Source organism: Cervus canadensis, chromosome 9 (genome assembly GCF_019320065.1).
Source record: "Cervus canadensis isolate Bull #8, Minnesota chromosome 9, ASM1932006v1, whole genome shotgun sequence".
NCBI lineage: Eukaryota > Metazoa > Chordata > Mammalia > Artiodactyla > Cervidae > Cervus > Cervus canadensis.
In genome coordinates this window covers 56,476,592-56,764,949 of record NC_057394.1, presented here as the reverse complement: position 1 = coordinate 56,764,949, position 288,358 = coordinate 56,476,592, and the positions used below count along the sequence as shown (strand labels likewise).

The following is a 288,358-nucleotide window of genomic DNA, read 5'->3' as shown; positions in this document are numbered from 1 at the left end:
ATCAAGCCCTTTTCTATCTTTACATCTTTTGCTCTTAATGCATTTTCTTCTTTGATCATTTCTCAGCAGCTTATATCTGCATCCTAATTAATATTCTTCAGTTTTGTTGTTGTTTTAGTCACTAAATCACGTCTGACTCTTTTGCAACCCTGTGAACTATAGCCCTCCAGGCTCCTCTGAACGTGGGGTTTCCCAGGTGAAGATACTGGGGTGGATTGCCATTTCCTCCTCCGGGGGATCTTTCTGACCAAGAGATCGAACCCTCGTCTCTTGCATTGAAAGGCAGATTCTTTACCACTGAGCCACCAGGGAAGCTCATTCTTCAGTTAAGAGTAAAATTAGAACACAAAAAGTGCTGTTAAGGCTCCTTTTACTTTTATTTTTTGAGGGATTTTGTTTGTTTATTGCTTTACTCTTTGTTTTCTAAAGGGGTAGTTGAGATAACCCATTTCTTAAGAAATGCTGTTTATTGCACAAAAAAGCTTTGATACTTGTCGCTGTTCAAGTCAAGTTTAGTTCTGGCTTGGCATTCTCCGTCTCTTTCTTAGATCTCTTTTCCATGGTTTCTTGTAATGTTTTGTTTTGGTTCTGAACACTTAGCCTCAATCTAGTTTTTCACCCTTCCAAAAATTCTGAGCCAGCCAATATTCTTTTTTTTTTTTTCTCTAAAAATCAGCTTCTGTTACTTTACAATGAAGAATCCTGATAGAATACTCTGTCTAACCTGCATAGCTAACATAGGTCTGTCTCCCCCAGTACACTCTATTCTAATACACAATGTATTTCTTTGAAAGCAAATATCACATTTCTTTAACTGTTAACTGAATATAAGTTTCAGATTATAAACTCAGCTGTTCCTGAATGGTAATTTAGTCTGATGATTACTACTTGATTTCTATCACACGCTTAACTGTGCTAAGGAGAGATAATTTCAGTACAATGAAGGGGAAACCAAGTCATTTGAATTCTTTATTACTCAGTATGCATATTTCCCACCCTCTTTCTTCCCATTGTTGATTTAAATTCCAGTAGATTGGTGGAGAGGAGAAATGCATAGCATAGTTCTCTGGTGGCTTGGTGAGTCAAGAATCCCCCTGCAGTTCAGGAGATGCAGCTTCGATCCCTGGATCAGGAAGATCCCCTGGAGGAGGCATGCAATCAACTGTAGTATTCTTGCCTGGAGAATCCCATGGACAGAGGAGCCTGTCGGGCTACAGTCATAGGGTTGCAGAGTGGGACAGGACTGAAGTGACTGAGCACACATATGCATGGAGGCAGAGGCAGAGCCTTGGAAGGTAATGCACATGGTCCTTTATTGTTCTTCTATTCTAGTCTGGATCCTAGAGACAGGGTCTTGTCTCCCTAACTCCCTCAACTTGTCTTAACACCTACATTTTTCTGGGCTTCTTCTTCATCCTCCCAATTTAATTAATTTTATTTTACTTATAACAGAGAATCTGATATCCATTGTCTCATAGTTTTCCCCCTTTTAAAGTTTGTCTTATCCAACCCCCCTCCCCTCTTTTAAAGTTTGTTAGAACCTGGGACCTTCAGAATTGGACTTCAAAAAGCATAGCCTTTGCAAATGCAAAATAGAAGCATTTTACCTCTGTCACAAGTTTTGAAATATTCCTTTTGAAATTGATAATAAGAATTGACTCTGGATTTCCCCTTAATATTTCTTCTGATGCTTTCCTTCCCTGAGATTCTAAGAGGTGTGTGCATAGTAACCTGGGATAGAAGAGTCATGTTGGTAATGGTGTGGGAGGGACATGTAGGCTAATTATTTACAATGCAATCTACTCAAAATTATCTTGTTACTTATTTTGTGTATTTCACTCCACTCCATTGTAAACAAGAAGTAGTCCCTTGATTTATTCATTAAACTACCTCCATTATATCACCTGTCATTTACTCTTAGTCCAAATTTCATAGGGAAAAAAAAAGTTTCTATAGTTAAATTATTTGTTTCTAAGTAGATCAGTTTAATTTTGTCTATATCTAATTCTAGAAAATAGCTTGGGAAAAGTACCAAATCCATTAGAATCTGATTCATTGCAAGCTAATAATTACTTATTAACTTAATTCAAACTATCAGCTTTAGTGCACAATAGTTTGACAGAATTAGATGATGATCATATTGAGAGAAAGCCTCCATGCTCCACTCAAGTGAGTTTTTCTGGATCTGATGTTTTCGATTTTGGAAATTTATTAATTATCAATTCAACCTATTTAATAAATATAGACCTATTCATATGTTCCATTTCTTCTTGTATATATTTTGATAGTGTGCCTTTCAAGGAACTGCTTTATTTCATTTAGGTTATCAAATTTGTGGACATAGAATTGCTCATAATATTCCACTGAATATAATTTTAATTTCCATGAATTTGATAGTAATGCTCCCTCTTTCATTTCTGAAAATAGTAATTGATGTCCTCTCTCTGTTTTTCTCAGCTGGCCTGGCTAAATGGTTATCTATTTTATTGACCTTTTCAAGAACTAGATTTTGGTTTTGTTGACTTTCTCTATTGATTTCATATTTTAAATTTCATTGATATCTGCTCTCTCCTTCAACTTACTTAGATTTAGTTTGCTCTTCTTTTTCTAGTTAAGTATGGTAGAAGTTTAGATTATTAAATTTTAGATCTTTCTTCTAATATATACATTCAAAAATATAGTTTTCAAAAAGCACTGTTTTTACTGTATCCCATGAGTTTTAGTAAGTCATGCTTTCATTTTTATTGTCAAATATTTTTTTAAAATTCTTTTGAAATTTCTTCTTGAATCATATATTATTTAAAAGTGTGTTGTTTAATCAAGTACTTTGGTATTTTCCAACTATCTTCCTATTATTGGTTAGTAGTTCAATTCCATTGTGATCTGAGAACAGATATTATAATGTTTCTATCCAGTTAATTCATTAAGATATAATTTATGGCCCAAAATTGGTCTATCTTGATGAATATCCTTTTATGAGCTTGAGAAGAATATACATTCTCCTCTATGGGTAAAGTGCTTCTTTATCTGGCCTTTATCAGATTTTTTAATTTGATTTTCTATAGTTTGATTATGATATGCCCAGAGGTAGTTTTATTTTATTTTATTTTTACATTTATTCTGCTTTGTGTTTTCTGATCTATAGTTTATTGTCTGATATTATTTGGGAACATTCTCAGTGCCATTATATCAAATATTTCTTTTGTTCCTTCTTGCTTTAATTTCTTTCCAACATTCCCATTCGGTGTATGTTATTTCTTTAGTAGTTTTCTCACAGTCCTTAGATATTTTGTTTTCTCTTCTCAATCCTTTTTCTCTTTGACTTTCAGTTTTGACAGTTCCTATTGAGATATCTTCAGGCTCAGAGATTCTTTCCTCAGCTGTGTTCAGTTTAGTAAGCCCACTATTAATATTAATTATTAATAGCTATTAAGAAAATTTCAGTTATAGTGGTTTTTTATAGCTAACATTCCATTTTGGCCCTTTCTTAGAATTCTTATCTGTCTTGTTACTTGCCCATCTGTTCTTGTATGCTGTCTACTTTTGCACAAGAGCATTAGCATATGAATCATGGTTGTTTTATATTTCCAGTTTGATAATTCCAGCTCCCTTGGCATATCTAACTACATATGATGCTTGCTTTGTCTCTTCAAACTATTTTTTGATCTTTAGTTCGCCTTATACTTTTTCTTCATAATCAGACAGATAAACTGGGTAGAAGAACTGTTCTAATTATGACTTAAGTAATGTGATAGCAATGGGTCAGAGTCTTTTACTGAGTATGTGTTTCTGGAGTGTTAATTTCAGAAGTGTTTCTCTGTACCCCCTCCCTCTTATCTGGGACAGGATGGCTAGAGTGGACTGGAATGGACATTTTCTTTCTTCCATGTAGAGGGCTATAGGGAGCTGGAATTGGGTATATCCCTTGCTCTGCATGGAATACCATCATCAACTAAATTGTGTGTTTACTTTCCCTTATGCCAAAGCCTTTGACTCTATGGATCACAACAAACTGTAGAAAATTCTTAACGAGATGAGGATAACCAGACCACCTGATCTGCCTCTTGAGAAATATGTATTCAGGTCAAGAAGCAACAGTCAGAACTGGACATGGAACAACAGACTGGTTCCAAATCAAGAAAGGAGTATGTCAAGACTGTATATTGTCACCCTGCTTATTTAACTTATATGTAGAGTACATCATGAGAAATGCTGGAATGAATGAAGCACAACCTGGGGAGTCAAGATTGCCAGGAGAAATATCAATAACCTCAGATATGCAGATGACACCACCCTTATGGCAGAAAGTGAAGAAGAACTAAAGAGCCTCTTAATGAAAGTGAAAGAGGAGAGTGAAAAAGTTGACTTAAAACCCAACATTCAGAAAACCAAGATCATGGCATCTGGTCCCATTACTTCATGACAAATAGATGGGGAAACAATGGGAACAGTGACAGACTTTTTTGGGGGGGCTCCAAAATCACTGCAAATGGTGACTGCAGCCATGAAATTAAAAGACACTTGCTCCTTGGAAGAGAAATTATGACCAACCTAGGCAGCATATTAAGAAGCAGAGACTTTATTGTGCTGACAAAGGTCTGTCTAGTCCAAGCTATAGTTTTTCCAGTAGTCATGTACAGTGTGAGAATTGGACTATAAAGAAATCTGAGCACCGAAGAACTGATGCTTTTGAACTGTGGTGTTGAGAATACTCTTGAGAGTCCCTTGGACTGCAAGGAGATATATCCAGTTCATCCCTAATGAAATCAATCCTGGATATTCACTGGAAGGACTGATGGCAGAAGCTGAAACACCAGTATTTTGGCCACCTGATGCGAAGAACTTACTTGAAAAGACCCTGATGCTGGGAACGATTGTAGGCGGGATGGGAAGGGGACAACAGAGGATGAAATGGTTGGATGGCGTCACCAACTCAATGGACATGAGTTTGAGTAAACTCCGGGAGTTTGTGATGGACAGGGAGGCCTGGCATGCTGCAGTCCATGGGGTCACATAGAGTCGGACACGACTGAACAACTGAACTGAGCTGCAGTTAGACTCTGAGAAAATCCTGCAGATTTGACTCTATTTAAATAGTTTCACCTGAGGACAGATTTAAGGAGCACAGGATGCCTTGGTATATTTCAAGATGTCTCCCATCCCTCACCCCTGCAGGAAACATGAGAGGATTTTTATCTGACATTTATTCTGAGAAGCTGGTAGCACTCTGGAGACGAAACTTACAAACTCATGTGGGCTCCAGCAACCGTGACTGGGTCCCTGTGGAATTGCTAATCTCTCAGAATCGTCTGTCCTGAACCTCCAGTAATGCCTCAATCTGCATTTCAGATTTTCCTACCCTCGTACTGGCTCCAGAAGAGTCCTCTGCCCCAGTAGTTTGTGATTCTCTGTGTTTGCCTGTCTGGCCCTCCAGTTTGGGAGGTAATGATGTGCCTTATGGTTTCACTTCCCCTTCTTGATCTCTCAGGTAAATTTTACAGTTTGCTTAGATTTTTCATTATTGCTAAGATGCATTGGCAACTTCTATGTGCTGAAATCAGAAATCAAAAGTTGCTGAGGGGGATTTTTTATCTTTTTTGCTTCAGTAAAATTTTTGTCATCTATTTTTAATACCTTTTTTCATTTAGTGTTTTATTTGATCTGACTAGTATATGACCATAAATTCTTAAATTTGCTATAGAGAAGTCTATCAAATTTTTATATCTGTGTACTATTTACAGACTCTCTAACTCTAAGACATGAAGATATTGCTCTATGTCACCTTCTATGATTTTTTCTGCTTTTAATAACATGATCTACAATTCAACTTGAATCTATTTTTAAGGATGGAGTGGGACTCAAGGTTGGATAATATAGTAAATATATTATTTATAGATGTCAGTTAAATTATCACCATTAAATAAAAAATGATTCATTTGTCACTTGTTCTATCATACTATAATTAAATATAAATATATATGAGGATATATTGGTGGATTTTTTTTTGTTTGATTTAATTGTTCATTAACATTGAGCCAATATCAAACTGTCTCAATTGCTGTATCTTTATATTTTGAGATGCTATAGGGTATACTCTTCCTCTTCAAGGTGTTTGTCTACTCTAGTCCTTTTGTGTTTTCATATAAATGTTACAATCAACTTGATAAACAGTTTTCTTGAGAGATTACAAGATCTTCATAAATAAATGTGACAAAAATTCATTTTTATAGTGTTTTCACTAAGGAATATGTGATACCTTCCATTCATTTAGTCTTTGAATTATCTTAATAGTGTTTTAGAACGTCTGAAGTAGTGGTATTACTGGAACAAGACTATAGTTTTAATCCCTTGTCATTTCCTTCTGTTTTACTAGCAAAGCTGTACTGGCTTGCTTAAGTTAAAGTATATTCTTTTTTATTATTCTCTGCCAGTTAATCTTTAACTTATGTAACTTTTCCTAGAATATTTGGTAAGATTCAAAGGAAAAAACATCTGGGCATGGAGTTAAATTTTAGGGAGGAGTTTAATATAAATTCAATTTTATTTAGTTGTTCTTTTAAATATTCATACTTTCTATTTATTCTTGTGAGTTTCAATTGTTATGGATTAACTTTTTTTCATTTCTTTTAAATTTTCAAGCTTATGGGAAGAATGCCAATAGCTTTTTTGAAATTTCTAGTGTACGTAGTAATGCTCTCATTCTCATATTAATATTATTTACTTGTGCTTTTGTTATTGATCTTTCTTCAAGAGACTATGAAGCGATCATCTCAGAAGTAAATTTTTGTTATGATCACATTATTTTTTCTTTTTAACTAATTTATGCACTAATTTATTATTTTTTCTACTTTTATTCAATTTAATAGTCTTTTATCCTTGAGATGGGATAGATATTTAATTAATTTATATTGTAGAACCTTCCTGTATGCATGCATTTAAATGAAATTTAATTTAATGGAAATTTTATTTATTGCAATTTAATAATTTCATTGTCTCTCTTGCATATCTGTTTCAATTTATGCTCATTTTTCTTATTTTCAAATCACACCTTTGCCTTCATGGGTACATACATATACACATATATGGTTGGGCTTCTCTTGTGGCTCAGCTGGTAAAGAATCCACCTGCAATGTGGCGACCTGGGTTTGATCCATGGCTTGGAAAGATCCCCTGAGAAGGGATAAGCCACCCACTCCATTATTCTGGTCTGGAGAATTCCAAGGACTGTATAGTCCATGGGGTCGCAAAGAGTCAGACCTGACTGAGCGACTTTCACTCATATATGGTTATATCTTAGCACTGTGCATAATTTTTGACTGCCATACATTTTATTTTAATGATTGCATCAGTATTTGCAATCTATGCTTTGCTTCTTGCAGATATTGAACTAGAGATGCTAATATTATTTAATTCACTCAGAAATTTAATACAATAATAATACAAAGCTAGACTTTAGTCCCTATGAATATTTAATTCTTTTATTTTTTCCTTTTCTTTACCTTACCCTCACAGTGTGTTGCTATGGAAACCGAATTTAAATCATGGGATCTGATATCAGGTTTTTATTTTAGGATTATGATTCTTCCAATATTTTCTAAATAGACATTCTACAGTTCTTGCTACTTTATTCAGAATTGTCAGATATTGCTAATGCACACCCTAATATTGGTCTGACTTCCTTAGGTTTTATTCTTCTCACAGCCCCATAAACCCTTATATTTTTGCTGTTGGCTCACTGAAATTTATAGGACAATATTTCTATTTTTATAAAGCTTTCTACTCATTCTCAGTAGAAGAGTCTGGACCAACAAATTCACCATTATCAAGTATATTTTTCATCATGTTCAGTTTCTCTTTATTTCTCTATTTACATATGCCATTATTCCCATAAATGGGACACTGCCTTTATTATTATTATTATTATCCAGGCCTACATTTGACAAATTATATCAGTTATGTTTTATTCAGAAAATTTATTTGTATTATCTTTGATACTAAAGAATATTTTGTTGTGTATTGAATGATAAGTTTCCAGTTATTTTCTTTAAAACTTGCCTTTGAGTTCAATAATTATTACTGAGATGATGACTATCTAATCATTGCTTTCTTCTTGAAACTATCTCATCAGTTTTAGAATAGTCTGGATATAGCTTCTTCCACTTTCTCTCCTCTCCTCTTGGAGCTTGAATTGCATGTATTTCATGCCTTCTTTTTGTTTCTTTAAACTTTTTATATTATACTTTTATATGTTTTCTTCATATTTTGCTCTGTGATTGATCTTGATCTTTCACTGTAACCTATCTCCCGCTATTTGTTGTTCAGTCACTAAGTTGTATCTGACTCTTTGTGATCCCATGAACTGCTGTACATCGGGCTTCCCTGTCCTTCACTACCTCCTGGAGTTTGCTCAAAATCATCTCCATTGAGTTGATGATGTCATCCAATCATCTCTTCCTCTGTCGCACCTTTCTCCTGCTGCATCGGGGGTCCTGCATCTTTCCCAGCATCAAGGTCATTTTCAATCAGTTGGCTCTTCACATCAGGTAGTCAAAGTGTTGGAGCTTCAGTTTCAGCATCAGTCCTTCCAATGAATATTCAGGGGTGATTTCCTTTAAGATGGACTGGTTGGATCTCCTTGCTGCCCAAGGGACTCTCAAGAGTCTTCTCCAACTCCACAGTTCAAAAGCATCAATTCTTCCGAGGTCAGCCTTCTATATGATTCAACTCTCACATTCATACATGACTACTGGAAAAATCATAGCTTTGACTATATGAATCTTTGTTGGCAAAGTGATGTCTCTGTTTTTAATATGCTCTCTAGTTTACCTCCCACTATTAATTCTGTTTACAACTCAAACATGTAATTAGAAGCACTTATTGATTTCTTATTTTGAGTTATACATAATTTCTTTCACGATTACCCTATTTTTATAGATTTTAGTCTGAGTTTATTATTTTACCATTTTTAATATTTTTTCTAAAACAACTTTTGTTTTAAATTGGAAAACCTCCAGATGATAGTAATAGTTATAAATGTCAGATTTATTAATGTCAACCTCTGTTCCTCTGTTGTCTTGGCTTGGTAATCTTTAGTAGAAGGATGATTAAATTTATATATAACTGTTTGTCAATGTCCAAAATGAAATTCTTCTTTAATTGATTTTAATGCAAAATTTTATTTATTTAATCTCAACCATTTGATAATTTCTTTATTAATCCCAAAACACTTTTCACCTTTTTTTTTTTTTTATGTAGTATAGGAGCAGATGTTAGAAATTCAGAAATAGAATTCATGGTATCTTTTCTCAACACTTTTAAAGTTAATTGTCATAGAGAAAATTATACAATATGCTACCATACATTTTGATAAGTGCTATGCAAATAAAGACACTAAGGACTAAGAAAGAATTACAAAAGTATTCTAAGTCAGCCAGCAGCTGCTAGGGAATGCTCTCCTAAGGAGTTAATTAGAATTGATAGTTGAATAACTAGGAGCTAGCCATGTAAGGAAAAGTGAGTGACAATGCATGTATGGTAGTTCATCAGAAAGAGGAAAGGGTTAGATACCAAGTTAAAACAAATGACAACTTTTTTGTGAGATGGACTGAAGAAGCAGGTGACACAAGTCAAGGGAACATTATGACATATGAAGTGATTTAGGTATTTATCATTAATACAATATAGAATCATCAAGAATTTTTGAGAGAGAAATGTCAAAGTCTCACCTTGATTTTAAAGTATAAACTTCAAAAGACCAATTGGTATGTATAAAATTATTAGATTAGTGGCAGTACCTCAGATTATATCCATTGACACTGCTTAATATTTAGGAGATTAATTACAGACTAATTTGTGTCCGGTTTGACAAAAAAAAGATAGAAAAGATATTCAGAACAATTTCTTAAGGGGTGAATGAAATACTGTGTGCCTCAAAGAAATGGGAGAGTTGGTGAAAGAAATAGATTTGGAAGGCATGGGAAAGAAATTAACTTGAATTTTATTTCAGATGAGTTATTGAGTTCAGTCAGCCTACAACATATGAATGAGTTCTGTTCTGAGAGTGTATTTGTAAGTCCAACTCACTAATAATTCCAACAAAGTTAGCTTAGGTACCCAACTAAGACAATTACCTATGTATTAATAATACCGTATTGTAATAGGTTTAGAAGATTTTAGAAGAATATTTCTATTTATTTAGAATTAAATATTAGTATTTCTATTTATAATATTTCTATTTATTATATTTAGAAGAATATTTCTCACACAAATATTACAGAAAAACAAAAAATTGAAGATTTTTAATAATATGGTACACTTAGCATAGTGTTCTAAAGGTCCATTCATGTTTTTGCAAGCATCAGGATTTTTTTCTTTTTATGACTGAATATTATTAAACATGTGTGTGTATGTGTGTGTGTGTGTGTGTATATATACACATATATATATAATATTGCTATACATATGTGTCCTTAATGGATCATAGTCTTGTTCTGACAAAGGGGCTTTCATAACTCAATGAAGTTATGAGTCATGTTGTGCAGGGCCACTCAAGAAAGATGGGTCATAGTGAAGAGTTCTGACAAAATATGATCCACTGGAGAAGGAAATGGCAATCCACTCCAGAGTCCTTGCCTGGAGAAGCCCATGGACAGTAGGGAAAGGCAAAAAGATAGAAAGATGAGTCTAAACAAGAGCTCCCCCCCCCCCCTCCGCCAAGGTTGGAAGGTGTCCAGCATGTTACTGGGGAAGAGCAGAGGACAATTACTGATAGCTCCAACAAGAAAGAAGTGGCTAGGCCAAAGCAAGAATGGCTTTCAGTTATGGATGTGTCTACTGTAGAAAGTAAAGTGTGATGCTGTAAAGAGCAATATTGCATAGGAACCTGAAATGTTAGGTACATGAATCAAGGTAATTTCAACATGATCTAGGAGGAGATGGCAAGAGTAAACATCAACATCTTGGGAACTAAAATGGATGAGAATGGGAAAATGTAATTCATATGATCATTTTATCTTTTATGTATTATTTATTGTGGGCAAGAATCCCTTAGAATAAACGGAGGAGCCCTCATTGTCAACAAAAGAGTCCAAAATGCAGTCCTTGGGTGCAGTCTCAAAAAAGAAAGAATAATTTTAGCTCGTTTCCAAGGCAAATTTCAACATCACAGTAATTCAAGTCTATGTCCCAACCACCGATGCAGAAGAAGGTGAAGTTGACCAGCTCTATAAAGACCTATAAAACTTTCTAGAACTAATACCAAAAAAAACAAACAAACAAACAAAAATGCCCTTTACGTCATAGGGGATTGGAATGGAAAAGAAGAAAGTCAAGACATACCCAGAAAAACAGACAAGTTCAGCCTTGGAGTACAAAATAAATGAGGGCAAAGGCTAACAGTTTATTAAGAGAACATGCTGGACATAGCGAGTGCTCTTTTCCAATAGCTGAAGACATGGACATCTACACACAGACATCACCAGATGGTCAACACTGAAATCAGATTGGTTATGTTCTTTGCAGCCAAATGTGAAGAAGCACTATACAGTCAGTAAAACAAGACCTAGAACTGACTGTGGCTCAATTATGAGCTCCTTACTGCAAAATTCAAACTTAAGTTGAAGAAGTAAGGGAAACCACTAGGCCCTTCAGGTATGACCTAAATCAAATTCCTTATGATTATACAGTAGAGATTCAAGGGATTAGATATGGTAGACAGAATGCCTGAAGAACTATGGAGAGAGATTCATAACATTGTATAGGAGGGAGTGATCAAAACTATCCCCCCAAAAAAGAAATGTAAGACAAAATGTTTATCTAAGGAGGGTTTACAAATAGCTGAGGAAAGAAGAGAATTGAAAAGCAAGGGAAAAGAGGAAAAATATTTCCTACTGAAGGCAGAATTCCAGAAAATAAGAAGAAAAGATAAAAAAGCATTCTTAAATGAGCACTGCAAAGTAAGAGAGGAAGACAATAGAATAGGAAAGACTGGAGATCTCTTCAAGAAAATTGGAGAGATCAAGGGGACATTTCACTTAAGGATGAGCACAATAATGGACAGAAATGGTAAGGAGCTAACAGAAGCAGAAGAGACTAAGAATATACAGAAAACTATACAAGAAAGGTCTTATTGATCTGGATAACCCCAGTGGGGTGGCCACTCACATAGACCAAAGCATTCTGGAATGTGAAGTCTTTTGGGCCTTAGGAAACATTACTATGAACAAAGTTAGTGAAGGTGACAGAATTACAACTGACTATTTAAAATCCTAAAAGATGATGCTATTAAAGTGCTGAACTCTGTATAATGGGCTCCAGTTTCATCCATCTCATTAGAACTGATTCAAATGAATTCTTTTTAATGGCTGAGTAATATTCCATGGTGAAGTAAGCCAGAAAGATAAAGACCAATACAGTATACTAACACATATATATGGAATTTAGAAAGATGGTAATGATAACCCTATATGCAAAACAGAAAAAGAGACACAGGTGTACAGAACAGACTTTTGGACTCTGTGGGAGAAGGCGAGGGTGGGATGTTTCGAGAGAACAGCATCGAAACATGTATATTATCTAGGATGAAACAGATCATCAGCCCAGATTGAATGCATGAGACAAGTGCTCGGGCCTGGTGCACTGGGAAGACCCAGAGGGATTGGGTAGAGAGGGAGGTGGGAGGGGGGATCAGGATGGGGAACACATGTAAATCTATGGCTGATTCATGTCAATGTATGACAAAATCCACTACAATGTTGTAAAGTAATTAGCCTCCAACTAATAAAGATAAATAGAAAAAAAAAAAAAAGTGCTGAACTCAATATGTCAACTAATTTTGAAAACTAAGTAGTGGCCAGAAGACTGGGTAAGGTCAGTTTTCATTCCAATCTTAGATAAGGGTGATACCAAAGAATGTTTAAACTACCACACAATTGCATTCATTTCACTTGCTAGCAAGATTATGCTCAAAATCCTTCAAGCTAGGCTTCAGCAGTATGTGAACTTCCAGGTGTACAAGCTGGGTTTATAAAAGGCAGAGGAACCAGAGACCAAAGTGCCAAAATTAATTGGATCATTGAGAAAACAAGGGAGTTCAAGAAGAAGAAAAAAAAAAAATATATATATATATATATATATATATATATATATATATATACTTCTGCTTCATTGACTATGCTAAAGCCTTTAACTATTTGGATCACCACAAATGATGGAAAATTCTTAAAAGTGATGGGAGTGTCAGACCACCTTACTTGCCTTCTGAGAAGCCTGTATGCAGGTCAAGAAGCAACAATTAGAACCAGACATGGGGAAAAAAAAAAGATTGGTTCAAAAGTGAGAAGGGAGTATGACCAGGCTGTGTACTGTCACCCTGCTTATTTAGCTTAAATGAAGAGTACCCCATGCAAAATGCCAGGCTGAATGAATCACAAGCTAGAATCCAGGTTTCTGGGAGAAATATAGGCAATCTCAGATATGCAGATGACAGCACTCTAATGGGAGAAAGTGCAGAGAAAATAAAGAGCCTATGGAAGGTGAAAGAGGTGAGTGAAAAAGCTGACTTGAAACTCAATATAAAAAAAGAAAAAATCTAGGATCATGGCATCTGGTCCCATCACTTCATGGCAAATAGAAGGTGGTAAACTGGAAGCAGTGGCAGCTTTTATTTTCTTGGGCTCCAAAATCATTAGTGATGCTGACTGCAGCCATGAAACTAAAAGACACTTACTACTTGAAAGGAAATCTATGACAAACCTAGACAGCATATTAAAAAGCAGAGACTGACTTCATTGTAAAAGACCTTGATGCTGGGAAAGACTGAGGGCAGAAGGAGAAGGGGGTGACAGACAATGAGATGATTGCATGGCATCACTGATTCAATGGGCATGAATTTGAACAAACTCCAAGAGATAGTGGAAGGCAGAGGAGCCTGGCATACTTCAAACCATGGCATCACAAGGAGTTGAACATGACTCAGCAACTGAACAAAAACAGGACTTTGAAAAGTCCAGTAGTACAGTTCAGCAGCTGACATTCAAGAGCTGGCAAGAACAGTTACTGACCGGAGGAGATGCAGGAAGTAGAAAATGGAAGAGCTGAAGGATCGTCAGCAATTAGAGATGGAGTGCAAGCTGCCGTTTCACTCATGCCTGATGCTAATGACACAGGTTTTGGTTCCTTCCTAGATTCAATTCTATCTACCGCCTTGGAAAAATTATCCAGTGATGTCTAAGTAGTAGCTCTTTTTATCATAAGTGGCACGTTAACACTGGATTGAGTTCTGACCCACTGCTGCAACCTTCATATAGCAGTCTATGTTAGGGTCCTGGGCCTCAAAAACTAACAGTGCTTCCTCAAATAAAATCTCCTTGCCATCTCCTGCATCATGAGTCTCTTTGGTTCTTCATTTATTTCTTCTTCCCTTCGTCTCTTCATTCTTTCTCTGGGCTTCCAATTCCATCAGGTCTTCATTGTTCAATGAAGTTGTCCTCTTGCAGATCTATCTCCAGCTTGTACACAAAAGCACAACCACTTGTAAAGAAACTTTGCCTGTGACAATGTATGCCAGAAATATGAATTAACCTATGTGATTGGACATATGAACTCACATTCGCATCTTCAAAAGTTCACAGCTTGAAGTTTGCTATGTAGGTAACGTACTATATATGTTAAATGGGAGATCAGAATATTCTTGTTTCAAATCATCTGGCTTAGTAGTTTAAAGAGGAAGCGTAATTGGTTTCAAATGAATAATAATACAAAATTACAAGAAACTCTCATAATATAGAAAGAAAAATAATTAGCCTAATTCTAGAGCAGCCTAGCTTATGTTTGTCACTTAGATATACAAATAAATGTCTGTGTAGATAGACATCAGGCTTTCTTTTTCTTTGCTTTTTTTCCTTTATTCATTATTTCAACACTCTCTTTTTCTATTTTCTGTGTGTAATCAGAATTCAGGGAGCAAAAGATAAAATATGTCATGGAATCCTTATTACGCTAACTGACCCTCAAGAGCAATAGAGACATAAGGATTGAGGGAGCTTCATGGAAAATTCTATATTGCCAAACCAAATGATTGCCCTGAGTGTGTCTTTTGTTTTGGAAGTCTTTTGTTGCTTAAACTGTTGCATTTACTCAGATATAACATACATACTAAAGTGTAATGGTGGAGATCTTGCAATTTTGATTTTATATTACATATTTCCTACATTCTCCATATTATTTTTTAATTCTACATGTAGTATTCCATTATTGCCGTGAGCTCAAATGGTACCTTGAGAGATAATGGTATCTTGTGATTGCCATTCAGAGGGAAAATTTTATTTTATATTCTCAAGTCCATTTTATAAAGAGCTTAATATTTTGATGATATTGCTCCTCTTATCAATGATGATGCCTTATCTATCTTTTAAATAATAAGTGAGGAATGAATGCTGAACTAAAAACACTAATATGAGCATGACTGTTGAGACAAAAAGAAAATAAGAGTGGTGACAAATATAAAAGTGGGGGTTCAAAACTTCTGTGAAACAAATAATGCTCAATTTATATCAGTTGTTGAGAAAAAAAAATCACTTACCAGTAACCTGTCATTAACCATGATACTACACATCATAGGAATATAAATAGTCAATCACTAAATCTGATAAATGCATTTTAATTCCTGAAAGCATTTTTTCTCTGTATTTTTATTTCAAATCTTTATGGTTATCTGAAGGGCTTTTTGTAGATAATGCCAATAAATCCCCTTGAGGACCTGTGGAGAAATTTGAATGTGTTGTTATGATGTTTTTATTATTCTAGTATTCCAGTGTGTATATGTTTCATGTTTTGTAGATCACACATTTCTAAAAAAATAAAAACTGGATTGATCCATGTGCTAAGTTGCTTCAGTCATATCCGACTCTTGTGATGCTATGGACTTCTCTATCTATGGGATTCTCCTGCCAGGCTCCTCTATCTATGAGATTCTCTAGGCAAGAAATACTGGAGGGGGTTGCCATGCCCTCCTCCAGGGGATCTTCCCAACTCAGGGGTCAAACCTTTATCTCTTGTGTCTCCTGTATTGGTAGTTGGGCTCTTTACCACTAGTGCCGCCTGAGAAACCCTGAAATGGTCCACAGCCTGGGTTAATGCTTATGGCTATTATATCATCTATCTAATATTGACCTACTGGCCAGAATCTGTCTGTATGCATGCTGGTATGATTTTGATCATTATAACTTGTAAGGAATATCTAAAAATTAGAATTGCAGTAAGAATTTTTGTGAAGAGGGGATTTTAAGATCATATTGAATGCTGAGGATAAAAAGCATGTCAACACTATTCTTTTGCTGAATCAATTTATCACAACATGGTAATTTCAATTACAGAAGGTGTAATGGAGATCATGATATTACAGGAGCTCAAAGCATGGGATATGACATGGCTTAGGATGTCAGCAAAGGTGGGCATAAAAAACTGACTTGAGAACTGCTGTGTAGAATGAACCACTTATTTCAAGAGGGAGAATAAAAAGTATTAGAACAATTAATAAATGTAAAAAAAGACCCTCAGATTTTATTTATTGTGCACAGCATGAGTTCACCAAAACTAAAACTATCTTAGTTTATACCAGACCATAATGTTGTTAAACATAATGAAGATAATAATTTCATGCTTTTGTACAATGGTCCTTTCTTTTGGAATTTTATGATCAGCCCTTGGGAATTAATATTTATTGGCAAATAACAGGAAATATACAATTACTAAAAGTTCTTGAAAATATGTCATATGAGAAATTAAGAAACACACTGTGTTGAAGTGATAAAATGGAAGATCTTGAGACTATATAATGCACATTTTAAATATTATAATAGTTACTTTATTGACATAGGAAAAAACAGTTTTTAATAACTTATCCAGGGCTGACTGGTCACTATTGTTACAAAAATACTGCTTTTGGCTCAGTGACAATTTTTCAGTACAATCTACATAGTGTGAAATACACACATCTTAAGTGTATGATTTGAGTTTTACACTCATGTACCAAACCCATTTATCAAGATAGAGACCATTTTCTTTTTGCCAGAATATTACATCATGACCAATGTTAAACCGCTGTTCTAATTAGATGAGATGGTATTATTTTTTAACTTACATTTTATATTGAGCCATACAGCATGTATTATTTTGTATTAAGAACTTTTTGCACACAAGTGTATTCATTTTTGCTTCTGTGTAGAGTGACTTTACAAGAATCTATAATTTTTGTTTATCATTTTGTTCTGGTTACCTATTTCTGTGACTTTCACAAAACTATAAATACTATTTCTAACAGTGCTGAGGACTGACTGTGTTTGGGCAGTGATCACTCAGGGTTTCTCCTGCAATCACAGGTTGAAGCTGGGGCTGGATTCCCCAGATGGCTCAGCCCCTTGATTGGCAGTTGATGCTGGACATTGGCTGGATTATTAGCTGGGAGAGTCAACCAGTGTCAACAGATGGTTTTTCCATGTAGTTAGCAGGCTTCTTATATCACCATGACTGGGTTCTATAAGACTGTGTATCAAAAGAGAATGTTCCAAAAATGCTGAAGAATAAGCTGCAAGTCTTATGAACCAGTGTCAGAAATCACAAAGTTTCACCACTGATGTATTCCAACAGTCAGTGAGAAATTACAAGAGAAACACAAATTCAAGAGAGGGGACCAATAGGAAGTGGCCAACAGGAGGTATGATTAGTTGGGCAGTTCTCTTTGGGGAAAAACTACCACATCACTCCACTACTCATGAAAATGTGGGTTATTTTCACTCCTTGCCTATTATTACTAAAGCTTCTAGGAAGATTATTATGCAAGTCTTCTGAGGAACATATATATTATTTCTCTCAAATACATCCCTAGAAGTGGATGACATAGAGTTGACATAGTTATACTTACAAGAAAGGTCAAGCCAGCTTGATGAACAAAGAGGTGGGCAAGAGGGCAAAACAAGGAGGTTGAGAGGAGGAAACCCAAGAATGCAGTTCAGTGTGGTTGTGACATTGAGGGACTGAGGATGTGCCAAGAGAAAATTCTGGAAAGAAGCTGTTTATCATATTAAGATTTTTAAATCTCATAAAGACAATGAAGGACATTGAAAGGTTTTAAGCAGAGAATTGACAAAGTTTTAAATTTTTGAAAAATCGAATCTGGTCAAATTGTGGAAAGTGGTACAAACTTATAAATAAAAGAAGATATTTTAGATCCTTGCAGCAAAGTGGTGGTGTCCATGGAGATAGAATGATGTGAATGATTTGAGATATGTTTTGGAAACCATATTGATAGGACTTATTTTTAGATTGGAAGCAATGAGAGAGCCAAAGTCATCTGTGACTAAGTCAATGGGAGATTATGTGTCTCTCTGAGATGGGAACACCAAAGAGAATCTAGCATGGAAGTAAGTAAATCAATTTCATATTCAGACTGCTGCAGTTCAGTTAGTGGTGTGAGTAGACACTTCTTGCAGGGAGTTAGATCCATGGATTTTGAGCTCAAGTGAAAAATGTGAGTTGGAAAATACATTTGGGAATTAGCAGCCTCAGACTATGTTCAGATGGAGCTTGTGGTATGAGAAACTTGTAGTACTTAATAATTTATCCTTAGAATTATGTTTCCTGGAATTGAAACCTGGAGCACTTCATTCTAGATGAATGTTCTAGGGCAAGTAATGTAACATTGTTTTGTCTCACTCATATGTAAATGGTAGATAATTTCTATCTTTTACAGTTATGGTAGATAGTTACACATAAAGGGCATTGAAAAATTTTCAAGTTCAAAGCAAGTGTTCTGTGAACATTGGTTCTTACTAGTTTATTAGCAGTACTGCTACAGATAAAATTTCAAAAGGAAAATAGTTGGTTATATAATGTCATCTATAGAAAAAGGAAAACACCCAAAGGAGACTGAGTAAAAGAAAGAAAGGAATCCAGGGATCAGAAAGAAAGAAGAAAAGCAATCATAAAGATGTATTATGTAGGAAAGAAAATAGAAAGGGTTATTTAAGACTGAGAAAATCACATGAGAAAAAACTGTAGTCATAAATGAGCTTATAAAATGAAAGTATTTATACCTTATATACATCACTAGAGGGATGAATATCTTTCTTAACATTTGGGAATTTTTAAAAAAAGAAAAAAAATATGTACATAGGTTAATGTCAAGAGAATATAACATTTCTCTATGTTGCATGTTTTTTTATAAGCAAATTTAAAATTGTCTTTAGTGACTGGATTAAACCTACACAAGGCAGAGCATTTTACAATAGCTGGTAGTGGAGATGATTTCTTCCAAATGAGGAACTTCTATGTTTCATCTTTAAATCAGTCCATCACCTTATGAATGGGAATCAAATCCACTTAAATGTATCAGCATGAACATATGCTTCCTATTTTAGGTGTATAAAGAGACTATTGTTATTCTTTTGAGGAAAATCCTGCTGTGAAGTTTTCTGTATATGTTTTAGAAGCATACAGGGCATGCTGCCAGCACTGCTGTATTTCAAAGCCTGATTCCCCTTGTAAATGCTGTAACTGGCCATATTAATGGGTTTGGGGTGGATGCGGATGTTGAGGGTGTTGCACAGATAATAACGGGGCTCTGATGAATTAAGTCTATGTGTTCCTGTGGGGTGATGGAAATAGAATAGAATCATAATGAAATTTCAAACCTGCAGCTGTATTTCACCTAAAACATTCTGCTCATAGAATTCTTCTCTTCCTCAGGCTTCTAACTAGCAAAGAGGAATATAGAAGATAAGCTTCTCTGAGACAGAAAATCTAATTTTCACTGAATAAAGTTATCTGTATGTACAGCTATATACAAAAAATAAACACTTTGCTTTTTAAAATAGTTAAGCATATTACTTAGCAAAATTTTTTTCTAACAGGATGCTACACATATTTTAGCATGTGTAATGATCCTTTTAATATGGAGAGAATTATGTGGAGTAGTATCTGACTTGTTTTCCAGGCAAAATACCAAAATGTTCTTGGCTAATTCTTTTTTTTTTTTTTAGTTTTTATTTATTTTTATTTATTTATTTATTTTTAAATGTTCTTGGCTAATTCTTATGTGCTCTTTCATAATAAAAACTGTTATACAGTTCTTTCATTTCCTGATAATTAAATATTTATGATACAATATATGAGAACTTGGTGAGGGATTTAGCTTAGAGGGATCTACCCAAAGAATAAAATGCCATGGATTAAAATATTTAAAATAATTATTGATCACTGCCTAAATAGAAATTCCATTTTGAAATGTGAAAACCACCTCCCACCATAGGAACACACTCTCAGATACACTGGCTGGTTCTATGATTGCTCCAAGTCCTTTAGTCTCTTTGCTGGAGGGATTTGTCCCTTCTCATTTATTGAAAATTCCCACATGACCCAGACTCCTTACCCTATTGTCAAGTTTTTCCATATGACATTCCCTAGCCAAAAAACAGGAGAGGAAGTAATTTATTTCAGTTCCCTGGGTTGGGAAGATCCCCTGGAGAAGGGAAAGGCTACCCACTCTGGTATTCTGGCCTGGAGAATTCAATGGACTCTGTAGTCTATGGGGTCACAAAATGTCGGACACGACTGATTGACTTTCACTTTCATTTTCCGAGAAGAATCTGAATGTTTCTCCCAATTCTCTTCAGTGTTCTCTCTACCCCATGAACCTCATGACCAAGTGGCTACTCCTTCTTCACTCTGGCACCTCCTGGATCCAGACATGAAAGCATCACAATAGCAAGAGCTGAGCCCAGCTGGAACACAAGCAAGGAACAGAATTTTACTGTCATAAGGCACTGAGACTTCTCTCTACTGCAGAGATGACTGATACAGTAAGACTTGGTCAAGATGCTCTTGTATATTCTGAAAGTCAATCAATAAGGAATTTAAGGTAAGTAGCAATTATTTCACCATAAGCTTCTCTAGGGTAGTGACTGAATTTAATTTATATTGAATTCTCAAGGTCTAATATGAAGCATACCACATATTCAGCAATCAATAATTATCCACTGACTGATGGATTGATGAATGAATGAGTGAATGATTATTGAATAAATGACACATCCAGAAATAGGTACATTATGTTAGGTACTGGAGATTCAATAAAAAATGAATATCCCCAATGGATTATATGAGGCTCAAGGAAAATTTTGTGAGACTATATACTGGAAAAAAATACAAGAATGAAATTAAGAGATCATGAATCTAACTCATGGGTATAATGAGAGACTATTAGAAAGGATAGAAAAAAGAATTTCCAAACCAAGCACCTTCTTGCAATTTCCCTCTGCTACAGGAATGGTATAGCCCTCATGGGGCTGCTTCAGGTTTTCTTAAACAATTAGGCCTTTGAATTTGAAATTGTACAACACCCAATTAAACTTGAAAGCTTTAAAATACCTGTTTCTTAGCATCAGAAGAACACCATCCTGATTTCCTTTTTTCATTTCCCTAAATTGTCTGTTATTATTTGTGAACTATAATGGTAAAAATAATAGGCATGAAAATAGCCCATAAATTACATATAATAAATGAACAGTGTTTTCTGATTGCTGCATTAAAAATATATGTTGATTTCTTGTATACATTGTAACTTTAGTATAAATAATATAATCTTAACAAAATCCTATATTTACATCAGGATATTTTCACTTTTTTTTTTTTTACCTCAATCAAATGTGTAGAAAACCATATCATTACCCATGTTTTCTGCATTAAATGAATATGGGAATGTTCACTCAGCTGAATGGCTAGAGCTATGCAAAACATTGTCTTGCATCCCAGGAAAATGTCTCTGCATTTTTGTGCTACATTATCTGCTTCAGTAAATGCTGACATTCTGCTTGGTTTTTCACTCCAAGTTGTCAGCTGCAGGGAAACCCAGATTAAACTATCCAAACTACAAAGCAGGGAAAATAATTAAAGCTGTCTGACACTAGACTTACCATGTAGTCTTTAATTTGTGAAATGGTAAATATTAGCCTCTTCCTTGATCTCTACCATCTAGAATTCCCAGTGGAGAAAGCAATTGGCTTCATTCGTAAAGCTTCTCTGAAGACAGGCAAGCTGTAAAAATACACTACTTCATCAGAATTCTTTAGAGATTTTCATGTGTACACACTTCATTGATTATCAGTTTTTTGATGAGGCTTGCTGGAGTTTAGAAGGCTCCCTAGAAAAAAGATTCTTGTTCTTTGGGAAATGAAATCATGGTCTGTTAGCTTGGAAACAACAAAACAGTGAAGAAGTAAAGAGAGTAATAGATTTTGCATGTGGCATTTAGCAACCAGCTTTAGCATCAGCTAATGGACTGGTAAGGGTTTCCTGATAAATAATTCAGCCATAAATTTCAGTGTTAAAATGTTCATTATGTGTTTTTCACCTGTATTTATATTATATGTAAGAGAAATGAATTTCATTTATATTCACAAAATCATCAATATTAATAACTATAATATTTTTGTCATTTGCAAATAAAAATATGTAACTGTGAATACAGGGTCACTGTAAATTGTTGATAACTATAGGACACAGTAGCCAAACACTCAGATATAAAAGCAAGGTCCAATAGAAATCACATATTCTGTAGGTAAGGAAAAAAAAAAAGATCAGTCTTATAGTAGTTTCTGGAGTAGGGCATAACCAACTCTCTATAAATCACAGCATAACTTTAATGTACCTTCACTGAGACATAGATACTTGCATCTCCTCAGTGTGATTATTGTGCACAGAATATGCAGTAGTAAAGTTAAAGTAATATGAAATGCATATTCTTTTCTTCTAAGCTTATCCACTCTAACTCTGCTACCAAACAAATGCTTTATGCTTCTCTCCTTTTTTCCTTTAAAGGTGTAATCTATTGCATTATAATGCTATGATTAATATAAAATCTCTCATTGCAAAAAAAAAAAATACTGTGATTATTTTGTAAAATCTAGCAAAATTGAATTATATAGATATATAAATGTTGCTATTTATAAAAATTGATTACATCTATCTCTTATCCTGAACCATTAGTGAGATGATATAAATTGAGTCTCTTGATAACATAAATTATTTCTATAGAGCATATACAATAAAGAACAAAAGTGTAATTCTTGGAAATTTGAGATGAAAACATACTCATAAGATGATTAGTTTAAAGAAGCTATAAAATAAAGTACATATCTACAATATTTTTCATTATATCTTAAAATAGGAATGACAAGTCTTAGTTTTAAAATAGTAGTAATGACAAGAAAAATTTGAACATGGTAACATGGTTTTATCTTAAAGAATAGAAACAAGTTACTTAAAGCTGTCTCTTTTTTATTTTTGATTCTATATATAGCTTGGTTAATTTTTCAATTACAACATTATGGACTCATTTCATTTGTTACACCACTTAGCCAGCATCTTTTAGAATATGCTCAAGGAAATATGCCTTTATTTCCTCTTTATGTAAATATATTTCAAATTTGCTACTGCAGGTTAATTAATCTACATTGAAAATATATTTGTGTTCTAATGTTTCTGTTGTGACATTGAAATATATATGAAGAGCCAGATTTATATCTTTATTACATGTGTGTGCCACACATGAAGTAGTAATCAGTAAAGAAAATTTAAATGTAAACAAAGGTAATGCATATCTTGACTTAGAAGTGCTTTTGTTATAATAAATTATTTTCTGTATTATTGCATTTATCACATACATTTCTACTTACTCAAGGTTTTGATCTTTTGAACATTTTCTTTGTTTTAGCTCTTAATATGAAGTTATATACACACTACAAATGTGTAACAACAAAATATTAACGGCTCTCACTATGTGAATATTTTGATGGACCAGAGACCATTTGATGTCCACAAGACCATTGATCTCTGAATTCACCTCACCCTCCTCTCCCCGATCCTGTGTCCACAAGACCATTCTCCAGATCTGAGTCTCTATTCCTGCCCTGCAAATAGGTTCATCAGTACCATTTTTCTAGGTTACATATATATGCATAGATAGTGTGATATTTGTTGCTATCTTTCTGACTTACTTCACTCTGTGTGACAGACTCTAGGTCCTTCCATATCACTAAAAATGACCCAACCTCTTTCCTTTTTGTGGTTGAGTAATATTTCATTGTATGTATGTACCACTTCTTCATCCTTTCATCTGTTGATGGACATCTGGGTTGTTGCCATGCCCTGGATATTGTAAATAATGCTTCAGTGAACATTGGGGTACATGTGTCTTTTTTTTTTTTTACATGTGTCTTTTTGAATTATGATTTTCTCAAGGTATATGCCCAGTAGTGGCATTGCTGGATCATATAGTCATTCTGTTTTGTTTTTAAAGAACCTCCATACTGTTCTTTAAAATTTGTGTTAATTTACATTTCCACCAACAGTACAAGAGAGTTCCCTTTTCTCTACACCCTCTTCAGCATTTATTATCTGTAGACCTAGTGGTGATGGTCATTCTGACAGGTATTAGGTGTTACCTCATTGCAGTTTTGATCTGCATTTTCCTAATAATTAGCCATGTTTAGAATTTTCAGTTCAGTTCAGTCCAGTCACTCAGTTGTGTCCAGCTCTTTGTGACCCCATGGACTGCAGCATGCCAGGCTTCCTCATCCATCGCCAGCTCCCAGAGCTTACTTAGCATCTTTTCATGTGTCTATTTTTTGCTGTTGTTGTTCAAGTCATGAAATCATGTCCCACTCTTTGCAACTCCATGAAAAGAAGCATGCCAGGCTTCCCTGTCCATCACCAACTTCTGGAACTTGCTCAAACTCATGTCCATTGAATTGGTGATGGCATCCAACCATCTCATCCTCTGTCATCCCCCTCTCCTCCTGCCTTCACTTTTTCTCATCTTCAGGGTCTTTTCAAATGAGTCAGCTGTTCACATCAGGTGGCCAAAGTATTGGAGCTTCAGCTTCTGCATCAATCCTTCCAGTGAATATCCAGGACTGATTTCCTTTAGGATTGACAGGTTGGATCTCCTTGCAGTCCAAGGGACTCTCAAGAGTCTTCTCCAACACCACAATTCAAAAGCATCAATTCTTCGGTTCTCAGCCATCTTTTTGATCCAATTCTCACATCTATACATGACTACTGCAAAAATCATGGCTTTGACTATATGGACCTTTGTTGTCAAAGGGATGTCTCTGCTTTTTAAAACAGTGTCTAGCTTTGATATAGTTATTTTTCTAAGGAGAAAGCATCTTTTAATTTTGTGACTGCATTCACCCATTCACATTGATTTTGGAGCCCAAGAAAATAAAATCTGACATTGTTTCCACGTTTTCCCCATCTATTTGCCATTGAGTGATGGGACCGGATGCCATGATCGTAGTTTTTTGAATGCTGAGTTTTAAACTAGCTTTTTCACTTTCCTCTTTCACCTTCATTGAGGGGCCCTTTAATTCCTCTCCACTTTCTGCCATTAAAGTGGTATCATCTGCATATCTGAAGTTGTTGATATTTCTCCCAGCAGTGTTATTCCAGCTTGCAATTCATCTAGCCTAGCATTTCACATGATGCACTCTGCATATAACTTAAATAAGCAGGGTGACAATATACAGCCTTGAGGTACTCCTTTCCCAGTTTTCATCCAGTTCACTGTTCCATGTCTGGTTGTGTCTACTAGCTCTCCATATATCTTCTTTGGTGAAATATCTAATTAGACCTTCTGCCCCTTTTTTGATTGGTTGTTGTTGTTGTTGTTTGTTTGTTTTTAATATTCAGCTGTCTGAGCAGTCAACATCATTTATAACCACTGTTGTCTTATTTATTTTTCATCTGGAGGATCTGTCCATTAATGTATGTGAGATGTTAAAATCCCTTACTATTATTATACTGTTGTCAATTTCTCTCTTTATGTCTGTTAATATCTGCTTTGTTTATTTAAGTGTTCCTGTATTGGGTGTATATGCATTAATGAGTATAATGCCCACTGCTTGTACTGATCACTTTATCATTATATAATAACTTTCTTTGTCTTTTGCTATAAACTTTCTTTTAAAGTCTATTTTGTCTGATATGAATATTGCTACCCAGACTTTCTGGTTGTTTCTTTTTACATAAAGTAGTTTCCACCTCCTCATTTTCAGTCTGTGTGTGTCTTTAGTTCTGAAGTGAGTCTCTTGTCAGCAATATATCTATATACATGTGTATATTTTCTTTACATGCATAATTTATATTATACTCTTTACTGTCTGAGCCACTGGGGAAACAGTGTGTGTGTGTGTGTGTGTGTGTGTGTGTGTGTGTACATGGGACTTCCCCAGTGACTAAGCGGAAAAGAATCCACCTGCAATGCAGGAGATGTAGGAGATGTGATTCCATCCCTCAGTCAAGAAGAGCCCCTGGAGAAGGAAATGGCGTCCCACTCCAGTATTCTTGCCTGGAAAATTCCATGGGCAGAGGAGCCTGGCAGCCTGCAGTCCATAGGGTCGCAAAGAGTCAGACACGACGGAATCAACTGAGTTTCTGTGTTTCTTGTTTGGAGAATTTAGTATATTGACATTTAAAGTAATTATTGTTAGGCATATAAAAATGAGAAGACAGAAGGATTTGCCTCTTTAAGTTTTAATTGAGATGTATCTTTAGTGTGAAGCTGTTTTGGTTCATGTTGTTTAGGATGATCTTTGTTTCCTGTACCTAAATAACTATTTCCTTCTTACAGTTTAGGAATTTTTTAGTCATAATTGTGTTAAGTACATTTTTGACACCTTTTCTCTTTTATCTCCTCTGGGACCTTTAATTATAGGGGTCATGGTACACAATGGTGTTATCGCAGACATTCCTCAAACTATTCTCACTTTTTAAATTTGTTTTTATTTTTGCTATTCTGATTGAATGATTGGCATCATTTCATCTTTCAGATCACTTATGCATTTTTCTGTATCATCTGTTCTGCTGTTTATTCCTTCCAATGTGTTTCTCATTTCAGTTATAAGATTCCGCAGTTATGACTGATACTTCTTTATATATGTTTAGTTACTTCTTAAAATTCTCATTGTATTTATCTATCTTCATTAAGTCAGTTAACATTCTTACTACTAAGTCTTTCAACTCTTTATCTGACAAATTGCTTATTTCTGTTTTATATTTTACCATTTTTTTTCATGCTCTTTCAATTGATACAAAATGTCTCTGTCTTCTCGTTTTAACTTATTTCTCTGTCTCTACAGTGGCTGACTTTATTTTTTTGGGCTCCAAAATCACTGCAGATGGTGACTGCAGTCATAAAATTAAAAGACATTTACTCCTTGGAAGGAAAGTTATGACCAACCTGGACAGCATATTAAAAAGCAGAGACATTACTTTGCCAATAGAGGTCTGTCTAGTCAAGGTTATGGTTTTTCCAGTAGTCACATATGGATGTGAGAGTTGGACTATAAAGAAAGCTGAGCATGGAGAATTGATGCTTTTGAACTGTGCTGTTGGAGAAGACTCTTGAGAGTCCCTTGGACTGCAAGGAGATCCAACCAGTCCATCCTAAAGGAGATCAGTCCTGGGTGTTCATTGGAAGGACTGATGGTAAAGCTGAAACTCCAATACTTTGGCCACCTGATGAGATGAACTGACTCATTGGAAAAGACCCTGATGCTGGAAAAGATTGAAGGCAGGAGGAGAAGGGGACAGCAGAGGATGAGATGGTTGGATGTCATCACCAACTCAATGGACATGAGTTTGAGTAAACTCCACGAGTTGGTGATGGACAGGGAGGCCTGGCGTGCTGCAGTCCATGGGGTCACAGAGTCGGACATGACTGAGCAACTGAACTGAGCTGAACTAAACAAAATGAAGTGAAACAGTTGCCTATTGCAGTCTTGAATGGGTGTCCTTGCCTGGGAGCACCCCTGTGCAGTTTATACATGATTTAACATGAGTGCATGCCACATCTTTCATCAGGCTGTGCTATTACCTCCTTGGGAAGAGGTGGGGTTGGAAATGGAGGGCTTAGGGTCGGAGTCACGTGTGAGGTGGAGCTTCTCCTCTGCTCAGTGGCTATGAGTCAGGTGATGACCTATCGAGGGTAGTGTCAGTTCCCAAGTTGCTGGAGCAGAAACTCTGAGGTTGAGGGTGAACTGGTTCAGTTTTGTTTGAGTGTAAGCACTCCCTTCCTTTGCAGCATCAACTCCTTTGCCCCAGAACGGAGCAGTGCTGGACCAAGAGGGCCTGATGCGGGCACTGGGCAAGGGCCAGGATCTGAATTTTGCCCATTTAACCACTGACAGACATCTGGACTTTTTGTGAACCACCGGCCATGTAAGCACCAGCAATGTCTGCCCCATCCTCGGTCAGGCTTTCACTTTGAGTCACCTCATCATCTCAAGGCTGAGATCTGTCCTCAGCTGTGGCAGCCCTCACTCCAGTGTAAAGCTGTGATGTGAGGCAAGCAGGACTGGAGCCTTCCCTCACAGGCGGGGGCATGCACTTCAGCAAAGAGCCCTTAGTCAAGGCTTCCCATAAACCTTCCTGTTAGACCCACCAGCCCACCAGTCGGACAGGGGACTTATCTTCCCTGTACCCCTCTCAAGGACTGGGGAGACCAATAGGTAGCTTGAACAACTCATTCTGCAAGGAGAGTCTCCATCCCAACTTTGTTATCTCCTTTCTCCTCAGCATGCTTCTTGGGGACATAAGTTCCAGCTGAATTGCTTTTCCTTCCTTTCTACTTCCATTCTACTAACTTCCAGATATTTTTGCCAGCATGTTTGAACAAGAGTCTTTATGCCAGTCTCCAGTTAGTTTTGGGGAGAATTGCTCCACAAATGGAGATTTTTTTTTTTTTTTGGATGTTTTGTCTAGGGGAGGTGAGCCCCGTCTTCTACTCATCAACCTTGATCCAAGTTCCATAACGCTTATTTAGAATTATTTAGCTTCTTTATTAAAAGGACAATTTCCTAAAAAATTTTTTTCTCATATTGCACTCCATTTTCAATGCCTCGCTCCCCTCAACATTTTAAATACATTTTTGCATTCCTCTTAGACATTTTCTTATTCAATCTCACATTATACATATTTATACATCAATATTTCACTTCTCATTAACTTGCAACTTTTTAAGGATGGTGTAAATTTGGAACTAAATGATTGTACTGATATGAAGATGGTGAGCATTATGAAGATTTGAGACATAAAATAACTTGGATCATTTCATGTACACTCTCATTTTTTTGCTTTACATTTTCAACTATACAAAAAATAATTTGTGTTGATGTTCAAAAAGTCAAGTATGACAATGGCGTAGGGAGTAGTAGCAATGAAAGACATAAACTACTATGATTCATAAAATTGTTCTGCTTGTGATTTTCAAAATTTATCATTTCATTGGCACTAAAAAGCTACAACTATTGAGTTAAGACAATTGAAAATTTTCTGCATGTATATAATAGAGAAGAAGAAGAGGTTGGAATTGATGCATAATATAAAGAAGTACAATCCATATTAAAAATGTTTCCCAAGAAGTGCTGTCTTTATATATTTTATCTTAAAATTAGTAGAGATAAGGTGTATTATAAAAGTCTTCTTAATTTTATTATTCTATTTATTGCATTTTAATAAAATTATTATTAAAGATATTTTAGTATATACATATACATTTATTAAAATATATGAATTTTAAACTTAAACATAAATATCTATTATTTTGAAGTAAATGTTTTCATTTGTATTTCTTATGTAACAAATATTAAATATTAGGAAATTAACATATTAATTTGAAACACTATATTGCACCCACATATAGATTTTAACATTTTCATAGGCATTGTCCCACAATTTTTTGAGTGGTAATGACATATTCAAATGCATACAAAACACTTTATATGTGTAAGATTTTTTTTATTCTCACAACGGCATTAATTTCATTTTTCAGATTAAGCAACATAGAATAAGAGGATTTCCAATATGTTTCTTTATTGAGCCACCTAATAAATGCCAAATTTTTTGGATACAAATTGAGATGTTTATTGTCCAAAATTATGAAAGATGTAGGCTTCCCAAGTATACCTAGTGGTAAAGAATCTGCCTGCCAATGCAGGAGACACAAAAGACCCATGTTCAATCCCTGCATCTGGAAGATGGAGTAGAAAATGGCAACTCACTCCAGCATTCTTGCCTGGAAAACATCATGGACAGAGAAGCCCAGCAGGCTATGGTGCAAAGGACCACAGAGAGTCTGACATGACTTAGCAGCTAAGCACATGCAGACAGACAGACAGACAGACACACACAGGTGACTCAATGTGAGGATGATTACCATCATGGATTTCTGACTCTCTGCTGTGCCCACTCGGATCATAAATATTTATGTGCCTATATCATGTGGGATTCTGTGTATTTATATATACAGGATATATATAGAGAGACAATAGAAAGAAAATATCTTTTCATTTCTATGTTTAAAATAAATTTACATGAAATATGGATTGCTATAGAATTATTGATATACTCATGGTATTTAAGTGGCAAAAATATGTCAATATTACATAATTACTTGTGGTTTTGAGTTTCCCATTTGAGAGAATATATAACGCATGTTCAAAAAAATCAATTGGATGGCCTATTCTTTCCATTTGTGTATATATGTCAGGTGTCTGATACATAATAATGAATAAAAAAACACAGATATTGAGTAAGAAGCTATAGTAAGACTTTAAGTCTTGATCTTAAAATAAAAATGAAATCTCAATGTTTGCTTGAAAGAAACAAATTCTAATAAAATAAACTAACTATGTAAGAAAGTTATGGTTTATTATACCCTATCTTCATAACAACACAATTTAATTATAAATTGTAATCTTTACTGCTGAATTAGTACTAGTAATACACATTAAATTTATAAAATATTATATATTATTACTTATGGGTATGAATTAAAGCATATACATAGTATTTGTATTCTTGTAAAATAGAAAGTGTAATAATATGTCAAAAAAGCTGCTAAAGAATCTTGCATTCATCTAGTTAATTGACTGTTATTTTTGGGGGGAAAGCAGCAAATTTTATTATGCATGCAGTTTTGATGCTACTTGGAAATGAATAAAGTAGTAGAAACGTGATTTGTTTCTATAGTTTTAAATTTTAAAGCATTATTTACATGCTAGGTGGCTTTGACTGAAAATAATTTTAGATAATTGTACAATAAATAAATATAAAACTATAATTTCATGGATGCTATTTCAAACACAATTAACATAAAACAATTATGAATATCTTTACAAAATTAACACAGCAAGTCAGGCATAGTTATCTGCAAATGCCACACTGTTATTTTCTTATTTTGTTAATGAAAATCAATTTAAATTATGCTATACAAAAAAATGCATGGGCATTTGAAAATTTCTACTACCTGAAGAATGTTTATAAACATTTACTTAATTTGAAAGTCTTTTATTTTTACTTAGAAATGTCATCAGTTTGTTGAAAAAAGTTAAAACAGATATTTAAACAAGTATTTTCATTTTTTTATCCTTACTTTTTATACCTTCCCTCACAAATTTACCTTAGGGATTGCAAATTCGACAGTCATTTCAGGAAGCTGAAGCAAATGCTGGCATAGTTATTCCTTGCTTAAGATTTGTTACAAGTGATTTTTTTTTCTGTTTTTAAAAACAATACAATATATTCTTATGAATATGTGTTTTATAAAATATCTTATAAATTAAAAAAAAAATTACAAGGTTGAACACTCCAGTACACTCTAGTTATGTGTTTTCTTTCTTTCTTTTTTTTTTCATTTATTTTTATTAGTTGGAGGCTAATTACTTCACAACATTGCAGTGGGTTTTGTCATACATTGACACGAATCAGCCATGGAGTTACATGTATTCCCCATCCTGATCCCCCCTCCCACCTCCCTCTCCACCCGATTCCTCTGGGTCTTCCCAGTGCAGCAGGCCGGAGCACTTGTCTCATGCATCCCACCTGGGCTGGTGATCTGTTTCACCATAGATAGTATACATGCTGTTCTCTCGAAACATCCCACCCTCACCTTCTCCCACAGAGTTCAAAAGTCTGTTCTGTACATCTGTGTCTCTTTTTCTGTTTTGCATATAGGGTTATCATTACCATCTTTCTAAATTCCTTGTATATGTGTTAGTATGCTGTAATGTTCTTTCTCTTTCTGGCTTACTTCACTCTGTATAATGGGCTCCAGTTTCATCCATCTCATTAGAACTGATTCAAATGAATTCTTTTTAATGGCTGAGTAACATTCCATGGTGTATATGTACCACAGCTTCCTTATCCATGTGTTTTCTTCCCTTTATTTGTACATGGCTGTGTGATTTTGTAGAATTAGAACAGAGCATGAGACACTTTTACACTGCCCCATACATATTATTACCTCTGTATATATGTATACCTGACACATACTATTAATAGAATCTTTGTAGGTAAGTGGGAGTGTAATTAATCATCATGCTGTGCATTTTGTAAACATTATAGGCGTTATGAAAGAAGTGGAGATCATTCAATCTGGTATAATCAAATCAAACTTCATGAAATAACTGAAACAAAGACAACTTTGGAAAACAGTTGAAGTATGAGTAAATAAAGAAAAAAATATGTGAAATGAATGAACATATAGCAGAAGAAAGAAACTGTAACAAGAATATCTCTTCCATAATGTTTGGAGAATGGAATTCTTTCTAAAGAAGGCACTTTGTACAGAAAACCTGGGTAAATATTAATAAAATTGTAAATATCTGACAATGGAAGGCCTCCAAAGCAAAGCAAAATAGTTTAATCATTTTCTGGTAGGTGATCAAATTCACTAAAGAAACTATTCAATCCTAAGTGTCAAATTCTAAAAGCAGTGGCTCCAGAAAATTATCTAAGACAGCTAAAAGTAATTTAAGTCAGATCTATCTGAGTGAGTTTGATTGTTTAAACTTGAAATGGGGAGAATCTCCATTAGGAGAACAGTAATGGACCTGAACATCAAACTGGATGATGTGGAGGACAATTGGAAAACATATCTCAAAACCCCAAATTAAGTAATTCATGGCAGTTTGAATTGGGAAATGAGAGAAAGAAATAAATCAAATTGAAGTCTATAAAGAAGCTCACTGTGGAAACGGTGGTGATAGTGGGCCAAAAAACAATAGATGTTAATATTCAAATACATCAAATTATTTTTTTAACTTTTAATTGAACCACCAGGAGTGTTCCTCATCATTACTCACAGTGAACTTACTGTGTGTGGAAAAATTCTGGGGTACTAAGCCTTGTGACAAGGACTTTAGGAATCTTTGTCTCTTTTGAGCCTCTTCATGGTGCAGTGAGGTCAATGCCATTAAGACCCGTTTAGTAGAGAGGGAAATGGCAACCTACTCCAGTGTTCTTTCCTGGAGAATCCATGGACAGAGGAGCCTGGCAGGCTACAGTCCATGGGGGTCACAAGAGTTGGTTGCTGCTTAGCGACTAAACCACCACCACCACCACATGGACATATAGAGAAGTGCACAAATCATAAGTATACAATTTAATGAGCAAGCACATTTGTTTACCACCTTGCTCAAGTAACATTGCCAAACTACCCAGGCTTCTGGCCACACCAATTAATAATACCTTCTTTCTCCCTGAAAGTAACGGCTGTCCTGACTTCAATACTACAGCCTGATTTGCCTGTTACTGAACATTATATAAATGAATGAATATATTATTTGTGTTTGGCTTATTTCAATCAATATTATGTTATTAAGATTCAGCCATATTGTTACAGGTAACTATAGTTATTTATTTTTTATTAATATGTAGTATCCCCCAGTATATAGATACTGCAAGATATTTTCTCAATTTACTATTGATCCATATTATCAGTCTGCTGGTTTTATACAATATTTTTCTATGAATATTTTTATCCAAATTTGTTGGTGCTCTTATGTATCCTTTTAAAAAATTGCTGAGTCATTTGGGAGCATGCATGTTTCAATTTTATTATGTCAAATAGCATTCCAAAGTCCTTGTAGCAATTTGCACGTCATATCTATACTGTATAAAAATTCCACTTTCCTTTTGAAATGCATTTATTTTACTAAATATTTCTTTCTGAAACAGTTATAGGTATTTTCGAGTCTTACAGGATCTATTTTATTCTAGGTGCCAAGAATATAACTAGTCTATGGTTATCAGTACCTAGTGAGTTTCATCTACTTCTGTAATAAGATTGAACAATATGTAAAAGAAAAAATATATATATATATAAGTACCTGACATATTTTTTAAATGTAAGACTTTACAGTTGAATGACACCCTAATACTTGGTGAAAACTTTCTTTCTACCACTGAGCTTTGCAAAGCATTAAAAAGGCAGTTTCCCAGAAGTTCACAGGATTGAAGAAAGTTGTAAAGAGCTTTGGATCACCGCTGCAGCCATTCATTCATGAAATCTGAGAAGGCTTCTGTGGACTGGATGTAACAGGGAATTAATTTGGGGAAATTCCAAAGGTTAAGACCAGATGAGCTGTTCGACTTCCTCTGGACTCACTGACTGTTGATGAATGGTTGAGAAGTTTTTGTTTATTGGCTTTGTAAGAAACTTTCATAAAAGTCCTATTTTTCTAAGAAAAAAATTTTTCTAAGAAAAATCTTCTAGTGTTTCTCTAAGAAAAATACTAAAAAAAATTGCACAATATGAATTCAATTTCACACCACAAATAGCTTCCTTATCATTTAGTAATGTGGATTCTTCTAAATGATAGTTTCTTTAGATAAAATGAGAGTTTTAGCTCAGAGAATCAGGAATTGGTTATCACAGAACTCTAATGTGACTGAAGGGGGGTAAATAAATAGTATACAGCATATCATCATGTTCTCTACTACTTAATCTAAAAACTATAAATATATAGTAAGACTCATGACTTTAATATAAAGTCAATGGTTATATATATATATAAATATATACACACATATAAACATATATAAAATATTAAATATTTTATATTTAATATAAAAGTCAATGGTTATTGTTACTTAGGGCAGAAAAGTCACTGGTTTCAAAATGCCAGCAATTAGACATCTGCACTGGTGAGATACTAAGGAAAATATTGCTAAATTCTGTAGAAGACAACACTTAGAAAAATATAATTAGTAAATCTCTATATATGTGCAGTAAAATTACCATAATATTAATCTTAAATAGATGATTATGATAACCTGTGATCTTGCCATAATAATTTTATGAGAAATATACTGCAAGTTCTAGTGTCATATATTTTAAGAAATTTGTTTAGAAACTGCAATTAAATAATCCAGAAATAATTAATTCAGTAGACAACCCATTAAATTATAACCCTCCCCACTGGTTAACTTAGTGCCAAATGTATTGTTTAATTTATCATTCTTAGTATTTTTAGACGGCCTGAAGGCAGAGAATGAAGTAGTAATAAATAGGGAATAGTGGATAATTAGAGAAGGAAATGTGGAACAAAATTACTAAGGGCTTTAGGTGAAGTTCATTATTACTATTTAATAGTGCCCAAGAGCATTCGATCAAATTATGGATCAAGTCTAAAAGTGAGCTGAATGAAATCCTCATGGAGGAGAGTTTCTAGCTTTTTTTTTCTTTAGGATTCAACTTAGTGTTGTAAAATATATTCAAAATCTCTCTCACAAATCATGTTTTGACCAAGCCTTACAGAGAACCACTTTGGGGGAATTGTGTTTTATACTGGGGTCAAGTCACACATATTATTAATAGGATAAGAGAGAGTATTTTAAAAAACGGAAACAATGAGAGAGAGAAAAATAATCTAAGCACCTAAGTTTAGTTGGCAGTGGGCTGTCTGCCACACAAGCTGCGACTATTAGGTGATTAAGCAGTAAGATACTTCAGGGGTGACTGGTTAAGTGACATATTTTAAGTACAGCCCTCAGGCCATTTAACGTGTGAGGAAATCTTGTCTTTCTAACTGTACAGATTCCTCTTTTCTTTTGGCTCACCCTAGAGCATCATATTATCATTATTAAACTTTTAACAGGTACAAATGCATAATTTATTTGTTTTTCTTATTTTGCTTTATTTCATTACCATAGTCATGATTGTACAACCTATGAATGCTAACCAGTCCATGTGTTATAGAGGTATTCCTCCCAGATTCTTAAGTAAAGCCAGTTAGTTTATTTAGGTAATGAGTTGGAGATGTGCAGTTTCTCTATACGCTACACAGAACTAGGGAATGGAAATTTGTAGCCTGTTTCAGCTATATGCTGCAGACTAAGTAACACAATGGGACATTCTACTGGGACTAATAATAACAATATTAATATTAACAATAGCATGTGCTTATTTCTTGAATTCTAAGAAATCTATGCCTTATTCATGCACAACTTGACTTCATATCTATCATGGTGCTAAGTAACAGAGACTAAGACCAAATTTTGACATATTTTGCCTATGCAGGAAATAAATAGCACTATTTCAAGTTTCTACTATATTAATGGTAGCCATGCTATTGAATACGTTAAAAAAATCTGTGAAAATGATTTCATAGTTGTTGTCTAACCTGTGCCAAAAAATACATTTTGGTTGCTTATTTTATAAGAGTAGCATTTTGGGGCACAGAGAAAAAGAGAAAAGAGTTGATAATGACATTTAATGAGTAGAAAAATCTCACTGCTAAATTACTCAACTTTATACATCACTTATTAGTTAATAACTAGTACTATCTCCATATGATTCAATCACTATTTCTAAACTATTCAGCTTGGACTAGGCAATGTGTGCTAAGATCTGAGGATATGGTTAATAAGTCAAACTCTGTGGGTCTAAAACAACTAGAAAAGGTAGATACATACGCATCTATTTATAAATTACATGTGCTTCAAAAGATATCCACAAAGAGATCATGAAAGACCAAAGGAAATGATACTAGCTATTGCAGCGCCAGCAATATAACAGTATCCTTCATTTGAGTAAATGTTTTATTACCCTGAAGGAAGGAAAATGTATTTCTCAGTCTTCCTTTGCTACTGATTCTTAGTTCTCTTGACGTGCCTTGCCTTTCTAGCACAATCAGTCTAAAATCAGTGGGGACACACTTGTAGTTCCACAAAGTCACACTCATGGACCTATTTCAGTGAAAACGACTATACACCGGGGGAACCGTGGGATGTTTCCACAAAGGAAGGAAGAAAATTATAGAATTTGGGACAAGTGGCAAGTAGGTGAAATCTAACTGAAGCTGGGCTCGATAACCTGAAAACAGAAATGGACTTTGTGTAACAGGGTCAACGTGATATCTAGATTGGAAAGTGGATGCAAGATCTTGTTTTCATGGAAACAACAAAATTGTCCAGAATACTATTATCTGCATCTCAGGACCTAGATTGAAAACTGAGGCTGGACTCTGTACTAAATGATGTAGACACCCAGGCAGGAGTGGCATGTTTCACCTTTATATGCTTTCAAACTGCAGTGTTTTTCTGACGGCATGATTTCCAGGGAACAGCATTTCTCAATAATTAAGAAATCAGTAGTCACTAAAGAAGGTAGTTGTTATGACATTTTACAGCTGCAGCTATCCTCGGAGACATACTGTTTCATGTTAACTTTGAGCTGGCCTTGTCTGTTATCCTAGCCTGATGAGTGAGAGAGCCAATTATAACTTTATCAGTATGTGCTAATTTTAATTTTCTTGTTACTGATTTGTTACATATCAAGATCTCTTTATTTGCCATTTTTCTCAGTCTCGAATGGTCTTGGCTCACATCCTCACATGTGTCATCCCCCTTTACTTGTGTCAAATTTCATTGCCAGTGCTGTCTTTTCATCCTGTCTAAAATTTCAGCGTTTCCCCTGGAAACTTATTATCTCCTTCTCTGCATTACTTTTCTTCTTAGTCCTCATCACTATTCATTTACCTACTACATAAAGTAGCTTTTAAAGTGGCCCCCAAAGATGCCCAGCATCCTGGTATTCTTTACGTGGTATAATCTCTCCTTTCCATGTGGGCAGGATTTAATGACTCATTCTTAACAAAGAAAATATCAGAACCAGTGGAATGTAGCTTTGGACATTGCTTCCCCCCAAATGGTAGCTTCTACCTCTTCCTTTTAGGGGAAAGCAAGCTGCTACTTTGTGAATCACCCAGTGGTCAAGTTTATATGGCAAGGAAATGTGCCTCCAACCAACAGCCAATAGTCCTGTGAGGGAGCTTGGTAGTGAATTTTCTGATTATGGCTGGGAATGAGAAGTTGTTACCAGCCTTATGAAAGACTTCGAGTCAGAAGCATCCTGAGTAGCTGCAACTGAATTTGTGACCCACAGATACTGTGCAATAGTAAATGATTTAAGTAATTTTCTTTTGGCATAATTAATCCTACGAATAACTGTTGACACTTAACTTGATTATCACTTCACCAACTAGAATGCATCCTCACTCAAGGAGGCAGTGATTTTGATTTTTCCTTGTTGCTTAAAACTAGGAATGGCACTATCATTGCATATTAATGTCTACTCATAAGGTGTCCCAAATTTGGTATCCTGATAAGGAAGTAGACTATGAGGTCTTAACGTACCAAGCTTAATAATTTATACAAGGGTCACTTTCCTTTATTTTCCAAAGAAAATCTGATTGGCAATAGATACAGGTCAAAGAATGGCCTGGAATTGAGCATGTCCTTTTGAAACACTGAGCCACATTAAATATGGTGGATAATATTTTGCATCTTGTCTATATGAAGATGTGTACAACACAAGAGTTCATCAGCTCTACCTCAATCTTTTCTTCAATTCTCTGAGGTTACTTAAAAGAAGAAAACTGAAACAAATTTTGTACTATCAGCTTGTGGACTGTTGTTTCTGTTCAGTCATTCAGTCGTGCCCAACTCTTTGCAACCCCATGGGTTGCCGCACACCAGGCTTCTCTGTTCTTCACCAACTCCCGGAGTTTGCCTAGACTTATGTCCATTGAGTCTATGATGCCATCCAACCATCTCATCCTCTGTCATCCCCTTCTCCTCTCGCCCTCAATATTTCCCAGCATCAGGGAAGAACTGACTCTTCGCATCAGGTGGCCAAAGTATTGGAGCTTCAGCTTCAACATCAGTCTTTCCAGTGAATATTCAGGACTGATTTCCTTAAGGATTGACAGGTTTGATCTCCTTGCAGTCCAAGGGACTCTCAAGAGCCTTCTCTAACACCACAGTTCAAAAGCATCAATTCTTCAATGCTCAGCTTTCTTAATGGTCCAGCTCTCACATCTATACATGACTACTGGAAAAACCTTAACTTTAACTATACAGACCTTTGCTGGCAAAGTGATGTCTCTGCTTTTTCATACGCAGTCTAGATTTGTTACAGTTTTTCTTGCAAGGAGCAAGAATCTTTTAATTTCATGACTGCAGTCACTGTCCACAGTGATTGATACATATAGCAATTTAATACGTATACAATCCTGAGGAACCAAAGCGTGTATTGGCTGTGAATTCTATATTGGCTACTGAATTCTGGCTCTATATGCCAAGACTAAAAAAAGTGGTTTCATAAATTGATATATACTATTAAAGTAGCATGTATTTTTGAAATTATAATAATTTTCCCTATTCTAGTTCTGGTCACTCCAGTTTTCTTATGAATCAAGTTTCTGTATGTGTGGGGGATAGTTTCTAGGACCTTCTCTCTATAGAATTATTTAATTTTGCTATCTCTGTCCAAATACATATGCTATCTTGAAAACTCTACCTTCATTTAAAAATCTTAATAATTTACACATTCTTGGGTGTAAATTCACTGGAAAAGGTTTGTTGATCATGAATTTCATTGACATGAATTTAGAGATAAATTGAAAAGAAAAAAAATCTTTAAAATGTTGAGTCCATACTTATGTAAATTTCTTGCACATATTTATTTAGACACTGCATTTTTGTTATTATTGGTGTCACTTTTAAAAATATGTATTCTTTATTCTTGATTAGTAGTGAATAAATTTGAAAATGACAATAATGTCCTTTATAAAAAGAAATCTTTAATTTTGATGTAACTAAATTTATTGTTTTGCCTTGTCATTTGTTCTGTAAAAGGTTTATGTAAGAAGTTTCTTTTCTGCCTCTAGGACACTAACTTTTTTTTTTAATTTTATTTATTAACTTGGTGGCTTAGCCTTCAAAATTAAATATTCAGTCAATTGAGGTTCCATTCTTGTGTGACACATTTGATTAAGTTTCTTTTTCTCTATGTAAAGAGCTAGGTTTCCTGATGCAATCCACTGAAATTCTCTATCTTTCTTAAATGATTTATGGCAACACTTTAATGTATACGTGAAGACTATAAATTGTCTGTTTTCAGCTTTCTATTATTTCAATTGGTTTATCAGTGTGTTGTCATACATGCTAAATTTTAAAACATATGACGTGCTATAGTATACTATAGCATGTCTTACATTTTCATATTTTAAAAATATTAAAAAAAAACAAAAAAACAAAAAATATCTACTGGGCTCTTTGTGTATTCTTATACTTGTCTATATATTTCTGAATAATTTTCAAGTTTCTCAAAAAGAAAAATTATTTAAATTAGAACTCCATAAAATTTGCATAAATTTAAAACATAGACAACAAAATTGAACAGAATTGAATATGTCTAACAGAAAAAAAATATTACTTAGAATATACAAAAAAAACTTCTTCAAATTAACAGCAAAGGCACCAAAACTATAGTAGAAAATGAATAAGCAGTGTATATAAGCCCTTTACAGAATAAGAAACCAAGAGTCACTAAGCATATGTAAAAGTGCTCAAAATCATTGGCATTTAAAAATAGTGATTAAAGCAAACCTGGGATATCATTTTATACCTCAATTACTGTCGAATTAGAATACTTTATAATTCCGAGTGTTAATAGGATTGTGTGAATTGTAAAATCCCCTTGATCACGGGAAGATCTTTGAAACTCTCCCAGAAATCCAAATGCACTAGTTTGTGCTCAGCACGGAGAGTGCTCAGCTGTGGTTCCGTTGGTAAGTCGTCTCTGACTCTTTTTCTTTTTTTTTTTTCTTTTCCATTTATTTTTATATTGGGTCTCTGACTCTTTGAAACCCATAGATTACATGGGGCTTCTCTGTCCTCCACTCTCTCCCCGAGTTTGCTCAAATTCATGTCCATTGAGTCTGTGATGTTAACTATGCCTTCCTCTGCCGTCCCCTATTGTGTCTACTAAGTGCCTTAGATAGTCAAGCTCATGAAAAAGCACATTGTTAAGAGAATGAGTCAACTTGAACAATAACACAACTATTAGATTACCTTGCTCAATAAAGGTAATAAGGCAAGCAAATATCTTAGATTTCCTAAAATCATATTAGGATAAATTATTGATGCATACCTTACACAGATATAAGGATATGTGCATACATTAACTTTTTATAGACATAAACAATTTGAAGCATGTGCACAATGAATAAATAGTACATGTGAGATCTACTGGGATGGTTTTTGTAACCACTGAAGGAAACCAACAACAAGAAAAACACAGATTTAAATCTCTTAACTATGGTACCTTTTTTTCTTGTCTCTGACTTTTCCTTTCACTAATTTTTAACTTTACACAATTCAATATCACTTAAAATTTCTATTTAACCAAAACTAATTTTACACTCCATGATATATTATTTTTACATGTCCATCAGCAAAACTCTAAATTCACTTATTCTAAAGTATCCAAAAAATATCTTCTTTCTTCAATATGATAGACATGCATGTCATTATATAGTGTCCAAGAGGCAGCAAGGACATGAATATGAAATCAAAGTACAGATCAGAGTGATCCCGACTCCAGAGGAAAAAATGGACATGCCAAGAGGACAATGACTAACAGAGTTGAAAGGAACTATGCAAAAATCAAAGCAGTAATAAATTTTGCTGGGTACAACCAGCCCTTGTTATCAGTAGATGAATTGAAATCTCTGTTTTTCTTTAGGGATAAGACTAGAAAATGAAAATGACAAGAGGCAAATGAAGGTAGTATAGGAAAAAAGAGCTACTCCACAGTTTCTTATAATGAATTCCATTTTATTTCAGTGAATTTGTTCATGGGTTTTCAGTAAATTGTTTCATTTCAAAAAAATTTTATACAATTACTGTGCTACCCAACTCCACAAGTAATATTTATAATGATTTCCCCTAGTGTACAGAATCATTTCAAAGATTTTTTTTTAGTTATTTCTTAAGCTAACAGAAGTAGATAGGCCAAGCACATGCTATTATCAGAAAAATCTACAATGCACTTGAAAAGTTAAATTAGAAAGATCTAAATAAAGAACAAAAAGTGTGAACAAAAACCCAGTTCTTATTTTAAATGCTGCTTTGCTGCCATAACTGCATTCTGACATGACAATATCAGAGTAGTAGTCTAGGTAATTGAGCAGATGCAAAATAAGCCATATTTGAATTTGCATGTTTAGTAAAAGAACAGTTTGTCACACTAAATCTGTCATCTTCTGACAGTGTTGGTGATATGCTATGAAGCAGTTCAAAAGAAAAGATGACTCTGTGTTTTTAATAAACATATATCTGGCCTTAGAACAGTTCTAGAATTGTATCATTATTTGTAAGACAAATACAAATTAAACTATGGTATAACATATCTGGGCTTGCCTGTTAGCTCGGTTGATAAAGAATCTTCCTGTAATGCAGAAGACCCCAGTTCGATTTCTGGGTCAAGAAGATACACTGGAGAAGGGATTAGGCTACACACTCCAGCATTCATGGACTTCCCTAGTGGCTCAGATGGTAAAAAAAAAAAAAAAAAAAAAATCCGCCTGCAATGCAGGAGATGTGGGTTTAATCCCTGGATTGGGAAGATCTTCTGAAGAAGGGAAAGGCTACCCACTCTAGTATTCTGGCCTGGAGAATTCCATGGACTGTATAGACCAGGGGGTCGCAAAGAGTTGGACATGACTGAGCAACTTTCACTTTCATAACTTGTCAAACATCACTTCTGTAAATACAGAATTAAAAGATTTTGGTTCTTTAGCAAAAGAAGATTGAAATTGGGGAGGAGTCAGTTCTAGCAAAAAGGCAAGAGATTCAGAAATAAATTTTGAATGTACCAGCATATAAAACTGCAAGACAATTTCTCTATAAATAAGAAATGCATTCTTAGGAATAACCCCTTGAGATTAAAAAAGAAAAAAAGTCCTGCCATGACTTTCATTACAGATGATTTATTTATTTTTCAATGTAATCCACATATTAATCTATTATACTTGCTCAACTTTAAAACAAGAAAAAAATCAAATAATAATATATTATATTCTTGTCCTAATTATTTTTTTATTTTATCTTACAAAGGTAAACAGAATGGGGAACAATGATGCGATATAATGAAATCTCTACAAATTGACTGTATTTTTTGTAAGCTTATTTTGCATATATATGTACTTAGCTATTTTTAACAATTTTACATACACACACACATATATATATATATATACTTAGCTATCTTAACAAAATTTAATGAATTTTGTGGTACAAATTGCATTCATTACATCATGCAACAATCACCACTATCTATTCCTAAAATTTTTCATTGCTTTAACAAAAACTCTGGAGTGAATAAACAATAAAAAGTAGAGACTGTGTCCCAAATTACATGTTATTCTAGCACGGGTACCATGCTAAGCTTCTTTACATCATTACAGTTTTTGTGTATATGCTGCTGAAGCAAACACTGGCATGTTGTTTTTTGTTTTTTGTTTTTTTTCCTCAAAATAATTCCCATTTAGAGCTTCAGGGAATCCACCAAATGAAATGATGGCATTCTGTGGAGTTAATGCTGGGAACAATTTGGATTTTGTATTTAAGCCCTGCTTCTTGTCTCTTTGATGGTCACCTTTGGAATAGAGCTGTTTCCGCAAAAATCCTGTACCACAAAATGGTTTCTATGCACATCAGACAGCCCAAGTCGTTGCTCTGTAACAACGATGACAAATTTAATGAATAATAATTAATATGCATTAGTTGGGTGCATTTTGTTATTTGAACCACAGAAAAAGAAAATCTTCAACATTGGACTATGAAAATACTTTTTTTTTAAAATTTCATGGCATTTTTTCCTACGCAAATTATTCTGTTGTCCTCCATTCTGTTTCATTACATTGGAAAATCATAATTGTAATATATACATATATTTCATGTGCACACGCATGTGTGTGTGTGTGTAAGTTAGTCACTCATCATGTCCAACCCTTTACAACCGCGTGAACTATAGCCCACTAGGCTCCTCTATCTATGGGATTTTCCAGGCAAGAATACTGGAGTGGGATGCCATTTTGTTCTCCAAGAGGTACTATTATAAATATATAAAACTTATTTATATCTATATATAGTAGTTTTTTCTGTTCCCAGATAATGCATCTTTTTAACATTTCTTTATGTCTCATTTTGCATTTTCTCACTCAAGATTAGTTTCTTAAAGTTGATGTATGATGATATATGTTTGTGGAATGTATGGATATGAGACATAATTTATCCACTAGTCAAGTGATGGGTATCTAAGCGGTTTTAGTGTTGAAAAATTTGTATACACAGTAATGTATGTAAAAAAGTATGAAAAAATACTGAAATATGCACATATATATATACCTATAATAAATATCTATCTATATATATTAAAATATATAGTCAAAAATAAAAAAGCTAAAATTATATTTGAGGAAATTTGTTTCAAAGCTAAACAGAAAGATAAATATGGAAAATGTAAGTAATGTGATTCATAGATTTGAAACCTATTAAGAGGCTCTAGAAGACTGAATGGGAAATATTGGGAGGAAAAATGATTAAAGAAATAATAGAAAAAATGCTTAGATATGAAAACCACATATTTGTTTCTAAAGGTTATACTCAATAATCAAAATGAAAAGCAAACTATCTAGAAAGCTCTCATTAAGTTTTAAACATCAACAATAAAGGGATCTTAAAAACTCATTGAATGGTATAAAACAAAGTCATTTATAAAAGAAAAGTGAATTTAAGTCAGACTTTCTGTTGGGAATGGCAGTTTCCTTGTTCATGTACCTTGTTCATGTTTTGGCACCCAGTGGGCCAGTTAGTACTGGGCCTTGGGCTTGCAACACTTTCTTTTCAAGAGCTAAAAAAAACCCATGTAGCCTGTTCTGAGATTATCACTTTAGGAGGGAATATCTTAGCCTGTTTCAGGCTGAAAGGATGCTCTTTTGTCTTTGCTTGAAGTATGCACTACATATAACCCCTGACCAACAGTTCCATCTGCCTTTAATAAGGAGGGCTCATATAGCCTTGTTTTGTTCTCCAAGAGACATATGCTAGCCTTGAGGCTCCTATGTACACTCCTGAAGCTGATCGTACTCTGTCTCTTCTCTGTATCAATAAGCATCGTTCCATCCACTGTTTGACTGTGTTGAGTTCTTCTTAATGAATCTCATACCAAGGTGCAGTGGGCAAAAGTGTTTAGAGTCCTCTTCTGGGACCAGTGATCTGTGCACAGTAATCTCAACACTTCCCAGGTGCAAAATTGGGTGGTGGTAGAAAATGGGACAGTAATATCAAAGTTCCTACATTTATTTTATTATGGTTTTAGGAAAAATGTATATATTAGTGAACTAAAAATTATAAGTATAACACTTAGGGAAATTTTAATAGTAGAGAAGAAAATATAAGAAAAATACAGGATGGCATATATTTATCTTAAAATGTGGAGAGTTATGAGATATGTTAAATGCTTATTGCTTAAAAATGTGTGTTTAAGTATAATATTCAATAAAACTACACTATAATTCATCAGAAATACAACTAAAAGAACTAATAATTCATTTACCAGGTCAAGGGAACAGTGTGAATCATTTAACACCTCATTGACTAAAGTCACTAAGATTGTGCACCTAATTTGACTCACTCCATTATATGTGGGGAGGGGGTTTCTCCACATCACCCAGGAACTCTTGGTCACCAGTTGAGAGTCCAACAATCGAACCTAGTTTTGACACTATCTACCTGAAGATAGCATCAGATCCATCAGTTAAGGGCTCAGTCCTACAAGTCTGACCTTTACCTCCAATTTGGATGTCAATTGCAAGTCCAGGTTGCTACCTGTGCTTCTGTACCACCTGGCTATGGATTGGAGGTTACAATGACCTCCTCTTTGGGTTCCATCAATTTGTTTGCAGAACTCAGAGAAATATTTTACTCAATTCAGAAACAACCATTTAGAAGGTCACTTAGGGCAAAGTGTGGGGAAAAGGCAAGGAGATTCCATAGCTTTCCTGAATGCCCCACTCTTTCTGAGTGTCCTTGGGTTCATCAACCTGGAAGCTCTCCAAATCCCATCCTTTTTAGCTTTTATGGAAACTCGATTACATAGTTATGATTGATTAAATCAATGGTTATTGAGGATTAATCCAATTCCCAGCCCCTCTCCCCTCCCAGAAGATCATGGGGTGCAAATGAAAGTGCCAATCCATTGTCATGACTGGATCCCTGGGCGGCTGGCACCCATCCTTAAGTGTGGCCCAAAGCTCACTTCATAACAAAGGACAATATTATAGCTTTCATCACTTAGGAAATCCCAAGGGCTTTCGTCTCTCTGTGCCAGAAACAGATGAAAACCCCATATCTATTATTATTATTTTTTTTTATGAATCAAAATAATGCAGTTGTTAAATCAAGAGTTAGGTACAAATATTTTACAGAACACAGTTGTTAATAGGTATAACTATTTTACAGAGTTATTGAGATAAGTACGAGAAAATAAGTGAAAAGAGTTAAAAGAGGTAGATTATGATGAATCATACTGTGTTTGGGAACCAAAAAAAACCTGATATTGACTTTTCATTATAATTCTTTTTGTCATTTTTGTGTCACACCATAAGCATATTGTACTTGGAGAAACATGTAATTAACATAAAACTAATGGAGGAAAAATGTATACCTTATTGACCTGAAATCCAGGCAAATTATGTGAAGCTTCTATGGACAGAGGAGCCTGGAGGGCTACAGTTCTTGGGGGTTGCAGAGTCGGACATGACTAAATGACTAACACTCTCTCAACTCAAAGGAAAAGTATTAGGTCTATCAATTTAACAGCAGTTAAGAATACTACCAAATCACCATGAACCTCACTATTTAAATTCCATCATTTTTAACTTCTCAACAATTATGTTTTTAAATTTTGTTCATTCAAGTGCTATAACAACTTATACTGGGGTCAAACTTAAACAAAGTAAAACTACTTGAATTATATGGAAATTATTTTATACAAGAGCCCACTCTTTACATATCTTTCTTTAGCTTATAAAACACTTAAAATGTTTTTGTTTTTGTTTTTGTTTTTTTTCATAAATTTCTGAAGTGTACTGCCTATGTTTTCCTCTGAGAATATTATAGTCTCCAGTCTTATTTTGAGGTTTTTCATTAATTTTGAGCTTATTTTTGTGTATGGTGTTAGAAAGTGTTCTAATTTCATTCTTTTGAACATAGTTGACCAGTTTTCCCAGTGTCATTTGTTGAAGAGACTGTCTTTTCTCCATTGTATATTTTTGCCTCCTTTGTCAAAGACAAGGTGCCTATAAGTGCGTACATTTTTCTCTGGTCTTTTTATCTTGTTCCATTTGTCTATATTTCTGTTTTTGTGCCAGTACCATACTGTCTTGATGACAATAGCTTTGCAGTTAAAAAAAAAAAGTGTTTATATGGTGATAAGCTCAAAGATTACTAAAATGAGTTTTTCTTTTGAAAAAGCGTAGTATGTTTTTCATACTAACACTTTCTTAATATTCAATATCCATTTAAGCTGCTGCTGCTGCTAAGTCACTTCAGTAGTGTCCAACTCTGTGTGACCCCATAGACATCAGCCCACCAGGCTCCCCCGTCTCTGGGGTTCTCCAGGCAAGAACACTGGAGTGGGTTGCCATTTCCTTCTCCACCGTTTAAGCTAACTGCTTTAAAATAATACACTTAGTAAAAAATTTAAAACCATTCTTCATATGTCTATTTAATCATGTATTATTTCATATCATGAAAGTTTGTTGATTTTCATATGGTAGACAATATATCTTCTGAATGAGGTTTATGTCTAGAAGTGGAAGATATATAGTATAATAATGAAACATGTAATATTCAGTATCTTCTTTGGTAAACATGACCCAAACATTAAATCTTGAATTGCAACATTCTAAAATGCTTCCTATTTATTTACTACTTTACTATCATTTTGTTATGATTTCTTTATAATTTTCCTTAAGGTTGACTCTTCTCAAATTCCTACATCTACCCTCACCTTAGCATTATGTGAATGTATTAATTAATTAATTAATTTTTTTTTTAACCAGGTCCTTGCTTTTCAGTCTCCTCCTCTGCCTATACTCATCCCCCAGAAAACCACTTTTCCTTAAAATCAGTCATAGGTATCAAGTTATTTTCAAGTGATGAGCTGTAACACCTCTCAACCCCAAATTTGCAGACTTTCTTACATAACTCAGATTCACCCTCAACAACATTAAGCTCCTCTCCACTCCATCTTAGCAATACAGTTGCCAAGACACTTGCAAAGACCTTAACCTGCTCCATCTGTGAAATTTGAATTGTGGATTTGTACTTTCTGACTATTCATCACTTCAGGGGCATCACTCTACTTCATAATATACTGGAAATTGAATGGGTTTTGAAGTTTAAATATGAGTTTTACACTTACTATGTGAGTTTATGAATAAAACATAAACTCTTAAGCCTCATGTTCCTCTTATTTGAAATTAAAAAATAAATGCTATTTATCCCACAAAAGTTTTTTTTCAGGTATATGTTTAAATATATCTTGGACTATACTATGTTCATTTTCATTATTGTAGAAAGCAGTTGATTAGATGTTTCTGTACTTTGAGAAAAGAACAGCCAAAAAGATGGAAATATTACTTTTGACTCTACACACCAGATATATCTATATATTACATCATATTTATGCCCTTCATTACTATTCCAGAGAAAGAGTATTCTTCCATTTCATGACTATCTCGTTTGTTTTTTTTTTCTTTTTGCTCATAAGTGACTAGTATCAAGACAAACAACTCTTTCAATTGCGTTATTATTCCCTCACCAGTTTGTGATATAAGAATAGAGTTAACAACCAACTAAAATCAAGGAGGGCATGAAAGGAAGATGTCCAATCCTTATGACATAGATAATTATTGACATCTGTGACCCTACGGAGATAATCATGCTTTGATATTTTATTACATCTGCTTTTTTTAAAAAAGTAGATGTTATCAATACAAAAGATAGCCAATAGTTATTTCTGGGGCTAATTTTATAATTATTAAATTTTTTTGTTTGAAGAAAGTAGCTAATAAATCATACATATAACAATTGAAGAATTTGTCACCAAAATGACTGTAACTTATTGTGTCATTTTGTCATGGTTGTCAGAAGAGAACAGGAACACAGAAAATAAATTAGTAGCTTTATATTTTGGAAGGAAGTCAAGCAACTTCATTACAAGATACTCATAAGAAATTTTACATGATTAACATGAAAAATTAAATGGGAAACTTGGTAACAAATTTTCATTGCATCAAGTTATTTGTTAGTTTTTAATCGAAGGAAAATTGAGAACTGGACATGGAAAAACTGACTGGTATAAAACTGGGAAAGGAGTACCTCAAGGCTGTATATTGTCACCCTGCTAATTTAACTTGTATGCAGAGTACATCATGTGAAATGCTGGGCTGGATGAAGCTCGAACTGTAATCAAGATTGCCAGGAGAAATATTAATAACCTCAGATATGCCGATGACACCACCTTAAAGGCAGAAAGTGAAGAAGAACTAAAGATCCTTTTAATGAAGTTGGAAGAGGAGAGCGGAAAAGCTGCCTTAAAACTCAGCAGCTCAACAACTCAAAAAATGAAGATCATGGCATCCAGTCCCATCACTTCATGGCAAATAGTTGGGGAAACAATGGAAACAGTGACAGATTTTATTTTCCTGGGCTCCAGAATTCCTGAGGACAATGACTGCAGCCAAGAAATTAATAAATGCTGGCTCCTTGGAAGAAAGGCTGTGACAAACTTAGGTTGTGTATAAAAAAGCAGAGACATTACTTTGCCAACAAAGGTCTGTACAGTCAAAAGTATGGTTTTTCCAGTAGTCATGTAAGGATGTGAGAGCTGGACCATAAAGAAGGCTGAGCACTGAAGAACTGATGCCTTTGAACGGTGGTGTTGGAGAAGACTCTTGAGAGTCCCTTGGACAGCAAGGAGATCAATCCTGCCAATCCTAAAGGAAATCAGCTCTCAATATTCATTGAAAGGACAAATGCTGAGGCTCCAATAATTTGTGCACCTGAAGTGAACTGCCAACTCATTGGAAAAACCCTTAATGCTGGGCAAGATGAAGGCAGGAAGAGAAGGAAGACAGAGGCTGAGATGGTTGTATGGGATTATCAACTCAATGGAGATGAATTTGAGCAAACTCTAGGAGATAGTGAAGGATAGGGAAGCCTGGTATAGTACAGTCTATGGGGTTGCAAAGAGTTGGATATGACTGAGTTACTGAACAACAATTGCTTTACAATATTGTGTTCATTTCTTCCATATATCAACATGAATCAGCCATGTATTGAATGTATTAGTCGCTCAGTCGTGTCCGACTCTTTGCGATATCATGGACTGTAGCCCGCCAGGCTCCTCTGTCCATGAGATTCTCCAGGCAAGAATACTAGAGTGGAAAAAAAAAAAAAAAAAGAATACTAGAGTGGGTTTCCATTTCCTTCTCAGGGGATCTTCCTGACCCAGGGATCAAACCCAGGTCTCCGGCATTGCAGGCAGGAATCAACCATAGGTATACATATATCCCCTCTCTCTTGACCTAACTCCCACCTCCCATCCCATCTTATCCCTCTAAATTGTCACAGAGACCCTGTTTGAGTTCCCTTAGTGATACAGCAAATTCCTACTGGCTATCTTGTTTACACATGGTAGTATATATGTTTCCACGCTGCTCCCTCCATTTGTTCCGCCCTCTCCTCCCCTCTTGTTCTGTGTCCACAAGTCTGTTCTCTGTATCTGTATCCCTACTGCTTCCCTGCAAATGGGTCCATCAGTACCTTCTTTCTGTATTCCATATGTATGCACTTATTTGTGATACTTGCTTTTCTCTTTCTGACTTACTTCACTCTGTATAATAACTTCTAAGTTCATCCACCTCATTAGAACTGACTCGAAAGCATTCCTTTTAATGTCTGAGCATTATCCCATTCTATGTATATGTACCATGACTTCTGTATCCATTCATCTGTCGATGGACATCTAGGTTGCTTCCATATCTTAGCTATTTTACATTTTTAAATAGTGCTGCAATGGACATTGTGCTACTTTTTTTTTTTTTTTCCATGATTTCTTCAGTGCATCTGCCCAGTGGTGGGATTGTTGGATCATATGGTAGTTTTATTCCTAATTGTTTTTTAATAAATCTCCCTACCGTCTTCCATGGTGGCTGTATCAGTTTACATCCCACCAACAGTGCAAGGGTGTTCCCTTTTCTTCATACTCGTTCCAGCATTTATTGATTGTAGATTTTTTATGATGGTCATTCTGATTGGTGTGAGGTGGTATCTCTTTGTAGCTTTGATTTGTCCTTCTCTAATAAGAGATGTTGAGCATTTCTTCATGTGTGTATTAGCCATCTGTATATCTTTGGAGAAATGTCTGTTTAGGTCTTCTGCCAAGTTTCTGATTGGGTTGCTTGTTTTTCTGGTATTGAGTTATATGACCCACTTGCATATTTTAATAATGTAATTAATGCCAACCTCAATCCATAGACTAATCTAAAATACTTTTTTTTTGCTAAATTTTAGCAATTATTTTTACTCCATATAAAATATGAGCTCATCCTCAAGGATGTTGGTTGGACTTTGCAATATAGCTTTAAACAAAGAAACACATGATTCTTGGTGCTTTAGCTGGAAATTTGTCTCTAAATGCGTCTTCCACTTCTACAACACACAATTTTCCAATATGTTCTTCAGCTACTAAAGCTGAATATAGAAAGACAACAGATTTTCATTTCATATTGTCACATTTGATTTAAGTCTTAACTGAAACTCTGACATACACATCAATAATTATTTGTTCCTATTTAAAAGTAAGCAGACTTCAAAAGACTTTTTTCTTCTTTCTTTTTTTTTTTTTTGATTAAAAGGTTTCAGTGTTTTCTCATGCAATTTTAGTGTGCCACCAACGTAGCACTTTGCTTTTTTTTTTTTTTTGGCAAGAAATAGGTAATACTACTTGGGATAGGTAAAGCAAGAGATTGGTGAAAGGACCTAATTAAAAAAAAAAAATAACAAATATTTGCATAGACGTCCAAAATAATTTATAATCCTTGCCTTGCATTAATAGTTTAGACAAACCAAACTGAAATCAGGAAAATATAAAAAGATTGGGGAAACACAGGGATGGTTGCTACAATCCCAAGTGTGTGAAAAATACACATATTTTGGATGTTGTAAGCCTTTATAAATCTTAATTGCTTTTTAATATTTACTTATGATTATCCTGTTTCATACAATTTAAAATTGTTGAAAATTTATCATATGAGGCTTTTTATAATTATTTTAATTTATTTGAAATTATGTATGATTGCTATAGTAACATATATGTATTTGATTAGCAACTGGGTAATGATTAAGTTACATCACTAGATTAAGATTTATTTTACTGCAATTTTGAGGAAAATAAGTAAAGGTCAATTATCATTGATAGGGTACTTCCCTGGTGGCTCAGACGGTAAAAGCGTCTCCCTACAATGCGGGAGACCAGGGTTTGATCCCTGAATCGGGAAGATCCCTGGAGAAGGAAATGGCAACCCACTCCAGTACTCTTGCCTGGAAAATCCCATGGACGGAGGAGCCTAATAGGCAACAGTCCATGGAGTCGCAAAGAGTCAGACATGATAGCGACTTCACTTTCTTTACTTAGTCATCATTGATGAAGTAAACTTTATGTCACATAAATCTCAGCCTACCTGCAACTCTTCAGAATGAATGAATAGGTTGATGGCTGAGTGAAACATTAAGCAAGGCAGATTCACATTAGTAAAGATGCCCTTCTTCTCAGAACACAAGAATCTTAACCTGTTGAAGTGAAAGTTGCTCAGTCATGTCCGACTCTTGGCAACCCCATGGACTATACAGTCCATGGAATTCTCCAGGTCAGAATACTGGAGTTGGTAGCCTTTCCCTTCTCCAGGGGATCTTCCCGACCCAGGGATGGAACCCAGGTCTCCTGCATTGCAGGCAGATTCTTTACCAACTGAGCCACAAGCGAAGCCCAAGGACCCTCACAAAAATCCACATTGGAAAGCAATATTTCCACTGAAATAAAATAAAGAAAAAAATAATCTTCTTAATGTAGCACTTTTATACAATTTAACTGGTTCATTAAATATTTCACTTTAGGCCAACATTTTATTCTTTTATTTATTTATTTTTTAAAATAGATATACAGTCAGAAAATGTTGTTTCTAGAGATGCTTGTTATATTACCTCTTAGTTTTACTGTCAGTGGCGCTAATGGTAAAGAACCTACCTGCCAATACAAGAGACACCAGTTGGGTTCCTGATTCAGGAAGATCTCCTGGAGTAGGAAATCACCAGTATTCCTTCCTAGGAAATTCTGTGGACAGAGGAGCCTGGTGGGCTACAGTCCATGGCATCACAAAGAGTCAGATAGGACAGAGTGATGGACACACACACACACTCAAGCCAATGGACCAGTTTTATTCTAGATTAATAAATATGCCATATTTCATTATATCAAATTCATTATCATATGTTTGTGCTAGTATAAACATTAAAATGATTCATCTATAGTTATAAGGATTGGAGAAAGCAGTGGTCTTTTCTGCTTTAAAAAAAAATCTTGATGCTCTAATAATCATTTTTCAATATGTTTCTGTAGAGGAAATTTGATAAGTTAGTTCTTTGTGTAATATACGCAATGCTTGCTTAATTTGTAGTCACTTCATTTTAATAGAGACTGTCTAGGATCCCATTCCTCAGTCAATGTTAGGCTATGAAACCCTTACTGTTAGCTTGGCTCAGTGTCCATGGAAACAAATCCCAGATTCCACAATAGCAACAGGATTTAAATGGTACTTTTCCTACAGTCTGTCACTTTGGACTAAGTAATATTCTGTAACATAAGAGGGAAAAAAAAATGAAGTACAGACCACTCAAATCCATGTTTAAAAGGACAGAATTCAATTTATGCTGAAAATATAACAGTAACTCATTTCCAAATGACATAGAGAAAGCAGCAGGCATCAGATAAGTTTATTGCTATTTGTGTGAACTGTCAGGAAAAAAGAGAATTATCCAGTTGAGCATACTGAGAGACTTATTATCACATACAAATCACAAAATTCAATACAGAAAAGCAGTCAGGATCATATACCCTCCAAAAAACAGCTGAAGGGAAGGGAAATGTTTGCCTTCTATCCAGACTAGTTGAATTTTAAGGGACTTGTATCAAATGCTCTTCATCATTACATTCATACGAATGTATTCACATATACAGAGAATCAATTGCCAACCATGTAAGGTTAAATATGTTAAATTATGGTAGATTAAAACTGTCATATTTTAATTTCTCTGATCACAATCTTTAAGGATTTCCTTTACTTGTTAGGTTAAAACCAAACCAAAAAACAAACAAAAGTATGTCATTAGATGACTTCAAGGTTCAGACTCAACTTTTTTTTTTTTCTAATCTTTCAAAATTAATGATCACTCAATGTGTATGGATCAGTTATTTTCTTTTTTTAGCCACACCACACACTACATGGGGTTTTAACTCCTGACTAAGGATGAATTTCAGACCTCTTGCATTGGGAGGCAGAGTGTTAACCACTGAACCACTCAGGAAGTACCTGAATTAATAACTTTCATGAAAATCTATGTAAAGACAACTTTAGAATTCAAATACAGTTAACAATAGTTGAGGGCCAACCATGTCCTAGAGTAGGCATTATAAACATCACTGTTCTCATAACAAGTCTACAAAATCAGAATGTTTCAACCACTGAAATCCCAGAAGAAAGGAAAGGAAACTAGTCCTTGCATCTCCTAAGCTATTTTTTCTTTGCCTTAAGTTCTTTTGCTGTTTGTTTTCAACCACAATTAATTTTCAGATTATTACATTATTCACAAGAAATCTAACAGGGCTTCCCAGGTGGCGCTAATGTTAAAGAACCCATAGGGCAATGGAGGAGATATAAGAGACACAGGTTTAATCCCTGGGTCAGGAAGGTCCCCTGGAAAAGGGCATGAAAACACATTCCAGTATTCTTGCCTGGAGAATCCCATGGACAGACGAGCTTTTCAGGCTACAGTCCACGCGGTCACAAAGAGTCAGACACGACTAAAGAGACTTAGCACAAACACAAGAAATCTAATAAAATCTATTCTTATAAAAAAACTAGAAGAAAATAGCATTAACTAGGACAGAGTTCTACTCTTTGACATCTACTTCTCCTTCATTGACTATGCTAGAACTTTGACTGTGTGAATCACAAAGAGCTGTGGAAAATTCTTAAAGAGTTGGGAATACCAGACCACCTTATCTGCCTCTTGAGAAATCTGCATGCAGGTCAAGAAGCAACAGTTAGAACCAGATATGGAACAATGGACTGGTTCCAAATTGGGAAAGGAGTGTGTCAAGGCTGTCAACCTCTTAATTTAACTTATATGCAGAGTATATCATGTGAAATGTCAGGTTGGATGAAGCACAAGCTGGAATTAAGATTGAAGGGAGAAAAGTCAATAACCTCAGACATGCAGATAACACTACCCTCATGACAGAAAGTGAAGAAGAACTGAGGAGCCCCGTGATGAAAGTCAAAGAGGAGACTGAAAAAGCTGGCTTAAAACTCAATGTTCAAAAAACTAAGATCATGGCATCTAGTCCCATCACTTCATGACAAGCAGATTGAGAAACAATGGAAAAAGTGAGAGACTTTATTTTCTTGGGATCCAAAATCACTGCAGATGGTGATTGCAACCATGAAATTAAAAGATGCTTGCTCCTTGGAAGTAAAGCTATAACAAACCTTGACACCATATTAAAAAGCAGAGACATTACTTTGTCAACAAATGTCCATCTACTCAAAGCTATGATTTTTCCAGTAGTCGTGTATGGATATGAGAGTTGGACTATAAAGAAAGCTGAGCACAAAAGAATTGAAGCTTTTGAACTGTGGTGTTGGAGAAGACTCTTGAGAGTCCCTTGGACTGCAAGGAGATCCAACCAGTCCATTCTAAAGGAAATCAGTCCTGAATATTCGTTGGAAGGACTGATGATGAAGCTGAAACTCCAATATTTTGGCCTCCTGAGGCAAAATTGACTCATTAGAGAAGACCCTGATGCTGGGAAAGATTGAAGGCAGGAGGAGAAGGGGATGACAGAAGATGAGATGGTTGGATGGCATCACGGACTCGATGGGCATGAGTTTGAGCAAACTCCAGGTGTCTGGGAAGACAACGAAGCCTGTCGTGCTGCAGTCCATGGGGTTGCAAAGAGTAGGACGTAACTGAGAGACTCAACTGAACTACTCTTTAAAGGCAAACACTTTATGTAAAATAGTTTCAATTTTATAGAAACTGAGAGTACTATAGTATATTCGCTATTTTGTGATTGATGGACCTGTGGATTGCTTCATATTTTTTATAAACTACTTGACTCAGTGTTACCACTTTATGCAATTAGTAGAAAAATGTGTCATCTGTATCTAAAGCAAAATTCATTTGTGTTTTTTTTTTTCCATTTTCTCAGGTAAAATAAAATTTCAGCCTTAATGAGTAACTATATGAAATACTAATTTATGTATAAATATAAGCATTCTAATAACAATCTGAAGCACCTACTTAAAGAATATCAGATAATATGCTGTTTTTGTTCAGTTGTCCAGTCATGTCCAACTCTTTGTGACCCCATGAACTGCAGCACACCCGGCCTCCCTGTCCCTCACCATCTCATGAAGTTTGCCCAAGCGCATGTCCATTGCATTGGTGATGCCATCCAGCCATCTCATCCTCTGATGCCCTCTTCTGCCCTCAATGTTTCCCAGAATCAGGGACTTTTCCAATGAATCAGCTCTTTGTATCAGATGAACAAAATACTATAGTTTCAGCCTCAGCATCAGTCCTTCCAACAAGCATTCAGAATTGATTTCCCTTCAGATTGACTGGTTTGATCTCCTTGCTGTCCAAGGGACTCTCAGGAGTCTTCTCCAGGCCCACAGTTCAAAGGCATCAGTTCTTCAGTGCTCTTTCTTGTTTACGGTCCAGCTCTCACAACATTATGTGACAACTGGGAAGACCATAGCCTTGACAATAAGGGCTATGAGAAAATATAGAGCTGGCAAATATGATCATGAAAAGATCCTCCACATACATCATTAAGGAAAGGAAAATTAAAACAATAATAAGATCCCATGACACAACTATCAGAATAGACAAAATCCCAACCACAGGAAACACCAAATGCTCAGGAGAATGTGGAGCAGCTGGAACTCTCATTGTCTACTGATAGGGATACAAAATGGTACAGCCACTTTGGAAAACAGCTTTTTTTTTATTATTATTATTAAACAAATCCAACAGTTTTATTCCTTGGTATTTAACCAAATATATATGTATATATATATATATATATAAATATATATATATAATATATATATATAACCAAATATATATATATAATCAAATATATATATATAACCAAATATATATATATGTGTGTGTGTATATATATATATATATCTCCATGAAAAATCTGCCCATGGATATTACTATTCATGACTTCCAAAACTTGAAAGAATTCAAGATGTCCTCCAGTAATGGATAAGTAAACTGGTACATCCAGATAATGGAATATTATTCAGCACTCAAAAGATATGAGCTACGAAGCCATGAAAAGACAGAAAATTATGTGATTCTTACTAAGTGAAAGAGGTGAATCTGAGAAGGTTCAATATTTTATGATTCCAACTACCTGACATTCTGGAAAAAACATAACTCTAGAGACTTAAAAAAAATTGAGTGGCTGTAGGGGATGGGGGAGACCTAAATAGGCAGAGTACAGGGGATGTTTTAGTATAGTGAAAATATTTTGCATGATATTTAATAATGTTTTGTCCTAACCTATAGAATGTACATTCCTTCATAGATTGAATTACCATACTGTTAGGTCCATTTCACATGCTAACAAGGTTATGCTTATCATTCTTCAGGCTAGGTTTCAGCAACAGGTGAATTGTGAACTACCAAATGTACAAGCTGGGTTTAGAAAAGACAGAGGATTCAGAGATCAAATATTCAACATTCATTGGATTATGGAGTAATCAAGGGAGTTCCAGAAAAACATCTACTTCTGCTTCATTGACAACACTAAAGCCTTTGACTGTGTGGATCACAACAAACCATGGGAAATTCTTAAAGACAGAAGTACAAGGTTACTTTATTTGTCCCCTGAGAAAAACTGTATGCATGTCAAGAAGCAACAGTTAGAACTGGACATGGAACAACTGACTGGTTGCAGTTGGGAAATGGTGTATATTGTCACCCTGCTTACGTAACTTCTATGCAGATTACATCATGTGAAATGCTGGCAGAGATGAATCACAAGCTGGAATCAAGATTGCCAAGAGAAATATCAACATTGGATATGCAACTGATACCACTCTAATGGCAGAAAGTGAAGAGGAACCAAATAGCCTCTTGGTGAGTATGAAAGACAAGAGTGAAAAAGCTGGCTTGAAACTCAACATTAAAACATTGAGATCATGGCTTTTGGCCCCATCGCTTCATGGAAAATAGAAGGTAGAAAAATGGAACCAGTGACAGATTTTATTTCCTTTGGCTCCAAATTGACTTCAGACACTAACTACAGCCATGAAATTAAAAGACTTACTCCTTGGAAGAAAAGCTTTGACAAATCTAGACAGTGTATTAAAAAGCAGAGACGTCACTTTGTTGACAAACACCCATATAATCAAAGCTATGCTTTTTTTGCAGTAGTCATGTAAGAATTTGAGACTTCATCCATAAATAAGGCTGACTTCCCAAGAATCGGTGCTTTCAAATTGTGGTGCTGGAGATTTGAAATCCCCTTGGACTGCAAGGAGATCCAACCTGTCAATCCTAAAGGAAATCAACCCTTAATATTCACTGAAGGACTGATGCTGAAGCTGAAGCTCCAACCCTTTGGCCACCTGATGCGAAGAACTGACTCATTAGAAAAGACCGTGATGCTGGGAAAAATTGAAGGCAGGAGGAGAAAGCGATGACAGAGGATGTGATGGTTGGATGGCATCACCAACTCAATGGGCATGAGTTTGAGCAAGCTTCCAGAGTTTGGTGTTAGACCCGGAAGCCTGGAGTGCTGTAGTCCATGGGGTCACAAAGAGTCAGATATGAATGAGTGACTGAACTGAACTGAACTGATGCAGGTATGGAGGTAGTGGGTGTGTGGGAAGTATCTTATCTTCATCTCAGTTTTATTATAAATCTAAAACTGTTCTATAAAATAGTCTTTAAATTTAAAAACATATTTTTATACTTCAATAAAAGAAAAATTTCTTCCTGACTTTACCAGCTAACTAAATTAATAGCACTCACCTTCTCTGGAAGATCCAACACCTGTGAATTTACTGTGGGAAGAAGAATATTGAGGATAGAATTATGGTTCACCTTATTTAGGATGTGTTCTGAACTGAATCTACTAGAGCCCAAAAAGCTCTGAGAAAAAGTAAATAAGACTAAAAAAAAAGATGGCAGTGACTTTGTGTATTTTCATGAATTTTTTCCCTCTGATGAGTCATATTTAATTTGTCAGATACTCCTCACTTAGTAGTTGAACAGACATATAATAGAAAATAGCAAAGTTTCTGAAGGATGGAAAAGCAAAAGAAATTTTATTTTTCAAAATTAGGAATGAGACATAGCTTTGAATTTATTAAATATTCATGTCCTTTCTTAGAAACATAAATAGAAAGCTATTCTCCAATATTCAACATACTCACACACTTTATCATAATTTATAATAAAAACACATACTTAAATTACATAGAATTTTAAAATGACTTTTAAATAAAAAATGCATATTTTGCCTGTTATTACTTTCTGAACTCTCACTGGAATTCCCTTAAATATCCTTCCACTAATTTAAAATATGTCCAAATCTGACATTTGTCATCCTTTTATATTTTTTCCCAATCCCAATCCCTGAGACAATACCTGACATTTGGTGTTTGTGGTTTTAGATAATCTATTGTATAATTTATAGTATCCAGATTTTGTTTAATAAATATTTAAAATCTAAGCTATTATTAAAATGTGGGACACTTTGATTGACATTGCCTATTCATTTAAAATATGATGACATCTTCTTCGAAAGACTATATTCCTTTTAGAATCAGCTCATTTTCCAGGTAACATTTTCTTGCGTGTTATCACTTATGGGCTTCTTTGATTATAACAGTAATCTAGCATAATTAATAGTACAGCTGATTACTACTTGCTATACCATCTTTGACTTGGCTATCCCCAGGTACTTTTCAAATTTTGCATTACCTATACAGTCCTAGTGTTGTATGGAAAATGCCACACCTGCAGACTGTTACCTTAAGGAGTTTTCAAATCTGTTCTCTACAAATTGTTAGCTGAAGTCAATTGACAGAGATCTCTCATTTCTTTGGGTTTGAAATGTGTCATTGCAAGCAATTGTTCTATTTGCTGTTAAGTACTTTCTTTGTGGAACTCAGCACTGCTTATTGACATCCTTTCCTTGGGTAAATTCTGCACTTCAAGCAGCTCTCTTGTCAGTGAGTGGGTTCATGATTTAGCTTCATTGCACAATTTTTTTTTTTTAAGTATGTGAAGCATTTTAAAAGTTAATGCTCAAGGTTAATACAAATGTTTAGGTCATTTAAGATATAAAGCTAATATAAAGCTGAGAAAGATCTCAACATAATAACTGTGGGAAATAATGAATCTGGTATTCAAACTTCAGGCAGTATTTCATTGTGAATCTAAATCATAGCAACATTTGACCCAAAATAATCAGTTCAGTTCAGTTCAGTCACTCAGTCGTGTCTGACTCTTTGTGACCCCATGAACTGCAGCACACCAGGCCTCCCTGTCCATCACCAGCTCTCAGAGTCTACTCAAACTCATGTCCATCGAGTCGGTGATGCCATCCAGCCATCTCATCTTCTGTCGTCCCCTTCTCCTCCTGCCCCCAATCCCTCCCAGCATCAGGGTCTTTTCCAATGAGTCAACTCTTCACATCAGGTGGGCAAAGTACTGGAGTTTTACCTTCAGCATCAATCCTTCCAGTGAACACCCAGGACTGATCTCCTTTAAGATGGACTGGTTGGATTTCCTTGCAGTCCAAGGGACTCTCAAGAGTCTTCTCCAACACCACAGTTCAAAAGCATCAATTCTTCAGCTTTCTTTATAGTCCAACACTCACGTCCATCCATGACCACTGGAAAAACCATAGCCTTGACTAGATGGACCTTTGTTGGCAAAGTAATGTCTCTGCTTTTTAATATACTGTCTAGGTTGGTCATAACTTTCCTTCCAAGGAGTAAGCATCTTTTAATTTCATGGCTGCACTCACAATCTGCAGTGATTTTGGAGCCCAAAAAAATAAAGTCTGACACTGTTTCCACTGTCTCCCCATTTATTTCCCATGAGGTGATGGGACCCAAAATAATAAGCAAATATAAATTTCAGCCTTAAAAGCTAAATAAATGAAATATCAGACTGTATTTTTATATGCATGTATAACTAGGAGATCTCAACAATGTAGAGGTGAATAACCCATCGTGTAGATGTTATCAGCCTCTCTTGTTAATTTCTACATAGTTCACTAAGAAGAGAAAAGGGCCTGCGGTCAGTAAGAGGCAACCTTACCATAGTCACAGACCTTAAGTGTGGCATCTGAGCTTGTTTTGGTGTGCATGCTTGGGCTTCCAGGTGGTGCTAATGGGAAAGAACACAGCTGCCATTGCAGGAGACATAGAGACATGGGTTCAATACCTGGGTCAGGAAGATCCGCTGAAGGGTATGGCAACCCGCTCTAGGCAAGTATTCTTGCCTAGAGAATCCTATGGACAGAGAGTCTGTTGGGCTATGGTCCATAGGGTCACAAAGAGTTGGACACAACTGAAGCAGCTTCATGCAGGCAGGAGCTTGAAGCAATTAAAATAAATATCAAAAAATGAATAAATATTTTAAAAAATTGTACTAAACACCTGCAGTTTGTAATGCTACTGTGTTACATTTATATGAATAACTATTATTTTGTTGGACAGAGGAATAAAATTTCAGTAAAGACTGCAGGAATATATGTTTAGCCTCATATGGTTGGAGTATGCAGAGAAAAAGTAAACTCATCAGCTCTGGTTTCATTATATTAAGCTGGGTTTCCAATTCAACACTAAATAGAATATTGTATCTGGGAGTACAAGATTAGGGATTAAGAAACAGTGAAAAAAAAACCATTTAAATGGAAGAAGAGGTCTGTATTATAAGAAATGGAAAGTCATGCATGAGTTTTATTTATTAAAGATATAATAAAAATTTTGCTTCACTAATTTCACTGAAAAGCTCAAATTAAAGTAAATATATGTACAATTACATAGTAATGTCTAAAATTTCTAATAAAAATAACACTTTTAAAAAGTTTCTATAATATAAATGTTGCTCTTTTCCCCTGGGAAGGAAAATTCATGCTGCATTAATATTTACTCTGAAAACAAGATTTTATTATTAGTGATATGCTATTCCTGCATTTAAAAATATTAAAGGAAAGATTTGGATAAAGAGATGACAGAAAGAAAAGAAATCTTTACTATTAATTTTTTGGTGTGTAGGCCACCAGAAAAACAAAAAACAAACAAAAAAAATTTATACAACCATGCTTTTATTTCTTAAGTTGAATTTATGAATTAGTTTTTTAAGATCTCAGATTTTGACAGCTTATACTTCATTATGATTCTAGTAAAATTTGAAAAGATGTTATTTATATTGTGAAATAGGTGATACTGTGATTCTTATTTTTTATTTAGTGTGAGATTGATCAATAAAACTATGTATAAATCATTTCAATTAATTTGAGAAATGGTCAATGTATGATAAAAACCACTACAATATTGTAAAGTAATTAGCCTCCAACTAATAAAAATAAATGGAAAAAAAAAGAGATTTCAGAAGCAAAAAAAATAAATAAATAAAAATAAAACATATCTTCACGTTTGAGATGTAGAGAGGACGGTTTAAGGTAATCTCATACCAAGCAAGTTGATTATAGGAGAGGAATCAGGCCTATGATTTTCAGAAAGCAAGAATACCAGATACATCCTGTTGATTATTTGAAAGGAAGGTTTGAGTTTTAGCCATAAACATTTTTTAATTATGTGACAATATAGATCCTCTTAATTTTTCTTGGTATCAATGTATATTTATATAATAAATAAACTGATTATGAAGAAGGTAAATCATTAATTAAATATCAAATATATCTATAATCACCTCACCTATAGATATGTTGTCATCAGTACCATAATCACCTTTCCTTCATCATCTTTCCTCAGAGATATTTCTCTCTGGTGTATGTGTGCATTTGTGTATATTGGGTGTCTATGTGTCAAAAGAGGAAAACATTATTTACATATGTAAATAGGCATCTAAATGTGTATATCATATAATGAGTGTAAATATTGAATTGCATGTTATATATGTCAATGTGGCATATATGTGTGTGAGTAAATATATATGCATATATGTATTGTGTATCTATGTTTATTTATATAATTAAGAATGCAGCACACAGATTTATCATATTCCACAAATGACAGATATGTAGAAAATATATGATATACTGAAAGCCTAAAAAAGGGATTATCTGTAGAATATAAAGTTCATATAAATCATTTAGAGGAAAATTGAAATCAGTGTGTGAAAAGATGTTCCCAACTGCTAAAATCAACACATATTCAATCCTCAATAAAAGAGGACTTTATTACTCATTACTTCTCATATTTAAACATTTGTCCACAAAGAGTAAGAATTGATGTGTACATAGAACATTCAAAACTTTTATATGCTGCTGGTTGATACAACTAAAACGTTTATACTTTCTATATCTGCTTTAAGACAAAGCTAGAAATACTTAGTAAAGTGAAGAGGTTCACATCCTTTGACACAGTAATTTGGCTCTTATTGATATATTTAAGAAGTACTTATGTATATGAGCAAGCAACACATACAAAAATAATATTTGCTCTCACAAATGCTGGAAAAAAACCCAATATTTACCATCTGGATAATGAATTTATAAATATCTACATATTTGAATAAAATAATCAGTACAGAAATGAAAATTAATAGAAACTATATATACTTGGATAAGTGTTACAAAGATAATGATTCAAAAATGATGCATTGTGATACCATGGAGATGACATTTAAAACTTTTGCAATTAATAAAATGTATAATATAATATAAACATACATAATAAACTATGGGTATTATGAGCTCTTATTTCAAGATGGTGCTTTCTTCTGAGTGAGAGAGAAGAAAAGAATTTGAATATGGAATGATACAGAAGAAAAAAAATCATATATCACCTCACTCTAGAGAGTTTTGGTTACAAAAACATTCATCATATTATTTCTGTTGTATTTTGGCATATCAAAATTGTGTCTTTTAATAGAAAGAAGAGAGAGGGGGAATCTTCCCCGTAAAAAGCCATTTTGACAATGAATAAAACATAAAAATATTGTGTAGAACAAATTTGACAGGTTTCACAATACATTTGTTACAGTAAAAAGTGAGAAAAATAGAAAATGTGAAAGAAATAAAAAGAAAAAATGAGAATAAAAATAAAGAATATATATATAGTATATAATAAATATATTGGTATGAATTAATTTAAACAAAAATATTATTTAAAAGCTATAGAAAGAGTATAGAAACTAAAATGTATATAACGGCATCAATGATATCAGTTAATTTTTTAGTTGTGTGGTTTTTGGCCTAAATTTTACATTTCCAAGTTCAACTTCTGTACAAACAATACAAAGTCATTTTGAGATTCCAAAATTTAGGAAATATGAAGAATATCCTTTCTTGCATTACTATATAGAAAAAAGATTAATTGAGTAAGCATACACACATACAAGTGCACACCTGATAATCAGAAAATTATTGCATAACCTCTTTTAGACATTTTAGTATTTCACATGGCTTGATTGGTAATTTTTTAAGAGTTTTGTGAATTATATACAAAATTGGAAAGTGCATTCAGAGCTAGAATGTTAAGGCGTGGGAAGATAAACTGAATGGAAATCCAAGGTGAATTGGATTTGAAGAAAAGGTGGGGAAGTAGCTTAAAAGGACTTCATGAGGGATCGTGTGTTCTAGGCTAAGATTTGGACTCTATGGCAATAAGAGCTAAAAGCTGCCCATGAGTGGTTCTGGAAGAGACACATACACTTTGGGGCATACCATATTTTCATGAAGTTATCTCACCTAGTTTTTGCCTCAGTGGGTAAGTGAGATATATGTGTAAATATTGAGGCAATGAAAAGAAAACTGTGGAAAATATGACAGAAATTTGTTTAAAAATGAGTCATCCCTGATGAAACATATACTTGACATCACATCTAATCAAAGGTGAATCAAGAGACTTCCCAGGTGGCATTTCTTGCAGAGAATCCACTACAAAAGCAGCAGCCACAACAGACATGCATTTGACCCCTGGGTTGGGAAAATTCCGTGGAGGAGGAAAGAGCAACCCATTCCAGTATTTTTGCTGGGAAAATCCTTTGGCCAGAGAAGCCTGGCAGGTCGCTTCTCCAACCCATGTAGTCACAAACAGTCAGACATGACTGAGCATCTGAGCATACCCACACACACACAAGAGAGGAAGCATCACAAGGAGTCAGAGCATGAGGCCTTTGCAGCATCTAGGTTAGGGGAGAGGCCAGAGGAAGGATGGGTCAAAGGGACCTCTGGGTGTGATGACATAGGATATTTGGTATCCTTATCCGTAAGTTCTTAGTCTCTTAGTCACATCCAACTCTTTGCAACCCGGTGGATTGTATCCTCCAGGCTCCTCTGTCCATGGAATTTTCCAGGCAAGAATACCGGAGTGGGTTACCACTTCCTACTCCAGGGTATCTTCCAGAACCAGGGATTGAACCTGGGTCTTTTGCATTGCACATAGAATCTTTACCACTGGAGCCACCTGGGAAACCATTTTATAATTAAGGTAGAAGTAAAAGTTCTGTTTATTATAACCTATTGATTGACCAAGCTCTGTGTTGGAATTACAAGGGAAGTTTTGGGCTTTCACTAAAACTTTGATTCATTTCTTTACAATTATGCTTTATACAAAAGAACCACTTAAACTGAGCAACAAAACTCACAGTAAAGGAAAATAGTAAAGGATGTTACAACATTTTGAGATATGGGCATGTAGCTAATTCTCAAATTAAAAGATTATAAAGAGGTTGCATTTCTAACATTTTGGAAAAGAAATATTATTCAAGAAATATATTTCTGTAACAGCTTACATCTTAATAATAGACAAAAATAGTACTTTCTATTTCTGGCAGCAAATTAAGTGGATACTTAATTCATTTAATCAAAATTTTCATCTGCAAACATGATTTTATGGTAGGGAATATGGCTTCTTAAAGATCCTTGCAATATTTCTTTGAACATTCCTGTTTAATACAAATATCTGCAAAGGAAGTATGTTAATGAGTTTTCATAAGTTTCTATAAATACATAAATCAAAGAGGTTTATTCAACTGTTGTACTTACTTTATGAAGAAATATTTTAGAGTTAAAGCCAATTAAATTTTCAGTAGCTTATCACAGAAATTATTTGAGGCAGAAGGCCAGTCTGTAATGAATTTGCTAAGGGAGTGCTTAGAATATTTCCAACAGAGTTCTATTACCTGGATTACTATCATTGTGTTAAACCATGGATCAGAGTAATACATTTTTTTTTAATTTGAGTACTTTAATTGTTCCTTAGCTCAATTATATTAATATTTTAACTTTCATTCTACTCAGTTACTACATACTAATTTCAAGAATGTCTTTTGTTCAGAAAATGCTCAGTGCTACATCAGGGTTACTTAATTTCTCCTTAATAAAAGCAAAAAGAGATTGAGAATCAGCCTTTTCTAAACAGATGCTGCTTTCTCCAATATATTTCTCAGTCACAGTTATGTTTACTGTTAACAATCAAGTTATCACAAAAAAAGGTTATCACTTTTATTTATTCATAGCTATAGTTAGTATAAGATAAAACCCTATATTTAATTTTTTCATAAATCAAACTGTTAGGAAACAAGTGTGCCCCATGTAATCATTTGCCAAGCTGATGTAGAACATCATCTATTGGGTATGCTGGGATATGATGTAGTTTGGGTGATAGTTATTTCTCAAAGTCTTTGTTGTGAACTTCAGCATATAGAAAAGAGTGATGAGCAAACATGGAAATATTCTAGAAAAGTGTGACATTCATGTATCTAGACCATTATTCCATGAGCTTGACTATTTTAGATATCTCATATAAGTGGAATCACACAATATTTTCTTCTGTGACTGACATTTCACTTAATATACATTCTCTAAGTTCATCCATGTTGCTGCATTTGGCAAGATTTTCTTTTTCTTAAAACTGAATAATATTTCATTGCATGTCTATACCACATTTTCACTATCCATTTATCTGAGAATAGACATTAGGTTGTTTCCGTTGTTTTTACTGTGGCCTACAGGTATATGAAAAAGTGCTCAAAATCTGTTATCAGGGAAATGCAAATCAAAATCACAATCAGAGATCCACTCATACTTGCTGGTGTAGCTATCATCAAAAAACAAACAGTAAATATTGGCAAGGATGTGGAGAAATTGGAAGATTTGCACACTGTTGGTGGTGCCAACTCAAAATTGGCACTTGCCATCTGCCTCTGCAGTGATTACATCACATGCCGCTGCAGTCCCTGACCTTCAACACCCCTGAATGTGTTAAGGGTGGAAAGCAGGAACGAAGCACCCTATGCTCTGGGAAAACCTGACAAACAGACTTTCAGATACTTAGATATTTTCAGGAGAATATTCTGAACCCAATTCTTGCATCTCTTCATATCTAGAGAGACACTAAAAGTGTTGCTGGAGACATCTGCTCCTTGTGACTAGCAGTAACCCTCAGGAAACTAGCAGCCACCTCATGCCAATCTGTGTGCTTGATTGCATGTACCCCTGCCTTCATCAAAATCATATGCACACTGACTTTCCCTCCTACCTCTAAGGATCTGCTTCTCAGAGCTATCTGAAATGCTGTCTCCTGAGTTATAATCCTCATGTTGCCCTCCAAAATCTTAATTCACAACTCTTATGTTGTGCTTTCTTAAAAAAGTCAACAGTAGGGATGTAAAATGGTGTAGCCAGTATGGAAAACAGTATAAAAGGATCACAAACAATTAAAGAGGCTTCCCCAGTGGCTCAGTGGTAAAGAATCTGCCTGCCAATGCAGGAGACACTGGCTTGATCCTTAATCAGTGAAGATCCCACATACCATAGAGCAACTAAGCCCGCTAACCACAACTACTGAAGCCTGTGTGTGCTGGAGCCTGTGCGCTGCAATAAGGAAAGCCACTGCAATGAGAAGCCGGGCACCTCAACAAAGAGTAGCCCTGTTCCCCGCAAATCCAGCAAAGGCCACACAGCAACAAAGACCCAGCACAGCCACAAATAAATAAATACAATGATTGAAAAAGAACATAGAACTGCTTTATGATTCTGCAATATCACTTCTGGATCTATATCCAAAACAATTCAAACCAGTATCCCAAAGAGATATCTGCACCCTTATGTTTATGACAGAGCTCATACTTTTTAAAGAAATAATTAAGATATTACCATTAAGATGGTACATGTTCGTGATTAGATTTATTCAACTTCATATTTATTTGCTTATAATTTAATGATGAAGTCTTAAACTGACTGATTCTAGGGCAGAATGGGTCATAGTTGCCTAAATTGCCTTCCTTTGTTCCTATAGTTTTGGAGGTGTTGTGGGGGAGTGAGGGGTTATTATACTAATAAGTTTAAAGCATCAGGGATTTGCCTTAGGCCTTAATGGGTATACTGAATTTAAAGACATTGAACATGAAAGTGAAATTGTTAGTCGCTCTGTCGCGTCTGATTCCTTGTGACCTCATGGACTGTAGTCCACCAGGCTCTCTGTCCATGGAATTCTCCAGACAAGAATAGAGTGGGTAGCCATTGCCTTCTCCAGAGGATCTTCCCAACCCAGGGAATGAAGCTGAGTTTCCTGCATTGCAGGCAAGTTCTTTACCATCTGAGCCACCTAGGAAGCCCATAAATTTATATATATATATATATATATACACACACATATAATTACAATATATATTTCGGGGAAGGCAATGGTACCCCACTCCAGTACTCTTGCTTGGAAAATCCCATGGATGGAGGAGCCTGGTAGGCTGCAGTCCATGGGGTCGCTACGAGTCAGACACGACTGAGCAACTTCACTTTCCCTTTTCACTTTCATGCACTGGAGAAGGAAATGGCAACCCACTCCAGTGTTCTTGCCTGGAGAATCCCAGGGACGGGGGAGCCTGGTGGGCTGCCAATCTCTGGGGTCACACGACTGAAGCGACTTAGCAGCAGCATAGTATATATTTACCTATGGAGAAATTTTATGATATAAATTATATAAAATTTTGTATATATAAATGTACCATAAAATATGTTTGTATTTATGAAATTTTAATGAAATTTGATTACATATATCATAAACTGTCTACATAAAAATGTAAATGTAATCCATCTGTTAAGCAAACATACTGAATCAAATAATACATTACTATTTTGTGCACTATAGAATAACTTACCTAAGGCTTGCTAGAGGGAATTTATATATTTCTGAGAGTATGAACTTTGGCCAGGAATAGAAGATCCTAACTTGGAATAGTAAAAAATGCATATCATTTCAGGCTATAAATTCCTTTCTTGTATATCAGAATGTTTATAAGTTTTCTTCCTTTGCAGGGAAACTAAAGACTTGCAAATTAAATACCATCAGGTACATTAATAAGGGCTTCCCTGGTGGTTCAGATGGTAAGGAATCTGCCTGCAATGCAAGAGACTCAGGTTCCTTGCCTGGGTCAGGAAGATCCCCTGAAAAAGGAAATGGTAACCTACTCGAACATCTTCCCCTAGGAAACTCCAGGGATGGAAAAGCCTGGTAGGCTACAGTTCATGTGGTTGCTAAAGAGTCAGGCATAACTTAGTGACTAAACAACAAACAACATTAATAATTATGGATATGCTTCTTACAGATTTACTTATTGAGTAGATATTTTCCAAACTCTTATATGTATTTTTATTTGTTGAGTAAATACACAAAACTTACATTACTTAGGAAAAAAATAGGCCTAAGCATTCCTAATGCTGTCACAAAGGTCGAAGGAGGTTCCTTTCTCTGTTGTACTGGTATTTATACTCCTGTGTGGATGTTATGCCCAGGGAGCAAAGATAAACAGTTTTCAGAAGAAAATGTCAATGCAATCCCTAGTCTATATTGATTGTAAGAGACTGTGACAGTATCAAGATTTTATTTCTCTTAGAAGTATAAGAAAAAAAAAATAAAAAGAATATAGCATCATCTGTTGAAAGAAAGCCAACATCAGAGATAAGAGACAAAAATCTGCTATGAATTTCCTCCAGAAGTTGAAGTGTTATTGAATTCCTATGACTTAACAGAATATATGTAAAATAAGTGACAGACACAGATGTTCCCCACTTCTCTTAAACTTTAAAATCCATATCATTTTTGAGGGAAAGGCAACCCAATATCTTTCTATCCCATGCCCAAATTGCAATGAATCCACAAAGAACTTAGCCACCTCTGACTTTACTATAGTCATTAATTTGTCACACAGTCTCATTCATAAACAGGACTAAGAACTGATATTTTTTCCTGTGTTCTCAGTACTTTTTAAGTAATTGTGATGATAAATGTGTCATTGTCAGTAATATCTATGAGGTGCTCTCTTATAAGAGCATCAGTTCAGTTCAGTTGCTCAGTCGTGTCTGACTCTTTGTGATCCCAAGGACTGCAGCACACGAGGCCTCTCTGTCCAATACCAATTCCTGGAGCTTGCTCAAACTCATGTCCATTGAATCAGTGATGCCATCCAACAATCTCATCCTCTGTCATCCCCTTCTCCTCCTGCCTTCAATCTTTCCCTGCATCATAGTGTTTTCAAATGAATCAATTCTTCGCATCAGGTGGCCAGACTATTGGAGTTTCAGCTTCAACATCAGTCCTTCCAATGAATATTCAGGACCGATTTCCTTTAGGATGGACTAATTGGATCTCCTTGCAGTCCAAGGGACTCTCAAGAGTCTTCTCCAACACCACAGTTCAAAAGCATCAATTCTTCAGCGCTCAGCTTTTTTTACAGTCCAACTCTCACATCCACACATGAGTACGGGAAAAACCGTAGCTTTGACTAGACAGACCTTTGTTGGCAAAATAATGTCTCTGCTTTTTAGTATGCTGTCTAGGTTGGTCATAGCTTTTCTTCCAAGGAACAAATGTCTTTTAATTTCATGACTATAGTCATCATCTGCAGTGATTTTGGAGCCCCCAAAAATAAAGTCTTTCACTGTTTCCACTGTTTCTCCACCTATTTGCCATGAATGATGAGACCAGAGGCCATGATCTTAGTTTTCTGAATGTTGAGTGTTAAGTCAACTTGTTCACTCTCCTCTTTCACTTTCATCAAGAAGCTCTTTAGTTCTGCACTTTCGGCCATAAGGGTGGTGTCACCCTCATATCTGAGGTTATTGATATTTCTCCCAGCAATCTTGATTCCAGCTTGTGCTTCATCCAGCTATTTCTCATGATGACTCTGCATATAAGTTAAGTAAACAGGGTGACAATATACGGCCTTAACATATTCCTTTCTCTATTTGGAAGAGCATAAGGATGCATATACCATATGTCTGAATATTGAAAGAAAACACTCACCAATGTACTTTGATTGTGACAAGGCTAAGCTACGAGGTCCATGCTCTTGAAAGAGAGCAAAGGTTCATAAATTTCCCCACCTTCTCATGTTCTGAGAAAAGTTTTAATTCAAAGAATTGTGTTCCCTAGGATTAGAGAAATTCATGTTTACCTAAGATAAGGCAAGACATAGACCACCCAAATTGTTTGTAGATTAGGTGATTAGTTGAATTGTTTTTACTCACCAACCTCCACAAAATACCTGCAAATTTAGCTTGATAAAAGTTTGGTTAAACCTGTTTTCTTCCCTTCAGGCTCCTCAACAGTTGACTAATCTCAGTCTGAGTCGGTAGTGGAATATGGAGAAACTCCTCCTTAAGGGCACTCTTGAAAATAGACTGACCTCAGGGAAAGCATTTTCCTACTCAACTGTCAGGCCATGCCCCCACCCCCTCCCCTTAACTCCCCAGTGCCTGGTTCTTTTTAGCTTCATTTATAACTCACTAAGGGCTTCCCTGTTGGCTCAGACAGTAAAGAATCCAGCAATGTGGGAGGCTCCGGCTTGATCCTTGAGTCAGGAAGATCCTCTAGAGAAGGGAATTGCTACCCACCCCTGGAGAAAGGAATAGCTATCCACTCCAATATTCTTGCCTGGAAAATTCCATGGAGAGTGGAGTCTGGTGGGTGACAAGTCTGTGGGGTCCCAAAGACTTGGACATGACTAAGCAAGTAATACTTTCACTTTTCTCTTTCATAACTCCCTATAAAAGAACATTCCTTTCTGCCTGACTCCTGAGAATCTTGCAGATCTTATCATCAGAGCACTCTCCCTATTACATGCCCGCCCCCCCCATTACTGTGACAATATTTTAAATAAAGTCTCACTTCACCTAACTCTAGATTTGGAACATTTGACACTCTCTTTCTCACAGAATATTTTTTTGGTGATTATTTTGAATCGGGACCTGCACTTATTTTCAAGATGATATTTGGAGACTCACATTAAGTTTGAAATCTAGTTTCATATCAACATTAAACCAACCAATTCTTTTGATATCTTTATTTAAAGATATCAAGTTACTCAGATATTGGTGGTTATGGAGTAAATTTGATATTTGTGAGACATAAAAAAGGGAAATTTTTATTTGATAAATGTGTAAGGGCTCTTGACTTATCTGGTCAGAACAACTACTATGTAATTCTACACAAATGGGAACATTTCTTACTTAAATGAAAGACTGAGTCAAATAAAGAAAAAATAAATAATGAATTTGTATTTATGATCTCCCCTGATACAGATGGATAGATAATATATATGTATACCTAGTATGTAAATGTAAACCTCAATATAATTTTATTTTGAGATAGGGACCTTAAAGAGGTAATTAAGGGTAATTGAGATCATATGAGTAGGCTCTAATCCAGTCTGACTAATGTCCTTGTAAAAAGGGGAAAAGACACCAGATATGAGTCTACAGGCAAAAGGTCACAAAAGCACATGGTCAGAAGGCAGTCATCTGCAAGCCAAGAAGACAGGCTTCAAGAGGAATCAGAAGTGCCAACACTTTGATATTGGACTTCCAAGTTCCAGAGTGTAAACAATAAATTTCTGTCATTTACACCACCCAGTGTGTACGATTTTGTTGTGTAGTGATACAGTGCCTCCCTTGACTCAAACTTGAGGTAAACTGTTATTCAGCACCATTTGTGAAATAAGTCTGTATTTTTTTTAACAGAAACTCTATCCAAGCTTAATCAGAACTTTTGTTCTGACAGGGATGGGAGAAGCGACATCATCTGATACTATGGTCTTACTCAGCAGCAATTGGGCTGTGCTGCACTAAGCCGCATCAGTCATGTCCAACTCTTTGCAACCCTGTGGACTGTATCCCGCCAGGCTCCTCTGCCCATAGGATTCTCCAGGCAAGAATCTTGGAGTGGGTTTCCATGCCCTCTTCCAGGGGATCTTCCCGACCCGGGGATGGAACCCGCATCTCTTGCCTCTCCTGCATCGGCAGGCAGGTTCTTTACCACTAGTGCCACCTGGGAAGCCCCCACAGCACATTGCCAACATTCAAATACTGGTGTTACCATTGTTTGCTGGATGACGTGCAATAAATCAATCTCACTCTGCCTCAGTCCAACATATGTAAAATGGTTTTAATAATAGTACCTAATCCATAAGGTTATTATAAACATTTAGAAGATGATACCTCTTAAGAGCTTAGAGCACGCTATTCCTGGCATTCAAAGTTTCCTCTCTTAATTTTAATTCTTCCTCCCTTCTTTCTCCCTCTCCTTTTTTTTTTGTTTGTTTCTGTTTCCTTTTCCCGTATCCCTTCCAAGGATTTTTCATCATTACAGTCTCAGGTTAAGTAGATGGTCATTATGCTTTGAAAGTTAAAGTAAGTGCTCTTTATTTTTAACATAAATTTCCAGTAAGTTGGCATCATAGAAATAAAATCAGATAGGAAATGTTCCCCTTAACATTGTATGCCTTAAACCTACACAGTACTGTATGTCAATGATGTATCAATAAAGTGGGGGAAAAAAAAACTTAAAAAAATATTCCAGTCAACTATGAATCATAAAAAGCATATCAGTTTGGTAAGGATTGAAAAATTAGTAATAAAAATACCTTCCCAAACTCACTGGTAACTCATTAGAAAAGGAATAAATTTTCCTATATTTTTTTTTCTTATGATGTAGCATAAAAGGAGAATAATCAAATATGCAGTATTGGCATTTGGTGCATTTTTATCTCCAGCAAATACTGCCTCCTCAACAGCTTCAATGTAAGATGTTAGCACAGTCTTTATAAAAATTACTAACGGCTACAGACTTTTTCACCAGAATCACATCCAGAGAGCTACATCTAACATCATGAGTCATATTTTTGCAGTCAGCCTGGTGCTATGGACTAATAGACAGCCCAAAGAAGACAAAGGTCATGCACTAAATTGCACCAGATGAAAACTACATGCACTCAGAAATCTTCCTTGGCAACACCTATCTGAAGGTTGTCACTGAATTTTGCTACTCAGCAGGAAGCTGTCACAGAATTTATTAATAGACAAGAATCAGAGAAGTAGATCAAAAATCTCAGCATGTCCTTTGGAAGGCCAACATCCTGACATCCGTGTTATATTAAACTCCAGACGAAGCTAAAGGTTTACAGGATGGTGCCACATGCTCCTACATGCAAGAAACTGAGATTTGCCATCACAGCCCTATCCTCTAGGAATTTTCTCAGAGAGCTATAGATAATATTAAGTGGTAAGGCAGATTAGATGTGGAGACATCATGAATTAGAGTTCAACATTAATGTTTCTAAGTTTGCTGAGCTGGAAAAGATAAAAAAGAAATTTGATGAAAAGATACAAACGGTGGTAAACTCTGAGAGGCAAAACAGAAGAGGTGTGTGTACAGCAGACAAGGGAAGTAATATACGTTTGTTGTTGACAGAAAGTTTGGACAGAAGCTGCTATTGTGGAGTATGTGGAAATGGGGTGGTTTCCTTTCAGTAAAGAAATATACACAAAAATATAAACCAAACCTTCAAAACTAAACAGCTGTTGCTGCTAAGTCACTTCATTCGTGTCTGACTCTGTGCGACCCCACAGACGGCAGCCCACCAGGCTCCCCCGTCCCTGGGTTTCTCCAGGCAAGAACACTGGAGTGGGTTTCCATTTCCTTCTCCAGTGCATGAAAGTGAAAAGGGACAGTGAAGTCATTCAGTCATGTCCGACTCTTAGCAACCTCATGGACTGCAGCCTACCAGGCTCCTCCATCCATAGGATTTTCCAGGCAAGAGTACTGGAGTGGGGTGCCATTGCCTTCTCCATCAAAACTAAACTGAACATATTTATACCCTTAGCTACAAGCCAAAATGCAATCAGTGAATAATACTGTTGTTAAACAGAGTATAGCTTTCAATCATACATAAGATAGCTTCAGTTCAATTAGATTCAGACAAAAATTACACTGGTAGAAATAGCATATTTCAATACTAATATAAAATTAGATACAAGCACATACAAGTATAATTAAATTATTTAAAGTTTTTTTGTTTTGTTTTGCTTTTAATTATTACCAACTAGGCAATATTTTGATTATTACCAAGTAGGCAACGGACAGTATGAAAAGGTAAAAAGATATAACACTGAAAGATGAACACCCCAAGTCAGTAGGAGCCCAATATGCTCCTGAAGAAGAGTGGAAAAATAGCTCCAGAAAGAATGAACAGGCTGAGCCAAAGCAAAAACAACATCCAGTTGTGGAGGTGACTGGTGATGGGAGAAAAGTCCAATGCTAAAAGAACAATATTGCACAGGAATCTGGAATGTTAGGTCCATGAATCAAGGAAAATTGGAAATGGTCAAACAAGAGATGGAAAGAGTGGACATTGAATTTTAAGAAAAACAGTGAACTAAAATGGACTGGATTGGGTGAAATTAATTCAGATGACCATTTTATCTACTACCATGGGTGAGACTCCCTTAGAAGAAATGGAGTAGTCATCATAGTCAACAAAAGAGTCCAAAATGCAGTACTTGGATGCAATCTCATAAACAACATAATGATCTCTGTTCTTTTCCAAGGCAAACCGATCAACATCATAGTAATCCAAGTCTGTGCCCCAACCACTAAGGCTGAAAAGCTGAAGGTGAAAGGTTCTGTGTAGACCTACAAGACCTTCTAGAACTAACACTCAAAAAAGATGTACTTTTCATCACAGGGGACTGGAATGCAAAAGTAGGAAGTCAAGAGATACCTGGAGTAACAGGCAAGTTTAACCTTGGAGTACAAAATTAAACAGGTCAAAATCTAACAGAGTTTTGCCAAGAGAACACACCAGTCATAGCAAACACCCTCTTCCAACAACCCAAGAGACCACTCTACACATGGACATCATCAGACGGTCAATAGCAAAATCAGATTGATTATATTCTTTGCAGTCAAAGATGGAGAAGTTCTATACAGTCAGCAAAAACAAGACTGGGAGCTGACTGTGGCTCAGATCATGAACCCCTGATCGCTAAATTCAGACTTAAAGTGAATAAAGTAGGAAAACCACTGGACCATTCAAGTGTGACCTAAATTAAATCCCTTACTACTATACAATGGAAGTGACAAGGAGATTCAAGAGGTTAGATCTGATAGAGAGAGTGCCTGCAGACATCTGGACAGAGGTTCATAATATTGTACAGGAAGTGGTGATCAAAACCATCCCCATGAAGAAGAAATGCAAAAAGGCAAAGTGGTGGTCTGAGAAGGCCTTACAAATAGCTGAGAAAAGAAGGGAAGCAAAAGGCAAAGAAGAAAAGGAAAGAAATACCCATCTGAATGCAGAGTTCCAAAGAACAGCAAGGAGAGATAAGAAAGCCTTCCTCAGTGATCAGTGCAAAGAAATAGAGGAAAAAATAGAATAGAAAAATCTAGAGATTGCTTCAAGAAAATTAGAGATGACAAGGGAATATTTCATGCAAAGATGGATACAATAAAGGACAGAAACATTATGGACCTAAAAGAAATAAAAGATATTAAGAAGAGATGGCAAGAATACATGAAAGAACTATACAAAAAGATCTTAATGACCAAAATAACCATGATGGTGTGATCACTCATCCTGGACTATGAAGTCAAGTGGGATTTAGAAAGCATCACTATGAACAAAGCTAGTGGAGGAGATGGAATTCCAGTTGAGCTATTTCAAATCCTAAAAGATGATGTTATGAAAGTGCTATACTTAATATGCCAGCAAATTTGGAAAACTCAGCAGTGGCCACAGGACTAAAAAGGCCAGCTTTTATTCCAATCCCAAAGAAAGGCAATGCCAAAGAATGTTCAAACTTCCACACAATTTCACTCATTTCACACACTAGCAAAGTAATGCTCAAAATTCCCCAAGCTAGACTTCAACAGTACATGAACCCAGAAGTTCCAAATATTTAAGTTGGATTTAGAAAAGGCAGAGGAACCAGAGATCAAATTGCCAACATCCGCTGGAACATAGAAAAAGGAAGAGAATCCAGAAAAAAACATCTACTGCTTTATTGACTGTGCTAAAGCCTTTGACTCTGTGGATCACAACAAACTGGAAAATTCTTATAGAGATGGGAATACCAGACCACCTTCCCTACTTCCCGAGAAATCTATGTGCAGGTCAAGAAGCAACAATCAGAACCAGACATGGAACAATGGACTGGTTTCATATTGGGAAAGGAGTATGTCAAGGCTATATATTGTCACGCTGCTTATTTAACTTATATGCAGAGTACATCATGAGAAATGCTGGTCTGGATGAAGCACAAGCTGGAATCAAGATTTCCAGGAGAAATATTAATAACTTCAGATATGCATATGACACCACCCTTATGGCAGAAAGTGACGAAAAACTAAAGAGCCTCTTGATGAAAGTGAAAGAGTAGTGTGAAAAAGCTGGCTTAAAACTCAGCACACACACACAAAAGATCATGACAACCAGTCCTATCATTTAATGGCAAATAGATGGGGAAACAGTGGGGGACTATTTTTTTGAGCTCCAAAGTCACTGCTGATTTTGACTGCAGCCATGAAATCAAAAGACACTTGCCCCTTGGAAGAAAAGCTATGAGAAAGTCAGGAAGCATATTAAAAAGCTAAGACATTATTTTGCTGACAAAGTTCGCCAGTCAAATCTATGGTTTCTCCAGTCCTCATGTATTGTTGTGTGAGCTGTACGATAAAGCTGAGTGTAGAAGAATTCATTCTTTTGAACTGTGGTGTTGTATAAGACTCTTGAGAGTCCCTTGGACTGCAAGATCAAACCAGTTCATCCTAAAGGAAATCAACCCGAATACTCACCGGAAGCACTGATGCTCATGTTGAAGCTCTAGCACTTTGGCCACCTGATGTGAAGAACTGACTCATTTGAAAAGACCCTGATGCTGGGAAAGGTCGAAGGCAGGAGGAGAAGGGGATGACAGAAGATAAGATGTTTGGATGGCATCACTGACACAATGGACATGAGTTTGAGCTAGCGCTGGGAGTTGGTGATGAACAGGAAGTCTGAGGTGCTGCAGTCAATGAGTTCACAAAGAGTTGGACATGACTGAGTGTCTGAACTGAACTGAACTGTGGCAACTTGGTCCAAACTTCCCTAGTGACTCTGATAAAGAAACCACCTGTGATTCAGGAGACCTGGGTTTGATCCCTGGTTTGGGAAAATACCCTGGAGAAGAGAATGGCTAACCTTTCCAGTATTCTTGGCTGGGAAACCCCATGGACAGGAGTCTAGAGGGCTACAGTCCATTGGGTCGCAGAGACAGACACGACTGAGTGACTAACACACACACACACACACACACACACACACAGAGCCAACATCGGTAAGTAGTTTTTTTATATATGGCAGTTAAAACTAGTATCAGTCCTGACATTAAGCATGTGCTCTGTGCTCCTCTGTGTCATGCTCTCTGTGACCCCATGGACTGTACCCTGCTAGACTGTGCTGCCTACGGAATTTTCCAGGCAAGAATACTGGAGTGGGCTGCCATTTCCTTCTCCAGGAGATCTTCCCGACCCAGGGATTGAACCCGGGTCTCCCGCATTGTAGGCAGATGCTTTACCATCTGAGCCACCAAGGAAGTACACATTCAAATATTTTGAAGAAATTTGAAGGGTCCATTTTGTGAGTGACTTATTATCCAAACTTGAAAGTGGTATTCTGTGTGTGTGTGTGTGTTTTGCTTTGATATTTTCAGTAATGTAAAGATTTTGAAGAAAATGAAAAGATTGAAAACTTATCAGTTTATAAGATAATGTTAATGAAATAATAAATAAAACTACAACATACTTAAAAGGCCTTTACCCTGTTCTCAATCAGAAATATAGGGAAGGTGTTGAGCCTCTCATTTATTTTATAATTTTAGACTTTCCATTTATAATCTGATTCTATCATACATTCATATTAAGATGTCCAAATTTGTATAAGTACACTTTCTAAATGATCAATATGGTGGTTTAACATCACAGAATTTTAAATTATAAAATACCTTCATTGCCACCTACTTTTTTCTCTTTATTAGCTGCACTCTAGGCAAAAAAAAAAAAAAAAATCTTCTCTGGATTTCTGTACTTCTAATTTACAGTTCCTATATTCCTAAGAAAGCATGTAGCAAAACGGATGTATGGAGTTGTTGTATAAAATAAAAAGCCAGCACAAACATGGTGTTCAATAGATGTAAATTTTCTTCTTCTTATCCTATTTCTTGATTTTTTAAATTACTTTTTTTAACAGGAATACAAAATCTAAAGAGATAAACTTTCTACAATTCGATTTGATAGCCAGTGTTAACTTTTCATTTATATTTAGTTTTTTACATATTTGCAGTGATAAAGATAACATTTTATATTTCATATCTTAACTTAGCATTTTAGAATGCGTAATTCTTTATTTGGGGATGGTCCATTAGGAAGAAAACAAAACCTTAAGTTTTGCTTCTTAAGAAGCATGGTGAGTATAATTTCAAATCTTACCCTATGCACATACAGTAAGCTTGTTCTGTGGTTGTTGCTACATTGTTGTTCTTTTATAGCTTAAAAAGAAAAACAAAAGTCCACTCTGTATACCTTTCTATGTAATCAACATTTACTGTTGGATTTAATCACTGGTCATGTGTCACATCTTTAGGTATATAAATTATTTTCCCCAGTTATACTCCCACTATTAATAATATTAATTATTAACAACTAGAAATAATGAGCCAAAACACTTTTCCTTTGACTTGTGATTTTCTGGATTCTTTGACCACTGTCTGGCTGCCTTTTTGGAGGCAGATTTTATATTCTATGATTTGTGAATCTAAGACCTTGATTTTCAGATTTTATCATTACTTATACATTGTAATTTTGTTGTAAACTGTTACTATTGCAACTTTGAGGTCTATCCACAGTCATTTTTGCCTGCACACACACACATACATCATTCCAATTCCTTGAAAAAAAAATTTAATAACTAATTTTAGTATGAACAAAGACAAATATGTGTACTTGTTAAAACACTAGTGCAGTGATTTATTAAAGACTTCACCACAGTTATATGGATTGTTTTCTTTGGTGGTATATTTTATAACAAAAAGATAATCAATGAATAATTAAAATACTATTTTAGATATCTGTCAGCTACAGAACAAAGTAGATACAGGGAAGTACAATTAATTTATAGCCTCCAGGCTCTTTTGTGCTTTATCAGTATTTCTTATTTGATATGACAAAAAACTTAGAACTGTTTTGAATTCAAATAAAGAAAACCAACTTTAGCCTAAGGAAAAGGGGATAATTTATTATGAGAATATCGAGAAATCTCATAAAAACAGGAAGAACAAAAATTGACCTCAGCAAGAATTACAATGAGATAATCAGATTCGCTTCAGCCCTTCCCTTTGCCTCTCTAGTCTTACGTTTTGCATTGTTTGGGTAATGTCTTTGTTTAGTGAATTTATCTTTCTTCAGATCAATAGGAAGTAAACAATGATGCCAATAACCCTTAATGTATTACTTTTGTAGTCACCAGACTCTGGGCTCTGATTAACCAAGTTCATAGAGAATGATCTGTGAATAGCTAGCTAATATCAGGCATATTCATATGGTTTATACTACAAATCTAGTTATAGAAGCTTTTTAAAAGTTAGGTCATTGTAAAGTTTATAGAAGCTGAGTCCAGAAATGTAAAACTAGAACTTAAATCTTACAGATGTCCAGCACAGTAATAGTGGAAAAAAGCTTGATTGATTTGAATATGTTACATTGTCATTTTCTTTGCAGGTATCCAAACTGGTAATTTTAACCTAATTTTGTAATTATAACACACCATTATTTTATTGCCAAACCAGATTCACCTAAACTACTGACAATATAAGTAACAGGATGTCAAAAAGGATCAAATATTGACAACTTCATGTGATGTAACTAACATATTGGCTAATATTACAATGTATACATTATCAGATATTACATAAAAAATCATTAAAATGGCTAATATTACCAGGAATTAATATATAATCTACTCATTCAATATCAATTATATGTATACATACTATAGACAAGGTACTAATCTAAGAACTGTGAATGCAGCATTGAACAGAATAGATAAAACTAATAATATTGCAGCAAAGTTTTAATATTTATTAATTTTATTTTGATCTAAACATTATTACACCTATTCTTACAAAAAATGGAATTGTATTTTCACTTATTGATGTGCCTGAGCTCCTTTCTTAACCATTAAATATATTGTTCTGGTGCCACAAAAGCATTCAAATTCTTAGAAATACATATACATATACATACATATATATGTATGTATATAAATATAATACAAATGAAAATGAGAATCAGCAGTCTTGAGAGTTGATAGTGTAGATTTTTTCATGAGACAGAAGATAAAATATTAAGAGCCATGGACTTTCACATCAAAACTGTTATTGAGTTACACTAAAATGTTTTAAAAGTTATGTATCATATAAGTATGAGCTCTTGAACATTCATCTTGAATTGTCAATCCTGTTTAGAGCTTGTACTTTCAAAGAAGCATATTTCTATTGATAACCACTGAGGCTCTGCTTTGGGAAAAGATAAACATGATGAGCTTCATCAAAGGAACAAAAGGGCAAAGGAAGAGGGACTTTGCTCTTTGCTTCAGACAGGACATGCATTTCCTTCTGTCCTTGGACATTGTTGCTCCTAGTTTATCGGACCTTGGGCTTCCCTGGTAGCTCAGTTGGTAAAGAATCCGCCTGCAATGTAGGAGACCCCGGTTGGATTCTTGGGCTGGGAAGATCCGCTGGAGCAGGGATAGGCTACACACTCCAGAATTCTTGGGCTCCCCTGTGGCTCAGCTGGTGAACAATCTGCCTTCAATGCGGGAGACCTGGGTTCGATCCCTGGGTTGGGAAGATCCCCTGGAGAAGGGAAAGGCTACCCACTCCAGTACTCTGGCCTGGAGAATACTATGGACTGTATAATCCATGGGGTTGCAGAGTCCGACACCACTGAGCGACTTTCACTTTCACATCAGACCTTAGTACATGAACTGGGACCATGTCTTCCCTTTCCTCTACTCAGGCTTCCATGGTCTTGGCCTTAAACCATTGGCCTTCCCATTTCCCCAGCTTGCTGCTGATGGACTGACTGCAGAAACTCTTCAATTACTTGAGCCAATTCCCATAATAAATCTTTTCATATGTATATATGAAAATGTGTATATATTTCTTTGGAGAACTCTGACTAACATAAAGCTGTTTCATTCAACTATATTATCATGGTTTTCTGCTTGCTGGATCCATCATATAACTGTTAGATGTGTGTTAAAATATCCAACTCTAATGGTAGATTTACATTATTTCCTACAGTTCGGTCAGTTCTTACTTGATGTATTTTAGTATCTTAAGAATTGTTATGTCTTCTTGAAGACTGACTCTTCTTCATCAATATGTAACACCCTTATTTAAAGCTGAAAATTTTTCCATGCTCTGAAGTCAGATTTGTAATAAATATTGTACTCAGTTTTTTTTTTTAATTTGTGTTAATATGTATTACTCTACCCTTTTACTTTTAATCCACTTTTGTCTTTATACCTAAGGTGGACTTCATTTAGAAAACATAGTGAGTTGTTTGTTTGTCTTACCTATTCTCTCAGTTTCTACTTTTAACAGGTAAATTCAGAGCATTCACGTTGAAAGTGATTCATTGATATAGTTAGATTTATAAGTCTATAGACTTACAGACCTTTTTCTGTAACTGCTTTCTAGTCACTAAACTTTTTCATTTATCTTCCTCTCTTTTTTTTTTTTTTTTAACCTTCTCTGGTTTGAACTGAGCACTTTATAGGATCGAATTTTCTCTCCTCTTTTATCATATTAATTTTACTTTAGTGTTTGTCCTAGATTCTAGATTTCAGAGTACAGATACACAGCTCATCCATGTCCACTTTTCAGTAACACTGTACTTCTTTATAGTATGTCAGTGTATTCTCAACTCCACTCCCCAATTCCTTATAATTGTCACTGATTTGTAAGTTCTAATTACTCAGTACATTATTACTGGTCAAGTGCAAAATTATCCATTAGATCACTTAGAGAAAAATAAACATTTTTATGTTCATATATTCCTTCCCTTAAAAAATTCTAAAATTATAAATTAGAATTCCCCATTGTGATTATTTCAAAATTTTGTTAGCTTTTTCTTCAGTAAAAATAAACATAAGCTGAAAAAAATTATCTTAACCTCATTAACTAGATAATATTTTTGTTGTCAAGCATTTTTCCCTCAATCTACCAGTGGTAGGTTTGGTTTTCTTAAGCTTTCAACGTTACAGCAAGAGAAGGGATAGAGGGTATTTGAGGTTATAGAATTTTAGCAGAATTTATTGAATTCTTTGGTGTTAAGAAGACTACTACTTAATGATAACAGGTAGAATTGCATTTTGAATACAGTTTGAAAGAATTTTTTTTAATAAAAATTGATTTTTAAAAATCATATTAAAAAAGAGCATCTCTTCAGCCTTATAATGGAATAGCACTTCCCCGGTAGCTCAGTGGTAGAGAATCAGCCTGCAAATGCAGAAGATGCAGGTTTGATCCCTGGGTCAGGAAGATCCCCTGGAGGAGGAAAAGGCAACACACTCCAGTATTCTTGCCTGGAAAACCACATGAACAGAGAAGCCTGATGGGCTACAGTCCACGAGGTCACAAAAAGTCGAGCACGACTTTGCAACTAAACAACAACACAGCTGGTAAACATCAGAATAGTGATTTAAGCCAGTACTTATTCAAAGCCTTTAATTCCATATTCTTTCCTCTTAGACTGTGCAGAAAGTGAAAGCTCAGACTTTCGTTTTTGTGGGATAGGGAAGGGCTTCCCAGGTGCAAAAGTGGTAAGAATCTGCCTGTCAATACGGAAGACATAGGTTTGATCCCTGGGTCAGGAAGATTCCCTGGAGTAGGAAATGCCAACCCACTCCAGTGTTCTTGCTTGGAAAACGCCATGGACAGAGGAGTTTGGTGGGTTACAGTCCATGGGGTCGTTTGCAGCTGAGTACAACAACAGCAAATATTAGAATAGACAGATATCAATTACATTGTTCTTATAATTAGCAAGCAAAGGGTAAGGATAAAATTGTAAGTCAAAAGCTAATTTGTTACAAATACATATAAAGGTGTTTATATAGCCAACTCGTAAAAAAGACTCTAGAAGTGGAACCACAGGCAATTCTACTTCAAGTAAAATTAGTCACCTGTATTTAAGTTTCCAACTACACTGGATCTCTGTGATAAAAATAAGTAATAATCATCAAGAACTTATGCAAAAGAAGCATGCTTTATACTCTCTCTTTTTTTTTTTATACTCTTAGGGAAATAAAATAAAGTTGTAAATATAATTTGTAAAGATTTGTTGTATTTTTTGATAGACAATGGCTTTGAATTCTTAGTATTTTGCTGTCTCTACTTTAAACTATGGTAGTGCTAATATTTGTTTTTGTCCAATGTAAAAATATTTATCTTCATTAGAATACTTACTCCATTTAGATGTTTTGTGCATGTTTGCATGCTAAGTCACTTCGGTCAAGTCTGACTCTTTGTGACCCCATGGACAGTATAGCCCACCAGGCCCCTCTGTTTATGGGGTTCTGTAGGCAAAAATACTGGGCTGTGTTGCCATGCTCTCCTCCGGGCAACTTCCCAACCCAGGGATCAAATCCACATCTCTTATGTCTCCTACTTTGGCAGCTTAACTCTAAAAATCTTTTAAAACATTTTAAATTTGAAAATCTATAACATTTGAAATTCATCCCCATTAAATACTACTATGGTCATGTATTTTAGATCTACTTTACTTTGCAAATTCATGCTTTTAAAAAAATAAAACTATTAGATTTAGATAATTAATTTCTTATGGTCTTCTAATCACCCAACTTCAGTTTGGCATCATTTTCTGCACTTCTTATATAGCATTTTTAAATTCCATTAGTAAAAGTTTGTTGAGGGTTAACTCTGCTTTGATTTTGAGCTACGTTATGATCACACTTGATCCTTAAATGATATGATTAGGTATAACATTCTAGACCAACTGCACACTTTCACTTTCTTATAAGGTGATTAAATTATGTCATTGGCTTCCAATATTACTCCTAAAATTGCATATCAAATATTATCTTTGCACATTTCAAGTTAATATGCCATTGATTTCTGCTGTTTTTGAGACTATCTATTTGTCTTTAGTGATTTGAATCATTCCCTCGGTATGTGTTAGTCTAGATTTCTTTTTATTAATATGATTTGGGTTCACTGGGAGCTGTGTTATACATTTTTCTATTTCATCAATTCTGGAAAATTCTTGGCTTGTGTATCTTCCAGTAATATGTGCAACTTAATAACTTTTTATGCTTTTCCACAACTCTTGTTTCTCATGTTATTTTCTTGGCCTCTGAAGACTCTGCATTTTTCATTTTAGTCTCTCTGATGCACTCTGGATCATTTGGATAAATTAATCCTTTGGCTCACTAGTGTCTTAAAATGTCAGTTAGTGGTTAAACTCATACACTGGATTTGAGTTTTCAGTTATTTTATTTTATTTATGAAACTTAATTTTGGTTCATCTAAAAAATGGCCTATATATGTTCAAGCTCCTATTAATTCTGAACTGTTTAATTATGTGTTAACAATTACTTGTCTGAAGTCTTTTTCAGGTCTTATTCTACTGTGGGTGTTTTTGGTTTGTTTGTTTGTGGTTGTTTACATGTATTTTGCAATTTGAGCATGTGTTTGTGTGTGTGAAAGAAGGAGAAAGAGGTATTAATTTCCCCTAGTATGTTAACTATAGAGAATTTATGAGACCTAAAATTCATGAGATTCTGTCCTGATAAAATATATATTTGATTCTCTCAGGTTTATCAAGAAACTAAAGTTCTGGGACCATTTTTTACAAAATTATCAGTTCATTGTTTCTTGGAGCACATTATGTGGTATTTATTTATAGTTCCTACCACACTGATGATATTTCCATCTGAAGAAACCTGCCTAATATAGTGTTCTCATATTATGTTAAATTACTTTGGTAGGTTTTGAACCCTGTGAGATCATAAAAATCAGTTTACCATTCACCTGACCTGGAAAACACCTTCAAGGCAAAAGCAGACTTATAAATGAGTAAAGTGAGACTCTTAGAGTTAAGAGCATCTAGAGTTTGAACAAAATGAGTTGTGTGTTCTTTGATTGGAAAGCCAAACAATAAAGTAGATAAATTGCTGAAACTAGCACTGTAAAAGCTTTGCAATTTATGTTTGTAAAGGGTATGCCATTGTCTTCGTGTTTATAGTAAAAATTGTTATTTTCTCAGTGTGTATTCAACATGCAAATTATTTTTATGACAAGTGGAGAATAATAAAGCAAAACTTCCATAGGCCAAACATAAAGTCACTAGACCTGAGCATAAAATGTTTATATAGCTAGGAATCAGGAAACAATGGCATCTATTTCTATGAAGAAAAAGGGAAATAATCTCTTTGGAGTAATGGATTAGCAGAAGCCATTTACTGATTATAGTAAAGAAATACTCAACACTTGATAGGGTGTTGTACTGTCATTGTTAAAATAAATTGTATTGTAGAAACTGAATATTTAAAATGAATGTTAATACATGAAAATCAGAAGACATTTCCAAATGAGTCATAAGTAATGTGAAAAACCTAAAAGAGCATCATTATCAGGACCTGTGAAGCACCTGGAAAAGTTCAAGGCTGGGGGAATCAGGAATAGTTTGATCTTGGAGCCACATTTAACTAAAGGTTTTACAAAGCCCTTTGTAGGAAAGAATAAAAAACTAATAATACTTTTGTATTTAATTCATCTATACTTTAAAGGATATCAAGATTATTTTCAATGTTGTTGATTCAAAAATCTTAGGATGTTGGCTTTATAAAAATTTAGAGCTAAAGATACTTCTGTTTTATTGATACTTAAATATGAGGTAGTGATTAACATATTTCACTTGTGTTGTTGAAAGAGGGTGTTTGCTATTACCCGTGCGTTCTCTTGGCAAAACTCAGTTAACCTTTGACAACCAGATGGTCAATACCAAAATCAGATTGATTATATTCTTTGCAGCCAAAAATGGATATGCTCTATACAGCCAGGAAAAAAAAAAAAAAAAAATAGGAGCTGACTGTGGCTCAGATCTTGAACTATCTATTGCCAAATTCAGACTTAAATTGAAAGAGGTAGGGAAAACCACAAGACCATTCAGATATGACATAAAATCCCTCATGCTTATACACTGGAAGTGACAAATAGATTCAAGGGATTAAACCTGATAGATAGAGTGCCTGAAGAACTATGGACAGAGGTTCATGACGTTGTACAGAAGGCAGTGATCAAGAAAATCCCCAAGAAAAATAAATGCAAAAAAGGCATAATGATTGTCCAAGGAGGCCTTACAAATAGCTGAGAAAAGAAAAGACAGGAAAGGCAAAGGGAAAAATGGAAAGATATACCCATTTGAATTCAGAGTTCCAAAGAATAGTGAGGAGAAATAAGAAAACCTTCCTCAGTGATCAATGCAAAGAAGTAGAGGAAACAATAGAATGGGAAAGCCCAGAGAGCTCTTCAAGAAAATTAGAGATACCAAGGGAGTATTTCATGCAAAGATGGGCTCAATAACAGACAGAAATGGCATGGACCTAACAGAAGCAGAAGATATTAAGAAGATACGGCAAGAATACATAGAACAACTATGCAAAAAAGATGATAATGACCCAGGTAACCACGATGGTGTGATCACTCAATTATAGCCAGATATCCTGGAATGTGAAATCAAGTGGGCCTTAGGAAGTATCACTATGAACAAAGCTAGTGGAGGTGATGCAATTCCAGTTGAGCTATTTCAAACCCTCAAAGATGATGCTGTGAAAGTGCTGCACTCAATATGCCAGGAAATTTGGAAAACTCAGCAGTGGCCACAGGACTGGAAAAGGTCAGTTTTAATTCCAATCCCAAAGAAAGGCAATGCCAAAAAATGTGCAAACTACCGCACAATTGCACTCGTCTTACACACTAGTAAAGCAATGGTTAAAATTCTCCAAGCCAGGCTTCAACAGTATGTGAACCATGAACTTCTAGATGTTCAAGTTGGATTTAGAAAAGGCAGAGGAACCAGAGATCAAATTGCCAACATTCGTTTGATAATCGAAAAGGCAAAAGAGTTCCAGAAAAATATCTACTTCTACTTTACTGACTATGCCAAAGCCTTTAACTATGTGGATCACAAACACTGTAAAATTCTTCAAGAGATGGGAAAACCAAACCACTTGACCTGCCTCATGAGAAACCTGTATGCAGGTCAAGAAGAAACAGAACTGGACTTGAAACAATAGATTGGTTTCAAAGTGGGAAAGGAGTATGTCAAGGCTGTATAGTGTCACCCTGCCTATTTATCTTAAATGCAGAGTACATCATGCAAATTCTGGGCTAGATAAAGCACAAGCTGGAATCAAGATTGATGGGAGAAATATCAATAACCTCAGATACGCATATGACACCACCTTTATGACAGAAAGTGAAGAAGAACTAAAGAGCTTCTTGATGAAAGTGAAAGAGGAGAGTGAAAAAGTTGGCTTAAAACTCTACATTCAGAAAACTAAGATCATGGCATCTGGTCCCATCACCTCATGGGAAATAGATGAGGAAACAATGGAAGCAGTGACAGACCTTACTTTCTTGGGCTCCAAAATCACTGCAGATTGTGCCTGCAGCCATGAAATTAAAAGACACTTGCTCTTTGAAAGAAATGTTATGACCAACCTTGTCAGTATACTAAAAAGCAGAGTCATTACTTTTCCAACAAAGATCTGTCTAGTCAAAGCTGTGTTTTTTCTAGTGGTCATGTATGGATGTGAGAGTTGGACTATAAAGAAAGCTGAATGCTGAAGAATTGATGCTTTTGAACTGTGGTGTTGGAGAAGACTCTTGAGAGTCCCTTGGAATTCAAGGAGATCCAACCATTCCATCCTAGAGGAAATGAGTCCTGAATAGTCAGTTGAAGGACTAATCCTTAAACTCCAATACTGTGGCCACCTGATGCAAAGAACTGACTCATTTAAAAAGACCCTGATGCTCAGAAAGATTGAAAGTGGGAGTAGAAGAGGATGACAGAGGATGAGATGGCTAGATGGCATCACCAACTCTATGGACTGGAGTTTGAGTAAGTTCCAGGTGTCGGTGATGGACAGGGAAGCCTGGTTTGCTGCAGTCCATGGGGTCGCATGAGTCGGACATGCCTGAGAGACTGAACAGATTTGATAATCTATAAAAATGTATATGTTCTAGGGCATTCCCTTGTCCAATAGCTAAGAGTCTGCACTCTCAGTGCAGGGTGCCTGGGTTTAATCTTTATCCAGATTGCAAGATTACACATGCTACAATCAAGAGTTTGCATACATTAACTATAAGATCCCATGAGCTGTAACTGAAACCAAGTGTAGCCAAACAAATAATGTTTTTAAGAAAAGATGGTGAAGGAGTCAGTGGGGAGGTCATCTTACTCCCCACAAATACATCAAGAATATATCCGTTGGTGGAACAATGCCTAAAGAACACCTTCTGTATACTAGAAGAATACCCCAGACTTTCAAAAAAGAAAGCTAATCTCCCTAGAATGAGTGCCTTTGGGGTTCTTGTCTGTTGAGCGTTATTTTTATCATTTATTTTTTTCATTTGTATGTTTTCTTGTTTCTATATTTTCTTTCTTTTCCCTTTTGCTTTTCTTTTTTGTCCCCCTTCTTTTCTCTCTCTCTCTCTTTTTTTTTGTGTTTTTTTTTTTGTTTGTTTGTTTGTTTTCCTCTGTCTCTTTCTACTTCTTTCTTTTCTGTTTTGTGGCTTGTGGAGATCTAGTGCTACAGTAAGAGTTTGAGCCTGAACCTCTGAGGTCAGACACCTGAGTCCTGGGTGTTGGACCTCCAGAGAACTCAAAATCTCATGGGCCATTAATTAGAAAGACCTCTCCCAAAAGCCTTCAGCTCAACACTAAGACCATGCCCCAACCAAAGGCCAGCAAACTCTAATATTGAAGCCTCATGACAAATTATCAACAAAACAGGAACACAACACTGCCCATTACCAGACAGTACCCTTCAGAGAGACAAGATCCAGCTCCACCTACCAGAACACAGACACTGGCTCCCTCAACCAGGAAACCTTCATGAGGCACTGGTCCAACCCACCAACTGGGCAAAGACTCTACAAATATCAAGAACTACAACCTTGTAGGCTGCAGAAAGGAGACCCCAAGCACAGTAAATTAAATGAAACTAAAATATAGAAACATGCAGTAGATGAAGGAACATGGTAAAAAATCCAGAAGACGAAATAAATGAAGAGGATACAGGTAGTCTACCAGAAAAAGGATTCAGAGTAGTGGTAACAAAGATAATCCAAAATCTTGGAAATAAAATGGAGGCACAGAAATATAATGGAGACACATATTAAGAAGATACAGGAGGCTTACAACCAGAGTCTATAAGAAATAAAGAATAAATAATTAGCAATGAACAGTGCAATAGCTGAGGTTAAAAATACACTAGAAGGAAACAATAGCAGAATAACAGGCAGAAAAATGAATGCCTGAATTGAAAGACAGAGTAATAACAGAAATAACTGAAGCAGAGAGGAGTAAAATGAATGAAAAGTAATTAGGACAGCCTAAAAGACATCTTAGACAATGTTAAGCACATCAACATCTGAATTATATGGGTCCCAGAAGAAGAGGAAAAGAAATGGTATGAGAAAATATTTGAGAAGACTATAGACAAAAACTGCCCTTAACATGGGAAAGGAAACAGCACCCACGTCCAGGAAGCCCAGAGAGTCCCACACAGGATAAACTCAAAGAGATACATGCCAAGACATATGTTAGTTAAACTAATGAAAATTAAACACAAAGAAAAATATTAAAAACAGGAAGAGAAAAGCAACAAATAATATATAAGGGGGTCACCATAAAGCTAACAACTGATTTTGCAACAGAAACTCTGCAAGTTAGAAGGAAGTGGCAGGATATACTTAAAGTGATGAAAAAAAAAAAAAAACTGAAATCAAGATTAATCAGCAAGGATATCATTCAGATTTGATGGAGAAATCAAAAGCTTTACAAATAAGCAAAATGAAAGAGAATTCACCACCGCCAAACCAGCTTTACAACAAACACTAAAGCAACTTCTTTAGACAAGAAATACAAGAAGAAAGACAGAACCCCCCCCATACACACGCAAAATAAAGTGAATAGTAATAGGTTCATACATGTCGATAGTTACATTATATGTAAACGGATTAGATACTCCAGCCAAAAGACACAGACCAGCTGAATTATTTCTGTATCCAACAGAAATAATACCCCTATATACACTGTTTACAAGACACTCACTTCAGCCCCAGGGACACTTCATCCCTGAAAGTCAGGGGCTGGAAAAAGACATTCCGAGCAAATGGAAATCAAAAAAAGTGGGAATGGCAATACATATATCAGATAAGATAGATTTCAAGTTAAAGACTATTACACAAGACAAGGAAGAACACAACATCATGGTCAAGAGATCAAGCCAAAAGAAGATATATTAATTATAAGACAGTAAAGAATCCATATGCAACGAGGGAGACCTAAGTTCAATCCCTCATTTGGGAAGATCCCTTGGAGGAGGGCATTCAGTATTCTTCCCTGGAGAATCCCCATGGACAGAGGAGCCTGGTGGGCTACAGTCTATGAGGTAGCAAAGAGTCAGACATGACTTAACAATTAAGCACATCACTAATGAACACAGATGCAAAAATTCTGAGCAAAATTCTAGCAAACAGAATCCAACAACACATTAAAAGGATCATCACAATGATCAAGTGGAGTTTACCCCAGGGATGCAAGGATTCTTCAATAAATGCAAATCAATAAATATGATACACCATATTACCAAATTAAAAGATAAAAAGCATACTGTCATCTCAATAGACACAGAGAAAGTTTTCAACAAAATTCAACAGCCATTTATGATAAAAACTCCTCAGAGAGTAGGCATAGAAGGACCATATATTAACATAGTAAATGCCATATATGACAAACCCACAGCAAACATTATTATCAACACTGAAAAACTGAAGGTATTTCATCTAAGACCATGAACAAGACAAGAGTGTCCACTATTATTCAATATAGGTTCTTACTCACTATAGTTTTGGAAGTCCTACTTTTGGCAATCAGAGAGGAAAAACAACTATATAAAAGGACTCCAGATTGGATAACATTATACTATACAAAGAAAATCCCAAAAATGCCGCCAGAAAATTATTCTTATTAGAGATAATGAATTAAATAGCATAGTTTTAGAATATAAAATTAATACTCAAAATCCACTGCATCCTATAGATTAACAATGGAAAATCAGAAAGAGAAATTAAAGAAACAGTCCCATCCATCACTGCAACAAAAAGAATAAAATACTTAGGCGTAAACCTACATAAAGAGGCAAAGGACCTGTATGCAGAAACTGTACAACACTGATGAAAGGAATCAAAGAAGACTCAATGTTCTTGGATTGGAAGAACCAACATGATGAAAATAACAATACTACCCAAAACAATATGCAGACTCAATGCAATCCCTATCAAACTACCAGAGGTATTTTTTACTAGAACTAGAACAAAGAAAAAAAAAAATCACAATTTGTATGGAAACACAAAAGACCCCAAATAGCCAAAGCAATCTTGAGAAAGAAAAACAGAACTGCAGAAGAACTCTTCCTGATTTCAGAATATACTACAAAGCTATAGACATCAAGACAGTGTGGTACTGGCACAAAAACAGAAATATACACAAATGAAACAAGATAGAAATTCCAGATATAAACTCACACACTTGTGGACATTTTATCTGTAACAAAGGAGTCAAAAAATATAATGGAGAAAAGACAGCCTCTTCAATAAGTGGTGTTGGGAAAACTAAACAGCTATATGTAAAAGAATGAAGCCAGAACACTTCCTAACACTAAAAATAATAAAAAAAAAAATACTAAAAATAAAAAAAATAAACTAAAAATGTATTAAAGACACAAATATAAGGCAAGAAACTATAAAACACTTAGAGGAAATAATAGGCAGTACACTTTTTGACATAAATCACAGGAAGATCTTCTTTGATCCACTTCCTATAGTAGTGGAAATAAAAAGAAAACAAAAACTAAATTAGATCTAATTAAACTTCAAAGTTTTGCACAGTAAAGGCAACAAAAATCAAGATTAAAAGACAACCCTCAGAATAAAAGAAAGTAGCTGACAAAGTATCAATCTCCAAAACATATAAGCAGCTCACGCAACTCAATATCAGAAAAAAGGAATGGCCCAATCAAAAAATGAGCAAAAGACCTAAACTTTTTCTCCAAAGAAGACAGACAGATGGCCAATAAACACATTAGTAGATGCTCAATGTCTCTTATCATTAGAGAAATGCAAGTCAAAACTACAGTTAAGTGTTACTTTATACCAGTGAGAATGGCCATCATCAAAAAACTATGAATAAAAATTACTGGAGAGTATATGGAGAAAGGAAATTCTATTGCACTGTTGGTGGGAATGTAAACTGATACAGCCAATGTGTAGAACTATATGGAGATTCCTTAACAAATGAGGAAAGAAACTCCCATAGGACCCAGCAATCCTACTACTGGTCATATGTACTGAGAAAACCACAATTTGAAAGGACACAGACACCCTAATGTTTATTGCAGCACTATTTACCATCAGTTCAGTTCAGTCGCTTAGCTGTGTCCAACTTTTTGTGACCCCATGGACTGCAGCATGCCAGGCCTCCCTGTCTGTCACCAACTCCTGGAATTTACTCAAACTCATGTCCCTTGAGCCAGTGATACCACCCAACCATCTCATCCTCTGTCATCCCCTTCTCCTCCCACCTTCAATCTTTCCTAGCATCAGGGTCTTTTCAAATGAGTCAGCTCTTTGTATCAGGGGGCCAAAGTGTTGGAATTTCAGTTTAGCATCAGTCCTTCCAATGAATATTAAGGACTGATTTCCTTTAGGATGGACTGGTTGGATCCCCTTGCAGTCCAAGGGACTCTCAAGAGTCTTCTCCAACACCATAGTTTAAAAGCATCAATTCTTTGGTGCTCAGCTTTCTTTATAGTCCAACTCTCACATCCATACATGACTCCTGGAAAAACCATAATCTTGACTAGATGGACCTTGTTGGCAAAGTAACATCTCTATTTTTTAATATGCTGTCTATGTTGGTCATAACTATTTACCATAGTCAAGACATTAAAGAAATGAAGATGTCTATCAACAGATGAATGAATTTAGAAACTGTGGTGTGTGTATGCTGTGTGTGTTCTCAGGCTCTTAGTCATGTTCTACTCTTTGCAACCCCATGGACTGTAGCCCGCCAGGCTCCCCTGTCCATGGAATTTTCCTGACAAGAATACCAGAATGGATTGCCATTTCCTACTATAGAGAATCTTCTCGACCCAGGGATCAAACTCATGTCTCCTGCATTGGCAGGAGTATTCTTTACCACCTGTGCCACCTGGGAAGCCCCATGGTACATATATACATTTAAATATTACTCAGTCATAAAAAGGAGCTAATTTGAGACAATTGTAGTGAGGTGGATGAACCTAGAGCCTGTTATACACACTGAAGTAAGTCAGGCAGAGAATAATGCATATATATGGAATCCAGAAAAATAATCCTGATGACCCAATGTACAGAGAAGGAATAGAGATTATAGACAAAGTAAATGGTCTGGTGGACACAGCAGGGAAAGTTGAGGGTAGGACAAATTGAGAAAGTAGCATTGACATATACATACTATCATGGGCTTCCCTGGTGGCTCAGAAGGTCTGTCTGCAATGCTGGAGACCCGGGTTCCATCCCTGGGTTGGGAAGATCTTCCGGAGAAGGAAATGGCAACCCACTCCAGTACTCTTGCCTGGAAAATCCCGTGGACAGAGGAGCCTGGTAGGCTACAGTCAGGGGGTCGCAAAGAGTCAGACATGACTGAGTGACTTTACTTACTTATACACACTATCATGTGTTAAATAGATAACTAACAGGAAGCTTTTGTATAACACAGGGAACTCAACCTATTGTTCTGTGAAGACTTAGAGGGGTGGGATGGAGGGGGTGGTAGGCTCAAGAGGGATGGGATATGTATATATGCACATATATATAATTATGACTGATTCGCATTGATGTACAGAAGAGACCACCACAACATTGTAAAGCCACAATCCCTCAATCAAAAATTAATAAATAAAACAGACAAATGAAGAATTATGTAAATTCATAAGTGTACTGCTTTGAATGTTTGTCATTGATTACAATAAATAATGCTTACAATAAAAAAAAAGATAATGCACATAAAGCATATATGTTCTTTCAACTGAATGCATCTGTTAGGTAGCTGGTCAGACATAAGCAGATCCCACCTCATTCTGGCAGGGATCATCTTGCCCTCTCTCTCCTGGATACTGGCAATCAGAGCACACCCAGAGTGCCTCATTCTTCTAGCCAAGGACCATGGCTAAGTTTCCAATCTTATCAGGACCAAACAAGATAAAACCACCAAAACAAGCTGTCACAAGTTCACCAAGATTACAAGTGACTCAAAGTAACTTGGGGCCCATTTTGCCATATTTATAATAATTTAGCACTGTGGCCTAACCTACCCGGTCTGGGTTATGCTTGGGTGCTTGTAGGTAAGCACCTGCACACTAAGAGAAAAGTTGTATAGCCCGAAACTGTCAAATCAACTTGTCATTCAAATGATGTAGGACAGGGGAAGGGGCTGCCGCACTCTAAAATACCAAACCCAACCTCATTGCAGGGTTGCTTTTGATTTCTAGATAGCCCATTATCATCTTTTCTCAAGAGTGTACCCTTGCTTTGCTTGATAAAACTCATGTTGTTTGAAACTGTTCGATGTTTCTTGTCTAATTTTTTCCCTTGAGAATACAAGAACCGAGGAAATCATTGTCCTACCAGTAACACATGTATGTGTGCATGTATAGTTATATATACTAATTTAAGAATTTCCAAGCTGTGTATTCAGGCAAGATGACTTCCACCTGACACAGTAGTCAAAGCAGTAAAAGAAGTATCACCTCACCCTCATAGTATGTGGTCTCAGTGAGGATGATTTTCATCTGGCTGTCATATCTGTTATACATTATCCAGTTTAGAAATGAGAGCACTTCCATTATGATACATGCACCATGTTGTCTGGTCCAGTACTTATACTATATCACAATGTTTTCTAAGATTTAAAGATTTGGTTGGAAAGCAACACAAGGACACTCAGAAAGCTAAAAGATAAAGAGTTTTTTTGTTGTTGTTGTTACTTATAGTTCCAAAACAGATAAGACTGCCAGACAAGGTCACATAGTGGATCGAACCAGAGGACAGGATAATAGCAAGCTGGAGTTGTAGGGAGAAGCTTACATTACACAAACAGGGTATAAGTTTACTAGTTTGAATAATTTCCTGGGATTTAGAACATAGGAGATATATCCTAAGCAGCCAATACCTGGGCCTGGTGCTAATACTGGCCCTGGAGTGTGAGAGGCTGATCAGAAAAGAGGAAGAGGTGTGAACTTAATTTGCTCCTCAAGAAAAGGAAATGTCAGGCTACTAGCTGGGGTTCCAAAACAGTCAAGACAGTATTTCTAAAAACTCTATAACACACAATGCATGGTTTTTACACTTTAATATATAAGGATTTCTAATTTACTCTATTCCCTTTTATTAATCAAAAGACAAATTAATATTTTAGCTTGCATATTGTTCTTTATATCTCTAACTGAAAATTTTTTTTCTCGCACTATCAAATTCTTGGAATAGATCTTACAGCTTACATACGGTGAATACCACCTAAGACACTTGTGAAAAAGTTTTTTAATTTTCATGGAACACCCTGAAGCTACCTAAGTGACCTTGACTTCTTGACAGACATGGAGGATTATGAGTGACATGGCATGTGCTTTTTTCACTGTTTAAGTAAGGAATACTGTCACATACTTCAAAGTCTGTGGTAAAAATGCAAGTCAGTATTGTTGTTTGGTAGCTCAGTCGTGTCCAACTCTTTATGACCCCATGGACTGCAGAACACCAGACTTCCCTGTCCTTCACCATCTACCAGAGTTTGCTCAAACTCACGTCCATTGACATCCAACCGTCTCATCCTCTGTTGTCCCCTTTAACAGAGGGTAATGTTCTTCTGCCTTCAATCTTTCCCAGCATCAGGTCTTTTCCAATGAGTTGGTTCTTTGCATAAGGTGGCCAAAGTATTAGAGCTTCAGCTTCAGCATCAGTCCTTCCAATGAATATTGATTGTTGATGTACTTTAGGTTTGATTGGTTTAATCTCCTTGCTGTCCAAGGACTCTCAGGAGTCTTCTCCAGCACCACATTTCGAAGGCATCAGTTCTTCCGTACTCAGCCTTTTTTATTGTCCAGCTCTCACAGCTGTACATGACTACTGGAGAAACCATAGCTTTGACCTTTGATGGCAAAGGAATGTCTCTGCTTTTCAATATGCTGTCTAGGTTTGTCATAGCTTTTCTTCCAAGGAGAAAGCGTCTTTTAATTTCATGGCTATAGTCACCATCTGCAGTGATTTTGGAGCCCAAAAAAATAAAGTCTGTCACTGTTTCCATTGGTTCCCCATCTATTTGCCATGAAGTGATGGGATCGGATGTCAAGATTTTCATTTTTTTGAATGCTGAGTTTTAAACCAGTTTTTTCACTATTAAAAGGTGCTCAAATATCATTCTGATCCATGTTGAGCTTTGTACTGCATGTGAATAGAAGTAACTAGAACTTGCTGTTTGTCTCCTCCTTTAGTTTCCTATTTACATAGCACATAGACCCATCCCATAAGAGAAACTAACTCAAATTGGGAATTGGATAACACACATTTCACTTTTTACAGATTTAGATATTTCTGCAATTCTAAACTAAATTCTAGAATAAAAATATAAATATAGTCTACATTTGTTCTAAGAAGAGTAATGGATGACAGAAACAATAGAAAACAAGCAAACAAACAAAAAAAAACTCTCCTTTTTTCAAAAGGTATCACATTTTTATACTGTGATAAGATAACAGTTCTAAGATAAAATCGTTATGAAAAGTCTGCACAATGGGTTTTAGGTCAATTTAAGAGTTGACAAGCGTCTATACCATTCATACAAAAACAAAATCATCTCTAGATGTTATATGAAGTTATCGTACTTTCACAGTAGCGAATCCAGCTCAAACATTGTGACTATTCAGCAGGTCTCTTGAATGACCTCTCAGATGTTGAAAAATGCCTAAGAAAATTTTCTTCCATTTATATTCACTGGGAGAAGTTAATGAAAGTACCCTATCTCTTTCCAAATGTTATTATTCCTATGAAAATTGCACATTATAGAGAATGTGTGTATGTGCGTCCGCAGTCGCTTCAGTCATGTCCGACTCTTTGGCACCCTTTGGACCATAGCTTGCCAGGCTTCTCTGTCCATGGGATTCTCCAGGTAAAAATACCGTAGTGGGTTTCCATGCCCTCCTCCAGGAGGTCTTCCAAACCCAGCGATCGAACCCATGTCTTTTATGTCTCCTGTGTCCGGCAGGCAGCATCTTTTCACTAGTGCCACTTGGGAAGGCCCAAATCTTCAGTCTCTTTGCTTGAAAATTAAAGGATTTGAACTCAATCATCATAACAGTTTCCAACCTACCATAAAAGTCTGTGAGGTTGTGTATATATGGTTTCTTCATTGATATCAGATGAATTTCTTAAGACTTATCACCAGCTTATATTCAGTAGCTAAAACCTTCCTTCAAAGAGCTTTCCTAAAGCATTTTCCAGTTCCATTTAAGAAACCAGGGGAACAGATACTTCAATCATCATTGTGAAACATGTTCTTATTCATTTCTGAAACTGCACACAAATTGATTTTCTTTGTCCTCAATTATGTGTTAAAAAGACACTTGGACATTTGTGTGTGTGTGTGTGTGTGTGTGTGTGTGTGTGGTGATTCACAGGAAATTTACCCTTTTTGGGGCTTCCTGATGGCTCAAACAGTAATGAATCAGCCTGTAATGCAGGAGACCTGCAGGAGACCCAGGTTCGATCCTTGGGTCAGGAAGATCCTCTGGATAAGGGCATGGCAACACACTTCAGTATTCTTGCCTGGAGAATCCCATGGATAGAGGAGCCTTGTGGGCTACAGTTCAAGGGGTCACAAAGAATCAGACACAATTGAGTGGCAAACACTTTCACTATTGTCATTATTCATTATACTTGACTGAATACACTTCATTTTTTGCTATAACTTGCTTCATCTGTGTAGCCCTCTGAGTTTGAAACCCATTTATTTGAAATAAATAAAAATTGAGAGAAAAATTTCTTTCCATGAGAAATCACCAGATCTGATCAGTGGACATAATTGTAGTGAGGGATGGTAATGTTCTACATTATGATTAACATTCACAATCCTCTTTCCAAGTGTAAGATCCAAATTAAATATACAAATATTTTCTGTCCAAACCAGATCTACAATTCAGCAGTGTCTCTAGTCATTGTGTGACTATTAAATATTTGGGTAACTTACTAGTTCAGATGAAAGTTAATCATACAATTGGTCTTAAATAATTCAAAATTTGTCTAGAAAATAATGAGAAACTTCTGATCCATTCTCTACAGAGAAGTTGTATAATATTTTTGCAACATAAAACTGGTCTTATTTCTTCTCTCAGGTACACATTCTAGTGCTTTTTTATTTAACACATAATAAAATCACAGCACTTCACCATATCACAATAGGCCCTTTGCTTCTGATCACTAGCACTATTTTTGGTGGATCACTGCTTATCACTGTGGATGGCCTTGTTCTTCAAATATAGATGTTCCCACCTCAGTCCTTATCTGTTTGCTATCTACTTACTGTTTTAAGAAATGATTCTTTCAGTATGTGGGGCAGGTGGGCACCAGAACTGGAGTCCATATTTTATATCCTTCTCACTAAGATCATTTCCAGAAAGTGGATGGTGTTGAGTAAGTAGTGATGGGACTTGAGGAAGTATCTGCTTACCAAAAATGCTAAGGAAATATTTCAATATTTTATCAACTGGCCTACTGCTGCATTTTAGTATACATGTAGCCACTTGACTACAAGAGTCTCAGTAACTAGAATATATGATTTTTGAAAGGATGAACTGAATTCCACCGCTTGCTTTAATACTCTGTACTCTTTATACTTTATACTCTGTAGCCAATATAATGTTTACCATTTATGGAATGCAAAATAAGCATGCACATATTTAATGTTCCAAATTATTCTTGCTTATTACCTCATGAACAAAGTAAGAATGATCCTTCATCAAACATTGTTACCGTCTAATGCTCCAGATGAAATACAGAGAACTACAAAAGATCATGATTCACTCAATTAGTTGTTCTATTCTTTTCTGTTATCAACTTCCATTACTGTCAATCAATATAGCTTAATAGAGTGAGACAAAAGTAAAACAACAGTAAACCCTTAATAGTATTTACATTCATGTCTGTATCTAAATGGTGCCAGTTGCCCTTAAGTTAATTTTTAAGTGAGGAGATGCAGCTTTAGAAAGTCGGTACATAATATACACATATAATTGTATTTATTCAGTTATCTTTTACTTCACTTTATATCTCTTTTTTCAAACATCTGTATTCAAATACATATTCATTTTCTGCATTCTATTTTTAGTAGCTCCAAGTAAGCCTGGTAGCATCTTCTAAAAGAGAAAAACAACTGTATCATAGTACACCATATATAATGAAAGTCCACAATGGAACATTGTGTGTTTTATTTCCTAATTAAGAAATTTGAATCAATTAAATGAAAATTAGAAATCATAAAAATTAAGAGATGACAGCATACTAAGTGATCTGTAGACACTGTCTTCTCTCTGATTAATAATTTTTACTTTTAACAGTTCTTTGCCTATCGCCCAGGGGTTTTCTTTTCTGTATTAGCCAGTGTGATAGCTTGTAGATTCTATAACTTGGTCTTGAGTATGTTCAATGTGCTCAGTTGCTCAGTCTTGCCTGGTTCTCTGCGGTCCCATGGACTGTGGCCTGCAGACTCCTCTGTCCATGAGATTTCCCAGACGAGAATACTGGAGTGGGTTGTCATACTGTCCTTCAGGGAATGTTCTCAAACCAGGGATCGAGCCTGTGTCTCTTGTGTCTCCTGCATTGGCATGCAGATTCTTTTCCACTAGTGCCACCTATGTAGATGCTACTGAAACTCAGATCCAACTGCAGCTTGGCACTCAAAAATCAATATTGGAGAGGCGAGATTGGTGGTAAGAAAAATTTACTTTATTCCAGAGGTGGGCAACTGGGGGAGAAGGCAGATTCATGCCTTATTGTCTACTCCCCACTGACAACCAGGGGACACAAGCTTTTAAAGGGAATTTCTAAAGGGAATTTCAAGGGTGTATAAGTGGAGAGAGGGGGCTACATGTAGAAACAGCACAGTCAGGTCTGACAGTCATCTTGAAATTGGTCAGTGGTGGCCTGATCAGCATCCTCCTGATTGTGTTGAGTACAATTAATCTTCAGTTTCAGAGTTGATGTGTTCCCTTTTCTTTGAGGCCAGTTCTTAGAATTGTGGGTTTCCCTGATGGCTCAGTTGGTAAAGAATCTGTCTGCAATGCATGAGACATGGGCTTGATCCCTGGGTTGAGAAGATCCCCTGGAGAAGGGAAAGGCTACCCACTCCAGTATTCCAACCTGGAGAAGTTCACAGACTGCATAGTCCATGAGGTCTCAAAGAGTTGGAAGAGACTGGGCAACTTTCACTTTTTTTTTTCTCTTAGAATTGTGTCAGCTTAAGGCTGTGGTTTTTCCAGTGGTCATGTATGGATGTGAGAGTTGGACTGTGAAGAAGGCTGAGAGCCGAAAAATTGATGCTTTTGAACTATGGTGTGGGAGAAGACTTTTGAGAGTCCCTTGGACTGCAAGGAGATCCAACCAGTCCATCCTAAAGGAGATCAGTCCTGGGTGTTCATTGGAAGGACTGATGCTGAAGCTCAGACTCCAGTACTTTGGCCACATGTGAAGAGTTGACTCATTGGAAAAGACCCTGATGCTGGGAGGGATTGGGGGCAGGAGGAGAAGTGGACGACAGAGGATGAGATGACTGGATGGCATCACTGACTTGATGGACATGAGTTTGAGTAATCTCTGTGAGCTGGTGATGGGCAGGGAGGCCTGGCGTGCTGCGATTGATGGGCTCACAAAGAGTCAGACACGACTGAGCGACTGAACTGAGCTGAACTGAACTGATGTCATAGCTACAATCTGCTCATTGTGTAATTAAGTTCTTCCACCTGGTGGGGGTTTCAATATCTACAAAACAGGTCAAAGTATATGGCTAAGAATATTATCTATAGCCTTTAGAGAAGGAAGTAAAGGTCCTTGACTTTATTTAATGGCTATTGCCATTTAGACTTGCTTGACTGTTTTCCCTTCCTTTTTGCATTTTCACACTTCTCTGATTAAATTTATTCTTTGACTAAAGTTTTTCTACAGATAAAAGGCAAACAGAAAATATGGGGGTTGGGGTTCTGTCCTGGGAATGCCCCATAGGGTCTTGATCCGTATCATAGTTAAACATCTACAAAGATTCCTTTTTTCATACTCTAATATGTAGGGGTAATGGTATATACTAAATCAGTAAAACAATTTATGAATAATATGTTGATATGATGTTACATTGAATTTAAAATAACATTTCTATTTGGGAATGTTTAGAGAATGGAAATTATTTTTGTGTCATATTTTTTTGCCAATTAAAAAACATATTGAAATCATTAATAGTAAACTAAAATTTTTATTGGAAGCTAGAAAAATTATAATTTTTGACTCATAATGAGTTTACAGATAAAATCTTTAAATACTTGGAAACTGCTAGTTTAAAGGTAAAAATGAGAAATATGTTCTGATAAATTCATGAATCAAAGTGTGTGACTCAACTCTAAGCAAAATTTCAGAGAAATCCCTTGAATACAGTGGTGGTAACATTTCATGGGAATTTTTTTTTTTTAATCTTAAAGAACATTTTACCTTAGTAGTATCATTTTGTACTTATAATTTTAGCATATTTAACTTTAGAAGATGTGAAAAAGTATTTAAATCTATTACTTGTTAGCTATATTAACTTGGGAATTTTGATTTGTATTAAATTGAATCATTTTCATCACAGGCATTTGCAATGAAAATCAATGTATAACAGTAGAAAATTGTTTATTTTAAAATTAATCATTGTATATCTTTAAAAAATAAATTTAAAAAATGAAGTACCTCATTAATTTGAATAAAACCTGACATATTTATTATCACTTTCCTTTAGATAAGTCTTATATAGATTAAAAGATAGTAAGAGTTACTTAGATTTGGATGAGTATGAAAAATTCTATCATCTACCTACCTTCCTGTTTCCATAATACCATCTAACCATAATATGCAGCTACCATGAGTTTAAATCATCTATTTACCACAGACAATAAAGTCCTATTCAGAAATAAAAGACTCAAAGTTAAACTTTCAAAATGCATCATTAGTGGCTACATTTCATGAAAAGTGACTTACAATTTCTACCCTGGAAAATATGTACCTCATTTGTCTTCACTTAGTTCTCTTGTATCTAAGGGCCATGTTTTGTAGATTAAATTTTATGTAAAATAGAAATATGACCCTGAACATTCAACAGTATATAGCCATAACACTTAAAATGCTAAGTGCCTGTTTTGTCTCACGTAATGATTTTTTTTTTTTTGTAAAGTCCAAATGAAAAGAAAGAAACAGGAAACAACAGGGAAAAATACCTTTAAAGACAAGTAGGAAAACAGCCTTAATCAACTATTAAAACATTGTCATCATTTTGCACAAAGACAGTTATTCCAAGGTTAAAGAATATTTACGGGAGATGAGAAATTATTAGGCATTTCTCCTGCATATTCATGCAGATGATTTTTCAGTATTCTCCCAACAAAAGAAAATAAAATGTCCTTGCCAGGTCAACATTTTAATATAACAAATATGATCTTTTAAATCATAGATTTGGTACATATTACTTTCAATAATTTAACTGCCCCAATATTGGTCAATGAAAATCAGATGTTGTTTTATTTTTTGTCTCCTTTAGGTCATGTAAGCACTGGTTCTAGGATTCTCAGAAGTTAAGACGTGAGGTTCAGATAGATCATCTTGCCAAAAGATGATGATAGTGAATTCTGAGATGCATGCTGAATTCATAAATAGAGGTGACTTTACCCACCAATTTTCAGATTAGCTTCCAGCAGTATGAATGTATTCAGTAAAACATTTATACTCACAAGTTTATTTGGCAGAATGCAATATTATAATTGATTATATATACAAAAAGAATACAAGGACTGGTAATTGGAAAAAACTGAATAAGTAAACACTATCACTATCATTTTTTCATAAACACTGTTTCTCACAATAGCTCATGTCACTAAAGACTAAAGAACATTAATTTGTCATTAGAGTTATAATTTATCAGATTTAAATAAGGATGATCAATCAATATTAGCACACACCTTTTCTTTTTTCACCCTAAGAATGACCTTGAAGTATTCACCAGCTAGGGGTATTTCACCTACATTGAATCACCAAAGAAACCAAGGTCAAAAGAAAGTCAGTGAAAGTCTCACACCCTAGCATGCCACTCTTTGCAATTGATGAATAGCTTCAATTTTCTTAGTTCCATGGCAAAGGGAACTGGAGCAGTTCTATGGAGATCCATAAGAAGCTGGCTGAAGTCAGATGAAAAATGACATTTCTTGTACTGTTATTGGCAAGGTTAAAGCTTTTCACAAATAAAAAGCTTAAGGTTTTCTCAGAATTCAGTTTAGTTTCTGAGTCATATTGTCTTGGTGAATTGGACATTTGGGGAAACTTTATGAAGTGTTAACTACATTTGGAGATAACTGAAAATAAATCTTAAATTTCTTTAGGGTGACAAATATACTGTACTGCACCTTTCTGAGGTTTAGTATCTGTGTTGACTTAGTAGAGATACAAAATCACAATTTTTTCTCGTGTAACAGATTGTTGTGAAGATCATACTAGATGCAGAGGTATGTATGAAAATATTTAAACGGCAATGAAATTGATATAAATGCAAAATGATCTAACTAAAAAAATAAAGAATTTGAATCTCAGTCTTGAAAATGAATAACAACTCATTTTACTTAAGCAACTCATTTATTAGAGCCTAAGTTCCTGCTCTACAAAGTTACAGATTTTGAATAATTTTTTGCAATGTTCTTTCCAGAACATTTCTCTAAAATGTGTTTGAAGGAAAAAAAAAAAAATCTTACTGTGAGGGTTTCAGGATGTTGCCATAAGGACGGTGGTTTTCCCCTCCAACTTATGTGGTACTTAGCTCATGAAAGTTTGAGGACTTCAAGTCACAGAAACTGGTCAAAGTATGTCATATTCTGCACATGTTTCTCTATCTAGTTCAATAGTCAATTCTTACCCACTTCTCTACTGATGAGGTGAATTTCCATTCAAAGGTATGAATACCTCTGAAACTTCACTTTCTTGACACTAGCCAAGGTCTATAGTTCAAAGTGGGCTTCCCTGGTTGCTCAGACTATAAAGAAACTGCCTGCAAAGTGGGAGACCTGGGTTCAGTCCCTGGGTTGAGAAGATCCCCTGGAGAAGGGAAAGGCTACCCACTCCATTATTCTTGCCTGGAGAATTCCATGGACAGAGGAGCCTGGTGGGCTACAGTCTATCAGGTAACTAAAGAGTCTGACATGACTGAGCGACCAAGCACAGTACAGCATAGTTCAAAGGATGATGCATTCTGTCTTTTTTGCACTGTACTCAAGAGTGGAACTGGATTTATATCCATTTGCAACTTCCTTAACTTAGTAGCCATTGATGATAACCAATTTCATTCTGCAATGAAAGAAGAAAGCATAAAGAAGTATGATTCCTGAACTGAAAGAATTTCCATGGAAAGGTTACATGTATCATGGATATTTGGAGACATGTTATAGTATATTTTAGAATTTTTTAAAAAGTCACAATTATTATTTTATTCAGATAAAAAAGGAACACTCATACTGGTAGTATTGAAAATGGCTCTGAATATGGGAAAGATTCTTAAAATACTCCAGCAGAGTGAGTAAAAAAATAAATAATTTATTTGTGTTTATGTATTTTTATAAAATTATTGCAATTTTGGAGCACAGTTAATTTTTATTTTTTTTGTTTCCATTTCTATCATATATTTTACTTCATAAACCATAATTTTAACTACTTTTAAAGCTTTAAAATAAGATGTGGTGCTTTAGACTTATTTAAGCCATTTCATACTAAGAAAGTAAACGTAGGTTTGAGTTATTATTTAATATTCATAACAAATTCAGGTTTTGAAGTTAATTTGCTTCTTTTTTATACCTCTATGTTTAATATATAATTTTAGATTTAGAAGATTTTATTGGCTACCTAGTATTAGCAATAAGTTTCTTTCTATTTTTTAATCATCAATCATAGCTGTCATAGACTAACAGTATTTTTTTTTAATGTTTGAAGGACTAGTAATTAAGTTTAAGAAGTTTCATTAAGTGTATACAGACTGGTTTTCAAAATTAGGTGACCTTTGATATCATTCCCTATAAATAATATTTCAGATCAAATAGACATTCCAATAACATAATGCTTATAAATCATGCACTCTGAATTAGGACTGGAGCTTGAGGCTTTCACATGCTAATTAGTATTCAGAGAGGTGAACCTGCAGATTCATGCCTTTGCCATGCTGACTCTGATTAGGGCCACAGTCTTTAATTAGGAGCATGGTATCACACTAACAAGTTGCTCCCTATCACAGAAACTGCAAGGGAAACCTGGAGATTGGAGTCAGAGATTATTTCTTAATATTAGATATTGAACAATTGAATAGAGGACCAGATACAGGAGATTGAAGTCAGTGATTACTTCTTAATATTAGGTACTGAACAACTGATGAAACTACCAGACCCAGGAAAATGGAAAATTTCAATGAAGTGGAAATTAATTGTACTATATTTGATTATTAATCTGATAAAATGCTAATTATTTATTTATATCCAGCATAGTTTAAAAGTTGCATTTTTATTTACTCTTATAATGATGTTGAGAGTAGTTTATAGACTGCAGTTTTCATACCTCTGTTCCCCCAAAATATATCTGCACCAAAATGTTATTTATTACTTAAGACCATCAATTGCCTAAATATTAAAAATAAAATTATTTATTTATATTTATAAATATATTATTTATTTATAAGCATTTTTGTTTGAATTTTAACTTAAAATTCTCAAGTTGTAATTTATAATCCTATGTGTCTCCTATAAATTAAAAAAATAAAACTATAAGGAAAAAATGAATTTTAAGATAAATTTTTCTTTACTGGTTTTCTTTAATGCCCTTATGGTATCAAGTTTTCACATCATATTTTAGAGAATATCAAACAAATACTTTTGTTCTTATTAGCGGTTTCATTTTCCTGTTTTAATTAGACTGTAATTCATGCATACACACAATATGCTCTTACCAGATCCTTCTCCAGTAACTAGGAAAAATACTGACCAGCTATTTACTATTCAGAAAGAATAGAGATTGAGTGTTTTGTGGAGGAACAAAACTAGAATCTTTCTTGTGTTTTTCATTCATCTTTTTCTTTGTTTGCTTTTTCTGATGGATATTTAAATCTGGTACTGATTACTTTCACCACTAAAGCCTTTTCCTAAATTGTTTCTACAAAAACAGAAATTCACTGTTTTTATATATTTTTTAGATGAAAGACAAAGTTACTTTTTAAAATGTTCAATCAATGTATTAATTCTTTCTCTAACTATGAAACACTAAGAGGAAGATTTTTCTTCAACATGATTTCCCTGTGGGAGGACCACAAAGCATTTTTAAAAATTACATTAACAGCTAATATTTCAAATTTGTCTCCCGTTTGACAACAAAATTGGTATATCCAGAATGGGATGCTAAACATGAAATTCAAATTAAAACTCTGTTAGCAAGTCACCATGGTTCTGATAATCTTACCACCAGGAGGCCAGTTATTATCAAGTGGGTTTACTTAAAGTTTCAATTAACTAAAGAGGGTCAGGGGTTATGGACACAAAAGGAACTAATCAAATCCTCAGATTCATCTATCTTGCGGTAGCAACTGTACCACTGAACAACGCTTTGTACTAATCATTCCATACCTACTGCTGCCCACAGGGCTTTTATAAACCACGCTATTGACCTAGTTCACTGAAAGACAGCCAGACCTGGTCTTCAAAGCTGTCTTGTGGGCAGATAAATGGAACTGTTAATCTCACTTCAATATCTCTCATCATTTCCACAAACATCAGGGTCACCAGAAACTTCTCATCTGTTTACTTGGTACACCTTTCTCTTTTTGTTTTTATGTGTGTTGGGATGGGGTCTTCCCCGGTGGCTTAACAGTGAAGAATCTGCCTGCAATGCGGGAGATGCAGGAGACATGGGTTTGATCCTCACGTCAGGAAGATCCCCTGGAGGAGGGCATGGCAACCCACTCCAGTATTCTTGCCTGGAGAATCCCATGGACAGAGGAGCCAGGCAGGCTGTAGTCCATAGTGTGGCAAAGAGTCAGACACATCCAAAGCGACTTGCCCGGACACATCCAGAGCAAACTTGCATGCATGTTGGAATGGAAGGTGAGAATGGGAGTGGCTTATTCCTGAGTTAAAATTACTACGTGTTGCAACCATAGCATCTTTTCCATAAGTACATGTGCTCAAGAAACCTCTTTCTTGTATAATCGGTATTAAACTGAACCAGGAAACTCCTTTAGACCCCATTCCACATTCAATGAAGTTAAAATATGCCTTCCCTTTTTCCCAGATGCTAAGGTCTTTTTTGACAGTAACTGTGCATAAGGACATTTGCCATTCCTAGAAAGAGGACCACTGTGAGTGACATATACTAATGTGCTTGGGAGAGGAGGTCCCATAAAACGACAACTGTCTCTCCATATGCAGCACACCTGGCATCTTTTCCAAAAAGGGAAAATTGCAGAGATGTAATATAATTTTGCCATGAAAGAAATCCAAAGCTATTAAACCAGAGGTCTGTGTCCAAATCATCTAGACAATGAAAACTTCTCTTCTGTTTGTAGAATATCACATTTCAATCATCTTACTACTAGAATTTTCTATGTTTATTTCCAAGTAAATTGCTTAGTATATAATCTAATTGGAAGCACAACACATTCAGATTATAGAATCTTGTTTTCAGGATGATTCCTTGGCTACATTCTGATGTTTTGAGATAAATTAGTATTTTCACTTCTTGTAGTCTTGAAAATTACAGAATAGAGTGAAGAAAATAATGGAATCATTTTCAGATCTATAACTCTATGAAGATAAAAATGTATGAACTGAAAACTGTTTTGCTGTGTAAAATAAATAATGTGTGCATGAAATTCATTAATTTTAACTTAAATATTTAATTAAAATATAGAGATTATTGTATCATCAAATATCTAAAATGAAGGTAGATTCAAGTACAAGATCATGCTAGATGAAGCAAGAAAAGGCACAGAGTAATGTTGAAGTAACTTCATAGTACTTAAGTCCCAAATTTTCATTTTAGAATTATTGATACTAGAGAACAAAAAGGTTAAATAACTTGTCTTATTAACAAAGCTGATCATCTGAACCACCAAAACTAGAACTGGTATTCTGATATATTTTCAACATCATGTTTAATCAAAAGTATACTATGTACGCTAAACCACACGAGAAGAAAAAAAAAAAAAAATTGTAGAATCGTATCTAAAAATAACAGTTTAGTAAAACCTTTATAACTGATTTGTGGTCCAGACGTATTTCTGCATTTTAAAAATTTCTTTAGAGTTTCCAGACAGCATTCAACATCAGAAAGTGACTCAGAAGAGAGCAAAGGCTACTCAACAGACTCTCTGTATCTTACAAGCACATTATTGCTGAGGTAGTTAATTCATAAAGCAGATCCAGGTGTCCAATCTCCCCATTTTTATTACAATCTTATACCACACTAACTCACTTGTTACACTTTTTTTTTTTTTCTTTTGGTAAATACTTATATGAAAGATACTTCATAATACATAGTAGTAGAAAGGAAAACCTCTGTTACCAAAAGGTGATTCAGCAAAGATTGAATATAGCAAAATCCATTCCAAATTAGCCAATGGTGAGTATGAAATGGCTCTGAAGAGAAACACACCAAAAAGCTAGGATCAGAAGAAGCAGAAGCAATCAGAATACGTATCTTTGCTTCACTGATAAATCCCCCCCTTTTGTCTATGTGTTTCTTCACAGTATCAAAATACAACTGTTGGCTGTGAACACTAAACCTCCTTTACCCTCCTCAGCATAACAAAGCTGATCACCTGGGCCACCTGGTCTGCTTAATCTCCTGGTCTGTGTGCTACCAAAGGAAGATTTACAAGGTAAAAAAGAAGAAGAAAGTAAAACTTCTGCTGTTTCTCCTCATCTTTGACCTTTAGCTTTAGCTGTCTTCACACCCTAGATGCCAATAAACTGAACCAAAGCATAAGAAAAAGGGAAGGAGCAAAGTACCATCTGTGGGGATTTACAAGGAAAGTAAGAGAGGAACTACCAGGACAATTTGTATTTCTCTAACCCACTCTGAACACAACGCAGACTTAAAATGTGACCAATTCTAGTCACTGGTCTCAGGTTTCATGATGCTCATATGTCTTATCTGGTTTTTTTTTTTTTTGTTTTGTTTTGTTTTCTTTTTTTTTAATAAAATAAGCTGTGGAGAAAAACATAGTATTAAAACTCAGCTGTACTAATGGGAACTGATCGGTGGGTGATAACCCCTAGTGGGGTAGTGGACGTCCAGAGCTAACTGAAAAGATGACCGGCATCAACTGCTTTTTCTTGTTTCAGGAGCTCTGAGGGCAGGCATGGCAAGAGGAACAGTCAGTTCTAATTACAGCTTCCTGTTTTGGACTGGTCTCCTGAAAAATTTGTGAAGTGAGACAATATTTTTTTAAGAAGGGGTTCTGCTGTAGCTGTAAATTGATACCAAGAATATATCATAATCTATTTATTCATTCTGAGTTGAATGAATTTTACATTATTTTTTTACATTATTTCTATTTTTTGGTAAGTGCTTTGGATATGCTAAATTTGAGTTGTAGGTTATCTAGATAAAAATGTCAATTGGATAGTTGGTTTGAACTCTGTAAGTCGGTACTGAAGTCTGTTCTAGTAATTTCTTTCTCCAAATACATGATCATGTATGATTAATAAAACTATTCCAAATATTTAAACATTATTTCAAGTGCTGGTAAATATATTTCAGACAAATGCTTAGCAATAGCAAATAAAAATGTATAATATACTTCAAAGTGTTCTGGCAATATTATTAACATGAGCACGTGCGTGCTAAGTCGCTTCAGTTGTGTCCGACTCTGAGACCCCATTGACTGTAACCCTCCAGGCCTCTCTGTCCTTGGGATTCTCCAGGCAAGAATACTGGAGTGGGTTGCCATGCCCTCTTCCAGGGGATCTTCCCAACCCAGGGACTGAATTCGCATCTCTAATGTCTCCTGCATTGGCAGGTGTGTTTTTTTACCACTAGCAGCACCTGGGAAGCCTGTTATTAATATGAATGCCATGTAAATTAAATAGACCACATTTTAAAGGCTCTGTGTGGTATATTCCTGTATATTTCACAGGTACACAATTCCATAAATCCTGAATAAAGGCAAAATCCAGCAAAATGGCCCTTGATATGTTCATAAGCGTTAGGGACTTCCCTGATGGTCCAGTGACTATAACTCTGCACTCCCAGTTCAAGGGCCTGAGTTTGATCCCTGGTCAGAAAACTATATCCCACATGCTGCAACTAAGAGTCTGCATGCTACAGCTAAAATCCTGCCCCAGTGAAGACCTAAGACCCACCTGCTGCAACCAACACCTAACAAAATCAAAAGAAGGATGGGAGTGACGGAGGGAGGAAGGAAGAAATGAAGATACAAAATATTAAAAAAGCACGTCTTTAAATCAATAATAGTTATAAAAATAGAAAAAAAACTTTAAAACTGACTAGAAACTGACATGTAGGAAGTGACGTTTCAGATTGGCTTCATCTAATCTACTAATTAAATAATTAGTTAGGCCCCCTGAAAATAATTAGAATCACATAGCTAGTTCATCTGCCTTCTGAAATACACGAAGTGTCAAGAAATTGTCTTCTGCATCATTAATTGTGCAAATAACAACCCTGCCTAGATTATAGCAACCACTGATGTGCAAGAGATCAGGGGCTAAAATAACTCCAGTAAATCAGCAGTAGCAAGGTAAGAAAAAAGACAGATAACACACTATCGCAAAGAGTTTGATGTGACACCACCTTTTATAATCAGCTTTAGATGGCATTCTTCATTAGATGACAGCAAGTTATCACTGCCTATACAGGAGTTTAAAAGTAAATATAATAACTTTGAAATATTCACCTACAAAAACTGTTAAACAAATGACGAAAGTAAATGAAATGAAAATCCTTCTTTTATCTATGTCAGACTTATTCTTTTCATCAATAATGTTCATTTATTCTTTAGCTCAAAAATCTCTTTCTCAGAGCTTCCCGGACACCCTAAGCTAAAATAAGTCCTAGTCATAACTATTTTAACCAGGATATTTCTTACACAATGTAAAAATAATTTTATTCATTTAATACATCAACAGAAATGAATGAATGTGCAAAGGGGAACACTATACCAAAAGAGCATAGAGTTATTTAGTTAATATTTAGTTTTCATTTTTTTCCAAATAAAATAATTTTTACCAAAATGATAATGTGAGGATAAATGACAGAATAAAGAGTGATAACTTTTGATTTTTACTTTTAAAATATAATAAAATGTGAAAGTGTGAAAATGTTAGTTACTCAGTCGTGTCTGGCTCTGTGATTCCATGGACTGTGGCCCACCAGTCTCCTCTGTCCATGGAATTCTCTGGCAAGAAGACTGGAGTAGGTAACCATTCCCTTTAAAGGGAATCTTCCCTACCCAGAAATCAAATCTGGGCTTCCTGAATTACAAGCAAATTCTTTACCATCTGAGCCATGAGAGACATCCAATATAATAAAATATTACACATAAAATACTTACAAGAGTATAATAATTTCATACTTGAATAATTTATACCTGAGTACTGAAAATCCCAGGGCAGTGATATTTTTCCTCTCATGTTAACAGAAGGCCTTGATATACGTTGACCTACATTTCCAAGCAGTTATTATATTAGCTAATGCTTATTGAACACTTGCTACTTGGCAGATGCAATCTTTAGTGCTATATATGAATTATTTCATTTAAGCCTCAACAAACTTATGCAGTAAAGACAACATTAACCCCATTTTGAAGATAAAAAGATTGAGAAAGAGTAGAGTTACTTGTCCGAAGTCATTTTTGAATAAAATGAACTGCAATTCTATTTCTCTTAGTTAAGCAATATTGTTTCCTATTAATGTTTGAGTCATGTTTATTTTTATATTTTTTATTATTTCATGAGGCTATTACCAAGATACGTAACACTAAACTATTGTTTGTGCTTAGTTGCTCAGCCATGTGCTACTCTTTGTGACCCCACGGACCGTATCCTGTCAACCTTATCTCTTCATGGAATTTTCCAGGCAAGAATACTGCAGTGGGTTGTCATTTCCCACTCCAGGGGATCTTCCCTACGCTGGGATAGAACCTATATTTCCTGCATTGGCAAGAAGATTCTTCACTACTGCACCACCTTGAAAGTTTATCAAACTATTATGCTCTATTAAACTTCATTTAAATAATTATTTTTATGGTTTTTAATTGGGTTAGTTTTCTATCTCTGCATGGAAAATGACCACTAATTTAGCAGCTTAGACCAGTATCCATTTATTAACTCACAGTTTTATAGGTCAGGGATCTGGACATATTCAACTGAGTTGTATGTTGAGATTTTCACAAGGCAAATCCAAGTGTTTGTCAGGCTGGGATCCTATCTGTGGTATCATGGATGAGTCTACCTACAAGATCATTCTGGTTGTTTCAGAGAATTCACTAAGCCAACAAATTAGTTCAATTAATTGGACATCTTCTATTTGTGTTTGCTAAATCTAGCAACCCTAAATATTGTGATCTGAAGGGCTGATAGCATTTGGTTGCATATTGGCAACCCGCTCACAACTCACATTCGTTATTCTGGCTTGTGCTAAGTTAAGGTGTTCTGGGAAGAGCCTGTTCAAAGGCACTGCCCTCTGACCTCTCAGCTTGTTGCTGCTTTTGAAACACAGAAATTGTCAACTAGATCCACTTTGATTCACACACACTTTTTTAAATAATAAAATACATAAACATTTTCTGAGTTTTGAACATCATTCTTGCCTACACTGAAATTATCAGTCTTCATTTTGCAAACCACTGGTAATTTCAACACCAGTCAGATGGGTAATTAGGGAAAAATTAGTTTCAGACCCTTTCAATACCATTTTACAAATATATCTTTAAAGTTCCTCAGACTTCATCACTAATTCACCCTGACAACTTGCTACCTCCTCAGACCAGTAAACAGATTGATTAATGTTTCCAAGTGATTCCAAGTGCGATATAATATTGAATGTATAAAAATAGCGTGTCAATGAATTTCCTCTAAAATACGTTATATCTGGGTATATTACATATTTCATCATGTACTGGGAATTCAGTAGAAAAGCACAGAGGGCACATTGAAAATATATTTTCCCCATAGCAGAAGTGCCCATTCCAGAAATATACAGATGAGAGAAAGTCTAAAACAGGGAGTATCAAGTAGAGCACACTTACTTTCTGCGGGCATTCACAGTGAAGAGGCAAGAGCAATTTACAAGCAGAAGCATCAAAGAAATAAGGCCGAGTTAAGGAATGAAATCAGGGAGCCTTTCCCCATGAAACTGGGGGCAAAAAGCTAGGCTTTGCTTGGCGTGGCTGTTTAACTTCTATATATATCTACTCATTTGCTTTACACATTCTGTGTGCAGATGCCAGAAGTTTGCTCACTTAAGTGCGAGGTGGGACTTGATTATCTCAGGTTGCTGCCACTTCCAAATGTCTCCCATGGGGAATCGGTTATGCCAGTTTTGACCCAGAATTAGTTAAAAATGCACTAAAATGGAAAATAAAAACTCACAACACTAGTTTAAAAAAAAAAAAAACAAAACTTTGTTTATGTCATTCATGATGTATTAGAAACTAAGGAAATACGACATTATTTACAAAACTTGGATCTCTTGACTTGTTACTCAGGCCTCCTGTTTGGAAATGGCTGGAATCTTCTTGGACTATTTCTAATCTTAAAATGTTCAGTTCAGTTTAGTTGCTCAATCACGTCCAACTCTTTGCAACCCCATGGACTGCAGCACACCAGGCTTCCCAGTCCCCCACCAACTCCTGGAGCTTGCTCAAACTCATGTCCATTGAGTCAGTGATGCCATCCAACCATCTCATCCTCTGCCATCCCCTTCTCCTCCCACCTTCAATCTTTCCCAGCATCAGGGTCTTTTCCAATGAGTCAGTTCTTCACATCAGGTGGCCACAGTATTGGAGTTTCAGCTTCAGCATCAGTCCTTCCAATGAATATTCAGGATTGATTTCCTTTCTGATTGACTGGTTGGATCTCCTTGCAGTCCAAGGGACTCTCAAGAATCTTCTCCAACACCACAGCTCAAAAGCATCAATTCTTCAGCGCTCAGCTTTCTTTATAATTTAAAGAAACTCCATACATGACTCACATCCATACATGACTACTGGAAAAACCATAGCTTTGACTAGACAGAACTTTGTTGGCAAAGTAATGTCTCTGCTTTTTAAAATGCTATCTAGGTTGCTCATAGCTTTTCTTCCAAGGAGCAAGTTCTTGATTTCATGGCTGCAGTTGCCATCTGCAGTGATTTTGAAGCTCAAGAAAATAGTCTCTCACTGTTTCCACTGTTTCCCCATCTATTTGCCATGAAGTGATGGGACCAGATGCCATGATCTTAGTTTTTTGAATGTTGAGTTTTAAGCCAGCCTTTTCACTTCCCTCTTTCACTTTCATCAGGAGGCTCTTTAGTTCTTTTTTGCTTTCTGTCATAAGGGTGATTGTCATCTGTATGTCTGAGGTTATTGTTATTTCTCCTGGCAATCTTGATTCCAGCTTGTTTTTCATCCAGTCCAGCATTTCACATAATGTACTCTGCATAGAAGTTAAATGAGCGGGGTGACAATATACAGCCTTGATGTACTCCTTTCCCAATTTTGAACCAGTCTGTTAATTCTATGTCCAGTTTTAAATGTTGCTTCTTGACCTGCATACAGATTTCTCAGGAAGCAGATAAGGTGGTCTGGTATTCCCATCTCTTGAAGAATTTTCCACAGTTTCTTGTGATCCACACAGTCAAAGGCTTTGGCATAGTCAATAAAGCAAAAGTAGATGCTTTTCTGGAACTCTTGCCTATTTGATGATCCAGGTGATGTTGGCATTTTGAAATCTGGTTCCTCTTAAAGTGTACTTACTTTATACTCTTGGGATTTCTTTTATAGCCCTTGGAAGCCATGTTTATATATTCTCTAATATTTTCTTTTGTTATAGGAATTTAAAATCTTTGGGTCTTTAAAAGAATAATTTACATTTCCTATTTATTTGTCATATGATTAAAGACAGGATCTTTTCATGTTACACAGAACTATAGTTAAAAATTTGTCTTCACCTCTCCAATGCAGTGTCATCACACACACACACACACACACACACACACACACACACACACACACACACCCCATTCACTCACATTCAAAAGCACTCCCTAACCTCTTGTTACTTAACTGAAAAACTAAGACTACATAGTGTATTAATTGCCTCCATCTGTAAGTTTTACAAATACATACACTGGAGTGTGTAACACATTTTTATATCTTCCTTTTTAAGTTTTACAGCCTCTCTTTTACTTCCATCCTGCCTTTTTCCTGTCTGTTAACATCCGTAGATTTACCAAGTACAATTATTCCTAATCTGAATTGATATCCCTAGGCCTTAAAAATAATGAAAAGACATATTTTCCCACCCATTTATATTGACTCTATAAGAGAGTATTTAACATAGTGTTTTAAAGTTGTTTTTTTTAAACTATTTATTTCTTGAAATATTTTGCTTTGATTTCCTTATTAGATTCCAATCAGTAAAAAAGAACCCGTTTCACACAAGTCAACTATGTATGCAATTTCAAAACTCTCTAAAACTGTTTTTATCTGAACAAGAAAGGAAAGAACACATTTTGAGACATAGTACACACACTATGTTAAAGATGAAACTATTTTCCAAGTTAAATTATACTCTTTTATATAAATATAATCAATTTTCTCAACACATTTATTTGCTAAATATTTGGAAAATAAAATTTCACTTCAAGCCCTTTCCCAGGGAGTTTGATCAATGCCTCCTTAAGTAGCACTCTGCTTTTATTTTTCTGCTTTGCATTAATACATTAATAATAAATTTTATCTGAGTATCTTATCTGAACCAGACCCTCTGCTAAGCACTGAGGATGCAATGAAGGCAAAGACATACAAGAACCTTCCTTAGAAAATCACATCATACTAGACATAATAGAAGAGTAAACTAGAAATTAAAGTAGGAAAAAGTATAATATAAGAGGTATGTTATACCACACGGTTATCTTTTGCATGTGTTCATTTAATATTCATTGTGTGGGACACACAGAGTCTGTGAACAGAGAAGAGAGGAAAGAGGACATTACAATTTAGAATTGGAGCTAAATAACTGTGATCAGTATGAAGAATCAAAAATTTCCCAGATTAAAGGTGAATATCCTTTCCTTGTGTTATAAAATTAGCAGTAGACAAACGGCAGGCAACAAAAACAGCTGTTCAAGTATACATGACATTGGTTTATTGATTCTCTAAATAAATTAAGACTATAGTGCATGATTCAGAACACTTTTCATGTTTTAACAATTCAAGTTATTCCATGCCTCCATAGTTAGCAAGTAAGAAAATAGCCTTCAGAAACAGTGGATCGTGATCAACAATGCTTTCCCCAGATGGCCAGAATTAATTTAATAATGAAAATGAAAGAATTCTATATTTTCATAATTCTTGAATAATTTTTAGAAGAAAGTACTGCATACATAAGATTTTAAACAATCAACTTTAATGAAAAACTATGATTTGAACTGATTTAGAAAAGAAATCTGCTATATTCCATTTCTGGTTTAATTATAAATAATTAATGTTAATGATTTCATGCAAAATTTAATATTCTGAGTAAACTTTGAAATCATACACTTTTAGATTTCTTATCTTTATTGAATAAGGATCACACAAATTTGTATAAATATGGAATCATTTTAAAGTTTTAAACAGTGAAAATTCTTACCATTCAAAAATATTAACACATATTAATATATATTATAATAGATTAATAAACATTAATAAGCATTAACATCACAATTTACAATAAAAGATTAAGTAAACTGCAGAAATCCATTAGTACTATTTTTGGTTAAGTGTTGGAAGAGTTTATATAATAGACAAAAAAAGTAATATAAGGAAATGATTATTTGTTACTAGTCAATAAAGTTATTATTAATGTTCAAATTTAACATCTAAAATGTTTACATATTTATCTGTGCATTGATACCATTTTGAAACAAGAAACATTCCAAATACTTTTTTCTGCAGATATGATAAAACTGGATTTTACAAAAAACATGGGAAAGTATAAGATGTCACATAACATGTTTACAGATAACTTTAGAAACTTTCTTTACAAAAAAATTAGGAAAATTGCAATTGTTTAAAATCAGCATTTACAGTTTTTTTTTCATTCAAAAAGCCTTCCCTATCCATTGTCCTGAAATATTATATTTTTTTCAATTTTTTTTTCTTTTTTTATTTTATTGAAGGAAAATTGCTTTACAGAATTTTGCTGTTTTCTGTCAAACTTCAACATGAATCAACTATAGCTATACATATATCCCTTCCCTTTTGACTCTCCCTCCCATCTCCCACCACATCCCAACCCTCTAGATTGATGCAGAACTCCTGTTTGAGTTTCCTGAGCCATATAGCAAATTCCCATTGGCTATCATTTTGCATATGGTAGTATAAGCTTCTATGTTACTCTTCCCATACATATCACCCTCTCCTACTGTCTCCCAGTGTCAGTGAGTCTATTTTCTATGTCTGCTTCTTCATTGCTGCCCTGTAAATAAATTTTTCAATATTCTTTTTCTAAATTGCATATACATGTGTTGGAATGTGATATTCATCTTTCTCTTTCTGACTCACTTCACTCTGTATAGTAGGTTTTAGGTTCATCCAGCACATCAGAACTGACTCAAAACATGTTACTTTTTATGGCTGAGTAATATTCTGTTGTATATATGTATAACAGCTTCTTTATGCATTCATCATCGATGGACCTCTAGGTTGCTTCCATGGTCTAGCTATTGTAAATAGTGCTGCAGTGAACAATGGGATACATGTTTCTTTTTCAACTCTGGTTTCCTCAGGGTATAGGCCTAGAAGTGGGATTGCTGGATCATATGGTGGTTTTATTCCTAGCTTTATATGGAATCTCCATACCATCTTCCATAGTAGCTGTATCAATTTACATTCCCACCAACAGTGCAAGAGCATTCCCTTTTATCCACACCCTCTCCAGCATTTATTACTTGTAGACTTTTTGAGGATGGCCATTCTGACTGGCGTGAGGTGATATATTATTATAATTTTTTTATTTGCATTTCTCTATAAATGAGTCATGTTGAGCATCCTTTCATATGTTTGTTAGCCACCTGTAAGTCCTCTTTGGAAAAAATGTCTGTTTAAGTCATTTCCCCACTTTTTGATTAGGTCGTCTGTTTTTCTGGCATTGAGTTGTATGAGCTGCTTGTATATTTTGGAAAATAATCCTTTGTTAGTTGTTTCAATTGCTATTATTTTCTCCCATTCCGAGGGTTGTCTTTTCACCTTGCTTATAAGTTCCTTTGCTGTGCAAAAGCTTTTAAGTTTAATCGGGTCCCACTTGTTTACTTTTGCTTTTATTACTCTTACTCTAGGAGGTGGGTCATAGAGGATCTTGTTTTGATTTATGTCATCCAGTGTTCTATGTTTTCCTCTAAGACTTTTTTTTACTTTCTGGTCTTACATTTAGGGCTTTAATCCGTTTTGAGTTTATCTTTGTGTATAGTGTTAGTAAGTGTTCTAATTTCATTCTTTTGCATGTGGCTGTTCAATTTTTCCAGCACCATTTGTTGAACAGCTTCTCTTTGTCCCATTGTATAATTTTGATTCCTTTGTCAAAAATAAGGTACTCATAGGTGCATGGGTTTATTTCTGGACTTTCTATCTTGTTCCATTGGTCTATATTTCTGGTTTTATTCCAGTACCATACTGTCTTGATGACTGTAGCTTTGTAGTATAATCTGAAGTCAGGAAGGTTAATTCCTCCAGCTACATTCTTCCTTCTCAAGACTGCTTTGGATATTAGCAGTCATTTGTGTTTCCATATGAATTGTGAATTTTTTTGTTCTAGTTCTGTGAAAAGTGCCATTGGTAATTTGATAGGGATCACATTGAATCTGTAGATTGTGTTTGGTAGTATAGTCATTTTCACAATATTGATTCTTCATACCCAAGAACGTGAAATCTCTCTCCATCTGTTTATGTCGTCTTTGATTTCTTTCATCAGTGTCTTAATAATTTTCTGTGTACAGTTCTTTTGTCTCCTTAGGTAAGTTTGTTCCTAGATATTTAATTATTTTTGTTGCAATGGTAAATGGGATTGATTCCTTAATTTCTTTTTTTGTTTTTCATTGTTAGTATATAGAGATGCAAGTGATTTCTGTGTATTGATTTTGTATCCTGAAACTTTGCTAAATTCACTTATTAGCTCTAGTAATTTTCTGACCCTATCTTTAGGGTTTTCTATATACAGTATCATATCATCTGCAAACAGTGAGAACTTCTTTTCTGATCTGGATTTTTTTTTTTCTCTTCTTCTTTTTCTTCCCTAATTGTTGTAGCTAGGACTTCCAGAACTATGTTGAATAATAGTGGTAAAAGTGGACACCCTTGTCTTGTTCCTTATCTTAGGGGGAATGCTTTCAGTTTTCCACCATTGAGAATAATGTTTGCTATAGGCTTATCACATATGGTCTTTACTATGTTGAGATGGGGCTTCCCTGGTGGCTCAGAGGGTAAAGCATCTGCTTGCAATGCGGGAGACCTGGGTTCGATCCCTGGGTCAGGAAGATCCCCTGGAGAAGGAAATGGCAACCCACTCCAGTACTCTTGCCTGGAAAAATCCCATGGATGGAGCAGCCTGGTAGGCTACAGCCCATGGGGTCGCAAAGAGTTGGACACGACTGAGCTACTTTACTTACTTACTTACTTATGTTGAGGTAGGTTCCTTCTATGCCCATTTTTTGAAGATTTTTATTCATAAATGGGTGCTGAATTTTGTCAAAGGCTTTTTCTACATATATTGAGATTATCAAATGGTTTCTATCTTTCAATTTGTTGATATGGTTAATTACGTTGATTGACTTGTATATATTGGAAAATTCTTGAATCCCTGAAATAAACCCAACTTGATCATGGTGTATGAGCTTTTTGATGTGTTACTGAATTCTGTATGCTAAAATTTTTGTTGAGGATTTTTGCATCTATGGTCATCAGTGATATTGGCCTGTAATTTTCTCTTTTTGTGTTGTCTTTGCATGGTTTTGGTATCAGGGTGGCCTCGTAGAATGAGTTTGGAACTGTTCCTTCCTCTGAAGTTTTTTGAAAAAGTTTTAGAAACATAGGCATTCGCTTTTCTCTAAATGTTTGATAGAATTCTCCTGTGAAGGCATCTGCCTGGGCTTTTGTATTTTGGGAGATTTTTGATCACAGCTTCAATTTTAGTGCTTGTATTTGGGTTGTTCATAATTTCTATTTCTTCCTGTTTCAGTATTGGAAGATTGAACTTTTCTAAGAATCTGTCTATTTCTTCCAGGTTATATATTTTATTGCCATATAGTTGTTCATAATAGTCTCTTATAATCATTTTTATTTCTGCATTGTCTGTTGCAACCTCTCCTTTTTCATTTTTAATTTTGTTGATTTGATTCTTCTCTCTTTTTTCCTTATTGAGTCAGGCTAAAGGTTTATAAATTTTGTTTATCTTTTCAAAAAATCAGCTTTAAGTTTTATTAATCTTTACTGTTGGTTCTTTCATTTCTTTTTCATTTATCTCTGAATGGATCTTTTTTATTTCTTTCATTCTACTAATTTTGGGGGGTTTTGTTCTTCTTTTTCCAGTTGTTTTAGGTGTAAAGTTAGGTTGTCTATTCAACATTTTTCTTGTTTCTTGAGGTAGGATTGTATTTCTATAAACTTACCACTTAGAACTACTTTTGCTGCATCCCACAGGTTTTGATTTGTCATGTTTTCATTGTCATTTGTTTTTAGAAAGTTTTTATTTCCCATTTGATATTTTTCAGTGACCTGTTAGCTATTTAGAAACATGTTGTTTAATCTCCATGTGTTTGTGTTTCTTACAGTTGTGTTTTTTTTTTTTTTCCTTGTCATTGATATCTAGTCTCATAGCATTGTAGTCAGAGAGGATGCTTGATATGATTTCAATTTTCATTGAAATTCATTAAATTTCATTAAGTTCATTGAGGTTTGATTTGTGATTCAAGATGTGGTCTATCCTGGAGAATGTTCCATGTGCATTTGAGGAAAAAGTTTATTCTTCTGTGTTTGAATGGAATGTCCAAAGATATCAATGAGATCCATCTCATCTAATGTATCATTTAAGGATTGTGTTTCATTTCAGCAGATGAATGGATAAGGAAGCAGTGGTACATATGCACCATGGAATATTACTCAGCCGTCATTAATCATTTTCTGTTTTGACGATCTGTCCTTTGGTGTGAGTGTAGTGTTAAACTCTCCTACTATTTTTGTGTTACCATCAATTTCTTCTTCTATGTCTGTTAGTGTTTGTCTTAGATATTAAGGTGCTCCTATTTGGGTGCATAGATATTTACAATTGTTATGTCTTCCTCTTGGATTGATCCTTTGATCATTATGTAGTGTCCTTCCTTATCTCTTGTAATCTTCTTTATTTTAAGGTCTATTTTGTCTGATATGAGGATTGCTACTCCAGCTTTCTTTTCCTTCAGATTTGCATAGAATATATTTTTCCATCCTCTCACTTTCAGTCTATACGTGTTTTTGGGTCTAAGTTGGGTTTCTTGCAGACTATATATATATATATATATATATATATATATATATATATACAGTCTTTTTTTGTATCCATTCAGTCAGTCTTTGTCTTTTGATTGGAGCATTTAATTCATTTACATTTAAAGTAATTATTGATATATATTTTCCTGTTGTCATTTTCTTAATTGGGGTTGATTTTGTAGATCTTTTTTTTTCTTCACTTGTATTTCTTCACTAGATAATTACCTTTAACATTTGTTGTAAAACTGGTTTGGTGGTATTGAATTCTCTTAACTTTTGCTTGTCTGAAAAGCTTTCTCTTTCTCCATAAGTTTTGAATGAGATTTCTTCTGGTACTGCAATCCTGGTTGTAGATTTTTCCCTTTCAGTACTTTAAATATATCCTGCCATTCCCTTGTGGCCTGCAGAGTTTCTGCTAAAAGATCAGCTGTTAAGTGTATTTGGTTTCCCTTGTGTGTTACTTGTTGCTTCTCTCTTGCTGCTTTTATTTTCTTTCTTTGTGTTTAGTTTTTGTTAGTTTGATTAGTATGTGTCCTGGCATGTTTCTCCTTGGATTTATCCTGTATGGGACTCTTTGGACCTCTTGGATTTGATTGACCATTTCTTTTTCCTTGTTGGGGAAATTTTCAACTATAATCTCTTCAAAAATTTTCTCATACCCTTTAATTTTCTCTTCTTCTTCTAGGACCCCTAAACCTTGAATTTGACATTGTCACAGAAGTCTCTGAGACTATTCTCAGTTCTGTTCCTTCTTTTTACATTATTCTGCTCTTCAGAAGTTATTTCCACCATTTTATCTTCCAGCTCACTGGTTCATTCTTCTGCTTCAGATATTCTGCTATTGATTCCTTCTAGAGTATTTTCAATTTCAGTAATTATATTATTTGTCTATGCTTATTCTTTATTTATTCTATGTCTTTGTTAATTGATTCTTTCATTTTCTCCATTTTGTTTTCAAGGTTTTTGATCATCTTTACTATCATTTTTATGAATAATTTTTCAGGTAGTTTGCTTGTTTACTCTTCGTTTATTCAGACTTTTGTTTTTATAGTTTGTTACTTCATTTGTGTAGTATTTCTCTGCCTTTTTTTTTCTTTTGACCAATTGTTTTTGAGTTCTCCTTTTCCAAGGCTTCAAGTTTGAATTTTTTCTTACTTTGGTTTCTGCTCTCCTAAGGGTTGGTCCAGTTATTTGTGTAAGCTTCATATAGGGTGAGATTTGTGCTGAGTTTTTGATTGTTTGCTTGTTTTTCCTCTGATGGGCAAGGCTGAGTGAGTTGGTAATCCTGTCTCCTGATGATTGGGTTTGTATTTTTGTTTTGTTTGTTGTTTAGATATTATTTCTAATGACTAGCTCAAAATAAAAGTATGTTTCATCTCCTAAATGTGACATTTATCTTGAAACAAGTTTAGGGTACATTAAATCTTGATTATCTTAGCACAAATTGCTGGATTATTTGTAGAACAAAACCTTCATGTCTGTTTTCCCTTTAATGTGTATCATTTGCCCTATTTTAAACCCACATTTTATGTAATTGCTCCTGAGTACTTTTGAATTTTTAGAAACACAGAATCTGATATAGCATATAATCCAAAGAAGAAAAAAAGAAAGAAAACCATGATAGCTTCTTATTAACAGAACTTTGAAATTTTCTAATCCAGATAAGGACCAAGTTTAAACATCAGTAATATTAGCAAAAAGAGCCCTGAGATTAAAATAATTGAATTTGATCCTAAAAATACTAATTCTGTAACTAAAAGGAAGACTGAAAGTGTTATTTGCAAAATAGAGATTAAAATCTACTCATTGAATTTTTTGAAAGATCAATTAAGATTATATATGTGAGAGTAATTTATCAAATGTGATAAATTGTACAATTGGTCATTGTGACTATAAAGGCAGTTAGAGAATAGAAGTGGCCTCTGCTAATTGGATTATTTCATATACACTCTTTTCCTTGTTGTCCCTTTAAAGTCTGAATTTTATGTCTTTCATGATTTGCTACATTACATTCTGTTTCTAAAAATACATATGTTCCTATTTTATAATAATTACAACTTTTAAATAAAGATGTAAAAGAAGCATTTGCAAAAATTGAAAGTGTGGAGAAGGGGCTTCCATAACTCAGTGAACTATGAGCCATACCATGTCATGCATGGCCACTCAAGATGGATGGGTCATAGTGAAAAGTTCTGAGAAAACGTGGTCCACTGCAGGAAGGAAAGACAAAACACTCCAGTTTTATTGCTGTGAGAACCCCATGAACAATATGAAAAGGCCAAAAGATACAACACTGGAAATGAGCTCCCCAGGTCTGATGGTGTCTGATATGCTACCAGGGCAATTATTATTAGCCCCAGAAAGAATGAAGTGGCTGGGCCAAAGCGGAAATGATACTCAGTTGTGGATGTGTCTGGTGGTGAAAGTAAAGCCCAACGCTGTAAAGAACAATATTGCATGAGAACCTAAAATGTGAGGTCCATGAACTAAGGTAAACTGGACATGGTCAAGCAGAAGATGGCAAGAGTGAACATTGACATCTTAGGAATCAGTGAGCTAAAATGGACAGGAATGGGTGAATTTAATTCACATGACCACTATATCTACTACTGTGGGCAAGAATCCATTAGAAGACATGGAGTAGCCTTCATAGTCAACAGAACAGTCTGAAGTGCAGTATTTGAATGCAATCTCAAAAATGGCAGAATGATCTCTGTGGTTCATTTCCAAAGTAAACCATTCAATATCATAGCAATACAAGCCTATGCCAAATCACTAAGTTTGGAGAAGCTGAAGTTGAACAGTTTTATGTAGACTTACACAAACCCTTCTAGAACTAACACTTAAAAAAAAAAGTCATTTTCATCATAGGGAGTTGGGATGCAAAAGCGGGCAGTCAAGAGATACTTGGAATAACAGGCAAGTTTGACCTTGGAGCACAAAATGAAGTAAGGCAAATGCTAACAGAGTTTTCTCAAGAGAACATTCTTGTCATAGCAAACGCCTTCTTCCAACAGCATAAGAGACAACTCTAAACATGGATATCATCAGATGGTTAATATTGAATTGATTATTTTCTTTGTAGCTGAAAATGGAGAAGCTCTATACAGTTAGTAAAAACAAGACCTAGAACTGACTGGATCAGATCATGAGCTCCTTATTTCAAAATTGAGGCTTGAATTGAATAAACTAGGGAAAATCACTATGTTATTCAGATATGAGTTAAATTAAAGACTTATGATTATACAGTAAAGGTGGATGAATAGATTTAAGGGATTAGATATGGTAGACAGAGTGGCTTAAGAACTGTAAACAGAGATTCATAAATCTGTACAGGAGGCAGTGACCAAAACCATCTCAAAGAAAAATAAATGCAAGAAGGCAAAGTGGCTACCTGAGGAGGCTTTACAAATATCTGAGGGAAGGAGAGAAGAGAAAAGCAAGGGAGAAGAGGGAAGATATACACAACTGAATGCTGAGATCCAGAGAACAGCAAAGAGAGGTAAGAAAGTGAAACTGAAAGTCGCTCAGTCGTGTCTGACTCTTTGCGACCCCATGGCCTACTCAGTGCATGGAATTCTCCAGGCTAGAATACTGGAGTGGGTAGCCTTTCCCTTCTCCAGGGGATCTTCACAACCCAGGGATCGAACTGGGGTCTCTTGCATTGCAGGCGATTCTTTACCAGCTGAGCTATGAACGTTCTTAAGTGAAGACATGAAGGAAAATAATAGAATTACAAAGACTAGAACTCTCCTCAAGAAAACTGGAGAAATCAAAAGAACATTTCATGCAAGGATTGGCATTATAAAGAAAGAAACAGTAAGGACCTAAGAAAAGCAGAGATTAAGAAGAGGTGGCAAGAATACACAGAAGAACTATACAAAAAAGCCTCAATGACTAGGATAACCATATTGGTGTGGTCAATCACCTAGAGCCAAACATCCTAGATTGTGAAGTCAAATGGGCCTTAGGAAGTATTATTGCAAACAAAGTTAGTGATGGAATTCCATGAGAGATATTTAAACTCATAAAATATGATGCTGTTAAAGTGTTACACTCAATATGTAAGCAAATTTGAAAAACTCAACAGTGACCACAGGACTGGAAAATTCAGTTTTCACTCCAATCTCAAAGAAGGGCAGTGCCAAAGAATGTTCATCTATCAAAAAACTGTACTCGTTTTGCTTTCTAATAAGGTTATGCTCAAAATCCTTCAAGCTAGTTTTAGCACTATGTGAATTGAGAACTTAGAGATGTACAAGTTGGGTTTAGAAAAGGCAGAGGAATCAGGGATCAAATTGCCAATATCTATTGGGCCAGAGAGAAAGCAGATGAATCCCACCCCACCCCACCGCCCCCCCCAAAAAAAAATCAACTCTGCTTCATTGACTATGCTACTGTGTGGATCACAAGAAGCTGTGGGAAATTTATAGAGATGTGAATATCAGACCACTGTACCTGTCTCCTGAGAAAACAGCATGGGGTAAGGAGAAACAGTTAGAACCTTACATGGAACAACTGACTGGTTCTAAATTGGGAAAGCAGTACAACAAGGCTGTATATTTTGACCCTGTTTGTTTAACTTATATGCAGAGTACATTATGAGACATGCTGGCCTGAATGAATCACAAGCTGGAATCAAGACTGCTGGGAGAAATATCAACAACCTCAGATATGCAGCTGATACTCTAAAAATGGGAGAAAGTGAAGTGTAACTAAAGAATCTCGATGAGGGTGAAGGGGGGAGTGAAAAAGCTGACTTTTAACTCAATTAAAAAAAAAAGCAACACTAAGATCACAGCATCCAGTCTGATCACTTCATGACAAGTAGAAGGGGAAAAAGTGGAACTAGATTTTATTTTCTTGAGCTCCGAGATCACTGTGGGCATTGGCTACAGCCATGAAATAAAACACACTTGCTCCTTGGAAGAAAAGCTGTGACAAATCTAGGTAGTGTTAAAAAAAAAAAAAAAAAAAAAAGACATCACTTTGCCGACAAATGTCAATATAGTCAAAATAATGGTTTTTCCAGTAGTCATGTACAAATGCAAGAGTTGGACCATAAAGTAGGTTGAGAGCTGAAGAACTGGTGCTTTTTGAATTATGGTATTGGAGAAGACTCTTGAGAGTTCCTTGGATTGAAAGATCAAACCAGTCAGTCCTAAAGGAAATCAACCCTGAATAGTCATTTGAATATAGATAGATAGATATATATCTTCACAACCATTGACAAGAAATGATTTCCAGAAAAAAACAATTTTATGCTGTTCGGTATATCCTTGCTTAGCAGCTTTAATTTAATTGAATAAATGAAAATGATGAGACAAAATATTATGTATCTGCCATTATTTTTGGTAAAACAATTCAAATCTCTGCCGACCCCTTATCCTTTTGCCTTCAATCTTTTCCAGCATTAGAACCTTTTCCAATGAGTCAGCTCTTTGCATCAAGTGACAAAAAGGCTGTCACTTCAGCTTCAGCATTGGTCCTTGAAATATTTCCAGGGGTCAAACCCACATCTCTTATGACTCCTGTATTTGCAGTCAGGTTCTTTACCACTAGATAAACCTGGGAAGCCCGATATCTCCCTAGATCAGGAAGATCCCCTTGAGGAGAGCATGGCAACCCACTCCAGTATTCTTGCCTGGGGAATGCCATGGACAGAGGAGCCTGGTGTGCTACAGTCCATAGGGTTGCAAAGAGTCTGACATGACTGAAGTGACTTAACATGCATGCACACACACACACACACACACACACACACATACACACACACACACATACACACACACACACACACACACACACACTTATATCTTCTATGTTTGACCTCAGGTGTTCTCTAAAGTCTATAAATTTTCCAAATTAAGTCAAGATATATGGCAATTTTACATATGCACTGGGTCTGTCGACTTGAAATATTTCTCAATATAAAGCCCCCTCATGCAGGTATTACTCTTTTTCTCTACTCCTCTTAATTAAAAAAAAAAAAAAAAGAAAAAGAAAGAAAGAAAGAAAGAAGCACTGAACTATTTATCAGTATTTTCTATCTCGAATTTTTTCTTCCTTTTTTTTTTTGCTATTGATTCTATTCTTAACAGGATTTCAAATCCACGTGTGCACTAAAATAACACAAATCTTTTTATCATGTCCAGTGATTAATTTTTAGTCCTCCTCTTATCTAAACCATAAGGAGTATTTTTTCACTCTGTGGATGTTGTGGAATCAGCACCTAAGAGAAATCTACACTGGGGATAAAAATGTACAAACATTCATTTTTCACTTAGTGATTTAAGGCATGACCCAGGAAGAGATTACCAAGCCAACCATGATGAAGAAAAGAGATCTTTGAGTACTGCGGCCTGGATAATCTCAAATTTAAAGGCTTCAGGCTATACATCTGTGTCTCTTTTTCTGTTTTGCATATAGGGTTATCCTAACCATCTTTCTAAATTCCATATATATGTGTTAGTATACTGTATTGGTCTTTATCTTTCTGGCTTACTTCACTCTGTATAATGGGCTCCAGTTTCATCCATCTTGTTATGTCAATGTTTGACAAAAACCACTACAATATTGTAAAGTAATTAGCCTCCAACTAATAAAAATAAATGGGGGGGGGGAGAAAAAAAATAAAGGCCTCAGGCTATAAGAATTGATGAAAAAATACAATAAACAAAGCAGCCTGAAATCTAGGAGGAAGACCAAAGAACATCTCTGAGAAAGAATAATGTTGCTAATAGTTCAGTAAGGAGAGAACTGACATTTGACTATTGGGTTTAGTATTGTGAAGACCATTGCAAAAGGTCAAAATAGGATGAGAAGAAAAATTGAAACAAGTGAGTTAAAAAAAAATACTTCTGGGGATTATTGTGATTGTAAATAGGGAAACGGGGAAGTTGAAGAGGATAGAGATGTCAGGAGAAGTCTTGCCTTTGCTGCTGTCTCCTGGCTCTTTAAATATTGTAAACATAGCAGTGGGTTTTCATGCTCTTGGATGCAATAAGTAAAATCAATAGTGAAACAGAGAGATTAAAAAATTGTTAATGTGATGTCTTGATATCCTTGGATAAGGAATAAGAAATGGAATCTAGCAACATGTGGAAAACTCATCTGGACTTACCTTGTAGCACAGAGGGATTGTGAGTAATTGAAATGAAGGAAAAGTGCATAAGAACTGATGCTATGGTGAGTAAAAATAGACATGTTATTTGATTCAAGTTTAATAATTAAAAAAAAAAAAAAGCTAAGTCAAAGTACAATATGACCCCAAACTGAATTAGAGATTGGGCTAAAATATAAAATACTATAGGAAGATGATTCATGGTTGCAGAAATAAATGTGAGCATGTATGCACATGTGTGTGTGGAGATTTTGTTTAGCTTTGCCACTCTCCTGACCCCAAACTTTCTCCCAATATTGATAATATTAATAGTATTTTTGGTTACATTCCTAAAATATCAACAATAGGCACATATGTTCCCATAGGACTAATTCTAGCAAGGCATTCTATGACACAAATCTCTTCCCCAGGAATTTGGTATTGCCAGCAGAGGAGAATATCAATAAATTTCATTTATTTTTAAATAAATAAATTTTTATGCATTTTTAATAAATAAAATTTTACTTTTAATAAAATATATTGCTTAGGGTTTTAGGGTTTTTAAAAGGAAAAGTCATGCAAAATAAGAAATTACAGGTAGTTTTTAATTTATTTAGTGATAAGATAAAAATACACTGATGACTTCATTAGGAGGTATTATTAGTATAGTATTAGAGAAAGAAGAAGGAATAGTACTTTTATGTTGAACAATAGCCTTCATTTACCTGAAACCTAGTGTATGATTGTTATCAATGACACATGGGATTTAAAATGTGGAATATTATGGTTTTCCGGTGAGTTGTTTAGTCAGCATGAGGCTGCAGTAATCATCACATGCTTCAAAGAAGAGACTGTTTTTTGCATATCAGAAGCACAACCTCCTTTCTCTAAGGTTAAAAAATACCCAGTCCTAATGTGTTGGGATTCTCAGAATGTTATGAGATGTGTATTATAAATTTTCATCCTTTCTAAGGATCATCTCAGAATAATTCACCTTCCCTCCTGCATGATAATACCAAAGATAGCTAAGTATCACAATCATGTTCCCTTCGAATGAGAGAATGAGTAGTAATTGGGATCTCAGACAATGAGCAGAATCTGTCTTGATTTTGATTTGTAGATGATGAAATGAATAAAGAAAAAGTGACAGTCTACATTTTAAATAAAAGCTTATTCAGAAAGATTTACAATGTCAACCCTCATGCATTTCTAGTAGAATGGGGAGCTTAATAATACAAATATTTTACCTACCTACCTCATTTTAAATATAGTACTTTTTTGAGATAAAGTAAAATACTTCAGGTTTGAGTTACCTGTTTGAGGGAAAAAGATAAAAGTCTGTGGTTTACAAGAAATTTCAGAGTTAATTTTGAAAAGCAGATCTGTGTGTTTATAATTTTTCTTGATGTTCACATTCTGGCCACAGTTACTGGTAATCAAGTCATCGCTTTAAAGGTGAACCTCTTTCTTATAGTCTGTCTTCCTGGTCTATGGTGTGACCTGGATGTCTCATGTCATTCACCTGTTAGTGGATTTTGAGATAATTTAGCCCCCTTAATTGTGCCTGTCTTTCTTACTACTGTTCCTCTTTCAAGCATTTTGCAAATGTCCATTTTACTTATTGACTCAATATTTGTTCAAGCCTTGGAGTCTTTCCAAAAGATTGACAGAGTTGAGAGCACTATCACCCTCTGTAATCCCTTCCTGTTTGAAGTCTCACACCCAGAACTTAGCTGTGATATATTTCACATCCACACATTTCATGCAGGACTTTGCTAAGCTATACAAACTTCAGTTTGAAGCTCATATCCAGAAATTGTGATAAAGCTTTGCACATTGCCTACTTAAATAAGACCCACAGTGTGTTAGACACTCAGTTGTGTCCAACTCTTTGTGACCCGAAGGACTGTATCCCACCAGGCTCTTCTGTCCATGGAATTCTCCAGGTAAGAGTATTGCAGTGGGTTGCCTTTCCCTTCTCCAGAAACAAGTAATAGTAAGACATAAAACCTCCAGACTACACTGAACTTGCCCACTTCCCCAACTGTGTCACTGAATTCACTATCTTTTGACCTTCTAATTCAACTGTGTCATTTTTTTCATCCTTGACTTTGCATCTGTTCTTCCTTCTGGAAAGTAGTTCAACTTCTTCTTAAATTATGGTAAAAAATTACTTTTCAAGATGGAATGTACATAATATTTACAGGTTTAGCAAGCTCTGACTTTTCTGGCAGCTTTACTTTATCGCCTCTCTGTGTTCAGCTGTACTCTTTTAAAGTGGTGACCCCTGCTACATGGCACTTGCTCTATTTGCTCTTCTGCCTCCCCCACTAGACAGTAAATATCTGGATGAGAGACACTGACTTACTCATCTTTGCATCCATTGTGCCCTGTGATTAGCTCATAGGAAGTGCTCAGTAAGAGAATGAATGAATGAATGAAAGGATGAATGCACACATGAATGAATGTGCTTATCCACCTCCTCTCCTCTCATAGCTAATAGATAATGAAAACAAAAGATTTGGAGGTAAGTAAAAAAGACATTGAATCAGTGCTCTAATTGGCATAAACCTAGGCTTATTGATTGCTATTTGAGTGATCATTTATTCATACTCTTCTATTAAAAATACCATTAAATTTTCATCAAGCATTGTGCTGGTTTTCTATTTATCTTATGAAATATATTTTACTTAACATTCATTTATGGTGAACAAGATAGTAATATCCCATTTATCAGATGAAGACTCTGAGGCTGGAAGAGGTAACTTACATGAATTTGTTTCCTAATTAGTAGAAAGCCTCTGACTTCAAACATAGGCTTTCTGATTCCAAATCTGCCTCTTCGTCACTGTTTTATATTGCCTCTCCAAAAGTCAGTCTTTTATGTTATTGTGTATAAGAAAACTTGTCAGATTTTCTGTTTCTCCTGGACTCACAAATAACAACACTGATTTATGTATTTATTTAAATAGTGTTTATTTTATCAATCACATGATATGCATTATTTGTACCACCAAGGTGTATCATGATTTTCATACGCTACACTTGCTGAAAATGGAAATGTACCTTTCTTTCTTTATAATAACCTGTCAACTATGAAAATCAGTTTTGCATCAATTTTATGGCAAGGCCACACAAGCGAGAAAGCTTCATGCTCAGGCATTTCAGTACATAAGTTACTATGTGTGCTGTCATTTTCAATAATATCAATAATTCTTATTGCTAGTGAAGTAGCACATAAGTTGTTTTTAGATAATGATAGTATTTTCAGGCAATATTCCAATTTTTGTGCTTTGAAAGTGAGCATCGCTGGTTCACTGTAACACATCCCAGTGCCCTCACCGCGTCGGTTATGTGAACAGGCGTGCCTGCATCTTCACTTATTCACCCCTACCTTGCTGGTTCACTGTTAACACATCCCAGCGCCCTCACTGCTGCTCTTGCTCATAAGAAACCATTTCCAAGTCAGTTGCTTTTCTATCTAATAGCATCTTTGTTGTGGATTATAGTAAATGATTTAGCTCGCTGACTGTATGCTTGGTGGAACATCCTTAGGCTTATTTTGAGCTAAGCAAGATTTTACTAGATGGTCTTTGAATTCAAAGGCTGCTTTTGGCAACTCCAGGAAGAGTAGTGCTGATGATTTAGAAAACTGTAGCTTTATAAATGACCGCTCTCCAGTGGCAGGAAATTAATGGCAGATGAGTGGTAAATAGGTCCATTTCATTTTATTCCCAACCTACATGTATTCTAAGGAAATGGTTATAGCCTGGGAGAAGAGAGCAAGGGAAAGTTTGTAAGATGATGGAAACTTTATTGCTACATTGAAAAAAAAAAAAAAAAAAAACCTCATGTACCACTGGTTAAAATTATCAATATTATAAGTAATCTAATTTTATTGTTTTCTTAGAAAAGCAAAATTAGGGGATAAAATCCTAGGCGAGCCTGTTGGGCAGGTAGCAAAAGCAAGAAATATACCTGTGCTGATTTAAACCAGTGGTGTTTGGCGTGTATTACTTTAGAAGGTTTAAGGAAGTTATTTGACCTTGGTATTAGTACTAGCAAAGGAAATTGGACTTTCTTTTTCCAACAATATTCCTATTGCTGAACATCGGGGCAACTCCAAACATTGTTACTCTATATGACTGAGATGAAATCAGAATGAGGTAACATTTGAAACAAGTCATATTTTGTTGTTGTGTTTTGTCTTATCTAAATGGCCTGTTTAACAGTTTTATACCATTTCTAAGCTTACCTGTAAGCAGTTTTATACCATTGCTTAACAGTTTTATATCATTTCTAAGCTTACTTGTAAACATAGCTGGGGTTGTCATATATAATCAATATACAGATATTCCAAATAAAAGTAGACTAAAATCTGTACTTTTTTGATCTGGAATATGGACTGTCAAAACTTAAAGAGTCAAATGTCGCTAGATGTCTGTGATATTGATTTGATTAAGAATTTATGCTATTATAGGAGCCTCAAAGAAATATGTAGAACCACACTGGTCTAACTTTATAGCTTTAAATTACTGGCCAGCATGAAAACACTGTTCATTGTGTTCAGTTGAATAAATATTTATTATAAAAGTTGAGTGGTGTATTGTAATGAATTGGCGCAAGGCAATTAGTTATAAGGTCTGGAAAAGTTATTACCTTAAGCCTTTGGGGTCTGAATCCATAGTCCTTTGCTCAGTCATAACTGAAGTCAGGATGGGGGACACATGTACACCCATGGCTGATTCATGTCAATATGTGGAAAAACCACTACAATATTGTAAAGTAATTAGTCTCCAATTAAAATTAAACAAACAAAGAAACAAACTGAAGTCAATGAAATGAAAGGCTACAGAACTGAGTGTGAGATGTTAACATAGGGACCGTTTTAGCTGCTAACTAACAAGGTAATGCTTTAGAAAGAGGATGATTTATCACAGCTACATGAAGAATTCCTGAATCAGTTATGTGACATTATACGGTCTCTATTCCCTAGCTGATGCATTGATTAAGTATGATAACAAAGCTGTGGGTTGTCCTGTTGGTGGTATAGTCCAACATTATCTTAATTATCCTTCATTATGAATGCTGCCAGGCTAAGGCTAGAACGTGGTTGAGTTGTAAGAATGGTGTTAAATAGTCCATCACCATTATAATCAGGCAAAGGATAAGTTTCAACAGAGTAGATAAGACAAGAGCTTTCTTTGATTTTTCATTGAATGAAAACAAAATTCTTTCCGAGTTTATATGAATGTATATAGTAATATACATGAAGAGTCATTTTATTCATTCATTTTTAAGTCTGAATTTAGTTTTCTTAGTATTATCATGCAGATACATAGCTTTTTCTCATGTATTTTTATTGCAAAATAACTAAATTTACTTAAAGATTATGAAATTCTCTGTTGTTTAATTAAATTGAATACTGACTCCATATAATTCACTGGTGTCTTCAGTTTTACTAGAGATATATGTCCTGCAAAATTCATTTGTTATAGAATCAGTTTCATTTAATTAAATAAATTTATTAATTTAAATATTAAAAATTATTTAATTTTTCAATGAATGGCCATTCAGACATGAAAGATAATGGATTAACAAATGAAATATCTCTCTCCCCTCCAAATGTATTATTTACAATGTACACTGCTTTTGTTTCAATCTTAAAACTAATGTGTATACAATTAATCATTTTTCTCTTTTGAAGAACTGGAACTAAAAATATTTTTCTTAAACTGCTTTTTCTAGATATCAAGGTGCTGTACACACTTTCTATTTTTTAAGTCTTTCTTTACAAAAATAAACACATTAGATCAGATGTTATATCACTATATATTTTTTTGAGCTGTGAGCCATTGCCAGAAAATTTTACAGAACTTTCTAAAATGGCCTGCTTTTAATCATGAAATGATTTCCCCCCTATTATGTTTGTAGATTCTAAAATATTTAACATATTTAAAATTATTTCAATGTTTATTTTCCTATTGCCTCTAGGTATATTTTGCTTCCTCACATTGAATAAAAGCTATCAGGTATTAAATCTTTCCATCTCTTCCTCTGAGGAGGGAGGGGAAAAGAAAAAAAAAAAAAAAATATATATATATATATATATATATATATATATATATATATATATATATATTTAGGACCAGTATGGATTTCCTAATTTTCAGGTATGTTTTCCTCAGTTCTCATAAGTAAGGACATCAGCAACTCCCTACTCTTAGTCATCTTCCTTCAAAAAAAAAAATCTCTCTCCTTTGGCTCCTGTGGGTTCGTTTTATACTTTGATTTTATACTCTAAAATCAGTATTATGGCTTTAAAGTTGTTTATTTTCCTCCCATTGTTGTGGCCTTATTGAGCATTTTAATTTATTTAACCAACATGGATTTATTGAATAGCTATCAAATACATGGGTCAGCAGGTAAAGGATTCACCTGCCAATGCAAGAGTCGCAAGAGATGCAAGTTTGATCCCTGAGTAGGGAAGATGCCCTGGAGTGGAAACGGCAACCCCCTCCAGTACTCTTGCCTGGAGAATTCCGTGGACAGAGGACCCTGGCGGGCTGTAGTCCATAGAGTCACACAGAGTCAGACACGAGAGGGCGACTGAGTGCGTGAAGAAGAGTCCACAAATAGGTGGAAATGGCATGAGTAACTCTGAGTGTGTCGGATGCGTTTTCTGTGTTCAGAGACGATCATGTGCTTTTCCTGTACGTTGCTGATATGATAGTTCGCACTGGCTGTTTTCTTGTTTAGTTGATTTCATTGGAGTATGGTTGCTTTCCTCTGCTCTGTGTTGGCTTCCACTGCACTGCATAGTGAACCAGCCTTGTGAATACATCCACCTCCTCCTTTTTGGGCTCCCCCCATTCAGCTCAGCACAGTGCCTTAGGTACAGTTCCCCGTGGTATACACTATGTTCATGTTCGTTATCTGGGTACATAGTACCAAGAGAGCATATGCGTCCATCTCAGTCTCCTTGGATGATTGAACAAGTTTGAAATTCTGGAATAAACCCTACTTGTCATGATGTAGTTTCTTTTCTGTATGTTACTAAATATACTTGGCTAATGATTGGTGAATAATTTTGCATTCATACTTATGAGGGTTATTGATCTGTACTTTACGTTTCTTGTAATATCTTTGCTCATTTGGTTATTCAGATAATAATGGATGCACAATGAGTTGGGCAGTGTACCCTCCTCTTCTTTTTCAGGAAGAGATGGTGTTCCTTTGGTATTTTTTTTTTTTTTTTTTATGTTTGATAGAATTTACCCAGGAAACATCTTATAGCTGATGTTTTATTTATTGAAAGATATAATTGCAAATTCATTTTCTTTAATAAGATTACCTTTCTTTTCCCCAGTTTTATTGTGGTATAGGCAAAAATTGAATACACTTAAGGTATACAATGTGATGTTTTTACATACATATACATTGTAAATGTTTACAACATTCAAGCTACTTAAAATATCCATCAGTTTTCATAATACCTTTTTTTTGTGAGAACAGTTAAGGTCTATTCAGCCAACTTCATGTGTACAATGAAATGCAGTTAATGACAGTCATCATGATGTAGTACATCATATCTTCAGAATTTCCTCCTGTGTATCTAAAACTTTTCTATATGTCACTAAATATATTTTGCTAAAATACATTTATTTTAGATATAAATATCTATTTAGGTTGCATGTCCATTTTTAAATCAGACTGTTTGTTTTCCTGTCTATTGTTGTTGCTTATTTATTTTGGATATGAACTCCTAAAGAGACACTTGGCTTGCCAATATTTTCCTATTACTGACTTTTTTTTTTTGCCCTTTGACCAATATTTTCCCCATTGTCTTCACCCTCTAGACCCTGGTAAGAAACATCCTACTCTCTGCTTCTGAGTCTGACTTTTATATATTCCACATCTAGGTGAAAATAAACAGTATTTGTCTCTCTGTATCTGACTTATTTCACTTGGCATAATGATATCCAGTTTTATCCATTTTGCCATAATATGCAATCGACTACTGTTGAGTCTTAAGAAAGAAAGAAACTTAATTATGTGTATATAAATATGTATATATACATATATGTGCAAATATTTCCCCATCACATAGGTTGTTTCTTTGTTAATTTTTTTTCATTTTTTTTGCTATACAGAAATTTTGTTGTTGTTGTTAAGTTGCTAAGCTGTGTCTGATTCTTTGGGACCCCAGGGACACCAGTTTCCTCTGTCCTCTACTATCTCTCAGAGTTCACTCAATTTCATATCCATTGAGTAATGTTAACTAACCATCTCATCTTCTGCCACCTCCTTCTTTTGCCTTCAATCTTTCCCAGCCTCAGGGTTGTTTTCCAATGAGTCAGCTCGTCGCATCAGGTAGACAAAGTATTGGACCTTCAGCTTCAGCAATAGTCCTTCCAATGAATATTCAGGGTTGATTTCCTTTAGGATTGACTGGTTTGGTCTCCTTGCTATTCAAGGGATTCTCAAGAGTCACCACAATTGGAAAGCATCAATTTTTGGTGTTTGACCTTCTTTTTGAACCAACTGTTACATCCATACATGACTATGGGAGAAACCATAGCTTTGACTATATGGACCTTTATTAGCAAAGTGATGTCTCTGCTTTTTAATATGCTATATAGGTTGGTCATAGCTTTTCTTCCAAGGAGCGTGTCTTTTAATTTCATGGCTGCAGTGATTTTGGAGCCCAAGAAAACACAATCTGTCACTGTTTCCACTTTTAAAACCCTTCTATCAATATTCACCATGAAGTAATGGGACTGGATGTCATGATATTAGTTTTTGAATGTTGAGTTTCAGGCTATCTTTTTCACTTTCCTCTTTCACCCTCAGTAAGAGACCTTTGCTTTTCACTTTCTGCCAGGATAGTGGTAAATACAGGTATCTTAGGAGACTGGTAAGGTGATCTGGTACTCCCATCTCTTTAAGAATTTCCCATGGTTTGTTGTGATCCACACAGTTAAAGCTTTAGTGTAGTCAGTGAAATAGAAGTATATGTTTTTCTGGAATCCCTTTGCTTTCTCCATTATCCAATGAATGTTGGCACTTTGACCTCTGGTCCCTCTGCCTCTTTGAAGCCAAGTTATACATACAGAAGTTCTCAGTTAATGTACTGCTAAAGTCTACCTTGAAGGATTTTGAGCATAACCTTGCTAGTATATGAAATGAGTACAATTGTATGGTAATTTGAAGTGTTTGGCATTGCCCTTCTTTGCAATTGGAATGAAAGCTGACTTTTTCCAGTCCTGTGGCCACTGCTGAAAATTTTAGTTCAATGCACTTTGATTTGCCAATGTTAGTTTTCACTGCATATACTTCTGAGATTACATACAAAAGATATGACAAAAGGATTTTTTCTTATAATTTCTTCTAGCAGTTTGCAGCTTCAGCTCTTCTTTAAGTATTTAATATATAGAGAGCTGTATTTTTTTTTGTTGTTGTTGTTCTTAATTTAATGTTAATAAAGTTCCTGTATCATTGTTTTACAGGTGGACAAACAGTTTTTACAATACCATTTATTGAAGAAACTCTTCTTTCCTAATTGTGCATGCTTGGTATAATAGGATTATCTTGATTATATGTTGGTCAGTTCAGTTTAGTTTAGTTGCTCAGTCGTGTCTCTTTGCAACCCCATGGACTGCAACATGCTAGGCTTTCCTGTCCATCACCAACTCCCAGACTTGCTCAAACTCATGTCCATTGAGTCAGTGATGCCATCCAACCATCTCATCATCTGTTGTCCCCTTCTCCTTCTGTTTTCAATCTTTTTCAGCATCAGGGTCTTTTTCAATGAGTCAGTTCATTGCGTCAGGTGGCCAAAGTATTGGAGCTTCATCATCAGTCCTTCCAATGAATATTCAGGACTGACTTACTTCAGGATTGACTGGTTTGATCTCTTTCATGTCCAAGCGATTCTCGAGAGCCCTCTCCAACTCCACAGTTCAGAAGCATCAATTCTTTGGTGCTCAACTTTCTTAATGGTCCAACTCTCACGTCCATACATGACTACTGGAAAAACCACAGCTTTAAATATACAGACATTTTTTGGTAAAGTAAATGTCTCTGCTTTTTAATAGGCTGTCTAGGTTGGTCATAGCATTTCATCCAAGGAGCAAGAGTCTTTTAATTTCATGTCTGGAGTCACCATCTACAGTGATTTTGGGCCCAAGAAAATAAATTCTATCACCGTTTCCATTGTTTCCCCATTTATTTGCCAGGAAGTGATGGGACCAGATGCCATGATCTTAACTTTTTGAATGTTGAGTTTTAAGTCAGCTTTTATCAACTCCTCTTTCACTTTCATCAGGAGGCCCTTCAGTTCCTCTTTGCTTTCTGCCATAAGGGTGGTGTCATCTGTGTATCTGAGGTTATTGTTATTTCTCCTGGCAGTTGAGATTACAGCTTGTGCTTCATCCAGCCCTGCAGTCCGCATGATGTACTCTGCATATAAGTTAAATAACCAAGGTGACAAAATGCAGCATATCTGAGGTTACTGATATTTCTCCTGGCAATCTATTGGTCCATGTCAGTTCTAACTGTTGCTTCTTGACCTGCACACAGATTTTTCAGGAGACAGTCATGGTGGTCTGTTATTCCCATCTCCTTAAGAATTTTTCATAGTTTGCTGTGATCCACACAGTCAAAGGATTTAGCATAGTCAATGAAGCAGAAGTATATTCTTTTTTTTTCTGGAATTCTCTTGCTTTTTCCATGATCCATTGGATGTTGGCAATTTGATCTCTGGTTCCTCTAAGTTTTCTAAATCTAGTTTGAACATCTGGGAGTTCTTTTACTTACAAATGTAAAGGCTTTGATCCACATTGAGTTGCTTTTTATTTGTTGTGAAATATAAGCGTAACTTCTTTCCTTTATATATGGATATACAGTTGGTGTAGCACTATTTGTTGAAAAAACTATTCTTTCCCCATTGAATTGTCTCAGCAATGTTATTGAAAATCAGCTAACTATAGATGTATGAGTTTATTTCTGGACTTTCAGTTCTATTCCATAGACTGATATGTCTATTTTTTTTTTTTTTTAATGCCAGTAAAACACTATCTTTATTATTGTACCTTTTGCAGAGGTTTTGAAATCAGGGATTTTTAGTTCTCTTAGTTTGTTCTTATTCTTCAAGATGATTTTATTTATTCTGGGAGGTTTTCTTCACCTGTAAATTGTAGGCTTAACATGTGAGTGATAGGGTTAATTTGTCAATTTCTGCAGGAAATACTACTACAGTATTGAGAAGAATGGCACTGAATTTGGGGAGTATTTATTTTATTAATAAGATGCTATACAGTGATTGATACTTATATATTCACTCAACCTTGAGTCTTTCAGATAATCTTATTTGGTCATGATGTATAATCCTTTTTGCTACATTGTGGGATTTGACTTCTTACTATTTTGTTGAGAACTTTGTGTACTTTTACATGAAAAGTTTTGGTCTGTAATTTAAAGATCTTGTGATACCTTTGCCTGATTTGGGTATCAGAGTAATGTGGGCCTCATAGATTGAGTTAAAAATGTTTTCTCCTCTTTCTACAATTATTTTCTTCTTAAGACTTTGAAGGAATTGGCCTTAATTCTTTTTAAATGTTTAATTGGGTATAACTGCTTTAAAATATTGTGTTAGTTTATGCCATACATCAACATGAATCAACCATAAGTACACATATGTCCCCTCCCTCGTGAAAAATATAGAGCACTTAACAAATTGGCATGCCATCCTATTGCAGGGACCATGATAATCTTCTTTGTATTATTCCAATTTTAGTATATGTGCTGCCAAAGACAACTTGATCTTACTTCTTTTTTAAATCCCTGGTAGACTTAAGAGTTGAAGCCATAATCACTATCAGGTCTTAGACTTTTCTTTGCAGAAACTTTAAAAATTGCTAATTCAATCTCTTTGCTCATTACAGTCCTATTCAGATTTTCTATTCCTTGTTGAGTCTGTTTCAGTAGTTTTCTAGGAGTTGGGAGTGTGGCTATCACTTCAAGATAATCACTTTTTTTCACTTGATATAATATGCCCAGAAGGGGGATGACTGGGTCTATGGTTCAGCTCAGTTCAGTTCAGCCACTCAGTTGTGTCTCTTTGTGACCCCATGGACTGCACCATGCCAGACTTCCCAGTCCATCACCAATTCCCGAAGCTTGCTCAAATTCTTGTCCATCAAGTCGGTGATGCTATCCAACCATCTCATCCTCTGTCGTCCCCTTCTCCTCCTGCCTTCAATCTTTCCCAGCATCAGGGTCTTTGCCAATAAGTCAGTTCTTCAGGTCAGGAGACCAAAGTATTGGAGTTTCAGCTTCAGCATCAGTTTTTCCAATAAATATTCAGGACTGATTTCCTTTAGGATTGACTAGTTTGATCTCCTTGCAGTCCAAGGAACTCTCAAGAGTCTTCTCCAACACCACAGTTCAAAAGCATCAATTCTCTGGCATTCAGCTTTCCTTATAGTCCAACTCTCACATCCATACATGACTACTGAAAAAAACATACCTTTGACAAGAAGGATCTTTGTTGGCAAAGCAATGTCTCTGCTTTTTAATTTGCTGTCGAGGTTGGTCAGAGCTTTTCTTCCAAAGAGCAAGCATCTTTTGATTTCATGGCTGCAGTCACCATCTGCAGTGATTTTGGAGCCCAAAAAAAGAAAGTATGTCACTGTTTCCATTGTTTCCCCATCTGCTTGCCAGGAAGTGATGAGACCAGATGCCATGATCCTAGTGTTTTGAATGTTGAGTTTTAAGCCAGTTTTTTCACTCTCCTCTTTCACTGTCATCAAGAGACTCTTTAGTTCCTCTTCACTTTCTGCCATAAGGGTGGTGTCATCTGCGTATCTGAGGTTATTGATATTTCTCCTGGCAATCTTGATTACAGCTGTGCTTCATCCAACCCAGCATTTCTCATGATGTACTCTGCATATAGATTAAATAAGCAAGGTGACAATATATAGTGTTGATGTACTCCTTTCCCAATTTGGAAACAGTCTATTCCAAGTCCGGTTCTGACTGTTGCTTCTTGACCTGCATACAGGTTTCTCAAGAGGCAGGTAAAGTAGTCTGGCATTCCCATATCTTGAAGAATTTTCCACAGTTTGTTGTGATCTACATAGTCAAAGGGTTTGGTGTAATCAATAAAGAAAAAGTATATGTTTTTCTGGAATTCTTTTGCTTTTCTATGATTGACTGGATGTTGGCAATTTGGTCTCTGGTTCCTCTGCCTTTTCTAAATCCAGCTTGAATATCTGGAAGTTCTTGGTTCATGTACTGTTGAAGCCTGGCTTGGAGAATTTTGAGCATTATTTTGCTAGTGTGTTAGATGATGAGTGAGATTGTGTGGTAGTTTGAACATTCTTTGGCACTGCCCTTCTTTGGGATTGGAATGAAAACTGATATTTTCCAGGCCTGTGGCCACTGATGAGTTTTCCAAATTTGCTGGCATATTGAGTGCAGCACTTTCGCAGCATCATCTTTAGGATTTAAAACAGTTCAACTGGAAATTCCATCACCTCCACTATCTTTGTTTGTAGTGATGCTTCCTAAGGCCAACTTGACTTCACATTCCAGGATATCTGGCTCTAGATGAGTGATCACACTATCGTAGTTATCTGGGTCATGAAGATCTTTTTTGTATAGTTCTTCTGTGTATTCTTGTATTCATATGGTAGTTCTATTTTTAATTATCTGAGGAAACTCCTTGTTATTTTCTTCAGTGGCTGTCCCAATGTACATCCCCACCAACAGTATACAAGGATACTGATAAGAGTATACAAGGGAAGGGGTATCCTTCCCTTTTCTCTACCTACTTGTCAGAACTTGTTATCTCTTGCTTTCTTGATGATAATTATTCTGACAGGTGTAAGATGATATTTCATAGCATTTTTTTTTTTTGCATTTCCTGATGTTGAATGATGTCAAGCATCTTTTCATGTACCTGTTAGCCATTTGTATATCTTTTTTGTTCACGTTCTCTGCCCAAGTTATAGTTGTATTATTTGTGCAATTTTTTTACACTATTTAGTTGTATACATTTCTTATATATTATGTATACTAACTCTTATTTATAGTTTGAAAATATTTTCTACTATTCTTTAGGTTGCTTTTCACTCTGTTGACTTTCTCTTTTATTTTTTACTGAAGTTTTTAGTTTGGTATAGACCCACTTATTTATCTTCAATTTTGTTTTTAGTGTTTTTGTTGTTACAGCCACATGATATTTGAAGAAGCAGTTACCTCTTTCAGTCTTTACTGACTAAATACAGGGAAGAAATACCTTCTGTCAGTCCTGTTAGAGATTCTCGTGCTTTCTCAGATCTTTTCTAAGATACAATTCTCTGCACTTCTTGTTCCTGCTTATGGGGGTGTCCTTTAGATTTTGTGCCTTCATCTTCCTGCAAAAGCAGATGAAAGGTGACAGCTTTCTCTTGCTTTCCCCAGGGAGGTGAGGGATGCTCAAGTGTATGTGTTTTCCCCCAGTTTCACAGAGTTGGGTCAGCTTTCTGCATGAGCTCAGTAGCTGTCTGCAAAGGCTGGCCCTTGCTGCCACTGGAGACTGCACACAAGAAGCCAGCCATGGAGTTGGGGAAGGCGTGTGAGTTAAAAGGAGCATTGGGGTTACCTATAGGCCTGTTGGTGGGATTCAAGGTGAGGCCTCCCCAGCGGTTCTTGGGCATACTTATTGATGGAGTCTGCAACATGTTTAGTAGGATCTGTGGGATCCAATATTTGTGGTTCTCCCAGACTTTCCAATCCTAGCTGTGCTACACACTTCATATTTTTAATGAGATGAAAAAGTAATGGATCTCTTTGGTAGCATCCTGTGCAACTGGGGAAGCTGGGTTCACCCTCACTCTCACCTGCAGAAGAAATCACAGCCGAGAAGGTCTTGTTTAACACTGAGCTGTGCTGCCTTAGGGGAGGGGAGACTTGGGTAAAGTAAACTGTTTCTCTGACCCTCTAAAATGTATCCAATCTGAGACTTCTTGCTCTACTGGCCTCCTGGAATTCCACCACCACTTCTCCACTGACTTCCTGAATTCTGCAAAGTCTTCTTCCATCCATGGTGATTGTCAAGATTGGTGTTCTTTGGTGGGAAAATGGTAGAAAACTCTTTATTTCACCAGCATGATGAAGTCTTATATGTTTATAAAAAACATCCTTTAAGATTTGCTTATCTGTTATTTGTTTTCATTTAAGCCATTTCACCACTGATAATTAACATTATATAAAGATTATAAGATTACACAACTGTATATCTTGCTTAAAACAATTATTTGTAACCATAGCATGCCTAGTATTGTTTTTAAATTGTATTTTAAAGTTAGTTAAGTCGTTCATTCGTGTCCGACTCTTTGCGACCCCGTGGACTGTAGCCCACCAGGCTCCTCCATCCATGGGAATAAAAGCATACTTTAAATCAAAGTTTAACATCTTTGCTAATTATCAAATCTTTCAAAATTTGTAAGTTCAAAACAAACCTTTCTGATTCTGTCCCTGTTTTACAAAAGTATTTTTAAGTTTTTATATTTAAAAACAATTTTAATATATTTAAATAGCTAACATATTTAATATATATTTCACATTGGAGATATACATAATAAATTCTACATGTTGTATAATTTATTGATTATATATGAGAATATTTTTGGCTTTGTGTATAATGCAATTTTTAACAAATACACATACATACTCACATACAAGTGCACACTTACCCTAAACTTCAAAAGAATAATTTCAGGACTATTATTAGGTAGAAAAATACTATTGCTTGTGAAGAGGCTATAACAAGGACTAATCAGCATGAGGTAAATGCATACTATTTTTATTAATAGCAGAAGTGTTTATGCGCATATATGTTAAAATATGATTATGAGTTAGTGGCTATGCCCCAAAGAAATATTAGTCACTATCACTTACTTGTGCTGACTGAGGAATAGTGAGCAGGCAGGATTACGATGAAAAGCATACATTTTTGTACAATCCTTACTCTCAGTACTTTATTCATTTTTTTCATTGGCAGTCACTGATGCCTTTGATATTTACCCAGTTTTATTAGCTATTCCTACATTGTTGGTGTTTCTATTTTCTTTCTTTTATCCTGTTATTTATACTTAAAGTAATTTAGATATTTTAGTATTATATTTATTTGCAAAATCTTAGCTATTTATACAGATGTTTCATTTTTATTTGAAATTCTTGATTGAAAATTATTGTCAAAGAACAAAAAGCTAAACAATTGAATTCACATGTTGAAAGAGCTCTTATTGTAGACAGTGAATACCTGAAACTAAATTAATGCTGGTGAAAAAAAAAAGGCCAACAGAACTTTGGAAAATTTAATACATTTAAAATGGGCATGGGGGTAGGACAGAAGAAACAATATTTCTTTAGCTTTCATTTATTTTAACAGTCACATTTGTGCTTCACTGTGAAGTTGCTTTTACAAAAGAGATTCACTAGGGAACCAGTTATTTCCAAACAAAATCAGAGTAAAAGTGGAAATCCTTCCAGATCAGGTTTTCCTTCTGAGGAATTTTTTTTTTTTTTTGGTTGGGGGGCGGCAAGAGGGGAATCAACATGTAAAAAAAAAAAAAAGAAACACCCTTCCTCAAATACTTAAGCTGCAGCCTGTAATGGATAATGGGATGACTACAATTTATTTAAAGCACTTTTTTCTCAGGCCAAAGGAAACAGTTAAGCAATGACCTGGGTAATTTTTAAATTGCATTTTAATACTAAGCAACAGTAAACTTACCTACAGATCATTTAAACTAGACAACTAAGCAAACTTTTCTGCACTTAAAATAGTACCTAACACAAGGGAGGTGCTAATAAATGCATCTCAAGTTACTACCTACTCAATGCGTATTTTCCATGTCACAACCTAAGTAGGAGGTTTTGTCATTCATTATTATTGGAGTCATTGCACTGGTATACTGTTTCTGACATGACAATGACTTGAACAGACAAAGCAGTCTGATCTTCTGATTTCAATCAACATCATTGTGGAATCTGTCTGTATCTGGAAGTTACATGGCACCACTTCAAGTAAGAACTTTTTCTTAACCTAATGGGAAATTGTCTAGTTTGGCTGGAAGGGATCTTACATAACAAAATGATTGCTACTACGTTTGCAGGTCTCAGCCAATTCCCCTCTTGCTACCATTAAATAAATAATGATTCACTTTGTCAAAATGTTGCTGTCACATTCTGACTAGGAGGAAAAAAAAAAACCAAAAACACCAAATCTATAAATACTACTATGTCTTCATTTATCTTGTATTTATTTACATATACTATTTTAGGAAAGTTAAAACTTAGGAAAACTTAAAAATAAGAAAGGAAATTCCACAACTTAGAGATACTGTTGATGAGTCACAGATTTTGGTATGCAATCATTTCCTTATCCATGTGTATTTGTGGAATTAACTTGCATAGATCAGAAATGAGACTAAGTGAGGCTGACCTGGGGCAGAGGCAACAGCCTTCCAGGCATGCAGAGCACACTGACTTTCTGTTGCTGACACTTGTCAGAATCCTCTGCTGTTACGTGGAGTTCTGGGCACTGAGGCTGCTGGTAGCACCTAGGAGCACTATTGAGTTTGGGACAGATTTGAGTTCCTGATCTGCCACTAACTACAACTGTGACCTGGGACAAGTCACTTAAATGTCTTAGTTTATTTTCTCAGAGGGCATATTGGCTTAATAAAGACTTAAGATCTATGTAATCATAGATTTGTCATGATTACAATAAACGTTAATATATAGTCTTTAACTATAAGTTACTATTACTGTTATTAGTAGTAATATTGTTTCATGATTTACATTAGACATAGAAGCACCTTGGAGGAAAAACAAATCCAATTTAACATGCAAAACCTGTACAAAGTAATCCTATTCTTGTTCATTTTGATGTACTATATTATTTTCAATTTAATATTTTTCATTTCAACTAAAATTTTCTAGTAATGCTTGATTCACAATATTTATTATACATCTATTAATGTCTCATAACCCAAGATTTGTAAAGTTGTATTCTAGAATAAACTGTACTTTGTACTGGGAGCCAAAATATGAAAACATGTGTCGGAAATAACACATCAAGAAAGAAAAGAGTAGCTAATTTCAAGTATTTAGAAATAAATGGTACCACACTGTTAGTAGAGAGTGTAGTGATAACAAAAAAGTGATTATCTGTGCAAAGATGACAACTTGTTGTCAGAACAAGCATCAACAAAGACAGTGAAAACAGTGAACATGGAGCACTACTATAAAAGCAGTTCTGGTAACAAGTGAGAATCAGAAACTTTCCCTGACTTTTCAGGTCCACTTACGAACTTTAGTGAGAGAGAAGCCTACTGGGAAAATTCTAGACTTTTGTCGCTCATATTGATGGAAGCTTCTGCAATTGAAATTTAACCTTTAAACCTAAATTTTATACAGTACACTATTGTTGCTGTTCAGTCACTCAGTCAGATCCGACTGTTTGTGTCCCCACGGACTATAGCCCTCCAGGATTCCCTGTCCTTCACTATCTCCCAGAATTTGCTCAAACTCACGTCCATTGAGTTAGTGATGCCATCCTACCATTTCTCCTCTGCCACCCCCTTCTCCTCCTGCCTTCAATCTTTCCCAGCATCAGGGTCTTTTCCAATGAGTCAACTCTTCACATCAGGTGGCCAAAGTATTGGAGTTTAAGCTTCAGCATCAGTCCTTCTTAATGAGTATTCAGGGTTGTTATTCTTTAGAAATGACTGGTTTGATCTTGCTGTCCAAAGGACTCTCAAAATTCTTCTCCAATACCACAGTTCAAAAGCATCAATTCTTCTGTGCTCAACCTTCATTATGGTTCAACTTTCACATTGTGATACAGTATACTATATTAAAATTAAATATGTTTAACATATCAGTGAATAAATTCAGCTGAACACACACACATATGTACACTCATGCAAACACAACACACATCTGGACTTATTTTTTCTTTATTTTTAATTTACACCTACCAATAAATGTAAACATTTCTTCCATTAACCATATAATATTCTTTATTTTAGTAACATACACACATAAATTTATCATAATGTATTTACCCAAAACCTATTGTTTCTTATTCACTTTTTTCTAGTTTTTTTTAAATGTTAATACAGTGATATCATGCCTTTCTCTAGGAAAAAGTTTTGTGAAGAATATTTTATTCTAAGGATAATTCCTAAGAATAATTCCAGAGACAATTGAAAATAGAGTTCTGACCATTTTTTTCCCCTAATCTTGGCATTATCCTTAACTGAATATTTTAGTTACTTACTTATATGATTAAGACAAGTTTTAACAGCACTTATAGCAAATTCTACATACATATTGGGCATCACATGTATATATAAGGAAAAAAGAAAGAAGGAAGGAAGGAAAGAAGGGAAGTATGGGAGAAAGAAAGGGAGGGAGAAGGGGAGGCAGGAGGAAAGAAGGGAAAATTCTGATGGTGGATAATTTATAAGCAACATGTAACTGTTGGACTCTAATTGCAATCTCAGCACAAATATTGGTTCGTTGGGTAGGACCATAGATCTGCTTACACGTTGCTATATTAACTGTCAGTTGAGATATATGTTCTTAGAGCATAATGTGATTCTTACTTAAAATGACATTAAAAAATGATAATTTTCAAAGAGGACACAATTTTTTAGTCATTATTGAAATGATTATGAAGAAAAGATATTATTAAGACTATTGATACTATTTTTAATGCTAAAAATAAAACTTATTTTAAAATAAAAATTAAATAGTGAACTTTTCATAAATGGAAAGTAAGGAGTTCTTTAGAGTTTCTCTATTGTGTCTTACCATGGCTCATACCTTGTGATAATGGAGAAAAAAATCAAATAGCCCATAGGAGTAAAGGTAAAATAATGAAAAATCTTGCCTTGATAATTTAAGTTAAATGTATTATGTTGCATAAAGTTAAAACTTTGTAAGAAAGTGCAAGGTGATTTAAAAGGATTATCTGTAGATATTATTTAAAATAACTGCTTACGTTTTAGCAGTGTAATGCTTTATGGAATATTTGAAGCAAATTTCTAACACCATATATTTTACTTTCATGGGCTTTTCAGGTGGAACTGAAGTGATGTGAAAGTCGCTCAGTCGTGTCCAACTCTTTGTGACCCTATAGACTATATAGTCTATGGGTTTCACTAGGCCAGAATACTGGAGTGGGTAGCCTTTCCCTTCTCCAGGGAATCTTCCCAACCCAGGAATGGAACCAGGCTCCCCTGCATTGCAGGTGAATTCTTTACCAAATGAGCTATGGAGCTAGTGGTAAAGAGTTTGCTTGCCAATGCAGGAGACATAAAAGTCTCATGTTTTATCCCTGTGTCAGGAAGATTAATCTGGAGGAGGGCATGGTGACCCACTCCAGTATTTTTGCCAGGAGAATCCCATGGGCAAAGGAGCCTAGCATCTTATGATTCACTGGGTTGTAAAGAGTCAGACTTGACAGAAGCGACTTATGCATTTTACTTTCATTTATTGCTGTGCTATTTTGCTTAGGATTGATTTTATGAAAATTGGTGCTGATTGCTAGCAGTAAGTTTACAATTTGCTTTTTAGTTATATGGGGCTCCAAATGATGATGTGTGTTAATTCAGGTGCAATAATATGATCGTGAAAGGATACAGAATGGAGAAATAAAATATTGGCCTTCAACTCTTTGTGCACATTACTTATAAACATAATTTGAAAGGTTTGATTTTTTTATTGCCCTCTTCAGAAAAACTCTCTATTTAAAAAGAGTTAAGCATCCTAAGGGAAATGTATTTTTATTCTTTACCAAAATCAGATTAGTTTTAAGACAATTATTCACCACAATGTAATCAAATTATTATAAAAATATATAACCATCAGCATATGTGTTGTATTTCTTATATTCTAAAGACCATTTCAGTAGCAAGGAAGGAAAATTGCTTGTTTTGTTTTGATTGCATCAATCAACAAAGTCAAGATTCTGATAGAAATTTACTATTTATTGTATCACAAAAAACGTTGGAAGATTAATACCACTTAATACGCCTCAATAAAGGTAGGCTCCTACATCCATGAAGTTGTGTCAGGCAGTGATAGCTGGAAACCTTTTCCCCAGTGGAACAGATATGGAAAACAGATCCCCACAAAATTAAAACACACACACACACACACACACACCAGTTTCATATCCTGATATCAGTAGATTAATTCCAGATTTGTTTCCAGTTCAAAACAATTTGGGAGTGCTCTGGTATCTTCAATAACATCAGATTATTTATTAAGATGAATCATGGATGCATTGAGATGAATCATGGAGTGAAAGTCTCCTTCCTTCTTTCACAGTTGGTATAAGCTGCTCAATGAAACCAAACAGTAATAAACTATGAATAGCAGAACAAATACAAATGATTTGCACTTGATTAAAACAAACCTGTGGCAACCAGAAACAAAATGCAATACAAAAATATCATACATTTGGATATGTACAGCCATGTCATTGAAAAACTCATGGCTATCCCATAAAAGAAACTTTATATCTGTGGTGTTGAGAAGTCATTTTTTCGTGTATCAGAATATCATACATCTGGGCATAAATGTTACTCTCCTGCATAATCTGTAATTCAAAATTAATGATTTCTGTTCTATGTATATTTTATACTTCTGTGGTGCTGTGGCTTTTTTCTGTGGTAAACAATAAAATAAAATTCATTACAAAGAAACTTCAAATTCTGGGTCTAGTGAATGTTTCATCCAATTATTTTCTCACATTCTATTTTTCTGGTGTGCAGTATGTAGTGCGATACATTTAAAAATGTGACCTGCCTCTTGAGAAACCTGTATACAGGTCAGGAAGCAACAGTTAGAACTGGGCATGGAACAACAGACTGGTTCCAAATAGGAAAAGGAGTACATCAAGGCTGTATATTGTCACCCTGCTTATTTAACTTATATGCAGAGTACATTATGAGAAACACTGGACTGGAGGAAGCACAAGCTGGAATCAAGATTGCCGGGAGAAATATCAATAACCTCAGATATGCAGGTGACACCACCCTTATGGCAGAAAGTGAAGAAGAACTAAAGGGCCTCTTGATGGAAGTGAAAGAGGAGAGTGAAAAAGTTGGCTTAAAGCTCAATATGCAGAAAACTAAGATCATGGCATCCGGTCCCATCACTTCATGGCAAATAGATGGGGAAACATTGGAAACAGTGTCATACTTTATTTTTCTGGGCTCCAAAATCACTGCAGATGGTGATTGTAGCCATGAAATGAAAAGACCCTTACTCCTTGGAAGGAAAGTTATGACCAACCTAGACAGCATATGAAAAAGCAGAGACATTACTTTGCCAACAAAGGTCCGTCTGGTCAAGGCTATGGTTTTTCCAGTGGTCATGTATGGATGTGACAGTTGGACTATAAAGAAAGCTGAGCACCGAAGAATTGATGCTTTTAAACTGTGGTGTTGGAGAAGACTCTTGAGAGTCCCTTGGACTGCAAGGAGATCCAACCAGTTCATCCTAAAGATCAGTCCTGGGTGTTCACTAGAAGGACTGATGTTGAAGCTGAAACTCCGGTAGTTTGGCCACCTGATATGAAGAGCTGACTCATTTGAAAAGACTCTGATGCTGGGAAAGATTGAGGGCAGGAGGAGAAGGGGACAACAGAGGATGAGATGGTTGGATGGAATCACTGACTCGATGGACATGGGTTTGGGTGGACTCCAGGAGTTGGTGATGGAAATGGAGGCCTGGCGTGCTGCGGTTCACGGGTCACAAAGAGTCGGACATGACTAAGAGACTGAACTGAACTGAACATTAAAAAATGTAATAACCATATGAAAGTTATGAAATATAATAAAATGAGCACATATGAACTATCATATTTAAAAATTAGGTATCCCATGACCTTGAAGCTACTTGTGTGTTTCCGTTATCATCCTGTCTCTCTCATAAATTTGGTCTCTAACTTTTCCTTACTTATATTTTGCCCTTTTCAGTTTGATCTAATTTCAGATTTACAGAAAATTTCACAGAGGGTTACAGGGAATTCTTGTGCATTCTTTAACCAATTTTGTATATTGCTTACATGTTCTCCTTTTAGCTTTGCTGGTCTATCCATATATGCTTACATATACATGCATATCATTCTAAATAAACCTTTTGAGAATAAGTTAAAGACATCATGTATGCCATTGATCCTATATGCTCAGTGTGTCTTTCTTAAGAATAAGGACATTCTCTTAAACATCCACTGAGCAATTATCAAAAGCAGAAAAAAATACTGAAACAAAACTATAATTAAATTCAGTCTATGCCCAAATGTAATCAAGCATCTCAACAATGCATTTTATGATAATTTTCTCCTTTTAATTATGAATTGAATCCTGAATCACTTTTTATATTTAGTTGTCTGTTCTGTTTAATTTCCTAACCTTTTTTTTTTTTTTTTTTTAGTATAGGGTAGTTATTTTGTAGAATACCTCTTAACTTGTTTCATCTTGATTAGATTTAATAATGTATATATTTGTTAGAAGTTTTATAAAAGCAGTGTCTTTCTCAGTATCTCATATCAAGGTGCATTAAATAGTATTTTATTTCAGTGGTACTTTTCAATGTTTTAAAGTTTGTACCTACTAGCTTCTAATGTACAATTACCTTTGCCCCTACTTAAGTAATAAATATTTGGGGGGAAGTTACTTTGAGCATCTTTTTTCTCACTTGAATTTTATACCATCTATTGATGTTTTTGTAACTCCTTTAAACTTAACTTCTATGTTTATTATTTACCATTATACTACAAGGGAGAACGTTCTTTCTCCCATTTATTTATTCATTTAATCATGTATACAGTAATCTCATGGGTACTTTCTTTATCCAGGGATAATAAATAAATATCAATGGTCAATGCTCAAGTTCTTCCAGAACTGGAAACTCAGAGCCACTGCAGACTAGCTCCTGTTTTATTGACATGTTACATTATTATTTGAGAACTGTCTTGTTTTCTGAAATAACATGATTTTTCAGGCTCATTTGCTATGTTTTCTGACTCAACGCTGGAATCAGTATTTCCTCTAAGGACTTTTAATTGTTTCAGTGGAGGATGCTGCTTAGAAACTGAATTATGAATCGTGGGTCCTGTCATTGTTACTCTGTCATTTCTTCTAGACAAACTTGCATGCCGCCCCCCTCTCTGTCCCTCACACACACACACAGACTCACTTCTTAATGATACCTCCATTTTCAATCCAAAAGCACACAATGTCTTTTAGACTTTCCCCAGGACATATTTATAACTTCCCTCTCTAAGAGCTAGAAACCAGGAGCCCTTTGCCCTTAATATATTTCTCATGTGTTCAAAGCTAGGGTTCGCAGAGGTACTTTAAAAAATGTCTAATTCATATAACTATGTAAAAAAAGACTATATACTAATATTAAATATTTGTTTACAAATCTTTTTGGATAACTTTAGCACAAACTACAACAAAAAATATTAAGCTCATGATCAATGAGCTTTAATAAAGGCATACATGCCTATAACCCACAATCTTTTTAAGATAACAGTTTGGTCCACACATGTAAGTATGTAAGTGATATAATCATGTTATAGTATGCAAACGTATCAAAGTAACAAGGTGTGTATCTTAAACATATATAATGTTAGATAACTAATCTATTTTTTTAATACAGAGTTTTTACATATGCCCATACCATAAATTTTTCCAGGCTGATTCCACATAAAAGGAGTTACTTTTGTGTTTTTTGTTTTGTTTTAACCAAAGAGATTGCCTTTCACTCTTTCAGATTTTCATATAAATAGAAGCATCCAGAAAGTAATTTTTCATATCTGATTTTTTCTTTTTCTACTATGATATTTACCCAACCTGTTACATGTATCAGTAGTTTAGTGGTTCACTTTATACTGAATATTAATATACTATGATTGCTCTATCAACTTTTCTGTTAATAGCTTTTGAATTGTTTACCCTGTGGGACTCATAAAAACACATTTTCTAGTCTTTGTATGACAACAGTGAATTCCTATGAAGGAAACTCTTGGTCATATGGTAGGTATAAGTTTAATTTTGTAAGAATCTGATAAAATTTTCCAGTTTGCCATATTTCCTTCCTTCAGCAATGCTTGAAACTATTGGTGTTTTATAACCTCAATGTATTTGCTGCAAGCAATCACATTTTAGCCATTCAAGTAGAAAAATGGTACCTCATAGAGATTAACTTGCATTTCCCTAATGATGGTAGCAACATTAAGCACTTTTTAATGTTACTGATTGTGTATATTTTCCATGATGAAGACAATACAAATATTTTGCCCATTTTGTTTTTTTTTTTTTTTGTATTATTGAGTTGTAAAAATCTTAAATATATATCTGGGTATATTTTGCTTTTCGTTTATATTATAATATTTTACTGTTGTTATTATTTAGTCACTAAGTCATATCCAATTCTTTGTTACCCCATGGACTGTAGCCCACCAGGCTCCTCTGTTCATGGGATTTCTCAGGCAAGAATACTGGAGTGGGTTGCTATGTCCTCCTCCCGGGGATCTTTCCAACCCTGGGATTGCACCTGCATCTCCTGTGGCTTCTGCACTGCAGGCAGATTCTTTACTGCTGAGCCACAGGGGAAGTTCATGTATATATATATATATATACATACATATACATACATATACATATACATATATATATATGTCACATATATTTCCATCAAATATTTTACTTCATTTTGTAGATTGCTTGTAATTTTTAGATAGTGTGTTTAGTAAAGAAAGATCGTTTCTTTAAACCTCTAATGAAGAAGGATGGATATATGAAAGCTATAGATATGCAATGTATACAACTTGATGGACATGGAGATAACTAAACACTGTACAGCTATCATCACAATTAATACCTTAAACTCATCCATCACCTCCAAAAGTTTTTTCTTGCCCCCTTTGATTTTGTTTTTTCATATTGATCTATTTGTTTCTTTTTATGGTAAGAGCACTTACCATAGGAAGGACCTATATTCTTAGCAAATTTTTAAGTATACAATACAATATTGTTAATCATATACTTTATGCTGTATAGCAGATCTCTCAGAACTTGTCATGCTCATAAGAGCACGTTCACAGCAAGAAATATTGCAACACCTTGATGGTATTGCTAAAATCACATTTAATACTAGTATATAAATTTTAAGAAAAAATATGTAAAAATAATTGTAATCCCAAAAAACATTTCAATGGAAATGCAGTACAACCAAAGTAAAATCCAAAATCAATTCTATACCATGTGGGGAGGTAAAATAACCTGTAAAATTTCTGTATGCTATTGAAGTTAAATTTTTGCCACTTAAGACATTTTGCTACAACTGCAAAAATAAGTAAATAAATAAATGATATTTATCTTCAGCAGTGAGATTTTATTTTCACATCCTCTCATGTTGTTGTTTAGCATCTTTTCATTTCCACTTGAAGACTCCATTTAGCATGTCTTGTAAGGGGCATCTAATGGTGATAAACTCCCTCAGATTTTGTCTTGAAAGCTTAATCTTAATATATATCTGTATAGACCTCTTTACATACAACCTATTTGGGGGTTTTAGACTTCCTAAATCTGAATATACATTTCATTCCTTACATTTGGAAAGCTTTCAAACATTATAATCTAAAATGTCTAGAGGAGAACAAGATGGCGGAGGAGTAGGTGGACGTGGAGTACATCTCTCTCCACGGGTGCATCAGGAACACACCTTCAGACACAGAAGTGCATGCAGAACACCAGTTGAGAGCAGAGAGGAGTACCTGACCAGTGGGAAGGAGCCACACAAAACTCGGTAGGATAAAGGAAATTGGAGGGGGTGGGGGGCGGGACAGACGTCTTGGTAGGACTGGACCTGCCTTTGATGGTGGAGGAACTGAAGCAGGGGTCCGATCCACACATCAGGGCAATTGTCTGAGTCAGAGAAGAAACCTTTAAGGATGGGAGTGAAACAACTGATCTGTAGCAGCCTAAATGGAGTGAGAATCAGACAGTCCTTGTCGCAGCCATACATGCCCCAGACAGGGACGCAGGTCCCCTAGAAGGCACAGATGATGGGAGCTGGAGTTTAGGGACTGTGGAGCAATCCCAGGGCGAGGGCTGCTGTTAACTGGAGAGAGATGGGCCGAAAAGAAGTGAGGGAGGAGACTGTGGTGGGAAATGCCTGGGGAGGAAAGCCAGGAAACCATGGAAGCAAGGGATACTGCTGAGTCATGCATACGGGGTTGAGCCATCACCATAGCCTCTCTCCCCACACACCAGCATCGGCAGCTGAACAATAGAAAGGCTGGCCCATCAAGTGCCTGAGGCACCAAACTACAGAGTAGGACCTCACCCAGGGTGCCCCTTTAAGTGCTTGATGTGCCAAGCTACAGAGTAGGACCCCAGCCAGCAGGGGCCCCTCTATGTGCCCAAGGCGCTGAACAACAGAGAATGGCCTCCTTAGAAGGGAGCCCTCTAAGTGCCTGAATCAGCAGAGCCAAGGAGAAAGACTAGCCCAGAGAGGCCTTCTGATCACCAGCCACCAGAGGCTCAAAAAAAGAAGACTCTATAAAAGGGCCATGACCCCTGCAGCTGCGACTCTGCACACTTCGTGCCACCAGGGTCCCCATGGGCAAACCGGCTGCACCACCCTCATGCTAACCCTTAATGGGGTAGAGATGCCACAGGCAAAGAAGTCTTGTGTCTATGCACGTGGTATCGCTTTGGTTGTGTCCCACCCTTTGTGACACTTTGGGCAGTGGCCTGCCAGGATTCTCTCTCAGGGGACAGTCTCCAGGCAGGAATACTGGAGTTTATTGGCCAACACTGGTTGCCATACCCTTCTAGAGCACTGTATTTCCTGCTGCCCTAGCTGCCGACTCCCCTGGGTACCTGGTGCTGCCAGAACCCCTGCCACCCAGGCACCTGCACCACCACCGCAGCCTGAGGGCAGCCTCAGGAGCAAGCCCCAGTGGACGGCCGGCATCCGGAAGTGGAAGTAAAGCTACAAATGAAACCCAGGGGCAGTGTGGCTAAGAAGACCCAAAACCTCCCCCCCGGCCTTACAAGGTGATTAAGTCCACATTATCAACTAGGCAGATTCTGTGTCTATGGACTATATAAAAGGACATTGAGAGCTCCCAAAAAAGAAAACACGCTAGTTCTGATAGCTTGGACATTGGAGGCAAGAACACACAGGAGTAGGACCAGATTAGAATCTCAGAAGCCCCCACAGCAGGTCCAGTGTTGGAGGGATCCTAGGGAGGTGAGGTGGACTGTGACTCCCAGTGAGGGAAAGGACTCTGAGAGCAGTGACTCAAGAAAAGCAACTATTCTTATATTTTGATTTGTTACGTAGTTTTTTTCAGATTTTTTTTTTTTTTCTTTTTCTCCTCCCCTCCCCACATTGTAGATGTTGATTTTATTGGCACTATGGAATCTAATTAAGCTTTTTAGGGTTTGTTTGTTTGTTTTTTTGTTTTTAAGCACACTTTGTATTGTTGTTACAAACCTCTACCTCTTGGTTGGCCTTTGGCAGTTCTGAAGAGTTTTCCCTTTCTTTTCTTTCTTTCTTTCTTTTTTTTTTTTTTAATTCTAATTTTGTGAAACAATTACATTTTTTCTACACTTATTCCTTTGTTTGCTTTTCATACTATTCTTTTCTCCTCACAGTTAATCTTTAATGTATATAAATCATTTTTATCTACTTCTATTTAACTTGGCATATCTATTCTTTCTTTTCTTTTCTCTCAACATATTTGTTAATTTTTTTTATTCATTGCTTTATTCCTCACATAGCACCTTGCTTTAGCTTTGTTTCCCAGTTTGTGGTTTAGTTAGTTTTATTCTTAACTGGTAGATATAATTTTTGGTTTCCTTTGTTTGCCAGGTCAATCTATTGTACTTTATTTTTTTAGGACTCTTTTGATTTTGCTGATGGGTATATATTATTTGTGTATATTCCATTATTTTAATTGTCATTTGCCTGATTTTGTAGCTGCCATTTGTCTGATGTTCATCTTTTGTTTCTCATTTTTGGATATTTGTTTTAATCTAATTTAATGCCATAACAAACCACTTGTGGAATCTTCTTTCCTGACCAGAGATCAAGCCCTGAGCCTTTGGAATGGGAGCACTGACTCCAAGACTCTAGACTACCAGAGAAATAACCTAGGGAGTATCAAATAGTGATAACTCCCAGAAAGGAAACCACTTGAGTACAAGACCCAGAATCATCAAACCACCAGTAGCACACTGTGCAGGAAGCCTCATACAAACAATAAACAAAATAAAAATACAAACCTAAACGTCAGTAGACAGAATTACCACCTCACTCAGCTTTGCCTATCAGAGCAAAAGCATCAAACAAAATAAAACAACAAAAAACTCAGCACAAATCTCACCCTATACAAAGTGTACACAAACCACTAAACCAATCTTAGGAGGGCAGAAACAAAAAGGAAAAAAGAAGTCAACCTTCAAGCCTGGGAAAAGGAGACCTCAAACACTATAAACTAAAAAATAATAATAATAAAGCAGAGAAATACTTCACAAATGAACAAACTAGAAACGTAGAAATCCAAATAAATGAAGTGAAAGTCACTCAGTTGTGTCCAACTCTTTGCAACCCCATGGAATATACAGAACATGGAATTCTCCAGGCCAGAATACTGGAGTGGGTAGTGCCGGGGTCCAGCCTCGGCAGGATCCAGGGGATACCCTCAGGATGAACGGCGTCAGTGAGAAAGAGAGAGAAGACATGTGAGACCAGCCTTGATAGGGCCAAATCTGCGAGGGAGAGAGAGAGAGACCAGACGGGGGTGTTTGCAGGGTCTGACAGAGTCTGGCAATGCTTTATTTTTCACCATGGCTTTTATACCCTAAATTAGTACATTTCTAAGGGGAAGATAGTTTAACATTATGTCAGCTTGTCCTTCACGAAACCAGGGTGTTTTCTGCATACTTCTTTGTTTATGAGGGTCTTGTACATTATCTTCTGGCCTTGGGGCCTATTAACATTTTATGCAAGTCAGGTGAATGTAAACCTATTTTCTGTTTCTCTGGTGACCTTAACTGAAAGGTAGCAGTCTCATAGGGCAACAGTACAGAGTAGAAGTATAACCTTGTTAACACAAAAATTAATCCTTCTGCAGAAGTTGTCAGTTGAGTTTATCTAAGAAGTTTACCCCACACTGACTCTGCGACTTTGGTGAGGCAGCTTCTGCCTAGCACTCCTGGCTGACAATTAACAACCATCTCATTGTTACCACACTAGGGCTAAGTTCTTATTTCTCTAGATCTTTAACTATATTAACAATGGTTTCTATAACACAACCTTAGCACATTAAAAGCAAAACCACAGCAAAAAAACACAAGCAAAACACAGCAAGTAAACATCAACCCAATAACCACCATTAGAATAATTTTTCTTATGTTTTCTAATAGGACTCCTCCACCCCTCAAAAAGGCTCTATGTCTATTAGGGCTTTTATATAATCAGGTTCTTTATGCTATTTTATGATTAGGATAATATAAGCAATCATGCATATTAGTACCAAGGGCATAAATGCATTTGGTTAACAAACTACCAGCAAAGGAGTTTAAATTAAAACACTCCTTTCACCCTGGATAATCTCATAAAATACCACCACCTGGGAAACTTATTGATTAAAGTTCTAAATTGATTCTTATTTGGGAAGAGATCAGGGAAGGCCTTCTGCCTGTGTCACAGAAATTAGGAAGTAGTCCATTGAGGCAGGCATCAGAAAGACAGATATCATCTTTAAGGTGAGTGCCGAGGGCAGCTTTTCGGAATCCCTGAAAACCTGATCCGCGTTGCCTGTCAGGTTTTCTTCCTCATGACCTTGTCATGGGTAGCATCCCATGGGCTGGCTCCCGGCAGGGTAGCCTTTCCCTTCTCCAAGAGATCTTTCCAACCCAGGGATCAAACCCAGTTCTCCTGCATGGCAGGTGGATTCTTTACCAGCTGAGACACAAGGGAAGCCCAAAAATAAATGAAGAGGCAATAGGAAAACTACATGAAAAAGAAATCAGAATGCTGATAGTAAAGATGATCAAAAGCTTTGAAGACCGAATGGAGAAAATGCAAAAATCAATTAACAAAGACCTAGAAGAAGCAAATAAACATACAGAGACAAACAACACAATTACTGAAATTAAAAATACTCTGGAAGGAATCAGAAGAATGAATCAGTGAGCTAGAAGATAACATGTTGGAAATAACTTCTAAAGAGCAGAATAAAGTAGAAAGAATTAAAAAAAAAAAAAACAAAAAACTGAAAATAGTGTAAGAGACCTCTGGGACCAAAATTCAAATTATTTGGGTCCCATAAGAAAATGAAAAAAAGAAGAGTATGAGAAAACTTTTGAAGAAATAATAGTCGAAAATTTCCCCAAAATGGAAAAGGAAATAGTCAGTCAGGCCCAAGAGGATAAAAGAGTCTCATACAGGATAAACCCAAGAAGAAACATGCCAAGAAACATACTAATCAGTCTAACAAGGATTAAATGCAAAGAAAGAATATTAAAAGCAGCAAGGGAGAAGCAACACATAATATACAAGGGAAACCCCATATACTTGACAGCTGAACTTTCAGCAGAAACTCTGCAGGCCAAAAGGGAATGACAGAATATACTTAAAGTACTAAAAGGGAAAAATCTACAACCAAAATTATCCTACCCAGCAAGGAAGAAATCAAAAGTTTTTAGACAAGTGAAAGTTAAGTGAATTCAGTACCATCAAACCAGCTTTACACACAATGTTAAATGGACTTATATAGTCAGGAAATACAGGAGAAAAAAAAAAAAAAACAACTACAAAATCAAACCCCAAACAATTAAGAAAATGGCAGTAGGGACATATATATCGATAATTACTTTAAATGTAGATGGATTAAATGTTTCAACCAAAAGACACAGACTGGCTGAAAGGATACAAAAACAAGACCCATATGTGAGTTGTCTACAAGAAACCCACTCTTAAGTGGGTGTCCTAAAGACACATATAAACTGAAAGTGAGAGGATGGAAAAATATTTTCCATGCAAATGGGAAGCAAAAGAAAACTGGAGTAGCAACCCTTATATCAGGAAAAAACAAAAAAAAAACCAAAAAACAAAGAAAACATAGACCTTAAAATAAAGAATACTACAAGAGATAAGGAAGGATAATACATAATGATCAAGGGATAAATCCAAGAGGAAAATAGCAATTGTAACTATGTATGCACCCAACATAGGAACACCTCAATACATAAGACAAACACTAACAGACATAAAAGAAGAAATTGACAATAACACAACAAATAGTAGGAAACTTTAACACCTCATTCACACCAGTGGACAGTTCATCAAAACAGAAAATTGATAAGGAAACACAAGTTTTAAATGATATATTAAAAGAAATGGATCTTATTGATATCTTCAGTACATTCTATACAAATACTGAAAAATATACCTTCTTATCAGGTTCACAGGGAAAATTCCCCAGGATAAACCACATCTTGGGTCACAATCAAACCTCAGTAAATTTAAGAAAATTGAAATCGTATCAAGCATCTTTTCTGACCACAATGCAATGAGGATAGATAGCAATTAAAAGAGAAAAAAAATGTAAGAAAAACAAGCACAAATAAATTAAACAAAACATTTCTAAATAACCAAGAGGTTAATGAGGAAATCAAAAGGGAAATCAAAATTGTTCTAGAAACAAATGACAATGAAAACACAAAACCTCAAAACCTGTGAGATGCGGCAAAAGCAGTTCTAGGACGGAGGTTTATAGAAATATAATCCTACCTCAAGAAACAAGAAAAACATCAAATAGACAACTTAACTTTACACTTAAAACAACTGGGAACCCCGTGGACTGTAACCTACCAGGCTCCTCCCTCCATGGGATTCTCCAGGCAAGAATACTGAAGTGGGTTGCCATTTCCTTCTCCAAATATTTCTTTGAGCCCCTTTGGGGGGGGGGGGGAGGGGCAAGAATACTGGAGTGGGTTGCCATTCCCTTCTCCAGGAGACCTTCCCGACCCAGGGATCGAACCCAGGTCTCCTGTATTGTAGGCAGCCGCTTTACGGTCTGAGCCACCAGGGAAGTCTAATAGGTAACCAGTGGGAATTTGCTCTATGACCCAGGGAGGTCAAAGCTGACGTTCTGTGACAACCTAGAAGGGTGGGGTGGGGAGGGAAGTGGGAGGGAGGTTTAACAGGCAGGGAACACATACATACCCCCGGTTGATTCATGTTGATGTATGGCAGAAACTAACACTATATTGTAAAGGAATTATCTTCCAATTCAAAATAAAAAGAAACAATGAGATTTCCATTACAATGGAAAAAATTAAATATCTGACAATAATCAATGTTGCAAAAAAATGGAACAGCTAGATCTCTCATATTTTTCACGAGAGTGTGTAAACCCCCTTTAAAAATCTACTTTGGCAATTTCTTATATAAAGTTCATTATATATTAATTAATATCTACTCCATAACCAAGTAGATATGGTTGAAACTGAAAGTCATTCAGTAGTGTCTGACTCTTTGCAACCCCATGGACTGTCCACGGAATTCTCCAGGCCAGAATACTGGAGTGGGTAGCCTTTCCCTTCTCCACGGAATCTTCCCAACCCAGCGATTGAAATGGGGTCTCCTGCATTGCAGTCAGATTCTTTACCAACTGAACTATCAGGGAAGCCCTAGATATTGTTAGGGAAATTAAAGTGGAGGAAGTCTTCTTCAGGCTTCAGAAGCAGGACAGCAGGCTTCTGACTTTACTTCTGACCTGCCTGGATACCGCCCAGAATCCATGCCTACCCACAAGAATAGCTAGTCAGGTGGCACTTTAGATGAGAAAGGGAGTGGGAATTCTTGAGCTCCTGGAGGTCTGGCCAACTGCTCGGGATTTAACAAAATCCTATGACTCACAAGATTAACAGGCAGCATAAATAAAAAGGCTAAAGTAAAACCAGAGCTGCATTTTTGTGCACCAGTTGAAACCAGTTTGCAGCCTGGTATTATCAGCAGGAACCCCTGAAACTGAAATTTGAAGTCTCATCTGTGGAGTGGACAACGTGCCCAGGACTTTTTCCCAATGGGGCCTTCAGATAGCTATTAATGAGGAACTCCCAAGCATGCTGTTTAAGCCTGGGTGGTGGCTGGTCCAGTTTGGTGATGTATGTGCTTACTCTTCTCCAGCGTTTCTATTTCTCTTTTCTTGTATTGATTGTATTTGAAACTATGTTAAATAACTCTCTATTCAAAACTAAAATTGCTTATTTGTGTGTAAAGAGCAGTTTCTTTTTTTAACAAATTTTTCCAATCTGACAAAAGTAAAAGTTTTGCAAAACAAATATAAATAATATATAGTTTATGTTTCCATTTATATTATGTTGAAGAAAAGAAAATATTGATCTATGACTTGTATTGGGATAGGGTGGAAATGACTGGAAATGAACATGAAGGATCTTTAAGAAGTGAAAAAAAAAAAAAAAAAAAAAAAAAAAAAACAACTGGGAAAAGAAGAAGAAGAAGAAGAACAACAACAACAACAACAATAAAAAATTAGCAGACATAAAGAAATCATAAAAATCAAAGATGAGATTAATGAAAAAGGAATGAAAGAAACAATAGTAAAGATTAATAAAACTTAAAGCTGGTTCTTTGAAAAAATAAACATAATTGACAAAATGTTAGCCAGACTATTCAAGGAAAAAAAGAGAGAAAAATCAAATCAGCAAATTTAGAAATGAAAAAGAAGAGGTTACAATAGACAATGCAGAAATACAAAGGATTAAAAGAGACTGTTATGAAAAACTATATGGCAATAAAATGGATAGCCTGGAGGAAATGGACAGATTCTTAGAAAAGTTCAATCTTCCAAGACTGAACCAGGAAGAAATAGAAATTATGAACAACCCGATTACAAGCAAAGAAATAGAAGCTGTGATCCTAGTAAACAAAAGCCCAGGACCAGGTGGCTTCACAGGCTAATTCTATCAAACATTTAGAGAAGAGGTAACGCTTATTCTTCTAAAACTCTTTCAAAAAATTACAGAGGAAGAAACACTTCCAAACTCACTGTATGAGGGCAAAGTTATCCTGACACCAAAACCAGACAAAGACAACACAAAAAAAGAAAACCACAGGACAATATCACTGATGAACTTAGATGCAAAAGTCCTCAACAATATTTTAGCAAATGAATTCAATAACACATTAAAAAGCTCATACATCATGATTAAGTTGGGTTTATTCCAGGGATGCAAGGTTTCTTCAGTATATGCAAATCAATTGATGTGGTACAGCATATTAAAAAATTGAAATATAAACTCATCATAATCCCAATAGTTGCAGAAAAAGCCTTTGACAATATTCAGCACCCATTTTTTTTTAAATAAAACTCTTCATAAAATGGGTATAGAAGGAACCTACTTCAACATAGTAAAGGTCATATATGATAAGCCAATAGCAAACATTATTCTCAGTGGTGGAAAACTGAAAGCATTTCACCAAATTCAGGAACAAGTCGAGGGTGTCCACTTTCACCACTACTGTTCAGCATAGTTTTGGAAGTCCTAGATACAGCAACCAGAGAAGAAAAAAGTAATAAAAGAAATACCTATCAAAAAAGAAGTAAAGCTCTCACTGTTTGCAGATGACATGTTACTGTACATAGAAAGCCATGAATATACTATCAGAAAATTACTAGAACTAATCAGTGAATTTAGCATAGTAGCAGCATACAAAATCAATACACATAAATCACTTGCATTTCTATATAATAACAATGAAAAATCGGAAAGAGAAATTAAGATATCAATGTCATTCACCATTGCAACAAAAATAATAAAATATCTAAGAATAAGCTTACCTAAGGAGAAAAAGAACTGTAGACAGAAAATTATAAGACACTGATGAAAGAAATCAAAGATGACATAAACAGATGGAGAGAGATTCCATGTTCCTGAGTAGGAAGAATCAATATTGTGAAAATGGCTCTACTACCAAACATAATCTACAGATTCAATGTAATCCCTATCAAATTACCAAAGGCATTTTTCACAGAAGTAGAACAAAAACTTTCACAATTCATATGGAAACCCAAAAGACTCCAAATATCCAAAGCAGTCTTGAGAAAGAAGAATGGAGCTGGAGGAATCAACCTTCCTGACTTCAGATTATACTACCAAGCTACAGTCATGAAGGCAGTACGGCACTGGCACAAAAGCAAAAATAAACTAATAGGACTTATTTAAACTTAAAAGCTTTTGCACAACAAAGGAAACTATAAGCAAGGTGAAAAGACAGCCTTCAGAATGGGAGAAAATAATAGCAAATGAAGAAACAGACAAAGGATTAATCTCAAAAATATACAAGCAACTCTTGCAGCTCAATTCCAGAAAAATAAATGATGTAATCAAAAAATGGGTCAAAGATCTAAACAGACATTTCTCCAAAGAAGACATACAGATGGCTAACAAACACATGAAAAGATGCTCAACATCACTCATTATCAGAGAAATGCAGATCAAAACCTCAATGAGGTACATTACACGTCAGTCAGAATGGCTGCTATCCAAAAGTCCACAAGCAATAAATGCTGGAGAGGGTGTGGAGAAAAGGGAACCCTCTTACACTGTTGGTGGGAATGCAAACTAGTACAGTCACTATAGAGAACAGTGTGAAAATTCCTTAAAAATCTGGAAATAGAACTGCCATATGACCTAGCAATACTACTCCTGGGCATACACACCAAGGAAACCAGATCTGAAAGAGACATGTGCATCCCAATGTTCATCACAGCACTGTTTATAATAGCCAGGACGTGGAAGCAACCTAGATGCCCATCAACAGATGAATGGATAAGAAAGCTGTGGTACATATACACCATGGAATATTACTCAGCCATTAAAAAGAATTCATTTGAATCAGTTCTAATGAGGTGGATGAAACTGGAGCCCATTATACATAGTGAAGTAAACCAGAAAGAAAAACACCAATATAGTATACTAGCACATATATATAGAATTTAGAAAGATGGTAATGATAACCCTATATGCAAGACAGAAAAAGAGACACAGATGTATAGAACAGACTTTTGGACTCTTTGGGAGAAGGCGAGGGTGGGATGATCTGAGAGAACAGCATCGAAACATGTTTATTATCAAGTGTGAAACAGATCGCCAGTCTAGGTTGGATACATGAGACAAGTGCTCAGGGCTGGTGCACTGGGATGACCCCGAGGGATGGGATGGGGAGGGAGGTGGGAGGGGGTTCAGGATGGGGAACACATGTAAATCCATGGCTGATTCATGTCAATGTATGGCAAAAACCACTACAATATTGTAAAGTAATTAACCTCCAACTAATAAAAATAATGGGGAAAAAATAAAAAATAAAAATTATCTATGAATAAAAAAAAAAAAAAAAACTGAAATATAGACCAATGGAACAAGATAGAAAGCTCAGAAATAAACCCATGAACCTATGTGTACCTTACTTTTGACAAAAGAGGCAGGAATATACAATGGTGTAAAAACAGCCTCTTCAATAAATGGTGCTGGGAAAACTGGACAGCTACATGTGTAAGAATGAAATTAGAACACTTCCTAACACCATACACAAGGATAAATTCAAAATGGATTAAAGACCTAAATGTAAGACCAGAAACTATAAAAGTCTTAAAGGAAAACATGGACAGTACACTCGATGACAAAAATCAAAAGATCTTCTATGACCCATCTCTTAGAGTAATGGAAATAAAAGCAAAAGTAAATTTGTGGGACCTGATTAAACTCAAAAGCTTTTGGACAGGAAAAGGAAACTATAAGCAAGATAAAAAGACAACCCTCAGAATGGGAGAAAATAATAGAAAATGAAACAACTGACAAAGGATTAATTTCCAAAATACACAAGCAGCTCATACAACTCAATGCCAGTGAAACAAACAACCCAATCAGAAAGTAGGGGAAAGACCTAAACAGACACTTCTCCAAAGAAGACATACAGATGGCTAACAAACATAGGGGAAAATGCTCAACATTGCTCATTATTACAGAAATGCAAATTAAAAAAAAAAAAATACAATGAGATGTCACCTCACACCTGTCAGAATGGCCATCCTCCACTAGTCTACAAACAATAAATACTGCAGAGGGTGTGGAGAAAAGGGAATGATCTTGCACTGTTGGTGGGAATGTAAATTGATACAGCCACTATGGAAGACAGTATGGAGGTTGCTTAAAAAACTAGGAATAAAATCTCCACAGGACACAGCAATCCCACTCCTAGGCGTATATCCTGAGGAAACCTAAATTGAAAAAGACGCATGTATTCCGTGTTCACTGCAGCACTATTTACAATAGCTAGAACAGGAAGCAACCTAGATGCTCATCCACAGATGAATGGATAAAGAAGTTGTGGTACATATATACAATGGAATATTACTCAGCCTGAAAAAGGAATGCATTTGAGTCCATTCTAATGAGTAGGTGAACCTAGAACCTATTATATAGAGTGAAGCAAGTCAGAAAGAGAAAGATAAATGTCATATATACTAACACATACATATGGAATCTAGAAAAAATGGTACTGAATTATTCATTTGGAGGGCAGCAATGGAAAGACAGACATAGAGAATAGACTGATGGACATGGGGAGAGGGGAGGAGAGGGTGATATGTGTGGAAAGAGTAACATGGAAACTTACATTAACATATGTAAAGTATATAGCCAACAGGAATTTGCTGTGTCTCAGGAAACTCAAACAGGAGCTCTGTATCAACCTAGAGAGGTAGGATGGGGAAAGAGATGGGAGGGAGATTCAAAAGGGAGGGGATATATGTATACCTATGGCCGATTCATGTTGAGGTTTGACAGAAAACAACAAAATTCTATAAAGCCATTATTCTTCAATTAAAAGACAAATAAATTTAAAATAAGATATCTATACTTTTATCTCTGTCTGCTCCTTTTGGGACTCCAAAATTTATGTTGGTTCACTTGATAGTATCCATAGCATCTATAGGCTTTCATCACTCACTTTTATTCTTTTTGTCTTTTATCCTTAGTTAATTTCAAACGGCCTGTTTTCAATTTCGCTGATTCTTTCTTCTGCTTAATTGAATCTGCTATTAAAAATTATTAAGATTTTCAGTTCAGTCCCTATATTCTTCATCTTCAGGATATACTTTTGGTTCTTTTTTATATGTTTTAAGGTTTCTATTTCTCTTCTGAGCTGTTAGGATGCAGAAGGGCATGGCTAAAGCCATGTGTGCTGGTGAGTGGAACTGAATATAGTTTATTTAGAAGAGCTTTCTCTGCATCTGTGGGAGGGCTGGACTGCCTCTGGGACCACAGTTGGTTACGTGGTTGGTAGTTTTGCCACTGGAAGTCCAGTTCATTGTGACCCTTGATGTGTCTGTTGTAAGACGGGGTTGCTTCCATATCATGTTTGGGTGTGACTGGGTCGGGAAGGTAGATTATGCTTCTGAATTTGCAGTCAAGTTCACTGTTGACAGGCTTGTTATTTGAGGCAAGGCCAGGGATGGTTGTCACTAGATCTCTAGGTGCTTTGACTGCCTCTGAATCCATAGTGAAGTCCCACTTGGTGAATCTGTTACTAGAGGCACTGGTGACTATGGTTCCTGCCCAGCCCTGGAGCTGAAAAGACTGGTAGTGGGCCAGGAGGCAAGTCCACATGGTAATGAGGCTAAGCTGAGGTCTGCAGGCTGGTCTGAGGTTGGCATATCTGCTAACAGGGACAAAAACTTGCCTCCTCAAATCAGCTTTTCTTGGTCTTGGGATCCTCTAAGTTTCACAATGGCTTACCTGGACCCAAAAGCTTCCACAAAGCTTCTACATATTCCATTGGCATGTGTAGATTTTTAAATAAGTGTTTCTGTTGAGGATAAGCACCCAGGACCTCCTATTTCACCATCTTGCTGATGTCACTCTTTGGGGAAGTTTATTTATTTATTTTCTTATTTACATTTCACTCTTTTTTTTTTTCCCCCCAGCAGTAAACAATCCACCTGTAATGCAGGAGATGCAAAACAGTGGATTTAAACTCTTGGTCAAAAAGTTCCCTTAGAGGAGGAAATGGTAACCCATTCCAGTATTCTTGCATAACCAGACTAAATATGATTGTATATCTGGACTTCTATCTAACAAACAAATCATATAGTATCAAAATTTGGTGTTACAAATTTTCCATATATACTGTTCATTTCAAATGTTATTTCACTACTCTGGATTATTTGAGTTTCTTTATTTTAGCATCAGCATGCCAGTTTCGATTATAAAGGCCTTCTGGATTGTGTTTTATAGTTTTTAGTGAAATAGTCTTGACTACTTTTTGTTAAATTCTAATAAAATTAATGTATGTTTCTAAGTGCAATTGCAAATGAATTTTTAAATTTAAAAAATCTAGTTTTTGTGTGTTGTTAGTATATGTTAATACAATAATATATGTATATATACAAACTTTGCATCCTGCTGTTTGCTAAATTCACTTATTTATAGTTAATTTATAGAATTCTAAAAATTTTTATATAGACCATCTCATTCAGTTTCTTCTTTCTTTATGATTTGCTTCCCTTATTTGTTTTATTGCAATGGTTAGGGCCTGTAGTATAATGTTGAAATGATATATTGAAATAATATAACCTTGTATTCTTCTTCATCATAGGAAGAAAGTGTTAAATACTTCACCTTTAACATGATACTAAATGTAGATATTTAGATGGATGAAAGACAGAGGAACCAGAGATCAAATTGTCAACATGCATTGGAACATAGAAAAAGCAAGAGAATTCCAGAAAAAACATCTACTTCTGCTTTATTGACTACGGCGAAAGCCTTTGACTGGGTGGATCACAACAAACTGTGGACAATTCTTCAAGAGATGGGAATACCAGACCACCTTCCCTACCTCCTGAGAAACCTGTATGCAGATCAAGAAGCAACAGTTAGAACCAGACATTGAAAAATGGGCTGATTCAAAATTGGGAAAGTAGTGGGTCACGGCTTATTTAACTTATGTGCAGAGTGCATCAAGAGAAACACAGAGCTGGACGAAGCACAAATTGGAATCAAGATTGCAGGGATAAATATCAATAACCCCAGATATGCAGTTGACACCATCCTAAAGACAGAAAGTGAAGAGGAATTAAGGAGCCACTTGATGGAGGTGAAAGAGAAGAGTGAAAATTCTGGCTTAAAATTCAACTTTCAAAAAAAGAAGATCATGGTATCTGGTCTCATTACTTCACGGCAAATAGATGGGAAAACAATGGAAACAGTGACAGATGTTATTTTCTTGGACTCCAAAATCACTGCAGATGATGACTTCAGCCATGAAATTAAAAGATGCTTGCTCACTGGAAGAAAAGCTATGACAAACATAGACAGTATATTAAAAAAAAAGCAGAGACATCACTTTGTCAATAAAGCTCCATATAGTCAAAATTGTTTTTGTTTTTGTTATTCCCAGTAATCATGTATGGATGGGAAAGCTGGGCCATGAACAAGGCTGAGCACTGAAGAATTGATGCCTTTGAACCGTGTTGTTGAGGGGATTCTTGAGAGTCCCTTGGACTGCAAGGAGTTCAAACCAGTCAGTCCTAAAGGAAATCAACCCTGAATATCATTGGAAGGACTGATGCTAAAGCTGAAGCTCCAATACTTTTGCCACCTGATGTGAAGAACTGACTCATTGGAAAAGACCCTGATACTGGGAAAGATTGAAGGTGAGAGGAGAAGGGCATGACAGAGGATGAGATGGTTGGATGGCATCCCTGATTCAATGGGCATGAGTTTCAGCAGACTCTGGGAAACAGTGAAGAACAGGGAATCCTGGAGTGCTGCAGTCCATGGGTCACAAAGAGTTGGACAAGACTGAGGGACTGAATAACAAGAAGGGGTTTTCAGCTTGAGGAAGTTTTGATATTCTCTAAATTTGCTAAAAACTTATAGTCCATGGGGCCACAAAGAGTTGGACAAGACAGAGTGACTTTCACTTTGTATCTTCAGTGGGTTTTTAATGTTTTCAAATATGGGTAATTTTTCTTTCCATACTCTTCTATGATAAAATCATATGTTTCTTCTCCATGATCCTGTTAATATGGTGAATTTCTTACATTGTTTAAATATATTTATAAGTTTTAGTGATATTATTCTGCAAGTTTATTTTCTTTTAATGTGTTTATATGGTTTGAGGTATCAGAGTCCTTGGATTCCTGTTCCAATATCTTTATTGTCTTGCCATCACTATGTTGAATACTTTGTCTACTGAGTACATGCCTTATTTTTTCTTTCTCTACACATGTCACAATTTTGATTGTATATTGTAAATTTAGAATGATACCTTGTAGAGGATCTGACTTTTGTTCGTTTCCTTTAAAGAATGTTGATTTTTGTTCTAAGAAGACTATCTTGTTTCAAATTCCAAACTCTGTTTACTCTGCAATGGATATCAAATGAAATCTCCAGCATCTGCAGCCTTCCATCTTTTGCTTTCCATCGGACCTGTTGAAGTCTTCTCCGTACAAGTGAAGTTCAAGAGCGAGCCAGGTTTTTGAATGGTTGTTTAGTTGGAGGTTTTGAGGTCTCCCCTTCTCAAAGCTATCTCCTTTTCACAAGACTTTGCCTCAAATTTCCAGCCACTCCAGCAGTCCTAGATTCTGTCCTTCAATTTCTAAAACCTGCTAAATTGGAACTTTCTTGTTGAGCTTCACTAACCTAATATCTTGTGGAATGGAAAGTGACCTTGGGAAAAATAGACCCTCATAACCAAAAAAACAACCACTGCTATTTCTCTGTTTAATAATTTGATTGCCTTCCCATCTCCCTTCATTTTTTTCAATCTTCAGTTGTTTCAAATAATGTAAGAATATTTTCCAGATGTTTATTTTTTACCTGTTGAAAAGTTAGTAATATATACTAAATATCATATACAGAAGTAAATCATCCATCAAGTAGTTTTATTCTTTATTTGTTTTTAAGATTATTTCAAGTCCTCCTTGTAATACTGAAAAAATAAATAAAGAAAAGTGTGTCTGTCTTCTATATACACGTATGTAATACATACACCTATGTAACAAATATATATTGTATATGTTATGTTTACATGCAGTATTTTGTAAATAGAACAGACTGAATAGAATAGTTTATAATTTTAAGTAATATTTTGAGCTATGTATAATTATGATCCTTTATTGACAAATAACAGAATTTATTTTAGAACAGAAAAATTAGTTTCTCAAAATCACTATTAAGTAGCCAAAACAGAATTCCAAATAGATCTAACTGACAAAATCCTCTATCCATCCAAGTCTTAATTGAGATTGTTACACTTCATGCATGAGTGAGTGCTAAGTGACTTTAGTTGTGTCTGACTTTTTGTGACCCTATAGACTGTAGCCTGGAACTAAAAAGCCTCTTGATGAAAGTGAAAGAGGAGAGTGAAAAAGTTGGCTTAAAGCTCAACATTCAGAAAACTAAGATCATGGCATCTGGTCCCATCACTTCATGGGAAATAGATGGGAAAAGAGTGGAAACAGTGTCAGACTTTATTTTGTTGGGCTCCAAAATCACTGCAGGTGGTGACTGCAGCCTTCCTTGGAAGGGAAGTTATGACCAACTTAGATATATCAAAAAGCAGAGACATTACTTTGCCAACAACGGTCTGTCTAATCAAGGCTATGGTTTTTCCAGTGGTCCCGTATGGATGTGAGAGTTGGACTGTGAAGAAAGCTGAGCACCAAAAAATTGATGCTTTTGAACTGTGGTGTTGGAGCAGACTCTTGAGAGTCCCTTGGACTGCAGGGAGATCCAACCAGTCCATCCTAAAGGAGATCAGTCCTGGATGTTCACTGGAAGGACTGATGCTGAAGCTGAAACTCCAATACTTTGGCCACCTCATGAGAAGAGCTGACTCATTGGAAAAGACCCTGTTGCTGGGAGGGATTGGGGACAGGAGGAGACGTGGATGACAGAGGATGAGATGGTTGGATGGCCTCACCGACTCGATGGACATGAGTTTGAGTAAACTCCAGGAGTTGGTGATGGACAGGGAGGCCTGGCGTGCTGCGATTCATGGGGTCGCAAAGAGTTGGACACAACTGAGCGGCGGAAATGAACTGAACTGAACTGATAGACTGTAGCCTACCAGGCTCCTACCAGGCACTGGAGTGTGTTGCCATGCCCTACTACAGGGGATCTTCTAGACTCAGGGATTGAATCCTTGTCTCCTGCATTTGCAGGCAGATTCTTAACCACTTGCATCACCTGGGAAGACCTGTTATACTTCATAGATGTGAAAAAATTAAATACTCTCAAATATATATTTTGTTAATAATTAAACATGTTTGCAGATTGACTTAATGTTTCTTGAATTTCATGAATCATGTTGCAATAATAAGTATGGTTGTAAAATAACTGTCATAACCTGAGAAAAGTTACATTGTATACTGAGAATTTTTAACTGAAAAAAAAAAAATCTTTCTTAAAGTAAGTTTCAATTGCCTATTATGAAGAAAAACCTTATTATCTATTCTAAAATGTGAAACTCAGCCCTGTAGTGGCTTCAGTGATTCACAAGTGTTCTGCAAAGACTTATATCTCTGTCTTGATTAAATAAATGCCCCGCTTCTCTCAGATAAAGTTAGACAAATGAAATACTTGGAGAATATTCTTCTACACAGATTAGAAATTCAAAATCCACACAACATATTCCATACACCAGGGAAAGTGCCTCTGTCTTTCATGTCTGATTCTCTAAGTCTGGCACATTGCCCAGAATTTGTTAGAAATCATGTTGTGTGGATAAAAAATTATTGTTAGTAGCTGAAATGGAAATTAACCCCTTGTCATCACTGTGACATACAATTGATGCTCATTTTTCAACTTTAAGCTATTTATCATATAGATACTAGGAGCTTCTGGGCAACTGAAACAATAGGATTCATGGTCTGGAGGTCATCTAAAAGTTTAGTTTGTTTTAGATGGTTTATACTTTGAATTTCTATATACTCTAAAAACTACAACTTAAATGATGCATACCTTTAAGTCACAAACGATGAAAAGTAGGGAAAGCAGATAATGAAATGCTAAAGGGTCTTCACATAATAGCTGATTCCTGTTATTTCTTTCCTAGTTTTTGCAAAATGCTCATAGCAAATAAATAAAGAATATGGATTAGTACAAAGACTTTAGTAAGAATAGTTAACACTGAGCTTTCTTTTCAACTACTATTTAGATATGGATCATGGAAAGCAAGAGAATTTCAGAAAAAACAAAACAAAACAAAACAAACAAACATCTACTTCTGTTTCATTGACTATGCTAACACCTTTGACTATGTGGATCACAACAAACTGTGGAAAATTCCTCAAGAAATGGGAATACCAGACCACCTTCCCTTTCCCCTGAGAAACCTGTATGCAGATCAAGAAGCAACCATTTGAACCGGACATGGAACAATAGACTGGTTCAAACTCTGAAAGGAGTATGTCAAGACTGTATATTGTCACCCTGCTTATTTAACTTATATGCAGAGTACATCATGCAAAATACCAGGCTTGATGAAGCACAACCAGGAATCAAGATCATGACATCCAGTCCAATCACTTCATGGCAAATAGATGGGGAAACGATGGAAATAGTGACAGACTTTATTTTTTTGGGGCTCCAAAATCACTTCAGATGGTGACTGTAGCCATGAAATTAAAAGACGCTTGCTCCTTGGGAGAAAAGCTATGACAAACCTAAACAACATTTTAAAAAGCAGAGACATTACTTTGCCAACAAAGATCCATCTAGTCAAAGCTATGTTTTATCCAGTAGTCATGTATGGATATGAGAGTTGGACCATAAAGGAAGGTGAGTGCCAAGAATTGATGCTTTTGAACTGTGGTGTTGGAGAAGACACTTGAGAGTCCCTTGGACTGCAAGGAGATCCAACCAATCCATCCTAAAGGAAATCAGTCATGAACATTCATTGGAAGGACTGATGTTGAAGCTGAAACTCCAATACTTTGGCCACCTTATGCGAAGAATTGACTGATTGGAAAAGACCCTCATGCTGGAAAAGATTGAAGGCAGGAGGAGAAGGAGATGACAGAGGATGAGATGGTTTGATGGCATCATCGACTCAATGGACATGAGTTTGAGCATGCTCCAGGAGTTGGTGATGGACAGGGAATCCTGGCGTGCTGCAGTCCATGGGGTTGCAAAGATTCGGACATGACTGAACACTCGTTATACCTTTGAAATGCTGTTACCCTAAGATCCACAAACTTAACTGTCATAAAGGGAAATAGAAAGTGTTGACTCAGTTCAGTTATTTTACTATTTATCAAATGTTCTCATTTGCATTTACACATTTAGTAATGTGATGCTGTGTAAATTAAAAATAATAATAATGGCTAAAAATCAAGTTCACTGCACTGCAGCAAATAGCTATTGACTCAGTAACTACTCATCTCTTTTGTAATCACCTATATCCAATATCAAATTAGAATGAGGATATAATGAGTTACACAAGGAGACAGATCAGTCAGGGAAGGGTTTCAGTTATATTAAGAGTGAAGCTTGAATTGTAAAATCTATCAAACACAGCATGCTTTCTGGAATTTAACAATCAGCTCTGGGCTTTTAGGGACAGAGGCAAAGTGCCCAAAAGAAACTTCAGATCATATACAAAAATGTATATCTCTATTTGTGATATACTTGGAAACATACACAGATAGAAGTGTTTCTTTTAATATTTCTTTTCTCAAATATGAATAAGTCATGTTCCTTTTGAGAAGTAGCTTATTAAGGGGTATATTTTGCTTTTTGAGATATATATTTTTGCTTTTTGAGATGTAGCTGTTTTATGTCTCACCTTGTAGAAATTGGCCAATTGCAACACTTCTCCTTTATTTCCTGCAACAGAAGTATCAAAAACATTTTTTTTTTTTCCAAACACAGGTATTCTGTCTTCTGTGTTTCCTCCATGGATAAACTGTAGAAATGTTATAGAATTTTCAATGGACTGTGATATTAAAAATACTATATTTAAATGAAACTTTAATATCAACATCATTAAAAGTCACTAGTAATTCTGATTGCAAAATATAAACTGAATTAGAGCATGTTGATTTAATTTGCCTCTCTTTCACCTGATATATTTCTAGATCCATCTTCTAATGTGCTATATATTCTATTATCAAAATCACCTCTACATAGTATAAAGAGAGGACATATTCCTTTGGTTGCTTTTAGTTGGTCTTTTAAAAGCTGAAATTCCCTGTAGATGGCATTCGAGTTAAACATGTTTTCTATAAAATGAAACATACATCTGACATGAAAAATCCCATGATTATTTCTATTAGAATATTTACCTTCTTTCATAAACTATACTGATATATATATATATATATATATATATATATATATATATATATTCTCTCTCTCTCTATATATATATACACACTTACATATATTACATTCATGCTTACACACACACACACACACACACACACACTTAGGAGAGATTATAAACTATTTCAAGTGAGTTTAAAAAAATAGCTAATGTTCAAATAACACCTCTACAGTAATATTATCCATTACTATGTTAAAAGATTTCCCTCAAATAAGATTCTATACATTTTTTTATTCACATTATTTATGTAAAATAGAAAACAATTTTAAAATCCTTTTAGATAATAATTTCCTTCTGAACATTTCTTTCATGTCACCCTGAGAAAGTAGATAATTTTATTGCATCACTACTTGTAGAAAGAGAAAGAGGCACTTTAAAAATAAGAAATGAGCACATCCAGTTCTTAATTTCCTTCCTGGAGTCTGTTTAAATAATAGTAAAGAACTTGATAATAAAAATTAACATGTAACTATAAACCCATATAAACAAAGACACAGGAGAAGGAACATGAGCCCAAAGAGAATTCACCAGTTTCCTGAAGGTAGAAAGACTGTGGATGTCTGTTTAATGGATATTTCTTTGGGAGGAAGCATCAGATTATCCAGTTAAAAATGAAAGCTGATCTGACAAGCATAAACCCAGACACCTTCAAACTCGGGGCTGAAAGTTATGAAAAAGGAAAGAGCTCAAAGGCCCAGAAGGACTGATTAATTGCCTGTTCCAGGGACACAAGTGAATTTTTGACTCCCAGTTTGAAAGCAACCAATAGTATCAAAATAACAAAAAAGATAGGAGGGCAGAGATGGCAGGAAATGAGTATTGTAACCAAGATAAATCTGCATTCTTTTGTGCTGGAAAGAAGTGAAACTATTTTAGTGTGGTACACAGAAAAAGAAGAATAAACATACTATTCAGAGAATGGAAAGGGAAGAAATAATAACAGATGATATTAAAAATAGACTTAAAAGTAGTAATTTTTAGAACATGAGAATAGAAACTTGCTTCTCTTTGAGAATCCTCACTTAAGTTGAATGCTACTTTAATGTGTTTCTTTTTAAAACATGAATCCTCCATGTGTACTGTATAAGAAGGAAGTCAAATCTATCCCTCTGCAAAGTCCAGGGAGTATTAAAAATATCATTCCAGATTTCATAAACAAAAATATTTATGATAAGGCTATATTGCTAATATAATACTTTTATATTTTAAAAAATCTTTTTTATACTATTAAAATGTATGCACTTAACGATCAAAAATTTTCATCGATATAGTACAATATTGTTCTGAACTCAGGAATGCCCTATAGGACATTGAAACGAGGAACTTTCCCTGTAGTCTATATAGACAGATAAGGAATAATAAATAATAATTGATAACAGCAGATATTATTTGTTGACTATTTATTAATTGCCAGCAGCTTTAAATGCTTTATGTGACTTGATTTCTTATATCACTTTCAGATGAGGGAAACAGACATAAGAGGTCACATGACTTGTTTAAGATCCCACAAAGCAAGTGGAGGAATTAGAATTGGTTCCAGATAACTTGTATTTAACTAGTGGAGTTATAAGAGTTATGGGAGAATTGGATGATTATGATCACATTTTATGAGAAGCAATTCCCTTGTTTTTTCTTCAAATCTTCCCTAATCTGAATACCATGTTACATACATATCATCACTCTTCCATGTAGCCACTCTTGCCTAAATTGCCTCTTTTATAAGAGAGTGAGGATAACTGTCTCTTAAGATTATTAAAAGTTGTGTGGTCTAATATATATATTATAGTGCTTAAAAGAATGGATGGCATAGAGATATTAGTGGTGTTATTTTTATTACTATTAATATTACCAGCAGCCAGTTCATCTGCTATAACATCTGTTCCAATGCTGGAGGAAGCATCAGTTGTATTTAACTCATTCAGATGCTATATCTAACTCCAATGTTGCTTCTTTAAGCACAACTCTTGCTTCACATGCTATCCTGAGAATCTAACTACCCTGTAAGATGTGAGTTAATTGTTGCTATAATTCCTTATAAATTTTTCTTTTCATTTCCTTGCATCTTTGTGATGTGTGGTATCACGTGCTCAAATACTCAGGTCAAGTATAAGGGAAAAAGCCACTCCCTCCGTGTGTTCTGTCGCTCAGTCATGTCTCTTTGTGACCACAGGGACTACAGCCTGACAGGCTCCTCTGTTCAGGGAATTTTCCAGGCAAGAATACTGGATCAGGTTACTATTTTCTACTCCAGGGATCTTCCCCACCCAGGGATCAGCCCGTATTTCTGGCATTATCTGCATTGGCAGGGAGATTCTTTACCACTGTGTCACCTGGGAAACCCATTAAACTATTATGTTCTATTAAGTTTCACTGAAATAATGATTTTTAATTATGTTAATTTTCTATATCTGCATGGAAAATGACCACAAATTTAACAGCTTAAAACAATATTCATTTATTAACTCACAGTTATAAATTCTCCCTCAGAGAGTTACATAAAACAGTGCAAAACCAGACATAAGTCTTACAATCCAAAGCAAATTCAATAAATTCCACTAAACAAAGGGAAATAGTTAAGATACGAAGCCATATAAAACTAATCGCTGAGAAAGAGTGTTCAAAGCTGATTGGAAGGGTAAACCAGCTTCAATCTATCCTTGAAATTCAGGCAGTGTTGGTGATTTATCTAGTTCCTGCAGTGGATGATGTGGGCACGTCAAAGGAAATGTAGGTAAGGTGGCAGAATGGACCTTTTCAAAATAATAATTTCTTTCATGGAATTGAAGCAATATAAACACCTGTCTCCTCAGCTGTACTATTTCTATTTCAAGGACAAAACGATATTTTAATGACCTTTGTGTGCTTCTACTAAGATAGTATAACACACTTAAACACCAAATTATCTTGAATGAATTAACTAATATACAGTTGGGTGGATAGAGGATGCTGGGTAGATGTCAACTCTGAAGGCACACAATTGCTTTTGGAAAAATAGCAGATATCAAATTATATCATCAAACTATAGATCAACCTAAAAAAAACATTGGGCTGAAAAATTCCTGTGCATATCATATATCTTTTCAAAAAAATTCATTGGTGTTGACTACCACAGATGGAACTTTAATAAATACACTTAGGGGTGTTCTTTAAATCAGTCATGCAGAAAACATGTTTAGAAATGGTTTCATATGTGCTATGGTGAAAAATAATGATAATAATGTTTTTTCTTTAGAATCATTTTGTAGAGATGTAAATCCCTTTCCACCATTTTGTACAAAGGTAATAATTATCTTGTGTCTCCCTATATTAGACAAGGACAAATATAATAATTTTTGAGGATAGTGGTGACAATAACGATAGGTGACAGTGATTATTGACTATGGCCAAGGAAATGATTTGTTTTATTTTTGACTACCAGTGGGGTTGGAGAAGGAAATGGCAACCCACTCCAGTATTCCTGACTGAAAAATCCCATGGACAGAGGAGCCTGGGGGGCTACAGTCCATGGGGTTACAAAGAGTCGTACATAACTTAGTGACAGAGCATCAAATGAGATACACTTATTATTCTTTTTCAATATGCCAAGAGACTAACATTCAGAATTTAGGTAACTTACCCAGTGTCCTAGTGGAATGTACATTATTTGAACACAGATTTCTTTATTAAAAAGTCACTGTTGCAGCATAAGTGCTAGCATAGTGTACGAACATCGCAGAATTACAAGAAAATCGGATTGAATTTTGCCAAATAGTGCTAAAACATGGCACTCTTACTACTGAATAATATTTTATTTTAGTTTTTTTACTTTATTTTTGCTCTTAATTGTTATAATATACTGCTTCTTTTTACCATAAAAGATCATCTTGGCCTGAGCATGGCTATGTGTATGTTTATTAGGAAGTCTATTTAAGAGATTGATATGGCTTTGGCCACCTGATGCGAAGAACAAACTCATTGGAAATGACCTTGATGCTGGGAAAGATTGAAGGTGGGAGGAGAAGGGGACAACAGAGGATGAGATGGTTGGATGACATCACCGACTCAATGGACGTGAGTTTGAGTAAACTCTGGGACTTGGTGATGGACAGGGAGGCCTGGTGTGCTGCAGTCCATGGGGTTGCAAAGAGTCAGACATGACTGAGCGACTGAACTGAACTGAACTGATGGCTTGAAAATCTTTCTCTATATAGAAAAATGAATGTCTCTTTTTGTTTATGCTTTTAATGCTTCTTTCTGTTATCCTGCCACAGAAAACAATCAAGATATCTTTTTAAGCTGATTTCTATACTACTGTCTGCATTTGCTAAGTACAGCAAATGGATTTTCATTTGGAAAATCCATCCAGTTTCCAAAATTAGTTCTCTAAATCTGCAAAACTTAGATGAACTCATATTTGGACTCTTATTTGTTCATTGTTATAAAATGCACATGTATTTTTCAAAGAGAATTAATCCTATAACGTACAGATACTTTTCAAAGAGGGTTAATTCTTTTTGTCAGGGAGTTTCAAAGGCCTTTGTGAGAACATATATAGCTTTAATTCTGATAATGATTTCTTCTGCATAGACCAAGTACAACAGATCTCCCAGTGCACTGCAATCAATTAACCAGCTATTAAAATTATATTATAAAGAAGAGCATGTATAATGTAGGTTGAGGATAATATGTCTAAATTCCTGAATTTAACAAAACACAATACACAAAAGATTTCATCATGTACTTACACATGTGAATGCAACTCCATGACTCCTAATGTAGAGAATTTTCACAACATGTATTTTCCTCTTCTTTTTTTTTTTTTTTAATTTTGGTATTATCCAACTTTGTAAACTAACATTTCTCCCTAGGTTTTTCTTTTCTGGTGCCAAAACAACAAAGCTTCCACTCAAAGTGAAGCATCAAAGCTCCAGGCCTTTCGACGCTGGATCTTAGTTCCACAGGCAGGGAGCAAAATGCACGGTAGGATAAGGTTTTTCACGCGTTATCACTCTATCGGTTTCAGATGCGGTGGCCAGCAGGACTGTGACATTAAAAATGCAAGTTGTATTAATGATGGTCCACAAGGAAAAAGGATGAAAGGTTACTTTGAATTGTCTTTGAAGAATATAGATAGCTGGAATAGCCTTTGATACTAAGAATCAGTACTAGTCTTCTCAAATCAAGGACAACTGTCCTCCAAAACAGAAGGGGACGAAAAAACAGATATTGATGAGTAGCTCCAGCAGGGCAGGAAGAGGAGGAAATGGTTATAGCTCAGGTGTTTAGATAGCTGTGGGAAAGTGTGAATAAAAGTGGGCAGCCCTTCTTTTTGGAGGGAAAAAAAAAAACATGAAACAGTGGATATTCTTTACTTGTCAAATGCAAAAGGATTGACAAAAATCATTAAATGTGCCTTCTGGCTACTTTGCTGGCAACTGCAAGCTGTTCTCCCCAGATATCCACAGTTATGTGTTTCTTTTACTAAACTCGCTAAAGTATTCACCACTGAGCAATTTTCTTATTCAAATTGGCTGGAGGGAGTTTCATTAAAAACACTCAAGTGACATAGAACAAAAAAAAAAAAAATCAAATTAGATAACTTTCATATGTCCTGGCACATATAAGTAAATTAGTTGGGAATGACCAATTTGGTTTCCAAATATTTTCAGGCAAAAATAGAGATTTCCAGTGAAAGGTGAACATTTAATAAAGGACTATATTTTAGATTTCCAAGGAACACACAGTAATAATATCATCTGTAAGCAAATAAAATTTTATATTACAATAATAATAGCTAACAATTACACAATGTACACTATATTCCAGGATCTTTTATACCTCAAAACACATGTAATCTTTACCACTACTCAGTGAGACAAACACTCTCTGATCAACATTTTGTAGATGACTGTTGAAACACAGATTGGTTAGGTAATGTTTTCCCCTATACTCATAAACAGAAGAAAGCTGGGATTTTAAATCAGTATGCCTTGATTAAAAAAAAAAAAAGAAAAAGCTATGCTTTTTCCCAACATGTCATGTGCATTTTCTGTTCAGTGGATTTCTGCAAGCACTTACTGTCTCACAAAGTCTATTCCTTCAAAAGAATCAGAATCTTAGTAATTCTCTTATCTGCTTTAATTTTAATTGCACACCCATGTCCAAACACAGAGGCACTAAAACAGTGTTGCATATTTTTTTTCATATGCATAAAGACCTATTTAAGTGTCTAATTTAAGTCCAAAATCTATAATGTTAATAACTCTTAAATGTGTGTCCTGAATAAATACCAAGTAATAATACTAAATTTAAAAGTACATAAACATATGAGTATATTTTGAATATTATGACACAGTAATTCTCTTCATTGGGAAAAGGCTAACATTGTAGCGTGAAAAAAATTGCTGTAGAATGTATCTTATGGTATATAATTCTAAAATATAATCTTGTGCCACTAGAGTGTGACACATGAACAGTGGTGTCTATAATGCATTAATCATGCATAATATGCATTCAATAAAATATTTCTACACAGGTGGTTCTAGTGGTAAAGAGTAAGCCTGCCAATTCAAGAGACTCAAGAGAAGTAGGTTCAGTCACTGGGTTGGGAAGATGCCCTGGAGTAGGAAATGGCAACCCATTCCAGTATCTTGCCTGGAAAATTTCATGGGCAAAAGAGCCTGGCAGGCTATTGTCCATGAGGCTGCAAAGAGTCAGACACCACTGAGTGATTGAAGACACACACACACACACACACACACACACACACACACACACGTGTTAACTGAAACAAAAAATGAAGCAGCTTTGCAAAACTGGGGTTTGTTATAACAATTAGAGATGCACAGAGATGGTATTTATACATTAATGAGATGAAAGTCTAATTATCTAATAGACTAAGAAGAACATTCTTATGGGAATGGGATACTGCCCAGAATGGAGGTCAAGCTCAAGCAGGGAATGAAGAGTATCTCTGCAGAAAACAGGTGGCAGCAGAGATGGAAGGTTGGTAGATAAAGGGCATTAATCAAATATGTAAATACATTAAATATAATTAAAGTAGGTTTCTTAGGAATAGATAAGGAACTCACAGATACAAAAAGGGAGAAAGCTAGAAGTCATAGAGTTAAATTGCATACATCAGGGTGAAGATTTGCAATGTTCAGTTGGATAGATTAGATAAATAGACGATAGAGACTTACTTGTCTGTGTAAATATCTGTATGTGTTTCTGAGCTGAAGCTTGTACTGCTCTTTGCACAATGCACCAATAAATCAAGAGATGAATCTTTGGAGCAAGGACTAGAGACTTTCTTTAGCCAGCAGACGGAAAAGATGGCAAACTAGTGTTCCAAAGGATCATTTTATCCGAGTTAGAATCCAGTCTCCTTTTATACTGAAAGGGGAGAGTATGCCTGCTTGTTTCATACTTCTTGGCACCGGAATCTTTTCTTTTTGCATCTGCCTGTGCGAGTCTGGTCACAATGTTCCTATAACCTCCAGCAAGACAAATATTATTCTTTGTTCTGCAAATTTTAATTTCTGGATGAATGAAAAGTGTTATAGCTTTAAAGATCAGAACCTAGAGAATGGGCTATCCTGTATATTTCAGATTATAGGCAACATTTTTTTATGAAGGGTGCATAGCTAGCATAACTAAGCCAAGGCCACAGAGCACAATGGTCATATCTAGATCATGGTTTTTGACTTCTAAATGTCATTTTCTTCTAAAAGAAATCAAAGCTTCTAATTGAAGTGACTAATTCTAAGGTTGGTTCATGTAAAGTACAAAATGAATCTAGGACACCTTGTTGTCCTCAAAAATAAAGTGGTCAAAGACATATGGGAGCATTTCAAAAGAACAGCAGAACCAACTTGCAAGAGCTTCTCCCACTGACCTTATCTGAAGGAATTTTGACATCAAAATAAATAACGATAATAATGGATTCTAGTACATGGAGTATAAGAGAAAGCCATGGGTACCATACAGATATCAATAAATGAATAAATGCATTGAAAGTATGATTAGGAATGAAAAATGTTTAAGATATGACTGTAACCTCCCACTGAATTCATATTCATATTGTTCTAACATTAGATATTACTTCCTGCTCATTTTCCTCATACATGAGGAAATTTCCTCTACTTCTCAACCTCTTCATTCTGTTATCTCCCAACTACTATCATTTGTACTTCTATATATTTGTACTCAATAACCTACATTCTTTTTTTTAAACAGGTTGAAATCACCTTTGTTTTGTGTATTATGAAAGCTGGGGAATCAAATGCCTATACAAAGTCAACATATTAAATATAAATGAACCAAGAGAGAAATAAGAAAAATTGGCCACCAGAAATTAAGCTTTTCAATTGATTATTATTTGACATATGTACTATTACATTAAAATATGTTATTTAGTTTATGTTATAAAATAATAAAATTATAATATAATAGTGAATATTGCATTTTGCATTTGATACTAAATCAGACATCTTTGAAACATACTATTTGAACATATACTATTGTTCAAATCTATGTCTCTTTTTATTTAATTCCAGACCCTGGGTTCTCTTTTTATACCAATAAATATATCAAAGTCATTCTTATACTCTGGGTTGTAGTATGCAATAAGTCAGCTTTGAATCATTTGGCATGGAAGAATATTTGATTACATTCAATTTTATAGTAGAATACAGCTGTTCACCATTGTAAGTGCTTCCAAAGATGGATATAATCTTTCACAATAGTTTTTATATTTACAGTAACATGTCCCAAGGTATTTGTAAAGTTTTAATATATGAGCATTATCATATTTAATTTTCAGTGTCAAATTTTATTGTAGTTAAGTAAATTTGACTTGACGTTCTTCATTCATACTATCAATATTCAATGAGAGAGGTGAATTGAACAATGTTAGTTTTTTTTTCATAAAGTAGCAAAGAGAGATTATTTTCTAAAATTTAGTCTTTAATTTCCACAATTTATAAAGATACAAGTCAGGGTAGTACTTTCATTTTTGAAAACTTATATATGCATAGAAAATTGGGTCAGATTAATCTTTAACAGAGGAGATTCCCAAAGAAACTATTTCATTAAGGAAAAAGTGATTTATGTAACTTGTATATATACTTGGTAACAATTGCTTGGAAATATTCAAAATGGATATATAGATTTTATGCAAAAAGCCACAGATCTTAATTTTTAACTCTGCTTTTACAGTAAACTAAAGCATGTGTTTTCGCTATATAACAGAGACCTTCATTTTTCAATGGTTGAAAAAAAAACCCTCAAGCATTATTTGAAACCACCATTATCTTTGTAATAATGAACCATGTTCTAAATATAATATACCTTGTTGTTGTTTAGTCACTAAGTCATGTCTGATTCTTTTTGTGACTGCATGGAAATGTAACCCTCCAGGCTCCTGTGTCCATGGGATTTCCCAGGCAAGAATACTAGAGTGGCTTGCCACTTCCTCCTCCAGGGGAGCTTCCCAACCCAGAGAAACAATGATATTTCTCTGACACTTTAAAGGAATGTAACACTGTTACTTATTATATTCAAGAACTTTTATTCAATTTTAAAGTTTCTAACATGAAATAGTTACTTCTGAATAGCACAAATGTATTTATAACCTGAATTCTTGAAAAATGTTGTCAAATTGTATTTAAATTGCTTAGCTAAAATTACACTGTTTTCCACATCTAGAAGACCATCAAGAGCCTCTATCTGGTAGCATAGACACTAGCCACATATGGCTGTTTTAATTTAAACTAAAGTTAGCTAAATTAACAATCATTTCCTCAGTCACACTAACCACATTTCAAATACTCAGTAGTCACATGTAGTCGGTAGCAAATTTCTTAAGATCACAGATGTAGAACATATCCATTATCTAAAACAGCTGTGTTGCCTAGTGTTGATTCACAATAGGGATTGATAAACATTTTCTGTAAAAGGCCAAATACTAAGTATTTCAGGCTTTGTGTTCTCTGATACAATTAGTCAATTCTGTGATTGTAGCTTCCAGTGGTCATGTATGGATGTGAGAGTTGGACTGTGAATAAAGCTGAGCATCGAAAAATGGATGCTTTCGAACTGTGGTGTTGGACAAGACTCTTGAGAGTCCCTTGGACTGCAAGGAGATCCAGCCAGTCCATCCTAAAGGAGATCAGTCCTGAATATTCGTTGGAAAGACTGATGCTGTAGCTGAAACTCCAATACTTTGGTCACCTGATGTGAAGAGTTGACTCATTGGAAAAGACCCTGATGCTGGGAGGGATTGGGGGCAGGAGGAGAAGGGGACTACAGAGGATGAGATGGCTGGATGGCATCACCGACTCGATGGACATGAGTTTGAGTAAACTCCAGGAGTTGGTGATGGACAGGGAGGCCTGGCATGCTGCCATTCATGGGGTCGCAGAGTCGGACACGACTGAGCGACTGAACTGAACTGAGCAGGAAAACAGCCTGTCTTGCTCACCATAGACAATAGATAAACAAACATGTGTGGCTGTCTTCAAATAAAACTTTATACAGAAAAGCAGGTTAGGCAAGATTTGGCATGTGGGCTATTTTTTGCTTACTCTTGATCTATATTAACATTTATTTTGATTAATCTACAGAAAGATTTTCTGGTATTCTCTTGCTTTTTAGATTATCCGATGGATGTTGGCAATTTGATCTCTGGTTCCTCTGCCTTTTCTATATTCAGTTTGAATATCTGGAAGTTCACTGTTCATGTACTGTTAAAGCTTGACTTGGAGAGTTATGAGCATTACTTTGCTAGTGTGTGAGATGAGAGAAATTGTGAAGTACTGTGAACTATCTTTGGCATTACCTTTATTTGGGTTTGGAATGAAATCTGACCTTTCCCAGTCGTGTGGCCTCAGCTGAGCTTTCCAAATTGTTGGCATATTGAGTACAGCACTTTCACAGCATCATCTTTTAGGATTTTAAAGAAATTGAATTCCATAACCTCCCCCAATTTTGTTCATAGTGATGCTTCCTAAGGCCCACTTGACTTCTCATTCCAGGATGTTTGGCTATAGGTGAGTGATCACACCATCGTAGTTACCTGGATCATTACTTTTTTTTTTTTTTTTGTATAGTTCATCTGTGTATTCTGGCCACTCTTCTTAATATCTTTTGCTTCTGTTTGGTCCATATCATTTCTGTCCTTTATTGTGCCCATCTTTGCATGAAATGTTCCCTTAGTATCTCTAATTTCCTTGAAGAGATCTCTAGTCTTTCCTATTCTATTGTTTTTGTTGATTTCTTTGCATTGATCACTGAGGAAGGCTTTCTTATCTCTCCTTGCTATTCTTTGAAACTCTACATTCAGATGGGTATTTCTTTCCTTTTCTCCTTAGCCTTCAGCTTTCTCTTCTTTTCTTAGCTATATGTAAGGCCTCTCAGAAAATCATTTTGCCTTTTTGCGTTTCTTATTCTTGGGTATGGTCTTGATCCCTGCCTCCTGCACAGTGTCACACACCTCCTTCCATAGTCGTTCAGGTACTCTGTCTATCAGATCTAACCCCTTGAATCTAGATTGGTAATAGTTTTTCTTCCAAGGAGCAAGTGTCTTTTAATTTCAAGGCTATAGTCAGCATCTTCAGTGATTTTCCAGGGCAAGAAAATAGAGTCTGTCACTATTTCCATTGTTTCCACATCTATTTGCTATGAAGTGATGAGACTGGATGCCATGAACTTAGTTTTTTGAATGTTGAGTTTAAAGCCAACTTTTTCACTCTCCTCTTTCACCTTCATCAAGAGGCTCTTTGGTTTCTGCAATAGGGTGTTGTCTCTTCTGCAATAAGGTTTGTCTCTTCCACTGTATAATTGTAACGGATTTGATTGAGGTCATTCCTGAATGGGCTAGTAGTTTCCCCTACTTTCTTCAATTTCAGTCTGAATTTGGCAATGAGAAGTTCATGATCTGAGCCACAGTCAGCTCCTGGTCTTGTTTTTGCTGACTGTATAGAGCTTCTCCATCTTTGGCTGCAAAGAATATAATCAATCTGATTTCGGTGTTGATCATCTGGTGATGTCCATGTGTAGAGTCTTCTCTTGTATTTTTGGAAGAGGGTGTTTGCTATGACCACTGAGTTCTCTTGGCTAAACTCTATTAGCATTTGCTTTGCTTCATTCTGTACTCCAAGCTCAAATTTGCCTGTTACTCCAGGTGTTTCTTAACTTCCTACCTTTGCATTCCAGTCCCCTATAATGAAAAGGGCATCTTTTTTGGGTGTTAGTTCTAGAAGGTCTTGTAGGTATTCACAAAACTATTCAATTTCTTCAGCATTACTGGTTGGAGCATAGACTTTGATTACCATGATATTGAATGGTTTGCCTTGGAAACAAACAGAGATTATTCTGTTGTTTTTGACATTGCATCCAAGTACTGCATTTCAGACTCTTTTGTTGAATATGATGACTCTTCCATTTCTTCTAAGGGATTCTTGCCCACAGTAGCAATATAATGGCCATTTGAGTTAAATTCACCCATTCCAGTCCATTTTAGTTCACTGATTCCTAAAATGTCAATATTTACTCTTGCTCTCTCCTGTTTGACCACTTCCAATTTGCCTTGATTCATGGACTTAACATTCCAGGTTCCTATGCCTCTTAGAATAATGAAAGTAAAAACAAAAATAAGCAAATCAAGCTTAGTGAAAGATTTAGCCTGGCAAAGGAAATCATAAACAAGATGTAAAAACACACAGAATGGGTGAAAATATTTTTAAAATGAAGCAACAGACCGAGGATTAATCTCCAACATATACAGACAACTCAAGAAGCTTAATATCAAAAAATCAAACAATACAATCAAAAAGTGAACAGAAGATGTAAACATTCAGTTCACCAAAGAAGAAACACAGATGGCCAAGGAGTGCCTGAAAAGATGCTCAATATCACTGATTATTGGTGAAACGAAAATCAAAATTATGATGAGAGATTTCCTCACACTGATCAGAATAACCATTATCAAAAAATCTAGAAATAATAAATACTGTAGAGTATGTGGAGAAAAGGAAACCCTCTTGCACTGTTGATGGGAATGTAAATTGTTACATCCACTATGAAGAACAGTATGAAAGTTCCTTAAAAAATGAAACTTGGAACTACCATATGACCCAACAATCTCACTACTGGCACATACCCTGAGAAAACCACAGTATAAAAAGATACATGTACCCCAGTGTTCATTGTGACACTATTTACAATAGTCAGGGCAAGGAGGCAACCTGAATGTCAGTTGACAGGTGAATGGATAAAGATTATGTGGTACATATAAGCAATGGAATATTACTCAGTCATGAAAAGAAACAAAATTGGATATTTACAGTGATGTATATGAACTTAGAGTTTGTCATACAGAGTGAAGAAATTCAGAAAGAGGAAAACAAATACTGTATATTAACACATATATATATATATTACCTAGAAAAATAGCACAAAAGAACTTATTTGCATGGTGAAATAGATACACAAACATATAGAAAGGACTTTTGAACACAGTTAGGGGAGGAGAGGGTGAGTGAACTGAGAGAATAGCACTGACATATATACACTACTGTATATAATATAGACAGCTAGTGAAAAGTTGCTGCATGGCCCAGAGAGTTCAGCTAGGTATTCTGTGATGACCTAGAGGGGTGGGGTTGGAAGGAGACTGAAGAGGGAGGGGGGGGGTATGTGTACATATACCTGATTCAATTCACTATACAGCAGAAACTGATACAGCATTGCAAAGCACTTATACTACATTAAAAGAATAAAATCAGAAATATTCTAACAAGGCCTGTTTATTCAAAATTTTCTGCCTCAACTTCTAATCTATGAGGATAAGAGTTACTTTGCTTCTGATACAAGGAAGACATCTTCCATATGGTATTTTTAATCTCACAAATAAAAGGAGCACGCTTCCATATCTTGCCTATTAAATAGTGCTGGCACGAAGGTAGGGATGTATGTATCTTTTGGAATTAGTGTTTTGGTTTCTTCCAGATATAAACCCAGGATTGGACATGCTGGCCCATATAGTAGTTTTGTTTTAGTTTGTTGTTGTTGTTTTGTTTTGAGAAAGCTCCATACTGTTTTCCATAGTGGTTGCACCAATTTATATTCTCACTAACAATGCACAAAGGTTCCCTTTTCTCCACATATTTGCCAACACTTGCTATTTGTAGAATTTGATGATACCCATCCTGATAGATATGAGGTGTTATCACATTGTTGTTTTGATTTGCATTTCTCTAATAATTAGCAATATTGAGCATCTTTTTATGTGCCTGTTAGCCATCTGTGTATCTTCCTCGGGAAAATATCTGTTCAGGTCTTCTGCTCATTTTTTCGAGTTGATTTTTTTATTTGATTTTGTGTTATACAAGCTGTTTATATATTTTGTATATTAACCTCTTGTCAGTCATATAGCCAAGTGTCCTTCAACAGATGAATGGATCTGGGGTACACACACATACACACATGTGTGTGTGTGTAGGCTTCCCAGGTTCTAGTGGTAAAGAATCTGCCTACCAATGCAGGAGACACAGGAGACATGGGTATGGTCTGTGGGTCTGGAATAGGAAATGCCAACCCAGTTCTTGCCTGGGAAATCCACTGGAACATGGTGGGCTACAGTCCATGAGGTCGCAAAGAGTTGGAAACAACTTAGGAAATGAGTAAACAGCACACATACACACACACACATACACACACACACACACACATAACTCTCAGCCATAAAAAAAAAATGAATATCTGCCATTTGAAGAAACATGGATGGACCTAAAGAATATTATGCTTAACGAAATAAATCAGACTAATACTGTATGTTATCAGAGAAAGACAAATACTGTATAATACCAATTATATGAGGAATTTGAAAGGCAAGGAAAGAAAGGTGCATAGCAAAACAGAAACAAACTCACAGATATAGAAAACAAACTAGTCTTTACAAGGAGAGAGAGGAAAGGGGAAAGGGATGTGTTAGTAGTATAGAATTAAGAAATACAAATTATTGATACTATGTACAAAATAGATAAGCAGCAAGACTACATTGCATACAGGGAATCCTAGCCATGATCCTGGAATAACTTTGAAAGGAGTATAATCTGTAAAAATGCTAAATCACTGTGCTATACATGTGAAATTAACATGATATTGTAAATAAAATGTACTTCAATTAAAAGGGAGGTAGAGTCAGAATCCCTTCTTGTATCTGTTGTTGTTTTTAAAAGTTCCTTTAGCTCAAAATATTTTGTAAGACAAAATGGCATGTTTTGGGTGTTATATTCTGGTTTCCTTCACTGTTGATATCTAGTTTATACTTGAAAGCCAGTTAATGCCAGGTGATTAAGTCATTTTCTCTTGCTGCTTTGAGTTTTGGTTATTACCCCCAGAGCATTCCCAAAGACCTAATCAGATTTCTGAAATTGTTCTTTGTTTTCAAAATCAACATTTATCCAGTCAATCTCACTTTGTTAACCCTATCTTCACTGATTTCTTTCTTTCTTTCTTTTTTTTTTTTAAGTGGGAGACAACTGAAGAAACGCATACATTATACTTCTGTTTTTTGACATTTTTTTAGTTCCTTTGTTTTTCCCCTCTCAAATGAATTTTCTTATTTTACAGAGCATGTCCAAAGTAGCTTGTTAAGAATTCCAGTCAGAGCCTTTAGCACATGGCAAAGCTCACTAGATAAATTATGTCAACCTGCTTTTAATCCCTTTGTAAGAAATCTTTCATTATTGCTTTTGTTACAAAGGTAAGGATATATTCTTTCTGAGTTTGGGAGAACACCATTATCCTTGATTTGTTTTAATTTCAAAGTGATGTGTCTTGAATTTTTTTTTTTTTCCTAACATATGTATTGAGTGAAGCTTTCAATCTGGTTTTGAATTGTTGCTTGCTTTTTGTAAATTATGACTTCTTACCTTGCATATGTCTGCTGTTATGAATCCATCCTCTATGATTTTTTCCTCTCAAATTTTGTCCTATTACATTATTTCCTCACTTTATGATATTTTCCTATATTTTTCTTTCAAACATTCTATTGATTTTTATATTTCCAAAAGCCTGTTGCTATTTTTGTAATTTTTTTTTCAAGTAGCTTTCTATTCTTGTATCATTTATGCAACATTCCATTAAAGTGTTTCTTGCTAATAAGCTCTGCTCTTTATTTGTTTTCTTAGGGGTCATATTTTGTGTTTTTATTTTCCTTTTTGTTTATCTGGCTGTTGTTCTTATTGCTAGACTTATTTAAATATATAAAGAGCATGGCCTGTTTATTTACATTTAGTAAGACAATCATAGAAGGATGATTAAGAGCCTAAATTACGGGACTGAACTTCTCAACTGGGAGACTTCCTTTGCAGTTTAATGTGAAAAAGCAGAGAATCAGCAGTTCAACAGAGGAATGCTAAATGCCCAAAGAGAAGGAACTGTTTCTAAAACACTAGTGAAACCATGTTCCTCAGACTGGGAGTTGAACCCACAGTCTGAAATTCAAGCCTGGAAAAAAAAAAAAAAAAAAATGGAAATTGAATCCATGGATTAACTGAGATCACAGTCCTGGTCTCATGAAGCTCAGGTTCTTGATGTCTCATCACAAAGAATGAGATAGGTAAGTGATAGGTGTCAGGAGGCATTTTACAGGAGGCTTCCTGTGTGCTGTTTTGGATCTGTCAGGAAACCTTTGGCCCTTATTAATTCGTGAATATTCAGGAATTAAGAGGAGAGGCACTCCTTTCCCCAGGGCTGAGGAATCCAGGTATTTCCTTTGTTAGTTTCTCATTATGGTGATAAGTACCCTCATCTCTCTTTAATAGGGATCACCTTGTGTTTTGTAAGTCTGAAATTTTAATCTTTATCTTTGCTGAGAATAACTACCTTGTAAGATAGTATATATGCCCATGCCATGTTGATTAAAACACCTTTGCTCCATCAGACCTTTGGTCCCCATGTCCGTCTGTCTGTCTCTCTCTCTTTCTCTCTCTCTCTCCCTTTCTTTCTCTTCCTTTCTTTCTCTTTATCTATTCCTGGCTGATTCCCTGGAACGCGAAAGCCGGCTGTGTAACCCAGGGAATATTAGCCTCTTTCCTTTCACTTTCTCATCGTTGACTCCAGACCACCAGGTTCTGGTCCATTAAAGACCAACAATAGGTGAGAAATGGATTTATTTAGAGAGAAGCGCACTCCACAGATAGATTGTGGGCCATATTGAAGAAGGAATTCATAGGGCCTGGACTCCATCTCAGGCCTGTCCGTGCTGGTCCTGCAGGGCCACCTCTCCAGTGGACTCTGAACTCTGTGCTTAGCGCCTGTGGGAATGACAATGGAAGGATAAGACACCCTCTGGGCAGGGAAGACACTAATCACCCCTGCCTCCGGACAGTATCTATCAGAATGTAACCACAGGCTTATCGGTTATTATGGGGTTATTGTGATTGTATTTACCCTTCCTTTGTAAGCCTAAAGGGATTTGGGCTGGTGGGTTTGGACACATACACATGGGGTATAAAAGATTTTCACATAATGCTGGTCGGGGCCCTTGGCTAAGAGGAGACTCTGCCTTGGGCCCACCGGCGTAATAAACTGCACTCCACTATCTGCATTGTTCTTCTGAATGAGTTTGTTTCCTGGAAAGCATGGCTATAACAATATCAGAAGATGAGAGTCATCTCAGGGTATGGGGTTGTCAGTTTTTATAGGGTAGCCTATTAAGGCTAATGAGTTGGGGGAATATTCCACCTATTTGGGGAGGGGGTGGAGATTCTCAGGAACAGGGCCACTGTCCACTTGTTGGCTTTTTCTGATTAGTCTTTGAACTGTCACGGCACCCTGGCTCATGTCATTTAGTGTTCTGCTTATGTTACAGTGAGCATATATTGAGGCTCCAGGTCTAGTAGAAGTCTCATTCAACATCTTCGACCTAGATGATTTTAACCAGTTTATGTCTTATCCTCAGGCTATGCCATTCTTGTAAAGGTTGTAGCCTGCCCCTTTCCTTCCTGTTTCACTAAGTGCTCATGTTTTTTCTAACCAATTGTCATTTGTATTTTTTATTTTTTTAGGATTTACCACACACCAACCCATGCTTTTGGAGGTGATAAATTATTGAAGGAAATCTATAAAATGTATCAATGTGCATGTGTATGTTGGGGGGTAGGTGTCAGTGAATCTTCTTTTATTTTCCCCCATATCATACATCTGCTTCTACATGCATAAGTCTTCTAATATCTGGTTCATATGGTATTCTATATGGATGAAAGTGAAAGTGAAGTTCAGTCATGACATGTTCAGTCATGTCTGACTCTTTGCAACTCTATAGACTGTAGCCTACCAGGCTCCTCTGTCCATAGGATTTTCCATGCAAGAGTACTGGAGTGGGTTGCCATTTCTTTCTCCACTTCTATATGGCTAATGTGTTTTTATATCTGTTTCAGTCCCTCTGATCTATAGTTTAAGCTAGATTTTTCTTTTCCTGCTTATTAGTTACTATCCATCAGCAGTTGTTGAAATCTGTTATCTATTAATGCCACTATATAGCAATTCCTTCTGTCCTTGTATTCTTTTATTTATGGATGGTTAAGAGCAGGAGAAAAAACAGAAACTTTTAGTCCTTCAATCTATAGCAGACAACCTCAGTATCTTCTAAGTTTTTCTCTAGATTCAACAGAAAAAATATCAGCAAGAAATCTATATTCTCCAAAAACATAATTGATCATCATCTCACTATTTTATATCTAAAAAACCTTTATCACATGCATTTTACTAGAATATTTTGATTTGTTTGTGTGTGTGCTTAGAGACTCAGTCATGTCCAACTCTTTGTGACCCCAAGGACTGTAGCCCACCAGGCTCCTCTGTCCATGGGGATTGCTGTATCTTGAAAAACTGTATGCAATGCATGAATTCTAAGTTCCAATCTATAATATAAAAGAAAATATTGGGAATCTATTTCTTATTGTGCAAGGTATTAAGGTAATCATGTTTATCTTATTGAAATGTAATAAAAATTAATTAACGCAATGTATACAATAACTTGATGGTTCAATGGTAAAGAATCTGCCTATAATGTAGGTAACAGGAGACACAGATTTGATCCCTGGATCAGGAAGACCCTCTGGAGGAGGAAATGGCTACTCACTCCAATATTCTAACCTGGAAGATTCCATGAGCAGAAAAGCCTGGTAAGCTACAGCACATGGGGTTGAAAAGAGATGGACATAACTGAGCACACATACACACACACAAACACCTATGATAACTTACCTGGTATCAGTTCAGTTCAGTTCAGTTCAGTTGAGTCGCTCAGTCTTGTCCGATTCTTTGCGACCCCATGAATTGCAGCACGCCAGGCCTCCTTTTCCATCACAAACTCCAGGAGTTTACTCAAACTCATGTCCATCGAGTCAGTGATGCCATCCAGCCATCTCATCCTCTGTTGTCCCCTTCTCCTCCTGCCCCCAATCCCTCCCAGCATCAGGGTCTTTTCCAACGAGTCAACACTTCGCAAGAGGTAGCCAAAGTATTGGAGTTTCAGTTTCAGCATCAGTCCTTCCAATGAACACCCAGGACTGATCTCCTTTAGGATGGACTGGTTGGATCCCCTTGCAGTTCAAGGGACTCTCAAGAGTCTTCTCCAACACCATAGTTCAAAAGCATCAATTCTTCGGTACTCAGCCTTCTTCACAGTCCAAATTTCACATCCATACATAGCCACTGGAAAAACCATAGCCTTGACCAGACGGACCTTTGTTGGCAAAGTAATGTCTCTGCTTTTTAATATGCTATCTAGGTTGGTCATAACTTTCCTTCCGAGGAGTAAGCGTCTTCTAATTGCATGGCCACAGTCACTATCTGCAGTGATTTTGGAGCCCCCAAAATAAAGTCTGACATTGTTTCCACTGCTTCCCCGTCTATTTCCCATGAGGTGATGGGACCAGATTCCATAATCTTAGTTTTCTGAATGTTAAACTTGAAGCCAACTTTTTCACTCTACTCTTTCACTTTCATCATGAGGCTTTTTAGTTCCTCTTCACTTTCTGCCATAAGGGTGGTGTCATCTGCATAACTGAGGTTATTGATATTTCTCCTGGCAATCTTAATTCCAGCTTGTGCTTCTTCCAGCCCAGCGTTTCTCATGATGTACTCTGCATATAAGTTAAATAAGCAGGGTGACAATATACAGCCTTGACATACTCCTTTTCCTATTTAGAAACAGTCTGTTGTTCCATGTCCAGTTCTAACTGTTTCTCCTGACCTGCATACAGGTTTCTCAAGAGTCAGGTCAAGTGGTCTGGTATTCCCATCTCTTGAAGAATTTTCCACAGTTTATTGTGAGCCACACAGTCGAAGGCTTTGGCGTAGTCAATAAAGCGAAAATAGATGTTTTTCTGAAACTCTCTTGCTTTTTCAATGATGCATCAGATATTGGCAATTTGATCTCTGGTTCCTGTAACTTTTCTAAAACCAGCTTGAACATCTGGAAGTTCTCGGTTCCCATATTGCTGAAGCCTGACTTGGAGAATTTTGAGCATTACTTTACTAGCGTGTGAGATGAGTGCAATTGTGCCGTCGTTTGAGCATTCTTTGGGAATAACTTTCTTAGGGCTTGGAAAGACAACAGACCTTTCCCAGTCCTGTGGCCACTGCTGAGTTTTCCAAATTTGCTGGCATATTGAGTGCAGGACTTTCACAGCATCATCTTTCAGGATTTGAAATAGCTCAACTGGAATCCCATCACTTCCACTAGCTTTGTTTGTAGTGATGCTTTCTAAGGCCCACTTGACTTTACATTCCAGGATGTCTGGCTCTAGGTGAGTGATCACACCATTGTGGTTATCTGGGCCATGAAAATCTTTTTCGTACAGTTCTTCTGTGTATTCTTGCCACTGCTTCTTAATATCTTCTGCTTCTGTTAGGTCCATATCATTTCTGTCCTTTATTGAGCCCATTTTTGCATGAAATGTTCCCTTGATGTCTCTAATTTTCTTGAAGAGATCGCTAGTCTTTCCCATTCTGTTGTTTTCCTCTATTTCTTTTCATTGATTGCTGAGGAAGGCTTTCTTATCTCTCCTGGCTATTCTTTGGAATTCTGCATTCAAATGGCAATATCTTTCCTTTTCTCCTTTGCTTTTTGCTTCTCTTCTTTTCACAGCTGTTTGTAAGGCCTCTTGAGACAACCATTTTTCCTTTTTGCATTTCTTTTCCATGGGATGGTCTTGATCCCTGTCTCCAGAACAGTGTCACGAACCTCCATCCATAGTTCATCAGGCTCTCTGTCTATCAGATCTAGTCCCTTAAATCTATTTCTCACTTCCACTGTATAGTCATAAGGGATTTGATTTAGGGCATACCTGAATGGTCTAGCGGTTATCCCTACTCTCTTCAGTTTAAGTCTGAATTTGGGAATAAAGAATTCATGATCTGAGCCACAGTCAGCTCCTGGTCTTTTTTTTTTTTTTGCTGACTGTATAGAGCTTCTCTGTCTTTGGCTGCAAAGAATATAATCAGTCTGATTTCGGTGTTGGCCATCTGGTGATATCCACGTGTTGTCTTTTCTTGTGTTGTTGGAAGAGGGTGTTTGCTATGACCAGTGCGTTCTCTTGGCAAAACTCTATTAGCCTTTGCCCTGCTTCATTCCGTACTCCAAGGCCAAATTTGCCTGTTACTCCAGGTATTTCTTGACTTCCTACTTTTGCATTCCAGTCCCCTATAATGAAAAGGACATCTTTTTTGGGTGTTAGTTCTAAAAGGTCTTGTAGGTCTTCATAGAACCGTTCAACTTCAGCTTCTTCAGCATTACTGGTTGGGGCATAGGCTTGGATTACCATGATATTGAATGGTTTGCCTTGGAAATGAACAGAGATCATTCTGTTGTTTCTGAGATTGCATCCAAGAACTGCATTTTGGACTCTTTTGTTGACCAGGATGGCTACTCCATTTCTTCTAAGGGATTCCTGCCCACAGTAGTAGATATAATGGTCATCTGAGTTAAATTCACCCATTCCAGTCCATTTTAGTTTGCCAATTTCTAGAATGTCGACATTCTCTCTTGCCATCTCCTGTTTGACCACTTCCAATTTGCCTTGATTCATGGACCTAACATTCCAGGTTCCTGTGCAATATTGCTCTTTACAGCATCGGACCTTGCTTCTATCACCAGTCCCATCCACAACTTGGTATTGTTTTTGCTTTGGCTCCATCCCTTCATTCTTTCTGGAGTTATTTCTCCACTGATCTCCATTAGCATGCTGAGCACCTACCAACCTGGGGAGTTTCTCTTTCAGTATCCTATCATTTTGCCTTCTCGTACTGTTCATGGGGTTCTCAAGGCAAGCATACTGAAGTAGTTTGACATTCCCTTCTCCAGTGGACCACATTCTGTCAGATCCTTCCACCATGACCCAACCATCTTGGGTAGCCCCACACAGCATGGCTTGGTTTCATTGAGTTAGACAAGACTGTGGTCCTGTGATCAGATTGGCTAGTTTTCTGTGATTATGGCTTTATTGTGTCTGCCCTCTGATGCCCTCTCGCAACACCTACCATCTTACTTGGGTTTCTCTTACCTTGGACGTGGGGTATCTCTTCATGACTGCTCCAGCAAAGTGCAGCTGCTGCTCCTTACCTTGGATGATGGGTATCTTCTCACGGCTGCCCCTCCTGACCTTGAACGTGGAGTAGCTCCTCTCGGCCCTCCTGCGCCCCGCAGCAGCCACTCTGTAGCAAAATGCAAGTTTAAAGAAATTAAAACTACCATTATAGTCTTTCAGTTATAAAATATATCTGCAGATTTTAAGGAAAAATTGAATACTTACTTGCAAGATTCATTCCAGAGATAGATCCTTCACTGCATGTAGATATAAAATACATATCCTAAGATCCTTTCATCTTATGATATTGCCAGTTCTATAGAAACCATTCCATACTATCCCACAATGCAGATCTTCACTGTAACATCTGGCACTGATTGGGAGGATTATTAGAGCAGAGAAAACAAATTATTTTTAGAAAGAGATATAAGATATCTACACTGTAATGACCTTTTGACATGCATCCATATATGTTGAGAAGTAGGAGAAATTTTTCTTGCAAACATCTTAGGAATGCACAAAAATTTGATTTGAATTTACCCAAATAGCTTCTTTATATTAAAGAATTTAGAAAACTTAGAAATATAATCATTTATAGCAACATGGAGATTCAACCAGTCCATCCTAAAGAAAATCAATCCTGAATATTCATTGGAAGGACTGTTGCTGAAGTTGAAACTCCAATACTTTGGCCACCTGATGTGAAGAACTGACTCATTGGAAAAGACCCTGATGCTGGGAAAGATTGAAGGCAGGAAGAGAAGGGGACAGCAGAGGATGAGATGGTTGGATGGCATCACCGACTCAATGGACTTGAGCTTGAGTAAACTCTGGGACTTGGTGATGGACAGGGAGGCCTGGCGTGCTGCAGTCCTTGGGGTCACAAAGAGTTGGACATGACTGAACGACTGAACTGAACTGAATTGATAGCAACATGAATAGACTTTACTTTAACCAGAACATTTGATTAGCTATCTTTTCAGTTTCATTCAACATGCTGGATAATTAAGTTATAGCAGGACTTTGATACAATCAGTATGTGAGACTTTGTCATGGAATATTTACCAAAGTCCTGACTTACCGTTTTTAAATACTTATAACAATTCCACACATCAAGAAATATCAAAGCATAAAAGTACTTGCTTTAATGTGAATATGAAAAAGAAAGAATAAATACATGAAGTGGAATGAAGGACAACATTTATTTCAATATTTTTAACTGCTGAGGAGATGGAAGTTTGAAATTTAATCTTGCAATCACACACTACACCATAAGTCTTTGAATGGCTTACCATGCCTAAGACTTTTCTTCTTGAATGCTTGTGGTGTGGTGAATCTATCTGAGACTTATTCTAGAACATAAAACCTGGATAAACAGGTATACTCTGTAGGGTTAGTAAATATTTCATAAATATAAATTACATAGGCAATGGCTATTAAATGGTTTCTAAATAATTACTATTGTAAGTCTATTATTAAAAGGCATTACTATAAGAAAAATATTTATTATTTGACTTAATGACTAATTAGTGCTCTCTGTCTTATGCCCAGTATAAGTTTAGGTGTCAGAGATTCCACTGTGCATGGGAAAGGCATGGTCAAGCCAAAATGGGGCTGGCATTATATTAACTGCAGGCAGTGAAGCATATCAACTGCAAATTTACAGTTTTTGATGTGCTAGGATGTAAAAACGCTATTGCCTAGAAGGGATATTGGGAAGCCTATTGTGTAATAGGTTTGCCAGAAGAGGATTCTCAACAAGGATATATTTACTCTGGATTTCTGGATGAAGAGTCAGCAACATAGAGAGTAGAGGAAAAAATGTTACAGACATATGGAAAAACAAGTTCAAGTTCACTGAAACTCTCCAGTCCCCCCAATTTTCTCTCTTCTAGGAACTGTCGAGAGTACAATATACCTGAATCACTCACAGTAAAGGAAGAACATAATAATGAATTTGAGTAAGAGTGCACAGACCATATCAAGGAATATCTTACAAATTTTCATAAAGAATTTTTATATTTGTTTCAAATTCAGGGAAATGTTATTTAATTGTGAAGATCACATAACTGATCTCCACATTTATGTTTTAAAATATTGTTTAGCTTCTGAGTCAAGAAAGAATAGGAACAAGGAACAGTGACAGAGTGGTTCAGGATTAAAAGTGGCATAATTTGGCTCAGCAAAATGACAGAAAAGATGGAGAGACATGAACACATTCAAAATACTTTTGGTGTAGAAGAAGTAGCTTAGCATTTAGACTTGTAATCATGTATCACACCATGTGACTCTGATAATGGGTCAGGTAAATCCAAACATACATAAGTAATCACAGAGGACTCCAACAAAAGTTCTGGTTTTTGCCCCTAGGTGAATGGTGATATCATTTACTCTGATGGGAAATGCTAGATGAAGAACAGATTAAAAGAAGGAAATCAAATATTTTAACATAGTTATGTTAATTTGAGGTTCCTAGAAAGCTTCCAAGTACAGTCATCAAATAGGTGGATGGATACATGAGTTTGGAAAATTCAGGAAAGGACTGGGATGGGAATATTGACTTAAAATTATCATCATTTATTCCACTTTTATAAACATAGATATAAATAATGTTACTAAGGAATAAATTATATAGAAAGACATTGTGCTCATAATATAGCCTTAAACCTTGAATTAGAATAGAAAGGTAAGAACTCAGCAAAAGACACTGGAAAGTTAGTCTGTGAGTTAGGAAATTGAATGGGCTAATATATATATATATTTTAAATATATATATATATATATTTAATATTGGAATTAAAAGTTGAATCCATTGAAAGTCTAGGCAAAGATGTTGAGAACATTTTCAAATAAGTGATTATACTAATGAATCTTGAGTTATAAACTAAGCAAAAAAATAAATTACAGTGAACGAAATGTCTTCATGAGGTGAATATTCAAGTCAAGGATATTCAAGGTCACTGAGATGGGAGAATAGGATGTGTACATCAGAGATCAAGATGTTTGGAAATAAAATTCAATAAGGAACGGAAAACAAAGGGAATGTTAGATTCTTCTCAAAGCAAGTATGCTGGATATTGTTTTGAAATATATGTTTTTGAGTCAGTTTTTGTACCGAACTTTCCATTTCTCCTAACCTGCTACCCTGTAGTCCAGTAATTTAAGTAAGAAACCTTTGACATCCAATTGACTGGGTGAAAGGTGTCAGATGGAAAGTAAAACTAGTCTTTAAGGTTTCCTGGCTTTCACTATCAAAAGTTGAAGAGCTAAGATAGAATTTTTTGTTGGGTAGGTAAGAAGGAGAAAGAGCAAGGTTAAATTCTTGAAGGACTAAGTACAAGGCTTTCTTCATTTACAAAAGGAGATTCCCTCAGGCTTGGTGGAAGGGCATAAAATGTGTGGCTCCAGAAGGAAAACAGACCTACTTAAGGAGAAAGATCCAAGGTGATAAGTCAAGGAGTGTCAGAACAGAAGCAAGCACACAGAAGTTTTCTGTGCCTCTAGCACAATGGAAAAAGCACCATGTGGAAAGCAACAAATAAAACCTCAGCAGCATGTATGGACAGGTGTGCACATCCTTCCCAATATTCTTGACAGGAAATGTTTTCCTTGGAGCATGATACAACACTGGAGGGTGGAATTGGAAAAAAAGAAGCCAATAATCTGCATTTGATCAGTTCCACAGAATGGTAATTCAGATGTCAAAGTGGGTTAACACAGAAAAAAAAACTTTTTGTGCATTCTTTATTTTGTGGCTTAATATTCAAAACTTCATGAATATAGCTTCCTTCCCACCCCTTTGGGATGTCCCAGGTGGCACAGTGGTAAAGAATCTGCCTGTCAATGCAGATGAAAGAGACATGGGTTTGATTGCTGGGTCAAGAAGATCCCCTGAAATAGGAAATGACAACCCATGCTAGTATTCTTGCCTGGAAAGTTCTATGGACAGAAGAGCCTGGCAGGCTATAGTCTATGGGGCCGCAAAGAGTGGGACTTGACTGAGCAAGTATGCACCACCAGTTTGAAGCTGGGTAACCTAGATAAGGGTTATTCTTCATTCTCCCTCTTAGAGGTAATTTATTTACAGTTGCAGCAAGGCTGAAATGCATGCCAACTGTATAGAGCAGGTTATGGAAATTGAGAGAAGTCTCAATTCTTTCTTCTGTTTAGAAGGGCATTCATAAAGAATTGTTATTGCACTATTAATGGGAACAAATGTAGCCATTAGGATACACTGAAAAAAACAAATATATATATACACATAAAGTAGTTCTCTAGGGAAAGTGAATCTGCAAGAGATGCTATTTTTGCTCTCTCAAAACTTTGGTGAAAAATATGAAAACAAAATGTCCTCAAAAACCCAAACCAAGAATTATTCAAAAGAAACTTGACTCATCAGAGCACAGCAAGATCATTATATGCTATTGTAGGAGAGAATTCATTCCAGAAGTAGAAGGAAAAACTTAGAAAAGCTCAACAATGGAGTACAAGATTGTGAGGAAGCCTTTAATTTTCAAATGAACTTTTAGTTTTAGCTTAGAGAAAGCTTAAATAGAGCCACTCTATAGGAACCAGTCATTCCTGATAATGTCCTCAACTCTGGATATTTCAATATTCAAGTAGTAGTTAGACCATCATCTGTCTGCAAAGTTGTATTTTCATTTAAACACTGAAAATCTACTAATCATAGATAATGCTCCCAAAATATAATTGTGAAGTGGAAGGCAATCTGCTCAGTGTGGAAGGAAAGAGATACTTCCCTATGTAAACATTTTTTTATCAGCCCGTTGGTCTCTCTTCTTATTAAAACTTTTGAGGTTTAGAATTTTGGCATTTCTAAGTTTGCAAAATAGATGTGGCTATGGAACATCATATATTAAACACTATTTAGTATAGCATGTGCCTGTGAGATATATTATATTAAATAATATTTCTTCCTGACTGAATTTATGTAAAAAAAAAAAAGTGATAAACGGAGTTAGTAAAGATTAAGTGAATGCATATTTTATTTTGTTATATTAATAGGAAATTCTATCTCACCTCCTTTAATCAGGTAGGTGAAAAGTTGCCAATATAGTCTAGATCATATTCTTTTTATCATGTATACACACACAGAGCAAGACTGTCAGAAGGTAGGGGTCATGGAAGTTATCTTAGATACTGCATACCACAAATCTCAGAGTTTAGAAGCTGTCCAAATAAAAAATAATATGGTATACTGAGGCCATGGGATATAAGGCATGATATTAATAGGAATTATTATTACCTTTAATTTCTGCCAGTCACTGGCAGAAATATACTTTCAGATAATATGGTCTAAGAAATAGACTTTAAAATAATGTACTTTAAGTATATTATCTTATTTAATTCTCACAAAAACCTATTAATTCAATGACTTTATTAACATAATCAGGTAGAAAAATACACCAATGTAGTGTTGGAGATTGGATTCTTCTTCCTTTCCCTTGTATCATGAATATATGCCCCCAGGCTTTGACTTGGAACATTTTAATGCCTCCCAATGGAGAGGTGGAGTGTATTTCTACACCCACTGACTTTGAGCTGGGCTATGTGATTCTTTTATCCAGCAGTATGTGGGAAGAAGTGGTAGTGTACCAGTTCTGAGCAGAGGCTTTCAACAACATCACCTATGTTTCCTTGATCCTGTTGAACTCCTGCACTCAGCCTGAGTACCAGAAAGAACCGTGTATAAAGCAGACTTGCACATAATGCAGTTGTTGGCGTCAAGCACGGTTGAACCTAGCTGAGAAGAGCCATAGACACAGCCCAGCTATAGAATCGGGATCTGTGTTTCTGAGCCATTGAGATTTTGAGGTCATTTATTGAAGAAGAAAAGGTTGCTGAATACAGCAGTCAGTAACTCAACCAGTTACAGAACTAGTAAGTAGAAGAACTTGGGTTTGACCTCTGGCTGGCTGACTCCAGAGCCCTGTTGGAAAATACAATGCTCATTTGTGTCTAACTTCAGTAAAAATGTGCTTCCCTGGTGTCTCAGGCAGTAAAGAATCTGCCTGCAATACAGAAGACCCAGTTTCCATCCCTGGGCTGGGAAGATTCCCTAGAGGAATGGCAACCCACTCAAATATTCTTGCCTGGGGATTCCATGGACAGAGGAGCCTGGCTTGCTACAGTAAACATAAAATTTAGAGATTATTTATTTGAACAGGTTTCCATTAATTTGGCCATCATTCAAATGTATATTGAGAACCTAAATGTTGTCCATGCACACAATTCCAAAAAAAGAAAAGGAAAAATCATTTTCCCTGCCTTCAGAAAGTCAAAGAACATGATGTTGAATTACCCCGTTTTCATGTACTAACTCGTAAATCTAGGACTACATTAATAATCTGAAAGTACTATTCAAACTTCCTTGGAGTTAATTCCATGGAGAAAAGTTAAGGTTAATTAGAAACTAGTTTATTGCTTGATATTTTCTTTTAAATAAAAGTTAGCTTTACCTGGAGTTTAGGGTTAGCAGACCAGGTGCTCTAAATAATAGTAAATAGCATTTTGTTTATTGCTTAATGGTATCATGAATGGATTGAGCTTTATAAATGTTATTTAATCTGATGCACTCATTTATTAGGTGAGGAATATGACGTATAACATTGTTATGCAGTATAAACCCAAGTTATTCATTGGTATATCATAAAATATAACATCAATTAATTGAACTTCAAAGACTAGCCATTTCTCTACTCTCTACAATGCTCAAGGAGAAGGAACATATTCTGTACCACATCAAGATGTCCCCAAAGGTCCCAAGGAAATTGGGAAAATCTAGATTGGAAAATCTAGTACTTCTTTATGATTCATCAAACATTATAGTACCTGCCTTTTTCCATAATATAGTTATTATAGTTTTAAAATTGCAACTGAAAATGTTAGTATTCTCTAAGAAACCACAAAACTTGTTCCTGAAATAGAATCAGAGAATATTTTATGCCTTAAAGAAGGTCTATGTAATCTTGAATATTTCATCTTAATATTTTTTTTCTGGTCTAAAATCTATGTCTAATATAATAATTATTTCAACTTCTCAGAGAAAAACATATATAAGTATTACTGTCTGAATCAAGAATGTAAATTAGTGTGGGTCAGGAATTCCCTGGCAGTCCAGGAGATAAGACTCTGCTCTCTCATTGCTGAGGGAGAAGTTTCAATCCCTGGTTGGGGAACTAAGATTGCAACCAGGAATGGTTAATTTTGAATTCACATTGAATCTGCTGTGTGACTTTAACCTTTATCTTGCCCATTTTTGTTATTATAGGCATACATAACGGCCTACTTCAGAGAGATAACCTGACCCTGACCATTGGTGAAGGACTATGTCCTTCTTAAATTCTTTGTGTGGTAAATGGCTCTGAGTCCCTCTTTGGCTGTTTACCAGTGTGGCCCAGAAACACACATTCAGGGAAGCCAGAATCACAGATAGAAGTGGCATCTTTGTTAGTATGACAGGAGATATTCCATTTCACATCACCCAGAAAATGACTATAAGGAAGTGAAACTACACATCACCCTGCCTGAGGCTTGCCATTCTAGGGGACATTTGCAAGGACTGAATAATCTTTTTTTTGTTTCCTTAGCTCTCCCCATATCTGATCCATAAAAGAACCTGGCCACCAGACTTAGGACAAGATGGTTATTTTGAGGTGCTAGCCTGCCATCTTCTCAGTCACTGGCTCCCAAATAAAGTCCCTTCCTTGTCTCAACACCTCGACTTGGGTTTATTGACCTATCTTGCAGGGACAAGAGTGAGCCTGGAATCAGTTACAAGATATATATATATATATATACCTTGTTACTTGTTATATATATATATATATATATTATATATATATATATTATATATGTTATAATATACATATATTATATGTAACTGGAATTAGTTACAAGGTATATATATATATATATATATATATATACACCTTGTTACTTGTTATATATATATATATATTATATATATATTATATATATATATATATGTTTGAAATGTAAAATATTAATACATTTATGAGACAAAATTCAGGAGTCCCATAGGAAATGTTTTAGTATAGAAAATCTAGTATCTCTAGTATCAAATTAGTATAGGAACAATTAACAAGAGAATGTAGTTACCCTGGACTACTCACTGGCTACTCACACAAACGGTTGCATGCTCTTTGATGCTTAGGATGTCATTAGTCAACACAGTGGAGGAATTTGTCTTTTGGTGATCAAGGTTTAAAATGACAAAATAAAATATGTGTTGTTATTGTTTACATCTCTTTTCCTTTCTCTATTTCCTTATGGAAAAAAATGACCCTATAAATATCCCTTATAGATTTTCTAACCTGTTCACAATTGGCTAGGCCCTGATTAGTTAAGTTTTTTTTTTTTTTTTTTTCCATTTTTTTTTTATTAGTTGGAGGCTAATTACTTCACAACATTGCAGTGGGTTTGTCATACATTGACATGAATCAGCCATAGAGTTACACGTATTCCCCATCCCGATCCCCCCTCCACCTCCCTCTCCACCCGATTCCTCTGGGTCTTCCCAGTGCACCAGGCCCAAGCACTTGTCTCATGCATCCCACCTGGGCTGGTGATCTGTTTCACCATAGATAATATACATGCTGTTCTTCGAAACATCCCACCCTCACCTTCTCCCACAGAGTTCAAAAGTCTGTTCTGTACATCTGTGTCTCTTTTTCTGTTTTGCATATAGGGTTATCATTACCATCTTTCTAAGTTCCATATATATGTGTTAGTATGCTGTAATGTTCTTTATCTTTCTGGCTTACTTCACTCTGTATAATGGGCTCCAGTTTCATCCATCTCATTAGAACTGATTCAAATGAATTCTTTTCAATGGCTGAGTAATATTCCATGGTGTATATGTACCACAGCTTCCTTATCCATTCGTCTGCTGATGGGCATCTAGGTTGCTTCCATGTCCTGGCTATTATAAACAGTGCTGCGATGAACATTGGGGTGCACGTGTCTCTTTCAGATCTGGTTTCCTCAGTGTGTATGCCCAGAAGTGGGATTGCTGGGTCATATGGCAGTTCTAACACCTTCATGTCCAGAATATTTGTCAGGTAACAGCTGAAGAAAAACTCTTTTTTTTTTTTTTTGAATGATTTCAAAATCAAGACTTAAAAATATTCTAGACATGAAGGTGTTAGGTAGTTAGAATAGGAAAAAGGAGCCCAGAATGGCAGTGGCTAAAAGACAAGGAGGGAAAAGCCCACAAAAATAGATCAAAGGAAGTTCTGAGGACAGGAGTGAGGACCTCAGGTAGAACAAACAGCACTCCTGGCTAGCCCAATTTACATAGGGCAGGCCCAGGGGGAGGAGAAAAAAAAACATAAAAAGAGGAGCCAAAGGGCTGGGGGTCTCTCTCTCTGCTCTTCGCGTCTTTTGGGTTGGCATCCATCATGCCTTGAGGATGTATTTTCCTTTATTTTATAAATAAAGCAGAGCTGTAACACGGAGCTGTAACACTGATCCATCCGAGAGCTGTAATGCTGGTCCATCGCTTCAAATTTTTGTTGTGATGAGACAGAACCAGGGAAATTACACACTCCCTTGACAAAGGCAAAGTGGTTGTGTGAGGAGGCTTTACAAATAGCTGAAGAAAGAAGAGGAGTGTAAAGCAAGGGAGAAAGAGAAATGTACACCCAACCTAATGCAGAGTTCCAAAGATTAGCAAGGAGAGACAAAAAGGCCTTCTTCAATGAACAATGCCTAGAAATAGAAAAAAACAACAGAAAAGGTAAGACAAGAGATCCCTTCAAGAAAACTGGAAATATCAAAGGAACATTTCATCCAAAGATAGACACAGTAAAGAACAGAAATGGTAAAGATCTACTAGAAGCAAAAGAGATCAAGAAGAGATGGAAAGAATACACAGGCAAACTGTAAAAAAAAAAAAAAAAAAAAAAAAGATCTTAGTGGCCCAGATAATCACAATCGTGTAGTCTCTTACTCAGAGCCAGGCAGAGTGTGAACTCAAGTGTCACTTAGCAAGCACTGCTGTCAGTGAAGCTGGTGGAGGTGATGGAATTCCAACAGAGCTATTTAAAATCCTAAAAGATGATGCTATTAAAGTGTTGCATTCAATATGTCAGCAAATTTGGAAAACTAGGCAGTTGCAACAGGACTGGAAAAGGCCAATCCTGATCCCAATTCCCAAGAAGGGCAGTACTAAAGAATTTTCAAATCACTGGACAATTGCACTCATCTCCCAGGCTAGTTAGGTTATGCTCAAAATCCTCCAAGCTAGGCTTCAGCATTTCACAAACCAAGAAGTTCCAGATGTTCAAATTATGTTTAGAAAAGGCAGAGGAACAAGAGATCAAATTGTCAACATTCACTGAATCATAGAGAAAGCAAGAGAATTCCCAAAAACCATCTACCTCTGTTTCTCTGGCTATGCCAAAGCCTTTGACTGTGTGGACTAGAAGCCTTCATCTTAGTTTTGTTTTATTTTGTTTTTAATGCTGATATTTAAGCCGAATTTTTCACTCTCTTCCTTCATCTTCATAAAGTACAATCCACACAAACTGTGAAAAATTCTTAAAGAGATGGGATCATACCTGTCTCTTGAGAAACCTGTATGTGGGTCAAGAGGCAACAGAACACTGTATGGAACAACTGACTGGTTCAAGATTGAGAAAGGAGTGCGACAAGGCTGTTTATTGTCACCCTGTTTATTTAATTTATACGCTGAGCACATCATACGAAATCCTGGGCTGGATGAGTTACTAGCTGGAATCAAGACTGCTGGGGGAAATAACAATGTATGCAGATGATACCACTCTAAAGGCAGAAAATGAAGAGGGGCTAAAGAGCCTCCTTATGAGGATGAAGGAAGAGAGTGAAAAATCTGGCTTAAAAGGCAGTATTAAAAACAAACAAAAAAACTAAGATCATGGCTTCGAGTCTCATCACATCATGGCAAATAGAAGGGGAAGAGTTGGAAGAAGTGACAGATTTCCTCTTCTCAGGCTCTAAAATCACTGCAGATGGTGACTGCAGTCATGAAATTAGAAGACAGCCGCTTCTTATGTGGAAAGCCCTGACGAAACTTAGTGTGTTAAAAAAGCAAATATGTCATTTTGCTGACAAAGTTCTGTATACTCAAGGGTATGCTCTTTCTGGTAGTCATGTACAGATGTGAGAGCTGGACAATAAAGAAGGCTGAGTGCCAAAGAATTGATGCTTTCAAACTGTGGTCCTGGAGAAGACTCTTGAGAGTCCCTAGTAAAGCAAGGAGACCAAACCAGTCAAGGAGATCAAATCAATCTTAAAGTTAATCAACCCTGAATACTCTGATACTGAAGCTGAAGCTCCAATACTTTGGCTACCTGATGGAAGAGCTGACTCATTGGAAAAGACCCTGATGCTGGGAAAGATCAAAGTCATGAGATGAAGAGGGTGACAGAGGATGAAATGGTTGGATGGCATCAATTCATTGGACATGAACTTCGGCAAATTCCAAGAGATGGTGAGGGTTAGAGAAGCCTGGCATGCTGCAGTTCATGGGATACCAAAGAGTCAGACATGATTTGGCAACTTAACAACAACATGAAAGAGATTCTCTTATAGTCAAAGCAAAATAAAAAATAGGTGAGGCCCACATATCCTTAATCTTTCTTTAAAATCAAGTTTATATATTTTATTAATCTGAATCTAGGGTCTAGTAAAACAATTTCTAAAGTAATTTACTTCTCTTTGAAGGTGTTCATAAACACATGTATATTTCAAATGTGTCTGCTATGTAATGAGTGACATTACAGAGGATTACTTACTATACCCCTGATTGTAACTATTGGAGACAGACAATTTTTTTTTCTTTTATGAAGATGCTGCAATTAATTATCTGAGATAGCTTTGTAAGCTAACTGAATAGCTAGTCACCTTTACATTTATATGGGAAATAAAGATATGAATTCCTTCTCTAATTCAAGTGAAATGTCTTACCCTTCAATGTCTTCCTTCATCTGATTATGTAGTCCCTGTGTCTATTATTCTTTGCCCTTATATTTATCTTTGGTTAATACTTTACTTCAAGCCACCATCTTGACAGGGATTTCTTTCCTTTTTCTCTCTCCCTAATTGTATATAACTGCAATTGTATGTAGTACTAGGGTTTATTTTTCTTAACTTCTTCATTCACTCTTTTGGAATTTATTTATTTTTTTGAGTAAGTTGATAGTGTCTAATCTTTCCTGGATAATTCCTTATTTTTATTTATTCTACATAAGAATATGGACTTCCCTGGTGGCTCAGATAAAGAAACCACCTGCAATGTGGGAGACCCGGCTTCAATTCCTGGGTTGGGAAGATCCCCTGGAGAAGGGAACAGCTATCCACTCCAGTCTTCTAGCCTAGAGAATTCCATGTACAGAGGAGCCTGACAGGATATAGTTCATGGGGTCACAAAGGGTCAGACATGACTGAGTGACTTTCACATCACAGAAGAATATAGAGGAGAATGATGAACTTAAAGATATCTGTTTTTCAGCAGCTTTCATTAGCATCTGTTATGTGCCAGATACTTACCTAAAAAGTGTCAGATGTATGTAAAGTGGTAAATAAAAACAATAAAACTTGCTTTCATGTAGTTCAGTCTGAGTGGGGAAAGCATACTATAAATAAATCCTGAAAGATAACATACTATTTTAAAGATAAATTTCTGGGTATATCTGCATAATAAATTCTTATATTCTGATTATATCTATTTTTATCTCTTTACATGTCAAAAATTTGTAACATCACTTTCTACAGGAAAATACCAAACACAATTCATTCCTTTAATATAATTGTTCAACAGTTCTCAATAATTGACAATTTATAAAGATGTTTTTAGTTTTATAGCTTATAATAGAAGTCAAATAGCTTCTTTGAAGTCTTAGATGACATGAAAAATAATAATACATTAGATATTTGCAAATATTTTTCAGAAAGCAGAAAGCAAATATTTCAGACTTTGTGTTCCATGCGGTCTCTGACACAACTACTAAATTCTGCCCTAGAAGTGCAAACATGGCCATAGACAATACTTAAATTAATGAATGTGGCTGTGTTCCACTAAACTATTATTTATAAAAGCAGGCAAAAGGCCAGATTTTCCCCTAGGGCCATATTTTGTTAACTGCTGATATATATTAATTAGTTCTCTATGGTAATCTATTTTATAAAACATACACATTACTTGCATAGTCAACAAAACCACTAAGCTATTTAACTAGATTAAAAAATAATAATAGTTTTTCTTCTAACCATTCTGCTTAGTTTTCAGGTTGCTTCTGATTCAAGGTGTAGTGGTTTATAAGAAAGACCTGAAATTAACAGTCTGGATTCAAATCCCAACACTAAAACTTTATAAAATATATGACCTCAGGCATGCATGTATTTACTTTAAGCTGTGATTCTCTTTAGTTATCCAGTGATGATAATAAAATATGTACCAATGGTATTTTTTGAGAGATAATTCACATAAATAGTGGAAATTGCTAAATTCAGAGATTGCAAAATAATAAGCACTTTATTAACACAAAGCATTCTTTTTGTAGAGTTATTAACTTTAACCTATTTTAGGAACAATGGTCATAATGTGTTTGCTATTCGTAAGAATGTAGAGAAATTATAGGCTACAAGAAAAATCTTTCTGAAAAAGCACAACTGAATGAAAGCCAATTTTTATTTTTATTTTTTTAAGTTATACCAATGATTGAAAACTGAAAAAGTTTGGGAAGAAAAGTTTTTGAAGATATCAAGTTTCAAACATTTATTTTATATGTTAAAAGATCAAAGTGAAAGTGAAAGTCACACAATTGTGTCTGACTCTGCAACTCCACAGATTATACAGTCCATAGAATTTTCCAGGCCAGAATACTGGAGTGGGTTGCCTATCCCTTCTCCAATAGTTCTTCCCAACCCAGGAATCGAACCAGAGTCTCCTGCATTGCAGGCAGATTCTTTACCAACTGAGCTATCAGGGAAGCCCAAAAGATCAAAATACTATTGCATTTTTTCCTCATAATTTCTGATTATTACAGTTTATTTTCAATCTAATCTTTGTTAAAAAAATATGTTTGCCTAAAAAGAAAACAGCAAAGGTCACATTATTGAAATATCATTTCACAATAACCAGTGATTGCATGGAATTAAAATCACTAGTGAGCAGAAATTACAAATAGAGACTAGGAAATGAATGTGTAATTGAATAATCTCTCAATTTTCTCAGGGAACAGGTTGGATGATTTTATATTCAGGGGGTTCTGAGGAAGATTTAACTTATCTCTAGTTTTTGGAAATTATTTTACTTTACTAACATTCATACCAGTGGAGTAGAAAGCACAGTCATTGAAATATCTTTGACACTTCTGGCATTTGATATACTGTAAAAGAGCTTCTGTCAAAGCAATATGTGTGCAGACTACTGGTGCTTTTTCTTATGACGAATATAACACAAAACCCTGATGATGTGTTCTGTTAGTAAAGTGAAACTGCCAACAGCAGATCAATACCAGGGATGAATATCAGTGCTGAAGTATTCACTAATGGCTGTTCTAGGTCCCAGGGCAGTTGAAGAAGAGCAAATTGTATCTTAATAAGAGTTACAGGTCAGTAATGACATTGAAATACAGAGCATAATGTAGAGAGTTTCAAAGTCATTTTTATCATGAAATTCAATCACTAAAATTTTATGGGATTGATGGATTCTTAGAGTCTAAAGTATCTTGCTTCATGTCCAAAATGTCACCACATAATGAGGTAAAAACTGATTATAAATAATTTAATTGTTTTACAGTTTGATTTGATAGTAGAGTTTCTACAGTGCACAATTCCAAGGAACATCTTCAAATCAGAGTTCATATAAATGCTATCCATTATTAAACTAGGGGTGAACTCTGCATAGACCTCAATATCTTCTATCAGTCCAGTGATGTACTTAGAGGTATGCAAAACAGAAGCCATGTCTGACTGAAAAATTAAGAAAACCTCAGTTAAATATTGCTTACATCTGATATGAATTCAATTTATAAAAAAAACTAAGTATATAGCTACAATGCACTATGATTAATACAATCATCAGAGACAAATGTTTCTTCAGTCTTGTTGCTTTGCCCTCCCTAACACATGGCAGTGATCTTATTGTCCAAGGTATCTGCTTGTTTCAGGTATCTTGAACACGTTGCAGCAAGCAGGAAGAAAAATCTTATGCTTTTCTTTTTTAACAAGATATTTCATACAGCACTCCTATTTAAACCCCACTGGCAAGATGTAGTTATAAGGTCACAATAGAATTTAAAGTTAATTGAGAAATTGTGTCATTATCCTAAGTGACCATTCAGAATGTGCCTATGTATATCAGAGGTTCTAACAATAAAGAATAAAAATAAACATGGAGAAGAAATTAGCACTCTTTTCTACAGTTTCATAACCCACATATTGACATTTAGTGAAAAATAATCAACTAAGTATTATGAAAAACATATATGTTATCATATGTTATGAACTCAGACACTCCCAAAATATCTGATTCAAGGATTAAAATGCTTTAATATAAAAACTTTAAAATATAAAAGTTTAGAAAATAAGTAATCAAAATACATTTTTTCTTTACTTTTATAAATGTTCTTCATAGGTTTAAAAAATATTCCTAAGTATTATTATTAGGTGAATTACAGTAATATTAGATCATGGGTTAATGTGAGAGTGGGGAAATAGAAAGAGCGTGTAAAAGCATAGAAACATTCAGCTATAAGATGAACAAATTCTGAGAGCCTAAATTATAACAGGGAGAAGGCAATGGCAACCCACTCCAGTACTCTTGCCTGGAAAATCCCATGGACGGAGGAGCCTGGTGGGCTGCAGTCCATGGGGTCACTAAGAGTCAGACACGACTGAGCGACTTCACTTTCACTTTTCACTTTCCTGCATTGGAGAAGGAAATGGCAACCCACTCCAGGGTTCTTGCCTGGAGAATCCCAGGGACGGGGGAGCCTGGTGGGCTGCCGTCTATGGGGTCGCACAGGGTCAGACACGACTGAAGCGACTTAGCAGCAACAGCAGCAATGTATAACAAGATGACTATAGTCACCTAGTATTATAATTGATAACACTGTATTATATAATTGAAATTTGCTGTAAGAGTACAATTTAGATAATCTCACCAAAAAAAAAATAATAATAATAAAAAGAAATGAATATGTGTTAATTCAATGAGGAATCTTTTCATAAGGCAAACACATATCCAATCATCATGTTGTACACTTCAAATATACTGGAACTTCAATAAACCTGAAACAAATGATAGTAGGTTATTGAAAATATAATTGACATATGAAGGGAATCCCTGAAGGAGGGCATGGCAATCCACTCCAGTATCCTTGCCTGGAGAATCCCCTGGGCAGAGGACTCTGGGTGACTACGGTCCTTGGGGTCGCAAAGAATCGGACACACACATGAAGGGAATAGAGTAAAAAGTAACAAAAGAAATTGTGTAGATTGATTGTTTTAGGCTTCAAGATGTAGCTCCCAAAATTGGCTGCTTATTGGGATTATCTGAAACTCTTTTAAAAGAGTAGGATTTTTAAAAAGAATAGAATTACACCTGTCCCTTCTGCTACTGTAACCTTAGTAAAAGTTTCATCATATGACTACAACTATCAAAGAATCTTAGAAATGTAACTTAAGCCTTGTGCCCAGGAAGAAAGGAAATAATGAATTTTGTTTGACAGCCAGCAGTCTCTACAGGCTTATTCTTTGAGCAATACCAAATGTACCCATGGCCTGTATGCCTTAGGTTTACATTCTAAAATCAGTCGTGCAATGGAGATGTAATTATTCTTACATAAATTAACCTCTGAAGTCAGTGTAGGCCAGTTCTCACTGAAGCACTCAGGCTGTTTCAGGGAAGGCTGGACTTCTCCAAAGAAATTGGGGAAACATTAGGAGCAAAAAAGGTGTCAGGTAAGAGTGCCCACTTTAACAATAGGAATGGCAGGCAGTAATTATATTGATTATCTGTTCATGCTTAAGAATGCAGATAGTATTTTTATAGTATTCAATACTATAAAAAATAATTACCTTGTCACTTCCTTGAAACAGACAGGACACATGCAATTTTAGTGAACCTCTTAATAATAACAAGAGGAAACTCTTAGCTCTGCTAACCAAAATATTTGTTGAGACTAATGGGTTCCAAAATCTTTTAGAAAATAAACTATATTTTACTTCATTAGTTTATCCTTTTTAAAAGTTTCTATTCTTGTCTCCTCAACTCTACTCATATTTTCTTCTTATTATGCATTTTGATTTTCTTCATAGTAATAATTTCTATCTGAGGTAACCTCAGTTCTTTATTTACTTGTTTATCATCTGTTTCCTTTACCAGAATATTAATCTCATGTGAGTATACTACTGTCTTCATCAGTTGAAATATGATTAAACCATAAGAAATAGTTCTTGAATTAATAAATGAATAGAAAAGTGAATGAATTGTCATAAAAACAGATGGCTGATGTGATTCATGGATGGATAGATAGATACATAGATAGAAAAATATTCAACATTAATTTTATAATGAAGAGCACTTGATAGAAGAACTAAAAGTCTTAATGCTAAAAATGGGTGCAAGTGTAGTGTAATAGTTTTGTTTTTGTTTTTGTTTTTTTTTTAGATTCTTAAGTTAATATATCTGAGGAAATTATATTATAGAAAAAAAGTAGACTCTTACATCAACTGGATTATTTCAGGTTTTAGTAAATTATAAGAAACTGTTATGACTAACAGGATATTGTTTAAAATGAAGTGACAAATAGTTCCGATCAATTGAGGTATAGCAACTTAATCTTAGCTCCCAAAGAAGGGATGCTGTCTTTATTATAAGGCTCAATGAGTAGTATGGGAATAAAAATTGGCAGCAAAGATACTATTTCCACAGTTAATGTTTCCTCCATGCCTGCTTGCATGGAGCTTACTTTCTGATGGCACAGTAAGACAGTTCACTTCTTGGAGGCTTATCCATTCTATAGCAAACCTCTAGGATTCAAATATATTCAAATTCATCTCAGCAGTTCCTCTTAGTCACACTCCAGGGTATTACTTTAACGAATTTAAATCTCCACTCTTTAATGACAGCTCAAGCAATTAACATCTCCTAAAGGGAATCTAAATGCAAACAGCTTATGCAAAGCAATATCCCTGAAGGGGACTTTAAGCACCTAACCCCTAAGGAACAACTTATGCAAACAAGTATCAGTTGAAGTAGTTTACCCTTAATAAATATTTATTCAAACTAATGCCCTCAAGCAAATTCTCAAGTCTAGTTACCACGCTACACACACACACACACACACACGCACACACACACACTATTGCATACATATATATACACACACATAAATGAATATCCTAAATTTTCTTCAGATAGAATAAATAAAACAGAATAAAAAAATAGGTTTAAGCTCAGATATATTTTGTACTGGAGTATTAAACACATGCATAGCAAGAATTCCACTGAATTTATTTTTATATGGTTAAATGCAGATTTTAAAGGGCACATACATACACTCAATCTTTCACATTGGCATATGGTAACAGACACCACTGAAAGCATTTCTTGTCACTCCTTTACAAAGTATATATATATTTGACTTGATCAGTGATTACTCTAGGTTTGCTTCAATTCATTGGAAGTGTAGAACAAAACATGAATTCATCAAAATTATTCTGTAGGATTTAAAATTCAACTTTGGTAATGTGATGCTATTATGCAGGCATTATGCAGGTATTATGATGGTGTTATGCAGGTGGGGGCTTCCCTGGTAAATCAGCTGGTAAAGAATCCACCTTCAATGCAGGAGACCTGGGTTTGATTCCTGGGTCAGGAAGATCCTCTGGAGAAGGGATAGGCTACCCACTCCAGTATTCTGGACTAGAGAATTCTATGGGCTGTATAGTCCACAGGGTCTCAAAGAGTCAGACAAGACTGAGTGAATTTCACTTTCAGTTTCATTATGCAGGTAAAGATAGAAATTGAAATCAGTAGTTGCTATCTATTCTTCAGCTATGTTTTAATGGAAATGGAGGAATATTAAAGATATACATAAGTTCAAAAGCAGGAATTAAGAAGAGATAGCATTGAAAAAAATTTTTTAAAGTGTTTTTAATTTGACATCTGAGTATAAAATTGGAATAAATCTTGAAAGTTCCAACAATTGGTATATATGAAATCATATCATAATAAGCAAAAATTGAACCTTAGGAAAAATATTAACTTGAAACTGTTTATGGAATGGGGGTCCTTTCTATAGCACAACAGTGGGTGCTTGAACTATCTGAGGAGACACTTGTTCTGACAAAGCAAGATAACTTATTGGGAAGAGGCACCCAGGAAGAGGGAGGAGAGCAGGTGGCTAAGGTAACCTGCCAGCACCGCTTGGCCACAAGGCTCACTATCTCGGGTTTTACAATGATGAGATTAGTTCCTGGTGATCTCTGTTCAGTCATTCTGACTCTAGGTCCTTCTTGGTGGCACATGCATTTTTCAGTCAAGATGTATCCAGCAAGAAGGATTCTTGGGGGCTGGTAGGACATATGGACTGGGGTCTCCTTTAGACCTTTCTCAAATTTTCCTGCATGGTGGTGTTTTGTTAATTCTGTGTTTGTTACCAGGACCTCCTGTTGTTAATATAGTTATGTAAGAGGCTACTGTCTTGCTTGGCCAGGGTGGGCAGTTTCAGTCTATATCTCCCCTAACAAATTTGATATTAAAAATGTAAACTATTAAATAACAGCTGTGTTATAACTGAATGTTACAGCTTAATGCCTGTATAAATTAAAATTTTTCACAAAATGATTCATCAATTTGAGGGATAATATTACTAGATTTTTATCTGTTGAATGTCTATGTCATTGAACTCAAGTTCTTGTGCTCAACATACAGTGAAGGCAAAAAATCTAAAACATCAGAGTCTGGAGATTTATTGCAAGGGCAAGACAGAGAAAATGAGGGGCTCATGCTCAAAAGAAAATGGTTTTTCAAGGAAGCATTTTTAAAGACAGAAGCTGGGTGAGGGCTGGAGGGTATGTGACTGTCTTCTGATGGGTTGATGTGTGAAGTTACAGGATCTTAATCATCTGGCTTCTGGTTCCCAATCAGTCTGGGATTCAGTGCTTGTGTTCAGCCTGAAGTTACCATCCTCCACCAGGGCCAGGTCCCAGCTCCTTAAGAACTCAGAGGGCTTCCTTGGTGGCTCAGTGGTAAAGGACCACCTGTAATTGCAGAAGACACAGGTTTGATCCCTGATCTGGGAAGATCCCACATGCTATGGAGTAACTAAGAGCCTGTGTACTACAACTATTGAGTCTGTGCTCTAGGGCCCTTGAGCCACAACTACTGAAGTCTGCATGCTCTAGATCCCATGCTCCACGACAAGAAGCCACCACAATAAGAAGCCTGTGCATGGCAACTGGAGAGTAGCTCCAACTTGCCACAACTAGAGAAAAACTCATGCAGCAACAAAAACCCAGCACAGTCAAAAATAAATAAATTGTGTGTGTGTGTGTGTGTGTGTGTGTGTGTGTGTATTTAAAGAAAGACTCAGAGATATACATAAGATTGTTATGTATATCCCTTGAGGATGAACTCAAATATCACTTTATCACTGCACTATTGTTTCTTGACTGTTTTCTCTTTGCCTCTGCATTCCCTCACTTCCCCAGTTGGTAGCTGAATCTGCCATTTAGAATTCAGAAAAGGTTCTAGGAGGCTGAAATATTTTTCTGCAAACAGGAAACTGGGACTCAGAGGCACTTTGGTAACTGGAGGGACCCCACAGGGCCCTGTCCAGGTTCATACATAAATACATCTTCTAATTATTAAGAATATTTTAGATGCTATAATAATAGAAGTATAGCATATTTATAGCAAAGAATGAACTGATAGAATTCTCTAGGCTTCCTGTCTTGTTTTATTATTATTTTTTAGTTGTTTTAAGAATTGTTTTTGTGTGTGTTTTTCCCCCTAGTTAACATCACCAACTTTGTTTTAATCCATTTGCAGCAATTATTGGGGAGAAAAATTTTCTCTCTATCCTTTTAGCTTCTTGCTGACCTAACAATTAACATGAGATACATTAACAAAAGAAAAATCAAACAAAGTTTAATAACATGTATGCAGGGAAAAGACCCAGAAACACTGATTAACTCCCCAAAATGGTAGAAACCCTCCACTTAAATACTATCTTCAACCAAAGACGAGGATGTTGAAGGTCTGAAACTTCTAGGGGAGAAAAAGGAAATTCACATGAAGACAAAAAAGTAAACATTTGGTTAAGAAATGTTTCCTGGGCCAGGCAGAGACAGTGAGACAGAGGAAGGAATTTTAATAAAAAGACTTTGATAGGTTCTGCCCTGTCAACCACACCTAGTTCTTACTATAACTATCAGTGGTGATTTTTTTTTTTTTTTCCTGTAATAGTTGTTGTTGTTTAGCTATTAAGTCATGGTTGGCTCTTTTGCGACCCAATGGACTATATCCTGCCAGGCTCCTCTCTCCTTGAGATTTTCCACTCAAGAATACTGGAGTGGGTTGCCATTTCCTTCTCCAGGGCATCTTCCCAATCCGAGGACTGAACCTATGTCTCCTACACTGGCAGACAGATTGTTTACCATCATAAAGATGGATTCTTTACCACTCTAGTAGGTCCTCTGTCTACATCATTTAGGCAGCTAAAAGGAAAGGGCAAAGTTTCTTCCTGAATCGTTTGGGCCTTGATTGCTTTCAGCTTGAAATAATCAGTATGCCAAAGAGACATTGCGGGGTGGTAAATTGTGTTTTCCTACACAATCATGTCTTAAGAAAAACATATTAAGATGAATCTATTACAACTTGCACTACTTTGGAGATCTCATGTAGATATTATGGTCAGTACCCTAGGTTACAATTTCCTATCATGCTTATGTTGATATGTGTGAGTAAATTAACAAGATGGGGCCACTCAGGCTCTCTCACCCCATGCTCTCACGTCCTCCCCTCCTCTGTTCTGTAAACAATAACTCCGCATGGTTGTGTAATGGCTGAGATCACTTGTAGCACTGAATGTGCATCTCTTAGTCACAGTGAGACGGGAATCCGAGTTCTTGTCCATGGAAACAAAGAATGGAATACAGGAAAATGAAAGCAAGCGCTCACGGTAGTAAGCGAATCAATTCAGTTCAGTTAATAGTGTCCGACTGACTCTTTGTGACCCCATGGACTACAGTCAGGCTTCCCTGTCAATCGAATAGGATTTATTAAAGTAAAGTAAGTAGTTAAAGTATGGGAATAAGATTTATGAAAGAGGAGGAAAGTACAAAGCCCTCAGCATAGACCCTGAGAAGGAGTAAACAGTCCCCCCAAGATGGAGTTACAGCAGTTTTTATATCCTTCCTTAAATCACATTATTTCTTTTCTTTTTTTTCCATTTATTTTTATTAGCTGGAGGCTAATTACTTTACAACATTGCAGTGGGTTTTGTCATACATTGACATTAATCAGCCATGGATTTACATGTATTCCCCATCCCGATCCCTCCTCCCACCTCCCTCTCTACCTGATTCCTCTGGGTCTTCCCAGTGCACCAGGCCCAAGCACTTGTCTCATGCATCCAACCTGGGCTGGTGATCTGTTTCACCATAGATAATATTCATGTTTCAATGCTGTTCCCTCTAAACATCCCACCCTCGCCTTCTCCCACAGAGTCTAAAAGTCTGTTCTGTACATCTGTGTCTCTTTTTCTGTTTTGCATATAGGGTTATCATTACCAATTTTCTAAATTCCATTTATATGTGTTAGTATACTGTATTGGTCTTTATCTTTCTGGCTTACTTCACTCTGTATAATGGGCTCCAGTTCCATCCACCTCATTAGAACTGATTCAAATGAATTCTTTTTAACGGCTGAGTAATATTCCATGGTGTACATGTACCACAGCTTCCTTATCCATTCATCTGCTGATGGGCATCTAGGTTGCTTCCATGTCCTGGCTATTATAAACAGTGCTGCGATGAACATTGGGGTGCACGTGTCTCTTTCAGATCTGGTTTCCTCAGTGTGTATGCCCAGAAGTGGTTTCTAATCAATCAATTTAAAGGTCAAGATACTTAACATCTTTATGGCTTCTCTTGATCCTTGGATTAAGCCACCCCCCTTTTTCATGCCCTCTGGGCATTTTACCAAGGACCAGATGTATGGGTTTAAGATTAATGATCACCAGTTGATTTTCCCTCAAGTATATGGAACAGAATTTAATTACTGCCCTTCCCTGGACCTGAGTCCTGATAATTTATGAGACTAAAGACATATTCCGGGAACTCAGGACAATGGAGTGGGATGTTTACTGAAAACAAGACCAAGGTCTGAGCTCTACACTGACTGCCTAGTAATTTCTACCTCACTAGGCTATTTTGTAGGGATATGTCTGTATAAGCTTCACCTGGAAAAGCCCTGAAGAATTATATGCAATAATGTTGTGCTATTGATAGCTTAAAGTAAATTCAGATTCATATTCTCTGAAGAAGATTTAGCTTTGGGACTAGGGACCAGGCTTGATCACTCAAGAGCTTTTATATAGTAGAGTTTTATTAAAGTACAAAAAGCACAGAAATAGCTTTGGACATGGATATCTGAAAGGAGATGGAGAGTGCCCTCCCCCCCCACCCTTGTTAGTCTTAGCAAGCAATCTATATACTTTTTCAGTTGTTTATTACAGTAAATCAAAAGAATGTCTCAAGGTTGTAAAGGTCTTACCACACACCCACAATTTACATTTTAAGATAATGGGATTAGAACTGTCACCCTGCTTATTTAACTTATATGCAAGGTACATCATGCTGGGCTGGAAGAAGCACAAGCTGGAATCAAGATTGCTGGGAGAAATATCAATAACCTCAGATATGCAGATGATACCACCCTTATGGTAGAAAGTGAAGAGGAACTAAAAAGCCTCTTGATGAAAGTGAAAGAGGAGAGTGAAAAAGTTGGCTTAAAGCTTAACATTCAGAAAACTAAGATCATGGCATCTGGTCCCATCACTTCATGGGAAATAGATGGGGAGACAATGGAAACAGTGTCAGACTTTATTTTTCTGGGCTCCAAAATCACTGCAGATGGTGACTGCAGCCATGAAATTAAAAGACACTTATTCCTTGGTAGGAAAGTGATGACCAACCTAGATAGCATATTAAAAAGCAGAGACATAACTTTGCCAACAAAGGTCCATCTGGTCAAGGCTATGGTTTTTCCAGTGGTCATATATGGATATAAAAGTTGGGCTGTGAAGAAAGCTGAGCACCGAAAAATTGATGCTTTTGAACTATGGTGTTGGAGAAGACTCTTGAGAGTCCCTTGGACTGCAAGGAGATCCAACCAGTCCATCCTAAAGGAGATAAGTCCTGGGTGTTCATTGGAAGGACTGATGCTGAAGCTGAAACTCCAATACTTTGGCCACCTCATGCGAAGAGTTGACTTATTGGAAAAGACCCTGATGCTGGGAGGGATTGGGGGCAGGAGGAGAAGGGGACGGCAGAGGATGAGATTGCTGGATGGCATCACCGACTCGATGGACATGAGTTTGAGTAAACTCTGGGAGTTGGTGATGGACAGGGAGGCCTGGTGTGCTGCGATTCATGGGGTCGCAAAGAGCCGGACACGACTGAGTGACTGAACTGAACTGAACTGAATCAGACCCACTCCCAAAATATACATTTTAAGATGACAGGGTTAGTCAGAAGGTTCTTCTAAGAAGGAGAAACGTCCTCAAGCAGGGTACATTGTTGTTATATAATCATTGGTACAGAATTTAAGAGGAATTGTTTTGTTGTGTGATCATCAGCTCTGGGCTTAAAGAAAAATGTTTCATGTGACTAAGACCAAGAAATGTATGGGGGAAAAAATGTGTCTTTTTCTCCTCCTGAGAGATCCAAACCCTTTTTTACCTACCCTTCTGCCTCCTCTTCTCCTCCTCCCCCTTCTACACCCCTCTCCCTCCTCCTCCGCCTCCCCCTTCCTCCCCTATGCCCTCCTCAGGGACCTTGGACTTCTTATCAACCTACCTAAGAATTGACTCTCATTATAGAAGATGAGATGGTTGGATGGCATCACTGACTCGATGGACATGAGTCTGAGTGAGCTCCGGCAGTTGGTGATGGACAGGGAGGCCTGGCGTGCTGCAATCCATGGGGTCTGAAAGAGTCAGATACAACTGAGTGACTGAAGTGAACTATGTTACGTCTGTAACTATGAATGCTGGGCCAGCCAGGAGAGAATAAACACGTCTGCATTTCCTATGGCTTCTCACATTTTCTTCCAGCCTCTTAGCTCACTCCTTGCCTACGTGGGGTTCAGCAAACAATGTACACAGTGAGATACAGTGAGACAATTGGTGTCACAAGCAGGATCAGCGATATAATATGTAACTCAAAATTTCCAAGAAATATTTCTGCATTTTTTACAGATTATTAAGTCATATTTTTATATAGTACCCAATTCAATTCATTTATGTTCTTTTTAGATTTCTACCATTTAGTCTAACATTTCTGAATGGGCCTTTGATAAAAGTCTCCTACTAAAGCCAGTTATTAAATAAAAGAAAACTTTGATAAAATATAAAGAAAGAATTGTTTTCTCCTTTCTTGCTCTTCCTCTCCTAAAACATATGGGCTTTTCATCAGAGGAATACATCACTTTTCACTTGGCTGAGACTTTCAACTGTGATTAGTATGATCCTTTCAACAAGTTTCATTATACCTTCAAGAAATTTCACAAAACGTCCAAAAAACTACACATTCTCATCACCATTTCTTATAGAAATTGCATAATGTCTTTGCTAACTATTTTTTTTTAATTCAGGAACTTCCAATTAATTTTTTTTAAAGAACTCTTAAATGGAGAGTGAAATAAAGTATGTGCATTTTTTATCAGTATTTCACATATGTGAAAGATCTATAATTCACAGATGTCACAGTTTTAAGTGAGTTATATGCAGGTGCATTCTATGATTAAAATAATGCAGAAAGCTCTAAGCGTTGTGAAAAGATTTATTTTTGTCCTCTACACTTTAACTCTGTTTCAGTTCATTTTCAACTATTTTTTTTCCTGGAGTTATTTACTTATTGATCAGATAGAGTGTTTTGTTGGAAGGATGAACTGTATGAGAAAGAGATTTCATATACTGTACAAGAATTTGGCACAATCGTTTTCTCTTTTGCACTACTAACAGAATACAGCATTGGATCAAAACTTGATTCCTAGTGGAACTAAAGTAGTAAGACTAGAATTATAGTCATCAAACCAGTGATACAGAACTGTCTCGTTACATTCATTTATTGTTTTCATTGTTTTAAAATAAAAGATTACCACACAACCATTCTTCGATCTTTATTTGGTATTAATTTATGGAGCTTCAATCTTTATTTGGTATTAATAATTTTCAAAAGTATTCAGTTTATACTTTTAATGGTCAACTCATATTCTTTTTAATACCTCATTGATTAGAGCTCTTTATCATCCTTTCATCCTGTTTCATTCTGTTCTCTGAAATTTCTGTTTAAGATCTACGCTTTTAATTTGTTGATTTCAATATTGCACATTGTGCCCTTAAATATACAACTGACAAAGCAGATAGAGGGACATGATATCTAGGCTGACAGATCTATGCAGTAGAATGCTTAGAATGACCAAAAGCAACTAATTAGATCTCCTGGGGGGAATGTAATGCCCTTGAAATACTTTTGTATCCTTGTGGTTTTAAAATCTTTAAAACAGAACTCTGACCCTTGTTAAAGCTAACTTTGAATATGTATTCCCTACTTTTGAGAGTACATTTTACAGAAATGAGAATTGAATAGATAGTTCAGGTTGAGCAGGATTTAATATCACAGTTAAGGGTGAACTTTTAATTTATCTTAGTTTATCCTCAGTTAATCAATTGCATGTCTATTTCACAGCCTAAAACATTAACCTTTTGAAAGCCAAATGCATCATTTTATAAAGCCTGTTAAATCATGTTGATTACTAAGGTCTGCATGATCTTAAAATGTGTTTCAAATTGTAGCCTAAATATTTTTCCATTCTATCGTTATATATAAATTTAAACTTTATCCTCTATATCATTGTGTGGAAATGAAAAGAGAACACAGTGAAGGAGTAGGTGTGGGGCAAAACATGTTCCCTAATGAATCTTTAATTCCAATAGGAAGAAAGCTGGATCTGACCTTATACATCACTGTCTATTCTTCCCTGGTTTACTAGTCAAATAAATTGTTTTGTGATGGAGCAAACTGGGGAAGGAGGTCATGAGTTTTTCTACTATTGAATGTATATGCACATATAAAGACTATCAGGAGTAAAGAATTAATTACTCCCCTACGAAAAAAAAAAAAAAAAAAAAAAAAAGACTTCCAAATTTCTCGTAGGTGATCCAAAGTAGGTACTTGGATAGCCAGATCTGGGTTGAAAAAATAATCTACAAGAATAAATCACAAGTGAAGACAGCTTAGAATGACTCTAAGTTTAGGAAAATGAAAAGTATTATAACCATAGCAAGAACTGTTGAGGCGGTTTTAAATCCAGATTTCTGACTTCCATGTGTGAGTTTGAAGATAATGTTTCCATAGACCATTGCTTCCTCCCACTTCACTAACACTGAGCATTTGTCTTTAGAATTGGACACTATAGAAAAATATAAAAAGTGAATGGTTGTGTTGTGTTAATTAATGTTTAACAATTTAACATATTAAATATTTAATTAATATAATATCACAAATCTAAACTAAATGAGAGATAAACTAAGATGGAGAAAGATTAGCACCAATCTGATCCAGGTAATGAGAATACAGAATTTATTATTCTTCCTGAAAGAGGGGTGATTCATCCTATCTTTTGGGCTTCATTTTTTCATCTAAGTAGCAGTGAAATAAACACTCTCACATGGCTCCTGTAGACTGCTGGATTTCTTAGAAGCATGTATTATTAAAAATAGAATGGGCTGGAACTGAATGGTTCAGTGAGACTGAATGACGAATGAAAAAACTAATATATAAATGTGGTGGTTATATTTTACGGAATGTCCAACTATACACAAATGCATTAATCTTGAGAAAAGTTTAACTATGTTTCCATATACAGGGAAGACTAAAGCTCTAAGAGCTTATTTTTAGGGTGGTAGTAATTATTGCAAGAATATTAATTGATAAAAAGCACTTACCCTGGTATTTGACAGACGCCTCCTCCAGAGACTCCTAGACACTCACAGGCAAGTCTGGGTCAGTCTCTTATGGGGTCACTGCTCCTTTCTCCTGGGTCCTGGTGAGCACAAGTTTCTGTTGTGCCCTCCAAGAGTCTATTTCCCAGTACTGTGTAAATACTGGAAGCTCTAAGGTGGGGTTAATGGTGACCTCCTCCAGGAGGGCTTGTGCCATACCCAAGTCTGCTGCAGTCAGAGCCCCTGCCCCTGCGGCAGCTCACTGCGGACCCCTACATGCACGGGAGATACTCGAACATAGTTCTGTCTCAGTCTCAGGGGTCTCTGGGTCCTGGTGTACATAAGGTTTGTTTCAGCCCCCTGAGCATCTCTGGCGGGTATGGGGTTTGATTCTAAAGGTGACTTCGTCCCTCCTACTGTCTTGCTGGGCTTCTCCTTTGACCTTGGATGTGGGGTATCTCCTCAAAGTTGCTCCAGCATTGCACAGCCACTGTTCCAGTGCCTACTGTCTTGCTGGGGCTTCTCTGCCCTTGGACATAGGGTATCTCCTCAAAGTCGCTCCCTCGACACACAACCCCCACCCCAGCACCGCACAGCCGCCACTCCCACTTCAGTATTCTTGCCTTGACAACCCCATGGAGACTACGAAAAAAGATAGGACACTGAAAGATGAACTCCCCAGGTCGATAGTTGCCCAATATGTTACTGGAGATCAGTGGAGAAATAACAACTCCAGAAAGACTGAAGAGATGGAGCCAAAGCAAAAACAACACCGAGTTGTAGATATAACTGGTGATGGAAGAAAAGTCTGATGCTATAAACAGCAATATTGCATAGGAACCTGGAATGTTAGGTCCATGAACCAAAGCAATTGGAAGAGGTCAAACAGGAGATGGCAAGAGTGAACATCGACATTTTAGGAATCAGTGAACTAAAATGGACTGGAATGGGTGAATTTAGCTCAGATGACCATTATATTTATTATTGTGGGCAAGAATCCCTTAGAAGAAATAGAGTAGCCATCATAGTCAACAAAACAGTCTGGAATACAATCTCAAAAATGACAGAAAGATCTCTGGTCATTTCCAAGGCAAACCATTCAATATCACAGTAATCTAAGTCTATGCCCCAACCATTATTGCTGAAGAAGCTGAGGTTGAATGGTTCTATGAGGACCTACAGACCTTCTAGAACTAATACCAACCCCCCCCAAAAAAAATGTCCTTTTCATTATAGGGGACTGAAATACAAAAATAGGAAGTCAAGATATACCTTGAGTAACAGGCAAATTTGGCTTTGGAATAAAGAATGAAGAAGGACGAAGGCTAACAGTTTTGTCAACAGAACACACTGGTCATAGCAATCACCTTCTTCCAAAAACACAAGAGAAGACTCTTACACATGGACAACACCAGATGGTCAATACTGAAATCAGATTGATTTTATTTTTGCAGCCAAAAAATGGAGAAACTCTATACAGACAGCAAAAAGAAGACTGGGAGCTGATTGTAGCTCAGATCATGAACTCATTTTTGCCAAATTCTGACCTAAATTGAAGAAAGTAGGGAAAACCACTAGACCATTAAGGTATGACCTGAATCAAATCCCCTACAATTATACAGTGGAAGTGAAAAATATATTAAAGGGATTAGATCTGATAGACAGAGTGCCTGAAGAACTATGGACGGAGGTTCATGACACTGTACAGAGGGCAGGGATCAAGACCATCCTCAAGAAAAAGAAAGACAAAAAGACAAAATGGTTGTCTGAGGAGGCATTACAAATAGCTGTGAAAAGAAGAGAAATGAAAGGCAAAGGAGAAAAGGAATATATATATATATGTATACATACATACATACATATATATATATACACACCCATTTGAATGCAGAGTTCCAATGAATAGCAAGGAGAGATTAGAAAGCCTTCTTCAGTAATCAATGCAAAGAAATAGAGGAAAACAATAGAATGGGAAATACTAGAGGTCTCTTCAAGAAAATTAGAGATACCAGGGGAATATTTCATACAAAGATGGGCATAATAAAGGACAGAAAGTGTACGGACCAAATAGAAAAAGAAGATATTAAGAAGAGATGGCAACAATACACAGAAGAACTGTACAAAAAAGATCTTCAGGACCCAGGTAATCATGATGATATGATCACTCACCTAGAGCCAGACATCCTAGAATTCGAAGCCAAATGGACCTTAGGAAGCATCACTACAGACAAAGCTGGTAGAGGTGATGGAATTCCAGTTGAGCTATTTCAAATCCTAAAGATGATGCTGTGAAAGTGTTATACTCAATACGCCAGCAAATTTGGAAAACTCAGCAGTGGCTACAAGACTGGAAAAGGTCAGTTTTCATTCCAATGCCAAAGAAAGGCAATGCCAAAGAATGCTCCAACTACCGCACAATTGCACTCATCTCACACTCTAGTAAAGTAACGTTCAAAATTTTTCAAGCCAGGCTTCAACAGTACGTGAACCGTGAACTTCCAGATGTTCAAGCTGGATTTAGAAAAAGCAAAGGAACCAGAGCAGAGAAGGAAATGGGAACCCACTCCAGTACTCTTGCCTGGAAAATGCCATGGATGGAGGAGCCTGGTGGGCTGCCATCTATGGGGTCCCACAGAGGCGGACACGGCTGAAGTGATTTAGGAGCACCACCAGCAGCAGCAGAGGAACCAGAGATCAAATTGCCAACATCCGTTGGATCATTGAAAAAGCAAGACAGTTCCAGAAAAAAACATCTACTTCTGCTATACTGACTACACCAAAGCCTTTGACTGTGTGGATCACAATAAACTGTGGAAAATTCTACAAGAGATCTGAATACCAGACCACCTGACTTGCCTCTTGAGAAAACTGTATGTAGATCAGGAAGCAACAGTTAGAACTGGACATGGAACAACAGACTGATTCCAAATAGGGAAAGGAGTATGTCAAGGCTTATTATGTCATCCTGCTTATTTAACTTATTTGCAGAGCACATCACAAGAAATGCTCGACTGGATGAAGCACAAGCTGTAATCATGATTGTCAGGAGAAATATCAACAACCTCAAATATGCATATGACACCACCATTATGGCAGAAAGTGAAAAAAGAACTAAAGAGTCTCTTGATGAAAGTGAAAGAGGAGAGTAAAAAAGTTGGCTTAAAGCTCAACATTCAGAAAACTAAGATCATGGCATCCGGTCCCATCACTTCATGGCAAATAGATGGGGAAACAGTGGACACAGTGGCTGAGTTTATTTTGGGGGGCTCCAAAATCACTGCAGATGGTGATTGTAGCCATGAAATTAAAAGACGCTTACTCCTTGGAAGGAACGTTATGATGAATCTAGAGAGCATATTGAAAAGCAGAGACATTACTTAGCCAACAAAAGTCCATCTAGTCAAGGCTATGGTTTTTCCAGTAGTCATGTATGGATGTGAGAGTTGGGCTATAAAGAAAGCTGAGTGCCAAAGAATTGATGCTTTTGAACTGTGGTGTTGGAGAAGACTCTTGAGAGTCCCTTGGACTTCAAGGAGATCAACTAATCCATCCTAAAGGAGATCAGTCCTGGGTGTTCATTGGAAGGACTGATGTTGAAGCTGAAACTACAATACTTTTACCACTTGATGCAAAGAACTGACAGGGAAAAGACCCTGATGCTGGGAAAGATTGAGGGCAGGAGGAGAAGGGGACGACAGAGTATGAGAATGGTTGCATGGCATCACTGACTCAATGGACATGGGTTTAGGTAGACTCTGACAATTGGTGATGGACAGGCAGTCCTGGAGTACTGCAGTCCGTGGGGTCACAAAGAGTCAAACACGACTGAGCGACTGAACTGAAGAAAAGTTATGACCATCCTAGACAGCATATTAAAAATCCAAGACAGTATCTGGTCAGCAAAGCCCTGCCTAATCAAAGCTATAGTTTTTCCAGTAGCCATGTAAGGATGTGAGATTTGGACTATAAAGAAAGCTGAGTGCCAAAGAATTGATGCTTTTGAACGGTGGTGTGGGAGAAGACTCGAGAGTCTGAGTCCCTTGGACTGCAGGGTGATCCAACCAGTCCATCTAATAGGAAATCAGTCCTGAATGTTCATTGGAAGGATTGATGCTGACACTGAAATTCCAATACTTTGGCCACCTGATGTGAAGAATTCACTCATTTTATAAGACCCTGATGCTGGGAAAGATTGAAGGCAGGAAGAGAAGGGGACTACAAGGATGAAATGGTTGAATGGCGTCATTGACTCAATGGACATAAGTTGAGTAAACTCTGGAAGTTGGTGATGGACAGGGAGGCCTGGCCTTTTGCAGTCCATGGGATCACAAAAAGTCAGACATGACCGAGTGACTGAACTGAAGCAAATAAAACATGTTAATTATAATTATTGTATGCTAAATTTAATTGTTGTTAATAATACATGATTGAGTACAAAATCTTTAATAAAAATTTTGGTTTTGAAGGGAACTGTTTAACAATTATAAGTGAATAAGTAGCCTGAAGTAAATTAGAATCTGAAGTAAAACTTTCTTTGGTATCAAATATGTGTTACTCAAGGCCAGGTGTAAAGTGTTTTAACTACTCCACTGCAATTTATTTAGTTATTTCCTTTTCTAACAAATTCATACCCAAGACATAATTGAGACACATTTTATTCTATTTTTTGTTTTGTCTTCCTTCAAGTTAAGAGCAAAAATATTAAAAACAACAACAACAACTAGAAAAGGCAATCTAACCACACTAATATATTGATTTGGTGCTCAGAGCCATTCACTATTTCCTGAAGGCTTTGGGGTCAAAGTCCCAGTTCCTCAGTATAGCATGCAATGTTTGCCATAACGTGGCCCTAGCCTCTCTTCAAATTTATTTTCTCAAATCCCATTTTCTCAAATCCAGCCCAGTATACATATCCTCAAACATAAACAAACATGGCATGTCTTCATCTTACTGACATTATTACATTTCTCTAAACATAATAAATAGGTTCAGACCTTCAAGGTTTTGTGTATTCTGTTCATATTCTTAGAATCTTGCATTTTCACCCTTAAAATATAGACTTTTTCCTATTTAACAAAACAGCAGTGATGAAGCAACAGTACTAAACAAAAAATATAACTTGAAATTTGATGGAAATAAATTTTTGATGATTTGGAGGATGACATAAATATACTTACCTGACTCCTGAGAAATCTGTATGCAGGTCAAGAAGCAACAGTTAGACATGGTTCCAAATCGGGAGTTACTGGTTCCAAATCGGGAATTACTGGTTCCAAATCAGGAAAAGAGTACATCAAGACTGTACATTGTCACCCTGCTTATTTAACTTATATGCAGAGTACATCATGGGAAATTCCAGGCTGGTAAGCACAAGCTGGAATCAAGATTGCTGGAAGAAATATCAATAACCTCAGATAAGCAGATGACACCACACTTATGGCAGAAAGCAAAGAGGAACTAAAGAGCCTCTTGATGAAAGTGAAAGAGCCTCTTGATGAATGTGAAAGAGGAGAGTGGAAAAGTTTGCTTAAAACTGAACATTCAGAAAACGAAGATCTGGTCCCATCACTTCATGGCAAATAGATAGGGAAACGATGGAAACTGTGACAGAATTATTTTTGGTAGCCCCAAAATCACTTCAGATGGTGACTGCAGCCATGAAATTTAAAGATACTTGTTCAGTGGAAGAAAAAACTATGACCAACCTTGACAGAGACATTACTTTGCCAACAAAGGTCCATCTAATCAAAGCTATGGTTTTTCCAGTAGTCATGTACAGATGTGAGAGATGGACCATAAAGAATGCTGAGTGCTAAAGGATTGATGCTTTTGAACTGTGGTGTTGGAGAAGACTCTTGGACTGCAAGGAGACCCAACCACTCAATCTTAAAGGAGATCAGTCCTGAATATTCATTGGAAGAAGTGATGCTGAAGCTGAAGCTCCAATACTTTGGCTACCTGATGCCAAGAACTGACTCATTGGAAGAGACTCTGATGCTGGGGAATATTAAAGGTAGGAGGAGAAGGGGACAACATAGGATGAGATGGTTGGATGGCATTACTGACTTGATGGGAATGAATTTGAGCAAGCTCCGGGAGTTGGTGATGGACAGGGAAGCCTGTCGTGCATCCATGGGGTCTCAAAGAGTCCTGTGTCTATGGGGTCGCAAGGAGTCAGACAAGACTGAGCTACTGAACTGAACTGATAAACATACAGAAGAAGTCAAACATACAAACATACAAGAAGTCAAAACTAGCTAAAATTTAAAAGAACAATAATATCTGGTCCAAATCCTTTCTTTCTCTGTAAAAAGTTTATCTCAACGAAACTGATTGTTGCTGATTTTTTTTAATATTTATGTTCACAAAGGAGGATATAATGTAGGAGAAGTTGAAAGTGTGTCATGATTCAATAATCTGATTATCAAAATGTACTTCCTTCTTTCAAATAGAGTACTTTATGAAATACTTTTCTGCCGCCACCCTTTGGCTTCAATTTCATGAATTTAATGCAAAGGTCTAAGTTGCTTCTACAGTTATTTTTAAATTAAAATCAAACAATTTGCTTTGATTACATATAAGAAAGTATGAGATAAATGAATATGACTATAAAGATAAACTTTCCTTACATATATTTTATTGTGTGTTTTGAAATACAGATAAATTTTATTCTTCTAATACTAGAGAATAAATCTTAGAAGCCACTGTATTTTTGAGATATTTAGGAAGTACAACCTTGAATAGATTTCTATATTATATTGCAAGTTTATTACCAACATATCTCAGGATTTTTTTTTTTTTTTATGTTTTTCTCCTGATTACTATGACGGTTTTTTGGTATATTACATGATTACCCCTGTAATAAGATTTGTATAACTGGTCCAGATCAATGACATAGTGACTAAGTTTAGCTTTTAGATCAATCTCAAAAAAAGAAACAAACAAACAAAAAAACACAAAAAATAAAAAAGTATGCATGCAGAAAATATGATCTGAGAATTGGTGAATAAAATTTTAATTATAAAAAATCAGCTCTTCTCAACCTCATACTGATAGTAACCACCATGCTAAAACATTGTCATTTATGTCAACAGTACTATTAATATTTATGTCAGTGACTCCAAAATTCCTTACCACATTACATTCCTTACCACACTGGTCTAATGATCAAAGAAATGATATATTATATGCTTATTCTTAGATGTACTCATTTCATTTAAATGATATCTGTTGATATAATTATTTGGATATACCCTGACTGAAGCTGTTTAAGTGCTAGAGCCAGGTGATAGTGCTTATGAATTCCACTTCCCTTAAATGAAGCGTGCTCTTTGGATTGGATCTATTTAAGACATTTCTATACATTCACAATGGTATGTAGAGCAGATACAAGTCTAAGTACAATATGAGATAATCTCTGATCATTTCTGCTTTGCACTCTTTTTGGTGTTTTTTTTTTTTTTTTTCAGTTTATTTATTTTTATTGAAGGATACTTGCTTTACAGAATTTTGCTGTTTTCTGTCAAACCTCAACATGAATCAGCCATAGGTATACATATGTCCCTTCCCTTTTGAACCCCCCTTCCATTTCCCTCCCCATCCCACCCCCTCAGTCTGACAAAGAGCCTGTTTCAGTTTCCTGAGCCATACAACAAATTCCCCTTGGATATCTATTTTACATATGGTAGTGTAAGTTTCCTTGTTACTCTTTCCAAACATCTCACCCTCTCCTCCTCTCTCCCCATGTCCATAAGTCTATTCTTTATATCTGTTTCTCCATTGCTGCCCTGTAAATAGATTCCTCAGTTCCATTTTTTCTAGATTCTGTATATATGCATTAGAATATGGTATTTATCTTTCTCTTTCTAACTCACTTCACTCCGTATTATAGGTTCAAGATTCATCCACCTCATTTGAACTGATTCGAATGCATTCCTTTTTATGGCTGAGTATCATTCCATTGTGTAGCTCTACCACAACTTCTTTATCCATTCGTCTGTCGATGGACATCTAGGTATCTTCCATGTTCTAGCTATTGTAAATAGTGCTGCAATGAACAATGGGATACATGTGTCTCTTTCAATTTTGGTTTCCTCAGGGTATATACCTAGGAGTGGGATTGCTGGTTCATATGGTGGTTTTATTTCTAGTGTTTTAAAGAATCTCCATACCATCTTCCTTAGTGGCTGTATCAATTTAAACTCATATCAACAGTGCAAGAGTGTTTCCTATTCTCTACACCCTCTCCAGCATATATTGTTTATAGACTTTTTGTTGAGGGCCATTCTGACTGGTGTGAGGTGATATCTCATTGCAGTTTTGATTTGCATTTCTCTCATGTCTGACTCTTTGTGACCCCATGGACTGTAGCTTACCAGGCTCCTCCTTCCATGGAATTTTCCCGGCAAAAGTACAGGAGTGGGTTGTCATTTCCTTCTACAGGGGATCTTCCTGACCCAAGGATCGAACTTGGGTCTCCCGCATTGCAGACAGACACTTTACCATCTGAGCCACCTGGGAAGCCCAATAATGAATGATGTTGAGCATCTTTTCATGTGTTTGTTAGCATATGCATGTTTTTTTCAGTGAAATGTCTGTTTAGGTCTTTTTCCCACTTTTTGATTGGGTTGTTTGTTTTTCTGGCATTAAGTTGTTTGAGCTGCTTGTATATTTTGGAAATTAATCCTTTGTCAGTTGTTTCATTTTCTATTATTTTCTCCCATTCTGAGGGTCGTCTTTTCACCTTTTCTTATAGTTTCCTTTGCTCTGCAGAAGCTTTTAAGTTTAATCAGGTCCCATTTGTTTACTTTTGTTTTTAGTACCCTTACTCTAGGTGGGTTATAGAGGATCTTGTTTTGATTTATGTCATTGAGTGTTGCCTATGTTTTCCTCTAAGAGTTTTACAATTTCTGATCTTACATTTAGGTCTTTAATCCATTTGAATTTATCTTTGTGTATGCTATTAGGAAGTGTTCTAATTTCATTCTTTTACATGTAGCTGTCCAGTTTACCCAGCACCATTTATTGAAGAGGCTGTCTTTGCCCCATTGTATATTCTTGCCTCCTTTGTCAGAAATAAGGTACCCATAGATGCATGGGTTTATTTCTGGGCTTTCTATCTTTTTCCATTTGTCTGTATTTCTGTTATTGTCCCAGTACTACACTGACTCAATGACTGTAGCTTTCTAGTATAATCTGAAGTCAGGAAGGGTGATTCCTCCAGTTTCATTCTTCTTTCTCAAGACTGCTTTGGCTATTCAGGGTCTTTTGCATTTCCATATGAATTGTGAAATTTTTTGTTCTTCTGTGAAAAATGCCATTGGTAATTTGATAGGGATTGCATTGACTCTGTAGATTGCATTTGGTAGTATAGTCATTTTCACAATATTGATTCTTCCTACCCAGGAACATGAAATATCTTTCCATCTGTTTCACTAGTGTTATAATTTTCCATGTACAGCTCTTTTTTCTCCTTAGGTAAGTTTATTCCTAAATATTTAATTCTTTTTGTTGAAATGGTGACTGGGATTGATGCCTTAATTTCTCTTTCTGATTTTTCATTGTTATTTCATAGAGATGAAAGTGATTTCTGTGTATTGATTTTATATCCTGAAACTTTTCTAAATTCACTGATTAGCTCTAGGAATTTTCTGACCCTATCTTTAGGGTTTTCTATGTACAGTATCATGTCATCTGCTAACAATGAGAGCTTTATTTCTTCTTTTTTCAATCTGGATTCCTTTTATTTCTTTTTCTTCTCTGATTGCTGTAGCTAGGACTTCCAGAACTATGCTGAATAATAGTGGTGAAAGTGTGCACCATTGTCTTTTTCCTGAAATTAGAGGGAATGCTTTCAGTTTTTCACCATTGAAAATAATGTTTGCTGTAGGGTTATCATATATGGCCTTCATTATGTTGAGGTAGGTTCCTTCTATGCACATCTTTTGAAGAGTTTGAATCATAAATGTGTCCTGAATTTTGTCAAAGGCTTTTTCTGCATCTACTGAGATTATTATATGGTTTTTATCTTTCAATTTGTTAATATGGCATATCATATTGATTGATTTGCATATATTGAAGAATCCTTACATCCCTGGAATGAACCCAATTTGATCATGGTTCCTGAGCTTTTTGATGTGTTGCTGAATTCTGTGTGCTAAAATTTTGTTGAGGAGTTTTGCATCTATGTTCATCAGTGATATTGGCCTGCAGTTTCCCTTTTTAATGTTGTGTTTGTCTGTGTTTTGTATCAGGGTGATGGTGTCCTCGTAGAATGGGTTTGGACGTCTTCCTTTCTCAGCAATTTTTTGAAAGAGTTTTAGAAGAATGGTCATTAGCTCTTCTGTAAATGTTTGATAGAATTCTCCTGTAAAGCCATGTGGTCCTGGGCTTTTGCTTTTTGGGAGATTTTTGATCACAGCTTCAATTTCAGTGCTTCTAATTGGATTGTTCATAATTTCTATTTCTTCCTGGTTCAGTCTTGGAAGATTGAACTTTTCTAATAATCTGTCCATTTCTTCCAGGTTATCTATTTTATTGCCATGTAGTTGTACATAATAGTTTCTTATAATCCTTTGTATTTCTGCATTATCTGTTGTGACCTCTCCTTTTTCATTTTTGATTTTGTTGATTTGATTCTTCTCTCTTTTTTTCTTGATGAGGCAGGCTAAGGGTTTGTCAATTTTGTTTATCTTCTCAAAGAACCATATTTTAGTTCTATTAATCTTTGCTATTGTTTCTTTCATTTATTTCTGCTCATATCTTTATGATTTCTTTACTTCCACAAGCTTTGTTTTTTTTTGTTTGTTTGTTTGTTTACTTTGGGGGGGGAGTTTGTTCTTCTTTTTCCAGTTATTTTAGGTGTAATATTAGGCTATCTATTTGATGTTTTTCTTGTTTCTTGAGGTAGGATTTTACTGCTATAAAATTCCCTCTTAGGACTGCTTTTGGAGCATTCCATAGGTTTTGCGTTGTTGTGTTTTTATTATCAGTTGTTTCTAGAATTTTTTTTTTTTTCCTTTTGATTTCTTCAGTAACCTGTTGGTTATTTAGAAACCTGTTGTTTAATCTCCATGTGTTTGTGTTTCTTACAGTTTTTTTTTTTTTTCCTTATAATTGGTATATAGTCTCGTAGCATTGTGGTTGGAGAAGATGCTTGGTATAATTTCAATTTTCTTAGATTTATTGAGGTTTGATTTGTGACCCAAGATGTGGTCTATCCGCGAGAATGTTCCACGTGCACTTGAGAAGGTGTATTCTTCTGCATTTGGATGGAATGTCCTGAAGATATCAATGAGATCTATCACATCTAATGTATCATTTAAGACTTGTGTTTCTTTATTAATTTTCTGTTTTGACGATCTGCCCATTGGTGTGAATGTGGTATTAAAGTTCCCTAGTATTACTGTGTTACTGTCAGTGTCTCCTTTTATGTCTGTAAGTGTTTGTCTTATGTACTGAGGTGCTCCTATGTTGGGTGCATGGATATTTACAATTGATATGTCTTCCTCTTGGATTTATTCTTGGATCATTATGCACTGTCCTTCCTTATCTCTTGTAATCTTCTTTATTTTAAGGTCTATTTTGTTTGATATGAGGATTGCTACTCCAGTTTTCTTTTGGTTCCCATTTGCATGAAATATATTTTTTCATCCGCTCACTTTCAGTCTTTATGCATCTTGAGGTCTAAAGCGGATTTCTTGTAGACAGCATATTTATGGGTCTTGTTTTTGTATACATTGAGCCAGACTTTGTCTTATGGTTGGAAAATTTAATCCATTTACATTTAAATTGATTATTGATATATATGTTTCTTTTTTCTTTTTTTTTTTAATATGTTTCTATTGCCATTCTCTAGTTGTTTGGGTTGATTTCTTTCTGTTTTTTTTTTTGTTCTGGGGTTGTATACTTTTTTATTTTTCCTTTTTTCTTGTTCTGGCATTGTACATCTTTTTCTTCTGTTGCAATTCTTGACTATATAAGTCCATTTAACATTTGTGTAAAGCTGATTTGCTGGTACTAAATTCTCTTAACTTTTGCTTGTCTGAAAAGCTTTTTATTTTGCCATCCATTTTGAATGAGATCCTTGCCAGGTATAGTAATCTTGTTTGTAGATTATTCCCTTTCAGTACTTTAAAAATAAGAGACTTCACTGGTGGCTCAGACAGTAAAGCGTCTGCCTACAATGCAGGAGACCTGGGTTTGATCTCTGGGTAGGGAAGATCCTCTGAAGAAAGAGATGGCAGCCCACTCCAGTACTCTTGCCTGGAAAATCCCATGGAAGGAGGAACCTGGGAGGCTACAGTCCAGTCAGTCAGTCGGTCAGTTCTGTTGCTCAGTCATGTCAGGCTCTTTGCGACCCCATGAACCGCAGCACGCCAGGCCTCCCTGTCCATCACCAACTCCCGGAGTTTACTCAAACTCATGCCCATTGAGTCGGTGATGCCATCCAGCCATCTCATCCTCTGTCGTCCACTTCTCCTCCTGTCCCCAATCCTTCCCAGCATCAGGATCTTTTCTAATGAGTCAACTCTTCTCATGAGGTGGCCAAAGTATTGCAGTTACAGCTTCAGCATCAGTCCTTCCAATGAACACCCAGGACTGATCTCCTTTAGGATGGACCGGTTGGATCTCCTTGCACTCCAAGGGACTCTCAAGAGTCTTCTCCGACACCATAGCTCAAAAGCGTCAATTTTTCGGTGCTCAGCTTTCTTCACAGTCCAACTCTCATATCCATACATGACCACTGGGAAAACCATAGCCTTGACCAGACAGACCTTTGTTGGCAAAATAATGTCTCTGCTTTTTAATATGCTCTCTAGGTCAGTCATAACTTTCCTTCCAAGGAATAAGCATCTTTTAATTTCATGGCTGCAGTCACCATCCGCAGTGATTTTGGAGCCCCCAAAAATAAAGTCTGACACTGTTTCCACTGTCTCCCCATCTATTTCCCATGAGATGATGGGACCAGATGACATGATCTTAGTTTTCTGAATGTTAAACTTGAAGTCAACTTTTTCACTCTACTTTCATCAAGAGGCTTTTTAGATCCTCTTCACTTTCTGCCATAAGGGTGGTATAATCTGCATATCTGAGGTTATTGATATTTCTCCCTGCAATCTTGATTCCAGCTTGTGCTTCTTCCTGCCCAGCGTTTCTCATGATGTACTCTGCATATAAGATAAATAAACAGAGTGACAATATACAGACTTTACGTATACCTTTTCCTATTTGGAACCAGTCTGTTGTTCCATGTCCAGTTCCAACTGTTGCTTCCTGACCTGCATACAGGTTTCTCAAGAGGTAGGTCAGGTGGTCTGTTATACCCATCTCTTGAAGAATTTTCCACAGTTTGTTGTGATCCACACAGTCGAAGGCTTTGGTGTAGTCAATAAAGGAGAAATGGTTGTTTTTCTGGAACTCTCTTGCTTTTTCAATGATCCAGCAGACATTGGCAATTTGATCTCTGGTTCCTCTGCCTTTTCTAAAACCCATTGAACATCTGGAAGTTCTTGGTTCATGTATGGCTGAAGCCTAGCTTGGAGAATTTTGAGCATTACTTTACTAGTGTGAGATGAGTATAATTGTGCGGTAGTTTGAGCTTTCTTCGGGATTGCATTTCTTAGGGATTGGAATGAAAACGGACCTTTTCCAGTCCTGTGGCCACTGCTGAGTTTTCCAAATTTGCTGGCATATTGAGTGCAGGACTTTCACAGCATCATCTTTCAGGATTTGAAATAGCTCAACTGGAATCCCATCACCTCCACTAGCTTTGTTTGTAGTGATGCTTTCTAAGGCCCACTTGACTTTACATTCCAGGATGTCTGGCTCTAGGTGAATGATCACACCATTATTATTATCTGGGTCATGAAGATCTTTGTTATACAGTTCTACTGTGTATTCTTGCCACCTCTTCTTAATATCTTCTGCTTTTGTTAGGTCCATACCATTTCTGTCCTTTATTGAGCCCATCTTTGCCTGAAATGTTCTCTTGATGTCTCTAATTTTCTTGAAAAGATTTCTAGTCTTTCCTATTCTGTTGTTTTCCTCTATTTCTTTGCATTGATTGCTGAGAAAGGCTTTCTTATCTCTCCTGGCTATTCCGTGGAACTCTGCATTCAAATGAGAATATCTTTCCTTTTCTCCTTTGCTTTTTGCTTCTCTTCTTTTCACAGCTACTTGTAAGACCTCCTCAGAAAACCATTTTTCCTTTTTGCACTTCTTTTCCATGGGGATGGTCTTGATCCCTGTCTCCAGAACAGTGTCACGAACCTCCATTCATATTTCATTAGGCTCTCTATCTATCAGATCTAGTCCCTTAAATCTATTTCTCACTTCCATTGTATAGTCATAAGGGATTTGATTTAGGTCATACCTGAATGGTCTAGTGGTTTTCCCTACTCTCTTTAGTTTAAGTCTGAATTTGGGAATAAGAAGTTCATGATCTGAGCCACAGTCAGCTCCTGGTCTTGTTTTTGCTGACTGTATAGAGCTTCTCCATCTTTGGCTGCAAAGAATATAATCAGTCTGATTTCGGTGTTGACCATCTGGTGATGTCCATGTGTAGAGTCTTCTCTTGTGTTGTTGGAAGAGGGTGTTTGCTATGACCAGTGTGTTCTCTTGGCAAAACTCTATTTGTCCTGCTTCATTCCATACTCCAAGGCCAAATTTGCCTGTTACTCCAGGTGTTTATTGACTTCCTACTTTTGCATTCCAGTCCCCTATAATGAAAAGGACATCTTTTTTGGGTGTTAGTTCTAAAAGGTCTTGTATGTCTTCATAGAACCATTCAACTTCTGCTTCTTCAGCATTACTGTTTGGGGCATAGGCTTGGATTACCGTGATATTGGATGGTTTGCCTTGGAAACGAACAGAGATCATTCTGTCTTTTTGAGATTGCATCCAAGTACTGCATTTTGGACTCTTTTGTTGACCATGATGGCTACTCCATTTCTTCTAAGGGATTCCTGCCCACAGTAGTAAATATAATGGTCATCTGAGTTAAATTCACCCATTACAGTCCATTTTAGTTTGCTGATTCCTAGAATGTCGACATTCACTCTTGCCATCTCCTTTTTGACCACTTCCAATTTGCCTTGATTCATGGACCTAACATTCCAGGTTCCTATGCAATATTTCTCTTACAGCATCGGACCTTGCTTCTATCACCAGTCATATTCATAACTGGGTATTGTTTTTGCTTTGGCTCCATCCTTTCATTCTTTCTGGAGTTATTTCTCCACTGATCTCCATTAGCATGCTGAGCACCTACTGACCTGGGGAGTTTCTCTTTCAGTATCCTATCATTTTGCCTTCTTATACTGTTCATGGGGTTCTCAAGGCAAGAATACTGAAGTGGTTTGCCTTTCCCTTCTCCAGTGGACCACATTCTGTCAGACCTCTCCACCATGACCCGACCATCTTGGGTGGCCCCACACGGCATGGCTTAGTTTCACTGAGTTAGACATAACTGTGGTCCTGTGATCCGATTTTCTAGTTTTCTATGATTATGGTTTTAGTGTGTCTGCCCTCTGATGCCCTCTCGCAACACCTACCATCTTACTTGGGTTTGTCTTACCTCGGATGTGGAGTATCTCTTTAAGGCTGCTCCAGTAGAGGGTCGCAAAGAGTCGGACACGACTGAGTTACTTTACTTACTTACTTACTTTTATACTTACTTACTTTAAATATATCCTGCCATGCCCTTCAGGCCTGCAGAGTTTCTGCTGCAAGATCAATTGTTAATCATAAGGATTTTGCTTGTATACTACTTGTTGCTTCTGTCTTGCTGCTTTAATATCCTTTCTTTGTGTTTAGTCTTTCTTAGTTTGATTAGTAAGTGTCTTGGCATGTTTCCCCTCAGGATTATTCTGTATGGGACTCTTTGTGCTTCTTGGACTTGATTGATTATTTCCTTTTCCATGTTGGGGAAATTTTCAACTATAATCTCTTCAAAAATTGTATCATACCCTTTCTTTTTCTCTTCTTCTTCTTGGACCTCTGTAATTCAAATGTTGGTACCTTTGATATGGTCCCAGAGGTCTCTGAGACTGACCTCAGTTCTTTTCACTCTTTTAACCTTATCCTGCTCTTCAGAAGTTATCTCCACCATTTTATCTTCCAGTTCAATGATTCGTTCTTCTGCTTCAGATATTCTGTTATTGATTCATTCTAGAATATTTTTAATTTCTGTAATGGTGTTGTTTGTCTCTATATGTTTATTCTTTAATCCTTCTAGGACTTTATAATTTATTATTGCATTTTCTCCATTTTGTTTTCAAGGTTTTTGATAATCTTTACTATCAGTATTCTGAATTCTTTTTCACGTAATTTTTCCTTTTTCTTCTTCATGTATTTGGACTCTGTGTTTATAATTTATTCCTTCATTTCTGCAATATTTCTCTGCCTTTTCTTTTTTTTTTTTAAGCTATTGAGTTTGAGGTCTCCTTTTCCCAGGCTTCAAGGAAAGTTGAATTATTTCCTTGAAGAAAGGTGAATTCTTTCTACCTTTTAGTTTCTGCCCTCCTAAGGTTGGTACAGTGTTTGTGTGGGCTTCATATAGGGTGAGATTTGTACTGAGTTTTTTGTTGTTGCTTTTTTGTTTGTTTGTTTTTCCTCTGGTGGGCAAGGCTGTGTGAGGTGGTAATCCTGTCTGCTGATGATTGGATTTATATTTTTATTTTGTTTGTTGTTTAGATGAGGCGTCCTGCACAGGGTGCTACTAGTGGTTGGGTGATGCCAGGCCTTGTGTTCAAGTGGTTTCCTTTGTGTGAGTTCTCACTGTCTGATACTCCCTAGAGTTAGTTCTCTCATAGTCTAGGGTTTTGGAGTCAGTGCTCCCACTCCAGAGGCTCAGGGCTTGATCTCTAGTTAGGAATGAAGATTCCACAAATGGTTTGTTATGGCATTAAGTGAGATTAAAACAAATATCCAAAATTGAGAAACAAAAGATGAACCCCAGAGAAATGGCAGTTACAAAATCAGGTAAATAATAATTAAAATAATGGAATATACACATGTACATATACACCCATGAGCAAAGTGAAAACAGTCCAAAAAAAATAAAGTACAGTAGATTGATCTGGCTAACCAAGGAAATCAAAAATTATGTTTACCAGTTAAGAACAAAACTAACTTAAATACAAAGTGGAGAACATAGCTAAAGCAAGATGCCAAGTGGGGAATAAAGCAATGAAAACAAAACTAGCAAGTATGTTGAAAGGAAAGGAAAGAAAGAATAGATATGCAAAGTTAAAATGAGGTAGATGAAGTAGATTTATATACATTAGAGATTAACTGCAAGGAGAAAAACAGCAGGAAAGGAAAACAAAGGGATAAATGTAGAAAAAAATGTACTAGGTTTAAAAAATTATTATAAAAAAGAGAAAGAAAAAACATAAGAAGCAAGTAAAAAGGGAGGAAAAAAAGGAAATCTCCACAGAATTGCATAAGCCCAATGTAAAGTCAGAGTTTATAACAACAATAGAAAATATGACTGAATATGCACATACACATATTCACCCATTAGTAAAATCAAAACAGTTTCACAAAAATAAAGTATAATAGATTGATCCAGCAAATAAAGAAAATCAACAATTATATCTTCCAGAACATAACTAATTAAAACACAAACTGGAAAACAAAACTAAAGCAAGGTGCCAATTGGGGAATAAAGCAATGAAAACAAAACTAACAAATATGTTGAGAGGAAAGGAGAGAAAGAAAAGAAAATAGATATGCAAAGTTAAAGAGAGATAGATAAAGAAAATTTTTATACATTAAAGATTAACTTCAAGGAGAAAATAACAGTAGGAATAGCAAACAAGGGAATAGTTAAGAAAAAATAATAATAGGTTTAAAAATTAAAAATTAAAAAAAAGAGAGAGAGAAAAAAAAAAAGAGGAAAATTCTACAGAACTGCAAAAGCCCATCATAGAGGCAGAAGTTTATCAACAATAAAAAGATGTGACTGGGGGGAAAAAAAAATAAGCTCAAAAATTTAATTGGGTTTCTTAATGGCAATAAAATTGACAACTACAGCAGAGTTGGGGGGAGGAAAATAAAAGTACAAAAGAATCTATAGGACAAGTCAAAACACAAGAATAATAATTTTTTTTTTTTTTTTTTGAGTCACTGCTGTCAGGGTCCTTTCCCTCGCTGGGAGTCACAGTCCACCTCCCCTCCCGAGGACGCCCTCCAGCACTGTGCTGGTCTCTGGACCTGCTGTGAAGCAGCTCAGATTCTCACCTGGTCCCTCTCCTGTGTGTCCTCGCCTCCAGTGTCCACAGCTGTCAGAACTAGTGCGTTTTCTTTTCTGGGAGCTCTCAGTGACCTTTCATATATTCCACAGACACAGAGTCTGCCTAGTTAACCATGTGGATTTAGTCCGCAGCTTGCACAGCTGGTGGGGAGGTTTTGGGTCTTCTTCCTTGGCCACTCTGCCCTGGGTTTCACTGGTGGTTTTATTTCCCCCTCTGCTTGTGGGTCATATACTGGGGTTTGCTGCTGAGGCTGCCCCGGAGGCCTTGGGTTCGTCCCCGTGAGGGCCAGGCGTGGAGGTGGGGCTGCTGATGGGGTCGCAGGGGTTCTGGCAGCACCAGGTACTCAGGGTGCTGGAGGCTAGGACAGCAGAAAATATAGTGATCTAGAAGGGTATGGCAACCAGTCTTGGCCAATACACCCCAGTGTTCTTGCCTGGAGGATTCCCTTTCTGACAGAGAAGCCTGGCAGGCCACAGTCTACAGGGCCACACAGAGTTGGAAATGACCAAAGTGACCCTGTGTGCATAAATGCAAGACTTTTTTTTTTTTTTTTTAACCGGTGGCAGCTCTGCCCGGTGAGAGTTGAACATGAAGGTGGTGCAGCTACTTGGCTTGCAAGGACCCTGGTGGCGCCAAGTGTGCAGGGACACAGACTGCCTTTGCCCCAAGAGTCATGGTCTATCAGAGTCGTTTTTTGAGCCTCTTGTAGCTGGTGATCAGAAGGCCTCCTTGGCCAGTCTTCCTCCATAGCTCCACCCATTCAGGTACTTAGGGGGCTCCCTTGCCTGGGGCCCATCTCTGTTGCCTGCACTTCAGGCACACAGAAGGGTCCCCCTGACTGGGTCCTACTCTGTAGACTTGTGCACCAGGCACTGAAAGGAGCACCCTGGATGGGGTCCTGCTCTGCAGTTCAGTCTGTCAGGCATTTGATGGGCCAGCCTCTCCACTGTTCAGCTGCCGATGCTGGCATGTGGGGAGAGAGGCTATGGTGAAGGCTCCACCCACTATGCATGACTCAGCAGTATCCCTTGCTTCCATGGCTGCCTGGCTTTCCTCCACCAGCATTTCTCATCATGATCTCCTCCCTCACGTCCACTCAATCAGTCTCTCTGCAATCAATAGCGGCCCTCCTCCTTGGATTGCTCCACAATCCCTTAACTCCAGCTCCCAGCTGCTGCCCCTCCCAGGAGACCAGTTACTGCCTGGGGTATGTATGGCTGCGACAAGGACTGTCTGATTCTCATTCCATTTAGTCTGCCACAGATGAGCTGTTTCACTCTCAGCCTTAAATATTTCTTCTCTGATTCAGACAATTGGCCTGCTATGGAGATCGGACCCCCGCTTCAGTTCCCACACCCACTAAGGACAGTTCCAGTCCTACTAACACTCCTGTTTTTTTTCCCCCCTAGTTCCTTGATCATATAGAGTCTTGCATCGTTCTATATATTCTTTTCCACTGGTCAGGTACTTCTGGCTGCTCTCAGCTGGTGTTCTGCATGTACTTCTGTGTCTGAAGGTGTATTCCTGATGTATCCGTGGGGAGAGGTGTACTCTACATCCACCTATTTGTCTACCATCTTGTTCTTTCTCACTCTTCCTGTTTAACCAGAGAATTTGAAACAAACTAGACAGTTTCCTGGGATTCCCTGGTGGCTCAATGGTAAAGAATCCACCTGCAATGCAGGAGCCACAGGAGATGCAGGTTCAATCCCTGGGTCAGGAAGATCCCCTGGAGGAGAGTATGGCAACCCATTCCAGTATTCTAGCCTGGAGAAGCCCATGGACAGAGGAGCCTGGAGGGCTACAGTTCATAGGGTCACAAAGAGTCGGACACGACTGAATTGACTTAGCATGCATGCACCCAGACAGCTCCCTATTATTTGATTGTGCGTGTATTTTCCAGGTTTAAAAAAAAAAAAAAAATGTTACTTAGGGTGGAAAAGTAAATATTTTCTACTTTGATAAGAAAGATCATCAATGATTAAAGTTTATTTTTAACTAGATGACTACCAATTCTTTTTCTAATCCAACATAAGCTTAGTGGTCCATTATACTGATATAAATTAAAATTTTTTTTTTTTTGTATTCTTAAAGGTAATGGCTAACTTGGATTCATAAATTTAGCTTACTTGAGGTTTGTTACAAGAGGGGAAAAAAAATTACCACTTAGTATAATGAAATTAGTGACATGAATAAGGTAGATGATAATAGCAATTTATAACATCTGTAAGCAGATATCAGTGTCTTAACTTAGTACACTCTAAAATGCATTCAGTTCAGTACAGTCATTCAATCATGTCTGATTCATTGCGACACAATGGATTGTAGCATGCCAAGCTTCACAGTACTTCACCAACCCCTGGAGCTTGCTCAAACTCATGTCCAACGAAGTGGTGGTGCCATCCAACCTCATATCCTGTTGTCCCCTTCTCTTCCTGCTTTCAGTCTTTCTGAGCATCAGGGTCTTTTCCAATTAGTCAGTTCTTCACATCAGGTGAAAAGTATTGGAGCCTCAGCTTCAGCATCAGTCATTCCAACGAATATTCAGGACTGATTTCCCTTAGAATTGACTGGTTTGGTCTCCTGGCTGTCAAAGGGACTTTGAAGAGTCTTCTCCAATGACAAAGTTTAAAAGCATCAAGTCTAAAAATAATAATAATAATAATAATAATAATAAATAAAATACAATAAAAGCATCAGTTCTTTGGTGCTTAGCTTTCTTTATGGTCCAACTCTCACATCCATACATGTCTACTGGGAAAATCATAGCTTTGACCAGATGGATCTTTATCAGCAAAGTAATTCTCTGCTTTTTAGTATGGTGTCATGGTTTGTCATAGCTTTTCTTCCAAGGAGCAAGTGTATTTTAATTCCATGGCTACAGATGCCATCTGCAGTGATTTTTGTGCCCAAGAAAATGAAATCTGTGACTGTTTCCATTGTTTCCCCATTTATTTGCCATGAAGTGATGGGACAGGATGCCATGATCTTTGTTTTTTGAATGCTGAGTTTTAAGCCAGTTTTTTCACTCTTCTCTTTCTCTTTCCTCAAGAGGCTCTTTAGGTCCTCTTCCCTTTCTGCCATAAAGGTGGTGTCATCTGTGTATCTGAGGTTATTGATGTTCCTCCCGGCAATCTTGATTTCAGCTTGCGCTTCCTCCAGCCCAGCGTTTCTCATGATGTACTCTGCATGTAAGTTAAATAAGCAGGGTGACAGTATACAGCTTTGATGTGTTTATTTCCCTATTTGGTACCAGTCCATTGTTCCATGTCAGGTTATAATGGTTGCTTCTTGACCTGAATACAGATTTCTCAGGAGGTAGATAAGATGCTCTGGTATTCTCATCTCGTTAAGAATTTCCCAGTTTGTTGTGATCCACACAGTCAAAGGCTTTGGCATAGTCAATGAAACAGAAGTGGATGTTCTTCTGTAACTCTCTTGCTTTTTCTATGATTCAGTGGATGTTGGCAATTGGATCTCTGGCTCCTCTGCCTTTTCTAAATCTGGCTTAAACATCTGGAAGTTATCAGTTCATGTACTCTTGAAGCCTAGCTTGGAGAATTCTCAGCATTACTTTACTAGCATGTGAGATGACTGACTGCAATTGTGTGGTAGTTTGAACATTTTTTGGCATTGCCTTTCTTTGGGATTGGAATGAAAATTAACCTTTCCATTCCTGTGGCCACTGCTGAGTTTTTCAAATTTGCTGACTCACTGAGTGCAGCTCTTTACAGCATCATCTTTTAGGGAATGATATAACTCAGCTGGAATTCCAGCACCTCCACTGGCTTTGTTTGAAATGATGCTTCCAGTGCCCACTCAACTTCCCATTCTAGGGTGTCTGGTACGCATGAGTGATCATACCATTGCAGTTATGTGGGTCATGAAGATCTTTTCTGTATAGATCTTCTGTGTATTCTTGCCACCTATTCTTAATATTTCTGCTTCTGTTAGTTTCATTTCATTTCTGCCCTTTCTTGTGCCCATTTTTGCATAAAATGTTCCCTTGGTATCTCATTTTTTTATTGCATATGTATGAAATGTTTTATTAATGATATTAAGATGAACTTTATTTTGGATATTCTCACAGTATTTATCAGACTCTTAAGGGCCCCAAGGTGAGTCAAGTTGTCAAATCCATTTCCTCCCAAAGTCCTGAGGGGAATTCTGTTTCTTTTGGGTAATATCTTGTATTTTATTTTTATTTTTTAATAAATTTATTCATTTTAATTGGAGGCTAATACTTTACAATATTGTAGTGGTTTTGCCATACATTGACATGAATCAGCCATGGTTGTACATGTGTTCCCCATCCTGAACCCCGCTCCAACCTCCCTCCCCATCCCATCCCTCAGGATCATCCCAGTGCACCAGCTCCGAGCACCCTGTCCCATGCATCAAACCTGGACTGGCGATCCATTTCACATATGATAATGTACATGTTTCAATGCCATTCTCCCAAATCATCCCACACTCGCCCTCTCCCACAGAGTTCAAAAGACTGTTCTTTATATCTGTGTCTCTTTTGCTGCCTTGCACGCATATAAGGTTACCATTACTATCTTTCTAAATTCCATATATATGCGTTAGTATACTGTATTGGTGTTTTTCTTTCTGGCTTACTTCACTCTGTATAATGGGCTCCAGTTTCATCTAACTCATTAGAACTGAATCAAATGTATTCTTTTTAATGGCTGAGTAATATTCTGTTGTGTATATGTACCACAGATTTCTTATCCATTCATCTGCTGATGGACATCTAGGTTGCTTCCATGTCCTGGTTATTATAAACAGTGCTGCAATGAATATTGGGGTACACGTATCTCTTTCAGTTCTGGTTTCCTCAGTGTGTATGCCCAGAAGTGGGATTGCTGGGTCATATGGCAGTTCTGTTTCCAGGTTTTTAAGGAATCTCCACACTGTTCTCCATAGTGGCTGTACTAGTTTGCATTCCCACCAACAGTAAGAGGGTTCCCTTTTCTCCACACCTTCTCCAGCATTTATTGCCTGTGGACTTTTGGATAGAAGCCATTCTGACTCACGTGAAGTGGTACTCATTGTGGTTTTGATGTGCATTTCTCTGATAATGAGTCATGTTGAGCAACTTTTCATATGTTTGTTAGCCATTTGTATGTTTTCTTTGGAGAAATTTTAGTTCTTTGGCCCATTTTTTTGATTGGGTCATTTATTTTTCTGGAATTGAGCTGCAGGAGCTGCTTGTATATTTTTGAGATTAATTATTTGTCGGTTGCTTCATTTGATATTATTTTCTCCCGTTCTGAAGGTTGCCTTTCACCTTGCTTATAGTTTCCTTCATTGTGCAAAAGCTTTTAAGTTTAATTAGGTCCCATGTGTTTATTTTTGCTTTTATTTCCATTACTCTGGGAGCTAGGAATTAGAGGATCCTGCTGTGATTTATGTTGGAGAGTGTTTTACCTATGTTTTCCTCTAGAAATTTTATAGTTTCTGGTTTTACATTTAGAATTTTAACTGATCTCAATTTTGTTTTAAGAGATCGCTAGTTTTTCCCATTCTATTGTTTTCCTCTATTTCTTGCATTGGAAGGTTTTCTTATCTTTCCTTGTTATTCTTTGGAACTCTGCATTTAGATGTATTTATCTTAAGTTTTCTCCTTTGCACTTTGCTTCTCTTCATTTCTCAGCTATTTGTAAGGTCTCCTCAGACAGCCATTTTGCCTTTTTGCATTTCTATTTCTTGGGAATGGTTTTGATCCCTGTCTCCTGTACAATGTCATGAACCTCCATCTATAGTTCTTCAGGCACTATGTCTATCAGATCTAATCCCTTGAATATATTTGTCACTTTCACTGTATAATCATAAGGGATTTGATTCAGGTCATACCTGAATGGTCTAGTGGTTTTCCCTACTTTCTTTAATTTAAGTCTGAATTTGGGAATAAGAAGTTCATGATCTGAGCCACAGTCAGCTCCCAGTCTTGTTTTCACTGACTATACAGAGCTTCTCCATTTTTGGTTGCAAAGAATATAATCAATCTGTCGGTGTTTGCCATCTGGTAATGTCCATGTATAGAATCTTCTCTTGTGTTGTTGGAAGAGGGTGTTTGCTATGACCAGTGGGTTCTCATGGCAAAACTCTGTCAGACTTTGCCCTGCTTCATTCTGTACTCCAAGGCCAAATTTGCCTTGGAGTTAGGAGAAATTGCTTTAGAACAATGAATAGTTTGGTGACATCGGTCAGGTTGCCTAAGCTTTCTAGGCTATTGTCACATACAGAATGAAAGTTTGTACTACATTATTTCTCTAAGTCTTCCAACGTTAAATAGTTGCTATTTACTATTAACCCCTTTTTTCTACTGTAGTTTGGACATTGCACAAGAAATGTCTTTTAACTATTTTTCTTTAGTTTCTAAATTATATATGATTCTTTGCAACCACATGGACTATAAACTACCATGCTCCTCTGTCCGTGGGATATCCCAGGCAAGAACACTGGAGTGGGTTGCCATTTCTTTCTCCAGGGTATCTTCCACCTTGCACAGGGATCAAATCTGTACAGGCCTGATTTGACTATATGAAGCTGAATTTAATTTAGTTGCAGCATTGAGTAAGTATGATTAAGTTTATTATCCAATCAGATTTTAAAAATTGTAAGGAATATTTAGAAAATAACCATGATTTTAAACAGTTCATATTCATGTGTCAGTTCATTTATGTGTCAAAAGTAAATTGAGTAGTAAATATCATCAATATATTTTTATATTTTTGTTTCATCCTCTACCAAATGTGTTTACTTTTGAAACCTGAGCTGTATTTAATTCATCAAAAGGAACTGACATGTATTTTTATACATATAGAATATCTTTCTTCATGAAGGAATCATCAGCTATGATGAATACTTTTGATTGGTCAGACATAACTTCTAAATTCAAGTCCTAAAAATGTCAGTGATGATTTTTGCGGTTTGGGTACTTTTTTCTTTTCCCCATTTTTAAAGGCTGGCAATTAGGTTAGGGAATGAGACTATAAAAGATTAAATTAAGACAAATGCTCCCCACTAAAGTTTCTTTTTTTATTGTACTTAAATATAGTAAATTAAACACATTAAAAAAAAACCAAAAAACTTAAGATGTGTATATAGATGTTACCATAAATCAACTATCCTACCTATATTCTGACATGTAGATATCTTATAATTGTTACCTCCAATTCTGATTTTGTACATATGGGTAAACAACTCATGGTGTCCTTGAGCATAACTGAGATTTATATTACAAATCCAGTGACAAATATTGTCATATTTTATCACATAACATTATTAAGTGTTTTGCAAAGAATCCAGACTTCCCAGCAGAATACCAACAATATACATAACAGGAATTTTTAAATACTTATACTGTGAAAGTGAAAGTTGCTCAGTCGTTTCTGACTCTTTGCGACCCCATGGACTGTAGCCTGCCTGGCTTCTCTGTCCTTGGGATTCTCCAGGCAAGAGTAATGGAGTGGGTAGCCATTTATTTTTCCAGGGAATCTTCCTGGCCCAGGAATCGAACCAGGGTCTCCTCGTGGCAGGCAGATTCTTTATCATCCGAGCCACCAGGGGAGCCCAAGAACACTGGAGTTGGTAGCCTGTTCCTTCTCCAGGGGATCTTCCCTCCCCAGGGATTAAACTGGTGTCTCCTTCATTGCAGGCGGATTCTTCACCAGCTGAGATATTTAGAAGAACAATAGAATTAGTACCTCTTCTTCATGTTCTCCTTTGCTGTTTGGTTTTTATGTGAGGAATTATTATTATTATTATTATTATTATTATTTTCAAACAAGGCTGTCAGTGATGGAAAAGATTGATGAATCTGTGTATTTGTCTTGGGCTAATTATAAAAGAGTTGTCTTGTTATCTGTGATTGACTGTCAGTACAATCAACCTGTGTCTGCTGGCCAAAAGACAAATTAATTATGCAGTGATCCTGTTTTCACCATATTTCTAAATCATCCATCAAGAATTAATGATTTTGTTGGGTTATTGCTTTTGAAAAAAATTAGAAATTTCTATTTTCAAATAAACTGCTACCATATCCACACCACTGCTTATTATGCTTTGCTATTGCTTCCAAAACTGAGACGGAAAGGAGAATCTCCTTGAAAATTCATCTCCTTGAAAATTCTGGTGCAAATACTTCCTTTTGATCTATGTGTTATATTAGATATAGAATATCTCATGTTCTTTTCTAGGATTTCAAGTTACTGTGCTTAGCAGTAATATGAGAAAACAACTCTTCAACATGACTTTCAAATGATTTCTCTTATTTTTAAACCAAAACCTTTTTCTCACTGCAGATTAGAAGTTGAAGCTTTGCTATAAATGGGCTTTCAGGGAATAAAATGGGCTTTCAGGTCAGATAGACTAGAGTATATGTTTCTACACTTCTGTTTGCAGAAGAGGTGACCTATGACAAACAGTTTTAAGTTTTTTCTTTTGTACATATAGAATTATAATACCTATTTTCAGTCATTACTGCAAAGAAGTTATTAGATATTACTAAGGGTTTGTTAGTGGAATATTATCACCACTAAATACTTGGTCAGGGATTTAATATCATTCTGATTCCCATTGTTAAACAATATAATTTTTCAACTTGAGTTGACTCTGCTGTTCTATTCTAAACAAGTATTCAGACATCTAACAGTTTCCATGCGGGCAAGAAACAGCATGGCACTACCACTGGACAGATGTTGACAGACAAAAGACTCTAAATAAGAAGCTAACAAAGCAACAGATTAAACTCCATTAAAGAGATATAAAACTGCTTACTTGCTATTATCTGCAGAGTGAAATAATTGATTAGAAGCATTGAAGAAGTGCTGAAGACAATGAAAGATGGCTCTCAACGTTTAAAAAAAAAAAAAATTAGGGAATAGGAAGAACTTAAGAAATTCCAAATTCTGAGATCCTCACTGGAAGGACAAACAGACCTAAGAGGAAGTTCATGAGGCTATAAACATCAGTATACAGTAACATAAATATTTGGGGATAAAAACAAGTCATGTGAAAGTTTCAGAGACATTTACTATCCAAAGGTAATAGAAGGTATATATTAGTAGATGGTGACAAATTACATGGAAGAAATTATGGAGGCCTTTCAAACCAGAGAAATTTTATCTTTATATATGACACCACCCTTATGGCAGAAAGTGAAGAGGAACAAAAGAGCCTCTTGATGAAAGTGAAAGAGGAGAGAGGAAAAGCTGGTTTAAAACTCAACAGTCATAAAATGAAGATCATGACATCCAGTCCCATCACTTCATGGCAAATAGATGACAAAATAATGGAAACAGCGACAGATTTTATTTTGGGGAGCTCCAAAATCACTGCAGATTGTGACTGCAGCCATGAAATTAAAAGACACTTACTCCTTGGAAAGAAAGTTATGACCAATCTAGACAGCATATTAAAAAGCAGAGACATTACTTTGCCAACAAAAGTCCATCTAGTCAAGGCTATGGTTTTTCCAGTAGTCATGTATGAATGTGAAAGTTGGACCATAAAGAAAGCTGAGTGCCGAAGAATTGATGCTTTTGAACTGTGGTGTTGGAGAAGACTCTTGAGAGTCCCTTGGACAGCAAGGAGATCCAACCAGTCCATCCTAAAGGAGATCAGTCCTGAATATTCATTGGAAGGACTGATGTTGAAACTGAAACTCCAATACTTTGGCCACCCGATGTGAAGAGCTGATTTATTTGAAAAGACCCTGATGCTGGGAAAGATTGAGGGCAGGAAGAGAAGGGGATGACAGAGGATGAGATGATTGGATGGCATCACCGACTCAGTGGGCATGAGTTTGAGCAAGCTCTGGGAGACGGTGAAGGACAGGGAAGCCTGTCATGCTGCAGACCATGGGGTCACAAAGAGTTAGACACGACTGAGCAACTGAACAACAACAAGCAAATTCTGTCAGGTAATATGGCAGAAAGCCAATAATATTAAGTTCATATAGTATAATAACTGAGGTCATGAACCAGGGTGGTAACAGTGGAAACCGACACTATATGATAAGTATAAAAGATTTATGTGATAGACAAAATTAATTTAGGTAGCAAAGAAAACTGATATTTCATTATTATAGCCTGTGAGTTTGAAAACAGTAATGTTTAAGAATAGGAAGAAAGTGAAATATGAGGTAGTTTGGGAGAATACAATGTTAACTTTGGTCTGCACTGTTAAGCAACTTGAATGAGTTTTAAATGTAAATGCTTATTAACTAGATTTTAGAAAGTCATAAGTGAATTAATTCATGTGTAAACTTCTCTAAGAACTTTATTATGCAAGATAGAAAAACACTGGAAAAAAATATACTCAAATACTATTTTTCTTTCATATTTTCCTTGAATAAGTATTATTTTTAAATTGAAGTGGTTAACCAGAGGAACTGTCTAGGTAACTAATTAACATTTTAAATATGTTTGATTCAAATTTAGGAATGATTTGAAGTGAATAAGCTGATTAGATATTGTTATTTTGAGATTCTCACCAAAACCTTGGTTCTTTTCAGGAGCAATCATGATGTCATATATAGATATGTATAATATATTTTATACATATAATGATATTTACATATATGATATTTTAAATAATAATGACAGTATGAGTGTTTCTCTAGATAACTTTTCTGATACTAAATTATTAGAACTTAATATTGAATATCTTATGCATGCAGGATGATAAAAATTGATATATGTTCTGTGTTTAGATATAAAAACATAGATAGAATGAGCTACATCTTCTAAATTCCCACACAGTTCTCACATTCAAAAACTAATCAGTTTATAGCAGCAAGTGGTGAAATTACTGAGAGCAAAGCAGAGAAGTAGGTATAATTGTGACTTTGAGTGGATGAGAGACATCTGTGAAATCTTTGTATTTTTTGTATATTTTCACAGGGCCTGACATGATTAAAAGAATACTATTCTAAGTGAACAATAAGAACAAATTCATTTTAGGGAGGGAGAAAGTAGTTTATAAAATAAATGCAAATTAATATTCTGAAATTAAAATGGATTGTCTAATTAAAAAAAAAATGCCAGTCTGTATATTTAATAGGAATTTCCTTTACTTTCTAGTAACAACAATCAAAAAAATATAGGAACTCAGCCATACATATTTATGTATTCACTATCCCCATTTGCCATTCATCCAAAACTATCACAACACTGTCAATCGATCTGGTAGTTTAGCTGGTAAAGAATCTGCCTGAAATACAGGAGAACCAGGTTCAGTTCCTGGGTCTGGAAGACCCCCTGGAAAAGGACAAGGATACCCATTCCTGTATTCTTGGGTTTCCCTGGTGGCTCAGCTGGTAAAAGATCTGCCTTTAATGTGGGAGACCTGGTTCAATCCCTGGGTTGGAAAGATCCCCTGGAGAGGGCATGGCAACCCACTCCAGTATTCTTGCCTGGAGAATGAATCCTCATGGATGGAGGAACCTGGTAGGCTACAGTCCATGGGGTCGTAAAGAGTCAGACATGACTGAGTGACTAAGTATGAACATAGCACATACCCCAATACAAAATAAAGTTTGTAAGTGTGGAAAAAGGAAAAAAATAAAAATAAACTAAGAAAAAAAAGAAAAAATAGAGAAACTTAAAATACATACAATGACTTCTCTCATGGAAAAGAAATCAAGAAATATGTATTGCAGATTTGATATAATAACTCCTTGTTACCAGGGACAAATATTCTATTCCATTTTTGTTCTATTGTTCTTAGCCCAAGCCTCTCTTTTCAGGTTTGTCTCATGATCCTTTTAGATCCTAAGAGGAAAGCAAGAAGTGTGGAGAACAAAAAGGTTCATAGATGAACTCTGTTTAAGATTCTAAGGAGCATATTCAACATTCTCACACAGTACATGCTGTTTTTAACATATGGCAAGATTTTTTTTTTTTTTTTTTTTTTTTTTTTACATAGCCACATTAACCTTTAAAATTGACTGGAAAACTTTAAAGCTGTTTACTTTGCCACCTGAATAAAATGAGAGTCTGTTTCTAAGGAAGAAAAAAAAAGAAAGAAAGAATTTATTTTGGATAAAGATCTAGCAATCTTTACCATGCAATTTTTGGGAATCCACCATAAATCCTGAAATATAAAAATCCATAAATATATTTATGAGTTTTATATATATATATAGTACAGATGAAAAATATATGAGAATGTATACTGTGTCATTAGGTGTGATGTTAAGAAATAGGAAGAGTTCATGACCTAGAAGACATTTGCTTTCACTCAGTAGTCAATCCACTATTTTTCAATTAGGGGATCAATATGATGACAACTTGATGCCACCATCTACTTGATCAGCTCTCCTTTACAGATACAACGGGTAGTAAAGGAACTATAATTATTGACCACGTGCTTCATTTGGTAGCTATTAATAGTAACTAAGGTGGCTGCAGTCCGTGGGGTCTCGAAGAGTTGGATATGGCTGAGCGACTTCACTTTCACTTTTCATTTTTATGCATTGGAGAAGGAAATGGCAATCCACTCCAGTGTCCTTGCCTGGAGAATCCCAGGGGTGGGGTTGCACAGAGTCGGACACTACTGAAGTGACTTAGCAGAAGCCGTAGGAAGATGTACCGCATAGTTAGTAGAAGAGGTTTATTAAGTGTGTAGAAGTTGCATCATAAGTCTGCATCATTGGTCTTTAAAATTCTGTGGAAAATGAAAAATGAAGTTACAGACTGATATTATCAGAACACTGCTTTTTATTGTGTTTTTAAAGATATATTTTATGTGGGCTATTTTTAAAGTCTGTATTGAATTTATTGCAATATTGCTTCTGCTTTACATTTTGTGGTTTGGGGGCATTTTTTGGTCATGAGGCATGTGGGATCTTAGCTTCCTGACCAGGGATCAAACCCACACCCTCTATATTGGAAAATGAAATCTTAAACAGTGGACCAAAAAGGAAGTTCTGAAAACACTGTTTTTAAAATGTTCCCAGGCATTTCCATTTACCAGAGATTGTTATGTCACCATATGTTTTGAGTTGTTGTCTAGTGTTCTTTCATTTCTACCTGAAGGACTGACTTTAGCGTATCTTATAGAACAGGTGTAGTGGTATTGAAGTACCTTTGCTTTCATTTACCTAGGAATGTCTAAATTTTTTTCCTTCATTTTAAAGGACAGTTTTGCTAAATATAGTATTTTAGTTGACAAGCATTTTTTTATTTACTTTTGTTTTTTGTTTCTTTTTTGCCTTTGAAGTACACACTCACTGCCTTCTGGCCTCAAGGTTTCTGATAAGACGTTTGCTTATAAATTTATTGAAGATCTCTTTTATGTGATAAGTCAGTTCTCTGTTGCTGCTTTCAAAATTCTCTGTCTTTGGATTTCAACAGTTTGATTATAATGTGTCTCAGGGTGGATCTCTGGGACTATTCTACTTGGGATTCATTGAATTTCTTGGATTTGTGGGTTAAAGCATTCAATCAGATTAAGGCTTTTGCAGCCATTATTAATTCAACTTAATCGTTTCGCTCTTTCTATTTTCTCCTTTTGGGACTTGCATAGTGCATATCTTTCCTCAGAAGAAAAGTGATTTCAGCTCTTGAAACTTAGAGAGACAAAGGGTTAGAAAAGTCAGGTGAGCTGAAGTGTCCCAGAGTGAGATATGAATGCAAAAACATGTAGATTATTTGAAATATACTAGCAGGAATAGTTGCCCATTCCTCCCTGTTTCTTCTCTAATTCTGTACAGTGAAGTCCAGGTTATAATAGATCCTATTACTCATTCTCCATCCATATCAGCATCTCTAGAAATAGATATAGAAATCAGGTGAATAAAGGAGATCCCAGTCTAAAGAAATTACAAACTGTGTGCAAAGTCACAGGGTATCTTGTGTGAGTGCTGAAGGATTTTTTTACTGTAACTTATAGGGTCTCAAAGCATGATATCTAATTTATGTAAAGGAAAATCTATTGAGCAGTTGTTCCCACCAATACACACAAACCTATAATAACTCAAGTGAAGTGAAGTGAAAGTTGCAAAGTCGTGTCCAACTCTTTGCGACCCCATGAAATATATATACAGTCCATGGAATTCTCCAGGCCAGAATACTGGCATGGGTAGCCTTTCCCTTCTCCAGGGTCTCTTCCCAAAGCAGAGATCGAACCCAGGTTCTCCCACACTGCAGATGGAATTCTTTACCAACTGAGCCACAAGGGAAGCCCAAGAAAACTGGAATGGGTAGCCTAGTCCTTCTCCAGAGGATCTTCCCAACCCAGTAATTGAACCTGGGTCTCCTGCATCACAGTTCTTTACCAACTGAGCTATCACAAGATGGATTTCTAAATATCCAACAGATATCATCAGAAAATTGTAAGAGGTTCATATAAAATATTCAGAGACTATTGTGATGGCCTTGAAAGGAAAAAATGTCTTCGAAAGTATATATCCCATAGACAAGTAAAACTTCTTAGATTGGTTGTAACCTGAAGTAGCTTTTAATTTATGAGGGTATGATCGAGAAATATATTAAAATTAGAAAAGATGTTCTATTTAGAAGTTCAAGGAAGAGAATCCTGCAGTTGTAATAAATTATGATGATGTGTCTGTTCTTGTCATGGCTTTTCTTTTCCCTAAAATTTCTAATTCTTTCTATTATAGTATTTTTTATTTGATTTTTTTTTTATTGGCGGCAATCTTTCTTCTGAATTTCCATGCATCTTTGTTTACTCTGACTTGTTACTCACTAGGACAGCTACTAATTTGCCTTTCTAAATACCTTTTCACTATCTTTCTACATTGTTCCCTTAGTTTGTGGATCATTTGTCTTTATTGTCTTTATTTTTCTTGGTTTCTTAACTTATTTTATTTTTATCAATGGGGATACACATCATTTAAACCCAGTTAAATTCGCAAGACAGTGTGGACTGGCAGTATATTTTCTGAGTTCATGTGTGTCTAAATATTTCTTAATTTTTTTCATCACACTTTAATAATTCAACCGAGTATGGAAATTCTGCTACAATTAGGCATTCTTCTATTGTCTTCTCAAATACATACATGTATGCTTTTTTTTGCTTACTTTTTTGGAACTTTGATTATCATAGAAAAGAAACTGAATAATCCATTGTGTAGGTCTATGCAAAATAAACCTTCAGTCAACCTTCATCTGCTTCACTTTTTAGAGTGATAAAAGTAAAATAATGACAAAGTAACATATGATCGTTCTCAGTTGCTCAGTCATGTCTGACTCCTTGCAACCCTATGGACAGTAGCCCACCAGTCACCCCTGTCCATGGAATTTTCCAGGAAATATACTAGATTTGGTTGCCATTTTCTTTGGGGGAGTCAGGGATGGAACCCACATCTCTTATATCCCCTGCACTAGCAGGCAGATTCTTTAAGACTAGCGCCACCTAGGACCGTCTCAGCTTATGATCCAGTGCCTCTAAATGATTGTGTTAGTTTGCCATTCTAAGACCTTGAAAATAGGTAATTCTGCCTACAGAAATATGTTAAAGAATTCACATGTCTACGCTGTTTATCGTGTGTCAGTAGCCATTATTAAACGCATAAGTAATCCATCAAATCTTTACTTAACACCTACTTTGTGCATTACATCATGTTGATTGCTGTCTCTGTAAATCAGAGGAAATTATGTTCATCTATACTAACAGTAGGACCACAATTAAACGAAATCACTGGCTTAATCAGTCTTGTCTTCTTTTAAAAAATTATTTTTGTTCTCCTTTATAAAACTTACTGACCGATGCACTTGATGAACTAAGAAATAATAATGAATCCCTTTTCTCATGACCCCAAATGCACTTCAGTTCCAACCTATTGAGCTGTTGGTTCTTATGAGTAAATTGTTTTTCTCTCTAAGCCACTATATGCCAATTGTTTCTATATACAATTGTTTCTATAATTTTGTTTTTAATTGAATATTTGTACAGGTAAAATTTTTTATTGCAAATAGAATCATTGTTATCTTGAAAACTAAATTGAACACTGCAAAACTCTGTGAGTGTGAAAGGCTAAAACATTACTGTCTTATTGAGTGTTGTAAATAAAAAAAATTAAAATGATAGATGACTCTTTATGGTATTATTTATGAAAAAACAAACAAACACAAAGCTCTCAAATGAGAACACTCTCTGCAATGTAAGATCATATATAGTGAATGCACTTTTATATCATTTAATATAAAATACAATGTGTGAATATGTGTTATTTATAACTTCATGCTTTAACTGATATTTTTGATTAATTGACCAGGTTGTGCTTCTGACACTGATGATTAAGATTAATTTTGTTGTAATTTACCAAATTAAGTTAGAATATTTTCCTTCTGTACATTCATATCACCACACAAGCACTAAATATTTGAACACCCACTATATTCAACATGATGTATTAGGTGCAAGTAGAGGGATGAGTCAGGAATATTAATGATCTATAAAAATATTTGCTTTTGAAAATAGATTTACATTATCTAAATTTCCCAATTGTTGCCAGCATTTACAATTCACTGAGCTATTGGATAGACAGACAGATAATAGAGATACAGATGAGTCATAGGATGTTTAAATCTTTCTCAGTATTAGAATATTCAGTCTACAAAAACAAATCTATTTAAGAGAAAAGATGTTACTATAATATTCAGTATCTTAAAACATAATACGAAGCCCTGTCTCCTTGATTTTCATTTGGCTGCCCACATGGTCGTCCTTCTGCTTGTGTGTACCTCTAATGTCTCCCTGCAAGTCCAAATTTCCTCTTGTAAAGGACATCAGGCAGCTTGGATCAGGGCCCGCCCAGACAGTTTCACTTTGACTTAATCACCCATTTAAAGGTTATATTTCCAAATAGTTACATTCTGAGCCATTAGGTTAGGATTTCCAACATATGAATTTTGAGCAGACATAAATCAGCCCATGACAGTAGCAAGTGTAGGATTTTAACTATTCCGTAGGTGCAGAGAGACCACAGTAGAAGGAGCCAAACTACAAGACTAGAGGTACAGAAAGAATAATATTTAGATTAGGAATACTAAGCTGTCCATTGAAATCTTTCTAAGAAAAAGGGTCACTGCAGTCCCTGGAAACTTAAGTCAGATTCAGATTATAGGAGGCTTTGAATGTATTTTAAAAGGATTCAGAATATATTATGTGTGCAAAGAAGAGTCAGGTGTGATTTCTGTTCAAGAGAGAAGGATATTTAAATTTGTGTTTTGGCAAGAAGCTTTGACCTTTAAGAGAATGATAAATTGAAAGGAGGTGGAGAAAATAACAGTAAAAGTTGAAGAAGTATTGCTAAAATTATATGAGTTAATAAAGGCCTCAAGACTAATATCTAACAAACAGCAGGGAGAAAAAATGAGGATCATTTTGAAACACTAATATGATCTAATGAAAATGGATATATACAAGAAGTATCAAACATAACTGAGATTTTAAAGCTTGATTAAGTTGGAGCATGTGATAGCTCCAGCTATCAACTTTCAGATAAGGAATTCTGAACTGAGTAGGGAACACATTATATTCAAATTTTAGTGTATTGAATTTGAGCTTTTGATTGGGCACCTGAAGAAATGACAGAATTATATGTGTGTGTTTACTAATATAAATGAAAATAATGGAAACAGAGACAAAAAAGATATATACATGAATGCACAGAAAATAGTTTTGCATTTTCCTGAAAAGGGCAGATGATTGAGAATTAGAAAGCAATAACTGGGGAGGTTTAATTTTCAGTATATTCTATATCATTAAATTTTCAAAGCAAGAATTATTCAATAATGATATAATTTATATTAATGTTCTACATTAGATTTTAGTAAGACATATATAGAGAAAGGCTCGAGCTGATAAGTTTTGGAAATCTCTGATGTTGAGTAAGAAGACATGTTTATGAGCTGAATTATTAGAAATGTTCCACTTGAATTTGACCAAAGGAAGTTTGATTAGTCATGGAAATGGAGAAAAATGGAGGACAGGTGATTGAAAGGTCAGGAGCATCTAGAGTCATTGAACCCTAGGTAGAAAAAAAAAAAAAAATTATAGGAGAGAACAAACATTTCAGTTTAGAGCTGGAGACAAAATAAACAGGATATATATTGTGAGGAATATACAGAATTTCTTGACAGTGAGGTATGCTTTAGGAGAATGGTGTGAACAGAAGCCAGTGTGACTGACATAAGCAGTGAACATAAACTGAAAGAGTAAATGTGTTAATTTTGACTATCACTTTGAAATAGTTCGACAGTAAGTTCAGTTCAGTCGTTCAGTCATGTCCGACTCTTTGCGACCCCATGGACTGCAGCACGCCAGGTTTCCCTGTCTATCACCAACTCCGGAGTTTACCCAAACTCATGTCCATTGAGTCGGTGAAGCCATCCAACCATCTCATCCTCTCTCGTCCCCTTCTCCTCCCAACTTCAATCTTTCCCAGCATCAGGGTCTTTCCAAATGAGTCCGTTCTTTGCATCATTTGGCCAAAGTACTGGAGTTTCAGCTTCAGCATCAGTCCTTCCAATGAACATTCAGGACTGATTTCCATCAGGATGGACTGGTTGGATCTCCTTGCAGTCCAAGGGACTCTCAAGAGTTTTCTCCAACACCACAGTTCAAAAGTATTAGTTCTTTGGCACTCAGCTTTCTTTATAGCAACCCTCACTTCCATACACGAATACTGGAAAAACCATAGCCTTGACTAGACAGACCTTTGTTGGCAAATTAATGTCTCTGCTTTTTAATATTCTGTCTAGGTTGGTCATAACTTTTCTTCCAAGGAACAAGTGTCTTTTAATTTCATGGCTGCAGTCACCATCTGCAGTGATTTTGGAGCCATAAAGTCTGTCACTGTTTCCACTGTTTCCCCATCTATTTGCCATGAAGTGATGGGACAAGATGCTATGGTCGTAGTTTTCTGAATGTTGAGTTTTAAGCCAACTTCTTCCCTATCCTCTTTCATTTTCATCTAGAGGCTCTTTTGTTTCCCTTCACTTTCAACCATAAGAGTGGTGTCATCTATATATCTGACATTATTTACATTTCTCCCAGCAATCTTGATTTCAGCTTGTGCTTCATCCAGCCCAAAATTTCTCATGATGTACTCTGCATGTAAGTTAAATAAGTAGGGTGACAATAAACAGCCTTGACCTACTCTTTCCCTGATTTGGAACCAGTCTGTTGTTCCATGTCCAGTTCTAACTGTTGCTTCTTTGCCTGCATACAGATTTCTCAGGAGGCAAGTAGGTGATATGGTAGTCCCATGTCTTGAAGAATTTCCCACAGTTTGTTGGGATCCACACACTCAAAGGCTTTGGCTTAGTCAATAAAGCAGAAGTAGATGTTTTTCTGGAACTCTCTTGCTTTTTCAATGATCCAACAGATGTTGGCAATTTGATCTCTGGTTCTTCTGCCTTTTCTAAACCCAGCTTGATCATCTGGAGGTTCATGTACTGCTGAAGCCTGGCTTGGAGAATTTTGAACATTACTTTGCTAGAGTGTGAGATGAGTGCAAGACAGTAGAAGGGGAGAAATCACGTTGGACTCAAACCCCATATCTGCCAAAGATGTCAGAGTGCTCAAACATACCTTGTGTGCACCAGGACCCAGAGACCCCACAGAGACTGAAACAGAACTGTGTTTGGATTTTTCCTGAGAAGATGTAGGTCAGCATTGGGATGCTGCAGGTACAGGGGCTCTGGGTGCAGTATACCTGGGTGTGGCATGAGCCCTCTTGGAGGAGGTCGCCGTTAACCCACCATAGAGCTGCCAGAACTTACACAGGACTGGGGAAACATTCCCTTGGAGGGAACAAACAGAAACTTGTGTGCACCAGGGCCCAGGAGAAAGGGGCAGTGACCTCACAAGAGACTGACCCAGACTTGCCTGTGAGTGTCCAGCATTCTCTGGTGGAGACGTGTGTCAGCAGGGGCATGCTGCAGGGTTGGGGGCACGGGTCTGTGAATTTTTGTGTGTGTCAGAGTGCATGCATGGAACATTTTGAAGGAGGTCCTCGTTATCTTTATTAACTCCACCATAGTTTTGCCTCAGGTCAAATAACATGGAGGAAAGTCCTAGAGCTTCAAGAGAAAATTTGATTAAAGATTTGCTGAGCATGGCCCCACTCATCAGAACAAGACCCAGTTTCCCCCTCAGTCAGTCTCTCCCATCAGGAAGCTTCCATAAGCTTCTTAGCCTTCTCCATCAGAGGGCAGACAGACTGAAAGCCACAATCACAGAAAACTAACCAATCTGATCACATAGACCACAGCCTTGTCTAACTCAATGAAACTATGAGTCATGCCATGTAGGGCCACCCAAGATGGACAGGCCATTTTGGAGAGTTCTGACAAAATATGGCCCACTGGGGAAGGGAATGACAACCCACTTCTTGCCTTGAGAAACCCGTGAACAATATGAAAAGGCAAAAAGATAGGACACTGAAACACGAACTCCCCAGATCGGTAGGTGCCCAGTATTGTACTGGAGATCAGTGGAGAAATAACTCCAGAAAGAATGAAGAGACAGAACCAAAGGAAAAATAACTCCCAGCTGCAGATGTGACTGTTGATGGAAGCAAGGTACAAAGCTGTAAAGAGCAATATTGCACAGGAACCTGGAATGTTAGGTCCATGAATCAAGGCAAATTGAAAGTGGTCAAACAGGAGATGACAAGAGTGAATGTCGACATTTTAGGAGTCAGTGAACTAAGATGGACTGGAAGGGGTGAATTTAACTCAGATGACCATTATATCTACTGCTGTGGAGAAGAATCCCTTAGAAGAAATGGAGTAGCCATCATAGTCAACAAAAGAGTCCGAAATGCAGTACCTGGATGCAATCTCAAAAACGACAGAATGATCTCTGTTCGCTTCCAAGGCAAACCATTCCATATCACAGTAATCCAAGTCTATCCCCTGACAAATAATGCTGAAGAAGCTGAAGTTGAATGGTTCTATGAAGACCAACAAGACCTTCTAGAACTAACACCCCCAAAAGATACCCTTTTCATTATAGGGGACTGGAATGCAAAATTAAGAAGTCAAGAAATATCTGGAGTAAGAGACAACATTGGCCTTGGAATTCACTGGTAAAGCAAGTGTCACATACAGAATGAATATGTTCAATAGTAAAGCAAGGTCATAGAAAGGCTTTTATTCACCTCCTATCACTTCCTTAATAAAGAATTTGAATTTTATCTTTTACAGGGTGAGAGGAGAGCCAGATCAGAATGAATACAATCATTATTCCTGTTTTACAGATTTTTTTGTGTGTGTCAGAGTTCTGTATATTTTCTATTGCTGCTGTAAAAGAAAGAAACAAAAAATACCATAAAACAGTGGCTTGACACAACACAAACCTATTATCTCACAGTTCTGAAGGTCAGAAGCTTGAAATGGGTCTTAAAGGGCTAAAATCAAGGTATTGGCAGAGCCGCCTTTTCCAGGTTCTGAAGACAGATGGCTTTCCCATGTTTGGAGCCATATATCTCTGACCTCTTCTTCCCTCCTCACATCACCTTCTCTACCTCTCACCCTCCTTTCTACCTCTCAAAAGGATCATTGTGCTTACACTCTTCTCATTTAGGCAATCCAGATTAATTTTAATTTATTACACCAGCAAAGTCCCTTTTTGCCAAGTAAGGCAAAACATTCATATGGTAGAGAAATTTGTATGAGAACATCTTTAGGAAGGCCATTATTCTGCCTACTGTTTGTTCCAACAAAACTGTTAATTCTATGTAATTATGAAATCCAGTGTTTCAGAATAAATCTGAGAACATCTAAATTAATTCATGTAGCAGAGTGAAATGTTTATCCTCATCTACAGTTTGGTATCTGTGTTGGTGGTTTATTCAAACTGATTAAAGATGATGTATTAAACTCTTTAATTTACAGTTTTGTGAGCTAGTTAACACTTGGGACCTATTACCCATCTTTTTTTTTTTTTTTTTTTGAAAGCCATGGAATAATTCCAAAGTGAAGCTTTCCTTAATTAAAAAAAAAAAAAATCTATATATAGACACGAACCAATTGGAGCAAAGGGAATAAAATAAAACTACAGTTGTGATTACTTTAATTTTCATATACTTAAGTTGATCAACTTTAATATTATATTGATGTGAATCTCTTTTGGCATACTTTTAAAAATTTCTCAATATAGTTTACATTTAAAACATTATATAAAAGATATACAGATGTATACATTTAGTGTATTCTAAGGAACTCTATACCATGTTCACTTGGAAGTATTCCACACACATATGATGAAATTATCAATTCACTTCAATTAATCACTCATCTTTACAGTCATGAGCACATACCAGTCTCTTATTCATCTTGATTTGTAGATAACAGCATGTATCATGACCATATTTAACTAATGGTGCTTTCCACATATCCCAAATATTCTTCCTTACATATAAATATGTCAAATTTACATTGTTGTGAAAACATAGAGTAATAGAAATTTATAACCCACTGCTTTTCAGTTGGTTTCATTATCTTCTGACCAAGATCCCTGGCTTTCTCTCCTTTTTTATGCTCGTAAGTAGAGAGTAAGGAGGATAGACTGTCCAAAGCTATTGCCTCTTAATGATATTACACTCCAGTGGCCAACATCTACATACATATTGTACTTCAAGATGCATAGAAACACTGGAAGGATAATAACCAACAAAGAAAAAAATATATAATGGCAGGAAAGTCTTTCTTAATGTGCTATTTTACTGCCACTTTGATGTAAATTTACCCACACAGAGTTTAGATTCAAATTTTTATGTCCTCTATTCAAAGTCAGCAGCAGTGAATTTTTCTTTTTGAGACTTGAAGCTTATAGTGAAGGCTAGAGAACTATCATTAAGAGCAAATAGAGTTGAATGTTTATTAATGTCGGACTTTAAAATAACCACGGATAACATAGGACACAGCAGGTCTCAAGTAAACTCCACTAACTCACAGCTCCCGTTTACACTCCTTCATGGGTCAGGGGAAAAACAGAAAAGGTATTCAGAGCTTTTTGGTAAGTCAGTGGATGGGAAAACAAATATTTTAAAGCTGTCAGCTTTGCCAATGTCTTTTAAGGTATGCATTATGAAAATTCTATTCCAATGCACTTGTAAAAAGGTTCAACACTTTCCAACACAAACAAGCCTTGATAATTCCTGTGGAGTTCTGCCCATTCTTCTGGAAAAACACAGAACACTGTAGAGGACAGAAGTGGCCTGCCAGTCTCCATGGGTCTGTCATTTGTGATGAGACAATGGTTGCCGGCTTTTTGAGTGCCTGTGAGAGACAAAACCATGAAACTTTTTTTTTTTTTCAAATTCTGCAGTTTTCAGTTTGAGCATATTTAGCAAATAAGAGCAATGTAATGGAATTCTACTGATTACACTAATGGCAGAGTTTATGATGAGTTTTAATATCTTCTAAGAGGTCGTTCGCTGGGAAAGCTGGGAGGTAGTTAAGATTATCCATCAATTCACATTCATTCAAAGTATGTACAAAGCACTGATATGCTGTTGATGAATGAGAATGATGCTAATGATAATGGCTACTCGATTTTTGTTCTGCCTGCTATTCACCTATCTTAAATTCCAAGGATGAAATACATGATAAGCATTTTTAAAACTTCTTGTAAGAAAAATGAAGCTTTCTAACTGGAAAACACTTTTTATCTGCAGTTCACCCAGAGTATAAATTCAATTCATTGCTTTTACTGTTTTTTTTTTTTTTTTTGGGGGGGGGGGTGGGGGTGGGGTTGGCTTCTATTTGTTTCACATTTATGTATGTATGCATAAAAATGTACAGAGTTCATAGAAAATTATTTTTCAGCCTGCAATTTCCATATTAATATGACATTTTGGACCTTAGATTATCTAAATTTTTTAGTCTTTTTACCAAACAACTCTAGGGCACATTTCCATTTTCTACAACTTTTCTCTAGCCATAATTTCATTATCTTTTCACTAATCAGCAGGAAATACACAGGAAGTTATAGAAAGAAATGAATGAGGAGTAAAGTTTCCATATGCCTTTAAATCCTAGGTATGCATTATTTTCATCCATGCTTTACTATTTACTCTCAAGCCTTTTTTTAAAGACTATGCCCCCAGTTATGCATTTGGAGATTTTCTTGGCAGAAAACCAAGTAAACTATGATTATTTATGTTGCTACCTCACAAAAAAATTTCAATCCAAACATTATATGATTTTATCAGTTGTATTCCTTATTAATGCCCAGACACAATTAGTGATAAATTGCTATTAAAAATGCACACATCCTGTATGCCTGTGAAGTTTTACCTGTGTTGAAATATGAAACTTTCCCATTCTTAATAAACTAGCCAGGAATCACTTGGTTGGGTGAAATTTTATTGTGAATAATTGGAGAATGTACAGATTCTCCTCATCCTTAACATCAAAAATGCATCACTGAGATACTTGTTGACAAAAAAGTAATTTGCTCTTCAATATATTTTGAAAAAAGTAGTGCTGTGTTTGATTGTATTTTGTTTTATTGTATAACTGGTCATCCCTATAATAAGTTTCTCCTCATAAGTTTTGAAATTCTTCAGTTTTTTTGTATTTTTTGAGCCTATTCATGTTATTAGATACTCAAGATTGTATTTGTCAAGTATGTTCAGGTCACTTTATACAACCTCACATACTCTTACATTATAATGTAGATGCAGCTCTGCCAAAAGGTGAGGTCACACTCCTCATTCTACTTGAAACTGGAGAAAGCATCATAGCTGCCTCACCCAGTATTATGTGACAGGGAGTAATACTGCATGACTTCTGAAGCTAGAAGGTTATAAAAGGTCTGCTTATTTTATATTGCTTCTGCTTATTTTTTGTCTCTCTGTGTACACTTTTTATGAACCCATCCATCATGTTGCATGAAGCAGAAGCTACATGGAGTGTCCATACATGTTACTCCAACTAAAGTAACAATGCCTTCAGCTACCAAATATCTAAATAATATGACTTCAGATAATTGCAATCTGCCATGCCAAGTCTCCCAGAGGAGATATTAGGCACTGTGGAGCAGAAAAAAAAAGTAATGTGCCCTGTACTCTGCCTGAAATCTATAGAAATCACTAGATTATTGCTATTAAATACATTTAAGGTTAATCTGTTATATAGTTAATAAATAACTAATATAAATCATCTTTGTTATGCAGATAGGAGTGTAGTGCTTCCACAAAAGTAAATGAACAATCAAACTCTAAAATTTGTGTTAGCGACAGTTACTGCCATCTCAAGTGGCAGTTGAAATGAGCTTGAAGAAAATATTAGCAGGAGTCTGTGCTTGAAGCTGCTGTGTTAATATGTAGCGGTAGAAAATTAAAACTGCAACAGAATCGACAACAATATTTCCTGAAGTAATAAAAGAAAGAAAATGTATCAAATAAAACAGATATATTGAAGCTATTTATTTGTTTATTCTAAGTGGATATCGTAAAATAAGAACATAGGTAAGTTAAAGATTGGGTGAACAAACATAACGCAGCCACGGCTTTCTGGCTCTGAAAATGATTTTTTTTCTGATTCCTGGACTTTCCAGATGATAAATGATGCTAAAATTATACAATGGCTACTGAGTTAATCTTACATCAAAGGCATTATTAAGAGCAATAATATGAAGATGAAGCTTACATTGTGATTGTAAAACTCTAATTAAGAACTCAAAGTTTTAAGTTGGTGTCTCCAATAGAAAATGTTTCTAAAAATCTTAGTGGTGTTATCTGACAGAAGCCTTATAGGAAATCCAATGTACAGAAGAGTCTATTCCACCCAAATTTTTATGTGTGTGTGTGTGTTTAGCAAAAAGAAATCCCTATAAGTTCCATAGAAAACACACAAAGTTTTTAAGAGAATTATATTGACAGAAATACAGCCAGATCAGAATCAAAAGGTAGAGATAATATAACATACAAATATGCCTTTGGAGTCCAAGTGGCAAAGTCCAAAAACAGGCTAAGAAAAATAGTTGTACACATTGGCCATTTTTTTGTGGAGATGTAATAAGTGACTCATAAAGTAGCCAAAAAACTAGAATGTGTATCAAACAGCTGTGTCAAATCATTTCCAGGAAATAGGACTCAAGTCTAATCAAGTAATCAGCAAGCATCATGTGCTCAGCTAAATTTTATAATCTTTACCGACTGGTAACATCTGTGTATGCCTTCAGTTTTTTCCCCTATTGAGTAGTGGTTTCCGTGGCAATTATATCGTGTCTGCATAGTCGCTGTATATTGGGTAAGGGAGGGTGGGGTGCACTCACTTTTCCCTTAATTTTATGGGCCTTCAGAATGCAAAGAAACATATGTGAAGAGCTTTGTTTCAGGAACTGCTGCACAGGAACTTTAGCTGCATCTGATCCTCATTTGTATAAGATCCTGGACAATGAGTGGATATTATGATGAGAAGCAATCTTGGGTTTTTTGTGGAAGAGAATGAGTTGGATTTATTTATACTTTTGTGGCCTGAAAACTAAACCATGGTAACGTGATATATCCTATCCCACATGCTTATAGTGTGATGTTGACAGGCTTCTGTCTAGATGGAAGGCCTCTTCTTCTTCCCAGTGAGCATGGACAGACCTGTGCAACTGTCTATGCAATGGAATGTGGTGGAAGTGATTCTCTTCAGCTTTCAAAGTTTGAACAACAACAAAAATATTGTTTCTCTTTGCCCATTCTCACCAGGGATGCTGTTCCAGAGACATTTTCAACATATTTTAAGGAAGTCTAGGCTAAATAGAGAGATGTGTAATTATTTCTGACCAGCTCTTGTCCCAGCTCAAAGTCAATGCCAACCCCTGGCTGTGTGAATGAATGAACTGTCAAATGCTATTATCCACTATATTCTGATTCCTCCATCCGAGGCCTTTTATATTGAGAATATCTCTGCTTTTCTTTTTGACCCACAAAAAGAATAAGTGCTAATAAATTAATATTTTTGTTTTAGGCTAATAATTTAAGGGATAAATTGTTACATAATGATAATGACTAATAGAGTGCTCTGGATTGTATCACCAAAAAAATGTACTGTAGAACTTAAGGTACTGAATGCCCAAGTTTCAAGAAATTTTCTCTTATACTTTCTCTCAATATTTTAAGATATTGTTAAATAAAAATGTGTTCAAGGTATATTACAAAATAGAAATTAGAAGTCTTTTAAAAGGAATAGATTTCTAACAAAAATAAACAGCTAAAATATATGCAGTTTGGGATTGTTGTTGTTATTGTTGTTTTCTTAAAAAAACTTCACATTTTCTACAAGAGACCTGTTTTAGGTGCTTTCTGAGAAAATGTTTATTTAAATATGCCTTCTTTTTACAAGAATATCTTATTTTTTTTTTCTTTTTTAAATTATAGCTGCTGTATAATATAGCTTACAGGTGTACAACATAGTGATTCAAAAAGTTTAAAGATCATACTCAATTTATAGTTATTGCAAAATATTGACTGTATTCTCTACATTGTAACAATATATCCTTGTAGCTTATTTTATATCTATTTCTACCTCTTATTCCCCTACCCTTCTATTATTACTCCCATCCCTTCTCCCTACTGTTAACCACTGTTTTATTCTCTGTAGCTGTGAGTCTGTTTACTTTTTGTTATAGTAATTAGTTTCCTGTATTTTTAAAGATTCTACATATAAGTGGTATTATGCAGTATTTGTCTTTCTCTGAATTATTTCACTTACTGTAATGCCCTACAGGTTCATCCATGTTGCTGCAAATGGAAAAATTGCATTATGTTTATGACTGAGTAGTATTCCATTGTACAGATATAACTTCTTTTTTATCCAGTCATCTTTTGATAGATATTTAAGTAGCTTCCTTATCATGAAAATACAAATAATCCTGCTATAAACATTGGAATACATGCATATTTTTAAATTATTGTTTGTTTTTGTTTTTTGTTTTGTTTTGTTTTTCCCTGATATATAGCCAGGTGTGGAATTGCTGGATCATATGGTAGTCCTATTTTTAATTTTTTGAAAGAGCTTCATGCTGTTTTCTACAGTCAATGCTCCAATTTACACTTCCACTAACAATGTATGAAAGCTCCATTTTCTTTGCATCCTCACCAACATTTGTTGTTTGGGTTCTTTTTGATATTAGCCATTCTGACATTTGTGAGGTGATGTCTCATTGTGAGTTTTATTTGCATTTCCCTAATGATTAGCAGTGTTGAGTATCTTTTCAAGTGTGTATTGGCCATCTGCCCATCCTCTTGTAAAAATGTCTAATCAGTTCTTCTGCCCATATTTTAACTTTTTTTTTTTTTTTTTAGTGTTGAGTTATATAAGTTATTTGTATATGTTGGATATCAACCCCTTATTAGTCACATCATTTCTAAATATATTCTCTCATTTTGCAGGCTGTCTTTTTCTTTGGTCCAAAACTTACTTTGCTGTGCAAAAGCTTTTAAGTTTAATTAGGTCCATTTGTTTAGTTTTGCTTTTGTTTCTTTTGCTTTAGGAACCCCCAAAAAAGCATTGCTGAAATTTATGTTAGAGTGTTCTGCTTATGATTTCCTCTTTAATTCATTCAGATTTTGTTTTTTGTAAATTGTGTTGGAGAATGTTTCAATTGCATTCTGTTACATTTAGCCATCCAGTTTTCCCAGCACCACTAATTGAAGAGATAGATTTCTTTTTTCCCTCCATTGCCTCCTTTGTCATGTATTAATTGACCATAAGTTCACGATTCTATTTCTGATCTTTCTATCCCATTCCATTGATCTAGATGTCTGATTTGTGCCATAGTGTTTTGATGATTGTAGCTTTGTAATGTAGTCTAAAGTCATGGAGAAACATACTCCTGCTCTGTTTTTCTTCTTTATGATTGTTTTGGCTATTTATAATTGTGTTTCCACAATTATTGTGTGGAAACACAATTACAAAATTATTTGTTCTAGTTCTGTGAAAAATGCTATTAATATTTTGATAGGGATTGCTTGGGTAGTATAGTTATTTTAACAATATCAATCATTTCAATCCAAGAACATGGTACATATCCATATGTTCCTGTCATGCAATATTTCTTTCATCAATGTTAATGTTTTCTAAGTACAGGTCTTTTGCCTCCTTAAATAGGTTTATTCCTAAGTATTTTATTCATTTTGATATGATGATAAATGGGATCATTTCCTTAATTTCTCTTTTTGATAGTTCATTGTTAGCATGTAGAAGTGTACCAGATTTCTGTTTATTATTTTTGTATCCTGCAACTTCATCAGATTCTTTGATGAGCTTTAGTAGTTTTCAGTTGCTGTCTCTAGGATTTTCTATGTATAACAATAGGTCTTCTGAGAACGATGGCAGTTTTACTTCTTTCTTTCCAATTTGGGCTTATTTTACTTATTTTTATTTTCTGATTGCTGTGGCTATGACTTCCAAAACTGTGCTGATTAAAATGGATGAAAGTGAGCATTCTTGTCTTGTTCCTGATCTTAGAGTAAACAATTTCAGGCTTTCACTGTTGAGTAAGAAGTTAGCTGTGTTTGCCATATATGGCCTTTATTATGTTGAGATATGTTCACTCTGTGTCTGCTTTCTGCAAAGTTTTTAATCATAAAATGGATGTTGAATTTTGTCAAATGCTCTTTCTGTATCTATTGAAATGACTGTATTATCAAAACACATAAAATTGTAGCAGTTGATCAAGAAAATGGTATATAAATGACAGAAAAGGAAACTTTCAAAGATAAAATATAGAGGGAGAAGTTAAAAAAAAATGTTCATAATTATTAGCCCAATATATTTACTGTTGATATGAGATGCACAATCTTATAAATTTGCATTTTATTGTAAGATCTATATTGTTACATAAATGCTGTGTTGCACTAAAGATCAACTATAAAGTCATCAAAATAAGATGATTTAGTCACTGTCTATCCAAAAATATTGTCTACTATTTTTCAGTATAGCATTTATCTAAAGATATTATTTTAAAAGACAATATGACAATTTGTTAACAAAATTGCTCTCTATTTAGATGTGCAATATGCTATATTTTTACACATATGCATCTAGTTTCTCCAAAAGGAGAAATCCACAAGATTAGTTTGATTATAGAACAATGAGAATCATGGTTTTAGACTAGACAGACAATGCACTTTCATGCCAGAAAACCCTAAGTTTCAAATAACTGCTTTCTATTTATGATAAACAAGACTTTAGAATAATTATATTACATGTTTAAGCCTCAATTTCTTCATTGGCATAAGAAAATAATAGCAAAATAATACCAGATTTCTGAATTTTTGAGAATTAAATGAGTGCATGTATAATGCAGGTCTTATAGTAAACATGCAGTCATTTGTGGCTATTACTTTTGATAGGAATCCATTTGGTTCTTCAGAAGGTAGTGCTGAGGAATGAGGAAGCCTGGGATTCTGTAGTTGCTGACTGGTCAATATCAATCCTAACATTTTAAGCTTCCAATACTTGAAAGAGAAGTTACATCAAACATTTTTAATTAAGCACTTCAGCCCAAGAATTACTTGCTAATTGCATAATCACTGATTTTGGTTAGGTGAGGATGAAATTTGTTAAATGACTTCTCTAAGAAGGAGACAACCATCTCCTGGGAACAATAAGAGAGGTCCAATCTATTTATTTGATTACTGTGGTAATTAGACCTACCTCATTGGACCACTTTCTAAGCTACTCCCTATTTATCCACCCTTCCCTCCAACATTCTCTACTAAGTTTATCTGTGAAAAACTGTCACCAAATCCCAGAGTGCCTACAATTCATGTTCTAAAAAGAACATTTTTACTCAACTACTTTTACTCAAGCAAATCTTTGCTTACATTATAGTCTAAAGACTGCTGAGTCTAGCTGCTGCTGCTGCTGCTAAGTCGCTTCAGCCGTGTCCGACTCTGTGTGACCCCATAGACGGCAGCCCACCAGGACCCCCCGTCCCTGGGATTCTCCAGGCAAGAATGCTGGAGTGGGGTGCCATTGCCTTCTCCGGCTCGGTCTAATACCTAAGATTAAAGACAATGCTGCCATGAAGATGATTTGCATTTTCAAATTCACAGTTCTGTTTCTATAAGGCATTTTGGGGTTTCAGACTCATTCAGAAGAAGGGTGAATTCGCTCTGAGTCTTCATTAGGGATTCCTAAACAGATAACTGGGTTGTTCTGACCTTGGGCGAGTGAAGTTACCATAAGCAAGTGGGACATTTGCTTCTACTTATCATCTGGGGTCAGTGGCTGCTATTGTAAGGGTGATGTGCTCTGGGAATTCAAGCCACAAAATTTAGAGGGGCTACTGGGCAAGCCCGGGGATGAGCATGAGCTTCTGCCTCAGAGGAATCCTTCTGATGCGTCCCTTTTGCCAGCGGCTGAGATCTGTAATAGGAGTTGAATAAGAGAGATAATTGGAAAGGGAAAAAGGGAAGGAAAAATCAGGTAAAATAAATTAAACAAAGTGTTTTATTCTGAAAGTCAAATTTCTATCCTATGTGTATTTTCTTTCCTCCTGCCCTGCCATGCTTATTTTCCTTATTACAAATGATATCACTTTCCCCATTTTCTCAAGCAGATCAAGGGCCTATACCTTAGGGACCTGCTAGATCCCATTGTTAATAGGCACAGAATCAGAGAACATGCTTTTAAAGCAAAAAGGTGTCATCTAACGACAGCAAGAACACATTAACATGAACAATTGAGAAAGATATTTTGAATTATTTATTGTATTTGACACATGCTTATTGAGATTTTATTGTATTTTACATTTAATGAACATTATGTAGTTGTTTTAAACAATAGACAGATAGCAATTTAGGCTTAGAACTATAAATTTTATGTAAATATACACATATGTGTACAGAGACAAGATGTGTGATGATAAGCTGGTATGAATAAGATCAAGATATTCAAACTTTGATTATTACAATACTTACTGTACTTCATGAAAATTTTATATTTTCATGTTTAATTGTCCATAAAATATTTATTTTAATATGGCAAAAATTTAATATCCTACAAGAACATAGTAGTAGCTTTAAAAATGGTTGTTAAATGAACAATATAAATTACCAGTTATCATTCCCACTCCTGAAAGAAAATTTGCACATAAAATGTTTTAAAATGTAACAGAATGGTAATCTGCTAATATAGTGAAGTTTCCTAAAAATACACGTCTCTCCCTCTCTCTCACTCGCCCTGTCTTGCTCTCTCACACATGCACACACCACATGCTAACATGCATGACAAGGCTTCTCATGTTAACTTAGTCTTCACATGATGCAAGTGTATGACTTGCAACACAATTTCATTAAAAACAAATCTATGTTTAGATTTGAAATAAGAGCTAAGTTACTGAAATAAGAGCTAATTTTGTTTTAGTTTCCTAATTTCTATAGTCAGTATAGTCCCTAATAATTCTAATTAGATATTGAAATATTTACTCTGTGATTTTACACAATTACTTAATCTGTTTATTTTCTAAGATGCTGCTAGGTGGGGATAAAAATTGTCTTCTCTCCTTAGTTTGTAGAGTGATTTTGGTATTCTCTTCCCTCTATTTAAAAATTCACTCTTTGATTAGATAGTATCAAAGTAGATATTGATATTTCAAATATTAGCTACATAAAAATAGGATAGGAAAATTATTTCACCATCATTTCTTTTGTTGGCCTTGGTAATTTTAATTCATCTTTTTTTTATTTTTGCTTCTTTTGATTTCTGTTGAATGATAATTAAGCAAAAAGCATGAATTTTCAATTATTATGTTTCAAGGAAAATATGTCAAAATTTAAATAGAAAATTATCATTATGACCAACCTTATAGATCTGACCACTCAGAACTATAATGATCATGATTTCAACAATGCTAGCATTATGAAGTGGTTTATCCTACCTCTATTAACTGTACAGTTGATCTAGAAAAGGCAATCATTATATATTTTAGTACAACCAATAAGTGGTTCTGCTAAAATAACTAAAAATACATGAGTGAAAAAGATTTTTTTATCAGCAATTACTAATAATGAGAGTGAATATCATTTACTTGATATCAATTTTGGACCTAAGAATTTTAACTTTCTTATTTATTTAAATCCTTACGATGTGTATACATTATAGATAATCTGACTAAATACAAGTAAATAAGTCAGAATTCAAATGTAGGTTTGTCTCCTGAGTTGTGGTATGAAAGTTAAATGTTTAGTATTAGGGCGAGATAAAAATGTCAACAAGCCTTTAGTCAATCTAACCAGGAAAAAATATAGAAAATCAAAAAAGATTAGAAAAGACAAGGGCAAACATCAAAACTAAGTATATGAAAAAATACTCATAGAGGTTTTTGCACAACTTTGTGTAAATACATCTGAAAACCTTCATTAAATGGATAATTTTATAGAAAATTACAACTACAGACAATAATTTAGTCTATAAATCTAAAAAGGATCAAAACACTGAGGAAATTAAAAAAAAAAAAAATAGCTAAAGCGATCACTAGCAAAAGCCACCTGGCCCTGACATTTTCAAAGGGGCATTTTGTCACAGCTTTAAAAGTTACATAGTATTCAGAAGCGTGTTATTTAGCCTCCATATGTTTGAAGTTTTAACAATTTTTTTCCTGTAATTGAGATCTAATCTTACTGCACTGTGGTCAGAAAAGATGACTGGAATGATTTCAATTTTTTTGAATTTTCCAAGACCAGATTTATGGCCCAGGATGTGATCTATTCTGGAGAATGTTCCGTGTGCACTTGAGAAAAAGGTGAAGTTGATTGTTTTGGGGTGAAATGTCCTATAGATATCAATTAGGTCTAGCTGGTCCATTGTGTCATTTAAGGTTTGTGTTTCCTTGTTAATTTTCTGTTTAGTTGATCTATCCATAGTTGTGAGTGGGGTATTAAAGTCTCCCACTATTATTGTGTTATTAATTTCTCTTTCATACTCGTTAGAGTTTGCCGTACATATTGCGGTGCTCCTATGTGGGTGCATATTATATTTATATTGTTATATCTTCTCTTTGATTGATCCTTTGATCATTAAGTGTCCTTCTTTGTCTCTTTTCACATCCTTTATTTGAAAGTCTATTTAATCTGATATGAGTATTGCAACTCCTGCTTTCTTTTGGTCTCCGTTTGCATGAAATATTTTTTTCCAGCCCTTCACTTTTAGTCTGTATGTGTCTCTTGTTTTGAGGTGGGTCTCTTGTAGACAGCATATATAGGGGTCTTGTTTTTGTATCCATTCAGCCAATCTAACACATATATATGGAATTTAGAAAGGTGATAACGATAACCCTATATGCAAAACAGAAAAAGAGACACAGAAATACAGAACAGACTTTTGAACTTTGTGGGAGAATATGAGGGTGGGATATTTCAAAAGAACAGCATGTATACTATCTATGGTGAAACAGATCACCAGCCCAGGTGGGATGCATGAGACAAGTGCTCCGGCCTGGTGCACTGGGAAGACCCAGAGGAATCGGGTGGAGAGGGAGGTGGGAGGGGGGATCGGGATTGGGAATACATGTAAATCCATGGCTGATTCATATCAATGTATGACAAAACCCACTGGAAAAAAATTAAAAAAAAAAAAAAAAAGTTACATAGTAGTGTGCTACTCTAACTTCTTTAGAGCATAGATACAAAATTTAAAGTTTCCAAATTATTTTAGGTAAATAACTGGAGTATTCATCCTTAAACAAAAATACTGCATCACAAAAGGCCAATTTTACTTAAGAAAACTGAAGTAAAATTTTAAACAAAATACTAGCAAATAGAATCCAGTAATATTTTTAGAAATATACATTTGCACAAGCAGATGCTAGTTCTTGGGCCACTATGTATATTTAACATTATAACCATATACTTATTTTACATTTCAAAATAAGACATTTTTCTTTAAAAAATCTGTGTACAATTTGAAATCTAAATTATATAAATGAGTATTTGTATAGTCACTGCTTAGGACAGCTAATAGAAAAATTATTTCAAATGTCTTCAAACACTCAAAGTTACCCAAAGAACAACACAAACAAATTAAAGGAAAAGGGAAATCTTAACTGGATCTTAGTCATGAAGTTTGAAATAGTGTCGATATTGTTATTTTAAAATCATTATGTTTACAAATAGTGTTAGATTATAACTAATAAAGTTGCACTTGTACAGCATGATAAAGCAAATAAATAATTCTGTTGATGGTGCTGAGGACCAGATTTTCAGAATGGGATAAATTAGAAATAGCAATAAATGTTTAAATCCATCACTGACTCAATGACATGAGTTTGAGCAAACTCTGGGAGATAGTGAAGGACATGGAAGCCTGGCTTGCTGTAGTTCATGAGGTTTCAAAGAGGCTTGACATGCCCGAGTGACTGAACAAGAATAACAACAAGGGTCTTTGTTGACCTGAATTGAATTGGAAGTATGAATTCATGATGACTTTATCTCATAAGGATTATTAATTTATTAACTTCTTCTTTCTAATGGAAAGGACTAGATCTCAGGATCAACCTAGTAAATATGAACATTATTAATTCATAGGCTGTGATCTTGAGAAGCATTTCCCCAAGTAGGATTTCAGGGCTGCTTGCACAATGCTGGTTACAGATCCTAGGCAGGACACATGCAAAATCTGTCATGCCAGAAAATATGGTAGTTTCCAAAATTAACAAACAGTATTTCAAATGGTTGTGGGAACCAGCTTGAAGAAGCTGTCCTTGATCAAATAAAAAACGTGAACCTCATAAGACTAACAACTGTAAAGTATTAAAATACATCAAATGTGCTTAATATCATAGGTTCATAAAGATAAAACAGCAACAATGACAAAAATTCAATGGACAAAGTTGCAGTAAATAACCTGTTATGTAAATAATCTATGAATTTGAAAGTTGGCAAGAAAAGGGACAACTCAAGCGTTTATCCTGTCTTTCCATGTGAATTCCTATTTAATGAGGAAAATACACTGGAAAAGTGACAGAATATGCCACCTCCAAATATGACACTTTGGCATGAGGATAATTTTGAGCTAAAAGCATTTGAAAAGTTGCAGGTGCAAGAGAAAACTCAGACCTTCCCTTTTCTCCCTGAAAGCAAGACATACAACTCCCATGTAAAAGTTACCATCACTAAAATGGGAAGATATGGCTATATGTCAATACATTTCTGGGTTAAGAACATATGATACATAGGACTTGCTTTAAAATAATGTGAAAAGTTGAAAATAGTAGGTGTATAAATAAACCAAAATTGCATATAAGTTGATAATTGCTTAACCTGACAGAATTGTCTGTAGGGATTTATTAAAATGACTACATTTTTAGACTTAGAATATTCTATAATAAATAATAAATATCCAGTATGTTTTACTCCTTACAATTTTGATGTATGCATTATTATCTCAAATATAAAATTATCCTAATTAGAAGTCATATAATACAGTTTTCTTCTTACAGATAAGGAAACAGTTTTAAAATTTATAAACCTTGCTTAGGCTATATGTGTATTCTTAGACAGGGTTAAATAAGGCCCCTAGGACAAAATAATTTTTACATACTAAGGTACTTAGTGTTTAGTTGTGCTGATAAAAAAAGTATCTCTATAAAAGTAAATTAAAAACAAATTTTTATAAACATACTGCTATATAACTAGTTTGTTATTTTAAAGTATTTCCCACTTATGACTATATTTTATATAGGATGCTCTAAATGCAGATTCTTTTAGTTTCTAGGGTAAAATAAGTGGAAAGGAGTAAAATAATCTGGACTGAAGTCAGTGTAAAGCAAATTTTTTTTTTGTTAATCCAGATAACACATATTAGGAGTAGTAGGTGACATCTTGAGACAAAAGTTTCATTAGGACTTATTATACAGCTATTATTTGCACACAAACTATTCACTCTCATATAATTTAGTGTAGCTCAAGTGATATATATACACACACATGTATATATGTATATATAGGGACACTCTTTGATGTTTACATAGATTTCAGTGTTTGATAAAAATGTTATGTTAGTCACTCATCTGTGTATGGTTCTGCGACCCCATGGATTGTAGCCTGCCAGACTACTCTGTCAATGGAATTCTCCAGGCAAGAATACTGGAATGGTTTGCCATTCCTTTCTCCAGCAGATCTTCCCAACTCATGGATTGAACCTTGGTCTCCCACATTGCAGGGTATTTGATCTAGGGACACCCCTCATGAGACCCAAGTTACCACTTCTATTGTGACTTGGCCAAATTGCTGTAGATAAGTTTGTAGGCAGGGCTGGTCTCCAGCCAGCTGGGCTGCTAGAACCTGCCTTGTGCAGAGACCACTGGTGAGCAAGGACAGGTCTGGCATGGCTGGTTGCATGACCTAGGCAGCCCCAAAGCAGATTCCATCCCACGGGCGGGCAGTACTGGGTCCCAGGGAGACTGACTACAAGTGTCTGAGCTTAGTGCTTGAGTCACTAGCAGCCTGAGCTGGAGAAAAGAAAATTCAAGGGTTGTGCTGACCTGCTGATGGGTGGGGCAGGGTCCTCTAAGAATGGCTGATTTCTTTGTTTTGGGGTCCTGGAACTGATGTTAACAGACTGGATTGAGAGGCTGGGTCCCAGCACTAACTCTACACAACACTCCAAAATGGTTCTTGCCAGTACTGTGTCCTTCTTACTGATTGAGCTCCCCTAGTGGCTTCCACCCATGTCTGTGTCCCCAAGGCGAGTCCAATTGACCTCTTGCCTCTTGGGGAGGCTTCTCCAACATCATCAAGCGAGTCTGTCACTGGTTCCTTCCAACTTATTGCCTCTGAGTGGCGTCTGGATCACGTGAGATTTTTGCAAGGGCTCTTTAAGAAGGGAGTCTCAGTTTCCTAAGGCAGTTCAGCTCCCCTACATGCAAGTCTTACTGATCCTCAAAGGCAGACATTCTGTGGACTCCTTTCATGATGTAGGACCCTTAGGTTGGGGACCCTGATATGGGACTCAGAGCCCTTGCTCCTTGAGGAGGACCTCTGTTATTGTTGTTGTCATTTCATTTATAGGTTACCCAGCTGATATTGTGGGTTGGGTCTTGACTGTACCCAGTCTCCACCTATCCTACCCATCTTGTTGTGGCTCCTCCTTTATACGTTTAGTTGTGGTATGAGAAGACAAGTGGGAATTAGGAAGCATCACTATGAACAAAACCAGTGGAGATGATGGAATTCCAGTTAAGCTATTTCAATACTGAAAGATGATGCTGTGAAAGTGCTGCACTCAATATGCCAGTAAATTTGGAAAACTAAGCAGTGGCCACAGGACTGGAAAATGTCAGTTTTCATTCCAATCCCAAAGAAAGGCAATGCCAAAGGATGTTCATACTACTGCACAATTGCACTCATCTCACATGCTAATAAAGTCATGCTCAAAATTCTCCAAGCCAGGCTTCAAGAGTATGTGAACCATGAAATTATAGATGTTCAAGCTGGATTTAAAAAGGCAGAGGAACCAGAGATCAATTGCCAACATCCACTGGATCATTGAAAAAGCAAGAGAGTTCAAGAAAAACATCTACTTCTGCTGTATTGACTATGGCAAAACCTTTGAGTGTGTGGATCACAAAAAACTGGAAAATTCTTTGAGAAATGGGAATATCAGACCACCTTACTGCCTCCTGAGAAATCTGTATGCAGGTCAAGAAGCAATAGTTAGAACTGGACATGGAAAAACAGACTGGTTCCAAATCAGGAAAGGAGTATGTCAAAGCTGTACATTATCTCCCTTCTTATTTATCTTATATGAAGATGATATCATGAGAAATGCTAGGCTGGATGAAGCACACGCTGGAGTCAAGATTGCAGGGAGAAATATCAATAATATCAGATAATCTGAGGACACCACCTTTATGGCAGAAAACAAAGAACTAAGGAGCCTTTTGATGAAAGTGAAGAAGGAGAGTGAAAAAGTTGGCTTAAAACTCAACATTCATAAAACAAAGATCATGGCATCTGGTCCCATCACTTCATGTCAAATAGATGGAGAAACAATGGAAACAGTGGCAGACTTTATTTTCTTGGGCTCCAAAATCACTGCAGATGGTGACCACAGCCATGAAATTACGATGCTTGCTCCTTGGAAGAAAAACTATGGCCAACCTAGATGGCATATTAAAAAACAGAGACATTACTTTGCCAACAAAGGTCTGTCTAGTTAAGGCTATGGTCTTTCCAGTGGTGGTCATGGTGTTTTAGTCACTAAGTCATGTCCGACTCTTGATACCCCATGGACTGTAGCCTGCCAGGTATCTCTGTTCATGGGATTCTCCAGGCAAGAACACTGGAGTGAGTTGCCATTTGCTTCTCCAGGGGATGTTCCCTACCCAGGAATTGAACCTAGGTCTCCTAAATTGGAGGTAGATTCTTTTTCACTGAGTTACAAGGAAAACCATAGCTATGTTTTTTTCCAGTAGTCATATTTGGATGTGAGAGTTGAACTATAAAGAAAACTGAGGGTGAAGGATTAATGCTTTTGAACTGTGGTGTTTGAGAAGACTCTTGAGAGTCCCTTGAACTGCAAGAAGATCCAATGAGTCCATCCTAAAGGACATCAGTCCTGAAAATTCATTGGAAGGACTGATGCTGGAGGTGGCCAATACTTTGGCCACCTGATGAGAAGAGCCGACTCCTTGGAAAAGACCCTGATGCTGGGAAAGATTGAAGGCAGAAGGAGAAGGGGATGACAGAGAATGAGATAGCTGAATGGCATCACCGACTCAATGGACATGAGTTTGAGCAAGCTCTGGGAGTTGGTGATGGACAGGGAGGCCTGGTGTGCTGCAGTCCACGGGGTCGCAAAGAGTCAGACATGACTGAGCAACTGAACTGAACTGAACTGTGGAGATCTTTTCTGCTAGTCCTTGGTTCGTTCTCACTGGTAGTTGCTCTGTAAATAGTTGTAATTATTTTATATCTGTGGAAGCATGTGAGCTTATGGTCTGCCGGGCTTCCCAGGTAGCACTAGTGGTAAAGAACCTGCCTGCCAATGCAGGAGATGTAAGAGATGGGTGTTTGATCCCTGGGTTGGGAAGATCCCTTGGAGAG

General features: G+C 35.9%; 1 non-coding gene across 1 annotated transcript; it reads right to left on the bottom strand.

The window, feature by feature from the left end:
* Positions 1-143,390: 143,390 nt before the first annotated feature.
* Positions 143,391-143,495, bottom strand: LOC122447674. Its single transcript, XR_006271334.1, has one exon. It is a non-coding gene; the product is annotated as a U6 spliceosomal RNA (small nuclear RNA).
* Positions 143,496-288,358: the final 144,863 nt, after the last annotated feature.